The sequence below is a fragment of the Nycticebus coucang genome, chromosome 5 (genome assembly GCF_027406575.1).
Source record: "Nycticebus coucang isolate mNycCou1 chromosome 5, mNycCou1.pri, whole genome shotgun sequence".
NCBI classification, from domain to species: Eukaryota; Metazoa; Chordata; class Mammalia; order Primates; family Lorisidae; genus Nycticebus; species Nycticebus coucang.
In genome coordinates, this window is record NC_069784.1 from 133,363,074 (window position 1) to 133,649,461 (window position 286,388).

Consider the following 286,388-nt stretch of genomic DNA (forward strand, 5'->3'; position numbering starts at 1 on the left):
GCAGAGCAGAGGCACAGACAGCGGGAACTCGCGGAGGTGGGACTGTCTGCACCTGAGTGACTGTTAGGCTCGCTGGGGAGCGGCGACAACTACCCACACTCTATATGGGGACCACAGTCTACCATTTAGGTTCAAGCGTGTAGGTGTAGTTCCTCCAATGCAGGCAAGATCCGTCTTCTATGGAAACCAGTCTCCATTCAGGTGCAAAAACTCCCCAGCATCACCTGGAACAACTGTTTCTCCACTTATCATTGGGAAAGTTCACCAGAGGAGACCACACCACTCTGTGGATAACTAACCCCAGGCAGACGTGTTAATTTGTAAGCAGGCCCTAGTTTCAGCTTTGCAGAGAATGGGAAACTCCTTTGCCCAGACTTTTCTTGAAGGCCGCAGTGCGCGTGAAAAGGGGCACCACACTTGGACACACACTTCTTTTATCGTTAAAAATAGTATCTATTATGGTGTAACCATAATTTAAAATGTTTTTGTATTAGCCCAAGTGGAACCCAAAGACCGAGCAGGCATCGGCGGGAGCTGTCCGCGGTGCTGAACGCGGTAGCCAGTTCAGCCCTTGACCTTCCCAGCAGGGAAGGACTCTCGGTCCCCAGCCGCGTTTTCCTCCCGGCGCGCATCTCCGTTTCTTCTCCTCCCAGGGAGCGCACTAGAGGGGCCGGCGCTTCGTACGTTAGCCCCGGGCGGCAGATGTCCTGCGTTGGACTCCCCCCCTCCTTGACCCTCCGGGGCGGCGGCGGCGGCGGCGGGTGGCCCCTCGTATGTGCTCGCGGCGGCGCCTCCTCCCCTGGCGCGCACCTGCTCCTCCTCCCGGGTCCCGCCCCGCGCGCCGCAGCCCGGATCCGGGCGCTGGGAGGCGAGGGGCGAAGAAACACAAAGGGCGGAGCGGCGGGAGGCGGCGGCGCGGGCATGGACGCCGAGTACCCTGCCCTGGAGCCCCCGCTCTGCGGCGAGCTCAAGCTTCTGTGCAAGCGGCTGCAGGAGGTGTACCGCGAGCTGAGGGAGGACCTCACGCCTTTCAAAGATGACCGCTACTACAGGTAGGCGCGGGCGGCCACGGGCTGGGCGCCAGGCCGGGTGGGCGCCCGGGGATGCGGCGCGGGTCCTGGCAGCGGCGCGGTCGGTCTGAGGTTCAAGGACAGTGCCGGGTAGCCCGGGTGAGGGGCCCGTTTTCCGCTCCCCGGACACCGGAGACGCGATTCCCGCATTCGGAGAAAAGGCCCCGCGGGCTTCGGTCCCGGCTTTGCCCCGCCCTCTCTTCCCCACTCCCCTCCCTCCTCCCCCTCCCTCCTCTCCCCTTCCTCCCTTCCTCCCCTCCCCTCCCTCCCCCCTCCGCTCCCCTCCCCCTCCCTCCCCTCCCTCCCCCCTCCACTCCCCTCGCCCTCCCTCCTCTCCCCTTTCTCCCTCCTCTCCCCTTCCTCCTTTCCTCCCCTCCCCTCCCTCCCCCCTCCGCTCCCCTCCCCCTCCCTCCTCTCCTCTTCCTCCCTCCCTCTCCTCCCCTCCCCCGCCTGCCACCCCCGGCCTTAGCTCCAGCCTGGCTGCGCCAGGACCTGGGGACTCCGTGCGTCCGGGACGCAGGGCCTCAGCCTCAGCTTTGAGGTTCCCAGGCTTCCCGGCTCCGGTGGCATCTCCGAGGCTGGAGCGCAGCGAGGGCTGAGGACAGACGGTCCCAGGGCTGAGCGCCCCGAGGCGGAGATGCCGCTGCGGCAGGCTGTGTGTGGGCGCTCCCCGCCCCACTCCGGCCGAGGGCCTTTAGTTCGGGCCTGTTCGTACTGGTTTCCGCCGCCTCCTCCTGTGCCCAGGCTGAGAACCGTGGGGACCGCACAGCCCCGCACAGGGCACCTGCCCCTCCGCTCCCTGCGATTCTGACGGGTAAGTATCTCATTTGCCGGCGGCGTGGCTGGATCTACCTCAGGGCGCCGTGGTGTAAGGAAAGAACTACCCTGTTTCCCCGAAAATAAAGTGTCTTATTTTAAGGTGTGCTCCCAAAGATGCGCTAGGTATTATTTTCAGGGGACGTCTTATCTTTCCTGTGAGTAGGTCTTATTTTCGGAAGATGTCTTATTTTCGGGGAAACAGGGTATATCAGGAGTCGAAGACACAGAATCTAGAATTGGTTTGTTACTGACTAGCTCTATGACCTGGGAAAGTTACCTAACTCTGTGCCTAAGCAATGATTTATTTACTCTGTGGTTAAAGATGGCAAGAGCCTTGCACAGATGTCTCCAGAGCAGCCTGTTCGTACAATTCACCCTGCACTCACTCATAGTCCTATACACGTGCTCAGAAGACGTCCAGCACCAGATGTTTACAAAAGCCCAAGGGATTCCCAGCGGATAATCAGCAATACATTCATGACCATGGGCAGGATTACCGAGTGAAAAAAAAAATTTTTTTTTAGAAAAATATAAACTGTCATGTGAGGTAGCTTTTGATGAGGCTCACAGTCTAACTAATGTGGCCCCCTGGGAGATTTGCTAAGGGTAAAAGAATTCACAGAGCGTTTCAAATCATCCTTTTGGGATGAGATTATTTACAGTCTCTTTTCCTGTTAATTTCCCCCCACTCTGTGTGTGTATATATATATATTTTTTTCTTTTTTTCTTTTTCTTTTGCTGGGAACATTTCTTTGGCAAAGGAGCTAGTAAATAGTAAAATGGCCTCAAGGCAGAACAAAGTCCCCAGCAGTTAATCTATATTGGAACATTCTTTATTCATTTATTTATTTTTTAGTTTTCTTTTCTTTGAACTTTTTTCTTTTTATTTCCTTGGGTTTTTTTTTTTTTTTCCTATCAGGACAGAGTCCACCTTATGCCCTGAGCAGAATGCAGTGGTGTCACTGTCAGACCGGGGTAGGGCTATGGGCATCCTGCTGCCTCAGCCTCCGGAAGCCACTGGGATTACAGGCACTTGCCACGGCACCCAGCTGAGTTTTTCATTTTTTCAATAAGTCAGGATCTCACTCTTACTCAGATAAGTCTCAAACTCCTGAGCTCAAGCAATTCTGCCGCCTCCACCCCCCACAGTGCTGGGATTACAGGCGTGAGCCACTGGGCCCAGCCATTTACTCATCGATGAGTGCCTTCTACCTTCCTGCTGTTCTAGGTGTTGTGAATACAGCCGTGAGCAAGACAGACAGGGTCCCTGCTGCCACCGGGCTTAGGGATAATAAACAGGTAATTACACACTGTGATGAGTGGTAGGAAGATAATAAAGCAGGTGACATGGTAGAGTGACAGGGTGCTACTTCAGAGGAGTGCTCAGGGAAGACTCTTTGAGATGGTGGCATTTGTCTAGGAACTGAAGAATGAGGCGTTCTCTAGACATTGAGCTGGAGAGAAAAGTTCCAGAAGAGGAAGGGGAAGTGCAGTGTCCCCGAGGCCCTAAAAATGTTGTGTATTCAAGGAACAGACAGAAGTTCAGCGAGTCTGCGGCACTGTGGTCTGGTAGATAGGCAAGGCCCGGCCATGGAGAGCCTTGAAGGCCAGACTAAGGAATATAGATTTCATTAGCATTGCAATGTGAACCCACCAGAGGGGGTGGTGACATGACCAGTCTGATGGCCTGACCTGCAGCAAGCCTTTGAGTCTTTGCTCCGGGGACACCATCCATCCGTAGTTGAGTTAAGTCTTAAAGACAAATGTATTGCGGTTGAAGGGGATTGGTAATGGATCCTGCTCCCGGCCATGAGAACACATTGGCTGCAGAGTGCTTTGTAATATTTTGTGTAGACAGAACAGTTAGGCTGCGTCTCACAGACTGCTTTATAGTGAAAAGATGTTTTTAGATTCCTGAACTATCAACTGCTCCATTGAAGTTTTGTATCAGTGGAATCTACCCTGACAAAATGAGGTGAACGGGGTTTCTAAGCTGGGAAGCTGCTGCTTACAGATCTTGCGTCTGTCTGGCCGGAAAGGGACCTGCTACTCCAGAGTCTGCTCCTCCTCGTCTCCCCAGTTGCGTTTCCATATCAGCCACTTATGACTAAAATTCACCAGCCCGTTTTTCCCCTGGAGGCCCAGGGACTTGCCTCAGGGCAGACAGTTTTCTCATGACAGGGTGAGGCAGGAATGGAGGTGTTAATGCTTCATTTTCAAGAAGTGTGGCCTCTCCGCTAGCAGACCTGGGGTTTGCACATTAGCTCCATAATTTGGCACCACTGAAAGAAAGGCTGCAGCTATGTGGTCATTTCATTTTTTTTTTTTTGGCCGGGGCTGGGTTTGAACCTGCCACCTCCAGTATATGGGGCTGGCGCCACAGGTGCTGCCTGGTCATTTCATTTTGGACTGCTGCCAGGAAAGGAAAGGAAAGATGGAACTGCGGTAGGCAGGGGCCCAAAATCCACCTTAGTCCCAGTTCTACCCTTCGCTAACTCCCCAGCCATGGCAGAATTATCAAATTTCCCTGGACAACCAGTTTCCACATCAGAAAAATGAAACCTGTAACTCTCATCTTGACAAAGATGTTGCGAGACTCCAGATGCTTTCAGATACCCACAACAGAAGAATCAGAGCAAGCCAGTTTAAACAGTGAGGTAGCCGATTGTGTTGTTGATCCAGCAGCTTAATGATGCCAGCAAGCTCTTTCTTTTTAACTTGCTAGCAAATGGCTGCAATTGGCTCCCGAGGACCAGTGGGGCTATCGCTTCTCATGAACATTCATAGGGAGAACCGGCCCTCTGGCTGTGGCTCTCTCTAAAAGGAAAAAAATGACCTGAAATCTATAGCAAAAGTTCTTGAATCTCCTCTACACCCCAATCAAAATTGTAACAATGAAAGGGGCAAACGTGTTGACACGAATGTGAACTTTCATACACTGTGGACAGGAGAGTGAGTTGGTATAATCACTGTAGAAAGCATGTGGCGGTTTCTACCAAAGTTAAACACTCACATTCTCTTTGGTCCAGCACTTTCCCTCTGGTACACAGGTGCATACCCTGCAGAAATGCATACGTATGTCCATCAAAGGACATGGACCAACACGTTCCTAACAGCACAATGTGTAATGCTGCTAAATTGAAACTAGCCAAATACTCATCAACATAGCATGGAAAATACATCCAGTTTATTCCCCAATAGACGTTTATACAGTTACTAAACAACTAACGATTACACACAATAAAGGTGACTCTCACACCCATAATGTCAGTTAAAACAAGCCAGGCACAACGAGTGTGTACCATTAGATTCCATTTCTATAGGGGCGGCGCCTGTGGCTCAGTGAGTAGGGCGCCGGCCCCATATACTGAAGGTGGTGAGTTCAAACCCAGCCCCTGTCAAAAACTGCAAAAAAAAAAAAAAAAAGATTCCATTTCTATAAAAAGGCAAAATGTCTCTATACTGTCAGAAGTCATAATAGCGGTTACTCTTGAGGGGACAGTTACTTGTGTGGGGCAGAAGAGGGTTTTCCCAGTGCTGGTAATATTTTGCTTCTTAATCTGAGCGCTGGTTGTATGGATATGTTCAGCTTGTGAACATTTATCAAGCTGTGTGTGTGATCCATTTATATTCCTGTACGTGTGTAATATTTAAAGAAAACCAACTTCTGTGTCTCATTGGATGAGGACCCAGCCACTTGCCCTTTCTTGAACGCTTTCTGGTGAGAGGATGGAATTAGACCTGAGCACATCAGAGACCCCAGAAGCTGAGGGTACAGCCAGTTTTCTTTAAGGCCTCAGGTCTTAAAGGGAGGAAGGGCCACAGCCAAACCAAACGGGGTTCTGTTAGGAAGAAGATGTGGGCCATGAATGTCACATAGGAAATCACTATGTCTCTGGCCTAAACTGGCAAAGGATTAAAGGAACACAGGGGATAACAGGCATTTGTTTAGAGCTCAGTTCTCAGACGTTTGTGGCTGGCCATTTTGCTGACCTGTTTTTTTTGTAGAGACAGAGTCTCACTTTATGGCCCTCGTTAGAGTGCCGTGGCGTCACACAGCTTACAGCAACCTCCAGCTCCTGGGCTTAAGCAATTCTCCTGCCTCAGCCTCCCGAGTAGCTGGGACTACAGGCGCCCGCCACAACACCCGGCTATTTTTTGGTTGCAATTCAGCCGGGGCCAGGTTTGAACCCGCCACCCTCGGTATATGGGGCCGACGCCTTACCCACTGAGCCCACAGGCCGCCCTCTTGTTATTGTTTTACCTCTGCAAAAATAAAGTTGAGCTTGAGTTTTCTTGGCTCATGAAGTGATGCCCAGGAGTGTCCTCCTGGAAGAGGCTTCCAGAAGCAACATTTCATCACTGAATCGGAGGCCAGGGCTGGTCCTCAGTCTTGCCGGCCATCTTAGCCAGCGCATAGAGAGTAGAAGCTGTTTTAATGGAAGCTTCACATTATCCAAGCTTTGGACTAATATAGCAAATGCCACTTATTTAATTGGGAGACACCATGAGAACCATGAGAAAACAGAGTGAGGGGCCTGGCATCAGAGCCGGGGGAATGGGTTAGATAATGGGTTCTCGGTGCCGGCCACACACTGGAATGATTTGATGGACCTTTTAAAAATACAGATGCCCAGGCCTTACCCTCAAGGATTTCGACTTAGTTGGCTGGGATGGATCTTAGCCAGGATAGAGAACCCATGAGGAGTGAGCAGAATTTTTAAGAGCAGTGGGCTGAGAGGGTCTGGGGCAGCACCATCTCCTCCAGGGGCGGACTCCAGCAGGAGGGGCAGTGTGGAGCCGGAGCTGCCTCTCCCCACTCAAAGAGTTGTTCACCATCTCTTGGCCCAGAGCACTGTTGGGTGACAGTCTGATGTGGGCTTGCCAGCTTTCAGTGGTTCAGTTGCTACTTAAATTTAGGCAGACTTATCTTTGTGTCTCTTTTCCTGGCCTTGGGCTGTTATCCCTATTCCAGGGATAACACGGTGACTTATGCAGGGTCAGAAGAAGGGGTTTTGTAGGGATTTCTTGGTATTAGGGAATGGGATTCCCACTGAGTTATGAATGAGACTAAGCAGGGTGTCTAGAATTTATACAAAAAAAATGAAGATTCCTCTGCTGTGCATTCTTTACACGAGACTACTTTATTTGGGGGGATCATAGGATCTTCAAATCCTCAGTGTTGAAGGACCTTAATGTTTTATTGGTTAACCTCTTTCCTTCTTAGAGCATCCTTGAAAATGGTATTCCCTCTGCCTCTGTCTTCACCATCCCTAATTATGACAGTGTTCCTGTATTAAAACAAACAGTAGCACCCCGCAACTTTTATTTGAAGGCCCTACTAGTCCTTTCAGGACACCCCAGAACCAGCTACGTCTTGTATTACTCAGCAGTTTGTGGGGACATTGCCAGGTAGCTTTGGAGTTTCCTTTGACATCCTCGTCTCTTCTTCTTATTTATAAACATCAAAATTTTGCTACTGTTCTGTAGGGGATGTTTCCCAATGTCTATTCATCTTGGTCATTCTCTGGTCTCTCCTTGTTTAAGATTTAGGTTCTTTCTATAGAAAGTGATAAAATCCCAAATTGTGTTGCCTGCTGTAGAAAGAGAATGTATTGGATCATTTACTGGAAAGCCTGGCGACAGGTCTAGCTGAGGTACAGCTAAATCCAGAACCTCAAAAATGTGATCAAGATTCAACGTTTTCTCTTTTCTCTTAGCTTTGCTATTTCTTGGGCAAATGATTTCTCAGTTAAACTCTTCCCAAGAGATGGCAAAGAGCCATAGTTGCCCCACACTTGCCCCCAGCTGGACACCTTTGGTGGAGAGTGCCCCCCTGCCCCCCACCTCTCTGTGGTTTCTGTAACTGCCTGGGGTTGAGTGTTTTGGCTCAGACTGAGTCAAATGCCTGTAACTGCTCTCATTAGTTTTATGCAGTCAGCCAGGCATGGATCATGGCACCGCCCTGGAATTGGGTGCAGGTGTACCCCAACAAGTGGAAAATCAAGATGACGTGACCGTGAGGTGGAAATGTGGACTAGGAGGGAAAGACACTCTCCTCGTTTGTCATAAGCCCACTTGATGGATGGCATCCTGAACTGATAGCCTGTGTGATGGTCAACCTCCCTTGACCTACCCCTGGCATTTCTAGTCATGTGGCTCCAGAGTGTGTTCACCTTAGTTTTTGACTCCAGCCCTTGGATAGCATTTCCAATCTTGAGTCTGTCATCTCTTATTAGCTGTTCATTTAATCACACGGCCAGAGGTTGGCATATTCTGATATATAGTGTTGGGCCTACGTATGTTTATAGGGAGACTCTGTCTCAAAAAAAGAAAAGAAGAAGAACAAGGTCCAGAAAGATTGAGTTACTGGCCCAAGGTTGCATTGTAGAGCCAGGTACTCAAACACACAAGTCTGTATCTTATGCATTTATCAGATTGCTCCCTGGTGGCTTACCCAAACTTAATTTCTTTTTAGAAAGTTAAGAAAACTCCACTGGCTAGAGTGCAAGTGGTATGATCATAGTTCACTGCAGCTTCAAACTTCTGAGCTCAAGTGATCCTCTCACCTCAGCCTCCCAAGTAGCTAGGACTACAGGTGAATACCACTACACCCAGTTAATTTTTTATTTTTTTATTTTTGGTAGAGATGGGGTCTCACTGTGTTGTCCAGGCTGATCTCAGACTCCTGGCCTCAAGCCTCTCACCTTGGCTTTCCAAAGCATCAGGATTACAGGCATGAGCTATTGCTCCCAGCTATTAGATAGAGCTATTGCCCATACAGCAGAGTTTTGTTTTTTTTTTGTTTTTTTTTTAAGCTGTATCTTGCTCCAAATTGAGAGGAAAAAATAAGTGATACTAATTTCCTGGACAGCAGAGGAAGTATAGCATCCCCATCTGTTCTCCTGGGGCCTGGTCCTGCAGCCATGACTCAGCTCTGGCAGCTGAAAGAGCATCATTTGCCAGAGGACAGCAGACCAGGCAGGGCATCTGAGGCTGACATTGCCTTCGTCCCTGAGACACAGAAGCTACAGCCCTGTTTCAGTCCTCCAGGGCCACTATAACAAATCACCACAAATTTGGTAGCTTAAATAAGAGAAATTTACTGTCTTTTAGTCTTGGAGGTCAGAAGTCCAAAGTCAAGGTCAGCAGGGTTGGTTCCTCAGGTGGTCTGTGTGGGAGAACCAGTTCCACCTCTCTCCTGGCCTAGGGGAACAAGACCTGTGAGGGCCCCAAGAGGGAGGGCCCTGGGAGCTGTGGCCTGAGGGCAGCTTAGTGGCCCACTGCTCTCTGCAGGCCCACTCCCCTGGAGCTGGCTGTGCCAACTTTTGCCACATCCCTCTTCCTTCCACCCAGTATCTACTTGAGTTATGCGGTTTAGGCCACACCTAGGGAATGAGGATAAAGCCCTTTGTTCTGCACGTTCAAAGCCAAAGCAGAGGTTTTCTTTGAGACCCTAGAACCCACAGCTGGACTGACCCGTCATGTGTCTGGACCTAATCTAGCAATTTACAGCAATTTGGGTCTCATTTGAGCCACAGTTGGTTTGTTCCATAGGAAGCTGCGGGGCTGAGGCTGGTCTCCTGCTGCCCAGAGCGGAACTGAAGGTGGGACATCAGCCCCCACCCCTACCCCCACACGGACACAGGGCACAGCACACAGGCAGCCAGGTGTTGTCCTGCCTGCTCTGGCTCCTGGGAAATGAAAGAACCGAATGAGACATAGAAAAATATTGTGGGCGGCGCCTGTGGCTCAAGGAGTAGGGCGCCGGTCCCATATGCCGGAGGTGGCGGGTTCAAACCCAGCCCCGGCCAAAAATCACAAAAAAAAAAAAAAAAAGAAAAATATTGTAAGGAGGCAAAGCTCTATGCTCTTCCTATTATTTTTTAAAAATTTAGGGTTTTTGGTTTTTTGTTTTGAGCCAGCTCAAGTGGAGTGGCATCATCATAGCTCATTGTAGCCTCATATTTCTGGGCTCAAGTGATCCTCCCAGCTCAGCCTCCTACATAGCTGGGACTAGAGGTGCCCGCCACCACGCCCGACGAGGTTGTTCTATTGAGACCTTCACAGGCTTGTCTCCAGCTTCTGGCCTCAAGCGACCCTCACAGCTCAGCCTCCAAGAGTGCTAAAATTAAACAAGAACCGCTCAGTCCGGCCTCCCTTCTTGTCAGTAAACCCCGCTGGCATAGACCAGCTGAGGAACCGACTCATGCCTCCTTACAACATTTTAGCCTTTTTAGCTCCATTTGTTCACAGGGCAGCACATCTCACAAAGTCATGTTGACTTCAAATCTTGTCAGGATTTGAAGATGGGGTTTTGTTTCTCAGTGAAGATAATTACCAGTTTTCCTGGCTTGTCTATCTGACGTGACCGCAGGGGTCTCTGTGTGTAACCCCATGCTCTGGTGGGAATAGAGCCCTCAGTTGAGGATTCTGACCTACAGAGATACCTTCAAAGTCAATCTGGTCAATCTGGAAAGGGGAACCATGCCTTCTGCCTTGGGGTGATGATCTAGGAGCTCCAGAACTTATTCTGAAAAAAAAAAGAAAAAGAAAAAGAAGATCCAGGCTCTCTAGAAGTGGAGGCCAAGCTCAGTGCCTACAAGGTGAGGTGCAAAACAAAACTCTGCTTCCTCAGGCTGCAGTAGAATTGGAACATGCTAGAACTTTGCTGTGGTTCTCAGCATGGGCAGCCATGTCAGAGGCACCTAGAGTCACTGATTGTCACTTTATGAAATGCGGTACAACAGCATTTAATGCTATTGGTTGCAAGTATTAGTTTCAGCCCCAAAGAGGGGATTTATTATAAGGATTCAGGGATAGTTCACAGATCCAAAGGGCAAAAATGTAACTGGACCCCCGGAAGGAGCTGGTGCTGATTCAGTGTAGATTCCCTGGTTCATCTTTTTAATCTCTCTTGCCAAAGCCCTAAACTACTAGCTATCAAATTTGCTGGATTCGGAATTAGAATTCTTTAGGGAGCTTTGAAAATACTGATGCCTAAGCCCTACTTTAGATATGATTTAATTGGTTTGGGTTCAGCCTGAGCACTGGGATTATTTTAAAGCTCTCCACATGATTCTTATTTCAGCGAGTTTTGAGACCCATTGTCCTAAACTAATTTGCTCCTCTGTCTCTGTGTCTCTTCTGCCCAGGAGCCCCCGGTCCTCAGTCCCTACTGCTGCTCCTCCGGTCAGCAGGCGCTAATGCAAGTCCCCATCAGTATGTGTCACCCCTCAGCTGGGGCCTCAACAAAGCCCTGAAGTGCTGCTGAGTTGGCCCAGATGGCTCATTCCCCAGTCTCTACCAACCATTCCAAACCTTCCACCTCTTCCTACTGGATTCGGCTGACAGGCCCCTCCCTTCCCCTTGGCACTGCCCACCTTCACCTCCATGGCTTCTTGCCCTGCTCCTGAGCCATCCTGGGGAAGGTTCCCGGAGCTCCCAGCCTCTGCCCCTTCTGCCTCTATGGACCAAGGAGCCCTGGGTACTGACACACAGGGGCGGCTCATCCACTCCACACTGACTGGACTGGGACCCATGGGTGCTGGCTCCCCAGGACACAGCCAGGAGGTACAGGCCAGACTTTGATCCAAGGGAGACAGGTGACAGGAGAGAGTCAACAGATTGTTTCCAAAGATGCTAGTTTCTGTTGGTCTTTGCGGCGCTACCCTGAAAGATCAGCTGTGTTTGCGTGAACCTCTGGGCAGCTCGCAGCCCCTCGGATCCACTCTCCCTCCTCCCAGCCTCACCGCCTTCTCTTTCCCTCTGTTCCCTGGGATTGTACCACTTTCCATAGAATTAAAATGGAAACTTTTGCCTTAGGTTCTGATTTTGAAGGAAACAAGCTAGGATGCACTTTAAATGTTGAGACAATCTTGCCTAATAACTCAGGGGACCAACTGTTGTGGATTGACTTGCCTAGGACTGAGGGAGTTCTGGGGACATGAGACTTTATTTTTCTTTTCTTTCTTTCTTTCTTTTTTTTTTTTCTTTTTGAGACAGAATCTCACTCTGTCGCCTGGGCTAGAGTGCAATGGCCTCAGCTCACAGCAACCTCAAATTCCTGAGCTCAAGCGATCCTCCTGCCTTAGCCACTGCCACTGCCCCTGCCCCAGTAGCTGGGACTACAGACATGTTCCACCACACCTGACTAGTTTTCTTTTCTTTTCTTTTCTTTTTTTTTTTTTTAGTAGAGACAGTCTTGCTCTTGCTCAGGAAAACAGGCGACACATTGCTGGTCACCCAGCAAATCCAGTTGAGTCGTTTGTTCTGTACGTGTGTGTTGTCTTTCTGGTTTTAGAAAGAAGAGGACATATGATAAAAGCTGGCCCAGTGACATTACAGGGATAACAGTGGAGGGGCACTGTTCAAACCCTGAAAATAAAATAAAATAAAATACATGTTTCAGTCTGATAAATTGGGACTGATACTTAAACATTCCTCAACTAGCAAAGGCCGAGAGGGGAAGGGTGTTGCTGTTCTTGTGACTAATTCCTGGTCAGTGGAAGTCCCGAGAGCTGCGAGGGGCATGGTGCTCCCAAGCTTGCTCATTGTACTGCGCCAGAGCACGTGAGGGGCAGGGACCAGCCTGCTCTGCTCACCAGGCTTTGCTGTCGCAATACCAGAAACCAGCAGGTGCCTGGGGGAACTCAGGGGATTTGTTTAAATGGTTGCAAATGGGGCAAAATGAGATAATATGTATACACTCCTTGGCATAGTGGTAAGTGATTCTGGAAGTTCTATGCGTAATTATCTCACCTTTGAGGATGAAGGGAAGAGAGGAAGAAAACAATTTTGTTTACAGGCTTCAAGACTATGGTAGTGTCACCTAAACAACAAAGCAGAGGAGGGTCTCTAAAAGAAAATGAGGTTTATTCTGGGGTAGAGCATTGCAATGGAAATGCACCTTCCATAGTGCGCTATGTGTGTTTTCAGGGAGGTAAAAGAAGCTGAAGGGTTTTAAAGGAAAAATGAGGCAGATTATAAATTGTTTTGAGGTATCCATGGCTACAGGGATCAATAAGGGTCATGCCAATCTCAGGCTGGACATCCCTTTGCTGGGCAGATGTCCTCACAGGATTATTTGTATGTATTTGTCAGGGTGGGGTTTTTTTGTTTTTGTTTTGTTTTGTCTTGTTTTGTTTTCAAACACAAATGATTCACATACCACTTTTCCATACCCTCTTTTGATCAAGATCTTTCTCTAAAAGTTCAAATGAGCACTCTTTCAGTGGTTCAGTTTTGATGTCCCTTATTACGGTTTTATAACCTTTGTATTAAACCTTAAAACTTCAAAACATCTAGCAGAGACAAATAAAAACTATCCAACCATTAAATCCAGGCAAAAATATATGTTGATGAATTTGAAGACATTTTGATTTCACCAGCAAATTTAAAACCAGTTTTTTTGGTCTTTTTTTTTTTTTTTTGAGACAATGTTTCTCTTTGTTGCCCTTGATAGAGTGCTGTGGCATCATAACTCACTCTTGGGCTCAAGAGATCCTCTTGCCTCAGTTTTTCATTTTTAGTAGAGATGGCCTAAAACCAGTTTTTGTAAAATAAAGATTTATTTAGTTGAGTTATGTGAACTACAAGACATTTGGGTTACTTAGTATAGATAAAAAGTCCTCAATGTCATCGGCAGGGTCTTAGTGACCATTAACTTTAAGTGAAATGAAGTACACACATAATGTCATTTTGTTTCATGTTCTTTTAGTATAAGGTCCATGCAGAAAAAAATTGGTTTCATTCCACTTTGTTTTGCTTAAAGTCACAGTTTCCAAGAACCTATCCACAATGTTAAGTGAGGACTTACTAAAAGCCAATCTGAATACAATTTCTAAAGGGACTATATAGATTTTATCATGTAGACACCACTTACTACATATATTATGTATAAACACAGCTGAATATATATAGACACACACAAATAAATATCTTATAGCTTTTTAGAATTTTAGAGTTTTGGTCATGAGACAGTAAAATATACAACCTTACTAGTTTATAAAAGATGGACACAAATTGTATTTTTGACAAAATTGGGATTTATTCACATGGCTAAACTTTAATTATCCTGATAGGTAATCTAATGATGACTTGTGGACCAAAATCTTGGTAAAGTAGTTTGGTTTTTATAAATTTCTTCTTAAAGAAATTTTGGCGCCTCTGTCTTCAGTGGGTAGGGCACTGGCCCCAGGGTGACGGGTTCAAACCTGACCACAGGCATTGTGGCAGGTGCCTGAAGTCCCAGCTACTCAGGAGGCTGAGGCAAGAGAATCGCCTAAGCCCAGGAGTTGGAGGTTGCTGTGAGCTGTGAGGCCACAGCACTCTACCGAGGGTGATTAAGTGAGACTCTGTCTCTAAAAAAAAAAAAAAAAAAAAAGAACCTATTTTACCTTGCTTTGGAAAAAAGGAAAAAGGTTTTTCCTTTACCCTTTTTCTCTTTTTCTTTTCTTTTATCAGTTTTAAATGAGTTTAGGGTTAAATTTTCAATTTAATTTTAGTTAGAACCAGCTGACTTGTTTGCTTGACTTGTCCATGTGGGCTGGGAATCACTGGACTGGGTTTATCTTTTGGCTTTTTCTTTTTGGCCCCTGTGTGGCAGACAAAGCAATTTTTATGTCACACAGAGATACTTCATATTATTGCTCTGAGCTCAAGATTTTCTCCTGTTTGATGTGAAAGCCTAACTTTTATAAACACTTAATCTAGGTTTTTGTCTTTTATACTGTCAGTCCTTCAGTTAACTTTTCTTTTACCCTAAGGCAGCAGTTGTTAGTCAGGCAAACTTGAATTTACATTAAGTGAGGTATTTCTTAGGTCTAGATTGTTACTTACCAAGGAGCTATTGTTTTTGTTGTCGTTGTTTGTTTTGAGAAAGATTCTCACTTTGCTGCCCTTGGTAGAATGCCATGGCGTCACAGCTCACAGCAACCTCAAACTCTTGGGCTCAAGTGATCCTCTTGCCTTAGCCTCCCGAGTAGCTGGAATTACAGGCACCCTCCACAACAACCTCTGCCCTTCTTCAGGCTGGTCTTGAATTCCTGAGCTCACGTGATCTACCTGCCTTGGCTTCCCAGAGTGCTAGGATTACAGGCAAGAGACATCACGCCTGGCCACCATGGAGCTATGGTAATTTATAAAAAATTTATTTTAAAAAAAAATCTTAGGTGGAATGCCATAAGCCCTGAGTTCTGTCTCAACCCCAGTAGAAAAGTCAGCAGATTTAAAGTAAATCTTTAAACAAACAAACAAAAAAATAGAGATAGAGAACTTAGAAGTCTGTACATGTTAACTCTTTCAGCTGGAGAGTTTTTTGTTGTTGTTCTTTTAGAGAGTTTGGATAATGATCATTTGAACTCTGTATTTTCTTTGATGTAATTTGCCCATTAGTTTAAAAATGTGCATGGGAAAAAGCCATAATACGTTGCCAGCTGGACTCCCAGGAAACTTGGCATGACAGTGTTTGATAATCTCATTCTATTTTCTGTTAATCTCTGGAGAGCAAAGAAAATTCTATGAATTCTGTCAGACAATGTTTGGAGTTTGGATCAGTGTTTTAAAATGTGGTGACCACCCTAGTGGCTTTTAATTAGCCATCCTGTGCCCACTATTTAGAATGTTTATGTACTCTTGGAAGATTTTCCAAAACAAGCAAAGAAAATGAGCCAAATCACTCACAGGTACACGTAACTAAACCAAAATCAGAGTGTTCACAGAAATTTTAACCCAGATGTGCAGATCAAACAAAATAGAAAATTTGGCACACAGAAAGAACCAGAAGTAAATTCACCAGAAAAGACGTGTCTCAGAGACAGAATTTAAGTGCTATAGAAATCACAGTTCTTAAACCAGAAAGTCTTTATAACAAAAAGGACTTTTCAGAAAAGACAAGAAGTCTTTTATCATCCCAGGAGGGATATAAGCTCCTTTCTTAAGATGACCTTATCACCAAAATTCATCTCAAATAGTATAAAGAAGCCTCTACTAAAAGAGAGAGGCTCACAATAGCATAAAAGGTAGAAGCAAAGAGCTCAAAGGGCTCGAGTGATTCACTGGTTCCAAGAATCATCAGTTCCTTCCAACGATGATTCTTTTCCAGATCTCACTTCTAACACCATTTTTTCTTTTTAAATTTTGAAACAGAGTCTATCACCCTGGGTAGAGTGTCGTGGCATCATAGCTCATGGCCACCTCAAACTCTTGGGCTCAAGCACCTCTCTTGTCCCAGCCTCTGTAGTAGCTGGGATTACAGAAATGCACCTCTACACATTGCTAGTTTCCTATTTTTAGTAGAGGTAGGTCTCACTGTGCTCAGGCTGATCTCCAACTCCTGAGCTCAAGCAGTCCACCTGCCTTGGCCTCCCAGAGTGCTGGGATTACAGGTATGAGCCACAGCCCATGGTCCTGACACCATTTAAGTCAACCTAAACAACAAACAGAGAGAGGCTCTCTGAGAGAAATTTACATTTTTTCAGGTACAGAGCACTGCCCTGGGAACATGCTTTCTGGGGTGACCTGTGTGCATATGCAGGGAAGTAACGAAAGACAAAGGTTTTTTTTTTTTTTTTTTTTTAGACAGAGCCTCAAGCTGTTGCCTTGGGTAGAGTGCTGTGGCATCCTAGTTCACAGCAACCTCAAACTCCTGGGCTCAAGCGATTCTCCTGCCTCCACCTCCCAAGTAGCTGGGACTACAGACGCCTGCCACAACACCCAGCTATTTTTTGGTTGCAGCCATCATTGTTGTTTGGCAGCCGGGGCCGGATTCGAACCCACCAGCTCAGGTGTATGTGGCTGGTGCCTTAGCCACTTGAGCCACAGGTGCCGAGCCAAGGTTTGTTTGTTTTTTTGTTTTTTGTTTTTTTTAATAAAATGAGGAGGATTACATTATTCTTTGAGGTAATTATTCTTGGCTACAAGGATAAATAACAAAGTGATGTCAGTCTGATGCTGGACAGGCAGTTGCTGGGCAGATGTCCTCATAGAAGTAAAAAGTTGCAATAGCTTTTGTGCAGGCTGCATTTTTGTAGAGTCTTTTGTGATGGTTTTTGCTATCAGGCATTTGTGCATGAGAACCTTCTCTTCATGTTCTTCTCTGGCTGTATTTGTCAGAGTTTTTTATTTACTTATTTGTTAAGAATCTGTTTTTAGAGATAGTCTTCCTCTATTGCCCAGGCTGGAATGCAGTGGTATAATCTCAGTTCTTGCAGCCTTGAACTCCTGGGCTCAAAGCATCCCTCCTCCCTCAGCCTCCTGAGTAGCTGGGACCACAGGTGTGTGCCACCACACCTAGTTTATTTTTCTATTTTTTGTAGAGATGAGGTCTTGCTATGTTGCCCAGGCTGGTCTTGAATTCCTAGACTTAAGAAATCCTCTCACCTTGGCCTCTAAAGTGCTGGCATTACAGGCACGAGCCACAATGTCTGACCTGTTGGGGTTTCTTTTCTTTTTTTTTTTAAACACAAGTGACTTCATTTTAATTCTGACAGCTTTCATGGTGGGTAATCTACAAAGATGCTACACTTCCCAAGATTCATGCTCTTTTTCCTTCCCTTCCCCTTCCCTTTCCAAGACCCTGAGGTGGTCTTGACTCTTTTTACCCACACATGAATGTCAGAGGTTGGGTCATAAGAAGCCTGTATTTTCTGCCCAGGTATGTTAGAACATTCATTCTAGAAGAAATCAGCCACTACCAGGGAAGTCTGAGTATCTACTATGAGCAAGCCCAAGCTAGCCATTTAGAAAAGCCACACGGGGAGAAACTGCCTGGCCTGCCCCTGGCTTCCCGCCATCCCCACTCAGGCACCGGACGGGCAAGTAAAGGTGCCGTTTTGGATGCGGCTGCCACAGTTTGGATGAGGCTTGTCCTGGCCTTGCCAAAAGTCATACTGAAATTTGATCTTAGTGGGAAATTTGGGCTTAGTGGGAGGTGTTAGGATTATGAGTAGGTCCCTCATGAACTGATAAGCCCCTCAGTGGGGGGTGAGTTCTTGCTCTCTTGAGAATGCATCACCTGCTTCCTGCAATATTGGTGTTTATTTGTTTGTTTGTTTTTTGTTCTTTTCTTTTTTAAGAGCTAGTCTTGCTTTGTCACCCAGGCTGGAGTATAGTGGTGTGAGCATAGCTCACTGTTCACTGAAACTCATGGACATACAAATGATCCTTCCAACTTGGCTTCCCACGTAGCTAGAACTACACCTTCATGCAGCATGCCTGGATCATTAAACAATTGTTTTCTCTTAGGCGGTGCCTGCGGCTCAAAGGGGTAGGGCGCCTGCCCCATATACCAGAGGTAGTGGGGTCAAACCCAGCCCCGGCCAGAAACTGCAATTTTCTCTTTGTAGAGACAGGGTCTCAGTATGTTGCCCAGACTGGTCTTGAACTTCTGGCCTCAAGTGATCCTCCTGCCTTGACTTCCCAAAGTGCTGGGATTACATGATGAGCCACGGAGCATGGCCAAGAGCAGGTTGCTAAGGAGTCTGGCTCCCTCAGTTCCTCACCCTCCATATGATCTCACCCACTCCCTTTCCTTCCTCTTTCCACCACGAGCAGAAGCAGCCTGAAGCTCTCACCGGATGTAGCAGTCTGATCTTGAACCTTCCAGCTGCCAGAATCCTGAGCCCGATAAACATCTTTTCTTTATAAATTATCCAGCCAGCCTCAAGTATTTTGCTATAGCAACACAAAATGGACTAATGCAGCATCAGAGTTGACCCTTGGGATGACGGCAGCCACCAGCATCTGTCTGCATTCTCAAGAGAGACTTCGAGCAAGGACTGCCCATCTGAGCTCAGTCAGCACACAGAACCGTGGGGAAAAATAAAAGTTTTTTCAAGCCATTGTTGCAGGTGACATAAATATGACCAGCATCCCCTTCCCTTCAGGTATTCATGCCTTAGCATTACCTGCTAGGTCTTGACTTGGGATGGACCTTGTGATTTGTTTCTAAAGAACAGAATAAAGCCAAAGTGATGGGTGTCACTTGTGAGATTAGGTTACGAAAGATTGTGACTTTCGTCTTGCTCTCACGCTTGGGTTTTTCTCTCTTGCTAATAATCGCAAAGCTATCATGTTACAGCTGCCCCGTGGCAGAGCATGGCAGAGAATAGAGAGAAGCCATAACAACTGAATCCAGTAACCACCTGGGTGAGTTTGGAGGCGGGTCCTCCCAGTCACGGTCGGAGATGACAGCAGACAGCTGACACCTTGGTTGCATGAGCCAGAGGGCCTGGTTAAGCTGCGTCAGACTCCTCATCTACAGAGATTTAGATAACAAATTTTTTAAGTCACTAAGTTTGGGGTAATTTGTTACGTAGCAAGAGGCAACTAGGAGAGCTACTGCATTTTAGGGTGGTTTGTTATACAGTGATAAATACCGGGAACCTGGACTATGACAAGAAAGCAGAAATACACATAACACCCGTACTTATATTGTCACTAACCACTGAGAAGAATACTAAGCTTGATGAGCAAGATAACGCATTTGAAGTCTCGAGTAAAGAGTGAGACTCTGCCTTCTAGTGATCAGTTCTGAGAAGCAAGCGGGCCAGCCAGGCATAGCCCTTCTTCAGATGAGAGGGGTAGGCAGCATGGGACAGAACTGAGTCACAGAGGAGGCACCTCGGTTCATGCTTTGCTTATTGGAGAGAGGATGAGTCCGCTGAAGATGGGCATCAAGGAGCTATCCGAACCACAGGCCAAGTGCCGTCTCTAACGCCAACCATCATCAATTACAACTGTGCTTCAGGGGAAGGGCAGACTATGAGATTTTCCTGCCTTGGAATGAAGACTAGAAAATTAGAGTTGGTACAGAATTCTTCCACATTCTCTATGCGGAACATGTAGGTCAGTTTTCCCTTTTAGGAAATCTTCCATTTATGGGTGTTATGGCTGTTTGTGCCCCCAGATCCGTATGTTAAAATCCTTACCCTCGCTGTGGCTGCACTTGGAGTAAGGAAGTAGTGAAGATTAAATGAGGCGATGGGAGAAGGGACTTTGATCTGATAGGATTAGTGGCCTTAGAAGAATTCATACCAGAGAGCTCACGTATACACAGTGATAAGGCAGCCTGCTGAATACTAGGAAGAAAGCCATTCCCAGAAACCGAATTGGCCAGAACCTTGATCTTGGACTTTTAGCCTCCAGACCTGTGAGACATAAACTTCTATTGTGTGAGTCACCTGGTCTGTGGCATTTTGTATGGCAGCCCAAGCTGACCAGGACAATGAATTAGGGAGAATTGGAACCCACTGTTTCTGTTTCGTTCCTGTCTAACTCAGTGCATAACTGGAGTGTGAGTACTCCGGGAACAATAGCCTTATTCATTAGCGACATTACTGTGACAGGTGAAGAGAACACAGGAGTGAATCTCCAAAATGCTAGATAAATGTTAGTTGTTGAATTAGGAACTGAGTTGAGTCCCTTTGGAACAAATAATTGATTCCTAGGGTGTAAGGAATATTTGCAAATGAGACTCCTGAGTTATCAACTTTGACAAATAACACCAAGTAGGAGTCTGTGAATTAAGAACTGGTGGATTTGACTTTGGTCGTATTCTAGAATGAAATTATTATTATTATTTTTTTTTTTGGTTTTTGGTTGGGGCTGGATTTGAACCTGCCACCTCCGGCATATGGGACCGGCGCCCTACTCCTTGAGCCACAGGCGCCGCCCTAGAATGAAATTATTTTAAAGGATGGTTTTCTATCCCTCAGAAAATGAAATGAACATTAGGTATGAGTAGGGATTTCTAAGAATAGGAAATAATTTTTAGAACGGAAATGTAATTTCTGATGCCTCATCACTTCTCAGCCTTTTGGTTAAGATCATGTGTAATTTCTGATGCTTTAAATTCATTTTGGAATAAGGTGGCGTTTCAAATACATATATACACATGGATCCAACTTCCCAATTAAATGGCATCACTGGGGAATGCTATGAACATGGTAAATGTGGACTTTAGAAAGGTTGTTTGTTTTTTTTTTGCAGTTTTTGGCTGGGGCCAGGTTTGAACCCGCCACCTCCGGTATATGGGGCCAGCGCCCTACTCCTTTGAGCCACAGGTGCCACCCTTTAGAAAGGTTTTTAAGAACAAAGTTTAAAAGTATGGGCTAAAGAGACCCAGCCCCTTCAGCTCCCCATGTCCCTGCTGCATAGGTCAGCCCACAGGCACTGGCCCTGGAAGAGCATGGGCTTGGGGTCGGTTGTCCTGGGTTTTTGCCAGTTTAGGCTTCAGTTTCCTATCTATCAAATAAGGATAATGACCATTTGTAACTTGGCGAGGCATTAAGAGAATGCATTGGCTCAGGGTCTTAAGCTTTGCAGGTGCTCAGCAAGTGCTGGGGGTTGTTTGTTTTTAGAGACAGAGTCTTACTCTGTCGCCCTTGGTAGAGTGCTGTGGCATCACAGCTCACAGCAACCTCCAGCTCTTGGGCTTAGGAGATTCTCTTGCCTCAGCCTCCCGAGTAGCTGGGACTACAGGCGCCTGCCACAACGGCCAGCTATTTTTTGTTGCAGTTTGGCCGGGGCCAGGTTCGAACCCACCACCCTCGATTTATGGGGCCAGTGCCCTACCCACTGAGCCACAGGCGGCGCCCAATGTTGGTTGTTTTTATGACACAGAGAGTGGAGAGCCAAGGACACATGGTGAGAATGGAACAAGGGGCTGAGTGGGTTTCAGCTGCCAAGACACGAACTCCTTCTCGACTGATGCAGACCTGACCAGAAATGAAGGAGCAAACTTTCCCCGCAGAAGCTCAGAGGAGAGGACTTGGGAGTGAACGTTGAGGAATCTCAAAATATCTCATGAAAGAAATGACTGATAGATCAGACCAGACTTCTTGTAGCCCAGAAGATAATGGGTCCCTCTCCCCTTTTCATGCACATGGTCACAACATCTTGCTTTCCATTTCTGTCACACTTGCAATTAAGTAATTATTTGGGTTATTATTTGTCCTTGATGGGAGAGTAAATCCCAGGAGGACTTTCTCTATCTATGTTGTGTTTCTAGAGCTGAAAGGACTGCCTGTAACACATGGAGTGGTCCATTAATGTTTGAGAAACAAATAAATGAGAAAAGGTGTAATGAAGAAGAGGCAAGGGGGGTTCGGTTGCCATCTCCACGTCTCCAAGGAGGGTCAGGAGAGAGGGCTCAAGCTGACCTGGGTGATGCAGAGGGAGCAGACGGAGGTGGGAGGGAGATATGAAGTGATGGTTTGAATCCGTATCAGAGCAGAGAGGTCTGAGGGCCCCTGGTAGCTAGAGTTCCTTTTCCCCAGAGATGTCTCAGGAAAGACCAGGCAGCTGACAGGGTCCTGAAGCAGGGATTTCTACATCAGATAAAGCTGCTCTGGATTGGAGGGAGGAATTAGTTTCCACTGAGCAAATATGGGCCACAAATGCATTTTGTTTAGTTCTCCCATGGTTTAATTTTTTTTCAAAATCAATTCCAACATTTTAGAATTAGAAATGTCAAAGACAAAATTACAATAACTTAAGTGTAAAGATCTTAATTGGCTTTATTCATGATTCTAGAATCAGGCAGCCCTCAAAACTAGAATGGGTTCAAAGAATTCCAAGACTGCAATGTGGTCAGGCACCATTTATGGACAGAAAGTGGAGGAGACATTCAGAGACAGCTTTACTGGTTAAGGCCCAGTGTTTTGCTTATTTAAATCTGCTTGGCCACCTGGGACTGAGTGGAGTTCAGCCTCTGCAATTGGCTGAGACTCAGCGGCTTGTTACAAAAGTAAACTCCTAAATTAGGTTGTGGGTTCTTTTACGTACTATGCCAGGCTGCAGTTCCTCATGTAAATGCTAACGTATACAGGCATCTTTAGGTCTAAATGTAATTTAACAGAAGGTATCACATGAAAATTCATGTTTTAAGTCAGACTCTTGAGGTGATGGGCTCACACTCCTTCAAGGCACTGAGTGGCAGTCGCCTGTTCAGATGTACTGTCTAGTTTGTAACATCCCCTGACCTGAACCCCTGCCACCTACCTGTCCCTGCAGGCACTGGAGTTTGTGTTCCCCAGTGTTCCTGTTATGAAGAGCCCTTTCCTTCCAAGGAGTGTATGAAAAGAATTTGAAAAATAATCTTTTGTTACTCTTTTAAGAATTGCTGTTTAGGGTTCCGAGTGCTAATGGAATCTGTCATTAATACTTGGTGTCTTGACTCAGGATGTTGCTTTAATTGGTATCTCCCCCTTCCCTTCCAACTTCCTAATTTCCACCTCACCAGCTGGATTCAGCCCAACACCACAAATTCTCTCCCTCCTCCACCTCCCCCGCCCCTGCTAAGTTGGGTGCCCTTTCTCTCTGTACCAATCTGTGCTTGTCACACTTATTTTTGGTAATTGATTTTTCCTGTAAGCTCCTTGAGCGCCCAACCTGTTTCTTATTCAAATTGACACTTTCCTGCCAACAGGAAGCTTGTTGACAGCTTAGTGAATGAATGAGGACACATTTAAAAAGAAGTTTGAGAGTCCTTTATTTTCCTCTTGTCTTTAAACCCACAGCAACGTGGGGACAGGGATATTTTGACTAATGTTCCAAAGAGAATCTCAGAAATATCCAAATCTTGGCTGTCGTCCTTTCTTGATTACAGAAAACTTAGAACTGTGAGCCAAGAGCCTAAATCAAGAAAGTGCTTTTGAAAGTCAGCTGGTCTGGTCACACCCGTGTAGGGGCCTCGGAGACACACTCCTATTGCAGAACCTTAGCAGAACCTGGACTTGCACCAGGAACTACACTTTCAGCTCTGAGTATGCAGGACCCACACGCATCCTTCCTGAGGGCCAGGGCCAGGGCCTGGGATGGCAAACCTGCACACTATGGGTGCCTGTAGTCTAGAAAAGGCTTGGTAGGAGAAGCTACCAGCAAGATCTGGGAAAGCTCTCCTGTCACCACTTAGGGTGGCGAAAGCTCGCCCTGGCTTTTAATCGTTTTACGTCAAAAGCTCCTTTGGGAATATGGAATGTTATAGTTCCTGCCCCGAGAAAAATGCAGACACCCGCAGAAAACTGCCGGGCGTCCAGGCCCAGCCCCGAAGGCAAGAGGGTGAGAGGGTCAGTGTGCTGTCTCCCTCCCTAGGGACTAGGAGTCGGTCAAGTCAGTGGTTCCCGCGGCTGTAAGCCCCAGCTGAGGGCCGGCGCGGCTGCTCCCGCTCGCGGAGCCGGGTCCTCTCGTGGGCCCCGCCCCCCGCGCGCCGGCCGCTTCCGCGCACGTGACCGCGCGGCGTCGCGCTCTGATGAGTTGTCCGCGGCCCGCCGCCCGGGGGCCGCAGTCGCTCCGGCTGCGGCTTCTTCGCGGCGCGGGCCGGGTTCGGGGCGCGGGGGCCGGGGCCCAGGGCCCGGGGCGCGGAGATGGAGCCGTGAGTGCCGGGCGCGGGCGGGCGGGAGAAGTCGGGGATCCTGGGCCCCGGCACCCAGGTGGAGCTGGGAACGGGAAGGGGGCGCTGCGGGGGCTCGGCGGGGACCTGCCCGGCCGGCCCGGGGGCGACCGAGGGAGGCCCCTCCCGCCGCCGCCTCTGGGCTCCCCGCGCTCTGTCGGGACAGAGGGTTCTCTTCCGAGGCGGTCAGGGATGGTGACATGTGGGAGCCGCGCAGCCCTCTTGCATCCCTGGGATGCCGCGTTTTACGAGTTTTACAATCTGCTGCCTTTGGTCCTTAAGAAACTCTTTTGGCCTTAACCTCTGTGAAGTTAGGGGGTTTTAATGAGGAAAAACCTATATAGAGCCCCATGGACGCCACCTCTAAAGCTTGCTTTTGACGCCGCGGAGCAGTTTGCGTGTCTCCCCGGGGGCATTCGGAAAAGGAGACAGTTAAAAAGAGGCTGAGCGCTGAGCAGAGCTGCAGAAAGTGCTGATGAGTGGTGTCCGCAGCCCCTGCGGCGTGGAGCAGCCCGGTCGCCTGTTACGGAAGGTCTGGAGGGCGGGCTCCCGCACTGAAGGCGGCCCCGGCCCGGATTGGGCGCTTTCTGAGCTCGTATGGGGTTTTAGAGGCAGAAAGGTCGCGCATTGCACCTCTGTTGACTTTTCTGACCGTGGACATAGTCAGAACATCCAGGGGTGTTGCCCAAATGCAAGCGCTTGTGACAGAGGGTATTTTTTCCCCTTCTGCTTCCTTGGAAGTTTGACTTTAGTGGGTTACTTTAGCATATCTTGGGAAACCAGATTGGCATAAAATGTCAGATGTGGGTGGATATTTAGAGGTCTTTCTTTTCATTAAAAGGCAGGTGGAGGTGGGTTAACCATACTGCTTCTGCACAACTCCAGGGGGCGGTATATATGTGAATAGCACCACTTGGAATACTGAAGGAAGGGTGCGAAGCTGTGGCTTGTAGCAGAGTGACAGCTGGGTGTTTCAGGAGGTCCTGTCACATACCTTATCTTGGATCTGCTCAGCAGCCTTGGGTGTGCTTAGTGTTGCTAGTTCTTCCAGGAGGAAAGACAGGAGCTAGGAGTGTGAGGTGGTGTGGACTTCAGCCTGGATGGGGCTGTGGGTCTCCTGCTGGAGTCTCTGGCACAGGCTGGGGTGCCAGAGCCGAAGGAAGACCACAGCTTGACTTCAGAGTGTCCCCAGTGTGCAGTAGGAGCTTAGTGCCTCAGGAGCGTTTAGCAAGGGGATAGGGGTGTGTGATATGGCTGTCTGGAGGTGGGCACAGGGTAAGAGAAGGGGTGGCAAGAATGAGAGAGAGAGCGAGCTGCTTGGAAGAGGGGAGGGCGATGGTCCCACTGCGGACCCTGGCCCTTGTCACCTCCCTAGCCTACTCTCCTGAAAAAGGCAAGAGAGGCTGGATGTGGTGGTGGCGCCTGTAGCTGGGACTCAGGAAGCTGAGGCAGGAGGATCACTTGAGCCCATGAGCTTGAGGAGTCCGTTGTGAGCGATGATCCTGCCACTGCACTCCAGCCGAGGCGACAGCGTGTAAAGCCATAACCGATCATAACCAGATAACCAGTTAGAAGAAAGAGTTCTCAGTTCTTAAGTTCCTGCAAACTTCTTTCTTTCTGAGATAATGCCAGGTGATGGGAGAGATGCCAGGAGTTTGAGGATGTGTCTCAAACATTTGTAATGTGACTTCCTGTTCCAGCTACAGGGCCGCACAGAGTTGAGACTTTCTCACGTTCGTTTGTCACTGCTCTCACTGTAGCATTTCTCTGCAAATTTAAATGAAGTTGACTCTAGCTTGGCAAGAGTTTAAAGAGTTTTTAAAGAATATTTTGCATGTCTCTTTCCTCCTAGGGCCATTTAGGTGTAGAAGTGTGTTACTTGGACCCCTCCCCTCCTAGCAGCCAAGCCCGGGGCAGACAAATTAAGCCCTTGGGGAGCCCTGATGTGGTTTCAAGGTCCGAGGGCGGCTTCTCCTACTACTTGAGGGGACACCAGGCTTTGGTCGTTATCCTAATTGTGCAACCAAAGAGTTATTTAGGATTGTGTATCTTAGAATATTTTTTTTCCCTGAAAACCAAAATAATCTCCAGAAATACTGGAAGATAACTGCTTGATTGTTTACGTGTACCAGGTACCGTTGTAAGCACTTTACATATCTCCCTTTATGGAATCCTCACGGCATCCATGAGCAACTTTCTTATTTTACAAATGAGGAAACTGAGGTAGGAAGAAGTCCAGTGCATTTCTCAGGGTCACAGCTAGTAAATCTCAGAACTGAGACTGAAGCCTGGGGGTCTGGTGTGGAGCCCATGCTTCTGACCACTGTCCTCTGCCCTCTGAGCATCAGCTGGCAGTGAGGGGCCTCGGCAAGAGGTTTCCAGTAACAACTTGAGTAATTACTATAGCAGTGCTAGGGAGGGGTTCCTCATGTTCCTGAAGTTTACAGTTTAGGAACTAGAGGTCTTGAGAGGTAGAGTAACTTGTCCTTCATCACCCTGCTGGTTGGTGGAGGAGAGGCCCAGGCAGTCACTCCCCAATAGCCCAAGTCCTTAGCCTCCAGGCTGCACTGCCAGGGCTGGACTGGAGTGCTGCTTCGTGGGCTGGCTCTAACTGCTGACCGGAGTTTGGTCTGCTTCCTTGTTCCTGTGGCCTGGGCAGGGTATTTGATGACCTAACCAGCATGCTCCTGGTTGTGAGTCACTGGGCTTTTAGCCTGGAAAGGATGTGCATGAACTCCCAGCTTCTTGAAGAGTTTAGGACCTTGTTCACTAAATTGTGTTTTGAAAGGGCTGGACCTTGAATATTCACATAGTGAACATTTTGAAGCCTACTTAATTTTTAGTAGCTAAAGAAATTATTTGTAATATATTCAACTTAGCTGATTGAAATTTCAGATTCTGATCTGTCCTTCCCCTCAGAAATTTCCTTTGAAAAAACCATTAAATGGTAGTAGGTTACTTGAAATTTTGGTGCAGGGCCTAGAGTGAGTGTTGAGAGTGTGGTTTTCCCACCCTGACCCCCCTCTCCCCATGTGCTGGGTGTGGGTTTGTGAGTTCACATCCCACTTCTACTTCCTGTTGCCTGGGACCTCAGGGGGTGCATCTCCCCTACCCTGGCCTCTGTTTTCCCATGTATAAATTGGGCTGATAGACCTATCCCACAGGGAAGCTCCCAGCCTGGTAGGTACAGGAAATGCCAGCTCCTGTCTGTCCTCCAGCCAGCAGAAGGCTCTAGGAGAGGAGATGTCACGTCTTCTTAAGATGCTAGAGGGAAGATTGAGATGGGTTTTTTTGAAATTTTTTTAGACAGTCTAACTTTGTTACCCTTGGTAGAGTGCTGTGGCATCATAGCTCACAGCAAACTGAAACTCTTGGGCTTAAGCAATTCTCTTAACTCAACCTCCCAAGTAGCTGGGACTACAGGCACTTGCTACAATGCCTGGCTGTTTTTTGTTTGTTTGTTTGTTTTGGCTATTTTTTTTTTTTTTACTCACTCTTGCTCAGGCTGGTCTCCAACTCCTGAGCATAGGCGATCCACCCACCTCCATCTCCCAGACTGTTAGGATTACAGGCATGAGCCACCACACCTGGCCTTGAGATGGTTTTGAAAATGAAAAGTAGAGAAAGGAGACAAAGAGTAGCTCTTACTTCCGGTGAACAGATGACTGCGTCCTCACTGCGAGGTGACCCTGCTGTTCTAAGCACCTTCCTTTTTCACTTTTGCCTCCTGGCAACCCTGTAAGTCAAGTGCGTCCACATCTTGCCGAGGAAACTGAGGCCCTGGGAAGCTTTGTGGCTTATCCGCAGTCGTATGGTCGGGAAGTAGGGAGTAGGCCAACAGGTTTCAGGAGGAGAAATTATTTTAAAAAGATTTTAAAAATCTTAAATGTGAGAACAGGCTGGGAGATTTAAAGTTCTTTTCTACTGCTCAGATCCTAAGTCTTGGAAAGAAAGCAGGAAGTCTAGGTATTAGTTGCATAAATAGCAAAATCTGTAACACTTAAATACTTTGATGCTTCCCTGCCCCCACTGTCTTAGGGACTTGCTGAAATGAGATAAACTTTGTCTTTCTGACACATGTGGCAGGAAGTTTTCTCCTGCCCTGCTGGGGACACTGGTGTCGCTGGCTTCTATAAAAGGCAGCACACTGTTGGTGCCTGGTTTTTCTTCCTTTATCTGTATTGCTTAAAGACAGTGCCTTGAGGTGTTGGCCCCTGTTCTCTGCTCACCCCACTTCTGTCCATTTTGTGGTCATTCTGCTCATCGGGCCTGCTGAGAGCTGGGCTCCCCACCTGCCCTTCCCAGTGCTCTGGTAGTGACTTTGTAGGAGGCCAGGCTGGGATGAGAAGCAGTTAGTGTGGTCAGAGCAATGCTGGTGGCTGTGGTTCCAAAGCACTCAGCAGGCCTGACTGGGACATGGGCTTCCTGGGTGGCTGAGCAGGTAGAAGGGGGCATGCTGACCTAGCGTGTGCAGCCTCAGGGACCTTGGTCACAGGGAGAAGGCTGCCTGGACAGAGGCTGCTTAGAGCCGCTTTGGCCTGTTTGCAGGGTCACAAACAGCATTGAAAGGCAACACTGGCAGAAAAAAGTTACATTTTGCAATTCAGTGGTCAGTGATTTATCTACCAGGGAAAATAGTACTAGTAGAATGTGAAGGAAAATAGAATAACACCAGGAGGAGTGGAAATGAATCAAGTGTTACTGGGTGCCTGCCATTTCTAGGGCTTAGAGCTGACTGACACAGGGCGACCAGGGCTGAGGGTCTCAGGTTGGGAGGAGCTGTGAATGTGGATGAACCACTGAGTACCCACCATAAAATCCTGAACTGAGTTCACATACCATCTCTCTCTTACCTGTCTCTGGAAGTGGTTGGGGAGAGCCTGAGGCAGGTTGGCTGCCAGGAGCATGGGAGGCAGGGATCGATGGCAGGTGGCTGGTCTCGTATTCTGAAAAGGACAATCCCAGATGCCTTGAGATGGGAGGTTTCCCATGCCTGTGTGACTTTGTATATTTAGTTTCATTTTAAATTTTGTTTTTTTGAGCTTGTGTATCCATGGGAAGCTTCTGGTTTTAGTAGATGAGCTCTTAAAAAGTGGCTTGAGGACAGCACCTGTGGTTCAGTGGGTAGGGCACAGGCCCCGTATAATGAGGGTGGTGGGTTCGAACCCAGCTCCGGCCAAACTGCAACAAAAAAATAGCTGAGCATTCTGGCAGATGCCTGTAGTCCCAGCTACTTGGGAGGCTGAGGCAAAAGAATCGCCTAAACCCAGGAGTTAGAAGTTGTTGTGAGCTGTGACACAGCTGTGACTCAGTCTCTAAAAAAAAACAATAATAATAATAAAAGAAAAATGGCTTGAACAACGGGACTGATCTTGTCTCTCTAGAAGTTGAGGTGGGGCACGGCCAGGGTTAATCTGGCTCTGGGTCCCTGCGACAGAGATGGGGCCCATCTTTCCCCTCTCCATCTGGGCTGTTCACCTGTACAGCAGAAGGCTGATTCGCCATGTCTAGAAGTGGGGCAGGCTGCAGGAAGAGCAGGTCAAGAGGAAGATCGGGGCTTTGGTTTGAGATGTGTCCTGCAAGGTGCCTGTTGGATATCCCAGTGGAGATGCAGCCTGGGCAGTTTGCTGGGGTCTGGACTTGAGGGGCGCGGCTGGGCTGAGATGTAAAGGACTTGTTCTCACTACTTTGTCCCTCAAGCCTGAGTCAGGATGGGATCACCAAGGGAGTGAGAGTGGAGGGAAGGGAGGCAGAGAAGCCCATGGTGGGCCTGAGTATTTGACTGTGGAGAGCCCTGCTGGACAGTTTTTCAACTAGTTTTTTCTTGCGAATTGGATGTCACCACAGACTCCACCTTACTTGGAAACAGTCCCTTGAGAATGGTTATAAATATTCATAAAGATGGGAAGGCAGGACTTACAACAATTTGGATCATGGCTTCAATTTTTGGAGTAGGTGTTCTTATAAAGGCATTTCTATCTAGTTTCTCTAGGAACTATGTCTGAATGTTTGAAAGCACCCACGAAAGTGAAATTAATTTAGAGGGGGCTCAGAGAGTCCAAGGGACTCTCAGGGGACAGTCTGTTTCATTTGAAAGATCTTCCAAGGGCCTGGTGCTTCCAACTAGGCTAGAATTTTCAAGTATGGGCATTAGATGCCTGGTGTGAAAGATGCACGGACCTGGAGAGGAAAACTGACGTATGGTCCCTTCAAGAGAAAGAGAGACACCCTGGAGAGCAGCAGGAGTTTTGTGTCTTCCTGCCCTGGTTAGCTGGGCAGATTTCCTTAGCTGGTGTGCTTGACTTGGCCTGGGTGGGCAGGAAAGGGGCCCCCCGTTCCCCTGCCCTCTAGCATCGTACCACCAACTTGAGGGAACTACATGAACGCTTTGGAAATAGCCAGTGCAAGTTGAGTTCAGCAGATGCTTTTTGAGTGCCTACCACGTGCCAAGCCTGGTGCCCACGTAGACTGCTTGGTGCTTCGCTGTCAGGCACTGCCGTGCCGTGTGGATTCCATCTGTGGTGGTTTAACGCTGTGGGTTCCGTGAGAGAACCGAGAGCACCTTATGGAGAAGGCGGGACACACCGGTGAGCCCTGAACCCTAGGTGGGATTTGGGTCACTTGCAGGGGAGAAGAGAGCATTTCAGATCAGCAGAAGGGGGTATGGGTAGGCTGCCCTGGAGTCTGGCTCGACTGTGTTGGGAAACAGGGTAGAATTGAATTTGTGGGGTCTGCTGCTTGGGTTTGAATGTTGCCCCTTAATGGCTTTGTGGTCCAGGGCAAGTTACCTGACCCTCCTGAGTCCGTGCTTTCTCATCTGTGAATGGGGGTACAATGGCACCTACCCCAGAGGGTATTGTGATGACTGCAGGGCACTTGTAGGGTGTAGAAAGGTTGGATGGGAAGGACCTGAGGTGACCCTGATAGTAGCTGTGGAGAGCCACTGTCAGCTTTCTGGACAAGGGAGGCTGTTGAAAGTGCCGTAATAACCCCAGAGGAAGGTGAGCCTGGAGGTGACGGCAGTGACTCTGGTGAGATTCTCGGGGCCCTGGACAGCAGATGTGGTGTGCTGGGAGTGAAGAGGAGCCGGGTAGCAAGGACTTGCCTTTCCCTGGCTGCAGACTGTGTGGGGTGAACACGAGGCATCCTGGGAGGTGCTGGATTGCACGAAGTGGGGAGTGGAAGCCGGTATTCATTGTATTACTTTGTTCTTCAGTGAGTTCAATTTTAAACCTTTTGACCATGAAGTGCTGTAGGACTTCCTCAGGGTGGGCAGGGCGCTGAGGATGGTTCCTGAAGGCAGGAAGGGCCATGGCAGAAGCAGCAGGAGGCCAGCTAAGTCCACAGACTCAGCTCTGGACCATCCGGAAGCTGGGGCTGGAGGGTGTAGTAAGGACAGGTGGAGGTGAGGGCAGGGCAAGCCTTGGGGTCCCGGGCCTCTCCCTGGGAGACCAAGCATATTCTCACTGTCATGCCTCTGAGCATTTATAGAGATCTCCTCCTTTGATAGGCCTGTCAGAGGGTCAGAGGGCAACGGTGCTCCTGGTAGCTGAGATTTGCCATTGGCTGTCTGGATTGTTAGAGACACAAGAGCCTCTCCGCAGAGGTTGCAGCTGGCGCAGGACAGGAGGTGGCTGGGGCCACACCTGCAGCTGCAGTCTCTTCTCTGTTCTTTCCATGGCTTCCTTGAAGTTTTGTTGTTTCGGCTGTGAGCATCAGTTTAAGATCTATGAATGATTTGAAATACAATGATGTTTCTGAGGCTTCAGAAATCTCTAAATTTTTGGTTCAGAGCTTTAGAATGGAAGCTGAAAGCAGCAAGAGCCCTGGAGGAGAAGGTGCCCTCCAGGAGGAGGTGGTGGGAATGAAGGCCCATCTCTTCAACAAGCCTGGGCCCGAGTGGGCAGTTACGCCCTGGTTACATTTGCTCAAAGCAAAAGCAGAGGGTTCTTTTGCTTTCTCTGTGTCTGTTTTTCATCGAGTTGGGTAACTTGATTGCTAAACCAGGAACATGTCTAGGAAGTTAGACTTACATGGAATGTCTTCAGGAGGGGAAACGATGGGTTTTATTGAGCCTTCTCAGTCCGTGGTTCCCTGTACACATCCAGTCCTGTGCTCTTGTACCCTTTCCTAATGTCTTTCTTCAGCATTCCTTCTCATCTGCTACATAACTGTGCTTGTAGGGGTCAATAATGCGTTTTAAAAATCGAGTTTAAAATACACGCATCCTGTTTGTCTCTCCTCCACACTTTCAGCCTCTGCTGTGGAGCTCTCATGTTGCTCCATCTTGGAGCCCTGCCTCCTCCCAGGGGCTTGAGAATAGTTCAAACAGAAGAGCTCGCAAATAACGTGCAATTTTTAAAAACGATTTTCACTTTAAAGAAGAGGGGCAAAGCAAGCTGGAGAGTTTCTGTGCACTCTTTCCCTGCCTGCTGTGGCGTCTCACGTGTCCCGGTGCTGGTGAAACTGCAACTGAACTGCCGCCCCCCCGACCCCTAGTCCACTCAGCTTGGTGTGGTTTTCTTCACTGTGAAGGTGCCCTGTGTGGCTGCCTAGGAATCTTCTGTCTCGCAGGGTGTTAAAACAAAAGTATATTAAATGTACTATGCTAAGAAGCTAACTGACAGACCTGGTGTCTGGATTCCAGGGAAGGGACAGAGGAGACACTTGTTCCCGCACCAGCTTTGTGATTCCGCAGGGTGGTGGTAGTGGAGGTTGGATCCCAACAGCTCAGTGATGTTGCCTGGAGCCTCCTTCTGGGGAGCACAGATGCCATCAAAGGGCACTTGGCATCTTGGGCATGTCCCTGTCTCCAGACCTCAGTTTCCCCATCTGTAAATCAAAGGAAGGGTTGGGATTTTCCCCTGAGGTCATTTCTAGCTCTAGCATTTTCAGGCTCCCAGGCCTCTCATGGTCCATCCGGCCCCAGATGGGAGTTGGGGTCAGGCCACTTACTCCACTAGCTCTTCCTTCTCAGCCTGGCAGGATGGTTTGTGGTTCAGCATGTGGACCAAGTCCCAAGGGCGCCTTGAGAGCCTCATTCTTTTTTTGAGACAGAGTCTTTTTTTTTTTTGCAGTTTTTGGCCAGGGCTGGGTTTGAACCCGCCACCTCTGGCATATGGGGCCGGCGCCCTACCCTTTGAGCCACAGGTGCCGCCAAGACAGTCTTAAGCTGTCGCCTTGGGTAGAGTGTCATGGCGTCACAGCTCACAGCAACCTCAAACTCTTGGGCTCAAGGGATTCTCTTGCCTCAGCCTCCCAAGTAGCTGGGACTATAGGCACCTGCCACAACACCCGGCTATTTTGTTGTTTATTGTCATTGCTGTTTTAGCTGCCCTGGGGGGTTTGAATCAGCCAGCCTTGGTGTATGTGGCCCACACCTTACTCACTGAGCTATGGGCACCGCCCAAGAGCCTCATTCTTTCTCTCTTCTCTGGTGTTAAGTCCAGGTGGCTTCATGACCCTGCTGGAGAGAGCAGGCTCCATGCCAACAGAGCCACGTCCGAGCAGTGATGACTCACAGGCCTCACCCTTGCCCTGATGCTGTTCTAGCCAAGCTGCTGACTTTCTGCTGGTGACTTAGGTGTATAAAGGAGTGCACGTGTGCTCACACCCGTGTGACCTTTGAACACAAAGTAAATAACCTTTACTCAGGTCCAGGGCAGAGTCTGTTGCCACCTGTCCTGGATATGAGAAATGGTCAGACTCCCTTCTGCCTGTCTCAGCCCCCAAGGATATGTAAGGACTGCAGAGAACATGGAAAGCAAAGCAAAACCCAGAGACATCTTGTCCCTTTGGGTCCGTGGGTCTCCTCTTCTGGGCATAGGGTAAGGGTCAGCCAATTGCCAGGCCAGAGGCTCACCACCTCCCTTGTAAAGATTGGGACACAGCCACCCTCACATACTGCATGACACTTTGCTGCTAAGAAAGGCAGAGCTGTGTCTGGTGACAGACCCTGAACTGCAAAGCCACAAGCATTTATCATCTGGTCCTTTATAGATTCGTATTTGTTTGTGGCCCCTGATACAGGAAGTTCTAAAAGAAATGATTCCTACCCATAGTGGGAGGGGCCTTAATGAGGTTTGGGGAGTTTCCCTGACAGGGTTGGGGCTTTCCATATTGGTGGAAATCACAGAAAACTGTGCATCAGAAGGAGGCTTCCCCTGGGAGGGCTCGAAGTTGTGTGGACGCTTGATGGAAACTGGGCTGTGGGTTAGTGGGGGACCCTGGGGGCACTGTGGGGCTTGGGGTCTCCAGTCTTGGCCTAGTTGTGGAGCTCATGTTAAGCTGGGGCTTGTGTGTGAGGAGCTGGTGGTCCTCAGTGGTCCCACCGAGAGTGGATATGTGTGGAGGGGGCCGGCCATCACCTCTGTGCTGTGGTGAAGCATGGACACAGCCTGCCGAGGGATGGGGGTGGAGGCCTGGGTCCAGCCTGCCTTGCAGACCAGAGTGCTGGGGCCCTATCCGCGGAGCAGCAGGAATGATCTGCTCCCTGAAGTGCTCACTGAGGCCATTAGGGCTCTTTGGTCAGGGCGGTCACCTGATTTCAGAGCTGGTCAACTTCTGAAGTGAAGGGTGGGGTGGGGAGATGGACATTGCTGGCTCTGGGACCCTGGGCCACGGCCCTGCCTCTGCTCACCAGCTGCCTTCTGCCCCAGGCTGGCGCCCATGCGACTCTACACTCTCTCCAAGCGCCACTTCGTCCTCGTGTTTGTCGTCTTCTTCATCTGTTTTGGCCTCACTGTGTTCGTCGGGATCAGAGGTAAGGGCCAGTTTTTTTGGTTTTTTGTTTTTTTGAGACAGCCTCACTCTGTCACCCTTGGTAGAGTGCTGTGGCATCACAACTCACAGCAACCTCTAATTCTTCGGCTTAAGTGATTCTCTTGCCTCAGCCTCCCAAGTAGCTGGGACTGCAGGCACCTGCCACAATGCCTGGCTAGTTTTTCTATTTTTAGTAGAGACAGGGTCTTGCTCTTGAACTCCCAAGCTCAATCGATCCACCCACCTTGGCCTCCCAGAGTGCTGGGATTATAGGTATGAGCCACCACACCTGGCTCTCATTTTGTTTTCCCTGTATTTGTTTTCTATATGCCTCATAGCCTTTTTATACTTTTTCTAACATCCTAAACTTTTAACACTCTAAATGAATTTAAACCAGCTTAATGTCAATAATATTCAGAACTCTGCTCTTTAAATAGCTTCATCTCCCCTCTTTAACTATTAATGTCACAACTGGAACAAAGTTGTATCTTTATATATTAGTCTCTTAAATCACACAGAAAACAAAAAGTGGAGTTACACACCATTAAAATAAGACAAGTGTGGTTTGGTGCCTATCGCTCAGTGGTTAGGGCACTGGCCACATACACCAGGGCTTGTGGGTTCAAACCTGGCCCAGGCCTGCTAAACAACAATGACAACTGTAAGAACAACAACAACAACAAATAGCCAGGCGTTGTGGTGAGCACCTGTAGTCCCAGCTACTTGGGAGGCTGAGGCAAGAGAATCGCTTAAGCCCAAGAGTTTGAGGTTGCTGTGAGCTGTGATGCCACAGCACTCTACCAAGGGTGACATAGTGAGACTCTGTCTCAAAAGAATAAATAAAATAAGACAAGTGTTTATGATTGCCCGTGTACTTAACCTTGACTCATACTGTCTAGTTACTATCTAGTGTCCTCAGGGGGCTGAGGCAAAAAGAGGACTGCTTGAGGTCAGGAGCTTGAGGTTGCTGTGAGCTGTGATGATGCCAGAGCACTCTACTCAGGGGGACAGAGTGAGACTCTGTCTCAAAACCCCCCCAAAAAACAACATGACAGAAGCGCTTCCCAATCAATAATTAACTTTAAATGTAAATAGATTAAACTCTCCAGTTGAAAAACAGACTGGGAGAATAGATTTTTAAAAACGACAACCTATGAGCCGGGCGTTGTGGCGGGCGCCTGTAGTCCCAGCTACTCGGGAGGCTGAGGCAAGAGAATTGCTTAAGCCCAGGAGTTGGAGGTTGCTGTGAGCTGTGTGATGCCATGGCACTCCACCGAGGGCCATAAAGTGAGACTCTGTCTCTACAAAAAAAAAAAAAAACGACAACCTATGATATAACTATATGCTATATGCTGTGTATAAGAGACTCTGAGATCCAGAGACACAGATAGATTGAAGTGAAAGAATGGAAAAGAATATTCCACACACTTAGCACTATAGATTAGCAGTTTCACTGGTTTGTATATCTGTGATTTCAGGAAAAGATGTATGCTTTTATTCTTATATCATCATATATTATGCTTCTTGGTAGACCTACATAATAAATGTTTTGGGAAGACTTGATTAATTGGATGAATAGATGTGTGTCTTAGTTTTTTAGGAGAACTCTTTATATGTTACAAACATATAGACACTGTCTGTGTAGTTGATGCTTCCTTGGGCCACGCCTGTAGAGAGGTCTCACTGAGAGGACAGAGAGGCTTCCCATGGAAATCCTGTAGGTTGTGTGTTTGTCTACGGGTGACCTGCGTTGGGAAGTCACAATGCACAGCAGAGTGGATATTCTGTGTCTCTGTGTCTGCTTTCTTGTTTTATTTTTGTATGTAAAGTCCCTAAAGAAGGACCAGGTAAATAAGACCACCTCCCTGGAATATATGGGTCTTTCTTGGCGTTTGAAAAAAAGATCGACAAATTGTCAATGTAGATATAACCTGTTTTTTTCCTTCTCTTCTCTGTTATACTTTAGGACCCAAAGTGATCCAAACTTCTGCAGCTAATTTTTCACTAAATAACAGCAAAAAGGTAAGACTGGGTCCAGTGGCAGCTGGAGGCATTATGAACTTCCAGGTCACTGAGACATGGGCCTGCTTAGAGGGTCTTTAACATGGACTGCCCTTGCCCTGCAGTGTGCTTCTCAGAGAACGCTCGCTGCTCACTCCCCTGCCAGCTGTGGGCCTCTGACAGTGGCCTCTTGTGCTAAAGTACCTTTTCTGCTTTAGAATGCCTCAGTACTTATTGGGGCAGTGATGGCACCTCTCAGGGGGCACAAGTTCATTTCCAAGTGGTGGTTAACTCATACCAATTCCTTGCATCTTATAAATCCCATTGGATTGTAGCTATTAACAATGATCACTTAGTTATCTAGCTCTTTGTTGATACTATCTATTTGCCCAAGTTAAGACAAGGTTCAGGTTTCTAACAGTAATAGTTTTTCCTAATGGTTATTTGGTATTTCTTGCATGAATTCAGTTTAAATGAAAGATCCTTCTTTTTTTATTTTTTAAATGTGCCTGACTCTTTACTGTGTTTAAAGAAAAACATAGGTCATTTCGATTGGAGAATTTTGGTTTTCTTGGATAAATACTAACTTGTACAAGCTCAAACAACTAAACTGTTTTATCTTTCTGTGTCTGACACATGACATCTTTATAAGCTGAACAGGGTTGTCCAGTATCCTCGTGGCACCAGAGTGTGTGTCGTTTTTTGGCCAGGGCTGGGTTTGAACCCGCCACCTCCGGCATATGGGGCCGACGCCTACTCCTTTGAGCCACAGGCACCTCCAAGTGTGTGTCGTTTACATCTGATTCTGTGACCCCCAAAGTCTTCCTCCTCCCTCTTCTCTCACTTCCCTTACAGTTTTTCAAAAAGGCAAAAGAAAAATATCCTAAAACTTACGCAAATCTTTTAACTCTTCTTTGGTTTGGAAGGGCCCTCTATTTAGCCTGTGTTCACATTTTCTTTACATTCCTTTATTTTTTATAACTCTTAGGCCAATGGTCTGATTTGAAGAAGTGCCATCAATGGGGTTGGTCTTTTAAAATTTCTGTCTCTCAGGGTGTGAGACTCTTTTTAATACTGAAAATAACAGCCTTGCTTCCAAGAGACTATTCTCACTTCAGAAAGACAATAAATTATCATTTGATGGATTTTATTACATCGATGGCTTTTAGGCCAATCTTTGCTCTTAGTTTCCCTGAGACCCTGTTAGAAGTATCCCCTCACACCTGTAATTCTAACACATTGGGAGGCTGAGGTGAGAGTTTTGCTTGAAGCTGGGAATTTGAGGTCAGCCTGGGCAACATCGTGAAACCCTGTCTCTACAGGAAAATTTAAAAATTAGCTGGGTGTGGTAGCACGAACCTGGACTCTAGCTGCTTGGGAGGCTGAGCCAGGAGGATCACTTGAGCCCAGGAATTTGATTTTACAGAGAGCTATGATCATGCCACTGCACAGCAGACTGGTTGCAGATCCAACCCTCATCTTTTAAAAAAGAATAAACCGTACATATAACACATTCATGTGCAAGGATGATGCATTCGAATATTGTCTTTGGAACTGTGATGGACTCCTTAAACACCTCTCCCTGTACCCTACAGCTATTACACTCCAGTGTCATCAGATAGCAACAGGTCTGGCACACGGATACTAAGCAGTCATCGAGACACATTGTCTTATAAATATGAAAGTCTCTCTTTGGTGCCCTTATTATCTCTGTATGTGTCTCATCTCTGCGCTCTCCTTATTGTTTCTTCAAGTGGCTTTTCCTTGGTATTTGAGTGAGTATAGTGCCCCAACCTTGTTTTGCTAAATGTAAATGTTGTATGTTAAGATGAAGTATTTGGTAGATTCACTTAAAAGGTCACCTGGATTACTGAACTTCTTTTTTTCCTTCAGCTAAAGCCAATTCAAATACTTTCAAATCCGCTGTCTACGTATAATCAGCAACTATGGCTGACATGTGTGGTCGAGTTGGATCATCAGTCGAAAGGTATGGAGCTTGACATTTTGGGATGATTTTTCTTTGAACAAAATACCATGATTTAGAGGTTGAAAGGACTTTAAAATATTTGGACAAGTGGTCACAGATAGATATATAAGGACATGCATTATTATTTGTAATAGCAACAAATTGGATGCCCCTTAAATGTCTTCCAGTGGGAGGGAAAGGTTTTGGTACAGCCTCTGTAGTGTCAGCTTAGCCTTGGGGCTGTACAGTGTGGGTGCTGTAGCTTCCAGCCTGTGCAGTGGGGTGGTGGTGGCGGTGGTAGTAGTAGCAGCAGCAGTGACAATTTTGTGGAAACTGAGGAGAGAGTGCTACTAGCATCTAATGGGTAGAGGCCAGGGATGCAGCTCCACATCCTGCGCTGCACAGGACAGACCCACAGCCAGGAATTACCTGACCCCACCGGAGAAACCTGCCCTAGGGCACCTGTCATTTATAATGAATTAGCTTCTGTTCATCTCAAGTGGCATAAATTTATGCCATCTGGGGGAGAATTGAGATGGTCACCCTCGTTAGTTTGTTCTGTGCTTCAGATGAGGTATTCTGGTTGTGAAAGAATTTGAAAAGATAACCTCATGACCACCATAAATGAAGTGAAAAACAATGCATAGTACAAAAAACTCAGCCCCTTTTGATTATGTTTTCAAAAGCAAAAATAAATTTTGTATCACTATATATTCGGTTTGTCTAGAAAATGATCTGCAGAAGGCACAGAAATGTGAATTATAGTTATCTGTAGGTGGTGAGACTTAAAAGTATTTCATTCCATCTTTATATTTTTAAATTCAGGTTTTTTAAATAACGAGAATCTAATTGGAAAAATAAATTACTTTGGACAGTGCCTGTGGCTCAAAGGAGTAGAGTGCAGGCACCATATACCAGAGGTAGCAGGTTCAAACCCGGCCCCAGCCCAAAAAAAAACTGCAAAAATAAATAAATAAATAAAAATAAGTAAATCCATTGTCAGAAAAATGAAGAACCTATTTCTAATTTGAGATAAAGTTAAATTAACTATTTACATGGGAAATTAAAATATAGTTTCAGTTCCCATGAACAATTTACCCTTTGGTGGATTGAAACCGATGGGTCTGAAATGTGGTCTTTGACGTAGGCCCCTGAGTCCCAGGTTGAAGCAGAAGCTAAGGGGAAAGCTTCACTTCGCTGGGCAAATGTGAGATTTCCAAATATGCTGAGGCCGATGCGGCCTGAGAATCTCGTGGCCATGGCAGAGCCAGGCAGGCGCCTTTGTAGCTGTGAAGTGCCTGGCGTGGTCTCTGACGCTGAGGTTTTTCTTTTGTAGAAACTTCTATTCAGACAAGCTTTCCCATGACCGTTAAAGTCGATGGTGTAGCTCAAGATGGGACCACAAAGTACATTCACAACAAAGTTCACAACCGGACACGGACCCTCACATGTGCAGGGGTGGTAAGTGTGTTTGCTCCGCGATCAGTCACCAGGCTGCACACAGTCTTACAGACCTGCTTTTCCAAGGTAGAAGGTATAGCATAGTAAGAAGCTTTGAAAAATTGCTCTTAAGTAGAAAGATGGAGTCATACCAAAGATGGTGTGAAAACTTAATTTTATACAGATACTCCCATAAAAATTCTCGTAAACTTACACACACTTACACACATATGTACACATATACACGTGCACACAGATGGCCCCACATGCCCTGAGCATCTTTGACACCTTCTTTTACTGTTTGTGTAACTTACTGCCTGGGCTGCCCACGGATGAATGCGTATGGGCTGCCCAGCTCTTGCGAAGGTCGGCCACTGTTCCGTGGTCATTCTTGGTCACTGGGTCTTGGGCAGTTCCTGGCTGTGTGAGGAATACCCCGACATGTCTGTTGGGGGCAGAGACCCACTCACAGAGGCCTCTTGGGGTCAGTGGCCTACTTTTCTGAGCATTTCTTTCGGGGTGTGGTGTGTGCGCGAATGAGTTCTCCGTCTGGATTTCACTGGCACCGTACTCTGTTCAAACAGAATATAAAGAACCAGAACCAGGTTCCTCCTCTAGCAAGGAGTCTGCCTGAGCACTGAGCAGGCTGTAGCAGCACTGAGAGCGTGGTGAACATCAGGAAAAGGGCAGTGCCTTTGGTTGTAGTTTAGAGACGTAATTTAAATGCCAGCTAGCAAGTGATGTCTCTGCTAAGCAAGTGCCGAGTACGCCCCTTATGTTGTCTCATTAAATCCTCCCGCAGGCCCACGAAGGAGAAACCAGTACTAGAGCCCCATTTTATGCAAGAAGAAACTGAGGCTTAGAGGGTCAAAATCATTGCCCAGAGTAACACAGAAAGTAAGTGGGGGGGCCAGGACTAAAGTCCATGAATTGCCCAGTTACCAGCAGCACAAATACGAGCCTCATTTATCCTGAAAGAAAGGACTCAGGTTGGCCCCTGTGCTGTGGCCGCTTTCTGTGGTCCCTGCCTGTTGAGGTCTAAAGGAAGAGGTCTCCAGAAGCCCGGCTGGAGGGCCAGCGTTGTTGGGACCATGTGCAGAGTCCTCCCGGTGCCTGCTGCCCCTTCCTCAGCAGCCTTGCCCACTGTGCCTGTTCTGGGTGAAGTGGGGTCTAGGAAGGCACCAGGCGCGACTGGCCTCTTATCCTGCCTGCCGCCTCTCACCTGGGAGAGCAGGGTTAGGCTGGTTTCTGAAGTGTGTCTCCAGGTTTTGTCATCTGTAGGGTGGGGAACGGGCCTTCCCTTCCCATCTTAGCAGTGTGACAAGTTTCGAGGTGACCAGTGTGTGTGAGGGTGTATGGTGTGGTCCAGCACGAGGTGCCCACACATTCCCCACTGTGCCTGTGGCAGGAGCGGCTCCATCAGCTCTGTTGAACAAAGCTGAACAAACCATCCAGCTGGGTGGATGACAGGTGTGAGAATCAGGAGGGACCATCATCTTAGCAGCCGCTGTCCTCGTGTGTCCGGAGGGACCAGCTCCCATCTCCAGCCAGCGGCCTTGCTGCTCTTCACACTGAGGCCTGGGGCCTGCTGGTCTGTGCCTGCTGCTCCAGAAGCTGGTGGACTCGTCCTAGTTGGCTCGCACTGAGATGCTTCCCAGCACGCTGGATGTTCAGTTTTAAAACTGGGACGAGCCGCTCACACTGCCTGACGCCATGGTTGCTTCACCAAGGGCCAGGCTGCTGAGCGGCTGCTCGTCTGCACTCCTGCTTCTTGGCCGGGCTGGACAGCAGTCCATTACTGTGTCTCCGTGCTCTCCTCACTCTCCCTCTGGAGTCCTTACCTCCTTGGGAACGTCTCACTTCTGATCTCTGTCCTCTCAGATCTCCCCCTAAGTCTGCAAGGAGCATTGCCCTGGCTTAAAGAAACACAGAGCTTCTATATCACAGATATTTACCACCCTCTGACATTGCTGCTTTTTTCTGATGTAAAGAAAAAACAGTGCCTGCCTTTGGTTGCAGTCATGTACACCTTGCAGGTGAGAAGCCTGTGGCGCCGTCAGGAGGTGGTTTTCAGAGTTGCATCTTAATCAGCAGCAGAGGTGTGGCTTGATCTTGGGACTCTCAGGCCTCAGGTGCTTTCACTGTAGTATTTTTTTTTTTTATTTTTTTTGTAGAGACAGAGTCTCACTTTACTGCCTTCAGTAGAGTGCCATGATGTCACAGGACTCACAGCAACCTCTAGCTCTTGGGGTTCCACGATTCTCCTGCCTCAGCCTCCCGAGCAGCTGGGACTACAGGCGCCTGCCACAACGCCCGGCTATTTTTTGGTTGCAGTTCAGCGGGGGCTGGGTTTGAACCTGCCACCCTCGGTATATGGGGCCGGCGCCCTACTCACTGAACCACAGGCGCCACCCTCACTATAGTATTTTTAAACATACCAGTATATGCTACTTGAGATGCAACTCTTTTGTTAATTAAAATATCCTATGAAAGTTGGGCGGCGCCTGTGGCTCAGTCGGTAAGGCGCCAGCCCCATATACTGAGGGTGGCGAGTTCAAACCTGGCCCCGGCTAAACTGCAACCAAAAAATAGCCGGGCGTTGTGGCGGGCACCTGTAGTCCCAGCTACTTGGGAGGCTGAGGTAGGAGAATCGCTTAAACCCAGGAGTTGGAGGTTGCTGTGAGCTGTGTGAGGCCACGGCACTCTACCGAGGGCCATAAAGTGAGACTCTGTCTCTACAAAAAAAAAAATGTATATATCCTATGAAAGTTAAGATAAATTCTTGCAAGAAGTGTTTCTCTATCCAACAAAAATGTATTAACTAATGTTAAGCCGTCCATTCCTGATTGCACACGTTCTTAGCCACCCCTGTGTCTGAAGAGGAAAGGTGAGGTTAGTTTCACTGAGAAGGCAGCCGGAGGGCAGGTGGGGAGTGCAGGTGTGGGAAGCTGATCAGGTGGAAAGGAAGCCACAGGTCTGGGGATGAGAGATGGCAATGACCTGCCTGTGCTTCCACGGGAGAGTGGAGGTGGGGTGAAGGGCTAGGGACTGACCCTCCTGGCTGAGCACTGTGGGCTCTGGCACAAGTCCTGGCTGCCAGCTGGCTGGGGTCTTGGAGATTTGAGGCGGTGACCGCTGTGCCACCTCAGCCCACTGTACACGCCTCCTCTCTGCTTCCTCCCCCATGTTACCTGGCCTGTTTCCCACCAGTTGCCCTCTTGTATTTTTAAGGCTTCTTCTGTAAAACCCAGGTGTTTCCTTCCCCTGACCTCAGACACATGCAGCTTGGGGAGCCTCTGGCCAACCACTGGACGAAGCCCTGTTCAGACCTGTGGTGACCATCGTGTCAGAGAAGCCAGAGAACTTCCCGTGTGCTGTGGGCAGTGGCTGTACTGTCATAGAGCGCAGGGAAAGCATGTCCACTCTGAAGGTGGAGTGACATCCCCAACCGCACGTGGGTGGCCCTGTAGCTCTGTGTGGGGCCCTGATAGAGCTTCCTCACATGAAGCTCCTCCCTCTCCAGGGTGCTAAACCAAGCAGAAGAGACCTGGCACTTAATTCCAAAGGACAAAAGACAGCAGAGCACACCCCCCACAAGATCACACTCGCTGCTGTCCACATAGCCTTTGCTGGGAAGGGAGAAGGAAAGTATGTAATCCACCCTGGGTGTCGTTATGATGGCTGCAGATGTGGGCCAAGGATGACGCGCTAGGCAGAGGTGTCTGCGGTGATGTTTCTTAGCTTATGTCCCCCCCCACCCCCCCTACACACCAGATATTTATGGAAATGTGAGGCTTGTGTTACACTGCTAAGTTCTTTATGCAGGTGACATGTTATTTTTAATCATTCCAAATAAAAATATTCTAATTGCTGTAAATCATGTACTGTGTTTCCAAAGACACCCATTTGGTTCTTTCTTTCCAGGAGCTGTTTTTGGCTGGCATCTGACTTTTTCTGGGCTTTTGGCTTGTTCCCTGGAGATGATGAGTCCTGCTCATCTGTTGTTGAAATGTGTCACTTCATGGGTCAGTTGGTGGGAGAATGAGTCCTGCTGCTTTAAAGATACAAATCTGCCTGTGTATTTGCAGAAATGTGCAGAAATTATTGTGGCTCACCTTGGCTACTTGAATTACACTCGGTACACAGTGACTGTGGGATTTGAACACCTGGAGCATTCCATCAAGGAAATGAACTTCACAGTAAGTATATCAGCTGACTGCAGATGTCTCCAGGGCTCATTTCTTAGTTCTTGTTCTTTTGTAGAGTGATAGGAATACATCCCAGTGTCTAAATGTTCTTTCATGTTCTCTGAGTTCTGAGAACTCCTTTGGTGTTCTGAGATTGAGAGGAGCAGCGTATAGTATGTTTCCGTTGGAGGCAGTGGAGGGCCGTCAGCACATGCTCCCCTGAAGACGGACTTCCTCCCGCAGCCCTCAGGAGTGGCCTCAGACCCTCAGAGCCTCCTGGGAGGGGCCCCTGCTGTAATTCTTAGTCCTTTTTGTGTCCAACTGAACTCTACCTCCTGTCCCCTTCACTCCTTCAGAGTCAGTATAACTTGGGGTGAGGGTTTTAGATTAGATGGATGAGCTGGCTTGGAATCCTGGCTCCATCATGTACTAGTTTGCCTTTGTTGAACCTCAGTTTCTTATCTACAAAATAGCTACCTCATGGAGTTGTGAATATTTAATGAAGATACTAATGTTACAAAGAAAGCAGCTCTCACATCTGTATAAATCTGTGGATGTACGCTTTCATTTCTCAAGGGTCAGTGTTAGAAGTGGAATGGCTGGGTCACGTGGTTCAGACGCTGACAGACCATTTTTCCAAGTGGCCGTGTTCCTTTGAATTACCGCTGGCAGGGTGTGGGGTCTCCGTCGCTGACGTCCTGGTCAGAGCTTGGTGTGCTCAGTCTTTAACTCCTACTTTTCTAGTAGGCGTGCGTCAGGACGGCATTGTGCTTTGGAGATGCTGGTGACTGTCGTCTGGCTTGCCTTCTGACGGGACATCTCTCCTGTCCCCATCTTTGTCTTCTATCATAACAGCCCTCCTCTCCCCCACCCCATTTCCTTTTTTGCTTATTTAAGCAATTTGCCTATGGTATTCCTTGGTGCTTTTTGTGCTTGGGGTCCATTGAGCTTCTTGGATTTGTGAACTTACAGTCTTCATCAGATTTGGAAAAGTTTTGGCCATTATTTCTTCAAACACTTTTTCTGTCTTCCTGCCCCCACCCCCCAACCAAACTTCAGGGACTCCAAATATGTGTCTGTAGGGCCACTTGTCCCACAGCTCACTGAGGCTCTGTGTGTTTTGGACAGTTTTGTAACCGCATCTTCGCAGTTACCTTTCTCTGCCACATCCCGTCTTCTGCTCGCCTTCCAGGTCTCTGTTGAACGCACAAGTCTGTCTTTTTTTTTTTTTTTCGAGACAGAATCTCACTATGTCACCCTTGCTAGAGGGCTGTGGCGTCACGCTCACAGCAACCTCAAACTCTTGGGCTTAAGCAATTCTCTTGCCCCAGCCTCCCGAGTAGCTGGGCCTACAGGTGCCCACCACAATGCCCGGCTATTTTTTGGTTGCAGTTATCATTGTTTAGCAGGCCCGGGCCAGATTCGACCCTGCCGCCTTTTTTGTATGTGGCCAGCGCCCGACTCACTGAGCTACAGGTGCCAAGCCAGCATCCAGGTCTTTCTCTGTTCTCAGTGTCCTTGTCTGCTAATTCTGTCCTCTTTCATTTGGGGCCAGTTTTGATTGTATAGCTTTTCCTCATTACATTTTTCTTTTCTTCGTATTTGTTACTTTTGGTTCAATGCCAGATGTTACTGACTGCTGGCGTTGTATTCTTGTGAATATTCTTGCCCTCTCTGTCTGAGATGTGGTGAAGTGACTCAGACATGGTTTGTGGGCTCCAGGCCTTGCTTTCCGATGCTGCTGGGTGGGACAAAGCTGCCTGGCATCCAAGGCTGATTTTTCCCACCCGAGGCAGGAACGTTTGGTGCTACCTGCTGCATTTGATTGTGAGGTTTTTTTTCCTCTTGTGGAAATAGACACCGTTCCTGGCCCTGTGGGTGACGGGCACAGGCCATGGGTATTTAGTCCCACCTATGTGCTGGGTGGTGTCCAGTGGGGATGTGAGGTGGCTGCCCTGGTGGGTGGCAGGGCTCTCTCTGCACAGCTCAGTCTTGCACATGGCTCAAGGCCTCCTGCGTCTCCCTGGATGCTCAGCTGTGTTCACAGCTCTGGAGACCACCCGGCTCTGCTCGGCGTCCATCATGGATTATTATTGCTCGGTTGCCCCTCAAGGCCAGTGTCTCAGACACTCATGCGTGTCTATCTACATGTGTATTTTCTGATGTTTTGGGTGAATCTAGTGTCTGTCCTGAAGTGGATTTCAAAAATTGCTCAGATGATTTTTAATACAATGCATGGAAATGCTGGAACTCTTTGGCCTAGTGTAGGGCAGGGCTCTGGGGCTCCAGGTATGAGTCTAGCTTGAGACCAGTGTTGATGGGCAGCCTGCCATCTGCCCTGCTGTTGGCATGGTACCTGCGTCTTCAGCTCCATTAGGAGCACACGTGTCACACCTGGAACTGCTCAGGCCTCATGAGAACTGCGCACTTGACTTGGAATTTACTTTCCTGGTCTCAAATTCATGTTCATATGTTTTACTTAAACTTTTTTAGAATATACTACTCAACATTTTTGCATCTTTTAAAATTGTTTATTTTAATGGAAAGTGTAGCTTTTTCTAATAAAGAGATTGACAAGGTTGATTATTGATATGAGATTTATCTAATTTTGATTATAGAATAATTTATCTGTCAGATTCATATTAGTATAACACCATATAAAACTTTTTAGTTCTTGATAGTTAATATTTTTTAATATCTGTGTTCTTTAACATAAAAGCAAACTGTTAATAGCAAAGTGTTAAAATTTTGGAACATATAGGAAAGTGTAAGCAAAAGAACGTTTAAAATACTTAGAGTATAACATCTAGAGATAACTATTATCAATAATCTGGCATACTTCCTCTTAGATGCATATGCATTTTTCAAATCATTTTCCCTGCTTCCTATTTTAGTGGAAGACTTATGACCCTGCATTTTCCCGGCTGGAAATTTGGTTCCGATTTGTCTTTGTAGTGCTGACCTTCATTGTCACCGTGAGTACGATTCACCTGTCAGCCTGGCACAGCCACGGCTAGGACGAAGCTAATTTGCACAGTTACAGTCCTCAGAGTGGGGCTACACGGAAATTTCCCCAAATTCAGAGATGCTGCATCTGATAGCATTATATACTCCGTGGGTTAGCTGAGATGCCTTAGGACTGCTGGGCAGTGTCATGGTCATTACCAGTCACCGACTGGATTCAGTTTTCACTGGTGTACAGTGGAAAACGCCATCTCCAGGGAGGAATTCTGACTTATCTGAATGACCTTGTGGTGCAAAGGCACACCTTAAGGTTTTCTATCTGGAGAATTGTACTGAACCTTTTAGTCTTCGTGCCAGAGAGAAGTGGTTTTGGAAATGCTTTGGCTGGTGTGGGAGCTGAGGTTTATGTCCACAGGCACTCAGTAACTATGTGGGGCAACGCTCCCCTTAGAAGTGTGAGGAAGTCCACGGGAGTCCATGAGAACTGATGAACTGGACAAACAGGAAGTGTGTATCATTTAGCGACTTTTTGCCCATCTGAAGTGTGGTGTTCTATACCCATTTGCTCCTTGCCCAGTGCTAACCGGGAGAATATGACATTGAGATGTGTCTGCTCTTTGCCATGGTGGCCAGTCCAATTCCACCTAAGAAACCCTTTGCCATAGTGGCCACTCCAGTTCCATCTAAGAAACACTTAGAAGGACACAGGTGGGTGCTGGAGGCAGGAGGTGTCTGGGCTGAGCCCAGGGTCTTAGGAACCCAGGGCACTGCCTGGGGGAGCTGGCATGCCTGTCTTTGGCAGTTAGAAATTCTTGCTGCTTTTCAGAGGCTCTCTGGTACCTGGGAGTCTGTTGTGACCCTTGGGCAGAGAGCTGGTATTCAGTGCCTAAGTATGATTTTAAAAAAGAGAAACTGGCCTGACCCTTGCCATATTAACTGGGTTGGGGAGAATGGTCCACAGGCCAGGAGATAGAAGAAAATTATTTCTAGATGCCCAGAAAATGATTGGCTTATGTTAGATTATAGAAAAACAAGTAAAATGACAAAAATGAAACCTTAAAATCATTAGGTTATATATATATACTGTTTTAAAGCAGCTTAAAGAATCTTCTCCCTTGAGCCCAACATACCTTCTTCAGGGAAGTGTGTATAAATACCTCCTCTGACCGTGGTTATAAACCACGTTACCTTGGCTTATCATTGGGGAGCCCTGGCACCCCCTTAGAAGCTGGTGCCATCTGTGACCAATTGCCCCGTGCATGACCACTCACAGCATCCACAGATAGGGGCCCCTTCCCTGACTGAGTCCTGGGTAACTGGCTGTCTGGGGCAGCCCTGGAAAGCAGCCTGCTTGTGGGGGATGGAGAGGCACTCTCCTGTGTGGCTGTTGGTTTCCCCTTCTCTTCTCCTCCTGTGAGAGCAGCGTGGGTCCCCTCTTACCTGTGGCCCCTCTGCAGCAAGTGACCATCTTAACGTCAGTTGTCACTGCTAGCTTGTGGGGTTCATTCAGCAGATCTTAGCTGGCGTCTTGGTGTCTGGGGTGGGAAGAGCCCCCCTGCTGCGGAAGCAAGGTGTGAGCAGAGGCAGTAACGGCCCCTTTGGTTTGCAGTGCCTGTTCGCACATTCCCTCCGCAAGTTCTCCATGAGGGACTGGGGGATCGAGCAGAAGTGGATGTCTATTCTTTTGCCTCTGCTGCTGCTGTACAATGGTAGGTCCCCTGTTTAAGTTGAAATCATTTTCTTTTACAATGTAAAGCTGGAAGACATCCTGGAGGTGGCCTGGGGCCCTGGGAGGAGTGTGTAGCAGTGCGCTCTCTGGGAGCCGTGTTCCCCAAGCTGGGGCAGATGTCTGCCTCGTTCACAAACAGGCGGTTGTTGGGTAGTTCAGACTTGGACGCGCTACAGACACAGCAGTCCTGGGTCTTGGCGGAGCTGGCCAGGCACGGCTGGCTGTTGTCTCTCCCTGCTCCGGAAAGCACTTGCCACCCGAGCTCCCAGGCCTCCGGGAGGAGCTGCTGGCAGCACAGACGGCAGATCCGCGCAGCAATCTGTTCCCTGGCTTTTAGGTGTTTTGAAAAACAAAGTAGCCTTTGGTTTGCTGCCTTCCCTTTGGCACTGACTTGGGAGAAACCCATACTGAGTCTGAGCTCACAGAGAGACGCGGTGCTCTCTGCGGGTGCCCGTTTCCCTCACACACCTCTGCCTTGTGCCTTCCAGACCCCTTCTTCCCCCTGTCCTTTCTGGTGAACAGCTGGCTCCCAGGCATGCTGGATGACCTCTTCCAGTCTGTGTTCCTGTGCGCCTTGCTGCTCTTCTGGCTGTGCGTGTACCATGGGATACGTGTTCAGGTGAGCTGCAGCCGCGGCACCACCAGGAGGCTAAAGGCTCAGCCTTTGCTTCCAGACTCTGCTGATGAAAACCTGTCTCAGACTCCTACTCAGTGGAAGAATGGAAATGTAGCAATAATTTGGGCATCTATGATCTTGATAGAATTAGGTTTTCTTTATTTCTTACTTTTTTTTCTTTTTTAGGGAGAAAGAAAGTGTTTAACTTTCTATTTGCCTAAATTCTTCATTGTTGGACTGCTGTGGCTGGCTTCTGTTACTCTAGGGATATGGCAAACGTGAGTAGTCTCTCGTGTTGAAACTTCAGTCAGGAAAACCCTTGACAAAGGTGAAAGACCCAGGGCCTAACTGTGAATTCATCCAGAAAGGAATCGTCTCTCAGTGTTTCAATCTTAGTTGTCCAGTGCCTGCCCCGCCTTATACTTGGGGGATATATTCCAAGACCCCCAGAGGATACCTGAAACCTTGGATAATAGCAAGGGGTATGTTTCCTGACTGTTTTTCCTGTACACACATACTTGTGATAAAGATCATTGTACACATGAGGCACAGTAAGAGATCAACAATAATAATTAATGATGAAATAGAACAACTATAACAGTATACTGTAATAAAAGTTACATGATGGGGCCCCTCTCAAAATATCTCATTGTACTATACTCAGAATTTTATAAAGATGTGAGATGACAAAATGAGATGAAGTGAGAGGAATGACATAGGTATTGTGACAAGCCATTGGGCTATGACTGGGCTTCTGATGACACATTGGGAAGGATGACTTGCTTTGGGTGACCCCAGGTTATCCAGCCAGGATGATGGGCGGGTGGAGACACTGAACGGGGGGATTCACATCCCAGGATAGTGACAGTGCAGGATGCCGTTGGGCTACTCAGAATGGTGTGAGTTTTAATGCAACTTAAAACTTATGAAATGTTCCTTCTGGAATTTTCCATATAATGGTGTCCGATGGTGGGTAACTGACACTGCAGAAAGCGGGACTGTAGCCACGGCGCGCTGCTGTGTGACTGAGCTGAGCAGTTTGTTTCTGCTTGAGTGGTACGTAGAGAATCCGCAGTTCCCCACTGTAAGCCGGCTGGTGGAGACCGGGCGGTCAGATTTCTCCTTGAGACAGACGAAGATCTCCCTGCGGCAATCTGCTCAGGTCGACCTGTGGCTCTCCACTGTCCACCAGATGTCTTAGTTTCTCCTTTTGCTACTTCTGCAGACTTCCAAATCCTTGCTGGCTCCCAAAGTTGATCTTTGTTAGTATTTTTTTGTCTTGTAAAATGGCACCACAGCAGAAGCCTAGTGTGGCAACTACCTAATTCACTGATAGGGTAGTCCCATTTCTGGAGTGTGATTTGGAGCCCATCGTACCTGATTTCTGGCCACAGTGCCCCATGTGGCGACAGACTTCTCTTCCATCTGCTCCTGTTCCCAGCCCTGGTTCCCTATTATCTCAGTGACATAGTTTCATTGGCAAATGAATCTCATGGAAATTTGCATTTACTTTTATTACTTCCCACGTCCACTCATTTATTTCATAGTGCCCATATGTGCCATTGAAAAGGTACCTGGAAAATCATCTCTTAAAACCACGAGAGAAATGTGTAGTGTAGGGATCTGTGTGTTGAAATATGCGAGTTTGCAGCGCTAAAGCTGGGGACGGTCATAGGGTTGTGTGCTTTTCCAATGTGAAAAAATGCAGCAGGATTTCCCCTGAATTTAGTAGAGATGTTTCACTGTTGGTAGCAAATAGTTTATATTAATAGAAAAACCACAAAGTCAAATGAGAAAAAATGTAAAATAAAAATTCATGATAGTTACTAACCTATAATTTTTTTATAATGTCAATTTTTAGAGTTAATGAATTACATGATCCCATGTACCAGTACCGAGTTGACACTGGAAATTTTCAGGTAAGGATTATTCAGCAAGGTAAGGACTTTTTGTTTTAATGCTGTTTTGTAAAATTACTGAATTTTGTAACTTTAATCATGCTATTGACACAAGTTTACTAACCACCTACATGGAAAGGACCATAGAAAGGTTGAGAGTGGAAAGTTTAGGAAACACTAGGAAAAATAAAGTCTTTAAGATGATGTTTCTACTTCTAGTCCTTGGTTTGTGGTTATTGGGGTGGCGGTGGTGGTGGATGAGGCCACAGCCCTGTCACTGTGGCTCTCACTGGTGGTCTTTCCCACTCAGGCAGCTGAGGAGCAAACATGGTGGCCTGCGCCTGTCACCAGGGGGACACCAGCACAGAGACATCTTGGGGGCTGAGGCAGCCAGTCTAGTCCAATCCCCTTGTTTTACAGATGAGAAAATGAGTCCCAGAGTCACATGGGCTCTTTCAAGGCAGAAACAGAACCCTAGGTCCTGGTTTTCAGTCCTGGGGTGTGCCTCGACCTAAGAGGGGATTTCTGGTGCTGTGAGGACACTGAAGGGTGGAGGAGGGGAAGGGGCAGAGGCCACCCAGAGGGGAGCCTTGGAGCCCCATTGGGGGTGCTGGAGGGAGGGATGTTGTACAGCCCTGGGCTTGTCTTTGCCCCACTGGAACCTGCCACACCTTACCCACCACAGCTTCAGAAGAGTGTTTTGTTTTCCGGTAACAAGGTCACAGAATTGTGTGCTTAGACCTAAGGTCTTCTAGAACATCTAATTCAAAGATAAGAAAATCAAGATAAGATTTCACAGATAAGAAAACCAAGTTCCCAAAAGTTGGGACTCTCCCAAGGGTTCCCACAGTGCAGCCCTGGGCCCTTTCTTAGATGTCACCCTCCCATAAGCAGGGCGGGCAGCCAGGACACCATCCCAGGGAGAGGGACGGCAGCAGCCACCACGGCTTGTTGGCGCTGCCGTGTTCCAGGCCCTGTGCTGGGAGCGTTCAGTGGTGGAGGGAGTTTGGGCTCTTGCTCACCTGATTTGCAAGGGGTTGGGGGTGTCGTCTTGGGGGTGACCTTCCCTTTCTCATTCTATGCCAGGGTCCGAAGTGCCCCATCCAAATGGTCACACTTTTGCCTGTGGCGGTTTGGGAGGAGAAGGGCACGCATGCCCTCCCACTCAGGTGCCGCCTTGGTTCTTTCTAGGGGATGAAGATCTTCTTCATGGTGGTGGCAGCTGTGTATATTTTATACCTTTTGTTCTTGATAGTGCGGGCATGTTCTGAGCTACGTCACATGCCTTATGTGGGTAAGTGCCCCTTTCAGAATCACCCAGTGCAGGGTGGCTGGGCAGTGACTTCAAAGGGGGAGGAGGGCAGTGGCTGGAGTCTCCCAAGCCTGGGGCTCTTTGGTCCCTGGGAGCCACAGCAGGCCTAAGTGGGTAATTCTGGCCTTTGGGATGGAAGCCTGCAGGCCCCTGGGTGCCAGTGGGGCTGTCACAGCATCCTGGGTCCTGCAGGGACTGCACCTTGCAGAGGGCTGGCCAGCTGTGCTCTCATTTCTGAGTTGGGATCAGTCACCCTGACCTCATGGATCATTTCCCTGATCCTCACTGGACACCCTGGGCCCCAGGGAGGGGCCGGTAGTCCTGGGCTGCAGGCAAAGCAGCAGTTCACAGTCCAGAGGGAAGAGGGATTGGTTTGGCAGAGATCTGCTTCATTTTTGCTTTTAAGATCTCTGAGACTGGCGGGCGCAGTGGCTGTAATCCCAGCTCTGGGAGGCTGAGGTGGGTGGATAGCTTAAGTTTATGGGTTCAAGACCAGCCTGAACAAAAAGCGAGACCCGGACTCTACTATGCTAAAAAAAAAAAAAAAAAAAAATAGAAAAACTGAGGCAAGAGGATTGCTTGAGCCCAAGTTGGAGGTTGCTGTGAGCTATGATGCCACTGCACTCTACCCAAGGCAACAGCTTGAGACTGTCTCAAAAAAAAAAAAAAGAAAAAGGATCTCTGAGATGAGAGTGGAATTTACTTCCAAGATTTTTAACAAGAATGTTTCTTTCTTTTTCAGATCTCAGGTTAAAATTTTTAACTGCATTGACTTTTGTGGTGCTTGTCATTAGGTAAGAAGGCTTTATTTCTTGAAAGCAGCAAAACTGAATTTTTATTTCAATTTCATTGTCATTTCCTCCTTCTATGGAGAGAATTCCAGGAGCTTCTAGCATTAGGTCAGGGGCCTGTTACCATGGGTGGGCACTAAGAGTGCACACGGGCCCAGGAGCACACGTTTCTGCTGCCTGCGTCCACTAGAGACTACATCAGGGGAGTCCCTGCTTGCACTGCACCCGTCAGAGAGTTAGAAGCCCGGGACCTGGAGATGGAGGGAAGGGGCACTGGAACCTTGGGATGCTTTTGGTGCTCTGAGCATGAGTTAGGGCAAGTCTCACTGAACAGCACACACGTGGGGCAGTGAGGGGCTGGGGCACAACTGAAGGCCTCACTGTGGCAGGCCAGTGCCCAGCTGAGAGGGCTCCAGGCCTCTCTGGAGACTGTTGGCAGTGGACCTGGATAGGCCTAGGAAATAGTTTCTTTGAATAAATTCCAGATAATCGGTTGTTTATGGTTTATCTTTTTCTCTTAAAATCAAAATCCTGAGGGGGGAAAGTCTATTAATAGTTTTCTAGATTTGCTTTTTGGTTGTTTGGCTAGCGTATAAGTGGGTATCAGCCCTTTTCCTGGATGGGAGCCACGTGGGGTTTCCGCAGCTCTGGGCCCCCCTCCCCCGTGTGGAGGGAGGACGTCTGTAAGCGTCCAGGTCCATTCACCACCCACGTGTGTGGATTCAGCTCCGACGTCTGGACTTTCATTGAGCATCTAAATCCATTGAGAGTAATAGCGCATGAATGTTTTAAGTAGTATTCTCTCTCTGCTCAGTGCTTGGTGCGTATGAGGTCGGACAGTTAAGTTTGTAAACTCATCCTAGCAAAAGTTCTCCATGCCTGATTGCTGGCCGCCTGCAAGGCGCTCTCCTGGGGAAGCCGTGCACCAATGCCAGCGTCTTCTCCTCCTTTCAGAGAGCCTTTTTTAGGATGAGTTTAAGAACTTAATTGTCAGACCTTTCGTGTTGTATCTATACCTTGTACTTGTGCAAGGTACACACATATGAAGTGTACCCTCCCGCATACCCTCCTACACACACGCTCAGTTATACACACCACACACACCCTCACCCTGGAGCTTCCCAGCCCACAGGTGGGGAGCTGCCATCTGCTCATAGTGACTTCTATACAGTCTGTCCTGGCAGTTGTGATTCCATCATCTTTCCTTGTAGGGTCTCAAGGGAGTTCATTTATTCATCCTACAAATGCTTAGCGAGCACCTGTAGCAGCCCCAGGCTCCTCCCTGGCTTGGTAGTTATGTTCCAGCAGAGGAGACACGTGATATGTAAACAAATAGGCTAAATGCCTTAAAAGAAAAGGGGAGATGTGACAGTGGCAGAGGAAGTGGTCGCTTTCCGTGGGTTGGTGGGGAGCTGTCTCTGGGGGGGGTGGTGTTTGGCTGGGGACCTGCAAAGCTGTGGGGTGGCCATTCCAGGCCACAGCACTGCAGGGACAGCAACCTGGGGTAGGAGTGGGCCCAATGAGTCAGAGGAACAGCAGCATCCGGGAGGGCCTGGCCACAGGCATGGGCAGGCAGGTGTGAGAGGTCAGAGTGGGTGCTACAGGCCACAAGAGGAGTCTGGGTTTTGTCCTCAGTGATGGGAGACCTCTGTGAGGTGTTCAGCTGGGAGGTGAAGGATCTGGTTTACATTTTTATTAAATAAGAAGGGTTTTTATTAAAGCCAGAAGGGGGGGTGGCGCCTGTGGCTCAGTGAGTAGGGCGCCGGCCCCATATACCGAGGGTGGCGGGTTCAAACCCAGCCCTGGCTATACTGCAACCAAAAAATAGCCGGGCGTTGTGGTGGGCGCCTGTAGTCCCAGCTGCTCGGGAGGCTGAGGCAGGAGAATCACAGAAGCCCAAGAGCTAGAGGTTGCTGTGAGTCCTGTGACGTCATGGCACTCTACCGAAGGCGGTAAAGTGAGACTCTGTCTCTACAAAAAACAAAAAAAAAAGCCAGAAGGGGTCTGGCTATGTGTGGGGGCAGACCACGGAGGAAGGTGGAAGGGGGTGCAGGTGGGAGGCTGTAGAATTATAGGCAGAGCTGGTTGTGGCTGCACAGGCCAGTGTTGTCAGAGCCCTCCACCGCAGCGGGCCGGAGTCTGAGCCTCAGGTGTCAGGGGCTGTGCCTGGTGAGGGGCGTATGAAGGAGGTGCAGGCTTCCCTGGGGAATGTGCTGCTTTGTTGTAGTAGGAGACAGTCTTGAAAACATGAATGACAGGAGTGCGGGAAGGAAGGAGAACCCTGAGCAGGTGCTGCAGGGCCCAGGAGGGAGGGTGGTTAGGGGCCCATCCCTGTACCTGGCTGGGGGTCTGTCCTTCTTAGGCCTGAGGCCAGAAATCCAGACGTGGAGGTTCTGTGTGCGTGCAGTGCGTGTGCGCGCATGTAGAAGTTTCCATGGTGAAATAATAATGAATATGCTGCATTCGGGAGGTGAATAAAACAGATCACATAAACTCCGAGTCTTTTCTTTGCATATTTTTCCATGTCGTCTTCTGCCTTTCTTTTTCCAGCATCATCATCCTTTATTTAAGATTCGGAGCACAAGTGTTGCAAGACAATTTCGTTGCAGAACTGTCAGCACACTACCAGAATTATATCCTTTGACTTGGAAGCGCCCAGGCTGTAGGAGTGTCTGCAGTCTGCCCAGGTCTGAGACTGAGAGGTGACTGGCCAGCGGCTCGTGCCTTACTCTGGAGGCCTGCCTCTGCTGAGAGGTGCCTCCTGCTCTCCCCTTGGGCAGGGGCAGGTCTGCCACCACTCCTCTGTGGGCAAGAAGCTCGGGTGCAGCTGGGCTAGTTCCAGGTCCTCAAGATCCGTTACCAGGTGGCAGAGGCTGACCCAGAGTTTGGGTCAGCCTCTGGAGCCATTCTCCACAGCATGCTGCTCCCCACCCACACTGCTCTGTGCAGACAGATGACGTGCTGTCTTACGGTACCTGCGCCTCCCAGGGCACCCTGTCCTCTTGGATGTATGGCAGGGGATGTATATATGTGTCCCCTTGATTGTGGGCATACTTAGGGCATTAATCCTTTACGTTGGGGGTTCTCACCTTGGGACCTCTTATGTCCTTAATGCATGATTCTTCAATTTTTTGTGGCTAAATTTCACACTAAACTTTCATCGGATTCTCAAAGGGGTCTATAATCCAAAAGAAGATCCAGTTGATCAGAACAAGCAGAGCTTGTTTCTGATGCTTTATTTTGTTTGCTTAGGCAGCTTAGTTCTCCGCACGCTGGTGGCCTTCCTGCCCTGCACATGTGACTTGATCCTGTCTGGCCCTGCCCCGAGGTCTCAGTGGATCAGGTTCTCCCTGATATTTGAGGCCACAGTTCACATGTTACTTACTGTGATCTTGAAGGCTTATTGTGACCTCTGCCGTGGGCTTTGGATGCCTGGCATCTGGGTTATGGACCCCTGGGAACTAGTTGGTGGTTACCAGTAGAAAGGGCCACTGATGGTTGGGAGGAGCAGTCAGGCTGGGGGCAGCGAAGCCATCTGCTTTGCCCAGACATGGTGTTCTTTCCCTTGACTGGCAGCACCAGCTGAGTTCTTATCTTTTTATGGCCTGTTGAACTTTTATCTCTACACCTTGGCCTTTGTATATTCCCCATCGAAGAATGCTCTCTATGGTAAGCCACCCTGGAGACTGGGTTGCTGGCCAGGAGGCTGACACAAGGTTTCCCCTTAATGTGGGCACCACAATTCCCAGAGCAATTCTGTCCCTTGAGCAGGGAGAGACAAGGAATGTTTAAATGGTGTGTTCTATGTTTAGACAGAGCACAGCATACATTGAACCTGTTTGTGTCAAACACATGATAAGCATTAATATGTTAGTGTGTCCTAGCACAAGCAATGTGTCCATCACCTGTATGCTGAATATATATAGTCCCAACTTACAATGTGGCATAGTAGTTTTGATTTACAGTGGTGCAAAAGTAATATGCATTCAGTAGAAAACACTGAGTACTCACACAGCCCTCCTGTTTTTCACTTTCAGTACAGTATTCAATAAATGATGTGAGATATTCTGTGCTTTCATAAAGGAACTCTGTGTTGGGTGGTTTTGCCCAACTGTAAGCTAATGTAAGTGTTCTGAGCACATTAGCTATGATGTTTGGTAGGTTGGATGTATTAAATGCAGTTTCAACTTACAATGTTTTTGACTTAAGATGGGTTTATTAGGATGTAGCCCCATCATATACAGAAGCATCTGTACTATTGTTGTGGCCCTTCAAAAGATAACCAGAACATACCAGACAACCCCAAAAGCAAAACAAAAAACGCCCTCAAATCCCCAGACAACCCTCTTGCACAGGGAGTGGAGAGGATGGGGACCCCAGAGCATAGGCAGTCCTATGAAAGTGGAGCTTTCAACCCTCATGAACTGGGTTGCATCCAGGCTTCACATCAACTGTGATTAAGGTGTCGTTACTCCCATTGTACAGAAGAAGGAACTTAGAAGCAGCTGCAGGTCGAAGGACTGGGCATGAGTAGGCAGGGCGAATCTGCGCTTCCCAGGGACTGTTTTCTGTCCCCTGCTCCCTGTGTGGACAGGAGGCAGGCGCGAGCATGCACCGGCTCTCTGCCTGCTCTTGCTGCAAGCTGCCTTGCTCCTTCTTCACTGTGTCCCTGCCCAGCAGCCCCTGTAGGCTGTGGATCAGAAAGTGAACTCCTAAGCTGCTTTGTTCAAGTTCACACACTGAGTGGTAGAATCTGGGGTTTGAATCCAGCCCTTTCTGGCTCTGGTCCTCTCCAGGCTAATAACGTAGTAATCGCTTTTGTTGGTTTCAGAGTCGCAGCTGAAAGACAATCCTGCATTTTCCATGTTAAACGACTCCGATGATGATGTGATTTATGGGTGAGTTGCCGTCCCACCCTGGGCGCTCTGGTCTGGCCTTGCGTGTTTATGTTTACCGAACAAGTTATGTGTCTAAAATGATTTTCAAGACATAACACTTGCCTGGGAGTGTCACGTGATTTGTTGTTTTCTGTGTTCGCATTACACGGGCTTAGATATAGTGATATCCTCTTTGCTAAATACCCGCAGTGTGTGGTGAGTGCAAGAAGGACAGCTCTTTCTGTACTGGGGGGCCCTGGTGATTGAGGGCGGGGGAGCAGGGATGGGCAGGACCGCTTGGCAGTAAGAGATTGAGAGAGTGAAGCTAGGAAGCGAGTTGCTGCAGTGGTGTCTCAGTGTGACGAGATAGAATAGCTGAAGATCTGTCAAAAGTCAAATGGCTCTCAAAGTTCTCTTTTATGACAGGAGTGACTATGAAGAAATGCCCCTGCAGAATGGCCAGGCCATTCGGGCCAAGTACAAGGAGGAGTCAGACAGTGACTGAGCTCAGCGCCTGGATCTTCCCCTTGGGTGCCCACTCCTGCTGTCCATCTGTGTACCTGTCCGTCTGTGTCCATCCAGGCCTCCTCGTGAGCAAAGATCTCCTGATCCTTATTTGTTTACATGTTCTTAAAAGGAAAACCAAAACTGAGGGCAAATTTAAATGTTGGGCCAAATTTATTGTCAGAGTGGCTACATTTATTTGGGAAGAAAGGCGTGGATAAAAAGTTTAAACAGCCCAATGCTTTTTAGAAGATTTCAGATAAGAGCGAGTTTTCAGTGGTGGGGAGGAAATTGCCTTGTGCCTTGTTCAGTGAGTGAATTAGGTACTTTTCTCTTTTTTTCTTTTGTTTTAGTCATTCACTAATTCCAAATTCGTTGGCATCCCTTGCTTTTCCTTTCTTGCCTTCCCCTTGGTATCCTTTTTTTTTGTGACTGTTTAACCTCCAAAGGAAGCCTGTTTCTGTGGCTTCCGCAGGGGTGCAGGCCTTCCTCGGAGAGTGGCATCTGAATGGGTTGGTAATTTGGAATCACTGTGGATTTGTGAAGCATGGAAAGTGTGATTTTTACCTGGGGAATGGTGGGTGGTCAGGTTCTAGTCCTTCACTGTCGCCAAAGCAGAAGTAATAGCATGGAGCTCTGAGGAGGATTTGATAAGTTGAATACTCCCGTGAGGAAGGTTTTGTTGCTCTGGTGTTTTGCAGGGGCCTGTGTGTTCTTACACATATGACCATGAATGGGTTTTCCTGTGGTTGAGCTGGGCAGGAGGGGAGCTGTTACCATGCCAGTAAATAGCAGTTTCTGCAACTTTTGAATAAGAAACCCCATAGAGATTTATTTTTTTAATAAGAATTAAAGGAATGATTTATAAAATATTATAGGTTCTTAATTGCCAAAAAGTTTTTTAACTTCACTTTTGGAAATAAGATGAAAAGTAAGCAAAACATCTTAAAATGGCTTATGGAGAAACATCATAGAGTAGAAGCTAACTTTTTTGGAAATCATTCCCTGCCCTTCCTGAACCACACATGAGTGAGGTAAGCACAGGAATTGCCCTCTGGAAAAGTCTCTGACACTGCATAATCATAGAAGGCCCTGGAGCACTGGTTCTCAACCTTCCCAATGCTGCGACCCTTTAATACAGTTCCTCATGTTGTGGTGACCCCCAACCATCAAATTAGTTTCATTGCTACTTCATAACTGTAATTTTGCTACTGTTATGAATCATAACGTAAATATCTGATAGGCAGGATGGTTGTAGGCAACCCCTGTGAGAGGGTCGTTCGACCCCCAAAGGTATTGTGGCCCACGGGTTGTGAACCGCTGTCCTAGAGAGTCCCGGTTCCTTTTACTCAGGGACTCATTAGAGGTGGGGTAGAGATGTCTCCTTTGCTTTTCCCTTGACATGCGTAGTAACATCTGTGACTATTAATATACAATTGTAGCCAACCTGACTGATGCCATCTGGGCCAAAAGAGGCGGGTTGCGCTCTCCAGGCCGAACCTCCACCCTCATCTATGCATTGGCTATCAGATGACTGTTCCGAGCCACAAGTTACTGTCCTGAGGTAGTGCTGGGACCTTCGAGTTGTTCATGGGAGACTATTCATTATGACTTCACATCTTTCTTTTTAATTTAAACTTCAATAATGTACCTTTAATGTGGATTTTATTCACATTTGTTTTTAAAAAACCTTGTAAATAGGAATGTTTGGATTAAAACAGCTATTACTGCGATGATAATTCAAGGTTTACATGATTTCTACATTTGTAATGAATGATGTAATGACATTTTTGATTCTGTGTACTTAGAGGTATTGAAAATTTTTTCTGTTACCAAATTTTACAACTTCTACTACTCTATAATTTTTTGTAAACTGATGAAGATTTGTGCCGATTAACATATTCTAGTATGTGATATAGTTTATAAGTTTTAATCATTATAGTGTTCATTATTTGGAATGCTGTTATTTATCAGTAAATGTAAAATAGTTGAGGCATTTAGCCATACACACAATAGAACTTTTTAGAACTTGTCTTTGTCCTATAATGTAATTATAAACTGACAGCTAGTATCTTCATGCATTAATTCTTCATGGCACCATGAAATGAAAAATACGGGATTATTTACTTTTTGTAACTAAGTTGTAAACAAAAAAAATTATAACAAAAGTACTAAAGGGAAAATGGTTCCTCGTATATCATAAATACTAACATATTCTATACACCATGTAAGAGTTTGCTTAAAGTATATAGCATTTAGCATGTTAGGTTAAAACACTAAAGTCTGCCAGAAACTTTTGACAGTAGCAAGAAAATTGTTTTTAAGGGTATTAAAGTTTCACAAACTTAAATTATGAATTCCAAGGGCTGACTTTAGTTCTTTCATGGTAATGGTTTGAAACCTCATCTTTGGGATATTTTTTATACTGGTCCAGTCTAGGGCAACCTGGAAGATGACCAGAGTGTTTCACTTTCCCTCGAGAGAGAGCTTCATTAGCCATGTACATAATAACAAGTCCACCTGATTTACTATTGAATCATTGTAACAGAGCAGTGGTGCCTTCTCTCTCAAGCCCCAGGGGAAAGTGAGAGGAGATACATAAAAATACATTCAAAGTTGTAAGGATATTAGGGCACATAATTACAGATTGCAACAAAAGTTTAGATACATTATGTAAACCCAATCCACTAACTGGGCAGGTTACAAAGACAAATGTCACCAGCTTCAAGTATTTTTTAACTTTACTGAAGGGGCAAGTATGTTATATGTGGTAACTTAGTTCCCGAATCCTTTTCAGAGAAAATACACAGATGCTCATAAAAGGGATAATTAAAAGAGAAGTCTCTAAATATTTATAGTAAAGACTAGATTTAAAACACAAGTAAAAAAAATAAACAAATAAAATAAATAAAACACAAGTAAATTTATATTCTGAGGGTTTTAGAAACCAGTTGCCTTAGTGGTTATACTTTGAAAAAAAGATACACATCTTTTTCCCAGGTCAAAGGGAGTTACTGTTGTCTGTGGCATCTTGTTACGCTGTTTATTTTGGTTTGATTTTTTTTTTTTTGAGTGAGTTTCATTTGTTGCTCTCGGTAGAGTGCCGTAGTGTCATAGCTCACAGCAACCTCAAACTCTTGGGCTCAAGTGATTCTCTTGCCTCAGCCTCCTGAGTAGCTGGGACTACAGGCACCCACCACAACACCTGGCTTTTTTTTTCTTTAGAGGCGAGGCCTCGCTCTTGCTCAGGCTGGCCTCTAACCCGAGCTCAGGCAATACACCCACCTCGGCTTCCAGAGTGCTGGGATTACAGGTGTGAGCCACTGCGCCTGACCTGGTTTGATATTTTAGCTATACTGGTAAGTGTAATACCACGCTAGGAAACAACAGGATTTTCTGCTATGGAAAACTGCCTTTTTAACAAGACTAGATAGTCGTAAAATAAAACACTGAACTTTAAGGTTAAAAGGGAAGGTAGAGCTATGTATTCAACTGTAGGACTGTGTCATAGAGTACAGGGCTGGGCATAGATGGTCACTGTAATTAGGCAAAGTGAATGAATATTTATGGGAAACTCATGTTTTGGGAATGGCTTCTTTTTAACACTACTTTCTGATGCCAATAAATTTTTAATATTCAGTTCTTACATGTATCTTGATTTGTTTACTGTTTGCATGTGCAGTTAATTTGGCCTATCAGACATGAGTGCTTTAATAAAAGGTCTTTAAGAGACAAGAGCAGGGCTTTCTTTCATCTCAGCAAGTAGACACAGAGATGTCTTTATTATCATGTCTGTATGGCCTGGGGAAGAGTGCTTAAAGACCAGACCCCAGTTTGGGCCCAGCTCCCTACTTACTGGATGTGTGACTTCAAACCCATCTGATACCTCCAAACACATTTTTCTGATTTTAAATAACTGTGTAATTTTTGTGGACACAAAATGAATTATTGTGAAACCTTTGTAAGCCATAAAGCACCAAAACTATATGGCTTGCAAATCAAAACTAGTAGTTTATTGATTGACACTGAAAAATAGAAGGGGATTAAAAGTTGTGATGCTACAGCTTTGGGCCAAGAGTGTGTGCATTAGAGCTCTCTGGCTAAAGGAACAGAGATTGGCTTGCCCACCCTCTCCCACCACACCTTCACCCCTAGAAGAGGGGGGCTAAGAATGAGGAGTGTGATGCCCAGGGGTAGGAACCTGGACCCCAGCAGAGCTGTCAGGATCCCGGTCCAGCCGGTGAAATGAGTACATGATCATGCTGGAAAGGACCAAAGCAGACTTGCCTTAGTTTTATAGATGCTGAAGTCACTAACGAAATGTGAAAAATTCATTTGTGATACTATGTAAATCATGAAGAACACAACAGACCTTAAATTTGAATAATTTATTCTAACAAAAGTATAAAGTATGGAAAATCAGTGTGTTTGAATCAGTTCAGGGAGTAAAGCAAGTTTCACATTAGCAGATTGTAATTTTTAGCACCTTTGAAAAGAAATATTCAGAGTTAAGACAAGTGGCCACACAGGCTTCAGACTACCTACAGCAAACTTTGTATGACTATGGTGTACAGTTACACAACAGTGCAGCAATTTGGTTTCTTTTCTCTACATTTTGAGAGTGCCACAAAACACGCTTTTGGTTGGTGGTTAGAAGATGGATACAAGTGTTGAGACAAAGGAGAAAGGTCACAGGCTGGACAAGAAGGTCAGATGGAAAGTCCAAAGGTGCTGACGATGCAGTACATGGTCTTGTTCTCCCATCGCACGGTGCAGCTCCCTGGGGATGACAGAGCAGCATGTAAGTGAGGAAAACTGGGACATACCCTTCCAATTTCTCACACTAAGGCTAACACTCAAGTACCAACCTCTTCGAGGTACATGAAGAAGGGTAGCCAAGTCTCTAGTATAAAAGTTGTTTTAAAATGTTACCATTAAACATACATTCAAAGACATGAACCCCCAAGCACATATTTCATAAAACACCTCCTTTAAATAATACATATCATAGCATGGTTCCAGAAGGTACTTGAAAACATTCAGAGAAGACACACATGACTAAACTTGACCACAAGATGTTCTGAAAGCATACCGTCAGTAGAGCTGTCCCAGAAGCAGGAGCTTGCTGTGTGAAGTCCGGCCCCATTCTTCTGCATAATTACACAGGTCACTTAAATTAAAACAAACTTATTATAGAAATCTACTTGACAGCATGGATGTCATTTTGCCCACTTTTAGCATGTATGTATGTATGGGGCACAGAGTTGATTTTTATGATAAAAATTATAGTAGATTGCCTTTACCCACCACAGTGACAAATTGCAGATGCTCCTTGACTTGCAATGGGGTTATAGCCCAATAAACCCACTGTAAATCAAAATGTAAGTTGAAAATGCAATTAACACCCCGATAAACCCAGTGTTAAGTAAAAACTTTGGTGGTTTTGTTTTTGTTTTGAGACAGTGTCTCTGTTGCCCTGGGTAGCGTAGCGTGCTATGGTGTCATCACAGTTCATAGCAACCTCAAACTCTTAGGTTCAAGTGATCCTCTTGCATCAGCCTCCTGAGTAGCTGGGACTACAAGTGTGCACCAGCACACCCAGCTATTTTTTCTATTTTTAGTAAAGACGAGGTCTTGCTCTTGCTCAGGCTAGTCTCAAATCCTGAGCTCAGGCAATTCACCCATCTTGGCCTCCCAGAGTGCTGGCATTACAGGCATGAACCACCACATCTGGCTGTAAAGTGAAAAATTTATAAGTCAAACCACCATAAGTTGGGGACCATTCCCTTCCTTTACCACTTAACTTGTTCTAAAAGCATCTAATTGGAAGTCTTGTAAAATACTGTTTGGTAGATGCCCTGCGATTGTACCAATAGCCAAACAGGCCAAGCATATGCTAGGTAACCTGCTCCTACCAGGGACTTTCTTTGAAGTGAGGAACAAACTGCCACGTCAGCCATCTTTTCTGACAATGGACACACCTCTGGTCAGTATTTAAAAACCATCTACCAAAATATATGAGAAACAAGAACTCATTACCAATGTATTTGAATGGTTTCCCCAGCTTGGTGAGTTGGCTTAAGGTTTGTTCTACTACATTTGTGGTCCACTGATTGACCTTGCTGTGCTGGTATGCGTTACCCCCGATCGCACTTTCTATAGCCTGAAAACAAAGCACAAAGCGGGGCACAGTGAACAGAAGACACCCAGACAGCTCCCAGTAAGTAACCGGCATTTATCACCCACGGAGACTGATGAAGTCTATGCGAAATGCACATTTAAACTTTTAGTCATGAGAACTCTTTTGCAAATATAACATGTTAATAGTGTTATATTTCATTTAAATGAGTTTTTGTTTTTCAAAGTCCATATTTGTATGGTCTGTCAAATTATTTAAACATTTTGACCTAATAACTGGGCTTACTTTCCACTGCTGTTAGTAATACTTATGACAATACATTTTTCTCCCCGAAGCTAGATAATATTTTACTTTGTTTATTCCTTTCTTTAAAAAAATTAGATGCTTTTATCTAATACCATCTAATAAATATATTAATACTATAAGATGAAGTTTTATTGGTTATTTAGACAACTGACAATGTATAAACCTATCCAAATAATTATATAGTCAAAAATTAATTTAATTAAAAAAAAAAAAAACTTCCTTTATGCAGCGTTTTCTGGGAATATGTTACCACATAAGCCTTTTCCAAAACGTATTTTAAGTTTAAGTTGTGATGATTTTTTCTCCCTGTTCTAAATTTCCTCGTTTTGCTCTTCTAGAGTAAGGTGGGGACATGCCCGGCCCTCTGTGGCTGCTCCGGCTAAGCATGTGGTTAGGAGACTCCCACCATAAGTTTCCTCGGGCTCGCTCACTGTCAGCTCCCTGTGGGCCCTGCTGCCAGGGTGCTTGCATCTAGCAGCTTTCTTCTCTGCCCCTAACTTGCTATGCTGGAAACCAGGAAACTGAGTTTTAATTACAGATATAACCTAAAATACAAACATCCAGTGAGGGCCAACTTCTGCACTCAGGCAGGCAGGGAAAACCAGCAATCCAGGTTCTGGGCTATACATGGTGGAGACAGACCAGGGTTTGCTGCCTGGGGCTGAGGCCCAGCAGCCAAAGCTACCCGACTCACACCCTGATTTCTAATTACCTATCTTCCCATCTCTCCTGGGACTCAGCATAGTCCCTTGAGACACAGGTCCTGCTTCCTTCTGGCCTCATGTGCTTCCCTCCCAGCTCAGAGGCTATGGAGTGGGGGTGGAGGACACTAGTCCCAGGTTAAGGCGAAAGCAATTATCTAGACCTAGGTATTGCCAAGGAAAGGGGCCTTGCTCAAGCAAACCCCTAACTGGCAGTTCTCCACGCATGCTTGGAAAGTGACTGTTTCAGGGAGGAATGAAAACCCTCCATTAACTTTGGACCTGCCTGGCCTTAGTGCTGCCCAATCCTGAAGACAGCTTGATAATTAACCTGTTGCTGGGGCAAAGCAGCTGTCGAATCCGGTGGTGCAAGGTTAAAAGTAGCACAACAGTGTCACCTCATGTCTCCAGTAGGGTGGAACTGCTGCTCGGTAACCAAGTCAAAGACAATGCAGGAAATAACTGAGGTGAACCAGACTTCCCAACAAACCAACTCCACTTTCCGTAATTCTGCAGTCATTCACCCACCTTCCAGCTCCCTACTGTGTTCCACAGGAAACACTATTTAGAAAAGCAAGGGAAAGCAATCAGGAAATCATGCCTGATGCTGAATAATCAAAAAAATCATTTTGCTTTTGGATACTGTTCACAAAAATAGGTTGTGGTTCTTCACTATGGCATTAGCCAATGATCTGCGTTACAGCTGATTCTAAATTACATGGGGAACTCCAGATCATGCGATGACTTTCTTTTAGCTGATGGCCTCAATGTATGTGCTCAGTGTTACCCAGGAAGGCAGGGAAACTGACTGTGTAAACATGCCCGGCTTCATTCCTGCCGCAGACTCCCCCACGGCCCAGGCCACTGCAGGTACACCTGCTCGCTTTACTTCCGACGCCTGCTCATTCTTCAGACTGCAGCTGTGAATGTCCCTGGACTCACGCAGCAGGTCAAATTTCCCTTTATTTATTTTCTTTTTGAGACACAGTCTTACTTTATCGCCCTCAGTAAAGTGCTGTTGTGTCACAGCTCACAGCAACCTCCAGCTCTTGGGCATAGGCAATTCTCTTGCCTCAGTGTCCCGAGTAGCTGGGACTACAGGCGCCCGCCACAATGTCCAGCTATTTTGTTGCAGTTTGGCCAGGGCCAGGTTTGAACCTGCCACCCTGGGTATATAGGGCCAGTGCCCTACTCACTGAGCCACAGGTGCTGCCCTCAAATTGCCCTTTAAATGCTCTCTCAGGAGAGAACCACATTTTGTGGCATTTACCACACAGTAAATATAAGCTGATAAGTGCTCCTCCCACCCCACACAGCAAGAGGGTAAGGACCAGGGCTTTTTTGCTCACCAGTCCTCTGCATGCTCCTCCTCATCTATGGGATGTACTGTGATTAATAACAATGTAAGTGTGTTGAGGAATGTAAGAAAAATAACTGAATAGGCCCCAAACTGAATCAACAGGTCCCAAATAACTGGAAGTTGATTATTCAGTTTTCTTATACTCACTGTTCATTAAACACTAGAAACATTTATTTGTATGTTACATGTCTTTTATGTCTAAAGGTTACAGAATCAAGCCTTGGTAACATTCGGTAGTGATGCTACGTATAAAAAATTCTGTGTATTATTTAAAATCTATAATTTACATAATATGAGAATAATTCTTATCTAGATATCCACAGAAATAAAACCTGTTCTTGAAAATGCCAAAACACACAGGATCAGTTGAAATAAATCCAAGATAGTATTTAAAACAAATTCTTTTCTCTCATGTAAGCCATTAATCAAACAAAAAGCAAGCATTTCTCCTCTTACCTCTTTCACAATGTTGCTCACTTCATCAACAACAAAAGCAGTCTGTAAAGAAGAGCATGCAGTTAAGTTTGATTTATTTAAAAGATTTGCTTTCACTGCACTAATACATGAAAATTTAGGTAATGAACCTAATTTAGAAATGAAGACCTTAGAAATAATTTAACTAGACTGTTTACTTTACTGAGGAAGGCATTACAAGTCCTCAGAAACCAGGGGACTACATGGACCTAACTTAAAGGGTTTTTGTTTTAATCACAACCACAATCCAAGACTTCATTTTAAACCAGAATTTAGTCTCCTCTTCCATTTCAAGTGGCTGCTAGGATCATTCACCAATAGATAATGAGTCAACTGACTTATATAAATTAATTGAAGCTGCTTAAGTAATCCATTTTAAAGATGTAATTCTCTCTTTCCTGATTTAAACTGATTCGAAAACTTGAGGGTTCTGGAGGTTTTTATTTCTTACCATTAGTCGCAAAATTACAATGATTATACTATTTCCAGGTACCTATTTTTTCTTTCCCAGTGTTGTCCTCTCTCAGGACTAAACAGCAGCTGCTAGCACCTCAGTTCTCTGCCAGTGTCAGACCACTTGGGAGTGGGCTCCTAAACCCTGTCCTCTAATCATGACTCACTTGGTTGTGGCAGCTTTAGTTTTCCAGGAGTACAGTTTTCCTTCTTTTCCTTTCTACATACAGTAGATCTGAATGGCTACAAGGACATCCTGAAAATAGCATCAGTCAGGCCCTTGCCTACCAATGTGCTCTTTATATGGGAACAAGTGTTTAAAGTTACTGCTGAGTCCCAGCAAAGGTATTTCGCTCTGGCTATGTGCACTCTGCTGGAGGAAAGGCAGAGTCATGCTTTGGCAGGGAGTTTTCTGCACCTCCTGCAGGGCTGCTGACCATTGCAGGCCCTGCCCTGTCTGAGCAGTACTCCCTTCTTTTCAGGAGGATCAAGAGCTGTCTGCCTGAAGCCACCTCACTTGCTGTGCTCACAAGTCATACTTGGAAACAAAACCAACTCACCAAGTTAATGAAAATTTGCAGTTATAATTTCTGGAAGTTTAAAGATCCTTCCAAGTAACTACAGTGAATTTTATTTATTTTTTATTACTAAATCATAGCTGTGTACATTAATGCGATCATGGTGCACCATACACTGGTTTTACAGACCGTTTGACACATTTTCATCACTTTGGTTAACATAGCCTTCCTGGCATTTTCTTAGTTATTGTGTTAAGACATTTACATTCTACATTTACTAAGTTTCACATGTACCCTGGTAAGATGCACTGCAGGTGTAATCCCACCAATCACCCTCCCTCCGCCCCCTCCCCCCTCCCTACAGTGAATTTTAAATCACAAAAGAAAGTCCCTGTTTAACTTTCCAGGCAGTTAAAGTATGGAAAAAGCTTGAAGGACATTTTACATAACTTTTACTGGAAAGTAGAGCAGCTGTGTTGAATCCAGTGGGCAGTTTCAAATCAACTTCTATAATAATTACGAATAATGACTTGAGAGTTTCAAAGCCTCAGGAATCCATATGAAGTTAGAGGACATGCAGAAAAGACTTAGTTGAGAAGATGGCAGGAGGACCTGAATAGGCAATCTCATAGTAAATACCTAAGGCAGCCTGTGGGTCCCTCCCAAGGTTTCCATCTAGTGTAAAAAAATACAGATCACTCATTTCATTTTATTGAAATCTATAATAATAAAATTGCTTAGGCACCTCATTTGTGAGAGCCAGAATCAGAATGTTGTATTAAGGGCTTTCTCTTTAAAAAAATTTTACTTGATGGTACTATAATACAAACCATTTTCAATACTATATTAGTTAGCAGTTTATGGGGAAAAGCCTTTCCTTTGCTAGCTGCTCCTAAACCCTGTCCTCTCATCATGACTCACTTGGTTGCTATCAGCATTCAAGCACTGATTATGACACTGTCATGGAAAGCTTGCACTGATCAGGAAATCAGACCTAGACTGAAACTTTACGGAATCAATCCTTCAGCCTTAGTTTTATTTTCCCTCAAATCATTCCTGCTGAAACTAAATTTCAAAAATAGTAAAATAGCAAACTTAACCGAATTTATCTATGGTTTGACAGGCTGCATACTACACAGGGTTCTATTTGAATTTCAACAAGGATAAAGTATTCTCTAACTGCAGAGCCCGTCAGTCCTACGCCCCGAATGCCCGTTAGCTTGGAGGCAGGCCATTCCAACAGCACAAACACCCTTCTCCGATGGGTGCCTTCTGCTTGCGAAATGATTGGGCGCTTTACCTTACTTCACTGAGGGAATACGAGACTATTTTTCCTCACAAGAATGAGCTACCTTACTGACATCTCACACAAACGAAATGTAATACTCATTGGCCGCGGCCACCGTGCGGGGCGAGCGCAGCGCAGGAGAACCAGCTGCGGGACGGAGACAAAGGGGGCTCTCCTGCCGCGCCCTCCTGTACCGGCAGACCGCCTGGACATCCCACCGCTACGGCAGGGCCTGGGGCGGCGCTCGTGTCACTCTGCACTCCCGCGACAAGTGTCCAGGCGTCAGTCTCCCCCACCCCGAAGTGGGGCACCTACATTGGAAGGGGCTGGTGGTCTGCAGCTCCGAGCAGGGCAGGCGTGATGTCATCCTCCCGGCGTCCTCCCCGGCAGGCCGCGGGGGAGGAGGCCGACCCCGGCCTTGAGGGAAGACCGCCGGGCTTGCGAGTTCAGGCGCTCACGCTGAGTAACGCCGGGGGGCGCCCCGCGCGGAAGGGAGTCGAGCTCCCCTTCCCGCCTGCCGCGCCCCTCCCCGTGCCGGCAACGGTGGCGATGCCTGGGCAGGGCGCCAGCGCTCCCGAAGGTCTACCCGAGGGAGAAAGCAGCCAGGGCTTCCTGGGAAGAACCGGGTGTCCACCTGCGCCCAGAACTCTCGGTTTCCACCCTTCCCGTCGCCGAACCGGCTGTTACCTCCTCCGAAGCTTGGTAGTCTTCCATCTTTCCCCCTGCGCGTCGCTGCCAACCCGAGTAGAGTGGACTGCGCAGGCGCACTCAGGCCACGCCCTCCACGGCCACGCCCTCCAAGGCCCCACCCTCTTACGCTCGCCTGTCCAGGCGCAGCTCTGGGGTTCCGCCCCGCGCCCGCCCCAGCCCTGCGCCGGGCGCGGAGCCCCAGCAGCCCAGGCGGGGCCGGACCGGGGCTCCTCAGGCCCTCCGGCGAGGTGGTGGTTTCCTTGGGAACCCGTGAGGGTGGCTAGGCCGCTCTGTACACCTCAGCAACTAAAAACAAATGCACAAAAGCCATTTCTGGCCCCTCCCTGCCGCTCGTACCACGTGTATTAATTTGAACTTTCAAAGGGGGCTGGGGCGCCTAGTAACAGAGTGTAAAGTAACTTCTGAAGGTTATGCGCGATGTGATTACAGTCCCTCTAAGGATCTAGGATTAGGATACTTTCGCTTTCTGAGCGAAAGTTTCCTTTGGAGAGTTTTCCCTTTAAATGAGATTTTTTCTTTTCAGCCTCACTTAAAAAAAAAAATTGGGGTGGAATTTTTTTTTTTTACTGTTAAATCATAGTTGTGTACATTAGTGCAATCAAGGGGTACAATGTGCTGGTTTCATATACAATCTGAAATATTCTCATCAAACTGTTCAACGTAGCCTTTATGGCATTTTCTTAGTTATTGTATGTAGACATTTGTATTCTGCCTTTAGTAAGTTTCGCCTGTACCCATTCTAAGATGCACCGTAGATGTGGCCCCACCCATTACCCCCCTCCACCCTAACTTCTCCCCTCCCTTCCCCTTCCTTGGCCCTTTCCTCATAGTCTTGTGCTATAGTTGGGTTATAGCCTTCATGTGAAAGCTATAATTTAGCTTCATAGTAGGGCTGAGTACATTGGATACTTTTTCTTCCATTCCTGAGATACTTTGCTAAGAAGAATATGTTCCAGTTCCATCCAGGTAAACATGAAAGAGGTAAAGTCTCCATCTTTCTTTAAGGCTGCATAATATTCCATGGTACACATGTACCACAATTTGCTAGTCCATTCCTGGGTCGATGGACACTTGGGCTTCTTCTATGACTTAGCAATTATGAATTGGGCTGCAATAAACATTCTGGTATAGATGTCTTTGTTTTTTTTTTATTTTTGTAGAGACAGAGTCTCACTGTACCGCCCTCGGGTAGAGTGCTGTGGTGTCACAGCTCACAGCAACCTCTAACTCTTGGGCTTACACGATTCTCTTCCCTCAGCATCCCAAGCAGCTGGGACTACAGGCACCCGCCACAACACCTGGCTATTTTTTTGTTGCAGTTTGGCTGGGGCTGGGTTTGAACCCGCCACCCTTGGCATATGGGGCCCGCGCCCTAGTCACTGAGCCACAGGCGCCACCCGATGTCTTTGTTTTATTGTGATTTTTGGTCTTCTGGGTATAAACCTAGTAAAGGAATTATAGGAACGAATGGCAAGACTATTTTTAGGTCTCTAAGTATTCTCCAAACATCCTTCCAGAAGAAACGTATTAGTGTACATTTCCACCAGCAGTGTAGAAGTGTACCCTTTCCTCCACATCCATGCCAACATCTCTGGTTTTGGGATTTTGTTATGTGGGCTACTCTTACTGGGGTTAGGTGATATCTCAAAGTAGTTTTGATTTGCATTTCTATGATTAAGGATGATGAGCTTTTTTTCATGTGTTTGTAGATCCTGCGTCTGTCTTCTTTAGAGAAGTTTCTCTTCAAGTCCCTTGCCCACCCTGAGATGGGATCACATGTTCTTTTCTTGCTAATATGTATGAGTTCTCTGTGGATTCTGGTTATTAGACCTTTATCGGAGGTATAACCTACAAATATTTTCTCCCATTCTGAGGGCTGTCTGCTTGCTTTACTTACTATGTTCTTGGCTGTGCAGAAGCTTTTTAGTTTGTTCAGGTCCCAGTAGTGTATTTTTGATACTGCTCAAATTGCCTGGGGAGTCCTCCTCATAAAATATTCACCCAGGCCGATTCCTTCAAGAGTTTTCCCTGCACTTTCTTCAATTATTTTTATCGTTTCATGTCTTAAGTTTAAATCTTTTATCCAGTGAGAGTCTATCTTAGTTAATGGTGAAAGGTGTGGGTCCACTTTCGATCTTCTACAGGTTGCCAGCCAGTTCACCCAGCACCATTTGTTAAATAGGGAATCTTTTCCCCACTGAATGTTTTTAATTGGCTTGTCAAAGATCAAATAACGGTAAGTAGATGGATTCATCTATTGGTTCTGTATTCTGTTCCAGACATCTACTTCTCTGTTTTTGTGCCAATACCATGCTGTATTGATCACTATCGATTTATAGTACAGTCTCAGGTCTGGTAGCGTGATTCCTCCTGCTGTGTTTTTATTGCTGAGTAATGTTTTGGCTATTCGAGGTTTTTTCTGATTCCATATAAAACAAAGTATTATTTTTTCAAGATCTTTAAAATATGACAATGGAGCTTTAATAGGAATTGTGTTAAAATTATATATTGCTTTGGGTAGTATAGACATTTTAACAATGTTGATTCTTCCCAGCCATGAGCATGATATGTTTTTCCATTTGTTAACATCTTCAGCTATTTCTTTTCTTAAAGTTTCATAGTTCTCTTTGTAGAGATCTTTCACATCCTTTGTTAGGTATACTCCCAAATATTTCATCTTCTTTGGCTCTACTGTGAAAGAAATAGAGTCCTTGACTGTTTGTTCGGCTTGGTTGTTGTTGGTATATATAAAAGCTACAGATTTATGGGTGTTGATTTTGTAGCCTGAGACATTGCTGTATTCTTTGATCACTTCTAAAAGTTTTGTAGTAGAATCCCTAGTGTTTTGCAGATATAAGATCATATCATCTGCGAAGAGTGAAAGTTTGATCTCTTCTGACCCTATGTGGATACCCTTGATCACCTTTTCTTCCCTAATTGCAATGGCTAAAACTTCCATTACAATGTTAAAGAGCAATGCAGACAATGGGCAACCTTGCCTGGTTCCTGATCTAAGTGGAAATGATTTCAATTTAACTCCATTCAATACGATATTGGCTGTGGGTTTGCTGTAGATGGCCTGTATTAGTTTAAGAAATGTCCCTTCTATACCAATTTTCTTAAGTATTCTGATCATGAAGGGATGCTGGATATTATCAAAAGCTTTTTCTGCATCAATTGAAAGAATCATATGGTCCTTATTTTTTAGTTTGTTTATGTGCTGAATTACATTTATAGATTTACATATATTGAACCAGGCTTGAGACCCTGGGATAAATCCCAGTTGGTCATGGTGTATATTTTTTTTGATGTGTTGTTGGATTCTGTTTGTTAGGATCTTATTGAGTATTTTAACATCAATATTCATTAGTGATATTGGTCTATAATTTTCTTTTCTTGTTGGGTCTTTTCCTGGTTTGGGGATCAAGGTGACGTTTGCTTCATAGAATGTGTTGGGTAATAGTCCTTCTTTTTCCATATTTTGGAAGAGGTTTAGTAATATAGGTACTAGTTCTTCTTTAAAGGTTTGGTAGAATTCTGACGTAAAGCCATCTGGTCCTGGGCTTTTCTTTTTAGGGAGATTTTGTATAGTTAATGCTATTTCAGAACTTGATATAGGCCTGTTCAACATTTCCACTTCATTCTGGCTAAGTCTTGGTAGGTGGTGTACTTCCAGGTATTGGTCGATTTCTTTCAGATTTTCATATTTCTGACAGTAGAGTTTCTTGTAGTATTCATTAAGGATTTTTTGAATTTCTGAGGGGTCTATTGTTATTTCATCGTTACCATTTCTGATTGATGAAATTAGAGATTTTACTCTTTTTTTCCTGGTTAGGTTGGCCAAAGGTTTATCTATTTTATTGATCTTTTCAAAAACCAACTTTTGGATTTATTGATCTGTTGTATAATTCTTTTGTTTTCAATTTCATTTAATTCTGGTCTAATTTGGTTATTTCTTTTCTTCTGCTGGGTTTGGGGTTGGAGTGTTCTTCCTTCTCCAGTTGCTTGAGATGTCCCATTAAGTTATTAATTTCCTCTCTTTCCGTTTTCTTGAGGAAGGCTTGCAGTGCTATAAATTTCCCTCTTAGGACTGCCTTTGCAGTATCCCAGAGGGTCTGGTAATTCATGTCTTGGTTGTTGTTTTGTTTCAAAACTTTGGTGATTTCCTTCTTAATCTCATCTATAACCCATCTATCCCTCAGCATAAGGTTGTTTACCTTCCATGTTTTTGAATGGGTATGCAGGTTCCTAGTGTTATTGAGTTCAACTTTTATTCCATGATGGTCTGAGAAGGTTCAAGGAATAATTTCTATTTTTTTTCATTTGCTGAGGTTAGATTTGTGGCCTAGGATGTGGTCGATTTTGGAGTATGTTCCGTGGACTGATGAGAAGAATGTGTATTCAGTTTTGTTGGGATGAAATGTTCTGTAGATGTCTGTTAAGTCCAGATGTTGAATGGTTAAGTTTAAATCCAAAATTTATTTGCTTAGCTTCTTTTTGGAGGATCTATCCAGCACTGCTAAAAGGGTGTTACAATCTCCAACTACTATGGAACTGGAGGAAATCAAGTTGCTCATGTCTGTTAAAGTTTCTCTTATAAATTGAGGTGCGTTCTGGTTGGGTGCATAAATATTAATAATTAAAATCTCATCATATTGAGTATTACCTTTAACAAATATGAAGTGTCCATCCTTATCCTTCCTTATTTCGGTTCGTTTAAAGCCTAATGCGTCTGCAAATAGGATTGCAATGCCTGCTTTTTTCTGCTTTCCATTTGCCTGGAGTATAGATGACCATCCATTCACCTTGAGTCTATATTTGTCTTTTAATGTAAGATGTGATTCTTGTATGCCGCAGATATCTGGCTGGAGTTTTTGTATCCAGTCAGCCAACCTGTGCCTCTTTAGAGGACAATTTAAACCATTCATATTAATTGAGAATATCGATAAGCCTTTTGAGAGTCCGGTGGACATTTTTAATCCTTTTGTGACTGTGGAAGTTGGAATTTGATCAAAATTTTCTGGGTGGGTTTACTTTTGTGTTGGAGGATTACACTGGTCTTTATGGAGGATAGGTCTGAAAATATCCTGGAGCTGGTTTAGTTATGGCAAATTTCTTCAACATGTGAATGTCACTGAAGTATTTAGTTTCTCCGTCATAAATGAAACTCAGTTTAGCTGGGTACAGGATCCTGGGTTGAAAGTTACTTTGTTTTAGGAGATTAAAAGTCGATGACCATCCTCTTCTAGCTTGAAAGGTTTCAGCAGAGAGATCTGCAGTTATTCTAATATTCTTCCCCTTGTAGGTCATGGTTTTCTTTCATCTGGCATCTTTCAGAATTTTCTCCTTCATATTAACTTTAGTGAAATTGATTATGATGTGTCTGGGGGGTGTTTTATTTGGGTTGTGTCATGCTGGAGTTCTGAAACTGTCTGCTATCTAAATTTCAGAATCTCTTGGCATGTCTGGAAAGTTCTCCTTCATAATCTCATGGAGAAGAGACTCTGTGCCTTCTGAAGCCACTTCGTCGCTTTCGGGGATCCCTATAAGACGAATATTGGTTTTCTTCAAATTATCCCAGAGCTCTCAGAGAGAGTGATCTGTTTTTGCCCTCTATTTCTCTTCCTCTTTGAGAGTTTGGGAGCGTTCAAAAGCTTTGTCTTCAGTGTCAGAAATCCTTTCTTCTGCTTGCTCCATTCTGTTACTGAGGGATTCTACTGTGTTTCTCAGATCTTTGAGGGCTGCAACTTCTTATCTCAATGTGTCAAAATCTTTGGTCATTTGGTCTTTGAATTTGTTGAATTCTTGAGATATCTCTTGGGTTACTGCTTGGAATTCTAGTTTGATCTTATTTGCTATCCAGATTCTGAATTCAATTTCTGACATCTCAGCTATTTGTTTGTGCATGGGATCTTGTGCTGTGTCTGCCCCATTGATCCTTGGGTGAGTTGATCTACTCTGATTATTCATATTCCCAGAGTTTTTCTGTTGATTTCACCTTATGATTCTTTTTCACCGTTGCCTCTGGCTGTCCTCACAGTTGGGGAGGTGTCCCTCCAAGAGTAGACCCCAGCAGGATCACTCTATTGATGCTGGATCTTTGTAGGGAGTGACCCTGTGTAGTTCCTCTGGGGCTGCCCCAGCCAGGGAGTTCTGGTTGTGGAAGCAGCTCCGGAGTGTGACACACCCGTATTCAGCAACAGGGCAGGAGGTGGTGCGCACGGTTCTGGGAGTGCCTGGTGTCCAGTGACTTTGGCACAGAGAGCCCAAGGTTCCAGCAGTCTCTGGCCAGGAGAAGGGCTCTTTGCAGAGGCAGGGAGGGCTCCAGAGGGCACACGGCTACCAGAGTCCCAGGCCAGATGAGCAGGCCGGTGTGGAGGCAGGGAGGGTAAAGGAGGGAGGATGCAGGGTTGCATGGCTCCCACAGTTCCTGGTCAGGGCATGCTAAGGCCCAGTGGGCGGGGTTGCGGGTTGGGGGTCACAGTGTAGCTCTTATGGAGGTCCGGGTGGCACCAAGCCCAGGAGTTTGAGGTTGCTATGAACTGTGATGCCACGGTACTCTACCCAGAGCAAAAATCCAAGGCTCCAGTGTGCCAAAACCAGTCTCACTCTGCCCCTGAGTGTTAAGGCTGTAAGGCAGTTCAGTCCTCGCCTTTAGGCTGCTCAGTCATTAGCTTACTAGCTCCCACCCAATCCTTGCTCTGCGACCCTGAGGGCAGAGCTTGCCGGGGCAGTTCTCTCACAATGAGTCCCTGCATCCCACAGCCGAACACTATTAGCTCCATCCGGCTCAGTGGCTCAGTCTGGAGCCCTGGACAATGCCCAAAGTTCTCCGCACTCCTGCTCAAGCTCTCCCCAAGGCAGTTCAACCGAGTACCAAGTCCAAAAACACCAAAACAGTTCACAGGTAAGGCCTTTCTGGTTTGCAGTCTCACTGCTGCTTGTACTTACGGCTGCCTGCGGGATTAGGTCGATCGAACACCCGCACCCACTTGCCAGTTTTCCACTGTTTTTGTCCTCCTCTGGGGGTCCCAAAGTCCCTTGCTGGCTCCCTATATCCTCAAAGGGATGATTATAGGCAGATCCCACCAGCCAGAGATGCCTGGAGTCTTACCTCCCCAGACTCACTGTGCCCAGTTGCAGGGAAGCTGTTACTCGGTGCCATCTTGCTCCACTCTCCAGAAATTTTTTTAAAATTCAGCACACTTCCTGGCTGCCTTGAGTGAACTAGACACAGCCTTGATTTGTACTCAGGGGTATTTATGTAAATGGGTGATTGCTCTCGGCTCTGGTAGACTGCTCTCTGTGAGGGGCCGGGGGTGCATGCACCTGTCTGCAGGTACTTACAGGCTCAGAGCTTTGACTTTGGTGGTTGCTTTTTCTGGTTTTACCAGGCACTTGAAGCCAGGCCATCGTTTCTTACCTCTCCCAAACTCAGGGACAAAAGTCCCAGGGAGACTTAGTAGAATCCCACATTCAGTCCGTTAGCAACTCTTGTTTGTACCTTATATGCTCCTGACTCCAGCTCAAGGTGCTTTCCCCGTATTACAGCCAACACACCTAACCTGGGAGCCCTTCAGAGGAATCTAACCAGAAGATGCTTCCCTCTTCCCTCCCATTCTGCCTTGCCATGGGTCAGTAATCCCAGTATTGTCAGATTTACAAACTTACTCCTAGTGGTCTTCGATGATGGAAATTTGAACATGTCTTAGCTCAAAATCTCCATTACAGAGCGGAGACCCTCTGACCTCATTACTCACCACCCCTGCATTCATTCCTAGTGCTTCTGTCCATTTGGGTGGCTTGTCTGTGGTGTCTTTCCATCCAGAATCTAAGTTCTGTGCAGACAGAATCCATTTTATTCACTCGTGTAGCCCATTCCTGTGACATTGTGCCCACTGCGAGGTTGGTGTGCGGTTAAAAACATTCGAAGAATGATTTTCCCATTAGTTCTAACTCAGATCCAAACGAAGAGAATCAGGGCGTGGAAGGTGCAGTTACCTGCCTCCTTGTGGGAAACAGCTTCCAGGAGATGCCAGAAGATCTCTTCTCTGGCACTTGGCCTGAGCAAGGAGACCATGGGCGGCCTGGTTGCCTTCTCACACCTGGTCTCCCTCCTGGGCTTCTGAACTTCATCTGTTGAGTTCCCTTATTATCTGGCTTCAACTCAATAAATGGAGGAGTTTATCTGTTTATCTTCAGAACTATTTGTTCACTCATTCAACACCCATACATATTTTTCATCCTGTTACCATGTATGTGAGTCACTATAAAACTTTTGAGACAAGCTGTATAATGGTCCATTGTTTCATTTCCAAGAAACATACTCCACAGTATCTTTTTTGATTCAGCTGTGCAAGTTTCAACTTGCTAGGCTTATTGGTGATGCTGGGAGAGCTTCATTTGAAGTTTCAGAACTTTGATAATGATGTATATAAACTTTTAAATCATAACAAAATAATATTATCTAGTAATTATTGATACAGACAGATGTAGTGAAAACATGGAATCACTGTAGTGTAGTGGAATGCAATAGCAAACGGGTATATAATGGATTTCACCCTTCTGGAGAGATGTATTTCTTAAAAAAAATTCAAAAGTATGGCAAGATGTTTAGAAAATTAAACAGGGATGCTTGGATATTATTAATATAAGGTGTTACTTTCCTGTAAGGTTGTAATAGTTCATTTAAAAAGGAAATGGAACAAGAACAAAGTCTTACCAGCTACAATGAGTTCTTTTTTAAAGTTTGAAAATTTTTGTGTGCCACATTTCCTTCTAACCAGATTATTTTTCACTAGGATAAAATTTTTATTATTTACTTTAAAAAAATTTTTTTTTACTTTTTTATTTCAAAATATTAAGGGGGTGCAAATGTTTTTGGTTACATGTGTCACTTTTTAAAATTTTCTCTATACATGTACATGTGTTTATTTGGTTTCCACTTTTGCCTTCACAAAATTAAAGAGGCTTAAAATTTAATAACAATGTTTAAGATAAGATACAAGGTTTAGAAACAAAAACCTCATAAAAAACGAATGAAGATAAATACGTTTGGAAAAAAAATCAGATGATTGCCGCATCAAAATACTGAGCAATAATAATAATAATGCAAAAAAAGTAACATTCACATTGTCAGATAAAAGTATGTCTATCATAGAATGCTTTGACTCTGAAGTTCAGTATGGAGTCATCAGTTAACTTTTTCCCCCCAAATCTCAAAAAATAGAGAATATTTATTTTTATAAATAAAAATAGAAGATAATTTCAAGAAACAGATCATGCCAAATCTTATAGACAATAGAAAAAGGTGAAATACTTCAAAATCATTCTACTTCATCTGGATATACCTGTTACTAAAATTGAAAAAAAATGATTATAAAAGGAAATTACAAACATATTTCACTTATAAATGAGGATGCAATATCCTAAACAACATATTAACAAGTTGAATTAAAAATTATTGTTCAAATAACGTACTTTGGTCAAAGTTAAATCCAATTTATGTGAGAATTAGTCACTTTTTCTTTTTTTTTTTTGGCATTTTTTGGCTGGGGCAGGGTTTGAATCCACCACCTCTGGTATGAGGCCAGTGCCCTACTCCTTGAGCCACAGGCACCGCCCAGAATTAGTCACTATTTTCTACCCCCCGCCCCCCGTTTCTCTCACCCCCTCCCTCCTTCTCTCTCTGTCTGCTCTCCCCTTCCCCCAGCCCCCACCATGTCATTAATTGTCATTAATTGTCCTCATATCAAAGTTGAATACATAGGATTCATGCTTCTCCATTCCTGTGATGCTTCGCTAAGAATAATGTGTTCTACCTCCATCTAGGTTAATACAAATGCTGCAAAATCATATTTTGAATCAGACAAAAGCTTGATAACTAGGATCTATAGTGAACTCAAATTAATCCACATGAAAAAAGCCAACAATCCCTTATATCAATGGGCAAGAGACATGAATAGAACCTTCTCCAAAGAAGACAGACAAATGGCTAACAAACATATGAAAAAATATATTAGAGAAATGCAAATCAAAACCACCCTGAGATACCATTTAACCCCAGTGAGAATGGCCCACATCTCAAAATCTCAAAACTGCAGATGCTGGCGTGGATGTGGAGAGAAGGGAACACTTTTACACTGCTGGTGGGACTGCAAACTAGTACAACCTTTCTGAAAGGAAGTATGGAGAAACCTCAAAGCACTCAAGCTAGACCTCCCATTTGATCCTGCAATCCCATTACTGGGCATCTACCCGGAAGGAAAGAAATCCTTTTATCATAAAGACTCTTGTACTAGACTGTTTATTGCAGCTCAATTTACAATCGCCAAAATGTGGAAACAGCTTAAATGCCCACCAACCCAGGAATGGATTAACAAGCTGTGGTGTATGTACACCATGGAATACTATTCAGCCATTAAAAAAAATGGAGACTTTACATCCTTTGTATTAACCTGGATGGAAGTGGAAGACATTATTCTTAGTAAAGCTTCACAAGAATGGAGAAGCATGAATCCTATGTACTCAATTTTGATATGAGGACAATTAATGACAATTAAGGTCATGGGGGGGGAAGGAAAATCAGAGAGAGGGAAGGAGGGAGGGGGTGGGGCCTTGGTGTGTGTCACACCTTCTGGGGGCAAGACATGATTGCAAGAGGGACTTTATCTAACAAATGCAATCAGTGTAACCTGGCTTATTGTACCTTCAATGAATCCCCAACAATAAAAAAAAAATGCTGCAAAATCTTCATTATTTTTAATGGCTGAATAGTATTCCATGGTATACATATGTCATAGCTTGCCAATCCATTCCTGGGTTGAGCAGCATTTAGGCTATTTCCACATTTTAGCGATTGTACATTGAGCTGCAATAAACAGTCTAATACAAGTGTCTTTATAATAAAAGTTTGTTTTTTTCCTTCTGGATAGATGCCCAGTAATGGGATTGGAGGATCAAATGGGAGGGCTAGCTTGAGTGCTTTGAGGTTTCTCCATTCCTTCCAGAAAGGTTGTACTAGTTTGCAGTCCCACCAGCAGTGTAAAAGTGTTCCTTTCTCTCCACATCCGCGCCAGCATCTGCAGTTTTGAGATTCTGAGATACAGGCCATTCTCACTGGGGTTAGATGATACCTCAGGTGGTTTTAATTTGCATTTCTCTAATAATTAGGGATGATGAGCATTTTTTTTTTTTGTGTGGAGACAGAGTTTCACTTTATTGCCTTCAGTAGAATGCCGTGGCATCACACAGCTCACAGCAACCTCCAACTCCTGGGCTTAGGCGATTCTCCTGCCTCAGCCTCCCAAGTAGCTGGGACTACAGGCACCCACCACAAGGCCTGGCTATTTTTTTTGTTGCAGTTTGGCCGGGGCTGGGTTTGAACCCGCCACCCTTGGCATATGGGGCCGGCGCCCTGCTCACTGAGCCACAGGCGCCGCCCAGATGAGCATTTTTTTATATGTTTGCTAGCCATTTGTCTGTCTTCTTTAGAGAAGGTTCTGTTCATCTGTCTTCCTCATTGATGTATGGGATTGTTGGCTTTTTTATGTGGATTAATTTAAGTTCTATATAGATCCTAGTTATTAAGCTTTTGTCTGATTCAAAATATGCAAATATCCTTTCCCATTGGGTATGTTGTCTATTTGCTTTGGTTGTTGTCTCCTTAGCTGTACAGAAGCTTTTCAGTTTAATTAAATCCCATTTGTTTATTTTAGTTGTTGCAATTGCCATGGCAGTCTTCTTCATAAAGTCTTTCCCCAGGTCGATATCTTCCAGTGTTTTTCCTATGCTTTCTTTGAGGATTTTTATCATTTCATGACTCAAATTTAAGTCCTGTATCCATCTTGAATCAATGTTTGTGAGTGAAGAAAGGTGTTGGTCCAGTTTCAGTCTTTTACATGTGGATATCCAGTTCTCCCAGCACCATATGTATTGAATAGGGAGTCTTTTTTTTTTTTGGCAGGGGCCGGGTTTGAACCCGCCACCTCCGGCATATGGGGCCAGCGCCCTACTCCTTGAGCCATAGGGTGCTGCCCAGTGTACGTTCTTGTTTGGCTTATGGAAGATTAGGTGGCTGTAAGATGTTAGTTTCATTTCCTGGTATTCTATTTGATTCCAAATGTCTATGTCTCTATTTTTGTGCCAGTACCATTCTGTCTTGACCATTATGACCTTGTAGTATAGCCTAAAATCTGGTATTGCTGATGCCCCCAGCTTTTATTACTAAGAACTGCCTTAGCTATACGGGTTTTTTTCTGGTTCCATACAAAACACAGAATCATTTTTTTCTAAGTCTTGAAAATAGGATGTTGGTATTTTAATAGGGATGGTGTTGAATTGGTAGATTGCTCTGGGAAGTATAGACATTTTAACAATGTTGAGTATTCCCAGCCATGAGCATGGTATGTTATTCCATTTGTTAATATCCTCTGCTGTTTCCTTTCTTAGGGTTTCATAGTTTTCTTTATAGAGGTCCTTCACCTGTTTTGTTAGGTATATTCCTAGGTATTTCATTTTCTTTGGGGCTATGGTGGAAGGAGTTGTGTCCTTAATTCATCTCTCATCTTGGCTGTTATTGGCATATACAAAGGCAACTGACTTGTGGACACTGATTTTATATCCTGAGACATTACTGTATTTTTTTGATGACTTCCAAGAGTCTTGTGGTTGAGTCTTGGGGGTTCTCTAAGTATAAGATTATATTGTCAGCAAAGAGGGAAAGTTTGATCTCCTCTGCTCCCATTTGGATGCCCTTTATTTCCTTCTTTTGCCTGATTATATTGGCTAGAACTTCCAGCTCTATGTTGAATAGTAGTGGTGACAGAGGACAACCTTGTCTGGTTCCAGTTCTAAGTGGATGCTCCCAGATTCTTGAAACGGACCTGGCTTAGTCTGAGCAATACAATATTCTATAACACCATGATAACAGTGGACTTTAACACCCCTGTCTCAGAGCTGGACAGATCCTGTAAGCAGAAATTTAACAAAGTCACAAGAGATTTAAATGAGATCCTAGAACAACTGTGCTTGGTAGACGTATATAGAACACTCCATCCCGAAGATAAAGAATATACATTCTTCTCATCATCCCCTGGAACATTCTCCAAAAATTGATCATATGTTAGGACACAAAACAAACCTCAATAGAATCAAAAGAATTGAAATTTTACCTTGCATCTTCACAGAACACAAGGCACTAAAAGTGGAACTCAACTCCAACAAAAATGTTCAGCCTCAACAACGGTATGGAAGTTAAACAACCTTATGCTGAATGACAGTTGGGTGCAGAAAGAAATAAAAAAGGAAATCATTAACTTCCTTGAGTATAACAACAATGAAGACACAAGCTACCAAAACCTATGGGATATAGCAAAAGTAGTCCTGAGAGAAAAATTTATCACTTTAGTAGCCTACATTCAAAAAACAGAAAGAGAGCACATCAACAAATTCACAAGCCATCTTATGGAACTGGAAAAAGAAGAACAATCTAAGTCTAAACCCAACAGAAGAAAAGAAATATCCAAAATCAAATCAGAGATCAATGAAACTGAAAACAAAAGAATCATTCAGCAAATTAATAAAAGGAGGAGTTGGTTTTTTGAAAAAATAAATAAAATAGATAAACCTTTGGCCAGATTAACTAGAAATAAAAAAGTAAAATCTCTAACAACGTTAATCAGAAATGATAAAAGGGAAATAACAACTGATGCCACAGAGATACAAGAAATCATCTCTGAATAATACCAGAAACTCTATGCCCACAAATTTGACAATGTGAAGGAAATGGATCAATATTTGAAATCACGCCCTCTCCCTAGACTTAGCCCAGATGAAATAGATCTTCTGAACAGACCAATTTCAAGCACTGAGATCAAAGAAATAACAAAAAATCTCCCAACAAAAAACTGCCCTGGTCTGGATGGCTTCACACCAGAATTCTATCGAACCTTCAAAAAAGAGCTTATTCCCATACTGCAGAAATTATTCCAAAAAATTGAGGAGGAAGGAATCTTCCCCAACATTTTCTATGAAGCAAACATCACCCTGATACCAAAACCAGGAAAAGATCCAACTAAAAGGGAGAACTTTACACCAATTTCACTAATGAATATAGATGCAAAAATTCTCAACAAAATCCTAGCCAATAGATTACAGCTTATCATCAAAAAAGTCATACATCATGATCAAGTAGGTTTCATCACAGGGATGCAAGGCTGGTTTAACATACGCAAGTCTATAAACATTATCCACCATATTAACAGAGGCAAAAATAAAGACCACATGATCCTCTCAATAGATGCAGAAAAAGCATTTGATAAAATCCAGCATCCTTTTCTAATTAGAACACTGGAGAGTATAGGCATAGGCAGCACATTTCTAAAACTGATTGAAGCTATCTATGACAAACCCACAGCCAATATTTTACTGAATGGAGTTAAACATGTGTCACTTTTGTAATGCTTGCGTCATGACTGTAAGTGTGCCAGTCACCCGAATGGTGTTCATTGTACCTGTTAGGTGGAATCAGTTTTTTAAATGAGAGGCCACAAATGTTGGAATTGGAGAATTTGTATTCTCCCCGAGAGATAAAACCCTAGACACCTCTGAGACTGGTCCAGGCATTTGAGAGTGAGCATCTGTTTTTTCTCATTCCTAGGAGCTGTAACATCATTTTTCCCCCATCTATAGTATTTTGTTTTAATTTTTTCCTACTTATTTTTTATTTGTATGCATTCATGGGGTACAAGTGCAGTTTTGCAAGTGGTATATTGCATCGCGGTGAAGTCGGGACCTTCAGCAACGTGCGTTCCTTCATACATCCCTGAAGCAACACACACTGCACCCACCAAACAGCCTTCCGTCATCCACTCCCTCTCCTCCGCACCCCTCGAGTCTCCACTGTCCACCCCACACTCTGCTTCCATGTGCGTACATGTCATTTAGCTCCCATTCGTAAGTGGGAAAATGTAACTTTCTTTTCTTTGCTTTTTTTAGAGGCAGAGGAACACTTTATCACCCTTGGTAGAGTGCCATAAAGCTCACAGCAACCCCCAACTCCTGGGCTTAGGTGATTCTCTTGCCTCAGCCTCCTGAGTAGCTGGGACTATGAGCGCCCACCACAACGCCCAGCTATTTTTTTGTTGCAGTTTGGCCGGAGCTAGGTTTGAACCCACCACCCTTGGTATGTGGAGCCAGGGCCTTACCCACTGAGCCACAGGCACCGCCCAGAAAATGCAACTTTCTGTGTCTGAGTTGTTTCACTTAAGATAATGATCTCCAGTTCCACTCCCTGTTGTTGCAAAAAATGGGATTTAATTCTTATTTTTATGGCTGAACAGTATTCCCATTGTGTATATTCACCACATTTTCTTCATCTGTTCTTCCATTGCTGAGCACTTAGGTTGATCACATATCTTTGCTACTGTTAATAGTGCTGTGACAAACACACCTGTGCCGGTGTCTTTCTTATACTTTGATTTTTTTCCTTTGGGTGGATGCCCAGCAGCAGGATTGCTGGAGCTTTTGGTTGTTCTATTTTTAGTTCTTTGAGAAATCTCCGTACTGTTTTCCCTAAAGTTGCACTGATTTACATTCTCTTTCTCTTCTGTTTGTTGTTTTAATAATAGCCATTCTTCTTGGTGTAAAATGATATCTTGCTGTGGTTTTAATTTTCATTTCTCTGATGATTAGAGTTGTTGAATATATTTTCATGTGCTTCTTGGCCATTCGTCCTCTTTTGAAAGATATCTATTTGTTCTTAGCCCCCACCTTCTTTTTTCTGAGACAGAGTCTCACTCTGTTCCCCAGGCTGGAATGTAGTGGCATCATCATAGCTCACGGTAACCTCAAAATCCTGGGTTCAAGCAATCCTCCTGCCTTAGCCTCCAGAGTAGCTGGGACTATATATATTTAGCCCATTTTTTTTTTCTTTCATGTTTTTATTTTGACAGATTTAGGGTCACTATGTTTTTGGGTTCTGGGGGTTTTTTTGTTTTGTTTTTTGAGACAGAGTCTATCTATGTCACCCTCGGTAGAGTGCTGTGGTGTCCCAGCTCACAGCAACTTCCAAATGTTGGGCTTAAGTGATTCTCTTGCCTCAGCCTCCCAAGTAGCTGGGACTACAGGTGCCCGCCACAATGCCTGGCTATTTTTTGGTTGCAGTTGTCATTGTTGTTTAGTAGACCCGGGCCGGGCTCGAACCCACCAGCTTTGGTGTATGTGGCTGGCGCCTTACTCACTGAGCTAGAGGCGCCAAGCCTAGGGTCACTACTTTTTAATGAGGTTATTTGGAATTTTTTGGTTGAGTTGTTTGAGTTCCTTGTAAATTCTGGATATCAGTCCCGTATCTGATGGGTAGTTTGCAAATGTTTTCTCTCATTCTGCACATTGTCTGGTTACTCTGTTGGTGGTTTCTTTGGCTGTACGCCAGCATACATATATTTGTACCAGGTTTGAGCTGGGGGTGGCACTATAAAGTTAGCTAAGACATAGTTTTTACAGAATATTTAAAAAATATTTTAAAAATTGATTTCTGTAAATAGGAGGGCTTGAATTTTTTAGTCTTGTGTAATGCTGTAGTGGTTTGGAAAATGTAGTGATGTAGTATCATATTCTGCCCAGCTGAACTATAGGAAGGACTGTAGGACTAAGGAATTTAAATTTGGTACGACACTTGGCGGTTCACTAGCTTCCATTTCTAGCACCTCCCACCTGTCACAAATGGACGTCCATCAGAAGCACTGGAGCCTAAACTCACCGACTCATAACTTCTCATAAATCCCTGGTATTCAGCTATATTTTACAATAATGTTTAGTTTCTATGCAGTAAGTCAGTGGAGGGAATCTTGGGTTTATTTTACAGCATGTGGGTTAGTCATAGATCAGGCCCGTGTTTCATGCAACCATTTTTCTTCCTTCAAGTCAAATCTCTTAAATGTAAACTTTGTAAAAATAGGGACTTAATTTGCCCTCAAAAGGGACTGTGGTTGCCACTGCCTTAACTTAGCAGGTGTGGACTTAATTATCATAGTGATCAACAAAATTGGTACATCAGCAAATAATATCAATAGTGTCTTGCAGTGTTGTTCTGCTATGATCTGCAGCCCTTCACAGTCCAAACCCAATCTTGCGGATATTCAATTTTTCCTTCCTTCCCCTGTGCCTAGGAGTGTGTTACTGGTATACACCAGGGAACCATGCTAAGTCCCTAATGATATTAGAAGACGACAACAACGATGATGATGATGATGGCAATTCAAAATACTGAAGGCTGAGGGATTCAGTGTTGTAATGGAAAAGAAACTCTGGCTGACGTGGATCTAAAGTGCGAGTCCTGTGCTGAGAAAATACATGCTTTAGAGACTAGCTAAGAAATGCCTCTATTTAGATCTGCTGGTCAGCTGGGAAGCGTGGGCACAGTTGTGCTGAAATACCTCTGTGCCAACTGGAAATGGCTATTGCTCTGGCCTCCTGGGTCCCTCTTCCTCCCAATCCTGCTGACTGCAGCCCTTTTTCTGGGACTCCATCACCAAGACGCAACAACTAAAGAATAACTCTTTTTTTTTTTTTTTTTTTGTAGAGACAGAGTCTCACTTTATGGCCCTCGGTAGAGTGCCGTGGCCTCACACAGCTCACAGCAACCTCCAACTCCTGGGCTTAAGTGATTCTCTTGCCTCAGCCTCCCGAGTAGCTGGGACTACAGGCGCCCGCCACAACACCCGGCTATTTTTTGGTTGCAGTTTGGCCGGGGCCAGGTTTGAACCCGCCACCCTCGGTATATGGGGCTGGCGCCTTACCGACTGAGCCACAGGTGCCGCCCAAGAATAACTCTTGAATAGCCAGGCTGGCGTATTATCCCAACTGGTTGATACTCATGATATTGTAGTTCTTAAACAGAACTGTTCTGTGTATATGAAGAAAATGCACCCTACGTCAGTCAGAATGGGCAGGGTTAGCTATAAAGACAAATGAGGGTCTGCTGCACACTGGGACCAGACAGGGAAGAGGGAGGGGATGGCGGCCCAGACACTGGCTAGGGTGGTGCTGCTCCTAGGTGGCACATGCCACCCTTGCGCATATTTCATCGTCCAAACTCCAGCTATGCTGCTTTTATAGGGCAGGATCATGGTGAGGAGCAGTACCCTCTAGTACAAATGCACCGTCGGGATGTTTCCCTCTTTCATTCTGATGGTCATCCTTCTTGGCCTGGCTCTCTCTTTTTCACTGCTGATCCAGCCTTTGGATTTGAGCTCATTTATGTCTGCTCAACTTCAATGCCCAGTTTCATCCTATCTTCGCCAGCTCCTCAGCCTGCTGTCCACTTCAGCTGAGACTTTACATCACTAGCTTTACATCTAGCTTTACTTTACATCTCCAGACTTCTTCAGCAACACCCCTCTACTCTAGCAGGAGCAATTTTTTGAACACATCAAAAGCATACTAAATGATATCATCCAAAATGAATCCAATTTTCAAACATTAATAAAATTTAGGTTTTAGCTTTTAAAAAAAACAAATATGTTGGAAGTCACATACTGTACTTGGATGTCAAAAAATACAAACAGAAGTTCTAATATTTTCTTAGTGTCTCCTCCTTTTATGGGCTGAACTGTGTCTCCCCTAGCCCCCAATTTGTACATTCACATCTCAGGATGCGACTGTATTAAAGACAGGGCCTCTAAAGGGGTAACTAAAGTCAAATGAAGTCCTAAGAATGGGCCCTAAATCAATGTGATTTGTATCCTTATAAGAAGAGGTGATTAGGACACAGATGGACGCAGAGAGACCACAATATGAAGACTTGGCAAGAAGATACCCATGTGTAAGTCAAGGAGGGAGACCTCCAGGAGAAATCAACCCAGCCAACGTCTTGATCTTGGGTTTCCAGCCTTAAGGATTGTGAAAAAAACAAATTTCTGTTGTTTAGACCACTCATTCTATATTATCTGCTACAGTGATACAAACAAACTGATATATCTACTTTGGAAATAATGATTCTGGGTTACTGTCATTCCCCAAAGCACTTTTGTTGAAATATTATGAGTCTACACAGGCTCAGACAGGCTGAGTGGTTTGCTTAAAGTCGCTCAGATCAGTCTTACACCAAAGCTCACACTGTAAGCTCACTCTTGCTGCAGCAGCCCACCTCCATCTCTGACCAACCTCTGTTCCTCACCTGATGGAATTGACCATCTCAGGTCATCATCTTACAGAATGAGATTTCAGAATTGAAAGACTTCACAGAGCAGCACCCAACACACCGATTTGGCAAATGTCACATTTTCTTAATTAGAGTTCACACTATTTACCCTCAGGAGTAAACCTGAGACCCTCGAAAGGGCCCATGAAGGGCATGAAATAAAAGCCCATAGAATGGGAGGAGCTATCTGTAATTTATCCAACGAAGGACTCATATCCTGAGTATATAAAGAACTTCTATAATTCAACAAGAGGAAGGCAGATAACCCAATAGAAAAACATGCAAAAGACATAACAGCCCTACATAAAAGGTAGATATCCAAATGACTAGTGATCATATAAAATGATGCTGAAATCACCCAGCTAACCATCAGAGAAATGTACATTAAAACCATAAAATGGGCAGTGCCCATAGCTCAGGGGTGTCGGCCACATACACCGAGGCTGGCAGGTTCTAGCCCAGGCCAGCTAAAACAACAACAACAAAAATAGCCTGGCATTGTGGCAGGCGCCTGAAGTCCCAGCTACTTGGGAGGCTGAGGCAAGAGAATCGCTTAAGCCCTACAGTTTGAGATTGCTGTGAGCTGTGATGCCTTGGCACTCTACTGAGGGTAACATATGAGACTCTGTCCAAAAAAAAAAAAAAAACAACAACGTAACATGATACCACTACACACCCACCTGGATCGGTAAAGTTAGAAAGGCAGTTAATATCAAGTGTTGGTGAGGATATAGAACTACGGAAACTTGTTACTGGTGGAAGTGTAGTCAATTACTACGGTTGCTTTGGAAAACCGGCAGCATCTGCTAAAGTTGAACATATTCCTAATTCATGGCCCAGAAATTCCACTCCTATACACATACTCAGTGGAAACATGTACGAATGTTTACCCAAGAGACTACGAGAATGCTTTTAGCAACACTGTTCATAATGGCTTCCAGTGATCCTCAATTAGACTCCAGCTAAAATTACGTTTTTTATTTTAAAATTGTATTTATGTTCCACTTCTAGAGATTATGGGTGATCAGAATAATGAAATTGATTCAGACAGAGCAAACAAGCAATAAACTGTATATATAAGAATTTTATAAACCAGCTGGGCACAGTGGCTCATGTCTGTAATCCTAGCACTCTGGGAGGCTGAGGCAAGTGGATCACTTGAGCTTAGGAGTTTGAGACCAGCCTGAGCAAGACAGTATTTAAGACAAATAAGACAAATGCCCCCCCAATGACACAGTAGACAAATAACTTGGTATATTCATGTAATGACGTACAGCACCGAGAATGCACACACGGGTACCACATACCATCGTGCGGTGAGTCCAGAAAACGTAATGCTAAACAAAACGAGCCAGACGTAAGAGTGAAAAATCATGTGATTCTGTTTACACAAAGTGAAAAAACAGAAAAGCCCATCGATGGCGTTTGAGGTCACAATACTAGTCACCCCAGGAGCCAGGTGCAGTGGCTCATGCCTGTAATCCCAGCTACTTCAGGAGGTGGAGGTAGGAGGATCACTTCAAGCCACGAGTTCACCAGCCTGGGCTACCTAGTGAGACCCCCTCTACCAAAATAACAATAAATAGGGAGGAAGATAGTAACTGGAAATAGTGGAGGGGGAAGAGGTAGCTGGGATACTGCTCATTTCTGTGTGTCTGTAGGGATATGTTCACTCTGGGAATTTATTGAGCAATTTATAATTTGTATCATCTGTATGTATGCTATACTTCAAAGAAATTTACCCCCCAAATGTCCATGCCAGTCTTGTCATAAATTGATTCTTGAGTTAGCAGGTGTTTTTTGAGATGTAGTCAGAAACTTACGCTTGACGTCAACATGAAACCCTTCACAAATGTGGTTCACTTGAATATTTTAGGCCTTTAGTCTATCTGGGGGGTTTCCTTGGGAGAAGTGCAACATTTCACCAGCATCAGCTCTGTCTTTCCTTCAGCCCAAAAGAGCTCCTGGGTGTGGTTTCGGCTGGCTTTGCTCCCTGGGTTCCTAGTGATGTAGCCACAGAAGCACGTGGGGTTGACCACGTAGGGTGTGCTGCCTCAGCCTGCGCCCCACAGGAAGGAAAGAGAAACACGTCAGTTGTTCTCACAAAAAGACCGACTTCCTTATCACCAGAGCAGGCTCCCATGGTCTCTTCTTTTGGAGCAGATGCAAAGATAGGGTGAGTATCCCGGGCCAGCTTGTTCTGAGGATAGAGGGGATAAAGGTGATAGTTATTGTAATTTTTCTTACATTGATGAATTTTAAAAGGTGGGAAACAAAACCAGTAACAATAAAGGATGACTTCCAATTTTTTGAATAGCATACAATGTGAGGTAATAATGATTTAATGGTGTGGTAGAAGTAATTTCAGAGTTAGTTAAAAAATAAAACAGAAAAACATTATCCAAAAACTCATGGTGTGATTTTTTTTTAATGTAGTAGAGTATTATTAGATTTCTTCTTTGGTTTGTAAATTCCTTTTTCTTAAACTATTATTTTATTTTTAAGACAGAATCTCACTCTGTTGCCCCAGGCTAGAATGCCATGGCATCAGCCTAGCTTACAGCAACCTTTAACTCCTGGGCTTAAGCAATCCTCCTGCCGCAGCCTCCTGAGCAGTTGAGACTACAGGTCCCCGCCACAACACCCAGCTAATTTTTCTATTTTTAGTAGAGACGGGGCCTCATCTTGCTCAGGCTGGTCTCAAACTCCTAAGCTCAAGTGATCCACCTGCCTCAGCTTCCCAGAGTGCTAGGATTACAGACATGAGCCACTGTGCCCAGTTGGTTTATAAATTCTTATACATACAGTTTATTGCTCTTTTGCTCTGTCTGAATCAATTTCATTATTCTGATCACCCATAATCTCTAGAAGTGGAACAAAAAATACAATTTTAGAATAAAAAACTTAATTTTAGCTGGGGTCTAATTTGAATTTCTTTCAATTAAGTTTCCTAACCTCCAAACAAATTTCTTGCTGAGAGAGACTATGGGAGGGAAATGTACATTAGACATTAAGGATCTATTAAGACTCTAGAATTTGGGGCCAGGCACAGTGGCTCATGTCTGTAATCCTATCATTCTACAAGGCCAAGGCAGGTGGATTACCTGAGCTCAGGAGTTCGAGATCAGCCTGAGCAAGAGCAAGACCCCATCTCTAAAAATAGCCGGGTGTTGTGGCAGGTACTTGTAGTCCCAGCTACTCAGGAGGCTGAGGCAAGAGAACCACTTGAGCCCAAGAGTTTGAGGTTGCTGTGCGCTATGAAGCCACAGCATTCTACCAAGGGTGACAAAGTGAGATTCTGTCAAAAGAAAGAGAGAAAGAGAGAGAGAGAGAGACAGAAAGAAAGAAAGAAAGAAAGAAAGAAAGAAAGAAAGAAAGAAAGAAAGAAAGAAAGAAAGAAAGAAGAAAGAAAGAAAGAACAGACATTAGAATTGGTGTAGAAAAAAATTTTCAGCCAAGATAGTGTGACTTTAGGTGCATTGCTTATTCACTCCAAGGCTCCCTGCTCATGCTCATCTGTAGAATGGGTTCACTTCATAATGCTGCAATGAGGATTAACTGAGACGATGTACATAAAGTACCTGGTAAACCGTCTTTCTCAGAGTAAGCGCTAAGTAAACAGCAGCTGTTCATACAACTGAAAGTATGACACCTACAAATGGAGAACTTACCCTGAAACAATAGCATTAATTCGAATCTTTGCCCTTCCACAAGGTCAGGTTTTAAACCCATGAGAGTTATGGATTTCTGTGTCAGTGTTTTACTCTGATGCTAAAATAGCATTGTGGGGATGTTTGGTGGTAAAATCTACCAGCGTGAGAAAGAATGCAGAGACCCGGCCCTGAATTGCAGTATCTTTCAGATGAAAGAGGCTGTTGGCCTCTGTGTGATCTCAGACAGGCTTCACGTTGTATAGATTTAAGTCCACACCCACGTCTTCAAATGTTAAGGGAGCTGAGCTTATTGTACTTGTGGGGACTTCAGGAAAATGAATGTGAGCCAGGCCTGGGGCCTTGGGCTGGTCAGCTGCGAGGGACCCTGACGCCTGGCTCCAGGAGCTTCTGGGACACCCCCTCTGCTTCAGCACCAAGAGAGACGGAGTTAGAAACACACCTCTCCATCTCTGACTTTCTGGTGGAAACGCATTCATGTTGCCTCGTTTTTGCAGAAATGCATCTTCCAAGCTGATGAATCTGTGCTCAGTGTGGGTTGGAACTACAGACAGGGCTGTTCTTTAGTGGGCACCTGCCTTGGGTGGGCAGCCATTCTTCATGGCTGTCATGAGCTGCCAGGGAGGGAGGAAGGGAGGGAGAAAGGAAGGAAGATGATGACATTTTCAGGTAAAATTTCAAGGTCAGTTCAGTCACCCAGCTTTACCCCTGTGTACGAGGCAGAGAGCACGGTGGCTGCAGACCGAAACTGTGACGCTTCTCAAGGAAATAGCTGTGGTGAAACAGCTCAGGTGGGCGGTGCCGCCCCCCCTGAAATGACCTTCGAGACTGTGGCTGACAGGCTTTGAGAACGCTCTGCAGTTTCCCTTGAAAGTCTGGGCGGTGGCGGGGACAGTCATGTTCACACGCACACTTGCTGCAGCAGCTTGCTACATTTCCACTCTGCTGTCACATTATCTCTCCATCCCAGTGAGGAGGTGACAATCTAGTTCCTTTGATCTGATGACCAGAGATAACAGGATGATCGGAGGACAGAACGGGAGCCACTGCCTGCAGATAAAGTGTCCGCCTCTCTCGTCCTTCTCTCCTCTGTTCTACATTTTTTGTTCTTGCCCTCCTTGCCAGATCTAAAAGCCCAAGCCCAGGTCTGCTGCCAGGCTGAGGCGCACAGGCAGGCGTTGTTTCAAACTGCCAGCGCATGGCAGGACTGTCCCCGGGCTTCTGCCCTGGGAATCCTCCCCCCCGTCTCGCCAGCCCTTTCTGCTCTCTCCCTGTAGAGCACCCAACCTTTTTGGCACCAGGAACTGGTTTCATGGAAGACAATTTTTCCACAGCCCTGGGTGGGGTGGGAGTGGAATGGTTTTGATATGAGTCTAAAGTAATTGATTGATTATGGTCTCTGCACAGTCAGACCTCTCTGCTGATGATAATCGGTATTTGCAGCTGCTCCCCAGCACTAGCGTCACCATTTCAGCTCCACCTCAGACCATCAGGCATGAGATTCTCATGAGCAGCACACAGCCTAGATCCCTCACGCGCACAGTTTACAGCAGGGTTCACACTCCTCGGAGAATCGAATGCCACTGCTGATCTGACAGGAGGTGGAACTCAGGCAGGGATGCGAGCAATGGGGAGCAGCCGTAAAGGCAGACGAAGCTTTGCTGGCTGACTTGCCCACCATGGACCCCTTCTTCCCGGGCCATGGACTAGTACATGGAAGGTTGGGGACCACAGCTGTGCAGGGAACCACACCTCCCTCTGAGCATTCTCCTTCTCTGCAGATCTCCTAGTGTGTCATCATTTATTGTCTACATGTCCATTTCTGGCTGTCTGTGCAGCTCTTGAACGCAGGGATCCCCAGTGCTAGCATCAGATGTGCTAATGCCTAGAGTGTGCTTGGCACACACATGGCCAATGAAGTCGGTGCTGTGGAACTGGTGCTCCAAAGACCACAGCGAACTGCACGTGTCTGGATGCGAGTCCCACGGGGCTGCAGCACCGGTGGATAAAGACAAAGGGGTGGCACCTGCCTCGAGGTGATCTCCACTGCTGCCTCCCTGCTCCTGATCCCAGAGAAGGGGCTTGGTTTCCACTCTCAGGCCTTCCTGAAGTAGGAACAGAATGAGTCCCACTTGCATTGTTCCGGCTGTTGCTCCAGGCTGTGTGTATCTGGGGGATTCATTTCGTTTCCAAAACAGGCTTATGAAGCAGGGAGGAAGAGGGGGAGTCTTACAGAGATGAAGCAACTGGCCTGAGAGCAAAATTGGGGTTTGATCCCAGATCGGCTGTCTCCAAAGCAGGGCTGAGGTGCGATGGTTTGGTGTGGCGCTTCTCCAAGGAGCTATAAGATTTTTCTGTCAAGTCGATGCTGCAGTGGAGGTTTGATTTATTTCTCAATTGCTAAATAAAATTAGAGTGATAGGTAGAGTGCCATATGACAAAGGTGGCTTCCCTTACGTAAATGCCATAGACAAAGGAGTCAGGAGACTGGACTCTGAGCTGCTGGTGGGTGAGGCTGCAGCCTCGCTCATTGCCTGAAAAACAGTAAATGAAATTTAAGATGATGTTGAACGAGTGAGAAGGTGGCTGTGTAAATATTACAGAAAAATGGGTCTGGGAGATGTCACTATTCAAGCTAGAAGATTGTGAATTTCTGTGAGTGCATTAAAATCATTTCTACTATTCTTTTCAAATTTGAAAGTGACTCAGATTTTCCTGCACTTTTGAGATTTCTGGAGACTGAAAATTTCAAAGGTGAGTACTTACTAGTTCCTCTGGCTATCCTGACCTTTTTGCTCTGCTTCCTGCTCTAGATGAATAAATCTACACATCGCAACATTCACGAGGTCACTTGCAAGGCACGTCCTTGCTGCCTGACAGGGAAATCACCGAGACCCAGTGTTGCCACTGGAAGGGACCCACTCACTCAAATACAAGACAGAATGACAGCAGGGTCACTAGAGAGAAACACACAAAGTAGAAGGGCTTAAAAATGAAGGCGCAATTAATTTTCATTGTAAATGTTCCTGAACGAGGTGGCAATGCATCTGGTGCTTGAAGGATTAACAGTGATAACTATTCACTCTTACCACTGCCCTGACTGTCAGCCAGAGTTCACTGGGCGCCTAGTGTGTGCTTGGCGCTGCGCTCTAAGCCCTGTATGTGGATGGACAGGCATAGTTATCACAACTCTGCAAAGCAGGTCTGTACTTCTGTCTCCTTGTTTTTTGTTGTTTTTTTTTTTGAGACAGGGTCTTTCTTTGTTGCACCATGTAGAGTGTAGTGGCATCGTTGTAGCTCACAACAACCTCAAACTCCTGAGTTCAGTGATCCTCCTGCTTTAGCTTCCCAGATAGCTGGGATTACAGGTGCCCAAGCACGCTCTGCTGATTTCTTCTTTTTTTAGTAGAGACGGGGTCCCACGGTTACTCAGGCTGGTCTTGAACTCCTGAATTCAAGCCTCCCAAAGTGCTAGGATTACAGACATGAACCACCTCGCCTAGCCAAAGGCAGGCTCGGCTTCGTATAAAGGGAAAGGCAGTCCTAGACGGCTTAGGTAATGTGTCCAGAGTGGAGGTGGAGCTCTCCCCACACCCTGGTTCTGGCTGTCCTCCCATTTGCCTCGGGGGAAATGGGACGAAGTGGGCAGAAGGCAGATTGGGAGCAATGTACAGAAATGATGAGCAGAGGGTGTATGCCAGGCTCAATCTCGGAGGAGTTCAGTATCAGAGCATTTTGTGGAATTGAAGCTAGAGAGCAGAAAAGCCTGGATCAGCAAGGCAGGAGGGCTCTGCCAAGCTTTAGGGTTTGTCCACCGGGAGGGAGAAGCTGCGGAGTGACACATCTCTGCCTCAGTGTTGTTAGCAGCCTGCCCCCAGCACAGAGAAGCCTTCCCCTCCCTTCTGGTCCTCCCAGGCCCAGCGCAGCCATCTTGGCCACGCAGATCTCTGCTGCTCTGCTGTCACTGTTCTGTCTGCCTCTCGCTCATTGTTTGCTCAGCGACATCACTCCTCCCGTTGGTTGCACGTGCCTGTTCACCTGCATGTTCAAGGGTGCAGTCAGTTGTGGACCCCTGTCAATTGTTCATGGTGCCACTTTGTGAGTGTTGAGATGTCGTTGTACCTCACTCCCTCTTCTTAGAAGGGAGTGAAGCACAAAACTGTGGCGCTGCAGGGACCAGTGACAGGAACATGCAAACTGCTTGTCATGGGTTTCATGGGACTCCTTTACCATTTCCACTGTGGCCCAGCACGATGCCCAGCTGATTTTTCCATTTTTAGTAGAGCCGGGGTCTTGCTCTTGCTTCGGCTGGTCTCAAATTCTTGAGCTCAAGTGATCCAGCTGCCTCAGCCTCCCAAAGTGCTGGGATTACAGGCATGAACCACCATGCTCGGCCTCAGAAGTAATTTTAAAATATGTAAATTGTCATGTAGGGCCACTTTGTCTGGAATAGACTGAGCTAAGAATAGTTTCAGTGAATTGCTTCTGAGTGACTTGGATGATGATATGTAAGTATTAATAGAATCTCCAAGTTGGCAGTTGACATTTAATAGCCAACCCAACAGAGACAGAGGGCAGAGTTTCTTCAAGAGGATTGAAAAGCTGTAGTTGAAGTGGTTTAAATAATTCCTAGTGAAAGAGGAGTTCAGAACTCCCGGTTAAAACCTGGAAATTAGCCTGGCATTTGCTTCATAAGCCAACGAACTCACAGTCAATCCAAAGTCCTGAAACCAAAAATGGCACAATTTAAAACAACAACCAACCAAACAATTCTCTATTTTCCTCCGTCTGATTCTCCTTAAAAACCCAATAACATAATATGTTGAAAAATGAACACTAGAATTATAGAGTTTAACTCATAAGTGACCTTACAGGTTATTGGATCCTCCATCTGGGTGATTCTTAGACCCAGGAAACCCATTCCTCACTCTTTATAGGAAATGTTTGTACCTTTTAAGATCCTGAAATAAAATTCATTTATAGTATAATAAGTGACCATACATATAATATAATAATTAAAATAATAACAGTGCAGTGTCATTACTGTGATAAAAGGAGAAATAAAGAGATAGTGCATTATTATGTAATAATACCTTATGTAAACTACGTTAGAAGACATGGTGAAGCCGTCAGGTGTTTGCACAGGTAGAATCATGTTGAACATGACATCTACAAAGGCAGACTGTCACTGGTGTAGGACATTAGTGATTTAAATACTAGAAATGATTTGCCCTCCATCACGTCCTTCTGAAACAATAAACAATTCCTGTTAAAGTTCTGAATGAAACAAAGTACAGTCTCTCTTCCATTTACACAATAGTTGCACTCCTAGAAAATGTGGAGTATGTTAAAACTCTGCAAAATATACTTTGTGTTTACATGAATTAAATTTTATTATCAGATAATTTTTTTTTTACCTAAATGAATCATCTAGTAAGATAGTCAATTTTTATATGGCAACACAAGTTCATTCTTTGTCACTGTGACTACCAAAAATACCCTGCACATTTCTAAAGATGAAGTGTGGTACTGCCCCACTGAAAACCCTGAGTGCGGCCAAATGACATGAAGGAGCTCTAGGTCAAACGTGTTAAATGAGATATCCGAAGCCACCAACCCAGTGAGGACACTAGGAGGACCCTGAAAACCAAGGGGAAGACGTCTTCCTAGACTTCTTTAAATCTCAATACAAATGACTGTGGGATAACGCTCTATGCTGTACTGATTGCAATCTCAGAAGGTCCACACCTTTTATAGTGTGGTCCACCTTTTATAGTGTGGACCTTCTGAGGTTAAAATAAAAAAGAGTACATTTCAACCGAACAATATGAGGCTTTACTTATAGCAGATGTTAACCGGTGCTTAAGCTACTGAAGGTTTATGGAACCCAGAAGCAAAATCTCCAGTTTGGCTGCGTGTTTGGATAAACCATTGTGGACATCTCTAAAAGTAAAGACCAACAGTGTGGCATGGATATGGGGTTTCTACATCTCTAGTTGTCTAAACTTTGTCCCACATCAACTTAGAATACCAGCAAGCACCCTGTTGGGTCTATATTTGAAATACTTTCTGTGAGCTACAATTTAATGCTCTGTCCTTGGCTTAAAATTTGAGATCAATATAGTAATGATCTACAAAGCACAGGTTTGGATCTCCTGCCAAACTGATGTAGGGAAGTAACTCCCAATGCTGGGAACCAATTGACATCAAGTGGGTCCTTGGCTTCCTGCAAGAAAATATTCAGGAGCCAGCAACAGAGTAAAGTGTAAGTAAGATTTATTCAGAAACGATACACAGTTAGGTCTACTCCAGGGACAGCAGAGGGACGTTCTCCCTGCAGAAGAGAACAAGGCCCTTGGTTCCTGTTGCCTTTTTATGTAAGCATCAGGCTAAATGAGGGGAGGAATGTTCACAGCAGGGGTGGTGATCTTCCAAGTCTTGGTTCTAACCAGTTAGAACTTGCCCTGCTTGTTTTAATCAAGTCAATTAGAAACTTTATTTGAAGGCTTCCTGACTCAGCAAGGCAATGCCCCCCACACTACCTGCCGGGTCCCTGCCTCAAAACCACTGTGCAATCAATTGTCTTCTTAGTCCTTTGCACCTTGAGCATGTCCTTCTGTATTTCTTTCCGTTTATCAGAACCATATACACCATCTTGATGTTTTGTTTCGTTTTGGTTTGCCTTGGCTGCTGGGACGGTCAGAAATACATTTAAGGCTTCAGGGCAGTGACTGCTAGAATTATCTGTTCCTTTTCACTCGAGCTGCTGTCTCTGACTTTAATTGTCCTCCATTTGCTTTATCGTAGGCCTTATCATTTCTCTGTTACAAGTAGGATAGTGTATCAATGACCCTAAGCTCCGAGAACAGCGCCTGGGTGCTCAGTAAATATTTTTTGGCGACTGAGTGGGTCGGGAGTTTTCCGAACGTAGGAGCGAGCGGCCACCAGGGGGCGCGCGACTCCCACTCGGCGGGCTGGGAAGGCGCTTCCCGCGCGCGGACAGCGGGTGGCAGGTTCGCGTGGCGTTTTGTCCTGTTGGAGGAGTCCCCTGTCTGTGAAGTTACACGCCTGGCCGCCTGAGCGAGTGAGCAGACGAGCGTTCCCGGATCCGCCACCGCATCCCGGGCCGCGCCTGCACCGCGGAGCGGGAAGCGCAGGTGCCGTGAGCTGAGCCGGGTGCAAAAATCTTCATTTCAGATTCTAGAGTCGACAAACCAGCTAGCTCTTGACCCAGAAGACGGTTAGTAGAGTAGAAATAAGAAGACAGCAAGAACCGAGGGGCCAGCCGAGAAGGATGGGCATGGGACGGATTCGTGCCTTGGCGCCTGGAACTCGGTCACTCGCTGGGTTTCAATCGCTTTCCTCTTTTCCAGAGACTCAGCCTCGCAGAGCTAAGGTCGCTCATTCCATCGCTTCATCTGCAAACTGGAAATCAAGGCGGGATGAGACTTCGCCGCTTGTGGCACTGTGAGGTACCAGCCTGACTGGGTAAGAGCTTTCCTACCCCCCAGATAGGAAGCCTTTGGGGGGCAGATTCTTGTGGGTACTTAGCCGGAGACTAGGAGCCAAGAGCATCCTTTTTCAGAGCTCCAAGGTTTTCTACTCCTCAGTAACTCTACAATTGGGATGAACAATAGATTTCAATGTTGTCTTATAGTAGAGAAGCTGACAAATATTGGCTGGGGTGGGGGCCTCAGGCCTGTCATCCCAGCACTCTGGGAGGCTGAGGTGGGAGGATCACTTGAGCTCAGGAGTTTGAGACCAGCTGGAGACCAGTTGTCTTCACCAACAGTGGAAGAATTATCTGGTTGTAATGTTGTGTAGCTGCAGTCACAGCTCCGCAGGAAGCCCAGGAGTTTGAGGTTGCAGTGAGCTTTGAGGAGGCCACAGCAGTCTAGCCTGGGTGACAAAGCCAAACCCTGCTTAAAAAACAAAAACAAAAGAAACTAACAAATAGAGACTTTCTTAAGCCAGAAGTTCTTAACCTGTAGGCATATGAACTTGGATAGGGAACAAAATTCCATTTTTATTTTCATTCAACTTTAGAACTTAGCATTTTCTTAAATTATGAATATAGGCAAGAAACCACAGTAGATCAGCAGGACTTGTGACCTGTCATCAATGGAAATCACAGATATTTTATGCCACATTATCTATTTTAGATATCTCAGAATATTACTTGTACTCATCATGACTTTGAAATTATGGCAGTCCTTAGATTGCTGCTAGATCTTATTATTTCATGCATCAATGAACACTTATGTTATTATATCACATTTTAAAATATTTCAGTATAATCAATATCTTGTGTTACCCAATGTATTTTATAAGATGTATTTTATGCACTTAAATACATAGGCTTCACCAGACTACCAAAGAGTAAGAAAAAAGGTTAAGAACCTTTGTTTAATGTATTTTATGCACTTAAATACATAGGCTTCACCAGACTGCCAAAGAGTAAGAAAAAAGGTTAAGAACCTTTGTTTAAAAAGAATGTTACCTTGGGCAGCACCTGTGGCTCAGTGGGTAGGGTGCCAGCCCCATATACCGAGGGTGGTGGGTTCAAACCCAGCCCTGGCCAAACTGCAATAAAAAATAGCCAGGCGTTGTGGCAGGTGCCTGTAGTCCCAGCTACTCGGGAGGCTGAGGCAAGAGAATCGCCTAAGCCCAGGAATAGGAGGTTACTGTGAGCTATGACACCACGGCACACTCTACTGAGGGTGACAAAGTGAGACTCTGTCTCTAAAAAAAAAAAAGAATGTTACTTTAGAACTCTATTAACCTGTCATTCACCAAATTTGCTATAAATCATAAGTTAATATAGTGTAGACCTCTTTTGAAGCCCAGCAAAGGGAGTTTAGCTCCTAAAGCATTAAAAAGATGGTTTATTACTAAGGGATTCATGTAGATTTAATAACAAAAGATGGCATTATAGACAGTATATTGATTCAACCTACATTTTCTGGATAAAATGATATGTGTAGAACTTTGCAACTATCATTAGAACAGAAACAAGACTTGAGGCGTAAGGCAGCTGTTGAAAACAATAACAATAAATGGTGGGCTGAGGTGTGGCAATCCCACTTCGTATCTCCCGAGATCAGTGGTTCTCAACCTTCCTAATTTCCACGTTGTTACAAATGGAAAAAAGGGGTCGTGACCCACAGGTTGAGAACCGCTGCCCTAGATGATTAAAATGTTTGTGAGTTCTGGAGTTAACTTTAAAAGTATATAGCTAACAAGGCCAGCCACAGTGGCTCATGCCTATAATCCTACTACTTTGGGAGGCCAAGGCCAAGTGGATTGCTTGAGCAAAAAAGCGAGACCCCCATCTCTATTAAAGATAGAAAAACTAGCCAGATGTGGTGGTGGTTTTCTGTGGTCTCAGCTATTTAGAAGACTGAGGCAAGAGGATCGATCACTTGAGCCCAGGAGTTTGAGCTATGGTGATGCCACAGCACTCTAGCCTGGGGCAGCAGAGTAAAAAAAAAAAGTAATAGCAAACAATTGAGAATGTCATTTTTCTAACGTCTTGTCAATTAGGGTAATGGACATTAAACACAGAGACCTTTTTGCTCTCTGGCTACTGAAGGTACAGAATTCATATTAAGAAAATTCAAATTTGCAAGTTTGAGGCTTTTAGACATATGAGAAGACTTTTTAATAAAGTTGAAAATCTTACATCATCACCACAGCAGAAAATGCAAAAGTGTGTCCATGTAGGATATTTTCTTTTTTGAAGTAACGCTTCAGAAATATTCAAGCTAGGAAAGATGCTGACATTTCCTGTTGCCTTTTCTACAGGGATTGAAGAGGCTGGGGTTTTGGGGATCAGTCCTTCTGACCCGGAAACATTTTAAGTGGAAAGTTAGCTTCCCTAAGCCATCGACACTGTGATTGCTACTTGTAAGTTTCTTCAGTTTGGGGATTACTTCTGCTTTGCAGAAATTATCTGTGTGGACATGCATAATTTATAACAATCTCTGGTGAAACCTCAGAAAAGAAGATACGTGTGTGTTGCAGATGGATGTCTGAGGCTGCGTCAGAACCCAGTGGAAACGCTCCCTGGGTGGCACGAGCCTGTGTGAGCCGCAACTCAGAGGGACAGCCTTTTGGGGCTTCCTTCTCCAGAAGAGTGGGACACGGTTAAAAAGGAAAAAGGAGACGTGAGCAGCACAGAGTTGCCAAAGAAATAGGAGAGGGAGATCTTCTGAGAACGCAGGGCCTGGCCGGGCTCCATGCTCTCGTCCACAGGAGGAGATGGCCCAAGAAGTGAACCTGGATTCTCTGAAGGAGCTGGAACGCGAGGCCATTCTGCAGGTCCTGTACCGAGACCAGGCCGTCCAAAGCCTAGAGGAGGAGAGGATACGGTAGGCTGCCCTGCAAAGGCCTGTGATTCTGGGGTTTTAACCTTTTCTGCCTGGAGTCTGCTCGCCTTAGTGCATTGCCACTTGCTTTCGAATTCCTGCTGGGCTTCTTGCCCAGATGGAGGGGAGAGTTGTGGAAGGGGGTCCCTTTGCTATCTCACTCCATTAGAAGAAAATGAGGAGGGAGGAAGGCTGCCCTTGTTCATTTAAAGTGGGACCTTTTTGCTATAAGTTCACTGTCTGCTGTCTACTTATCTACCACTTGCTTTGAGGAAATAATTTAAGGGACGCTTACAGGCTCCCAGTGCACCCTTTTCTTTGGGGAAAGACCCGAGGCTAAGGATTTTCCTACCTCGTTTTTGGTGGAAGCCAAAGCCACAGAGAAAAGCAAAGAAAGCAGCACATCTGATAGAACCCCATCCTGTCTTTTTTCCTTTGCTGGCTTTTGTTTCCCCAGTTGGCTTTGAGGAAAGGGGGAGCATGAAGTACGGACCTGTTCGACCTGTTCCCCAGCTCATTTGCCCATAGAGAGCGGCTTTCTTGGTCTGTCTCTAAGCTGCACGAGCTGTTTGATGAATTAACATTTAATAAAACAATGCTAGACTGTATCACAATGGGTGCACCTGCCGAGACCCACCTTTAAATCCATGGTGCTTGTTTATCAATGTTTATAGAGGACGTGAGGGTGGAAAACAAGCATGTGGAATAGGTTTCTTGGTTTCGTTTTGTTTCCCGTGGCAGAACTCTTTTGGAGTCTGCCAAGAAAAATACATCTACAGAATAAAGGTTTGGACAAACAAGGGAAATGTTGTGGTTAGCTGGAAAGTACAAATACTGTTCTTCATCCTCCTTGTTCTCTCAAAGCTCTCTAAGTGTACTTGTAACTGTCTTCCGTTAAAAACCATAATACACTTCGAAAAAATGGAATTTTCTTTTATGATTAAAGATCTCTCAGTGATTTAGAGACAACGTTTTGAATATCAATAAAGTAAGGTGGACCCTGTGATAAAGAAGTTTCAGTCCAAAGGGTAGTAATTTGGGGGAAAATCCTGAAAACTGAATTTTGAAGTACATTTCTGATGTAATCTCTTGCTTTTGGGATTGGCTCATTTTGGTGGGTTTTTAATGGTTTTTTGTTTGTTTGTTCTGAGACAGAGTCTCTCTCTGTTGCTGTGGGTAGAGTGCCCTGGTGTCAACCTAGGTCACAGCACTTCAAACTCCCAGGCTCAAGAGATCCTCCTGCCTCAGCCTCCCAAGTAGCTGGGACTATAGGCATGCACCCCCTCACCCGGCTAGTTTTTCTACACTTAGTAGAAATGGGGTCTCACTCTTGCTCAGGTTTCAAACTCCTGAGCCCAAGCAATCCACCCACCTCACCCTCCCAGAGTGCTAGGATTACAGGCGTGAGCCATGGCACCTGGCCTGGCTCATCTTTCCTGAAAGTAGGTAAGAGACAGCTGGGTGCCTGTTGCTCAGTGGTTAGAGCGTCGGCTCTGTGCACCAGGGGCAGCAGGCTCAACCCCGGGTCTGCTTAACAACAATAACAACAACAACAAAAAGTAGGTAAGAGACATTTGATGAAAGAATGTTCTGGTTAATGACATCTTTGGGGGGTCTAATACAACGCCCCTTCGCACTATGGCTATTGCCTGGGGGACTGAGGGACAGGAAGTGGAATGACCACCCATCAAAAAGCCAGCAGCAATATCAAAGCACCAGCTGAGGATGGTATCGGGGACTTCTGCTAATCGGGGCGCATGTGCTGCGTATTTATAGATCTCTCCAGGCCTCACCTGTGTGGCTGCTGCCCTTGTCTGGGTCTTTTCCTTTTCTCTCCGCATTATTACAAGGCCATTCTAATAGTAAGCATGGAAGGGAGAGCCTGGGAGCTCACTCTTCCACACCAGGCTTACACTTTGCAGTTTATCCCACAGCAGCCCTGGGACGGAAGGTTTCAACGTCTCTGCCTCACAGCTGAGAACACCTCTGAGCCCAGCTCACATAGCCACGTGGGAACCCAGGCGCCTTCCCAGCCACCGCCATTCTGCTCAGCTTTTACCCCGTGTCCCAGCACTGCTGTTCATTTCTATCGTGTCTTATTTAACTCTGGGCCACAGGAAACTGCAAACGCAGCTGCAGCATCTGCGGTGGAAGGGGGCGAAGAGCATCAGCCAGGAGTGCACAGAGAAGTCCTGCGCCCGCTGCCAGAGGCTGCTGGGGCTTCTGCTGCACCGGGGCGCCGTGTGCCAGGGCTGCAGCCACCGCGTGTGCTCCGAGTGCCGCGTGTTCCTGAGGGGGACGCACGTCTGGAAGTGCACTGTGTGCTACGAGGACAGGTGAGCAGAGTCAATCAGGGAGCGTTTACAGACACCCAGTATGCTGCTCTTGAGAGGTGATTTCCATTCAAAAGTAAATGTCAGTATATTCGTTTTCTTAGAACTTAATTTGTCTCCTTCAGTAAAAGTGAAGTAAATGGTTAACAGGGAATATTAGAGTTATCCTTTTATTATTTATTTATTTATTTTTTGAGACAGAGTCTCACTCTGTTGCCCCAGACGAGAGTGCATCGTAGCTCACAGCAACCTCAAATCCACAGGAACTTCAAACTCTTGGGCTCTGTCTCAGCCTCCCTAGTAGCTGGGACTACAGGCACCCACCACAATGCCCAGCTTATTTTTCTACTTTTAGTAGAGACAGGGTCTCACTCTTGGTCCGTCTGGTCTCGAACTCCTGAGCTGATGTGATCCACCCTCCTCAGCCTCCCAGAGTGCTGGGATTACAGGCATGAACCAGCAGGCCTAGCCCTAGAATGATCCTTTCAAATAAGTTTAAGGAGGTAAGCTGATCTATATCGGATAGAGATGCTTAATCTTTTGGTAATGTGAGGTTTTCAAAAAAATTCCACAAGGCATTGATATTTTTGAACTTCCCATTTGGAAATGATAAAGAATGTATTTGGCTTGGACTCCCATTATTCTTAGCAAAAACGAATTGCTCAAAAACACAGGAATGTCTGTATGTGGGGTGGCGGGACGGACAGGACACCGCAGAACTTATGAGAAGGGGTGAACGTTAGGCTTACGTGAATTCTAGAAGAGTAACCAGAATCTGAGATTTGAAAACAGCTTCTAGAAACCACTGTGATGGGTGAGCGTCCAGGGACAAAGGTTGAGAGAGGCGCCTGTACAGGGCGGGTGTGGCCTGTGGGTGTTCTCCCCCGACCTCCGGAGGGCTGTCTTTGGTGCATCCTCTGACACTGATCTGCTCAGATGTCCTGGCCCTGTGGAAGGCTTGGTGTGTTTCAGGCATTCAGCCACAGGGAGGTGAAGTGGTTCAACCTGATTTCCTTGCTCTTGAAGGCATCCCTTCCATTCCTAGCAGCGTCATGCCAAGTCACACTGACTCAGTCCCTCACTGACCCTCCTCATCTCACATTTCTTTGGCTTGCTGAGGCCAATGTCCTTTAGACTTTTGCTCACTTAAGAACAAAAAAGAAGGGCGGCGCCTGTGGCTCAGTCGGTAAGGCGCCGGCCCCATATACCGAGGGTGGTGGGTTCAAACCCGGCCCCGGCCAAACTGCAACCAAAAAATAGCCGGGCGTTGTGGCAGGTGCCTGTAGTCCCAGCTACTCGGGAGGCTGAGGCAAGAGAATCGCTTAAGCCCAGGAGCTGGAGGTTGCTGTGAGCTGTGTGATGCCACAGCACTCTACCGAGGGCCATAAAGTGAGACTCTGTCTCTACAAAAAAAAAAAAAAGAAAAAAAAGAACAAAAAAGAATTACCACGAGCTGCCCTGGCCACGCTTGTGTTTATGTGGCCTGGGCTCTGGCGAGAGTAAACAACGATCCCAAATCATCTCTAGAAAGGTCCCCGATCTTCTTCCCGGGTAAGGGGTTAAATTCCTTAGCACTGTTTCTTCTTCTAAGAGTTAAGTATAAACTGACAATCAAAATAGGAGGACAGGAGCTGAGGCAGTCTCCGAGGAGGCTGCCAGTGTCAGAATCTCTGCCCTCATGGGCCTTGTGGCCCTGGCATTGTGACTTTACCCTCTAAGTATAGCAAGTGTGATTTCTAAAACCCCAGCTTCCTTATTTTGAAATAAAGATGTTTTTCAAAATACCTAGGGTAATTATGTAGCTGTGAATGAGTCAACACGGGAAGCCATGTGGGCAGGGGTTAGTCCGTGGTGACGTGGGCTCTCTCCCTGTCCTCACAGCCCTCTGCCCTGGGCCAGCTGCGTCCACTCTGCAATGCCTTCTGGGTTCAGGATCAAATCCAAGATGAGGCATGGTGAAACTTCAGACCCTAGGGGGCAGTGCCTGTGGCTCAGTGAGTAGGGCGCCGGCCCCAAATACTGAGGGTGGCGGGTTCAAACCCGGCCCCAGCCAAACTGCAACAACAAAAACAATAGCCGAGTGTTGTGGTGGGCACCTATAGTCCCAGCTACTTGGGAGGCTGAGGCAACAGAATCACCTAAGCCCAAGAGCTGGGGGTTGCTGTGAGCTGTGATGCCACAGCACTCTACCCAGGGCCATAAAGTGAGACTCTGTCTCTAAAGGAAAAAAAAAAAAGAAACTTCAGAGCCTTTGATGTTCATATCTTCTTCACGTACCGGGACCTGGGAGAGGTTTTTGACTCTGACCTTCTCCCCATTCTGCTTCTCCCTTGGCCGAGTGTCTTTCCTCAAGCAGTGGCTCAGCTGTGGGAACAGGAGGAAAATAGATTTTTACAATCTAGAAAGGGGAAGGTCCAGGGTAACAAAGAAAAACCCCAAACAAACCAACTTCCAGACTGCTGCGGAGAGAGAGGCTGTCAGGTGGCCGGCCCCGCTGGTGTTCAGGTCCCAGGAGACATTTAAGATAGAGCTTTATGACTTCAAGGCCTACCGAGTGTGGAGCAGCTAAGGCCCCGGGAGCTCAGGGCAGGGAGGGACGAGGGATGCTGAGCCGCTCGGGATCTTCTAGAGCAGGCGTCCTCAAACTGCGGCCCGCGGGCCACATGAAGCGGTGTGAATTGTATTTGTTCCCATTTTGTTTTTTACTTCAAAATAAGATATGTGCAGTGTGCATAGGAATTTGTTCATAGTTTTGTTTTCAAACTACAGTCCGGCCCTCCAGCGGTCTGAGGGACAGTGAATTGGCCCCCTGTTTAAAAAGTTTGAGGACACCTGCTCTAGAGCATCCGTGTTTGGAATATTCCTCTAATGTTGTATTTAAAGCTTAAAACAATTATATGGGGTGGCTACTACTCTGGTCCTCATTTAGCAATGAGAAATTGGAGGCTTAGAGACCTGAGATGGTTTACCCAAGGCCACATCAGTCAGAGTGAGGACTGCACCCCAGGCCTCCCTCTGTCTTGCCCTGGGAGGGCAGAATCTGAACAGCCACTCCAAAGAGTTTGCATCCAAGGCAGCAGGAATTGGCGTGTTTGCACGTGCTCTTTGCCAGAAGAAAACCATGCCCAGAATCCACCCTGGCTGTGCAGGCCAGCTCAGGGGGGCGGCAAATGAGGGTGAAGGGGCAGCAGGGAGTGAGACCTGAAGGGCAGAGCTGGTCGTGCTAGTAACAGAGAACAGGAGACAGCTGAAAAGGGATAAAGCCAGGGAAGAGGCAAAGAGGATTCTGAGGGCTTGGCGCTTGTGGCTCAAGAGGCTAAGGCGCCAGCCACATACACCTGAGCTGGCGGGTTCAAGTCTAGCCCGGGCCTGCCAAACAACAATAATGGCTGCAACAAAAAATAGCCAGGCATTGTGGCGGGCACCTGTAGTCCCAGCTACTTGGGAAGCGGGGGCACGAGACTCGCTTGAGCCCAGGAGTTGGAGGTAGCTGTGATGCCACAGCACTCTACCCAGGGCAACAGCTTGAGGCTCTGTCTCAAAAAAAAAAAAAAAAAAAAAAAGGATTCTGAGCCTGCTAGGTGAGTAGCTTTGCATGCTGAACTGGACCCTAGCATATCAGAAAACCAGAAGAGAAGCAATGCAAAGAACTCAGCAAACAAAGGTTAAGTCGGGAAGGACTTAGAAAAACCAGGTCTGTTGAAAGTTGCTTTCAGCAGCAAGGAGCCGGCCAGGAGAGGGTCTCTTGGGAGGAGAAAGAGAAGAACGTGAGAAGTACCAGCGTATCCTTGTTTCTGGTTGATATTTCTCCTGTTAGAATTTATTGACAATTTCTTTGGTGAAATGGCAGATGGTACCAACTATGCTGAGATATTAAGGATACAGTTTCCTGTAGAAAAAAAGATTGAACTTAGGCTTGAATTGATTTTTCCCTTAAAAATAATATACCATACAGGAGCATCAAATTCCACATATCTAATAGAAATCTGTTCATGTCTCTGAAGTAGATTACTGAAGAATCACTCTTGCTCAAGACTTTTCACCCTTTGAATTGTGATCTTCCTTCTCTTACTGTGTAATTGGCTACGACCGTAACAAATCATTGATTCCGCAGCTTCAGATGATCATGGGTACAACACCTGTGTTCCATCAGGAAACTTTTGCTGGCAGGGAAGTGCTTTAGATAAGTTCAAAACCCTTTGTAGAGAGGAGTCTATCAGTTTTCAAATATTTTAAAAATGACTAAAGCAGCAGAGCTTTTAAACAATAATTAGAACAGAGGTTCTTGACGGAAGGTTTTCAGCAGGTGGTACTGTTGATTCCAGGCACTTTCTTGGATTGGTCAAATGTTCTCATGCACTGTACCTGATGGCAATAAGCAGCAGCTCAAGTGGACTCAGTTGAAAGTTGATCTAGTCTAGACCTTGGAATTTCCAAAATCAGGTACACCGTTCTCAGGTCAAGTCTTGAATTATTGCTGCATTATTTCGTAATGGCTAAATGAGATTTTGGAATTTATTAAAGGGAGGTGGGCTGGGCAGTATGCTGCGGACCTGTAGTCCCAGCTACTCGAGAAATGGGAGGATTGCTTGAGCCCAGGAGTTTGAGGCCACCTTGGGCAACATAGTGAAATCCTGTCTCTAAAAATGAACAGGGAAGGTTTTTGGTTCAAATATATTTCAAATTAGGGTTTAGATGTAAGTAAGATACGGTTACAGGATGATGCATTATATTTTCCGAATTGTGTGAAATAATTTTTTTTTTGGGAGAGAGAGTCTCAGTATGTCGCCATGGGTAGAGTGCCATAGCATCACAGCTCACAGCAACCTCAAACTCTTGGGCTTAAGCGATTCTTTGCCTTAGTCTCCCAAGTAGCTGGGACTACAGGCACCTACCACAAAGCCTGGCTATTTTTTTTTTTTTTTGGTTGCAGTCGTCATTGTTGTTTAGCAGGCCTAGGCTGGGCTCGAACCCACCAGCTTCTGTGTATGTGGCCAGCACCCTACTCACTGAGCTACGGGTGTCGAGCCTGTGTGAAATAATTTTTATTGAAAATCAAGTGGACATGTAAAGAAGTTCTGTAATATATGCCTCCTGCTTAAAGCAAAACTTTCCAGAGTTCAGAAAATATAATCTTTCATATTTCAGATCAGCCCTGCTAGTAAGTTTGTAATCCCGCATTTTGATAAAATACCAAATCACCATTTTTATATTAGCAAAGGCAAATAGCTAATGTATGAGAATGAAAGAAGATTTAAAAAACTGAACGCCAGGTGTGGTAAAGGAGAGTTGGCAAGGTAAGATTTTAGCCTGGTGCCAAGATGAAAATGACATTTGTCTAAAGCCTGTCTTCTGTTTCAAAACTTGATTTTTCTTCTAAGCATGACTTGTTGACATTGCTGATAGAAATCACGTTCATGTGTTTCCTATGAAAAAGTAGATGCAGACAAGTTAAAATACGCTGAGTCAAATATTTCACATTAGTTGTGCATTTACAATTTTGTTTTAGCAGTTAGCCGCTAAAACTAATTTCCCATGGGAAAAGCCTTTTGTTTTTTGATCTATAGTATTTTCTTCTCTGTTCTGAATTAGCAATGGCATGTTTTGGTTTTCAAAACATAGCTTGGCTGTTTCACATAGTATATGGGCTCTGTTTTCTGTGGGAAGGGGGTAGATGAAAATTATGTATATTATGGAATCATAATATCCTTTTTATTCATGTGCCAAATGAGAGTAATGAGTATTAATATTCTTTGAAGCCTTGTAAATGTAGTAAAAATGTAGTAAAAAAAGTGGAGATTTATGAAATAGTTTTTGAAAAAGAAGTTTGTTTTGTGCCTGCTAAAGGGAATACTTCATAACAGTGCATCATTCTTCTTGGTAAAATTTAAATTTATTCTGCCATGGCAAGAGCTGCCTTTAAAATCTTTCGAGACTGGATAAGTTTTCTGTTTTGTTAAAGGCTCTTGTTGACACTCTCACGTTGTCACCTCACTCAGTTCAGCTGAAACGACGGCCCTCTAGGGAAGGTCGCCTCAGGAACAGTTTACCTGGGCTGGCAGTGGCATGGTGACCATGTGCTGGCCATGGTCAGCACTCTGGGCCATAATGTAGGCTGCAGGCAAGGTTACAGGCAGAGGGAGAGATGCCAGACAGGGTTGCCATTCCTCAAGAACATTAACAAGCCATGTTTTCATAGGATTTTCCACAACATTGCCCCCATGTCCATAGGTCAGACCAAAGCGTGTGCCAATGCCAGGTAGAAATCGTGTGATTTATGGATTTAGATGACTCCAATCGTGTACTATTTTATTAATGAAGGTATGTAAGAATCAACAGTAATACGCCTTTCTTTTTGTTGAAAGAAGCCTCTGGGTTTGTGCCCAACATTAAAGCGTAGCTTGGTCCGTTACTCTCCTCTGAAATCCCTTGTAGCTCTTTTTGGTGGAGATGGAATTAGATTTGGAGGGTATCTTTCTCAGGTTCAAATTACTTACTGGCTTTTAGAAATTAACAAAAATGCTCCTTTAAAAACAAAAGTATCAAGTCTGGCTGACCCTGCTGTGCACTCCACTACCCCTATGAACAGTGATTTTGTAACTGTGATAGTGAAGTCAGCTAATGAGAAACCCACTATTCCTTCTCCCTTTTAAAATTATATTGGTGTGTGTCACACTTTATGGGGGCAAGACATGATTGCAAGAGGGACTTTACCTAACAATTGCAATCAGTGTAACCTGGCTTATTGTACCCTCAATGAATCCCCAAAAATAAAAAAATAAAAAAGAATGTGAAAGGATAATTACAAACTGTTAAAAAACAGAAAAAAAAAATTATATTAAAGTGTTAACAAGGGAATGAAACGTTACCCTGAACAGAATTCCCCAAAGCCTGTCTAGTTTTTGCCCTGTCTGCAATGATTACTTTGTGTTCCATTTCAAAGGTGTTCTCAGACTCCCCAATCTAGGGGTGGTAAGTTTATGTTATGTTCCAGGTAACAGAATGCACAGGACATGCTGTGTAACATAACATCTTACCCGGTAAAGGCATCTGAGTTAATTGTACATCCTCCTGTCTAGCAACCAAGAACTTGACTCTTAGAAATGCTGACAGATACTAAGAGCTAGTATTTTGCAAACCTTCAGCATCCTATATTATCATAACAAAAACATTAATGTCATTTTTAACAACAGCAAAACTCAAACTAGACGTCAGGTATTTAAACAATATACCACTGCTCATAGCACAATAGGCAAAAGGTGGAAACAAGCCGATGTCCACCAACAGAAGACTGTAGAAACAAAATGATGGCCTGTACATGCAATAGAATGTTGTTCAGACATAAAAAAGAATGAAATTCTGCCACCTGCTACCACGTGGAGGAACCTTGAAGACATTATGCTAATGGAAATAAATCAGTCACAGGAAGACAAATATTGTATGATCCCATTCATCTGAGGCAACTAGAATAGGCAAATTAAAAAAAAACAAAACAGAAAATAGATTGGTATTGACCGGCGATAAGGGGAGGCAGAAATGGGCAGTTATGTTTAATGGGTATGAAGTTTCAATTTGGGAAAAAGTTCTGAAGACAGATGGTGGTGAGGCTTGCATTATAATGCGAATGTACCTAAGGCCACTGAAATGTACATTTAAAAATGGTTAATGTGGTAAATTTTGTTCCATATGTTTTACCACAATAAAAATTCCTGAAAAACGTTCAGACAAAGCCGTAAGTTCCTGTTCATCTTCCTTTTTAGCAAGGTTAGCTTTTGCTTCTCTCATGAGATTTTGTTCCTCTACGTTAATTAATAAAACATAAAGGATTGAAACTGGAACTATCACGTACCCTGAAACCAGCCTCTTGAGGCTGTACTCGTCTGTAATTTATTTCAGTTAATACAAGAACTGGGGATTAAGTTGTAAGTAATGTGCAAAACTGCTTCTGTATATTTGGTAACTTTATGATGTAAGTAAATTGGCTTATTCTCATATCACTGATCCTATTAATCATGCAGATGCAATTAAAAATCACCCAGAATTTCCCTTTAGAATGAGATTTGAAGAACTCATCTCTTTATGAGATGTGGTACACCTGTGAGACAGAGGGCTTATTTTTTGTTTTGTTAAAATATATGCTTGCTAATAAGGTTTTGGGAAGTATGCTGCTAGAGTCTTTTAAAATATATAATAAAGTCCATGATTTTCATACAGTCAAAATAAGATTTCTGAGATTTTTAGGTTCAAGAGACTGGGATGTGGTTCTGGGAAGAAAATAAATTCTAGACAATGAGGATTGGTCTTATGAAGTTTGCAGTGACTGTTGGACAATGGGGTTCATTTCCAGTGATTCTGGGAATAGCAGGAGATACTGGTGGTGTAGGGAGGTAAGAGACAGGCTTAAGATCAGACGTGGAACGTTCTTGGTCAAAGCCACAGGAGTATGTGGGCTGCAAGAGGCGGCGATTCTATTCAGAGAAAGATGGTCTCTGGCATGTGTGGAGCTAGGCCAGGGCAGAGGGCGAGTTCGGCAAAGGAAGTCAGAGATTAAGGAGCTTTCATTCTGTAACTCCTCGAATTGTAGAGTCCCTGAGTGATGACAGTCATCACGTTGCCTAGTGAATTAATAGAGAAAAGCAGTTGGGTTCAGCAGGAAGATGCTTGGAAACTTTTCAAAAGAGTGTGGAAGAGAATAGAAAAGTAATCTATGGGGGCGGCGCCTGTGGCTCAGCGGGTAGGGTGCTGGTCCCATATACTGAGGGTGGCGGGTTCAAACTCGACTCCAGCCAAAGTGCAACAAAAAAATAGCTGGATGTTGTGGCGGGCGCCGGTAGTCCCAGCTACTCGGGAGGCTGAGGCAAGGGAATTGTCTAAGCCCGGGAGTTGGAGGTTGCTGTGAGCTGTGATGCCACCGCACTCTACCGAGGGTGATAAAATGAGACTCTTATCTCTAAAAAAAATTTTTTTTTTGAAAAGAAAAGTAATCTATGGATGTATCATGGTTTGACAGAGAAAGGAAGGGCAGGCCTTTGGTGGCACGGGTGTTTGTACAATAAGATAGAGCTTGTCATTTTTGAAGAAAAGAAAGCTCTCAGCTCTGCTGAGAGCTATAGACATGCATTGGCTGCAGAAAACCTGTCACTAGCGTGTGGTTCTGGAGATCACAATCAAACTCGAGCAGTGCCTGTGACCCTTCAAGACAGTTTAACATCTGGTATAATTCTTGGTTTGATCCCAGTGTTTGCACCAAAAAGGTTTTAGAAATAATTTATTCATTTAGCTAATCATTTAGAAACCTCCATATTCTCATAATTGTTATTTTGTGCTATATAAAGTATCGCCTTTCATAATTATTTTTGTTACCTGCATTGTTTCCATAATTTTATCTATAACATTTATTAAAGCAACTCTCTTCATCATAACTGATTTGAGTACTCGTTGCCAATCTTTTGGGACCATCATTTCCCAATTTGCAAGTTCTTTTTTTTTTTAATTTGAGACAAAATCTTATTTGCACCCTTGGTAGAGTGCTGTGGTATCACATCTCATAGCAACCTCAGACTCTTGGGCTTAAGCTATTCTCTTGCCTCTGCCTCCCAAGTAGCTGGGACTACCGGGGCCCACCACAATGCCCAGCTATTTTTTTTTTTTTTTGTAGAGACAGAGTCTCACTTTATGGCCCTTGGTAGAGTGCCGTGGCCTCACACAGCTCACAGCAACCTCCAACTCCTGGGTTTAGGCGATTCTCTTGCCTCAGCCTCCCGAGCAGCTGGGACGACAGGCGCCCGCCACAACGCCCGGCTATTTTTTGATTGCAGTTTGGCCAGGACGGGGTTTGAACCCGCCACCCTCGGTATATGGGGCCGGCGCCTTACTGACAGCCACAGGCGCCGCCCAGCCCAGCTATTTTTTTAAGAGATGAGGTCTCAGGCTGGCTCAGGCTGGTCTCCAAATCATGAGCTCAGGCAATCCACCTGCCTCCTCCCAGAGTGCTAGGATTACAGGCATGAGCCAGCCGGCTGGGCCCCAGTTTGCAAGTTCTTTATTTTTATTCATGTTTTCAATTAACTGAAGTGCCTCCTTAGGAAATTTCTTCCCCAGAAGAGTGTGCAGGTGGTGTATTTTCCAAGCCATTGCATATTTGAGAGTGCTTTTCAGTGAGTTCCCTTTGCAAGTAATGACTTCATTAGGTTTTTAAATCCTGGTTTGTAACCTGTTAATCAATAAATTCAGGGGCAAAGTATGGTGGCCCATGTCTGTAATCCTAGCACTTTGTGGAGCTGAATCCTAGCACTTTGTGCTTGAGAGGAGAAGTTTGAGACCAGCCTGAGCAAGAGTGAGACCCTGTCTCCAAAACAGAAAAACTAGCCAGGCCTTGTGGTGGGTGTCTATAGTCCTAGCTGCTCAGAAGGCTGAGGCAGGAGAATCACTTGAGCCCAGGAGTTTGAGCTACAATGATGTCATTGCACTTAACCCAGCACAATAGAGCAAGACCCTATTTAAAAACAATTTTTTTTCAGGGGTGGCTCCTGTGGCTCAAAGGAGTAGGGCGCTGGCCCCATGTGCTAGAGGTGGTGGGTTCAAACCCAGCCCTGGCCAAAAACTGAAAAAAAAAAATTTTTTTTTTTTTTTTCAGAAATACAACCATCTTGCCTTTTGTAATTTAATATTACAGAGACATATGAGGCTTGTTTTATTTTTATTTTATGTGTCATCTGGTTTCTATATACTAGAATGCATTGTTTTTTCCTGCATCCTTATAATTAAAAGAATTTCTAATATGAGTCTGAGAATGAGTGTCCCCACATTGATTTTTATGGAACAAAGAACGTTCTTTTGATCTGCTTATTCTTGGTTTTGCTTGTTTTCTGTGTGTGGGTTTTTTTTTTTTTTTAACTCAGTAGTGTTTTCTTCTTTCAGGTAGGATTGTTCTGATTAATTTTTATGCCACTTGCCCTGGCTTCTTTGGGGATAACTTTTTTTTTATTAATTTTTTTATTAAATCATAGCTGTGTACATTGATATGATCATGGGGCATCATTCACTAGCTTCACAGACCGTTTGACACACTTTCATCACACTGGTTAACATAGCCTTCCTGGCATTCTCTCAGTTACTGTGCCAAGACACTTACATTCCACATTTACCAAGTTTCACATATACCCCTGTAAGATGCACCGCTGGTGTAATCCCACCAATCCCCTTCCCTCTACCCACCTCCCCCCGGGGATAACTTGTAATGTGCAGGTCGGCCTCATTTTCCATTTGTACGATCTTCTCCCTTAATATTAATGCTTTTTCTTTCACTTTAATGTACTGGGAAGAGTCTCTACTCAGTCTGCCTCAATGAGTCAACTTTCCAAACTCTCCAACTCTGCTTTTTACTGGCAGTGAAACAAAGTCCATTCTGCCCTGGCATTGCCAGTTTCCCGAACCTTCCTTTGTCCTAATCCCACCGTCTCTTCACGTCAGTCTGGTTTTTCCTTCTATCTTGCTGGGTTTTTTTAAGGAGGGGGGTGTTAGATGTTTTTGAAGACCACCCTCTTCCTGAAAGTCCCTCTGTTCCTGCAGCAATGCCCGTCTGTTACCCTCGCGCCCAGGCTCTGTGGACCCTGCAGTGGCATTTTGTCAGGAGGGCTTTGTGGTCTCCTAAGACAGCAGGGGCCACCTGGCTTTGCCCTCCTCAGGTCTGGAGGTCGGGGAGGCCAGGTCAGTGACAGCATCCGACCCAGCTTTTATTGTCGGGGCCTTAAACAAGGACAGCTCTGCCAGGCTGCAGTAGAATTTTCTCTTCCTTTCTCTAGAAGGAGAACTTTCTCTTTCTCTGTTGACTACTTATCTGATGTAACAAACCAAGAGTCACAAACCTGAGCCCAACAGACTGCAGACAGCCCCTGGGCCCTGTGTTTTGGCCCGCACAGTGTTTAACATTTTCGCCTTCAAATGGGGCCTGTGCTCGCTCAATCAGCACAGTGCCCCCATCTCCCTGACGTCTCCCACCCAGGCCTCTTCTCTCATTTAGCTTCTGCTTGCTCCCCAGGTTTGTGACCCCAGCCTGGCTTGGTTAGAGGACTTGGTGCACAGTCAACGTCTGTGCACACTACCCCAGGGCTGTACTGTTAATTCTCGGGGTGGCCCTGCGGGGGTGGGAATACGCATTCCTCCACCACACACATGTGTTCACCTGGGGGCTGCTGTGCTCACTGAATGTGACAGAGAGGTGCCTGCCTACCCCCAAGGTCAAGCCAAGGACAGTAATTCATGTTTTGCAAGAAGCATTGGTGGCAGCCTGATAAGATTGCTTTCTTATCTTCATCTTGACTCTGACTCTTCTTATAGTTACCTAGGATTTAATCACAACAATCAGTCTATTTTTCCTCCAAGAATGTTGAAATTAGATCAACTGAACTGATGGAAAAAACTATTTTGCTTTGTAATTAAAAACCATTTTAGATGCAAGACTAATTAAAGTTAAAAAAATTGAACGGTATGCATGCACAGTACAATATTAGCTGGGAGTTGCTAAGCAGTTGGACAAGCTGCCACAAAGAAATTAGGTGGATTTCAGTTTTGCAAAATTTCAGTTTAGCAGAATTCTGCTGTCTCGGGCTTCCTGCAGCTTGTGTGTCTGATGGGCTGTCTTGAGGCTTCGCGCTGTCAGTGTTCTGGCAGGAGAGCAGATCGGCACAGGAAAGTGCTTCTTTAGGCATTTGAGAAATCCTGGCTGTGTAGACCAATTTTCCTCCTCTTGTCAGTTGAATCGTGAAAATACATGAAGCAACTTGAGGCAACTTTTCCTGGTGCATGAAACATAGATGGAATAGCTTAACCACCTGCAGATGCACGTAATTGGTATATAAGATGCATTCCAACATGCCCGTCCGGCTCACGGCTTGGTGATAGTAATAAAATCATAATATCTTCTGTCAGGGTCCTCTATTCATCTTATTATTGGACTTTTCTGTGCTAGAATTTGCAAAGAGATTTTCAACTGTTATTTCTCTTTTGCTAATGATATGACAATGTGAGCAGAGTTCAGGGCATAAAAATGGATGTGGAAAGCCCCAGAAGTTTATTAAGAGCTGTTTATGTACCAGGTTCCTGGTGGCTGTAAACCCGGTGATCCCCATGTGGGGTGTTGTCAAAACCACAAGGGGGTTTCAGTCTAAACCCCAGGGGGTTTTAGGTACAGTTGCTCACTGTGCAAAGACCCAATTATTGAGACAGTGAGGATTGCCAAGGAAGAAAGGAAATTTTAATGTGTTGGAAGAATGGGAGGAGCTGCCTCAAATCTATTTCTCCAACTAATAGAGACCAGGGGCTTTTAAAGGAAGGGCCAGGTGCCTTGGGGAAGGTTGCAGTGCAACTGACAAGTTACGCTGCTGTGGGATGGTGACTCTGGGCGTCAGGACCTCAGCATCTCAGCGCCTTTGTCTTGCAGAAAATCCACCATCTAGGGGAAACAACTCAAAAGGTCAAGTAGTTAGTTAAGGGAGAGTATGATACAGGGGTCATTGAAATTTGTTCAGTGGAGGACTGGTTATAATCCCCCCTTTGTTTTAGTTAATTCCTCAATCTTGTGGAATCAGGACGTCAATATATCTGCCTGCTTCCTGTTGAAATGGGACATAGTTTGGCGTACAAGGAAGAATGACTATGTTGGGCTTGTAGCTGAAACTTTTCAATACTTGGTGCTGAGTTGCCAGCCTCTCCTCCCAAAGGTAGTAAAGTATATAAGAAGAAGTACCCATCCCGCTCTGGTCCCTGCCAGGAAATATTGGCCCAGCATTCTTCAGATAGAATCTCCATCCTAACATCCCCCTTATCATTTATGAAAACAGTTTTAAGTAGCTGATCCAGCATTATGATAGGTTACCTAAAGAGGCAATAGACTGAGAGAGCTTAACCAAAGAGTTGTCTTGCCAGGCAAAAGAAAAGCCCCAACAGACAAGCTAGGCATATAGGGTACATACGTGTTTTTAGATGTCCCCAGGAGTAGAGCTTGTGTCTCAGCTACTTCTCAGCAATAGCCACAGCCTATCCAGCTTTGCAATGTCTCTGCTTCCCAACACTGCTTCTATCCCGAAAGAGCTCCCCATCTGAACTGACAGGGGCTGATCAGTCAAATCCTGCAGACTAGTATATACTTGGTTTGAAAATCAGAATATAATTCCAGAACGAGGGACAGAGTCTGTAGGCAGCAAGGTGGCTGGACTTACGGTGGACGGCAGCTTCAGGGTCACATTAGGATCATCTAACAAAATAGCCAGGTATTTATTCATCGGGCCACTTACTGGTAGCCAAAGCCTCCCTTTTGCTGCAGGAGGGTTGATACATATGTATGAAGTGAACAGTCATGAGTTACCCAAGGGGGAAATTTTCATTTCCTGTAAAATATCATAAGTAGCCACCTCTACTCGCAGACAAGCGGGCCATCCTTTTGTTACCATATCCAGTTGTTCAGAAGACAAGGTATGGGTTGCTTATGATCCCCCAAAGTTTGCATCAATAGCTTGAGTCTAATTTTTGCCTTTATTGAATGAACAAATCCAAAGGCTTATTTACGTAAGTCCAGAGGCTCCAATGTGGGGGCAGTCATCAATTTTTTTTTTTTTTTTTTGAGATAGAGTCTCACTATGTCACCCTTGGTAGAGTGCTGTGGCATCACAGCTCACAGCAACCTCAAACTCTTGGGCTTAAAAGATTCTCTTGCCTTAGCCTCCCAAGTAGCTGGGATTACAGGTGCCCACCACAATGCCCGGCTATTTTTAAAAAAATTTTTTTTAATTATTAAATCATAGCTGTGTACATTAGTGCAATCCTGGGGCACCATACACTGGTTTTATATACCATTTGACATATTTTCATCACACTGGTTAACACAGCCTTCCTGGCATTTTCTTAGTTATTGTGTTAAGACATTTATATTCTACATTTAGTTTCACATGTACCCTTGTAACATGCACCGTAAGTGTAATCCCACCAATACCCCTCTCTCCACCCATACTCCCCCCTCCCCTCCCCTATTCTCAGGTTATAACTGGGTTATAGCTTTCATATGAAAGCCAGCTTATTTATTTATTTTTTATTGTAGTTGTCATTGTTGCCTAGCTGGCCCGGGCTAGGCTCAAACCCGCCAGCCCCAGTGTATGCGGCTGGCACCATAACCACTATGCTACAGGCGCCAAGCCCAGGCATCATTTTTAATAGTTAAGAAAGCCATGTGCATTACCTGGTCCAAGTAAATAGTTCTTTGTCTTCCTCTTTTAAGGCTTTGTAGAGGGGTTTTACTATTAGGCTGAAATTAGAAATCTAAATACAGCAAAACCCAGCCATATCCAAACATCCTTGTGAAGGTGCGTGGATGGTATGGACTGCTATTCAATTTCCGCCCTCTCGTCAATCTGGAAGGAGGTTCTGTATTTCAAGAGACAGTTCAAACCCCAAGTATTTGATAGAGAGAAATGAGAACTGAGCTTGTTTGAGAAGCTTTCAGTCCTTTGTTAGCCAGTACATTTAATACAGTTGTTTAATCCATGTTGCCTTGATCCAGCTTCAGTCTCACTGGCTCCCAGGTTCTCGTCTACATTCTGTAACATCACTCCCTCACCTAAAACTATTACTCTCAAAATTCTAGCCGGAATTTTTCCAAAGATTGGTAAGGGGTTTCCTTCCTTCCTTCCTTCCTCCCTCCCTCCCTCCCTCTTTCTCTCTTTTTTTCTTTCCCTGATGGACAGTCCAGCAGTACAGGCGTTTGGCTTTAGACTTAAGTCATCCATTCAGAAGCAAATGGAGCTTGGGATTCCTGGGCAAGAGGAATGCAAGAGAAAGCATCTTGTATTACTCAAAATCAGGTACGTTTTCAGATGAAGTGGCAAGGGGGCTACAAGGATTAGGTACCAGAGGAAGAACATCCTCCACCCTTTGGTTTATTGCCCTTAGATCTTGAACAAATGGATATTCCTGAGTTCTAGGTTTTTCTTTTTGACTGACAAAATGGGAGCATAAAGAGGTATGCCCAGCCTCTCTTCTCTCAACCCAGAAACTTGTTTTAAGGGTTGTTTTTTTTTGCTTGGGATTCCCTTGGCCAAGAGGGAGTCCATTCAGTCAGCAGGGGAGGTACCTAGGATTTTATTTTAGTTTATATTTCCCCCCCTTTGACCTGGATTTGTCAGAGGCAGAATCAATGGCCAAACTTTTATTTTGTCCCATTCTTGCCTGGGTGGTGCGGCTACTTGCCTGGTTCTATCCTGTCCCTCCATGGGACTCTGTGGCCAAGGGACGTAAAGTCAAAAGACTTAAAGTCAATGAAATGTTCTAGGCCAGATGGGAATGGAGGTGGACAGCCATTTATCAAACTTTAAAATCTTTTAAGCAACATAAGAGGGAAAAAAAATACCAAAAGCAAGCTTATAAAATTAACTTATCTATAAGCATCAGGCTATTGTTAAACTCTTAGGAATTCACCGTACAAAATATAAACATCTGTTAAAACCATTTGAGCTGGGCGGCGCCTGTGGCTCAGTGAGTAGGGCGCCGGCCCCATATGCCGAGGGTGGCGGGTTCAAACCCAGCCCCGGCCAAACTGCAACAAAAAAATAGCCGGGCGTTGTGGCGGGCGCCTGTAGTCCCAGCTGCTCGGGAGGCTGAGGCAAGAGAATCACGTAAGCCCAAGAGTTAGAGGTTGCTGTGAGCCGTGTGACGCCACGGCACTCTACCTGAGGGCTGTACAGTGAGACTCTGTCTCTACAAAAAAAAAAAAAAAAAAAACCATTTGAGCTAAGAGTTTAGAGAATCTTGTACCAGAACAAATGAACAAGCAGCATTCTAAAGCAAAAGGTCGTGAATCCTGCTTAGATCTGAAGATGACAGGAAAACGGAAGCTTGAGGTCGCTAAACATCCAAATTATCTAGGTTTTGTGGCTATTTGTTAAAGGGGTTAAAAGGCACAGAACACTTTGTCAAAATAGAATCACAAGTTATTGTAAAATAATAGCAATTTACTTAAGCAAGAGTGATAGGGGAGTTTAAAGGCAATATAGAAAAAGACCTTAACTTTTTGAAGTTCAGTTTTCCCAAGTCGTTAAAATCCTAATAAGAACAGCCTAGAAATTATTTTGATAAAATATAAAATCTTTGTTTCTTAGGTCAGTTACCAAAAGTAAAGAAAAACCTTCTTTGGTGCAATTGTTTTTCTTACGGGAAACCCATTTAAACTTAGAAATCAAACTTCATGAACAGAGTTCTGGAATTTATCAATCTTGAGAAGACTGTGTCCAGGGTCACAAGAGAATGTTCTGTTATAAAGGAAACAAGAAATTAGAAAACTAACACCTTGAGAAGGGAAATACACAAGTCTCAGTAACCTCAGGCGGGTTTTGGACCATGTTGAATAATTCAGACATACCAAGTAGTGAAGAGCAAACATTGTTTTTCAGACCTTTAAGGTAAACATTTCAGCATCAGACATTAAGAGCAGATTCAGAACTAGAAAGGGAAAAGCGTAGGAGCTGATGAAAATGCTGAAGGAGGGTTTATCATCTCGGGTCCTCTCCAGGGGAGGAAAAGCTGAAAACAGCAAGACACAGGAAAAGCTCAACTTCTGAGATACAGATCTGAGAAGTTTAAAAAGAATCAGATTATTGGCCAGGTGCAGTGACTCATGCCTTGAATGAACAGAATCTAGCACTCTGGGAGGTAGGGGCAGGTGGATTGCTTGAGCTCAGGAGTTTGAGACCAGCCTGAGCAAAAATTGAGACCTCTGGCTCAGCGCTCATAGCACAGTGAGTAGGACACTGGCCACATGCTCTGAGGCTGAGGCTGGCGGGTTCGAGCCAGGCCCGGGCCTGCTAAACAACAGTGACAACTGCAACCAAAAAATAGCTGGGTGTTGTGGCGGGTGCCTATAGTCCCAGCTACTTGGGAGGCTGAGGCAAGAGAATTGCCCAAGAGTTTGAGGTTGCTGTGAGCTGTGATGCCACAGCACTCTACTGAGGGTGACATAGTGATACTCTGTCTAAAAAAAAACAAACAGGGAGACCTTGTCTCTACTAAAAATAGGAAAAAACAATTACCTGGCCATTGTGGTAGGTGCCTGTAGTCCCAGCTACTTGGGAAGTTGAGCAGGACGATTGCTTGACCCCAAGAGGGCTCAAGCCCAAGGTTGCTGTGAGCTATGATGATGCCACAGCACTCAACCCCGGGGCCACAGAGTTAGACTCTATCTAAAAAAAAAAAAAAGCAAATTATAGAAAACCTTGCAATTTCATTACATTTATCTCATTTACATTTACCTAAATTATTTTAGCAATCAACCATTTTGATAGTCTGTGATTATTAGATATACAACTAGAGTAATTGTGCCCTCAACAAAGTTGCTTAATGTCTAAACAAATTTAATATCTAAACATATTTTCATAAACAAAATTGGGAGAAATAAAAGGAAAAGAATTTTAAAGTACAGACCAAGAAACAATCACAAAGTATAGTTTTAACTATTACTTTTAAACTTTAAAATCCTTCCAAAATAACAAATGTAATTATTCTAGTAAGACTTGCTATTCTAAACAATATGACATCTTTAAATTCAATAAATAACAGCAGAAGTTTTAGAATACATCCTGCTTAAAGATGTTAACTGATTAGATCCTACTAAAATATAAATATCTCCAGATAAAATTTATCAACATGGCTTGGCGCCCATAGCACAGTGATTATGGCGCCAGCCACATACACTGAGGCTGGTGGGTTCAAACCTGGCCCCAGCCAGTTAAATAACAATGATGACAACCTCAACAAAAATAGCCAAGCATTGTGGCGGACACTTGTAGTCCCAGCTACTTGAGAGGCTGAGGCAAGAGAATCGCTTAAGCCCAAGAGTTTCAGGTTGCTGTGAGCTGTGACACCATAGCACTCCACCAAGGGTGACAAAATGAGACTCTGTCTCAAAAAAAAAAAAAATTATCAACATGACATCACCTGATTGTAGACCGAATAAACTTCTAACATCAATCCTTAGCATCTCAAATAATGGCCTAAAGTTATTACATTTGTTTTTTTAACATAGGGATCAAGATCAGGCTATTTCAAAAACAATCTAACTAGTCTCAAAACATTTTTCTACTTAAGTGCAAATTCAATTACATGTAATACTTCCAAAGAATAAGATTGTTTTGAGACTCTCTTTGGATTCTAAGAATAACCATTTCATTCATTTTGAAATAAATTAGTATTCAGAAATTAACAGCTCAAGGATTCTTTTAAAAAGTTTTCTAGGCAAAGGCCTCTGCTATGGCAATGCCGCGCACATCCCAGGCTAACTGGTAACTAGTACTCAGAGTTGAGAGAGAAATACGTTCTGTGTGCACCTTTCCACAGACAGGAAAGTCAGGAAAGAAACTCCCTCTACACCTCGGATTACAAGGCCACAATATCTTTACCAAGCTTTGACCATATGTTTTTGGAGTTTTGGTGTCATTGACTGAGAGCTTTATTGATTCAAATTTACTGACACTTATTTTTGTTGCGGCCTATCTACATTTTTACCTAAGAACCTTAGACACGTGGATTTTTGCCAAGGACTCAGGAGATTTAGCTGGTTTTAGTAAACCAACAATGTTAAATTAGTGTTATTCAAAATTGCACAAACACAGATTTTGTTTTTTTGGCTGGGTTTTCAGTTTTATAATCTTTGTGTCAAACTTGGGCACCTACAAATATGAAAACGACCAGTCGGCTGGACAAGGTGGCTCATGCCTGTAATCCCAGCACTCTGCGAGGCCAAGGCAGGTGGATCTCCTGAGCTCACAGGTTCAAGACCAGCCTGAGTCTGAGTGAGACCTTATCTCTAAAAATAGCTAGGCCTTGTGGTGGGCGCCTGTAGTCCCAGCTACTTGAGAGGCTGAGGCAAGAGGATCTCTTGTGCCTGAAAGTTTGAGGTTGCTGTGAGCTGTGACGCCACAGCACTCTACCAGAGGCAACAAGGTGAGACACTGTCTCAAAAATAAGAAAAAAAGAAAAAGAAAAGAAAAGAAAATGACCAGTAAACCAAGTGAAAATGTATACTAAAAATTCTGAAGACATTTTTGTTGATATTTTATCAAAATAAAAAAACAACAACCCAGCTTGTTTGCCAAAGATTACTAAATTCATATGAACTTGAAAAACATTTGGGCTTATTTAATTTATGAGAGCTCCTTTTAGTACAAGCCAATTTTGGTACCGTGTAGTTATAGGTACACACACAAAATACACCTAAACACATACACAAAAGTTTCAATAGCGTTTATCTGAGGACTCTCACCATGAGACCCTCCCAAGTTTCACCTAAGTCTGTAAACATTATGTTCCCATTCCTCTTTCCCCGTCCAACAGCAAGTGTCCCTGCAGCTTGGCCAGGACGCCTCCGTGGATGGAGATGTCTTTCCGTCTCCTAGACCTCAGGACAGCGGGGTCTTTTTACCTTTTAGACCTTAGAACCTGCCTCATGAGAAACTACCATCAGAGGTGCCTTCCAATCCCCTGACCTTAGGCTGCACATATAATACCATTCACAGCAAATTTAAAGTCGGCAAAAAGAAAATAGAGATGCTCGGCACCTGTGGCTCAAGCAGCTAAGGCACCAGCCACATACACCTGAGCTGGCGGGTTCGAGTCCAGCCCAGGCCCACCAAACAACAATGACGGCTGCAACCAAAAAATAGCCAGGTGTTGTGGCGGGCGCCTGTGGTCCCAGCTACTTGGGAGGCTGAGGCAGGAGACTTGCTTGAGCCCAGGAGTTGGAGGTTGCTGTAAGCTGTGACACCATGGCACTCTACCAAGGATGACAGCTTGAGACTCTGTCTCAAAAAAAAAAAAAAAAGAAAAAAGAAAAGAAAAAGAAAATAGAGACAAAGAGCTCAACAGACCACACATCAGTATGATAAACAGTCAGTATAAAGAGAAATTTAGGAAGTTTCAAGCAAACAAACTGCAGTTTCACCTAAAAAGCCTTGTGTGTGCCAAATCAAAAAAGGTTAGTCCCCACTCTCACAAATAGTTGGGGTTTATCAAACCCAAAACAAATGAGGATTCCCTCCGAATTCCTCAAATTAAAAAGGGCATCCTCAACTGTGTGGTATTTTTAAATAGCACTCACCCACCTGTACATGAATTTCAAAATCCAGAAATCCTTTCTTTCAAGGCAGTCAGCAGCGTGACGGAGGCTGGTAAGAGCAGAACTGGCAAACACAGCCTGGCAGCTGCTTAGGCTTTTGGTCTCTTCTTGCTCTGCAGCTGCTGAGGCATGAGCAACACTGTCCCGGATGAGCCCCCATAATTGCTATTGAAACCACAAGGTGATTTCAACCTAGATCCAGTTGCCTGTCACACAGAGATCCAATTACTGAGTCAGCGATGATTGCCAAGGAGGAAAGGGATTTTTTCATACATCTCGTTGGGAGAACCTGCCTCAGGTCCACCTCCCAGACCAATGGCGATCATGGGGTTTTAAAGGCAGGCCACATGCCTTGGGGCAGGTCCTGGTGTATCAGGAAGGGCTAGTATTGGGGCAGGTTGTGGGGATGGCACATCTGGGCATCAGGACTTCTGCCCAGGGACCTTCGGAATCCTAGCTCCTTTGCCTTGCAGAAAATCCACCACTTCTGAGAAACCACTCAAAGGGTCAGGTAGTAAGAGAGAGGATTATATGGGTCACTGAAATGTGTTCAATGGGGCACTGGTCACAAGGGCACTGCATAGATCATGGAAAGGGCAGGTGCAGGTCAGGTCTCCTGACTGTATCTGCAGCTTGATTCACCAACCTAGGCTTTCACCGTTCCAGATGCATTTATGGGTTGATTGAAAGAGATTCAAAAAAGCAGGTCATGACTCCATCTGAGAAATTTAAAAGCACGGAACGATAGTTGAGTCGTAAAATGTTCTGAGAAGTTTTCATAACCTCATTCTGATTTAATCTGGGAAGAAATGTTAAATGCTATCTTTGGTTGCTCTGAATTACACTGCTCAGGGTTGACCCTAACAAGGACAGAGTGCAGGTCTGCTCATTTCTGTCACTGGTGATCTCCTTCTAAAACTCAGACAGGGAGTCCTTATGGAAGGTATCAAGGAATAATGGCTTATGAAGCAGCTGATTCTGCAGAAGGGGTGATGGAGAGCCAGCTCAGACCTAAATTCAAATACAACATCCTCAAAGGCAACACACACTGGTGGTTTAGGCCCACGGTATTTTTATCCTCCCATCCTATAATCACAGAGAAGCCGTAGGGACCCTCAAGTGTGTGCCCACTTCTCTATGTGCCAAATGAGTTCTGCTTAACCCTCATGAGTAATCAGTTGGCATTCAATGAGGTGATTAGATGATTATATTAGATGATTAGCACTGGCTGCTTGGAGTAATTTGTCTGCTTCTCACATAGGTTCTGAACAGGTTAGAAGAGAGTCCTTTGAATGCCTTAGTGCTGTCAGCTGCCTCTCGTCCCTCTCCTGAACTGTTTTGCCTTTTCCACAACGGTGTATGTCTTTACTTATCAATGATCGCCTTTGTCAGCTGAGCTCAGTTGACTATAGAAAGGTCACAGATGTGGATCCATATCCACAGGATAATGGGCTGGCAGGCATGAGAGAGCAGATCAGCTGAAATGTGTCACCACCAGAAAAAAATAATAATTCGGGAAGTAAAGTACACTTATAAGACAGAGGCCGTCTTAGGTATCTCCTCTGGATTTGCTTTCCTGCTCGCCCCATCTAGTGGTCAGACATTGTTCTATTTATGAGGCCTGGAGCTCCTGGCAGGTGCGTTATTCAGCTTGACTTTCAGCCTGACTTTGCCACTGCACACAGCACTCTAAACCTGGCCCTTTTATTGACGCTTTGCTGGCCTTCAAGTGCTAGGGGAGAAAACTCTGAGAGGCTAAGATTGCCTTTAGGAGTTTTGTGTTCATTTTAGCAGATGAGATATTTGAGTTTCTGATTTGAGGGAAGCAAACTTTTTTCTTTCTAGAGACATATTGTATAGTTTTGGCTCTGAATGGTAGTGACTGATGACCAAATTCTGTTATGAAATTCTGTGTGTATTTCCCTTGTCCTAGTCACTAAGCTTTGGTGATGTGACGTCATTGACATACTAATTGGGAAATGATAGTTTCCAACCAGATGAAGGGGAGAAAATTGGTGGATGTCTTCTGGTGATTACTAGCACTCCATAGAGAAAGAGAGGATATTGAAAAAAACATATAGATTGGCATATATTTGTGGCTTTAACACATACGCAAGCATTAACTTTAAAGTCCACTGGAGGCTGGGTGTGGTGGTTCATGGCTAATCCTAACACTTTGGGCAGCTGAGGTGGGTGGATTGCCTGAGCTCAGGACTTGGAGACCAGCCTGAGCAAAGCAAGATCCCACCTCTACAAAATAAAAAAACTAGCTGGGTGTTGTGGTGGGCGTCTGTAGTCCCAGGTACTCAGAAGTCTGAGATAAGAGGATTGTTTGAGCCCAAGAGTTTGAGGTGGCTGTGAGCTGTGATGCTGCGGCACTCTAACCATGGTGACTGAGTTAGATAATAAATAGATAGATAGATAGATAGATAGATAAAGCCCACTTGAGTTTATATGTAGCTTCTATGAGGTTGAGTGCGGTTTCTCCAGAAAACCAAGATTAAAACACATTTTTTGATTTTCCCTTGAGGCCATCAGAGTATTACACGCACTTCATACCACATGCATGCAATGACGATGACAGGAGATCTAGTCCTGCCCAAGGGACGAGTGTCAGACCAGCTGGCCGAGAAGAGGTCCTTTCCCCAGTTTTGCAAATGATCCACTCGGATTTCGGTCCCCAAATCTCTAGCGAAGCCCATGTTGTGCCCAGATCCTGAAATCCCCCAGAAAGACCACCAGGGAGCCGAGTCCGATGCAAAAGCAAAAAGCCGTTTTATTGCAAGTTCGAACTTGGACTCTTGGGGTCTCCGCTACAACGGATCGGTGCCAGGAGCCCTGGGCTCTGGAGCAGGGGGTTTTATGGTCCTGCGCAGCAGGTGGGCGTGCACAGCTTGAAACAAAGGGGGCGCTTCTGGGTTGGTTAGGTGGGGGAGGAAGCAGGTTGCCTATCACCTTTGGTAGCAGCTGTAAATTGAAGGCTGTGAGGCAAAGTGGGGTCAGTGAAGGCTTTGAGACAAAATGGAGTTAGTTTTAACAAAATGAAGTTAGCTTGGTCCTTTCACCCACTGACCCCATATCCCAGACGTCAGGCCCTCCGAGAACTTCTCAGGGCCGTCTGCTCTGTCAGCTGCGGGCGAGCGTGGTGAGCACACATGAGCCTTGACTTTTCCAAAAACACACAGTGTGTGGTTTTCTGCCGGTTGTCACTTCCACCACTAACATGATAAATGGGTCATTGTGATGGCAATTCTGCTTCTCTGAGTACTTGGGACGTTCTGGCACAAGCGCATGTTAACACGTCTACGGGGCATGTGCCCGTGACGTGTGGGCTACAACATGCTTCAGAGGGAAGTGCTTTGAATCACTTAACCTCCATGGGGGAGCTGGAAGGTTAGGGGTTTGAGGCAGAAAATTGCACTCTGAGCGCCACTGCAAGACTGATATTTTGTGACATTACCTACCTATCTCCTGAGAGCTAAATATAGTGCTCTTTATAGCTACTCTCTCTGAAGCTGCCTTTCTGCTTGTTTTTCAGAAATGTGAAAATAAAAACTGGACAGTGGTTCTTTGAGGAGCGAGCCAAGAAATTTCCAACTGAAGGTAAAGTAAAATTCCTAGTTTTAAAATATTTGATGTTCAGGTTTTTGAACATAAAAACTTTATGGAGGTGGGGCACAGTGGCTCAGGCCTGCAATCCTAGCACTCTGGGAGGCCGAGAGGTGGATTGCTTGAGCCCAGGTGTTGACCCAAACAAGAACAAGACTCTGTCTCTATGAAAAATAGAAAAGTTAGCCAGGTGTTGTGGAGGGCACCTGTAGTCCTAGCTACTTGGTTGGCTGAGGCAGGAGGATCACTTGACCCCAGGCGTTTGAAGTTGCGGGGAGCTAGGGTGAGTCCATGGTACTCTAGCCAGGGTAGAGTACCTCAGAAAACAAAGGCCGGACTCAGGGGCTCACGCCTGTAATCTTAGCCCTCTGGGAGGCTGAGGTGGGTGGGTTATCTGAGCTCATGGGTTTGAGACCAGCCTGAGCAAGAGTGAGACCCTGTCTCTAAAAAACAGCTGGGCATTGTGGTGGGCACCTGTAGTTCCAGCTACTTGGGAGGCTGAGGCAAAAGAATCGCTTGAGCACAAGAGTTTTGAGGTTGCTGTGAGCTGTGACACCACAGCACTCTACCAAGGGCAACAAAGTGACACTCTGCCTCAAAAAACAAAAACAAAAAAACAGTAACCATACAGTCTTAGTCTTTAGGCCCCTCTGGCTGGCTGGGTGTAGCCTGTAGGCCCCTCTGGCTTTCTCGTCCACTTGGGAGGCTTCCCTGCACCTGCGTCTTAGCTCATGCTTTTCCTTACCTCTGCCTGCAGCTCTTCTCTCTCCTCTTCATTTCTGCCTGTTCCTTAATACTATGGTCCCCAAACCCTGGGCCATGGACCAGTTCCAGTCTGCAGCCTGTCAGGAACTGGGCTGCCCAGTGGGAGGTGGGCTGCAGAGCCCGCCAAGCTTCATCTGTATTTATAGCTGCTCCCTGTTACTCACATCACCACCCAAGCTCCACCTCCTGCCAGAAGGGGGGAATGTGAGATTCTCAGAGGAGTGTGAACCCTGCTATAAACTGAGTACGTGAGGGATCTAGGCTGTGTGCTGCTCATGAGAATCTCAGGCCTGATGGTCTGAGGCGGAGCTGAGGTGGTGACGCTAGAGCTGGGGAGCAGCTGCAAACACCGATTATCATCAGCAGAGAGGTCTGACTGTGCAGAGACCACAATACATCAATTACTTGTAGATATCAAAACCATCCCCGACTCCCCCTGGTCTGTGGAAAGATTGTTTTCCATGAAACTGGTCCCTGGTGCCAAAAAGGTTGGAGACCACTGCTCTGAGGTGCATGCTCCATGAAGTTGCCCTCCCTCCTGCTCCTGGGCCTGAGGTCTCCCTCCCTCCCTCCTCCGAAACTGGTTGTGCCCCTCTTCCACAGCTGCCGCAGCATCTTATACTGTAGAATCATTCGTGCACTTCTCTTTCTCTCCACAAGCAGCAACTGTGCTTTTCAATTCTTGTTTGCCCTTATAGCATCAAGCTCAGTATCTTGTTCATAACACTTGATCAAAATAACTGAATAACTGGGCTGGGTGCAGTGGCTTGCACCTGTACTGCCAGCACTTGGGAAGGCCCAGGCAGGAGGATCACCAGGAATTAGCAACACAGGGAGACCCCATCTGTACTCAAATTTAAAAGTTAGCCAAGCATGGTGGCACATGCCTATAGTCTCAGCTACTTGGGAGGATGAAATGAGAAGATTGCTGGAGTCCAGAAGGTCAAGGGTGCAGGGAACTATGATCACACCACTGTGTTCCAGCCTGGGTGACAGAGTGAAACCCCCATCTCTTAAAATAAAAATGAAGTACAGAAGCCCACAGGAAGTGCATAGCCTTGGACCTGAGCAGGTGATAATCACGGAGTGAGCGCGTGTGATCATGAAGGGACAGGTGCATTTGTTCTGTATACCATGAACGTCTCATAATGATATGTCTGCCTAGAGAAAGGAACTGAGGCAAAATCAGTACAGGCAGTCCCCGAGTTAGGAACATCTGACGGGTGTGCAACACACACAAGTGGAGGTTATTACAGGTAAGTGTACCCATTCCAACTTATATACAATTCAATTTAAGAATAAACAGAGCCCAAGACTGCCTGGATAGATGGAGAGTTTGGGTCAAGCCTGAGGACTACAGCCCAGGAAACACCTCTAAGTTATTTGGGAAAGAACAAAAAAAGAGACTCAAGTATTTAAAGACAAAAAGATGAATCAGGAGCGTGGGGATTACAAAAGTTGTTTTTCAGGAATCTTCACCATTTATGGAAATGACATTGACTACTGATTGGCTATGCGGTGTTGACTATGGGGTGTGGGTAACGGAGTCCTGGGTCTGGTGTTGTTAGGTTAATCTATAGCTGTTGGTGACTACAGGTGGCTTCGAAGTGACTACTTAGTTCAGGGGGCCAGGACTGCTCTCATTTCCATGCCTCTCTGGGCCTGATAGTTTAAAGGAGACTTGCCCTCCTCAATAAAACATTTCATTTCTTTCCCCAAAGTATTTGCAAAGTAGGATGTGGCAGTGTGATCACTAGCAGGGACCTGAACTGTGGAGAGAACCAACTGTGCTGTGGCCACAGGAGTGCAGCTGGGTGGGGGCGCCATCTGCACATCACAGTCGCGCAGAGGCAGGTGCAGTGGGAGCCACGCCAACTGCTGTGGTCACCGTCACCCCTCCTCTGTGACGGTGAGGACCTAGACTGACTTTAGAGTGTGGGCCACGGCTCAAAACATGTTGTCTTTTTCTAGAAAGTGGTAGTTTGAGGTGGACAAATAAGCCATTTAACCTCACTCCAAAATTTTTTGGCAGTGAAGGAAGCTGGTGGGTGAGTGCTGGTGCTCAGGGCCACGGGAGGACTGTTAGGAAGGCACAGGAGTTACCGTCAGTATTACCGTCCCCCCCATGCTCCAGAGAGAAGGGATGCTTCTGCTGAGTTTATTAGTGGAGGAATAATTATTATTTATTATTATTATGGAGGAAGATGGAACACCGAAGTGGGCGCTTACGGGACAGGCGAAGCGCATTGGCCTGGTCTTCCACGAGCCTCTTCACTCCCCCACTCCGCCACTTCAAGGAGCCACGTAGGGCACTTTTTCTTAATTGCTGCTGTAACATTCTGATATCCCAGATACTGACCATCTGTTTATGGAGTAGCTAAGGTTTTTTTTTATTGTTGGGGATTCATTGAAGGTACAATCGACCAGGTTACACTGATTGCATTTGGTAGGTAAAGTCCCTCTTGCAATCATGTCTTGCCCCCAGAAGGTGTGGCACGGCACCAAGGCCCTGAGTAGCTAAGGTTTGTTGCAGATTTTTGCCCCTGGGGGTGCTGTCCTGCCATGTGGAAGGCATGGTCTAGGCAACCCCTCAGCAGTATGAGGGCTCTACTTTTATTGTTTTGTTTTGTTTCTTTGAAAAAAATTTTGTTTTAATTTATGGGGTACAAGCGTAGTTTTGCCACCTGGATATACCGTGTAGTGGTGAGGACAGGGATTTCTGGGCGTCCATCCCTGGAATAGCAGACAGCACACCCGAGAAGGGACTTCTCACCACATACGCCCCCCTTTGAGTCCCCATTTCCCTCTTCCACGCTCTGCTTCCACGTGAGTACATTGTTTAGCTCCCAGCTATGATGCATATTCATTCCCGGGTATATGGGAAATACAGAACAGTGTGCAGAAGGCAATAAATATAACACCAGTGTCACACACCGCTGTTAATGACACAGACACTCCCTGTCCAGTCTCCTTTCCAGGCGACCCCGCTTGTATGCACAGATAGACTTATCAGGTTCTAAACCTATTTGTGATTAGATGAATATAGTTTTATCTTGCTTTTAAAATTCAATTTATCATAAACATTTTCCTGTATTATTAAGACTTCTTCCCAAATGTACCGACGATTCCATAAAATACATCCAATGATGCAGCATAGTTTCCTAACCTGCCCCCTGTTGTCAGTGAGTGCACCGTTGTACGCGGTTTTTCATATCATGTTTAACTCAGGGATAAACATCTTGGACTGGAATCTTGGCATCTCTGTTTGTTTCCTTTGGACCGATGCTCAGGGAATACCTCCTCAAATGTTTGACTGCTTGAAAGGCTTTTGCTGTTTTGCCTAATTACCCCCATCAGCTTGTGTCCCTGACACTGTCCAGGGCAGGTCTAGAAGCACCTTCTCCCCACACTGTGACCCCCATTTCATCCTAACCTGTGGAATACGATTTCACATTACGTTTTTTTTTCTTTTTTGAGACAGAGCCTCAAGCTGCCGCCCTGGGTAGAGTGCGGTGGCATCATAGCTCATAGCAACCTCCAACTCCTGGGCTCAGGCGAGTCTCCTGCCTCTGCCTCCCAAGCAGCTGGGACTACAGGCGCCCGCCACAGTGCCCGGCTATTTTTTGGTTGCAGCTATCATTGTTGTTTGGTGGGCCCGGGTTGGATTTGAACCTGCCAGCTCAGGTGTCTGTGGCTGGTGCCTTAGCTGCTTGCTTGAGCCACAGGCGCTGAGGCTCACATAACATTTTTGATTTTGTTTTGAATGTTCATTTTAAAAATTGGAAAATAGAGAAAACCATAAAGAACAGTGTTAAAAATGCCGTGACTTTACCCGGAAAACAATTGCTAACATGTTGGTATATTTCATTTCTGTTCTGTTGTGAATGTGTGTGTCTGTTGGGGGGGTGTATGTGTGTACACATGAATGTGTGTGTACACACATAACTATACACACATTTAAAAAGGATTTCAGTTGAACGACAAGCAGTTGATGCTTTTAGGTAAAGTATTATTGATGAGAGGCAATTTCCTGTGAGTCAAACTAAAGTTTATGTCATCGGGATCAAATTGTATGTAGTTTTATCCTGATGTTTCCTCACCTAATAATTTATAAACACATTTTCTCTATCTGTATATACCATTGACTACGTGATTTCTGATGACTAAATCTCATTCCATCACTTGAGCATGTCATCGTATGTTTAACCAAATCAGAAACATTGGATAATTAGGGAATTTCCAATTTTGTATTCCTGGAAATTTTGGGACGTTTGTAATATTACTAAAATAGAAACAGTGCGATGAACATCCTTCTGTATAACTCTTTGGCACGTCTCTGAGTATTTCTAGAAACAGAATGACAAGATGAAGGTTAGGAATGTAGCCTCCGGAAAGGGTGGGCTCTTACCACTAGTAGACTTTTTTCCTTAAAAACAAACCAACAAACAACTTTGTCAATTTGGTAAAACCACATTGGTAGTCTAAAATGTTTTCTCATTGTTTTCATTTTAATTCAGCTAATCACTAATGAGATTGAATATTTTCTACTTTTCAGCCTCAGGGAGGTGTTCTTTGTATGTTAAGGCTGTCAGGCCCTGCCCCTCATGTCAGTTACGGATATATCTTCCTAATTTGAAGTCTGTTTGATAATTTTATGTCTTCGTCATACACAAGTTTTTCTATTTGATTTTAGTCAAATCTGCCTTTTGCTGAGAGACTTCTTTCTTATCCTGCTACTGCTAAATATCCACATTTCTTTTCTTTTAATTTTTATTTAACTCTTCGCCTTTCATTAGGAGGCCTGATCTAATTTTGTGTGTTCCTCTCACGCCTCAGTTTCCTTGGTCCTGCTACATAAGCCCCCCGTTTCCATGGCTTTGTGACTCAGGGCCATTGATCTGTGCAGTTGGGGGACCATGCCCCTCTGCCCACAGAACACCACATCATGCTGCCCCCTGGCCTGCTACTCTTGCGGGTTCTGCCCTAATATAATTTTGAACTTTTTTTTTTTTTGAGACAGTCTTACTCTGTTGCCCTGGGTAGAGTACTGTGGTGTTATCATAGCTCACAGCAACCTCAAACTCTTGGGCTCGAGAGATCCTCAGGCCTCAGTTTCCTAAGTAACTGGGACTACAGGTGCTTGCTACCACACTCAGCTAGTTTTTCTATTTTTAGCAGAGATGGCATCTCACTCTTGCTTAGGCTGGTATTGAACTCCTGAGCTCAGGCAATCCACCTTCCTTAGCCTCCCAGAGTGCTAGAATTACAGGTGTGAACCACTGCGCTTGACCTGATTTTGAATTCTTTGAGGGTAGGAGCTATCATTAAATGAATGAGTAAATAAATAAATTGAGCAAGGATAGTGTTACTTGGCTATAAAAAGTGATGTAAGGAATAGCAGTGATTAGCAGGGTTGGCACCTAAAAAATATAAAGTTAGAGTTCATTTCCTTTTTGACATCCAGAGACTTAAAGCTAAATTTAATGTTGAACAGAAGTAATTCCAGGGATCATTATACCCTCCATCGCTCTGTTGCCCAATTTCCTTACTTATTTCTGTTTTAATAGTCTTTTTGGGTATGTGCCATTTAGGATAAAATGCCCTCCCAAATTTCCTTGACAATAGACAAGGTACAGATAGTAATTCAATAAGGAATAATAGCAGTTAATTTTGGCAACATTAATTATGCTAATTTTCCAATCATTCAAAACATTTAAAAATAAAAAAAATGAGCCCCAATTCTTCATTTTTGCCGGGAGATAGTACAAAATATTTTAAATATCTTGATTTACTTAGATTGTTTTCTAATTGTAAACTGCCGTTCTTTTCCTCTACGATTTTATAACTCAGTATTTAGTTTTGTGCTTTTAAAACAATTTCTTGAATATCACTATTGTGGTTTGTTTGTGGTGCGTGAGAATTATCAAAACAGACAGACCTACGCAGGGTCTCGAGTCTTCCTTGGCCAGCTTGGCATTTCACCTCCTGCCCCTCCATCCACAGGCTTCTGACAATCTGTGCAGAGGGACCTTGCAGTGGCCTCTGGGACTTGTGCTTGCACGATCAGTTGCAAACTTTCAAACCCAAAGTCTCTGGCCTTGCACCCAGAGGTTCTGATTCAGAGGGTCTGGGTGGAGTCCAAGAGTGTATATTTAGCTAGTGCCCAAGTAATTCTTCTTATACACTTCAGGTAGGTCAGGAAATAAAGTTTATAAACAATGATGGAAATTTTCTAGATCACTGGTAAGTAGGAAACAAACTTTGGCATCTGGTAAGCATGTAAAGATGCTGCCCTCTTCTGGCTCTTCTCTGTAAATGCATATATTTTACCTTTTTTTTGGACACCATTTAACATTTTATTGCTTGTCATTCAAGCATAAAAGTAGAAAGATGACATTATTAATACTTTTAACACAAATGCTTCTTCAAATTTAAAAATAGTTAAATGTGGCTCTGCGCCTGTGGCTCAAGCGGCTAAGGCGCCAGCCACATACACCTGAGCTGGTGGGTTCAAATCCAGCCCAGGCCCGCCAAACAACAATGATGGCTGCAACCAAAAAAAAATAGCCGGGCATTGTGGCGGGCACCTGTAGTCCAAGCTACTTGGGAGGTGGAGGCAGGAGAATCACCTGAGCCCAGGAGTTGGAGGTTACTGTGAGCTGTGATTCCACGGCACTCTACCCAGGGCGACAGCTTGAGGCTCTGTCTCAAAAAAAAAAAAAAAATAGTTAAATGCAATATGTAAGTGATATACTCATTTGAATCTATTAGCAATTCACTCTACTGTTAATAATTGGGGAAATAAAATAATTTAGGAAGGCTGATCTTTAATATTATCTCTGATAATTCTCTCAATGATTCAGCACATAACTGACTAACCAGTTATGTTATAAGACTGTTGTCTTATAATTATGAAGGAAAATAATTTTCATTCTCTCCCACCACCCACTATAACAGATATGATTCAGTTTTGAAGCTTCAAGGGACTTTTCAGAGTTTCAGAGCTAAAGTTCCATCGTCTGATCACAGGATCATGAGGGCAGCATGAGATTGGCTATGTGGGCTGAAAACACCCAGACTCGTGAGTTGAAAGAAGTAGGCACCTGTCAACACGTAGGTGACGCTATCACAGTGCCCTCCCTTTATTGTTCATTCAGTAAAAAACCCTCACGCCTGCAGTTTACCAGGTGGATTCTACAAGGATGCCTCGGGGAAGCCTTCTACAAGTTACAAAGAGACTCCCTAGTTTGTGTGTGTTTTCTCTAAGAGGATGTCTTTATGAAGTCATGTTTACTTCCCAGATATAAAACTTTGTGTATATTTTTCTTACCTTAAAGAAAAAGTAGCCCCAACTCTTGAATCATTTCTTACTCCTTTCTTAAGAGAAAAGACACACACACCCCCCACCACAATAGGGAACATGCGCTCCAGACGTGACTTTCCCAGAGGACTGGATTGCTTGTCCCGTCCCTAAGAGGGTTTCAGACTGACCCATTTCAACTGAGTAGAACAGAGACTTTAAAGTCAGATTTTAGGATTAATGTAGTAAGACCTTGACCTTCAAACTTTTTGCTTTCATCCAGTGATTCTAGGTAATGGAGAGTTACTGCCCAGTAAACCTGTGAGGACAGGTTTGTGCTTTTGTTGATTTTTTATTTCATGATGGGTTTGGCTTTGCACCAGGACATAGTAGCAACTCAAAAATTGAATTGATGAGATGGTCCAAGTCATGTTTTGCTTCTCAAGTATCTAACTAGGAGACTGGAGTTTCCTTGATGCCTCTGAGCCCCGTGTCCCTACTAGTACTGTTTGTTTCTCTCCTGCCGTCCTTTGTGCCCTGTCCCTCGTTGAGGATGAGGTTGCCTGAGGCAACTACACCTTGGTCTTGAACTGTCATGACTACCTTACTGCCCATTTGCTTCCACTGTTTTCTGAATGGAGGGGGAATTTTGGTTGCTAGTTATGAGCCTAGTCAATGAAGGGTGGATTACATGCTGGCACCAATCCAAAGCTTTCCCAGGGGAGTACTTTGGAGGTGACAATAGTAACATTCAGCAATGAGGTAGGCAGCATTTTTTCCAGGATGAGTTTGCAAACTTGTCTGACGTTATATATAAAAATGAATTCAAAATGCACTGAAGACCTGGCTAGGCACCCGTAGCTCAGTGAGTAAGGCGCCGGCCACATACACCGAGGCTGGCAGGTATGTGGGCCTACTAAACAACAATGACAACTGCAACCAAAAAATAGCCGGGCATTGTGGTGGGCGCCTGTCGTCCCAGCTACTCGGGAGGCTGAGCCCAAGAACTGGAGGTTGCTCTGAGCTGTGACACCACGGCACTCTACCAAGGGCAACAATAGTGAGACTCTGTCTCAAAAAAAAAAAAAAAAAAATGCATTAAAGACCTAAACTTAAGAGCTCTCTTTTCTTACAGGAAACAAACTGGATATTATCAAAATGAAAATTTTTTGTAGATATTTTGAGCTGCCTGTTTTCTTCCTTTGCTGGCAAAGTAATAAATTTCCTTTGCCTTCTTCTCAAAAACAAACAAAAAAGAAAACAAAAAGCTTTCACACATCAAAAGATGCTATCAGATACTATCAACAAAATAAAAAGGTAACCCATAGAGTGGGAGAATATATTTTCAAATCACGCATCTGATAAGGGATTTGTATCTAGAATATACAGAGAACTCCTAAAGCCCACCTTCACTTTTTGGAGAAAAACCAAAGGATGCTGAAAACCAGTTGATTGTTCCAGGTACTCAATAAACCTGGACCAGTTTCCATCAACCTCAAGTACATCTTAGTAGGAGAGTTACTGCCCAGCCCTTGGACATTATTATTAACATGGAAGCCAGCCAGATCTTCCGCTTGATAGAATATAGGTAGCTTCATTAAAGGGGAAAAGGGTTTTCTCTCCTGCAGCTAAGCAGAGGAGTAATGTCTGGTGGCAGAAGGACATTGGATGAGAGATACTTCATGCCCACAGGACATCCCCTGTTATTAACTTTTGCTGCCCTGTAGGTACCAGGTTCTGATTCATAGCCCTGTACTTTATCTTCTTTTGTCTTGGGACAGTGGTTTGGCTCCAGTGCTTTCTTAGTTCAGAATTTTTCTAAGGACTAAAACACACTTAAAATTGGCTCCAAACTCTAGCTCCAAAACTATTTGTGACAGGATATCGCAATTCTTTATATACTCAGGGATTTTTAGGTCAATTTTTTGGAGAGATTTTTCATTTTTAATATGTGAGGCAATGATTGGTTTAAAATCTTATTAGTCTATGGACCTTTTCCTCCCTATTAAAAAAAAAATGTTCTAAAATACACTATAAATGTCCAACAGTTGGTTTTGTTCAGGTTTTTTTTTTTCTAGTATGTAGAGAATACTCAAGCTCCCCTGTTGGCGACCCTCGGGACTGTTGCATACAGTTGTGCAGGCTGGGTACTGCACAAAATTTTATGGCAGATGCAGCAGAGTATGTTGTTCCAACAAAATCCATATATTGTGACCGACTTCCTAGGGGTGGACATAAACTATCTTGAGGAAGGGGCACATGTGCCCAGTTCCCATGGAGGCTCTGTGTAGGTAGCTCTGCCTGTGTTTTGCTTTGGGTCACACTTGGAACTCCAGGGTATGATTTCTTACATAGGACACTGTTCCTGCTCCACAGGCAGAAAGGTGGACCTGGGGCAAGCCACCCTTCCAATCAGCTCCCCTGTTAGCTCCACAGCGTGACTCCATGGGTGTGCACGACCTTCCTCAGCACAGGGCTGGCGTAGGGCTCCAGTAGTCATGTCTGAAGGAGGACTAAGCCAGGCTGACTTTGTAGTCGGGACATGAACTCCCTGAGCCGTCTGCAAGCTGCACGGCTTGGCTGGCTGTTGGACTTCCACTCTGCTGTTCCAGGGATTCTGCCCTGTGGTCTTCTTTCCCTGCGAATTAAGTCACCCCAGAGAGAAGAGCTGGAGCAACCGGGCCTGACATACGCCGCAGGAACTGTTGTGGGGCGTGAGTGTGGCTGGGAGTCCGTGTGGCTCGGTAGCGTCACTGTGTCCAGCGGGAGATGATCACCTATTTGAAGGGATTTTTAAGAGTATCTGAAATAAGCTGCTTTGTCCTGATTTTTTCCTAGATTGAGAAATGGATGCAGAGGCGTACAATCACTTGTCCCAGACGCGTTAACTCTGGGCAGGGCTGGTCTGGAGTACACCTCACCTTTGACCCCCGGCCTTGCTCGCTCACATCATAAGCCCTGCTGTGGGTAGATGCCGAGTCTCACTTGCTCTCGTCTCTGTCACAGTGGCTGTGTGCATGGCTTACTGAATGCAGATGACTCAGGGAGGTTACACGTGAGCTGAATTGTGGAGAAAGCACCTCGTGTTAATACATAGTTGTACTGCTCAGATGAGGTGATGCTTATTGTTGTTCAAATAGCGTTAGTTACTACTGATGTACTTATAACGCTGCTTCCTGCATGTACTTCTCCTGGGTTCTGAGGCCACCGAGACGTGTGGGACGAGGACATGTCCTCGGAGAGTTCATCGTCTCATGGGGGAGACAGACATACATTGATTAGGGCACAGCTGGAGGAATTTAGTGCAAGCGTGCGAGGTAACCACTGCAAGACTAGCCTGGTGAAGACAGGCCAACAAACCCTCAGACCAATGACTTTCAACCTGTGCGTCCGGGCACACTGGTGTCCCAGGAGAGGATCTTAGGTGCGCCATGAAAAAATTTTAAAGATCAGTCATTCAATTATTTTCAAAAGAAGTTCAAAGCACAGTCAGTACATTCTTTTTTTTTTATTATTCTTTATTTTTACTCTTTTTTTTCCCAACATAATTCAAGTGTGCTGCAGAAATTTAACTATAGATTCAAGTGTGCCCTGAGATGAAAAAGTTGAAAGACGTTGCCTAAGAGGGTCTTGAAGGAGTGTGAGGAGTGTGGACAAGTCCCCTCCAGGTTGAGACAAGGGAAGGAGGCCTGAGGTATGGGGCAGGCGCAGGGTGGCCAAAAAGCTCAGCTCCACCAGGGCTCCTGCAGGGGACGGGGGCAGCAGAAGGTGCCCCTGGAGAGGTAGGTGGATACCAAGTCACAGAGGACCCTGGATTAGCCTCAGTAACAGGTACCACAACCTGCACAGCTTCAAACAGCAGAAACGAACTGTCCTGTAGTTCTGGAAGCTGGAAGTCAGAAATCAAGGTTTCAGTGGTACTGGGTTCCCTCTGCCGCTCTGAGCGGGGACCCTTCCTTTCCTCTGCCAGCCTCTATGGCTCTCAGCAGTCCTCGGTGTTCCTCGGGGTGTATGTGTGTCACTCTGGTCTCTGTCCCCATGGTCACAAGCCATCTTGCATCCTTCTCCCTCTGTGTCTCCTGATGGTTCCGGTTTTATAAGGACATTTGTATTGGATTCGAACATTTAGGACTTAGCCTAATGCCCTCAACTTAACTTGATCTACAAGGCTCTATCTCTAAATCTGGTCACATTCACAGGTGCCAGGGATGAGGACTTCAACTTATCTTTTTGGGGGACACAATTTGGCCCATTAACAGCCTTGAATATCAGTTGAGGATGGTTCAGCTACACCCACAGAGGCAGCATGTTCCTGGCAGAGCAGAAGCAGGACCGCATGTGTCTCTAGAGGTGGACAGGTGGGGGCCGGAGGAGGGAAGGGACCAGAGTGTGCCCCCCGGGCGGGGTGTGCAGGGAGCTGCTGCTGTCTGGCTGCTCCCCCCTCACCTCCCCCAGCTGTCCCCCGGCGTCCTCACACCCAGGGCTAGGCTCCTCAACACACAGGCCTTACTTCTTGAAGATTTAAGCAGAGTAAAATACATGAAGTACAAATATGAAAACATTTATAAAATTAAGGACTCTGAGTTTTCGAGAACTCGGTGGTTGCTTCCCCTGTGGTTGTTCTACCCGTAACTTTGTGTCAGGAGAATGTTCCAACCTGAGCGGAGGGAACGGAGACGCCCACACGCAGGCCCCGGCTGGTCTTGTCCTAACTCTGATTCCCACACTTCCTGCTGTGGGTGCTGTGTGGGCAAGTTGTGGCACAAAAGCCAGCTTAGGAGAGAAAGTAAAATGACAGCTAACAGTGAGTTGGACAAAAGCCACGTGGGCCCGCGCTTCTCCAACTTGTCCGGGCGCTGGCACCGCACCCCGGCCCCCAGGGGCTCATCCAAGGCTTATCCACGTCCCGCCTGGCAAGGCCAAACGGGCCCTCGCCTGTCCCCGAGTGTCTCCTGAGCTAAGACCAGCTCTGACATGTTTTTAATGGTTAGAAAAATCAAAAGGATCATCTTTGTGACACATAAAAGTCGAATGACATGCAGACTTCGGTGTGCGCGGAGTTTCCGGGTCACATGGTCACTCGGGCTGCTGTCCCCGCCGCGCTCGGCCGCCCAGCCTGGAGCCGGTGACTATCCCGAGAGCGGGGGCAGCGCGTCCAGCAGGGGGCAGCAGAGAGCCGGGCGGGCCGGCGCGCCCCCTCGCAGGCTGCGGTTGTGGGGGCGCCCAGGGCGGCCACGCCCGGGAACTGCCCGGCCGGGTCGGCAGGGCTGGAAGCCGCACGTCGTCAGTGCCGCTGGAGTGGAAAGGGCAGGGCATGAGGGCCGGCGGGTGGCCCGGCAGGTGGGGACGCCCCGGGGGACGCCACGTGGGACCTGGACACCTGGGCGCCCCTGAAGGGCTTCAGGCGGCCGAGAGATAACATCGGTTGGGAAGAGGGAGTGGCTTTGGCGGCTGTGCCTCCGAACGCGGTTGCGACAACCCAGGGCCAGATGATGGCTGAGCGGCTGACCCTCTGGCGAGGAGGCTGTGAAACACCGCGCCTCCCCCCAGAGTGCTCGGAAGGCCCTGTCCGCCCCCGGAAAGCCGGCTAGCGGGTGCTGCTGTCTTTCTTTATCTTTGCTGTTTTTTTCTAGCCTTCATGACATTGATGATGCTTTTCTCCCTTTTTGGTTCCCACCTGGCTCCAAGCAGCTGTCAGCTTTCATCCATCCCGAGCTGGTTCTAACTAGTTGAGCGTTCCGCCTTGGGCAAGGCCTACCTGTCCTTTTGTTTTGCCCTAGAGAAGCATTTCTTAAAGGGGGTCAGGGGCTCAGTGAACACAGCATGAACCCAGAAAATGCACAACAGGCAGACAGGTTCTGAATTTTCCATGAGATCTCAGAGGTTCCTACACTCCCTAGGGGCAGCCAGACTTAGGACCCCTGACCCTGGAGCTGCCTTCTTGGTTTAAGGGTTGGGACTTGTTATAAGGGCTTAACATCAGATGCCATTTGCCCTCCCTAAGACCTCCCTGGCCATCTGATTTTCTTACTATCCTTGTGACTTACTGACATGCTAACATGTAAATCTTTCTTTGGAATGGATAAAATCTTCCAAACATTTAAGACAGGAGCTAGCCTGGCCTCCGGGGGCGGGGGGGATGGGGTGAGTTGGGGTGGGGGGGGCGGGGGGCAGGTGTGGTGGTCTGGGCCATGTGTTGGTTCTGAGAACCTCCCTGAGCAAGAGAAAGAGCTTCCAGGGCTGAGCCAGGTTTGAGTTGACCCCTTCCTATGCATTTGTCCAGGAAACATTGTGTTCACAAAACTGTGAACTTGCAAAGTTTTCTTTTAGGAGTCTTAATGCATCATTAAAACCACTTTCTTGAAACAAAAAGAGTACTATGTCAGACGCCGTCTTATTTAGGAAATTATTAGCCTCTATAACTAGAACTAAGTAGATTATAGTTTTTAAAAGATTAATTTAATCTTTATCACAAGGCAACTTTGGAGAAATACATTCATTCAATTACGAAAGGTTTCCAAAGGACAAATTGAAGCTTGGGAGCTTAAACTATTTTTCAAATTATGCAGATTTAGAAAGTCTAATTCAATATCAACTTTTAATAAAAGGAGTCATTCCTACCAATTATAGTCTTTTATTGTATGTGTTTGTGTGTTAACCACAGTTTTCATGGGGTATAAAATCTGTAACATAAAACTCAACTTATTTAAGTGTACAAATAAATGGTTTTTAATAGATTTAAAAAGTTGTACAATTATCACCACAATCTAATTTTAAAGCATTTCTATCCCCTGAAATGATCTCTTACTTTTTAACCACGAGAAGTGATATTAGAAAAATAAATGTATTCCTTTCTGTATTTGTGTCATTTCAGTTATATTCTTATTAATAAATGACCTCTATTGCTATCTCTTCCAGGCAAACACGAGACAGTGGGAGCAAAGCTCTTGCAATCTTATCAGAAGCTGAGGTGAGTGTTACAAAGGACAGACCGTACTGGGCCCTGGGGGTGGGAGCACGGACAACACTCTAAAAGAACTTATAGATCTCTTGACTTTCAGATGTCACTGCTTTGGAATGTAACTCTTTAAAAAAAAAAAAATGATAAAGTTCTTGGAAAAGATTCAAACTGAGATGTTTCCAGATTCTTATGAAAAGCCTTCTAGCTAGCATAGTATTTTTTCACTAAACATTCTGTTTTGTTTCTTGAACTCTCCTGAAATGTCATAAGGAAACTAAATATTATCTTTAATTGAACATTCAATGAAATTCTAAAGCAAGCATTTGCTTTACTTTAATCATTCCTATCTCTAACACCTTACCCAGTGCCTGGTACTTTAGAGATATTTGTGAAAGAAACACAGTGGAATTGAATAATGAATGATGTGAGAGATGTTAACCTCTTTGCACAAAATTCTACAAACCTATTAGTCTTGAAGCTGGCCATAATTCACACACCTGATTACACTGAATTTATTAAAGTATTACTGGAAGCTTCCCACCACTTGTATATTGTTTCTGGCCCGTGACGAGATTTTTCAGTCTCAGAACTTTTTCATTTTTCCCTCCTCTATTTCTTCTCCCTTCTTGTAGCACAGACTAACTTCAGTTCCTCTCCTGGTTGATTTTTACCTCCATAACATTTTTGGCACTTCGGCTGCTTTGCCCTGAGAGGACACAGGTGTCCAGATGGAAGCACACACACAGGGCCCGGGGTTCCCAGCAGCCAGGTGGCAAAGCAGGGCCCCCAACACCCTGCTGTGTCAGAGCGCAGTGATGGAGTGGGGAGCCCGGACTCCACACAGTATGACCCTCACTTCCCACGTTTAGTACCAGGAAATAATGCCTCTTGCAGAGTGCAGGTCCAAGTAGGGCTGCTAGATCTTTTTCTAAAAAATAAGGCAGTTAAAAAAAAAAAAAAGCTGAGAACTCGAATTATAGAATAATGACACGTCTTGTTTATGTTGTAAAGCCAGTAACTTGCACAGTTCGTAACCTGTTTCTTATTCTTGTATTTTCCTTGGCAGCAAAATTTCTGTGGTTCCTCCTACGCCACCTCCCCTCAGCGAGAGCCAGTGTGGCAGCAGCCCTGGCAGGGTAATGTGTCTGTTCTGGGGGCTTCCCTGACGGGGAGGGAACTAAGAACCTTGAAGCAAAGAGATTTGACTTTGGAGCAAGTCACAGAGCCAGGCAGAGAACGAGGCCAGATGCGAGGTTGGGCAGGGCTCCTGTGTGAGTTCAGTGGGACCATCTGGCTTGCCCTTGCCTGCCCCCAAGGCCTCATCATTCCTCTAGGCTTATCTTCGGCACAGCACCTGTGAGTGTGGAGAGGGTCTCTGGGGGTCCCAAGGGAAATAGGTAGGTTTGTGGGTGTGTGAGAGCCGGAGTGCCCGTGAAGTGAGTGTGCGTCTCAAGGCTCTAATGTAAAATGGACCAAAGAAATTAGCTGTGGGGAGTTATCTGGTCTTCCCTGCTAAGAGGGGGAAATAATTACGCAGATGCTCCTCAACTTATGATGGGGTTATGTCCCAATAATAACCCCATCATAAGCTGAAAATGTCCTAAATTTAAAATGCATTTAACGCACCCAACTTGCCAAACATCCCAGCTCACTCTCGCCTATCTTAAACAAGCTCAGAATTCTTATATTAGCCTAGAGGTAGGCAAAATCATCTAACACAAAGTAATGTTATTATTTTATAATAATACAAATTAAAATAGTCAAAATAAAAGATCAAAATTCAAAATTCGAAGTACAATTTCTACTGAGTGTGTGTTATGTTCACACCATCGTAAAGCCAAGAAACTCTAGGTCCAGAACTATCCATATCCTTCTGGCTTGCCTCCAAGGGCTGTAAGAGATTTAACAAAATAATAACGTCTATAAAATGCCGTAGAAAGGTCTTGATTCTCTCATTGTTACTCTGTAAATTAAAGGAGCAATTATATCTGTATATGGGAGGATATGGGACCTAATCATAACCCCCAAAGACACAATTCCGAATGCCATGATTCCTGACTGTTGAAATCCGGCAAGATTAAAATCCTCAAAATATAATTCTGGAAAAAACAATAAAAAATTGTTTATAAGATAATTTATTTACATTTTGGAAAGGGCAATTATTTGAGAAACGGACCAACCAGACAGAACATTTCATGGGCCACTTCATACAATACAATAGGCCAGTCCCGGGGCCTGTAGCTCAAGTGGCTAGCACGCCAGCCACATACACCGGAACTGGCGGGTTCAAATCCAGCCGGGGCCTGCCAAACAACAATGACAACTACAACTAAAGAAAAAAAAATAGCCGGGTGTTGTGACGGGCACCTGTAGTCCCAGCTACTTGGGAGGCTGAGGCAAGAGAATTGCTTAAGCCCAAGAGTTTGAGGTTGCTGTGAACTGTGACGCTGTGGCACTCTACCCAGAGCAACATAGTGAGACTCTGTCTCAAAAATAAATAAATAAATAAATAAAATAGGCAAGAATAGGCTCGGCGCCTGTGGCTCAAGCGGCTAAGGCACCAGCCACATACACCTGAGCTGGTGGGTTCAAATCTAGCCTAGGGCCGCCAAACAACAATGATGGCTGCAACCAAAAACCGCCTGGTGATGTGGTGGGCACCTGTAGTCCCAGCTACTTGGGAGGCCGAGGCAGGAGAATCATTTGAGCCCAGAGTTGGAGGTTGCTGTGAGCTGTGATGCCACAGCACTCTACTCACTCTACTTGCTTGAGGCTCTGTCTCAAAAAAAAAAAAATAGGCAAGAATAACATATTTTTGCAAGCATAAACACTCAGGTATGCTAATGACGGTTGCATGGGTATCACAGTTATGAGCAGATGAAACATATTCATAAAGAAATAGATCAGAAAGGGACATGTATAAATGCATATCACCATGGTTGATAATCTGGAATACTGTGATGAACAACTTAAGTCTTTGTACAAGAGCGATCAAAAACCAGCGTGGGTCATCACCGCACGTGCAGTTGCCAAAGAGCTGAGATCTCCAGAAATTGCGTCTTTCACAAATGCAGAGGTACAAAAAGGAGATCTCTTCATTTACTGAGAAAGTTTTAACAGTTTCTCTCCATATACACACCACGCTTACACACAAAGTCAATGTCGTGATAATACACTTTGGTGGAGTCATCTTTGCAAAAAAAAAAAAATGTGTAGAATGAATTAGAACTCTCTGAAAGTCTCTACATGGTTTATGCCTTCACTATGGAGATGATGCAAAGATGAAATACACAGCCATACACATGTAGGTAAGCTGTAGTTTATTTCCAAATAAAGGCAGAGCGTAAGAGTTCCTCCTGACAGAGACAGCCATCCTGTGACTGGGATTTTAGGGATTTTAGACTTTAGGAATTTAGAGTTTAGAGATTTTGATCTTTAAGGATTTCAGCATTTGGGATTATGGCTTTCAAGATTCTGTCTTTGGGATTATGGTCCAAACCCGAAACTATACACTGTCTGATGGTAAGAGAGAGAAAATACATTTAATCCCTTTCAATTTCAAACTGAGACTCCTGGGTGACTTTCACAATCTTGCTTTGCTTTTTCCTTAAGACTTTAAATTCTCCAAAGTTGTTTTAGGACCTATGCGCAAAGATGTTGATTGGATGGATGGTTGGTGGACAAGTGGGTGGGGGCAGATAAACGAGATTTGGAGAGGGAAGTGATCTTTCTGTTGCTTTCTCTCCCGTTTTCTTCTCTCTTCTGCTTTGAGAGGCAGAACTCTGTGGCTCCAGACTGGTCACCTTGTGCCTTGTACCCCCCTTGACCCTGTATCATGTGCATTCTGCCCATGTTGGCAACCCTTCTGCAGGGAGAAGGGTGGGGCCGCAAGAGGAAGGTGATTAAACAAGCAGTAATTTGCTCCAGTACGATCTTTGAGCCAATGAAATGCCCGTCATTGTTTCTAGGAGATAGCTGTCATCTTGTCAACAACACTGATAATGCTCCTTCCTTTAAAATAAATGTCAGAATATGGGGGAGGAGGGATGTTGAATGAAGAGGCACTTGGGAGGACGGTGCTCTCTGCACCTCCAGACACGCATGCACACACCCGTGCCCGCCCACACCCACGCACACCTGCTGGTGTATTGGGGTTGCCGCCTGGAGACTGCTCGGGCTAACACAGCTCCTCTGGCCTAACTCTCACCCTCTCTCCTCTGTCTCTGTTTTAGTTACAGGAACTTGGTCAGTTTAAAGGATTTAATAAGTCCGTGGAAAATTTGTTTCTATCTGTTGCCACCCACATAAAAAGTAAGTGGATGCCTCACAATATATTCTTCCCACTACCCTGCAGTCCAGCTGAGCCCACTGGCCAGGGCCTGGCTGGTAACCTCAGCCAGGATTGTCCCCAAGCTGCAGGGTAAGCCACAGCCCCATCTCCCCCACCTCCCCCCACCCTGCTGAGCAGGCCTCCAGTGCCTTGTGGGGGTGAGGGGTCGGCCATGTCAGTCCACAGGCTGGCTCTGTCCTCCTACTTTGGCCAAAACATGCCTAGCTCAGCACTATGGTCAGAGGAGTCGACATGCTGTAGACCCTCCAGGGGACAATAAGATTCCAGTGAGTATAAGACCAGAGCCTTTTGAGCGGGTGGGACCCAACATCTGTCGTTCCCCGGTGACTTGTCCGTTCTCCTTCCTTCCTTGGTAAGGCTATTTTATTCACCTAGCAGTAATCCTGCGGTTTGCGGGTGCAAGTACCACAGACCACCGCTGCTGAGAATCTGGTCTTTTTCAGGGTTCTTTCTGCTCAGGTATTCTTGTCCCTAATTATTTTAAAAAGCAAGTCCAGGATGGCGCCTGTGGCTCAAAGGAGTAGGGCGCCGGCCCCATATGCCAGAGGTGGCGGGTTCAAACCCAGCTCTGGCCAAAAATTGCAAAAAAAAAAAAAAGCCAGTCCAGAGAACAGACCCCGTCTCATGTCCTCCGGGGGCTGAGGGGTCTTTAGCATCTGTTTCTCTTTCCCTGTGTTTCTGTTCAGTGTCTGCTCTACATCACCCTTCCTGTAGTTGCACCTATGGCCTCGTTTTTGCACCTTGGCTCTGAGACAGTCTTGTTATTCAATTTTAATTAGTCATCTGTATTCTACACCAGCACCATGTAAGCTGTCTCATGGCCACAATCTGCCAGAGCACAGCTCCTCACAAGAGCAGAAACAGCGACTCCCTCATACACTGGCCTGTCTCCTCTAGGAGGGAGGAAGCAGCTGGATTTCCTGCGCCTGTTTGCCAGTGGCGCTTGGAGGCTTAAGAACCAGCCGCCAGGCTCAGACAGTCCCGGCTCTGTGCCCATGGCCTGGGACGGATCTGGTGGTGGCTCCCTTCCCACCCTTCTCAGCATCTCTTTCTAGACATACAGACTCTCCCCAAAGCCATGTGGCTTCTGCAAATTCCTTCCCACCACTGCCGGTGTGGAAATTGGGCCTCGGAGTTAGCCCAACCCTGTCGTCCCTCAGCCATGACGTCCAAAGGGGCATCACGTGCATGGAGCCCAGCCCTGCACAGTGTGCTGCAGCGGGGGATGGCCACCTGCAGCCTCCCTGTGCATCTCCTCCACGGCCGAGAGTCACAGGTTTTATACCGAGGTGGACAACTAGAGCTGGCCCCTAGGTGGGGGGTGTCTTTGCCCACACCCTGCAAATTATGTCCCCTCACCCTTCCTCAGCCCTGAGGTGGAAGTAGCAGTCACCCACTTTCTGGCTCCTGAGGACAATACCAGGCCTCACACCCTGCTCAAGACCCTCCTGCTGGTTCTGTTGGGTGGGACATGTGGCTGCCCAAGCCCCCTCACCCTGCCTCTGCCACAGGACGTGTGGCGCCTTGTTGGTGCTGATCCTTCTGCTGTAGGTTTTGAGCTGTCCCTCATGTGTCCATCTTAACCTTTTTTGTTTCCTGTTTTTGCACAGAAGCCATATGGAGGGGAGCCCCGATCTGAAGTCAGACTGGCCCCAGGGGCCAGTGAAGGGCCTGGACTCTTGGGTGGTCTATGGCCCAGAGCACTTCAGGTGGTTGTGCCCTTGTGGGGTCGGGCTGCTGACCCAGAATTATAGCCTCTGGCCACCGTGTTGCCCAGTGACGTTAGACCAGCTGACCTCGCTGTCAGTACATTTCTAGGAGCTGTCCATCTCGCGGTCCCCTTAGAGTGAGGAGGGTCTGAAAAAGGTTGATTCTCCTTCAGAAGCGACCTTTCCTTCTGTCCCTCTTCCTCTGCCCCCAGTAGTGCCAAAACCTGCACAGCCTGGGGGGCCTTCCTGCCCAGTAGTCTGTGAACTTTATTTTATTTATTTACTCTTGAGACAGAGCCTCAAGCTGTCGCCCTGGATAGAGTGCTGTGGCATCACAGCTCACAGCAACCTCCAACTCCTGGGCTCAAGCGATTCTCCTGCCTCAGCCTCTCAAGTAGCTGGGACTACAGGCGCCTGCCACAAAGCCCAGCTGTTTTTTGGTTGCAGCCATCATTGTTGTTTGGCAGGCCCGGGCTGGATTTGAACCCGCCAGCTCAGGTATATGTGGCTGGCGCCTTAGCCGCTTGAGCCATAGGCGCCGAGCCTAGTCTGTGAACTTTAAATGGACTAAGTAGACATCAGCTTTAGGGGGGCCTTGATCAGTAGAGTGGGGAGGGGGACCTGCACCTCCTGAGGCTGAGGAACAAGCCCGTCCCACCAGCACACCTGAGTAGGACATTTACTTTGCCTGCCTTGAGGACCTGGCACATGCTGCTGGGTGTGGAGAGATGCCCAGGGCCCCCAGGTGGCAGCCATGAACATGGCACTGCTGTGAGAGGAGAGGCTCGCAGGCACCCCAGCTGAAACCGTGGACACCAGGGGCTTGGGGGAGCAGGTGTGGGCGCTCTCCCCTCTAAGAGGAGAGAGATGCTTCGAGATGCACCACTGGGCAGTGCAGACAGATGGTGAGGGGACAGGGAGACACACAGTAACATCCCGATGAGGGGCAGGAGACAGACGGGGCTCTGGAGCCCCTGAGGTACGGCTGCAAGATGTGCCGCTAGGCTAAAAGGCATGCTGGTGTCAAACACCAGTGAAATGTTTCCTGAGTGATTTTAATATTGATTACATGTTTTAACAATATTTTGGGTGTATTCTGTTAAATACAGAATTAATTTTACCTGTGTCTTTTTACTTCTTTTTTTGTACAGACAGAGTCTCACTTTATTGCCCTCAGTAGAGTGCCGTGGCCTCACACAGCTCACAGCAACCTCCAACTCCTGGGCTTAAGCGATTCTCTTGCCTCAGCCTCCCGAGTAGCTGGGAGTCTTTTTACTTCTTTAATTGGCTGCTACAAAATTGGCAGTTACACACACGCTTATGTCTGTGGCTACCAGGCAGCCCTGCTCGAGGGGTAATTTTAAGGTTCACACTGGAGAGAAATGAGGCTCCCAAGGGAAAAGGAAGTGTGTTTGGAGGAAGAGCCGTCTTTAAGGTGCTTCTCTCCCTTCTGTGCGTGGTCTTCTTCCTGCCTACTTTATTCATCTTTATTCTATTCAAGTGCTGACCCTATATCCCAGGCCAGCTTTTATTTATTTATTTATTTTTTTTTTTTTTTTTTGGTTCTTGGCCAGAGCTGGGTTTGAACCCGCCACCTCTGGCATATGGGACCGGCACCCTACTCCTTGAGCCACAGGCATGGCCACCCCTTCATCTTTATTCTAGACACATATTGGACTGCGGGAAAGTTTTTTAAAGTAATCTTTCTAGGGTTTGCTTACTAAAACAGGCATGGGAACACCCCAGATCTTATTTTTACCTTGTTTCAAAAAGTCACAGGAAATAGCATTTAGTTATAAAATCTTTGTAAGGAACCCCTAAAACGCTGGCTGGTTTGGCGGGCTCCCGTCGTCCCGTGTGGATGAATGAGCACGGGCAAACTGTGGCCCGGAGTGCAGAGGAGCTTGGCTAAAAGGTTTCCTTTTAACTCTCACCCCAATAGTGGCTCTGCCCACCAAGGCATGCGGCCAGTGTGACCACAGGGAGCTCCATGAAGGAATCCAGTCCCCTCCTACCCTGTGCCTAGTATAGTGTCTGGTCATCCTCCTGGTCCCTGTGTGCTCGGGGACCTGCTGCCTGCGCCCCTCCATGCACTTTGCCCTCCTGGGACCCTGGGCTCACTATCTGTGGGCTGCAGGGAATCCCGGAGGAGGCTCCCACAAGTCTCTGCAGAGCTGTGTGTTCCCACCTGTCACCCTTTGTATTTGTTTTTTTAGAGCTTTCCAAGTCCCAGAATGACATGACTTCTGAGAAGCATCTCCTGGCCACAGGCCCCAGGCAGCGTGCAGTCAGGACAGAGAGACGGAGCCAGTCTGACACTGCTGTCAACGTCACCACCAGGGTACCCAAGGCCCTCCTGGCCTCTGCATCGATCACCTTCACATGTCTTTTTAGAGCTTTCCAGCCCATTTTCTCTGTAGATTTACTTTTCTTTTTGTTTTATAGCAGAACATGAAGCAATCAGAAAAACATAATGACAAGCTCCTCTATTTGGGCAAGTTCGTTAAAGGAAAGTCAGAATTTAAGGTCATTCAGATCAAGGAAAGGCTTTGACCCCATCCAGCCCCAGAGGCTCCCTGCTGGCTTCAGGGCCACACACCAAAGGCAGAGGGCTCCCTGCAGGGCTTATACTTGCCCAGTTATTCCTAGGGTCTGTGAAACCCTCCCCCCCCAAAAGGATTAACAGGCCTTTCTGCTTCCTTTCAAGGTCAGTGATCTTTGGTTAAAATGGACCCAGGTCTCTGATCAAAACTATTGAAAATACAAATGCTGCCCAATAGTGCTCAAGTGTGAGGAGACTCTTTCCCAGGTGTCTAAACCACAAGACAGAGCTCGCCTAGTGAAGGCTCTCAGGGAAATAATTACTCCGCTTTCCACCTGGTAAGCTAAGCCTTAAGCAAATGCACCAGGCATGAGCCAACTGTAGAATCAGAAACCCTGAGGGGCCCTATTATTTGCAGGGTTGACATGACTGCCCTGGTCTGCTGGACAGGACACGTGCCCTGTCTCTTTGGCTGTGAGCTCCACTCAAGATGTCCCCAGGCTGTCTTCTTTGGGGTGTGAGGTCAGCCTCAGTCTCCAGCTGAACTTGCACACGCTTCTTGAGATTTCACTTTCTGCCACCTGAGCCCATGTGCCTCTGTGTAAAATGAAGATGATAATAACACCTGTTCTGCCCACAGCATAGTTTTTATAAACATCCAGTGAGATAGTATAGTATCTAATTTGCCATCTAAATATATTTTCTAAATCACTAGCATTTATCATTATGAACTGGATTCTAAAATCGTTATCTGGGCCATCTCATTTTATTCCTCTAACTGCTCTATAAGGTAGGTATTGCATGTAGTCCCATTTCCCATTTAGGGAAACGGAAACTTGGAGAGATCTGATCACATGCCCAAGGTTATGTAGCCAGAGAGAGGTGGGCTGGGGTTTTTTAACCCACCCAGTCTGGGTTTGGAGGCTAAACTCTGAAGGCACCTCTCGACTTCCGTGTGTAGGGTGTGTGAGAGTCACTTGGTCGCTGGTTAAAACACACATTGAGAATCAGTAGGTCCAGGCTGGGTGTGAGATGCAGCACCTCAGACGCAAGTTTTCAGCAGCCCCTGGGTGACCAGGGGAAGGTGATGCTTCTGGCCCTCAGATCACATTTTAGGAGCAAAGTGTCTGGAGGAGCAAAAACACGTTTGGCGGGTCTTTGGAATTTTAAACCACAAATGAACAGTGAGCTCGCGCTGTCTCCGTGGGGTCCATCTAGGCACGTCCTAACTGCTGCTCTGGAATCGACTCCTTGTCCTTCCTTAAGTTGATCAGGGAGAGAGCCAGCACTCATCTGAGAAGCACTCTGTGCTGGGCATGAGGGCAGCATTTTTTACATACTTCGTCTATCACATCTAATTCCTACAGAAATACCAAGAAAGATGTTGTTACTCCCGTGGTAAATATCAAGAACCTGAGTTTTAGTGGGAGGTTAATCAACCTGTCTAACATGACCTAAAGAATGAAACACAGAGCCAGGAGCTGAACTCAGGTGTGTACGATTCCAAATTCTAAATGCAGAAGAGGGACACCTGACGACCACCGGGAAAAAGTGCTCAGGAAGGGGCTTCGGAAGTGTGAGTGATTCTCTTGCTCTCCTGGGTCAGAAGAGAACACTCAGACACCAGCATTCCTAGGAGTTACCCACAGACCTGGCACTGTTCAGGGGGTAAAGTCCTCATAGGTATTTAACCTTTTTAAACCTTTAAAACAACCCTGTGACTGGGCGGTACCTGTGACTCAGTGGGTAGGGCACCGGCCCCATATACCAAGAGTGGCAAGTTCGAACCCAGCCCCGGCCAGCTAGAACAGCAATGACAACTGTAACAACAACAATAAAAAAAAGCCAGGCATTGTGGCAGGCCCCTGTAGTCCCAGCTACTCGGGAGGCTGAGGCAAGAGAATCACGTAAGCCCAAGTGTTGGAGGTTACTGTGAGCTGTGATGCCACAGCACTCTACTGAGGGTGACGAAGAGAGACTCTGTCTCAAAAACAAAAACAAAACACTGTGACATTTGTACTATTACTTTCCCCATTAAAGATTAAGACACTGGGGCAAAGAGATGACCAAGGGCTGGGCAGAGCAGTACCAGAGACCACCAGTGAGCCCCCTGCTGTGGGACATGTGACAAGCATCCCATTTGTGCTGTGCTGTGCCAAGGGTCCCCCCCCAAGTACCAACAGGCTCTGCTTGTCATCTAAATGAGGCAGCCTCAGCACACCCCCTCCTCACTACATCTGCACAGAGCTTGCCACCCACGAAGGCCCTGTTCCACGTGTGGCCACCTCCCCTGCCATGTTCTTGGCAGGACATACTTATAACTCTTTACAGGCCCTCTCTCTCCCCACCCTCATTCAGGATATGCTGTTTTAAGGAGCAGTTTAGCCAAATTTTTATAAAGTACTTAGCAATCACAGCATGATCTATAAATGCTAAATAATTGTTGGGTTGAAATACCTGTATAAGGAGAATGTCTTACCTAGGACTTTTGTCAGACTGCGATTACATGTACCTCAGCTGGTGAGCTCACAAAAGTCACCCTTGTTCTCATCAGAACACTTTGGGGCAACTCACCAGCATTAATTAGACAAGGCGGTACCCCTTGGAAGCACAGGTTGTCAGTACCCACCTTGCAGGTGGCTACGCTGAGCCAGTGGATTATGAGATGACTTCTTTAAACCACAAGGTCACCAGGGATGTTAACTGGGGAAACAGCTCAGGATCCCTTACACGTCACTTCTCTGACTGTAAGTTTCAACCACCTGTATTGAAAAATGCTCCTGTGAAGATGCTCACATAAGCCTCCAGGCCAGGATTCTTCAGGAAGTGAATTCTCCTTACCTCTCCTCCCGTGTGCATTCCAGCGGGACTTTACCATACGTCTCACGAGTGTGCATTTGGTTTCCATTGGCCGTCAAAACGTGCACCTGTCAAGTAGGAAGGTGTGTAAATGCCATCAGGAGGGGCCCTCCTCCCTGGGGACGGGATCAAGGGTAGAGGGGGAGGAAAGGCCTCACTTCAGCGTATTCTCCTTTGTGTTATATTAAGCTCTCTCTCCCCATGGGTACTGAAATCTAAAGAAGCCCACCCAGCCCTTGGTCTTCCCTTTTCCCTGCCTGCTGGCTACACCCCAAAGGCTGAGCAGGGAGAGGAAAGGCTGTGAGATGGGCAGCAGCCCTGTTCCCCACTGTTTAACCCTCTGTCCTCAGATCTGAGGATCCAGGAGAGGGGGGCTCCTTGCAGCTGGGGTTTGCCCTGCTCAGAGCTTGTCTTACAGCCAAGTCGGGATCTGAGTCAGAATTTACATTGAAAGGTGACCCTGAGACGAATCTCAGAGGTGGGACAGTTGTTCTTCCTTCTATTATTTTCTTATATTTTTATCTGAGATCAGCAAAAATCCCAAACACATATATTGCTTGGTTCCCGAGAGTGGAATTTGATCAAATGAAACCTAACATCTCTTGAACCTCCCCATTTAAGGTTAAACTTAACAATTCTTTGCAGAGTAGACCTTAGTCAAAGCAAATATTTTTCTCTGTAATCTGGCTCAAAGTAGTCATTGAAGTACATTGAAAGTCACAAGGGAAACAAATGCCTGTCTCAGTGACATCGATGAGCAGCTATTTGGATCTCAATGCCCTTGAGTAGGGTACCAACTTCCAAGTCATCCAAGCCCTTGGAATTTACTGGGGAAGAGTTGACACACAGACTTTCAAGTTAGATTCCTTAGTCAATCAACGTAGACATGTCCTTCAGAATAGTATTGACTTTTGTAATAATTTTTAAATATTTGTATTTCCATTTAAGCTCCATTAAAGGTTTCCCAGAGTCCCGACCTCCTTAGAAGCTTAGTCTTACCCGGCCACAAATTGATGTGCCATGTTATCACTATCATAAAGATAGTTTTCTTTGTTCCTTTTTGGAATTTTCTGTCATCTATTTTGTTGTGATTCAAAAATATAATTAAATGAATAAGAAGTGAATTCTTCTTACCCCTCCTCTCATATGTTAGTCATCTCTGGGTGGCTTAAGCAACTGACGTTTATTGTATCACAGTTCCAAAGTCTGAGGTCAGGGGGCCAGAAAGTTCAGGGTCTCATGAGTTCTCTCCTCCTGACCTGCAGACCACTGGCTTTTTGCTATGTCCACAGGGCATGGGTTAGGGAGGGAGCTTCGTGATGTCACTGCTTACAAAGGGCACTAATCCTCTTAGTCCTGTTGTGCGGGCACCACCCTCAGGGCCTCTAACCCTAATTACCTTCCCAGAGGCCTTCCTCCATGTATCACCACAAGGGGTGAGGACTTCAACATAGGAACTTAGAGAACAAAATTCAGTCCCTGTTAAACATTTCTGAGGTGCAAGGCTTTATGTTAATGTTTCACTCCATTTTATCCTTTCTTTCTCTGTCTGACTGCCTGTCAGTTTCCTTGCATGCTACCCCAAATCTTCCTCATTCCCCAAGTCCCCTCAGAGGAGGGCAGCCTTGCTGTGGGAGCATCCTGGCTCCTCCCTCCTGCCTGGACACTGCCCTCTATCCTCTCCTCTTCCAAGTAGCTAGGGCTACAGGTGCCCACCATGATGCCAGGCTATTTTTTCTCACACTTGGTCAGGATGATCTTGAATTCCTGAGCTCAGGCAATCTACCAGCTTCGGCCTCCCATAGTGCTAGGATTATAGGCGTGAGTGACTGTGCCGGCTTTCTCCTCCTCCATTCAGAGTGGTGGACTCAATTTGTTGCTTAATAAATGTCTGTTGGAACTGAGGCGGTGATCTGGCAATTGAGAGCCTAAGTAATATTTCAGAGGTAATCATTCTTCTCTCGTGCTCTCTGAACTAATGTTATAAAGTACACAGCTGTGCTTTGCAATACAGTAGTCACTAACATATAACCATACACGTTATGGAAGGGTCAACTACTAGCAGAGTATTTTTATAAAATGTAGAGAAATATTTTGATTTTTCTTTTTTTATGAGCATATTAGAACTAAAACTTCACTTATCCGGCTGGTACTCTATTTCACTTGATTAAATGTTAAAACCTAGACTTCCTTAAGACTTTTACTGAGTAACCCACCCATCACTGATTGTGACAAAACTGGTGGTGTCTGCCTCTGGACCCCCGCAGTGGTGCGCGTGCACTTACCCAACCCAAGGTGTGTCCTCCTCTGCGACCACAGTGTGCATGTGAGCAAGATCAAGTCGTGGATTCAGGACCACATGGGAACAGAAGCACACTGGGGTGTAGACTCTAATAGTAATTTTGTTTTTCCTTCTCCAAAAGGTCCCCACACTAGATGTTCTGAAGTCTCTCAATCCAGAGGACTCCAAAAGTGCTACTCTCCCTGTTTTGAAGCAAGGAAATCTCTCAACCAGTCTGACGCCCCACAGGTCTTTCTCTGGAGGTTCAAGACACGTGAGTCTCATCCCAGCGCCCTCAACTTGTGGTAGGGTGGGCGGGATGTAGGTAGACAAAGGCGGGATGAGCTGTGGTCTTGGGATAACTGCAGTGGGGCAGTCGGGCTTGGAAGTGACACTGAACGTGGAGAGCCGAGGAAGACCTTGCTATGCTTTCAGGGTGGTTTTGCTTTTTTACATCTTGTTATGAATGTTTTCATACATACAGAGAGTAATTTATAGTAAATTAATGGTGTCTTATGATGTTTTTAATTTTGATAAAGTCTAATTTAAACCTATTTTCTTTCATGGTTACTTCTGTGTCTTATCTACCTGTAAGTTGTGGAGATGTTCTCCTATGTTTTCATCTAGAAGCTTTTACAAATTTAGCTTTTATGTTTAGTTCTGTACTGTATATTATTATTATTATTATTATCAGTGAAGGGAGTAAGGTAGTGATTGAGGCTCATTTTTTCTTTTCTATATGGGTATTTAGTTAATCCAGTAGCATTTGTTTACAAAAGGCTATCGTTTCTCCTAGAGATTTTGGTGCCTTTGTTGAAATTCAAATGGCCATATAAGGATGTAAACATGGGTCTTTTTCTGGGCTCTCTGTTCTGTCCCATCCGTCTCTTTATCCTTATCCCAAGACCATGCTATCTTGAGTACTGTAGCTTTGTAGTAAGTCTTGAAGTTGGATAGTGTCAGTCTTCTGACTTGATTCTTCTTTTTCAAGATTGTTTTGTGATGTTTTAAATGTATTCTCTCTATATATAGGCAGGTGTTGTTGTTCATTGATTTATTTTTTAAAAACCTTTATTGAACACTTACTTTATGCCTAGAATTCTTATACCTAGTATAGTAGATGGAGCCTTGGAAGAAGGGTCTTGAGGCCTCAATTAACAGTTTTCTTATCCATTTGTGCTGCTATAACTGAAAGCCAATTTATAAACCATAGAATCTATTCTCACGGTTCTGGAAACTATGAAGTCCAAGATTGGTGTCTGGTAAAGACCTGTTCCTCTGAGATGGCCACATCCTAGGGTCCTCATGTGGCGGGAGGGACAGAAGGGCAGGAGGGCAGGAGGGCCAGATGCTGTGCCAAGCCTTCTTCCTAAAGGCCTTAATTCCACTCACCAGGGCTTTATTCTCATGGCTTAATCAGCTCCTAAAGGCCCCACGTTGGTGATATGTTTCAACACATGAATTTGGGAGGGGATGTAAGTGTTCAAGCCATAGCAACAGTCATGGTTCTTTTTTTTTTTTTTTTTTTTGAGACTGAGTCTTATTGTGTTGCCCTCGGTAGAGTGCTGTGGCATCATAGCTCACAGCAACCTCAAACTTTTGGGCTTATGCATTCTCTTGCTTCAGCCCCCTGAGTAATTGGGATACAGTCACCTGCCACCATGCCTGGCTATATTTTTGGTTGCAATTGTCATTGTTTAGCAGGCCTGGGCCAGGCTCGAACCCACTAGCCTCAGTGTATGTGGTTGGCACCCTACTCACCGAGCTAAGGGCACCGAGCCGTGGTTCTTTGATTTACTATAAAATTTTTAGACAATTGCAAGAACTCTAGACTTCAGAGCCCTCATCAGGGAAACGGGCATCAAAGTTTTTATTTTACTGCATGACTTGAGAATTCAGTGAATGCACGAATTCCGTGGTATAATACAGTGCTAAGAACTCAGTCCGCTGGGTACAGTGCACACAGTGTGAGTGATGGGTGCACTGAAAGCCCAGAATTCACCAGTACACAATATACCCATGTAACATAACTGCATTTGTGCCCCCTAAATCTATTAAGAATAAAAAGAAAAGAACCCCGTCTCTAGAAGCTGACTCTCTGGTTCATATTCCGGCTCCTTTGGTGGTTAAGAGTGTGACCCAGAGCGAGTGCCTTCCCCGGTCTGTGCCTCCTCGGGCTGTTTGTGTTTTTATGTAAAACGGCGTCTGCCTCAGATGGCTGTGCACCTCTCTGTGCGTGTGGACATCTGTGGAACATGCACGGGCTGTGGCAGAAGGGGACACGCCATGCACCGAAGGGCAGCTGGCGCCCATGACTCAGCCCGCTAAAGCCCAACCTGCCCCTTCACTGGCTCCCGTGGGTGGCCCTGTACCCTCGGACTGTGGGGCTCAGTAGCACTGATGTCACTGGGGAGTCTGTCAGGGACAGTGAGTGTCAGGTCTGTCTCAGACCTACTGAGTGGAGTGGGCACCTGAACAAAAGGCCCAGGGACTTTGTGTGCATGGCAAGTTTGAGAAAGTTTGAGTAGTTGGGCCCTAGCAGTTTCAAGCCTTGAGTAAAGTATGTAACTTGTTCTGGATCTTTAGTCGTTTAGGGCCATGCTGCCCAGTGTAGCAGCCGCTGGTCTCATGTGGCTTCTGAGCCCCCGAAATATAGCTAATTGAGATATTCTGTGAGTATAAAATACACACTGGGGTCTCTCTCCCCTTTTCTCCTTCATGAGAGGGACTCGCTTCCAACTCTTTTTGGAAGTGCTCTAAACTTTCTCTTTGTTCTTACTAAATAAAATTTCTCTTTGTTACCCTGAAAAAATAAAATAAAATATACACTGTGTTTTGAAGGCTTTAGTATGGAAGGTGAAATATCTCATTAATAGTTTTTATTTTGATATATACTGACATGATAGTATTTGGGATATGTTGAATTATTAAAATACAGTAGAAGATCTGCAGGTTGACCACCCAAGGGCCTCTGGTCAACACACAGAGTGGTCAACGTAAGGAATTAGGCCTCCTGTCCTGATAGGTACATGTGGTGCATGTCTGTCTAAGAGAATTAGGTCAATTAAGGAGGTGGTCAGTGTAGGGAGGTGGTCAGCTACGGAGGTTCTACTACCTACTGTTAAATTAAGTTCACTTATTCCTCTTTTTTAAATGTGGTCACTAGAGAATGTAAACTCACGTATTTGGCTGACCTTGCATTCCACGGACATCGCTGGTCCGGACACTCTTACTGGGCATTCAGTGGCGCCTGGAGCAGGGGTTCTTCTCCTGGGTCCCTGGGCAGCATCCGAGATGCTCTGTGCATTTGTGTCTGTGCAATTCCCTGGGGAGAAGTTTCACGATTTCATTCAGTTCTCACATGGCGCTCAGACACAGATACCATTCACACAGGTCCTCTCCCTGCCAAATACGGCCACCTGCCCTCGGTCACACAGCTGGGTCACACAGGATCCAAATTCCTGACTGCTAAGACCTAGCTTACTCCATCTGGGTTACTAGGGGGCTTATAAACCACAGAAATTTGTTTTTTCAGTTCTGGAGGCTCAAGTCCAAGATTAAGGTGCTCAGGGAATTGGTGCCTGATGAGGGCCCGTTTCCTCGTTCATAGATGATGCCTTTTCTCTGTGTCCTCACAGGTAGAGGGACAAGGACATTCCCTTGGCCCTCTTTTAAGAGGGTACAAATCACCTTCACGAAGGCTCCACCCTCATGATCTAACCGAGGCCTCACCTCCGGAGATCACTGCCTTGGAGGTGAGGGCTTCCCCACACGAGTTTGGGGGCACACACTTTCAGACCCAAGCAAGCCCTCTGCTTCCTGGATGCTCTTCTCATTTGAGAAACCGAGGTTGTGAGCTTCGATGTCTGCAGCGGCCCTGCCAGGACGTCCTAGAGAGCTTGCGCTTGAGCATGGCTCGGCGCCTTCCCTGATGATGAGTGGAGCATATATGTGAGAATAGCTCAGAGGGACGCCTGGCCTGAGCTGGCACTAACGCAAGGGACAGGTGGGCACAGGAGACTCCGGAACCTTCTCTCCCAGGGTTGAACCCTGACCAGGGTAGACAGTGAGTGCAAAAAGAGGCTTTCTTAAGACTTGCCTGAAGGTCTGCCCCTACCCTGGGGGTGGGGGTGGGGTATGCCAAGGAACTCAGCTAATTTAGCCAGTATTGGGGTCACTTGAGGCAGACTGGGGTGTGAGGCTTCCCCTTCCTAGAAAGCCGATGGGGCACTGCCCAGAGTCCCCCTAGACTGGATTCCAAGCTATTTCAAGGGGTCAGAATCATATCTTTGTGGTTTTAGAACCTGACACATAGCCAAGTACATGGGCTAGGATCTGCCCTTGAGGGTCTGGGCGTCCTGTGGGACCTGCCTGTCCCACTCTACCCAACCACACGCAGCTCTGGTCCTCCAACCCCAGGCACATCCTGCCCCTGGGTGTCTCTGCCTTGGTCCCTCTCTGGACATCACCAACTCACATTCCGTCCCATCAAGTCTTTGCTCCAAGCTGCCCTCTTGTCCCATCCTGGTCTCCCTTCCCTGCTCTGCGTGTCCCTGGTCTCCACCTTCCTAATGCCTGAAGTTGGCCTATCTGTCAGGTCCCATTTATTGTCCCATTTCCCTGCTAGGCTGTAATTCCCCAGTGCTTTGAATGGTCTGACACTGAAATGGCCTCAATAAATATTTGCTGCATGATGGATTAGTGCTGGTTGGAACCATGGTTCACTGAATACCTGTGGTTCACTTCACGTCTCGGTCACTGTCACCTTGATATTCTATGGAAGATGCTATTACCCCATCTCACAGATGAGGACTGAGCTTAAGTGACTTGCCAAGGTCCCAGAGACTCCATTTCAATCCAGGGGCCCTGGGAGCCAATTCCCAGGTTTTCTGTGCTATCCCTCAGGGTTGGTCGAATTCTTAAACTGAGAGGTTTTCCTGCCCCACAGCACCTGGTCCATTGGGCAATCACTTGGGGCTGAGGCACACCTAGTGACCTTTGAAGACTTGGGGGCCAGGAGGAGTTAGGAAGAGATGGGGGGAGTAAGTCTGTCTTAGTTTCTTTGCTTCTCAGGATGGTTCCTCTAAATCAGTGGTTCTCAATGTTCTCAATGCCGTGGCCATTTAATACAGTTCCTGTGGGTCGAGACCCACCGGTTGAGAACCGCTTCTCTAAATCACAGTGGAAATGCCGTAGGGCTCTCTGTTCTCCATTGTGCTATCAAAGTTTTCTCTGATTTGTGTCCTTAAAATCTGTAATCATGACATTGGATTGTCATTCATTTAATTGTAACCTGTTCCCTTTAGACCAAAGCAGTGTTTGTTTAAGGAAATTAAACTCCCATGAAGCAAATAGCTGATTATTGTTTCTCTCCTGAAGATGCTGCTTACCCTTCTGAGAGATATTTATGTTCTCTGAGGAATGAGGAATTGATGCTTGAAAAGGCTTATTAATTTTTCACTTATTACAAAAGTTCAAATGCAAACAGACAGTAAGTAGGGAGATTTGTTCAACCTCCCAAGTAGACATATCAGTGCAAAATTAAGTCAAGCTGCTATTTTGGGACCACTTTAATAAATTAAAAAAGTAATGCAGCCCCGTGTTAGCAGGGATTTGGAGCAGCAGGCTCACTCAAACCGCAGAGTGAGCAGAAATTATTGAGCAGAAATTATTTGACTTTTTCAGAGGGCAGTTAGGAATATATGTCAAAAATCTTTGTAAAATATATGTTCTCTCTAATCCAACAATTTCACTTGCAGAAAATATTTCTTTAAAACTATCATGACTATTGTCCAAAGTGAGCACATATTGATGTCCAGGGCCACATTATTTATAATTGTTTTAATTTTTAAAAATTGGTACCAATCACAATATCAAGAGAAAATAAGTTGCAAAGTTGCAGAGAATGGGCCCATGGTGTGATTCTAATCACATAAAATCCCAAATCAGGCAAAACTAACCAGTACATTGTTTGGGGGATATATGCATACATAGTAAGACTGTGCTGGGGCTCCCGCCTGTGATCCTAGTGCTTTGGGAGGCTGAGGCTAGAGGATCACTTGAGCCTAGGAGTTGGAGGTTACAGTGAGCCATATTTGCACCACTGCACTCCAGCCTGGGCGACAGAGTGAGACCTCCATCTCCAAAATATAATAACAAGCCAGGCACGGTGGTTTTTGCCTGTAATCCCAGCCCTTGGAAGGCTGGGGCAGGTGGCTTACCTGAGCTCACAAGTTCAAGACCAGGCTGAGCAAGAGGGAGACCGCATCTCTAAAAAATAGCCGGGCACTGTGGTGGGCACCTGTAGTCCCAGCTACTTGGGAGTCTGAGGCAAAAGAATTGCTTAAGCCCAAGAGTTTGGGGTTGCTGTGACACCACGGCACTCTATGAAGGGTGACGAAGTGAGACTGTCTTAAAAAAAAGAACCCTAAAACCAAAAAAACAAAATATAATAACAGTAACAATAATAATCATAATTCCATCAAGAGAAGCAAGGATAATTAGCAAACAATTTCAAAACAGTATTTACTCGGGACAGGAATGAGTGGTATTATTTTCTTACACTGAGGGGTGGCCACCTGAATATCAATTTTGTAATTATTTTTTATACCTACACATTATGTGTACTCTGTACTCTTTTATATATTATACATTTCCTAGCAAAAGGGGACAAAAAGAAAGAAGGGAAAAACAAAGGAAAGGATTTGCATGGCTTAGAAAGGGCAGCCACATTTTGTGGCATTTTCAAAAGGGTAAGAAACACAATGCTTACCACGCCTAGGCGCGGGTCTAAGTCTTTTTATGTGCATGAGCTAACTGAGACTCATCAAGACTCTACAAAATAGATCCCCACTTGACAGATAAGGAAACTGAGGCTACAGAAGGTAAGAAGCTTGCTGAAGACCACACAGCAGCTAAGTGTGAGGGCTGGGGGCTGCGAGCTGCCTGGCTCCCCACCACCAGCCTTAGCCACTCTGCAGTCAGGTGTCATTATGCTCCTGGTGATCAGCATTTATTGTTCTTTAAAATAGCTGTGGTTTCAGTTGACTCCTAGTTTTTCATCTTTGTACAATAAAAGGGCGTGGGGCTGTGCTTGCAGTGGCAGTAGATAAATCTGTGACCTTCAGAGAAAGTCACTGGCAAGGATGTACCTTGCCTACCTTGGGTGGTTCTCCTTTGCTTCCAGCCAGATTGACTTTTCTTTCAAAGCCAAACGGGCCAAAGGCTGTAATAAACCACGAGCTGAGTTCCTAGTTGCTCTTCCGGGCCAGAACCTTTGGGTTGGCTTAGTTTGTACCTGCTCAAAGGCTCAGTTCCGGCTCGAGGGCAAGCGGAAGCAGGAGCCCTGTCAGGGCAATGGGGGGAGCATGAGTCATCTCAGAGGGTTCCCTGAGAGCGTGCTTTCCACTCCTTTAGTCACCTCAGGGTGGACCCTGCCCACTCCTTGCTAAGCAGACACAGCAGTTACTACCATGAGTTATGGCCCAGTGAATTAGGAGCCCAGGTCCACTCCCAGCTCTACTTCTGATTTGCAGTGCAATTTGGGGTGTGTCTCAACCTACCTTGACCTCTGCTTATTTACTTATAAAATGAATTATACTGCTTCCTGGGTGCTTTATAATTCCGGGCGCCAACCTGGATGAGCCCAGTTCTGCACCTTCTTCATACCTGCATCTGAACAGCTGTGTACACACATCAGGAGCAGCCTGACCTCACGCACTCACACTTACATCCTAGGGATTAGGTCTGCCCTGCTGTCTCACCAACAAGTGCACCCGGCCCTGTCCAGCGGTCTGGACGAGCTCATCTGGTTAAGTCAGTTTTGCTTGTCCACACGACCATTTCACACCACCTCTGTTCTTCTCAAACCCATTCTTTCTCCTCACTCTCAACAAAGCAGTCTCCCCTCCTGCTGTACCTACTAAGATAGAAAAGAAGAGGAAAGAAAAGAACCAAAGTGGGATTTTCTAATCCTCCTGATGCCAAAAATAACTGACCTGCCCGTTGCACCCAACTGATGCTTCTTTCTCTACCCGCAGAAGATGCTGATTCCCCAGCGGCACTCTGGGTGTCCGTTCCCTGCCATCTCTGCACCCTGTCCTATTACCTGTTCCTCCTCCTCTCCTACTCGGCCTCTGTCCACCTGGATCCTTCCCACTGGCCCTAAACACATTTAAATCTCTTTTAATAAAACAAAACAAATTGAAACGAAACACCCTCATTCAACTTTCCAACCCCCTCCCGCCTACTGTTGTCTCTTCTCCCAGCTAACCTTTTCCGAGTTGTGTGCACTTGGCATTTCCGTGTTTTCGGCTCCTACTCACCTGTTAACCCCCCCAGTCTGGCTTTTCACCCCTTCGTCCTCCAAAGACGTGTTCCTCCACTTGCCGCCTTTCTGTACATACATATTCTAGCTGGGTCTTATCTGAATAGCAGTAAATTCAGTCATAATGTGTCGTGTGTTCCGTGGTAGTTACTGATGTATTTTGGTTTAATTCTGTCTTATCTCCTTGGTTTCTATTTTCTCTGTTACCTGTTTGTGGTCTGTTTTTTCCTCCTGCTCTGTTACTCTCTCCACCCCGTTCTTTTCACAGCTCTTTTTGGATTTATCAAGTCCTCTGGCTTCTGTCATTTCTGTTGGGCAGTAAGCTGATTAAATCTTATTGTTTCCTTGATCAAAAGTAATAAATCCTTTTTTACTCTGCCTTTAAGAAGCTGTCTAATTTTTTAAGTAACTTTATTGTGATGTGCCTATGTGTAGTTTTATATTTTTTTCTTCTTTAATCTATTGTTTATTGTCTTTTTTTAGCCTTGAAAAATTCTTAGCTGTTACCTCTTCTGCCCCACTTTTTCTCTAGGTGAGACTCCAAACTTACCTTATAATTTTTTATTATATCCTGTATGTCTCTTACACGCTTTATTTTCTATCCATCTTTTTCCCTGTGCTCCACTTGAGATGTTTTCAGTTGATTCATTTTCCAGTTTATCAATCCTCCCTTCAGCTATGTCTCATTTTATGATAAGGTTTTTTTTTTTTTTTTTTTGAGACAGAGTCTCACTATGTCACCCTGGGTAGAGTGCTGTGGCATCACAGCTCACAGCAACCTCAAACTCTTGGGCTCAAGCGATTCTCTTACCTCAGCCTCCCAAGTAACTGGGACTATAGGCATCCACCACAATGCCCAGCTATTTTGGGGCGGGGAGGGGTTTGTAGTTGTCATTGTTTGGAGGCCCAGGCTGGATTTGAACCCGCCGGCTCCAGTGTATGTGGCTGGCACCCTAGCCTCTGAACTATAGGCGCTGAGCCAATGATAAATTATTTTGTAGAATTCTTAATTTTACTTGCCTTACTTTTTAGTCCTTAGTTTCTGTTTGATTCTTTACCATAGATTCTAGTTCTCTGGAGAAATTCTTCAGCTTGTCCTCTATTTTCTTGATCATATTAATCATAGATTTCTTAAAGTTCATGTAATGCCATTACCTGAATCATTTGTGGGTCTGCTTGTATTGTGTTTTTTTTCCCCCTCTGTTTTTGGTCACTTATTCCCAGATCCTAGACTTAGGATGACCAACCTTCCTGGTTCACCTAGGACTCCCCTGGTTTTAGTATTTCAAGTTTTGCATCCAAGGAAATTCCTTAGTCCTGAGAAATCCAGGACCTTTTAGTCCCGATATGCATAGCAATTTTTTATTGAATGCTGGACATTATATATGAAAAACTCGAGACTCAAAAAGATATGATCTTCCTTCTTAGAGAAATCACTTTTGCTATTAGCAGGCAGCTAGCAAAGAGTTGAGCTAATTGAATGCTGGGTTTTGATTTTCGAGAACTGGTACATTTCCAGTTGACCCTTCCTCCTAATAAGAAAGCCTTTGAGGGATCCCAACTGAAAGTCTAGATATTTACCAATCCCCTTCTCTATGGTATTCATGAGCTCCAATTTTTTTTTCTCTCTAGCATGTTGAAACTTCTAAAAGCATTCCTAAGCTCCCTGGCCTCTCAGCCACAGATTCCAATTCCGTAGACACCTTGAAGGCAAAGCAATGCCTCACGTCCCTCTCACTTCTGCGTATTTCTTTTTCCTCTGGGAATTTAGCTCAAGTTCTGGATGCTTCTTAGTCTTGAAGACTAATTTTTGTCTCCCAAGCCTATTAGACGGTTAAACAATCTTCTCAGCTGATGCATTATTGACTTCTCGGGCTCCGGGCCCTGCGTTGCTTCCCTATGGACAGATGTCTCAAGAGGAAAAGCATCTCAGAACGCTGGACTTCATTCAATGTGCTTCTCTTCACTTTAACTTCTTGGACCCTCCTATCCTAGATGTCTTGGTAGCTGAACAATGTCTTGACACAATTTATTTGGTTACTTAATTCAACTTTCTATCATAATTCTAATAATTACTCTAGCAGTGAAGTTGTTTAATCTGACTAGCCTGAAGCAAAGTCCCACAATGAATGTCATTTCAGTTATCAGCATTTTCTAGCACCTCCATTATCCACCTGGTTCTTCTGAGCAGCTCACCCCTCTTGCCAAGGTCCCTGCCCATTCTGACCTATCTTCAATTTTTACTCTTTACTCATTTGTACCATCTCACCATTCTGTGCCTCTTCGTGTGTGTAAAAATTTTAAGTTGTTTTACATTTTACCAGTTGAGTGGTGTTGGCAGACAACATTCTTCAGAGCCAGTGACTGGCCATGGTATCCTCTTGGCGTTAGTTAACTCAGGTTTCAATCCCTCTGATGAGCTGTAGATATAGTTTTAAGTCTCTCTCTCTCTAAGGCTTCTGGCTTTCTGCCCTCAGGTTTTCTTAGCTTCTTTTCAGGATATTTTATAGTGTGGAGGAGCTAGTTGGAAATCAGAAGCAGCAATCGGTCTGTTTCTCTATTCCTATAAAGTCGGCACTGAGGCTGTTCACACACAAATGGTGGTAAATGGGCACATTTTTTAGTGGGAAGGGGATTTATCCTACCTTTTAGGCACAGGCATTCTGTGCTGCTTATCAGCATGTTATAAGCTTGGAGCACCCTCATTTGTGATGTTCATTTTGTTTTTTTATTTTAGGTACCCAGAAGAATTGAACATGGTGTATCATTAGCTTTGCACACTTTACATACCTCGCTCCATTTATTCCTTGCCCTGACCCTATGGGATCAGTATTATACTTTCTTCCAGTTAGACTTTGACACAGTTAGCAGACATTTGAATCCAGGTTTATCTGATTCCCAACCACAGATACTTAGCTCATACCACGCTGTCATCCACATGGCTGCCCTGCCATGGACATTATCTGTCCTCTTGAGAGTTATCCTGCAGACTTGGTTAGGAAATAGGTCATTTCACCGCAAGCAATTCGTGTTAAAGAATGAGATGTATAATCTTTCTTGCCAGGCAGAGACCATATCTGGTCAAGAGAGGGTCTTCTGAGGATTCCTCATCTTAGGACAGGGCATGTGGCAACTTAATTTTGACAAAGTACAAGCAGCTGTGTCATTAACTTAGTGTGAGTCAGAATGCATACTCTGTGAACTGTGATTTATTTGATATCTTGAAACCGGAACTGCAAAAAAACAAACAAAAAAAGAATTAACTTTGAAGTAATTTATTGTGTCTTTTGTTCTTGATTTTAGGGAAGTTTAATTAGCATTAACAGCACTTGTACAGAGATGGGCAATTTTGACAATGCTAATGTCACCGGAGAAATAGAATTTGCCATTGGTTATTGCTTCAAAACCCATTCTTTAGAAATATGCATCAAGGCCTGTAAGAACCTTGCCTATGGAGAAGAAAAGAAGAAAAAGTGCAATCCGTAAGTTTTGCTTTTTTTTTTAAAGTTTGACATATTCTGAAATTTATATGACAAAGCAAAAGTCTAAGAATAAACAAGACAGTTGTAAAAAAGAAAAAGGCTGGGCGAGGTGGTTCATGCCTGTGATCCTAGCCCTCTGAGAGGCCAAGAAACTCTGGGAACTCCCTTGTGTTCAGAAGTTCAAGAGCTGCCTAAGCCAGAGCAAAACCCCATCTCTAAAAATAGCCGGGCGTTGTGGTGGGTGCCCATAGTCCCAGCTACTAAGAAGGCTGAGGCAAGAGAATCACTTGAGCCCAAGAGTTTGAGATTGCTGTGAACTGTGACATGGCACTCTACCCAGGACGACAGAGTGAGACTCTCTCTCAGAAAAAAAAAAAAACAGGAAAAGAATTCAAGAATTATTACAAAGCTGTGGTAATTCAACAATGTGTTATTGATGCAAAGATCAAGTAGGTCAACAGAGCAGAATTAAAGTCCAGTAACAGATTTTATCATATATGAAAACTTGTTTGATCAAGGAATGTCTTTGTTTGGGCTGCTGTAAGAGAATAGCAGAAACTGGGTAGTTTATAAATAACAGACATTTATATCTCACAGTTCCAGAGGCTGAGAAGTCTAAGATCAAGGGGCAGATGTGGTGTCTGCTGAGGGCTTGCTTTCTGGTTCATAGATGTCTGTCTTTTGGGGTCCTCACATGGTGGAAGGGACAAGGTAGCTCTGTAGACCTCCTATATGAGGGCACTAATCTGTTCCTGTGGGCTCCACGCTTATACCTAATCACCTCTCCTAATATTATCACATTGTGGGTTAGGTATCAACATATGAATTGGAGGGGATAAACATTCAGTTCTATTACAAATCATTGGGGGAAAGATGGGCTTCAATAAATGGTGCTGAAAAGTTGACTTTTCATACAAGAAAAACAAAAATTAAAATCTTGTCCCACATGAACCATAGACAGATTAAAGGTTTTTTTCCCCAGTAGATGTGAAACGGTGGGTCTCCATTATTTTAACATGTATTTCCCTGATTACTGACAAAGATGAACAACTTTTCTATCTGCATTAGCCACTTGTTTTCCTTCTGTGAACTTTCTGTTCATGTCTTTTGTGCATTTTTCTATTGTATTGTTCCCATTTTATTATTTATTCATAAGAGTTTTTATTTTTATTTATTTTAAATTGTTTTTTAGAGACAGGGTCTCTCTCGGTTGCCCAGGCTGGAGTGCGGTGCTGTGAGCATAGCTCACTGTAGCCTCAAACACACGGGCTCACTCGATCCTCTCTTCCTCAGCCTCCCAAAGAGCTGGAATTATGGGCGTGAGCCACCACGCCCAGCCAAGAGGTTTTTTTTGTAAGACCTATTTTAAATAAGCTTGAAAAAAATCTTGATTGGTTATACATATTGTACATGTCTTCTCCCAGCTGTTACTTGTCTTCTAACTTGTTTATGATGACTTTTCTTATAAGAATTGACTGTCAGATTTATCAGGCTTTTCCTTTAAAATTTCTGCTTTTTGTCTGTAGAGGAATCCCTGTGACACCCAAAGGTTATAAATATATTCTTCTTTGTTTTCCTCTAGTAGTCTTTTTTCACATTTGGATCCTTTTCTATTAGAACTAGAATTGATTTTCTGCATGTATGGCTTAAGGCAGGGACCTCATTTTTGCCTCCTTTTCTCCTACATGGAAAACTTTGATCATACTGTTTTAATTATGTGTGTGACCATGGGAAAAGAAATGCATTGCTGATCTACTCAAACTCTGTTCTTCTCTCAACCTGTAGTCGCTCCTCCGTACCAGTCAACCTAAGTACAAAGCCCTGCAGCACTTACTGTGTTGCTCCTGTCTTTCCTGATTTAACTTCTTTGTTCCTCTTCATGTACCACGTGCCCTGGGAAAACTGAACAGTCTGACTTTTACATTTCATAATTTGAGGGCAACACTTGAGGAAGTGCTCATATTTTATAAGAAGAAACAATTAAAACGAGTTATTTTAAACCTCCACCTTAAAATGTTAGAAAAAGAAGAACAGATTAGTCCTGAAGGATGGAATAGTAAAGCTAAGAAAAATCAACAAAATAGGAAAAATAAAAAAATTAATCCTTTCTTTGAAAGGATTTCTTTTTTTTTTTTTTTTTTGTAGAGACAGAGTTTCACCTTATGGCCCTTGGTAGAGTGCCATGGCATCACACAGCTCACAGCAACCTCCAACTCCTGGGTTCAAGCGATTCTCTTGCCTCAGCCTCCCGAGCAGCTGGGACTACAGGCGCCCGCCACAACACCCGGCTATTTTTTGGTTGCAGTTCAGCCGGGGCCGGGTTTGAACCCGCCACCCTCGGTATATGGGGCCGGCGCCTTACCGACTGAGCCACAGGCGCCGCCCACTTTGAAAGGATTTCTAAAACCAGTAACTCCTTAGCTAAATTTATCCAGTTTTTTTTAAAAAGAGAATATGCAAATACTAAGAAAAGACAGCATGGTAGAACTTATAGACATTAAGGAATAATAAGAGGATATTATGTAAAACTTTATGCCAATGAATGTAACAATTTAGATGCAATGGACACATTTCTTAAAAGACACACAAATTACCCAAGCTGACATGAGATGAAATAGGAAACCTGAATGGCCCTATATCCATTAAAGAGATCGAATTACCAACTTGGCATTTTGTAGTGAAGTTGAAAATACACATCCCCTATCATTCCTGGTTATGTGCCTAGAGAAACTCCTGTACATGTGCACCATGAACGTAGAAAAATACTAGGACATCAGACACGTGCTCTTCAAGAGGATAAATGAATTGTGGCGTATTCACACAATGGGATAAATAATATGGAGGATTAGAAACGAATGAGTTGTAGCAACACACAACAACATAGATGAGTTTCAAATGTTATATTCAGTGAAGAAAAGCAAGTTACAGAAGAATGTACATGGAATGATCCCATTAATATAAAAGGTCAAAAATAGGACAAGCTAAGTAGTATACTGTTTGAGGAGACACAGCAAAGTGGTGAAACTATAAAGAAAACCAAGGGAGGGCAGTGCCTGTGGCTCAAAGGAGTGGGGCGCTGGTCCCCTGTGCCGGAGGTGGCAGGTTCAAACCCAGCCCCAGCCAAAAAAATAAAAAGAAAGAAAGAAAGAAAACCAAGGGATAATACAAAATTCAGTAGGGTGACTGCCTGGTTAAGGGCAGGATTATGAGAGGGAAATAATGTATTATGTTCTGTTTCCTAAACTAGTGGGCAGGTACATGGGTGTGTATTTTATTAGGATTCTATAAGGCCCATAGATATATTTTAGTTTATGTGTATGAGATTCTATAATGATCAACAATTTAAGAGTAAGTGAACAGTAAGGAATTGGAGATGGAAAGTTTTGAGTATTTTTTTCAAGAAGCTTAACTGAGAGGGAGGAAGGGGCTGCAGGAGGGACACAGAGAGAGAGAGAGAGAGAGGACCATTGTTAATTTTTGCTTGGGAAAGTCGAGCCTGTTTCTAGCCTATAGAGCAAGGGCTGGGCTAATGGTGGTGGTAGGGTCATGGCCATCAGATAGACTGCCAGGGTAGCCATGAAGGGCAGTCTGTGGCCATTACTGATAATAGTATTTGCATATTCTCTTTTAAAAAAAAAAACTGGATAAATTTAGCTAAGGAGTTACTGGCTTTAGAAATCCTTTCAAAGAACCAACATGGGGGTTAATTTTTTTATTTTTCCTATTTCGTTGATTTTTCTTAGCTTTACTATTCTATCCTTCAGAACTAATCTGTTCTTTTTCTAACATTTTAAGGTGGAGGTTTAAAATAACTTGTTTTAATTGTTTCTTCTTACAAAATATAAGCACTTCCTCAAGTCAGCCTAGAACAGGACAGAATAGGACATGTCTTCCTCTAAGCTAAGATTTCAGATTTCTGGGCAAGTGCAGACGGCCATCTGCCCCTCTGTCATGCTGTGTTGGCTGCCAGACTCAGCAGGGAGGCCCGAGAAGGCCCCTTCTCAGCAGTTGGGAGCATGGTCTCTGAGGCCCCCATAAGGACAAAGCAAAGTGTACATGCTTTTCCTTTCCACGTTTTTTAAATTATTTTTATTTTTTTGTTTTGAGACTATAAGTGCCTGCCACAATGCCTGGTTAATTTTTCTATTTTTAGTAGACAGGGTTTTACTCTTGCTCAAGCTGGTCTTAAACTCCTGAGCTCAAACAATCCACCCACCTCAGCCTCCCCCAGTGCTAGGTTACATGTTTGAACCACCAAGCCCGGCCACATTTTGTCTTTTCTTGCAGACCAGGAGGAAGTTGGCTCACCAGCCTTGACATCCAGGTAGACTAGAGAATCTGGTCTTCACTGAATGGCAGATGACCAGGACAAATAGATTGTAGGAGTGGGACATGAGGGTGGCAGGACGAGCGTCACACCCCTAGGAATATTCCAAGGATTATGTAGCCAACATGTGGCCAAAGACTGTGTGGGCTAGGAGCTTGTCCACACCAGCTCTGATGCTGCTACTTCTGGGCATGGTCCCCAGAGCCTTGCTATCGACTCCCCATCCAGAGGGAAGCAGGGACGTGTGGGGTCCACTCCCCTCAACTCCTCATGTGGCCCCCATGCTCCTGCTGTGCGTTCACTCTGTCCTGTCTGTGTTTGGCCACTAGGTACGTAAAGACCTACCTGCTTCCTGACAGGTCTTCCCAGGGAAAACGCAAGACTGGAGTCCAAAGGAACACGGTGGACCCGCACTTTCAGGAGACCTTGAAGGTACTTGCTGGACAAATATGCATGTGCTGAGTCTTCCCCGTCCCAGTCTGCACACGGGTCAGGGTCCAGTGGATGGTTCTTCCAAGCTCTTGAGTCAGTTAAATGGAAGTGCAGACACCAACACACTGGAAACGTGTCTGGAAACGTGGAAACGACTCTGGCAATCAGTGGCAAGCTGGTAGAAAATAAATTTCAGCCCTTTGTGCAGGAAAAGTGCAGAGTCTGCTGGACTTGAGAATGGCTTTTGATTAATGATTTCTGAGAAAATGGGGAAGAGACCTGGGCTGCACTTTGTCTCAGGCTAACAAAAGGGCACGAAGTAATTTAAAAAAATTGGTTTGTCTCGTTGAAGTTTTATGACTATCAGAGAGGCATTCTTAAGCAGAGTAGCCTGAAAATTAATCTACTGAGTTACTATCTTCGTAAAGATGTTCCTTTGTTATAATGTCTGACCAGGCTGCTGCTTATTTTATATATAAAAAACAGCATAAAGGAATTATCTAGGTTTTCACTATCCTTGATGCTAAGAGATATGGTTTATGGTTGAGGTCGGAGACGGGGCCTTGTGCTCTGATTTGGGGCTGGCAGTGGCAGGCCCCCAAGCTGGGAGGGCTGCCTGATCCTGTGGAGACAACCCAGTCAAGGCTGGGCAGCCGGAGACCCCAGGCTCTCACGCCTGGGACAGGAGAGGGCTTTGTTTGCCTTCCTTGGCAAGTAGGGACATTTGCAAACTGCCAGCCAGGGGCCATCTGGGCAGCTGGCACAGAGCCCTGAGTTCATTAAATAATAATGGCCATTGTTTCCAGTGCCCTTGCTGTGGCTAACTGCTTTATATAAAGCCCGAGGGAGGTATTAGAATCCTGACTACCCACAGGGACTGAAAGCAGAGAGTACTTAGAAGTACAGCTCCTTCCCAGAGTGTGTGTGTGAGTGTGTGTGTACAGCAGTGCCCTGGGATTCTTTTTTTAAAATGCAGGTCCTGATTCAGCAGGTGTAGGCTGGGCCTCTCCACAAGCTCCAGGGCTGTGGCACTGCCAGGTCTGTGTGGTGGGAAAGTGTCACTTCACAAAGTTCTGCTACCTGCCTTCAAGGATTTTGAAAAACTATGTATCCCCTCACACATTTTCACTGATAATCTGAAGTGAGTCATCAGAAATCTAAGATATTTTGTGCTAAGCAGAGATTTATAAAATGAGATAAACATGAGGATTGTCTATAGTTTGGACTTTAAGTTATCTAGTCTGATCTTAAAATTTTTACCTACCTTATTTAAAATGCATATAGACTCTGAAAGAAATTGCTTACAATTTTTATCCACGGGTTTCCCAGTATATTGTGAATATTTTGTAATGCTGGAAACTTGCCAGATACATCTAAAACTATCGACGTCTCTGATCTATTCTAAATTCAGAAGATCCCAGCTCAGCTGGCCTTGTCCTCTATAGGAGCAAGTGTGAGACAGAAAGGCAGAAGATGGGGAAGCCGACCGGCAATCATAAAAGCCTCACAGAAACCAGTATTTCAAATCCCCCATGCTCGGTGTGCAGGTGTTTGCCTCCGGCATGTGCTGTGGAGCGACTCTGGCAGGGGTGGGGGCCCGAGGACACCTCTAGCTGGTGTTGGGAGAGGTTTGTGTGAAAGGTAAAGGCTAAGAGCAGAGTGTTTCTTGGGAGGCTTATTTGGACTCCAGGGAGACTTGTACCCCATTAGAGACCACTGTCACAGGGGCCTGGGGGACATGAAATGAGACGCCAGATCTGAGTGACACTGGTTATTGCCTGTCCCTGTTCTCAAGTGTCCCTTACACTTTGTACTCAGTAGAGCCTGGAGCAAGCCTTGGGGATACACAGGGCAGTGCAGAGCAGGGCTGGTTTCGGGCAGTGGACTCGGTCCACTGCAGGGCTCAGTCCTGCTCCTCAGAAAGGGGCGAGCAGTGGGCGTGGACCCCAGGGAGAGGGACCAACACAGGGCTTCCTGAGCAGCTGGAGTGGACTTGGGGTGGCCCTGCTCTACCCTCACTGCTCTGAAGGAGCAGACTTCCCTGATAGGCAGAGCCAGAAAGTGGGAATCGGCAGGTCAAGTCGGAGTTTACAGACCAAGGGAGGGAAACGTGGACCATGGTGGGAGGCAGACCACAAACTTGAGGGAAAACAGACTTAAATTTAGTCAGAGGCAGTAGAAGAGGGGATGTGGCCCAAGAAATTTTGACGTTAGTGGCCACAAGTCATCTCAGCAGGGAAGAAAAGACAGGACACCAATGAGGATGCCAGCCCAGGGCAGCAGAAACGTAGACAGAGTCTGGGAGGCTGAGTCCCTCAGTTAGAAAGATGGCCAAAGGTGGGTACACAGAGCTGACACCCAGGCAAGCAACTGCGCATCTGTTACAAGTGGGTGTGCACATCCATCCTCACAGCACGGCAGCCGGGGTCACGGCTGGGCATGGGGTCTGATCCTGGCCTGTGATGACAGCTGCCCACAAGGAAGGGCCACTGGATTCCTGAGCTTCTGTTTTGGTGACTCTGACCTCTTGATATGCTTGAAAAAGATAAAGATCACTATATCTAAAAAGCCTGTACAAAGTAAGGGCTGTTGTTATCAAGAGACCTAATAGGCTTTAAAGGAGGCCCTGGGAGGCCCAGGTGGGGTCAGTGGCTCTGCAGGGCCACCACCACCCCCCAGGGAGTGTGAGAAGTTCTTGAGGAGAGAGAGGCCTCCGCTCTGATTCCATGCACTCCAAGCCACCCACTACACTGGGACCCTGGCCACTGCCGAGCTCTGTGCTCAGCCTGCGGAGGGAGGCCGGGTGGCCACCAGAGCTGCTGACTGTCCCTGCTCTGTCCCCACAGTATCAGGTGGACCCTGCCCAGCTGGTGACCCGGCGGCTGCAGGTCTCTGTGTGGCACCTGGGCACGCTCACCCGGAGAGTGTTTCTTGGAGAAGTGATAATTCCTCTGGCTGCATGGGACTTTGAAGACAGTGCAACACGGTCTTTCCACTGGTATCTGCTCAAGGCCAAGGTGATGTCTGCTTTGGGACTGAGTGCCCCTCACCCCTACTGTGAGAATTAACTCGCTTTGCAGAGAGTCTCAGGAAAGAAAACCTACCTAGCAAGGCTTGGACCTATAGTGTATGTCACCTGGCCTGTGGGCTGGGACTTTGTAGGATCAGATAGGAACTTTGTAGGCAAGGAGAGGCTCAGTATGACACTCTTCTTGGAGGGGCTAGGCTGAGCATCTTCTCTGACCTGCCCAGGTTCAGGCACCTGTGTAGCTCCGCCCCCCGCCCCCCCCCCCCACACACATACAGACCGGCCTGGCAGGTGGGGGCGCTTTGCACAGGAGGCTAACAAAGTCCCCCTCTTCTCTCAGCCCCCACTGTCTACTGAGGACTCTGAGCCCCAGAACTCCCAAAACAGTAATAGGTGATAAATGGCTGGACCAAACGCCCCCAGGAAGGCAGAGCCCATCCCTGACTAGGACGTGGGGTTCCACATTCCTGCTCTGGACTTGAACTGCAAGAGATAGCTGCTGTATTTGATGTAGTCAGGGTCAGTGTGTCCTGGCCAGTGCAGGACAGAGGGGCCCCAGAGAACGGCACCAAGATCCACGACTGGGAGGGAGGGCGTCCCTGAGAGACCAGGAGGGAGCAGAGGACAGCAGGATGCACCATGGCCCCCGCCCAGGGCCCCACTGCGCCCAGGCTTCTGCTGCAGCCTGAACTCAGGGTGCCTCCTTTTCTGTCTGAAGCATGGCTGGGATGCATGATGTCTCTCCTGGGACACTTTTCTGGTTTCCTGCCACCAATGGAGTGAAGCCTAGGGCCCCTTCTTGGGAGCTTTTGTCCCACCTCCTGCCTCTCAGGGCTGTGTCTGCACCCATCATGGCCTGTGTGAGCTCTTCCCAGGCCTGACCCCTGCTCAGACCTCCCGTTGCCAGTGTCCCCCAAGATGCAACCTAAGCCCCTTCTCTTCCAGGAAGCCTCTCCTTATGAGCCTTCCAGAGGTGGTCTTTCTTCTAGGATCCAGCACTGGGGGGCCCTGTCTCCCCCACTTAGGACCAGCCCTGGGGGGGTCCTGTCTTCCCCACCTTAGGACCAGTCCTGGGGGCCCTGTCTCCCTCCCTTAGGACCAGCACTGGGGGGTCCTGTCTACCCCACTTAGGACCAGCACTGGGGGGCCCTGTCTACCCCTCTTAGGACCAGTTCTGGGGGGCCCTGTCTCCCCACTCTGAGGACCAGTTCTGGGGGGCCCTGTCTCCCCACTCTGAGGACCAGTTCTGGGGGGTCCTGTCTTCCCTGCCTTAGGACCAGCACTGGGGGGTCCTGTCTCCCCCCCTTAGGACCAGCACTGGGGGCCCTGTCTCCCCCCCTTAGGACCAGCACTGGGGGGTCCTGTCTCCCCCCCTAAGGACCAGCACTGGGGGCCCTGTCTCCCCCCCTTAGGACCAGCACTGGGGGGTCCTGTCTCCCCCCCTAAGGACCAGCACTGGGGGCCCTGTCTCCCCCCCTAAGGACCAGCACTGGGGGGTCCTTTCTCCCCCCCTAAGGACCAGCACTGGGGGGTCCTGTCTCCCCCCCTAAGGACCAGCATTGGGGGCCCTCCATGTTTGTGCCTTCTCTTCAGCCTCAGCGTCTCTGCACGGCCACAGGTCTGGCTCCTGCACCTTAGTCACTCTGCTCCTGTCCTCTGGGGAGCACAGCCCCTCTAGGGCACCCTCCCCGCTTCCCCACCTGGATGCTGTCCCTCAGGGGACACATCTTCACTCTGCCTGCCTCACTCCTGTGGTATCAGCTTGAAGACAAGGCCTGGGACTTCTCTGTTGCCTGCACCTAGCACAGGGCCTGCGTGAGATAGGCCACCAATGCTTGTCACACTAAGCCTGCTTTGGCAAGGGGGAGCAATTTTCCCCAGGCCAGCCCTAGGGGTTGTGGGGCTGGGCCCTCCATTTCCAGTGCTGAGTTTGGGGCGGCCTTAACACATTTGGCACCCAAGGGCCCAGAGAGCTGCTTCCCACAGGCAGGGCCTGGGCTAAGCCCTGCAGGACTAACTGTGGGGGCCGCAGTGTAACAACTGTACCCAGACCCTGCCCAGGACATTCTTCCCACCTCACTTGGTGGAAGACTGGGTTTTAGGGTAGTCTCCTCTCTGGGCCCTTCCTTCACTTGCGGGCAAAATCACTCATGACCAGAGAAGCCATCTCAGTAGGCAGGGAGGTGACCTTGGTGGGTAAGGACAAAGGAGGGGCAGACTCGCCACCCCTTGTGGTTTGGGCACAGACTGCCACCCCTTGTGCCTCTAGTGCCTGTGGCAGTCCTTGGCATGGAAGGGTCGATTGAGTCTTTACTGACGAGAACAAATCAATAATAGACATGGAGGAGCACTTAAGTTTATTTGCCTTTTGCAAACTCAGGCTGCATGCATGCAGCCCCCTTTGAGCCCCTCCCTGCCTCTACAGGCCCATCTGCCCCTGGCATGCTGGGGCCGCAGGACCGTCCCTCCCCACAGTCAGGGTGGAGCGTGTGGGACATGCTGAGAGGATTTGCGGGAGTCCAGGGACAGGCAACAGGAGCCCAGAAGGTTCTGGGGGCCTGGGAAATCCTGCCTCTGAGCCTGCCTCTGGACCCTAGGCCGAGAAACATGAAGATGGCATTCCTGAGAATAATGGCGAACTCACAGTCCGGGCTAAGTTGGTCCTCCCTGCTGGGCCCAGAAACTTGCAGCAGGCTCAAGAAGGTAGGTGGTCTCTAGCCTCCTAAACATTTGTCACTGGCCCAAAAGCCTGGAGAAGCAGGTGGGCTGAGAGGTGGGCAGAGTGAGTTCTAGCATCACTGCCCTGACCCTGAGCTCCCATAGCTCTTAAGGAGAGTTATGGGGTCAGCTTGAGAAGGGTTTTCTGGAATCCACAGGCAAGGCCTCTTCAAGCAGAGCCTTGGTTGCACCAGAGACCGTCCAACCTGCTCCTTTTGGGAGGCAGCTGTCCCCTCCACAGTGTCCTAGGGACAGCTGCATCCCAAGAGGAGCAGGTTGGACGGTCTCTGGTGCAACCAAGGCCCTCTTGAAGAGGGGATGCTCTATGACGATGTCATGGGTGGGAAGTTTGGCTCTTTGGAGACCAAGAGCACATCCCAAGGCCCTGGTACCTACCAGGTTCGGTGGATAAACCCTTGGTCCCTAGTCACAAGAGCATTTGCTGCCTAGCAAGAGAAGCAGATCAAGGACAGACCCTAGGGACTGGATGGAGATTCTGCTCCCTTAGACATCATGGGGCATACAGAAAATGGAGAGAAGGGAGAAGGGAGATGGGGAGGACATACGTTTCCACTGCACGTTTCAATGACTTCCTATTTGGCTAGAACTATTTCCCAAGCTCCCACGCCCAGCAGACTAGGAGCACACACCTGTGGCTGTCACAACCCCTGCAGCATCTTGGGGCTCCCACTTTCCCCAAAACCACTGCCTACAACCAGGCTAAAGCTCACTCATCTTTCCTCCCTGCTAGGACTTTGGCAATCCCTCCTCACGTCATTGGGCTGCTCATGTGGTGGGATAGCAGGGCCTTCTCAGGGTGCTATGCACCCCTCCCCCTCTGTTGTCTAGGGCTGGCTGGTACCTGTGGTCTCTCCCCGAGCTGTCACTTTGGGGGTGGCACTGAGTGGGCACCCCTCCCCCACTGTTGTCTGGGGCTGACTGGTACCTGCGGTCTCTCCCTGAGCTGTCAGTTTGCGGGAGGCACTGCCTACTAATGCATTGGGAGTAGGGGTGCTGACACTGAATACCGGCTTTCCTTCCAGGGACAGATCAGCCACCACTTAATGGTCAACTCTGTTTGGTAGTGCTGGGAGCCAAGAATTTACCTGTGCGGTCGGATGGTACCTTAAATTCATTTGTGAAGGGGTAGGTGGATATAACCAAATGCTGTTACTGATGATGTATTATATATACAGTGTGGTACAGAACCTGTAGGGGACACCAAAAGATGTTCCCTAAAGTACCAGTTCGACTTGTCTTACTTCAGCTGTCCGATGAAAAACTAACAGAACACATACTGAAGACCCTGATTTCCAAGAATTCATGGGAGGTGGATGTGCTGGGGCTAATTTGAAATGCTCAGTTCTTGTTAATTGAGTCAGTTTTGAACCTGAGCATGACAAAGTGGTGTGTTCCTGAGCTCAGCACATTCTCTTGGATCAGCATTAGAAGGGGTGACTGCACACTCCTTTCTTACTACTGGGGTGTCGGTACCTCTAAAAGTGAAGCAAGCACCATATGGTTAATTATTATACGGAATCGCTGAATCTCCAGGGACAAGGGAAGGCCTGAGTCAAGATCCAAAGGCTTTGTTTTCTAATCCTGGGCTGGTTTATTTCCCTGAGAAGTCACAGCAGTGGCACCCTCAGGAGAGTGTAAGGTGCAGGCCAGATGGGCTCAGAATCTCGACTTACCCTTTATATTCAGCTCCAGTAGAAATTTGGGGTGCCCTGGAAGGTCTTGTAGTAGTCGTGGGAGCCCCCATCTAGGTCTCTGGTATAGGGTGTTGATTTTGTGGCAGATTTTAGCACTTAGGTCTTCTGGTCCACACAGATGTACAAGCCTCACTAGGGCAAGGAGGCTGTGCAGGGGCAGTAACCCGGGGGTCTTGTGTTTCCTGCCAGCTGTCTCACTCTGCCAGACCAACAAAGACTGAGACTGAAGTCCCCAGTCCTCAAGAAGCAGGCTTGTCCCCAGTGGAAACACTCCTTTGTCTTCAGTGGTGTGACGGCGTCGCAGCTGAGGCAGGCGAGCCTGGAGTTAAGTGTCTGGGACCAGGCTGTCTTTGGGGTGAACGACCGCCTGCTGGGGGCAGCCAGACTCGGGCCAAGTAAGTGTAAGACGTCTACTGGGCCCAAACAACACTGCTTGTCCTAAGTGACTGTCTCATATGGAGACTACATGGGAGAAATACTTCCACAAGGGCTTTGAAATTGCCCAACCCACCATAAATGGAAATTCCCAAGACTAGTTTTTACTCTATAACTGACCGATAATATGGGAAGGTATTTTGACAATTTAAATCAGATTTAGATCTGCCAAAGAAAAATTACAGGCCTTAAAATGGGCTAGGTGTGGTATTTGCTTTTGTTTCTGCCATCAATCATAACAGGATTATTTTCTTGAAGGAATTTATCTTCTTAACTCAAACAAAAAACAATTCAGAAAGAACTTCATTAAGAGGCATAAAAAGAGCAGTGCTGTCCAGAGTTGCGCAACAGGGGTGCCACTGGCTCTCTGAGCAGATAGGCCCTTTGATGGTGGGGGCGTCTGTGTCCCGACCACTCCCTGTTGATTGCCAGTAGTGCCTCCCCAACCAGAAACACCTGCACACACCTTCAAGCACATCTGAGAACCACTGAAGATAAGTAAGATTAAGTCATAATTTTTCAAAGGGCTGTTGTCCAAAGCATAGCTTCTTCCTCTGAGGAACAAACCCTGTCCTGAGGTGGTTCCCACCCAGCCATCACCTGGCCAGTGTATTAAGACCGCCCCCTGCCCTGGTGGAGAAGTCAGCCCAGCAAGCTTTAGTCTCATCCTCACTTTTCAAGGATCGAAAAGGAAGCTGCTCCGGGAACGAGGGGCCTCCCAGTACCCGGGCAGTGTCTGAGCCCACCCTGTTCTCTGTACCGGGCTAGCGGCTGGCATTTTAATGTGGTCTCGAGTTGAGGTGTCAAACTTTGCTTGCTGCTTCTCAATGTTACAAAGCTGAGAGAAGAGACGGGGAAGTGGTGTCCCCACCCTGGTTACTGTGTCCCACTCTCATTGCAGAGGGAGATGCACTTGGTGGTGCAGACTCATGTGCACAATCGAAGCTTCACTGGCAGAAAGTTCTTTCCAGCCCCAATTTGTGGACTGACATGACACTCGTCCTGCACTGAGGTGAAGGCTCCACAGCTCCGGGCTAAACAGGTGTGAAGAGAGGGGCTAAGAACTGGGTGTGGGGCCGCAGCTGGGAAAGACTCCCGGATGCAGTCTCCACCTACGGTCCTGCTGGGTGGCTAAGACACCTATTGTTAACTCTGTATTTAAATTAAACAGCCATGTTACATAAACCAGTTGTGTGTTCTCTGGGAAATGACCAGATTTCAATAAACGTTCCGATCACTGTGTTGAGTGGTGACAAATATAGCTTTGTCATATGCACTGACAAGGAAGAGCCTGGTGAGAATGATCCCTCCTCTCCTGGGGGCAGTTGTTTCCAGAGCTGGCTGGCTGGCCTGTGGGGTGATTGGGGACCAGGCATGGCCCAAGGACTCAGGCCATGCCTGCTCCCCCAGCACAGAGCTCGGGCCCCACCCCATCCACAGATGCACAGAGCTCCCATTTTGATGCCTGCGGTGGGGAATTCTCCTGCTCATGACAATGAAAAGGTGAGCGCGTGTGGAAAGGACCTGAGTAGAACCAACGGTGTGTGGAAGCCAGCATCCTCCTGGCTCTACAGCTGTGGGAGACAGAGCAGGGTTTTCTGCAGAAATGCAGAGGGTTAAGGACAGTCCCTTCACGGCTTGAGTCTAAATGGCCATAATAGTGTTGTGTTTTTCAAACAAGTCAATTACATGCACAAATACTAAAAAAAATCATTTAAAAAAATCGTTTTTACAGATATGAATATAGCAGTTAATCAGCTTATCACTGCCCTCACATCAATCAAGTGCTGTGGTTGCATGGTTTGTAATATGTAATTCCTTTATTATTCTGTAAAAGGTAACAAAATATACAGAACAAAACTTTCCCTTTTTAAAACTAATGTTACAAACCCATATTGTCACTTATAAATACTACACTCTACAGCTGATCATTAATTAGGCATGTAAGTCCAACAATGTGTCCTTCTAACTGATAAGCAGAAAACCAAAAAGGAAAAAAAAACTTAAAAAGTTGATCCAAGCGTGCCCTCCCTCGGCCCATGCTGAGCGAGCCACGGCTCTGCCACCAGCTGCACGCACTGACAGGAGGGAAGAAATAATCGTACACGTGCGAGTGCTTCAGCCGCAATCTTAATTTTCAACCCTCAAAACATGGAATATACAAAGATGGATCCTTCACAGAAATGAAAAAACAGGTTGATTGGAGCTCATTTCAAATACAGAAAAAGTATGGCACAGATTTAAGCCACGATGTGGTTTCTTTAATGGTACCAAATCTCATGTCACACATGCCAGTGTGGAGCTTGCTGCTCACACTTACAGGTGGCCTGCCTTAATTCACTCAGTCCTACGCCAAGCACAACATGGGAGGTGATTCAACAGTAATCATAAAAATCAGGCCTGGTTGGCACTATAGTACAATTGGAAAAAATAGACCAGAGAGGATTCCACTGGTTCCCAGCCCAGAATATCTCCGCCAGGATAAACACTCTCTTTGTAAAGGGACCAGGGTGCGAAAGGGGGTGCCTAGATTTGGAGTGCTAAAGATACAGGCGCGACAAGGCTGGCAGGGCCTTCCAGTGCCCCTCTGCCCAGTCCCGGCCATTACATGGCCTCGAACTCATCGATCCGCTGCTTGGTGTTGCCCTGCCGGATCTGCCTCAGCGTCTTGTACTTGTCCCGGCCCTGCCTCATGTTCTCGTTGTGGATAATGTCGTTGTGGGTCCTCTTGTTCTCATCTCTGGCCTGGGACAGCTCGTTGCTCAGCGTCTGCAACATAAAGCAGCATGGTCAGCAACCCTCAGAAAGGGGCGGGAGTGCAGGGTGTCAGGGAGCGGCCAGCCCTTCAGACAGAGAGCAGACGGGGGACACAGGCCCTGCCCTCACCAGCAGCTGCCGCTGCACACGCTCATTCTTTTCGGCCTCGGTGATGCGCTTCTCCTCGTTACGGTCGTCCAGGATGCCCTCGCTGGACAGCTCCCCACTGTAGCCCATGGGCTCTGCGCCCTCCTCCTGCAGGCCCTCGGGCATGTGGTAGGTGACCGGCTCGTACAGGAGGGGTGGTGGGGGTGGGGGCGCCGTCATGGCCAGGTGCAGCTCCTCCTTGGTCTTCACCAGGTCCTCCTGGGCTTCTTTGGCCTTTGGAAAGCATATTGACAGACAAGTGAGAACTTTGCACCTACCACCTCTGTCCGTGGAACAACCTCCTTTAGAAGAAGGCCCCCATCCACTCCCTGGCAGGAGAGGGACTCTGCACCACCCCCTTGCTGGCAGACTGCACAGCACAGAACCCCACTGGGCCATTGTTTATCCCAAGGCCCCTGGGGCCGGGTCTGTGGCCCTGTTATCCATCATATCCACAGCAAGACACCAGAGCCCGGGGACTTTTTAAGTAGCATTTCTTTCTTCTGTCTTTAATCCTAATGCAGTAGAACCTCTGTAAGCTGACCCCTCAAAGAACTGTAACAAACTGGTCAACGTAAGAAACTAGGCCTACTGTACTGACACGTACGTGTGGTGCATGTCCAGTCTGTGAAATGAGGTTAACTTAAGAGGTGGCCGAGGTGCCACTGTATGTGTTCATTGTACACACTTTAGAAAGGAATTTATTAGAGAAACAAACAGATTCTTCAGCTACCACAGAGCCACCAGTAAGGTGCTGGTGTGCACTGAGGCTTGGGGCTGCTGTGTATTAAGCACTCTCCTTGGGGCTGCTGTGTATTAAGCCCTTTCCCGCCCAGCACTGCTGGTCCCTCCCACCTGTCCACACAGCACAGACTCATCCCAGGCCCCTGGAGACCAGCTCAGTTTGTATCTGCTTTGGAACAAGCTTTTCTCACTAATTCTTTATAATACAAGGTTTCTCCAAAAACCTAAGCTGAAGTCTTCTGTTTGCAACTTGGCTTGGGGAGTGGGCATGGAGGATGAAGAGAAGCAAGAGGGAGGTACCAGGCCAGGGCAGCAAAGACAGAGGGGAGATATGCCCCCGGAAGGGGACCACCACAGGGGGAAAGGACAGGCGCCTTCCAAGACTCGGTGTTAAGTCTACAACGCGCATCACCCCTACCTTCCGAGCGAGGTATCACCCCCATTCTGCCAGAAGGAAACAGGCTCAGACGAGGTGAGGCTACTTGACCTGATCACACAGTGCAGTGGCAGAGCCTGGGCTGGCCTCTTGGTCTGTAGACCTTCCCGCTGGCCCCGCCATGTACACTAGCTGTCAGGAGGCCTTGTTTCTGGCAATGTAGCCTCAAGGCACGGGGCATCCGGTGTAATCAGATTTAAAACCAGTTCCTCACTGGGGGATGTCTGATCATGGCTGAACAGTTCAGGGTGGTCGGGGCACAGTGGGTAGAAGTGAATAAACAGTTCTTTGTTTCTCTCCTAATCTAACAGCAGTGCTCACTGGTGTACAAGGTCAAGCCCATTCCTGTGGGGATTTCTGTTTCACCAGCACAGCTGGCCTTGGCAGAGGACTATGAAGTGTCCCAGAAGCTTCCAATGGGACCTGCCCACTGAGCCGGCACCGCCCCCCACAGTGGGCAATGTGCCGAGTGGCCAGGTGGGATTTGGCACTCACCCTGTGCTGCCACTCTTCCACCTCATCCTCCTTGCGCCGCCTGGCCTCCTCCAGGAGGGCAATCTTGGCAGTGTACTCTGCAAGCTCCGCAGCCTGGGAAGGGAATGCAGAGCTATGGTGAGCTCTGGAACACTCTCAACAGGGTCCATTTGTGAGTGAACATTCACACATGCGGTGCACAGCCCCTCTTCCCCATGGCCGACAGGATCCATCAGTGCCACCCCCAGGTTTCTCCCTGCATGCCTACGTCTGTTGGGCAACTCAAGACAATGGCACGGCCCTCTCCCACCAGCTGCTTCACCCTCCAGCAGATCACCTTACGGCTTTCAGTAACAAAAATCATTACAAGGCAGGTGTTGCCTTTTCTATCCCCAGAAGCAGCCTCTCTATAATTCAGCACCTTGAAACTCAGAGATTCCTACCAGCTGCTCCTGGCTCTTTATCTGATCCACTGCCTGTTTCTCCAGCTCCTCCTTGGCCCGCAGTGCGGCCATGCGGTCAGCCTCCAGGCGCTCGGCCTCCTCCTGCGCCCGCTTCCTCTCTTCCTCCAGCTGCAAGGCTCTCTGAATCTGCTCAGAGAGTTCTGAAGAGAAGACCCACAGTCAGCCACTCAGGCTGGGGCCCCAGGTGTCCAGCCTCCCATTCCAGCCCAGAGTGCAGACCAAGATACAGGTCTATGGAACTTCTTCCAGGATACGGGAAAGAAGTGCTTCATGGATCCTCAAGATGGCTGCTCTAAGCTGGCCAGACACGCCTCTCCCAGCAGGGTCTAACGCTTGTGCCCTTCTGGCACCACACTCCTCAGGCCGGCCCTGCTATGAGGTCACCACCCCCACATCACCTCCTACTCTACTTGGAACACAGCAATGCCCTTTCTACGTGTTTTAAAGGCAGCCAGAGAGGGCAGCTGTCTCCTCACAAGATTCAAGTCCCCTGAGGGCCGAACAAACTGCTGGCCTGCTGAGGGTAACCTGGGAGGTCTGGGAGCCTGACCCTGGGTTTTAGCCTAGAAGCAGGAGGGGCGTCGTGGCCTGGCTCTGCCACTGGCTGGATGGATGCCTGTGGGCAAATCACCTCTCTAGATCTCAGCATCCCCATTGGGAAAACAGCATTTACCTTACAGTACACGTGCATAAAATAATTAGCACAGAAGTTAATAAAGTAAAGAAATATTTTCTAAACTGAATGATCATTTGATCTTTTCTCTGTTACAAGACTGTGCTTTGAAGTATTGTGTTGTTCCTGGGAGGTTTTCCTTCTCAGCTGCCGTGTGCCCAGCCTGCCTCGCTGTGGAAACAAGTGACCAGATGTGCAACAAGCCACCCCGACCCGTGCCTGTCCCACGGCAGACCCCAACCTCTCTCCGCCTTTCTGGTTTTCTCCTCGTAGTCCTGCAGCCTGAGCATGAGCTCCTCCTTCTCACGCATCATCTGTTCTTTCTCTCTCTCGACAGTTTCTCTCCTTTTCTTCTCAGTTTCCAACTGTTGCCTGGTATGGGGAAAAGGACGAGGCACAGGCTGATTCAGACTCTGGTGGACAAGAGAGAGGCCAGCCGTCTCCCGGCCCCGGCCCCGGCCCCAGCCCCGCAGAGGTGGCAGCTTGGGCCCTGCAGCCGCTCACCGCTCCAGCTGCTTCTGGTGCTTCTCCTCGCGGGCCTGGGCCTTCATCTGCTGCACCTCGATGGTGTCGGGCTTCCGCCGGCGCATGTAGAGCTCGTGGTTTCCCATGCATAGCTGCAGGATGCGCTTGTTGATCCTCAGGCGCGGGGCATAGAAAACAAAGTCCTGCAAGGCACAACGGGGGCTTGGCTCAAAGCCGTTCCCTTTGGCTTTGTTCTTCCAAATCGTAGTTCAGAAAGCTCTAGAACCTCTTCTAAAAACACAAATGTAACAGAATAGGGACTGCAGACTCTTGAGTCCAGGGGATGCGCCCTCTCTGAGACAGGCAGAGGGAGTGTGTGGCGCATGTGCGCACGGGTGTGGTCTGTGTGGATGAGCACAGGCATGCCTGTAGTCTGGGGCGGAGCTGTGTGTGGACCCGTGGGTGCATGTGCAGTACGCTGAGATCCTGGTAAAATGGCAAGCTTTCTCCAGGCAAGGACCCTGGGTCCTCTCAGCCCTGCCAGGCCCAACACCAGTGAGTCTCTGCACCGCTGCCCCTCCTTACCTCCCTTACCCCGCCCGTGGTCCCTCCGCTGCCCCTCCTTACTCCTCCTTACCTCCCTTACCCCGCCTGTGGTCCCTCCGCTCCTCCTACTGGAGCCTCTTGCACCCCGAGCTGCCACCAGCACATTGAGCAGGCCCCCACCCTGTCACAGCTAGCCCAAGTGCCCTGGCACACACCAAGGCCCTTCAAACTCTGGCCTGGGCTCCCTTGTGTTCACCTAGCTATGTTCTCAGGTGCCTGTGAGTCTGCGCACTGTCCAATGCCACCATCTGCACGTGACCCCAGCCTGGCTCCAGTGCCCCGCCATCCCATGGAGATATGTGCTACGGTGTCACCAGCCCTTCTCTCCACTGACTCGGGCTGGCGTCTCACACTCCCACCAGGCCATCACTTCCCAAGAGCAGGCCATGTTCTGTTAGCTCTGTCTTCTCAGGACCAAACCAACACTCAGTTATCTGAAGGGCTCAGCTAACATCCATTGGTGGCTACCAGCTTAGGCAGCACAGCCATGTGGGGGTCTCGACAGCCTTAAGCAAATAAGTCATTTCCTCCCTCAGCCTCAGCACCTTTAGCCATAAAGAGGGGACACAGTATTTCACAGAGGTGTTGTGAGGATTAAATCAGATAATGCTTATAAGGTATTTGGAACAGCACCTGCATAATGGAAGCCGCTGACACACAAAGTGGCCACTTGCAAATTGCTAGCTGCCTTGTAAAACTCAGAGAAGCTTTCATGAAAAGGAGAAAAAAGCCCTAGGGCTCAGGAATTTGAAGACCAGTGACTGTAAATATTTAGGGCAGGGCTGACAACCTTGGTTCCCTACTCTTGGCTACTATTATGATTACCTTATGGGACAGAGAGGGAATGTGGTTTAAAAATTCTCATGGAAACTCGTTTTAAAATGCCTCTGTTTCCTCTTAACCTTGGGGCCCCTGGTCTCCAGATTCTGACATTTGGATAAGGAAAGGGTGGCGGAAACCAAGAAGCAGCGTGGCATGATCCATGGTTTCTGAGCCCTGAAGGAAGGCGCTAAGCAGGCTAACCAACATGTCCAAGGGCCTATGCTCAGTCTTTCTGTCTGTCCCAGAAATCTTGCGCTGAGAAGTGATGCCAAACCCTGGGAGCCCATGAACTTCCTGGGTGGGGCTCTCCTTGGGGTTTCACTCACTTGTTATTAAGTCATTGGGTTTCCCAGGGAGGAGTCTGCAGCCCTGGGAGAAACTAGAATTTTTACAACCCACCTGTCTCTCATTACACAAGAGGAAACAATCTTGCCTTCTGGTTTCAGAGGCATATTACCCAAATAGGTCCTGACTGGGACTCAGAAGAACCACTGATTGGCACCAACTCCCCTTTAGAAAAAAAAAAAAAAAACCCATTCAAGAAATTCACTGGATAGTCGCTGCAGGTCAACCTAAGGATCTGCCCCTGCCCCTGTGGAGATAGGTCCTGTAAACCCTTGGACAACAATCTGAGAATTCAGCTGGTCTGCTGCTTAGTGGGGTGAAGAGAGGGAAGGCAGGTGGGAGGAAACTTCTCCCACTGCCTTAGAAGGAAGCCAGTTTCTGACTTGAAGTTAAAAACAAAAACTCATATTTAAAGATTTCCAAACCCAAGTCCTTGGTCTATGCCTACAACTAATGCAAAACCATGACATGATGAGACTGGGGCAAGTCTTCTCAACTGGCAAAGAACTAGTGTCCTAAAAATGAAAACCTGGCTAAGTTCAAGGAAAGCAGATCCAAGATCCCACAGACACAGAGGGGAGGGGTGACAGAAGTGCCTCCAAGGCCCCAGAGGCGCCAGGACCTTCCAGGAAACTGGCCCTCACTGAGGTCAACCTGAGGCTTGGCTAGCCCCAGGGGGCACCGCAGAGGGGCTCCCCAGAGCATCACTGTACTAGTGAATGTTGCCTATTTTTTCGACATTTCGAAAGCTGTTAAAAAGTTGCTACACAGGCTCGGCACCTGTAGCTCAGTGAGTAGGGCGCTGGCCACATACACCAAAGTTGGTGGGTTTGAGCCCGGCCCAGGCCTGCTAAATAACAATGACAACTGCAACCAAAAAATAGCCAGGCGTTGTGGTGGGCACCTGTAGTCCCAGCTACTTGGGGGGCTGAGGCAAGAGAATCACTCTTAAGCCCAAGAGTTTGAGGTTGTTGTGAGCTGTGACATCACAGCACTCTACCAAGGGTGATAGTGAGACTCTGTCTCAAAAAAAAAAAAAAAAAAAAAGAACAACAAAAAAGTTGCTACATAGCCGTCTGCCTTTTCCTTCCATGGGGCCACAGGAACAAAAGGCCCTTTTCTGAAAGGAAAATGAGGCTGTCTCGCCTCTCATGGGCAGGCTGGGTACCGAAGGCCCCACCTAGAGTCAAAATGTGGTCCCAACTGCTGCATGCAACTTGGCAGGAGAGAACTGGCTTTTTAAAAGGAGATGCACCATCAGCTAGACAGCAGGGCAGGGCTGGACAAAGGCACAGTGAGCTCCCTACAGACACTGCCCAGGATGGGGCGTCTCACACCATCTCCGACTTTAGGGTTCCTCTTCTACCTTATAAAAAGGTTAAACTTGGAAACTTCACTTTCTCTGCCCCAAGTACCACGACTGAAGTGGGGCAGTGTGTGGGCAGCCCCGGGGGGTGCCAGGGCATCGGGAATCCCACCTCCTCCAGCTGGCAAGCCCCTCCCAGGCAGGCGCTGCCTCCTTGTAAGGCCCTGCCCCATGGAACTGGTCACACTCTTGTCCGTCCCTGATCCTGCTGTTTTTTAGTCATACCAGGAAGCATGGTATGTATCACTACCAGGAAGCATGTCATTTGACTTATTTTAATCCTTTCTTCCACCTGAATGTAGGCTTCATGCAGGCAGGGATTCCGTCCTAGTCACGTGACCCCAGAAGACTTGGACACATGGTATACGTGAGCAGCAATTGCTTCTTCCTCTTCTTTTTACTAAGCAATGGTTTCCTATAAAGCTACTCCCCAGTACAAAGATACATGTGCTGACTTAACCAGACACAAAGTGGCCTCTGCTTGGGATTTACTACGAAATATTCGTCATTAGCTTTTTAAATGGTAAACTTTCATCAAATCAAACATACTCACAAGCTAATCCTATTTATTTTTTTTAGGTAGAGTCTTATTTTGTCACTCTCAATAGGGTGCCGTAGTATTATAGCTCACAGCAACCTCAAACTCTTGGGCTCAAGTTATTTTCTTGCCTTGGCCTCCCAAGTAGCTGGGATTACAGGCATCTGCCCCAACACCCGGCTAGTTTTAGAGATGGGGTCTTGTTCTTGCTCAGGCTGGTCTAGTACTCCTGAACTCAGGCAATCCACCCACCTTGGCCACCCAGACTGCTAGGATTACAAGTGTGAGGCACTGTACCTGGCCCATAACCTAATTCTTAAATAGCCTAGTCCAGTTTCTGCTCTGTCAGTTGAATTTAAAAAAAAAAGAAATCTGAAAAACTAGTAGCATCATATTGAATAGATAGTAGCCTACCGATGAGAGATGTGGCAATGTTCTGCTCTTCTAACTGTGCCAATCCCACTGCCCAAATAGCGTGAGTACACTAGGACCCTTGGTTCCTGGTGTTAGATGTTAATGTGAATTGTCACCATGATCTTGAGACTTTGCATTAAATAGGGCTTTAATTTAAAGTAACTATGCAATTTTACCCACAGAATAGCAGTCAAGAGTTTACCAACAGCAGGAAACATTTTTAATAAAGAAGAAAATACTCTCACAATATGAAGACCTGCTGATTGTTAATTATGCTGGACTAACCCATAGGTGGGGAAAGCAATTGGACACCACCACCCCACAGTTTGTTTTAAGCGGGTCTCCCAGTGCTGTGTGGTATCCAATCCCCACAGGGTTAAGGACAACCATGGCATGGAGCACAGCCCATGTTTGCCGCTCCAAGCTAAACGCTGTCACTAAGGAACAGAGATTACATGAGGACATGGAGTCCTCTCTAATCTATAATTTTAGTAAAATTCAAAACAGGCTCTAAGGAGGCTAACAACATTTCTTCAAGGGGCAATTTTCTAAAAGCCAGATTTCTCATTAGACAACAAAATCCTTACCCATTCCAAAATGCTACGGTTATGGATGTATGCCTTAAATGTTCTGAGCAAACAGCAGTTAAGAGTTTAAATGTCAGCAGAATAAATAAAACCAAAACAAATTTCCATAATGCACTGGTCTTTGCAGCTATTTTCAGATTCTAGGTCTTGAAGCATGCCCCGGCTCCAGCCACATTCCGCTGCCAACCCCCACTGCATGAGAGGTAGCCCCCGGAGGGGTGTCAGGCAGGGCCGGAAAAAGCAGAGGCGCAAGACACAGGCGGAGCTTCCGGGCAGCAGTGGCTGGGGCCTCACCTAACTTAGCTGAGTTCCAGGACTGCTCTGAAAGTCAGATTCTGGTCCTTCAGACTAGCAGGTCTCATCTGCCCTCCAGCTGGAGGCCAGGAAGATGCTGACCTGCACCCCATTTCTCCACATGAGCATGGACGTTGCACAAGCCTGGGCATGTCACACCAGAAACCCCACGTTTTGGGAAATGCTTATTACCTGGCAAAGATCAATGGCTCAGAACTACCCTCAGGTGGTTCAGAATCAGATAGATCTTGACAAAATGCCTGGTCTCCACCACAATCTTCCATGCAATGATCACTCGCGTGGCCAAAGGATCCCTGATCTTCAACATAACCTACCAGCAATTCCTTTCCCCAGTATCACTTCACATAGAGAAATCTGAGCATTATCCTGAAAGCTCAGCTTTAAGAATGAAAATTAGTAAATCCCATGTGGAATCCATGTGAACTTACAGGTGCCTTTTTGTCGATGGGTTTAATGACAAACTTTTTGTCATTGAAAGAGATGTTCCTGATTTCACTCCAAGGGAAGCCAATCTTTGGGGTCAACCTAAGGTTTGGGAGTGAAAAAAAGGGAAGATGGTTAAAGATATACGTGTGTAGGTATTTGAATTGGCTAAGAGGTTTGCAAATCTATTCTTATTAGTTCAATTAAAAAATATGAAGGTAGCCCAGGAAGCATTATGTGATATATACTAGGTTAAGTAAGTGATTGTCTATAAGGTATAATCTTAGTATGGTCTTACTTTCATTTTTCTCCATTTTGGGAATCTAAGATTACCCAGGCTGGCCGTCTTGATGCCAGCCACGACTTTAGCTGGGTGCATCCCTCCACCTCTCCCCTCAGGCACCGTGCTTCTGCCATTCATTCCCACATCACCACCCTCTCCCAACTCTCACCCTGCCAGAGCCCCACTTCCCATCTGCCTGTCTGCTTAATTTCTCCGTCAGCCAATCCATTCCCCTCTTCAAATGTCAGCACTGTTCTGTCCTCAGCACAGGGGAGCCTTCGAGTCCAGCCCCAAACTCTCTTGGGTTCAAGCCTACCTTTTAATAAAAGGTCCCCCAGGGCCACCTCCCTGCCCAGGGCCCTCTCCTGAGGCCTCTCCCCTCCACGCAGTCTCTTGTGCTGCACCAACTGTTCTCTTGGTATCACTTAAGTCATTGCCTTATTATTTAGTTTTTTGAAAACCAGCTGGGCCAAGACCCCACCTTTCTAGACCTGCCAGACTCAGGATGGGACAGGGCTTCCTATGGATTCTGCTCCCCTGGTTCTCTTCCCGGCTAGTCAGGCACCTTCTGTGTAACCCTCCAACTTCCAGGGGGGGCCCTCATACTGAAGTCCCCTAAACAAAAGGCCCATGTGATTCCTTTATCGATGCTAAGACATAACTGGCCCAGACTGGCTTTTAATTAGCATTCCAGGAAAGTCTACCATGTGATTTCAAGACACATTGCTCTGCTCTCTTCACACTTCCTACCCCATTCTTGTAGGGATAATACTGTTCTAGAAGCAGCGTTCATTGTCACCAAAGACACTGCAATCAACACCAGTCCTTTCCAACATCCTGTAAAAACTTCCCTTTGAGAAACAGCAAGGGTGGTGCCCTGTGGTGTCCAATAAGCTTAAATAAAAACTAATGGGCAATGTAGGTCTTGCTATGACAACATAAGCCAGGTCAAGGCAGTGGGGTGGGCTCTGGGTGCTGAGAGAGCTCCCAAGCCTGACAGAGGGCTCTTCTGGGGCACAGCAGTCACAGTGCACCTGAGGGTGTGACAGCAGGACACTGGCTTTGGCTCTTGGTGTCAAAGCTTTTGTTAACTTCCTTCTTCACAGCTCTGTGCTACGAGCACCACCCATCTCTCCAAAAACACCCCTGGCTAACAGGCTTCATAGTACTCCAAACAGACAAGAAGCCTGTTGTGTTATTTTATCTTCATTTATGGGATACAGAAGTTTTAGGAATGTGACTTTGTTGACAGGTCTCAGAGCACTGAGGGAACTCAGGGCATCACTGAGTCATGCCACTGGTTTCCGTGGTTACGTCCTCCTTACTCTGAAAGGCTTAAAGCTGTGGGGGATAAGTGCCTTTAAAGGACTAAAGAATTTGGGGGCAGGATCAGACTCCTTTAGGTTTTGTTTTTTATTTTTGGTCTGACAGTACTCGGCAGAATTATGACCTGGCTAAGCTGGACTTGAGCTGTTCATAAGCTTGGAATGGCCATGAGGAAGCTGCTTGCTGCTTCCTCTCTACACTCCTTCCTCTTCTGAGTCAGGGATGAAGGAAATAAAGGATGATGAGAAATGCTTTCAGTCCTGCACACTCCCCCGATGGCTGCGTGCACAATGAAAAGAGGACCCCGAGAGACATTTCCCAGTCAGAGCATAATACCAAAGAGGGTGTTTTAATAAAATAGAGATGGATTTATTTATTTGCAGAGTGCACTAAGTCTCTTAGAGCTCCGCTCATATACTTAACATATCAGATTTCTCATTTGAACACTGTATCAAGAATATCTAATTCTCCACTCTTAGTTCTACTACGAATGCTAATGATTCAACTAAAGAGTTCTCAGAGCAGTTTTTAGACTTCAGTAATGAACAATTCCTACTCACGCTGCTAACCAAATTGTCAATATTCATCGGAAGGAGAACAACCCGGGCCTATTAACTGAATGGCCCACCTAGCACCTGTTGGGGAGAGTGGGCAGGGGGGGGGGGAACTGCCCACTTTAGATAAGGGCTAAATGGGGCACATAGCTCAAATCTTTACTTGGAAAATTAAGTATTTATGTGGGTTGGGGCAGTTACGAGCTGACAGCAGTTACTACCTATGGCTATTTCTTGCAGCTTGAAAAACCTGTTTGGATAGCCCTGGCCATGGCTGTTACAAAACCTTCTCACTCAAGGGAGTTCAAAGGCATAGGCAGTTTCCCACACATGTTCCCACGGGGACACTGGGCCCTGGTCCCTGGCAGGGTTAACAGCCACTGGCCTCAGCTTGGGCTTCCCGGGAGGGTCACGGACTGGTCCCGAGTCTCCTTACTGACCCAGGCTGGACTTGTTTCTTTGCCAATATTGCATCTGGCACACTTGAGCAGGAGTAAACCCAGAGTCCAAGAGTTGGCAATAACTCACTTCTCAGAGTGCTCCTGTGACTGTAAAACCTGTCGCATCATGTCACCCAACTGGCATCAGCACCTTCCTGTCAGTGGGCATGCCTGCCTCCCTTCCTGTACCCCGTGTCACCAGCAGGTGCTGGAGGTGAGATGGGGGTCGGCAGGCCCAGGTCCCTGCTCTGCCCACATGAACTACACCTGTGCTCTGAATTCTGGCAAGAATCCAGGTGGGTGGGGTCAGAAATGGATTTTTTTCATGTGACATCATTTGTCAAAAACAGTGCCACACCCCTCGGGAACCCCAGAGAGGGTTTTTGGAGAATGTGAGAACAGAAACACCTGAGAGTAAGTGAGATGGGCAAGCCACAAGTGGGAAATGCAGGAGCTGTCCCTTAAAGGAACAGACAAGGCTGGCAGAGGGACCAGGTACGTCCCTGAGCCCCAGGCCACTCTGGTTCTCATATATGAAGCAGGAACACAGGCCAAACAAAGGGCAGGGCTCGGCATGCGGACCCCAGGAGCGTTCCTGCCCGAGTACCTTCTCAGCCAGAATTGCTGCTCTCTGCCAGCCCCCTGAACCTGATGGCCATCACAGGGTTGAAGGATGCACTAGTGCCGTAAGGCCGACACGGGCCACTCAGAGCAGGGACAGCAAGGAACCTGTCCTCCTCCCAAAGAGATGGTTGCTTCTTGCTGCCTACTGAAGGTGAGGAAGGGGTCAGGGACAGTTTGTTTCCATATGCTCCTGACCTCCCCCCATTGGTTTTCAACTGTTAAATTCAGGGAGCTTCTGATCAGAAGGATCTGGAATCTGGGCTCATGCTCTGAGCTCAGGGAACCACCTCAGAAACTCTACCCTGGCTGAACTAGAGTGATGTTTTCCCCGCGTTATCTAACGCCCCAGCAGGAAGCAGGCGGGTACATCGTATCTATAACCATGAGCCCCTGCAGCCAGTGAGAGGTCTGGCTCCTGGACACGTGGCTTCTGTATGTTCAGGCCTTGCTCAACTAACAAGGAGATACCTTCCTCAGGTTCGGAAGTTTAGCTGAGCTGTACACACAGGCTGCTACTTACAACTCTCCAAGTCTCTGAGCTAATTAAAATACTCTTGGTTGGAATAGCACAAACCTCAAGCCCAGGAGACAGCTACGGATGCCCTGGCACCTGCAGGTGGCCAGACAGGGGGCTGAGTCGGGACCGGGAGGAGATGCCTTCCTGCAGATGCCTCCTCACCCTGGGCTTCAGGGTGGCATGGACCCTGCCACTACACCACCAGTCCTGTTATGTAGACCTTGGTGACAGGAGGAGATAATGCTTCTAGACCACCCTCTGAGATGGCCACGGCACAGCCCAACGCCTTTCAAGAGTCACACTGTGGGCCAGTAAGTTGCCAACTAGTACTTCAAAAATAAGCCCTAAGGTTGCCATTTTTACCACTGTCTCCAGGCCCACCACCCCTTTAAGCAAAGGTAATTGTAAACTTCAACTCACTTATCATCCTTCTCGTAAATGTTTAGTCCAAGGGCATCAACTCCAAGCCAGAGGTCTGTTCCTTTCTTATTTTTGATCTCGAAATAGTTGATACCATACATTTCCAGGTCCTGAGCAATCTTGAGATACTCCAACATAGCACTGTCTCTATGGGGAGGAATGCAGGCCAATCGTCAGCAGCACGCTATGTCCAAAACAGCAAGAGCCCCCAACGTTTACAATTTTGCCTTGTAAAATTAAGGCAAGTCACAGAGGATGGGCTGACAACCATGAGCTCTTGAGTCCCTGTCCCTCAGCTGGCTGCCCACAGCTGTGCCACATGGAGGCAGGAGGGGCCCCAGCAGCCAGAAGTCAGCAACGTGCCCAGAAGGGTCTCTGTGCAGTCCTGGACCCCAACACCGAGGTGCCTCACATGTTCTGGAAGGACTGGCTCCTATTAGCTTCTCTGGAGACAAAGTTTTCTTCTAAACTTTACTGCTAGGCACAGTCCTCCTTCTCCTGCCGACATGGGCTTTTGGGACACCCAATGCGCCCTCACTAGCAGCCACTGGTGTAAGCTTTCACCTGTTTCCCCTCCACAAAGGATTTTTGTGCCTGACAGGAAACTTTGAAGCACAAACTCTGAGGCCCAAGATGCAAACAAATTTCAGAACTGCAGTGAAGGTCTGAGGCGAGGCCTCCAGGACGGGGACACCACCAGCCGGAGTCAGCCGCCTCTCACACCCAGTCACCATCTTAGCAGCCATGTCCCATCTCGTCCCTCCTCATGGCTTCTCTGACATCAGCACTTCTCACGTGGGATCCATTTTCATTCATTTATATGTATACTTTTCAAGGCAAGCCCCCCTTACATCTATGAACAAACTTAGCACCTCTTTGACAGAAGAAAAATAATGCTCCCTCTGACTAAAATGAAGTGTTTCAGACACAACACTTCTACTCTAAAGGAGGGAGAAACCATTTAGGGCCTGAAGGTGTAAATTAAGCTGCTTTCCTCAGGCAAGAACCTTGGCTTTGTTTAAACTGCTCCCCAAAGGCCTGGTTCCTTTGGATACCTCAGTAGGTGCCAGGGCTGGAGCTCAGGCCTGAAGCTAGGCGTCCCGCGAGCACACACCTGTAGCCAGGTGGGAAGAACCCCCCCCCCACACACACACTGGCCAAGGTCGCACTCTGGCCTGGGCCACAGATTCCAGCGGAAGGCCTGTACTCACTTGAGCATCCCACGGTGCTCTGCGTGCCACACCTGGATCCGGTCCTCCCACTGGTCCCTGGTAAGTTTGTGCTGGTCCATAACTCTGCAGAGCAAAAGGACACAGTGCTATCACCCCCAGCGCTGTGAGAGGCAAGTGATTCCCACCTGCATTCAAACCCTTGCTTTCTTTTCAAATAAATCAGTCACAAAGAGCTTCTGTTTCTACCTCCTGATGTACCTGCAAGAGTTAGCATTTTGAACCAGACTCAGTCCTCCTGGAAAAATTTTAAGTGACCTTTTCTTCAGAAGGGGGTAACTTTTCATGATCATTAGTGAACAGAAACAGATTTAACAGAGGCCAGATTATCGAATGCAAGAAATAGGTTAAACAGTCAGTTCTGAAAAGTTCAGTTATGTTAAGGCATTCCCACATAACACCGGCCTCGCCACGAGGAATGGCAGTCCCTTCCCTGGCTGGGTTTCCCTCATCGGTGCCTTACTAAAAAGCCATGCTGGGTCAGCACATTCTAAAGTTCAACACAAGCGACTGAGAAGCCCAGGCCAGAGGAGCGCTCGCTGCTGACAAAGACCTTGTGCTTTCCAACTGTGGGGGTGACACCAATGCTCTTGCTCAGACAAGTGCACCTGGGGCTCACCTTTGAGGGATCAGCCGCTCGGAGTTGAGGTACCCGGCTTTGTGCACCTCTTTGTTATAATCCCCAAATTTGGCCTGCACGGCGTAGGACCCCAGAAGCACTGCGGTCTCAGGGGGGCAGTAAATCTCGTCACTGAGGATTCCCTCCTTCACTTGGAGGAAGAAGAGTTTCTGGGTGATGTCCTGGATGAGCTCCTCAGCCACGTCTTCAGGGTAAAACTTGGCCCGAAACTTGAACTGGAGGGGATTCTCCTTCCTGAGCTCCTGGGCAGACACCTGGGAAGGGAAGCCAAGCTCCCGTTACAATGGGAAAGGCAAGACCTACTTTCCCAAAGTCCCCGATTTCTAATTACTACTCAAAGGGGACCTCCGGGCAGGTTTTCCGAAGAGATGTATTTGTTGGATTAACACTGAAGGCAAACAAGGTCAGTGGACAGCACTGCCCCACATAGCCGACATCTGGGCCCTCCCCCAAGCCTCACTGGAGGAGACTATCTGCCCCACAGAGTTCAAATCTGGTAACCACCTCCTCCCCCAGTGATGTGCACGCCGGGGATCTGCCCACTTGCCACAGACCTAACACTCAAGAACTGCCCAACCCCACCCTTCCCAAATCCAACCACTCTTCTGACTTATCTTGGTGACATAAGTGGAAATTTGGAAAAAAAGAATAGTTTTCGAAGAGTTTGAAGAAAAAATGTTTAGCTTATTTCCTTTCTTTTTAATTGTTAATGGAATTATCTAGACTTTAGAACTGGAGATAATCATAGGTTAAAAGAAAGCAGTAACAGGTTCTTACAAAATAATGGGTGATTCATGGTTTATAAGATTAACTATCTCATTGGAAAAAAACTAAGGTCAACTAAAACTAAGCAATTAACCGTCCTAGACTCCAGTGAGTGAGCAGGAGAAATGCCAGGATCTGATTTCCAACCAATATCCCCAGTTACTGGAAACTCGCAGCCTTTTTGCCTGTAAAAACTTAACACAAATAAAAAGGAACAAAAAAACAAAGACAGGGTAAGGTGCCCAAGTTCAAGGTCACCGGAGAAGACCAACACCCGATTAACAGCCTGTAAATAGTTAACACTGACTTACCTTCTTATCGAGTTTCAGCCATGTAGGAAATCCTTTATTATCCACATACTGGAGGCCAAAGTACCACACTTCCCGGAGGCCGATAGTCTTAACTACCTGGGTGAGAGAGACAGAGGGGCCCGACTGGTCATGAGAAACCCCTCAGACAGGCAGCAGCTACTGGCAGTCATCCATGAGGGTGCCCAGTAGAACAGGACATCTGGCTGCCCAGGTGAGCCCACTGGGCAGTGCCTCACGGGACTCAGAGGTCATTACACCGAAGCCAAGGATAACTGTTTTCTTCTTTTTTTGGAGACAGCGTCTCACTCTGTTGCTTGCCAGGCTAGAGTGCTGTCCTGTCATAGCTCACAGCGACCTCAAACTCCTGGGCTCAAGCAATCCTCTTGCCTCAACCTCCCAAGTAACTGGGACTACAGGTGCTACCCATGATGCCCCACTAGTTTTTCTACTTTTAGTGAGACAGGGTCTTACTCTTTCTTGTTCAGGCTGTTCTCAAATTCCTGAGCTCAAGCAATCCACCTACCTCGGCCTCCCAGAGTGCTAGGATTACAGGCGTGAGCCATTGTGCCTGGCCAAGAATGACTTGTTTTTGATATAAATAAGCAGATTCAGGGTTATCTTTAAATCTTACAAAATCTCACTTCTCTTCCTTTGTACTTCAGGTGTTTTCCTGAGCGAATACATCCCTCCCCCAGATAGGTTAGTGGCCAGCACACAGGGAGGTATAGCCACCCATGGCCCACCAAGGACAGTGTATATTACACCGTTTCATTGGCCATCGGGTGTGTCTGTGTGCAAAGTGATTCAAAGTAACCAGTGAACACTTGAGCCTCCCCTGGCCCCCTGCCTCCACCTTCCAGCCAGCTGACCCAAGAGTCTGACCTACTAGGAACAGGGAAGAAGTCCTAGGAAGGCCAGAAGCAGTGGGTGGCAGGTTTCCTGGGTGTTAAGGGTGGCAGTGGTACAGGAAGCCCTCAGCTCTACATGTGCCAAGAGGTGCCTAGCCTAGTGTTCTTTAAGACTCTAGAAATGTGAAATTCTGATACAGCTAAAGTAGAATCCCAATGCTAGGTTGTTACGGACTTCACATTTAAACCCCCCACCCCCCACAGTAGGAGGTCCTGTCTCTTGAAGTGCATTACAGGGAGGGTCCTGAGCTGGGTAATTTCATGGGTGTCTTGGGAAGAGAAAAAAAAAGTCATAGTTGAGCTTGCTGCAGACACGCATTGAAGAACATCAAAGCCAAGTCCCGGGGCTTTAACTTATGGTCTTAAACTTCATGATATATAATGTTAAACCTTAAAAAAAAATGCTACCAGTCTTCACATATATGGCTTCTCTCATATTTAAGAGGATAGAAGACTGAAGAACACACTAGAAATGAAAACTCAGGTAACAGAGCACTTGCTTCAAGTAAAACCTGAAATTCCAAATGAACTCCCAATGGGGCCTGTTTCCACATTGCTGGGGGCCAGATGCTTCCCAAAGCGCCAGGAGTCTGTTAAATGCCAAGACCTGACCTGTTCATCCTCCTTCCGCTCACCCAAGATTCTTCATCCCAGGGGGAGATAAAGAAACAGACTTTGTACACAGCACTTTGCCCCCCGGCCTTTTGTTCTCACGGTAGCTAAGTGTAGAGAAAGCTGAATTCAAAGGCCAGGTTTCTATGTCCAGCCCTATTAATTTCTTGCTCCCTGCAAACTTTCATCTTGTCATCTGACGTTAAACCTGCCTTGTCTTTTCTCTCTGGGTCATTCCAAAGTTGCACGGAAACAGCCCACACACCCAGGTGCCTTCTCCATTTCCAGTCCACTCTTCCTACTTCATCCACCCAAGTGCAGCCTCAGCCTGGATCTGCATCAAATGGTAATAATCTCCTGTCCACTTGACCTTCCTCCTCCACAGCTGTCAGAATCTCAGGGCCAACACTCAGAATCCTTTGTGGCATCTGCTATGATGTGGCCAACTGTCCTCAGCAGGGCAAGTCACCAACCCTGTAAATGCACCATACATCCTCCCAGCAAGAGCTGCTTTCTGCCCTTGTCTGCCACAGACCTTTACTGTTCAAATCTCTGACCTACCTCCAGCACATCTGTGTGTGGTCTGTTTCAGAACCCTACTTCTATCCCTATGGCTTCCCCAAAATGATATGTTATAATCACTCCCTTTCTTTAATATATTCTAAAAAAAAAAAAAAACATGGCTCGGCACCTGTGTGGCTCAAGCGGCTAAGGCGCCAGCCACATACATCTGAGCTGGCGGGTTCGAATCCAGCCCAGGCCACCAAACAACAATGATGGCTGCAACCAAAAAACAGCTGGGCATTGTGGCAGGCACCTGTAGTCCCAGCTACGTGGGAGGCAGGAGAATCACCTGAGCCCGGGAGTTGGAGGTTGCTGTGAGCTGTGATGCCATAGCACTCTACCCAGGACGACAGCTTGAAGCTGTCTCAAAAAAAAAAAAAACTTATGGTCCTTGCTCTGAGAAAAAATCAGCATTCCCAGAAAACTGTCATTCACCATTCCTTTCAATGTCCTTAATCTTAACCTAATTAGCTTAACCTAATGCTGACACACCATGGCAGGAAGGTCTCTCCCTTTATCTCTGCTTCAGTGGCAGGTTTTCAGAAAGGAAAAGGCAGGGATATGTCTACTTAACTCAATCTCATGCAAAGCTGGAAAATCCTTCTAGTTGATGGCAGTGAGCAGCTCAGGGCACCTCCCTCTCCCACTGCAGGAGCTTCTGGCACGAAGAGCCCTGTCAGACTGTCCGGGTGCCTGTGAAGCTGCCAGGCCCCATGATGCTCTCCATCAAACCAAAGCCCCCACCCTAGGATCCAGTCACAGATGGAGCAAGAGCAGCCCAGGTTCCAGGCTGGGTGGGGATGGGGGGTGGGGAAATGCTGCAGAAAAATCTAACAGATGGACGGTGGGAGAAGAGGGGACGAGCTCACACCTGACACCTCTGTCACTCGCGGATGGTGGGAGAAGAGGGGACGAGCTCACACCTGACACCTCTGTCACTCGCGGACGGTGGGAGAAGAGGGGACAGGCTCACACCTGACACCTCTGTCACTCCGTTCAAGACCTTATTTCAGCGATGGGACAACTAAAGGCTCACTCAGCCATCACTGAGATGAGTTTTACTCTGGGGCAGAGGAAATGGTTGAAGGTAGGAAGGTGTGAGACACACAGGCCTGCAGCCCTTTAAACTGAGCACAGGAACTTACTTTCCTTCGCCCTTTGCTTCTACACTAACACGACTACCTCTTCCAGCTTTTACATACCCACCAGAATGACAGAAATGTCTATTGTTGAGTTGCTGTCACAGAATAGTTTAGTGCTTTTTTACCTTTTCAAAGATCCTTCTCATCCATTACCTCAAGTGTGCAAACCAAGACAATTTGGGGTGGGGTGGGGGGGTTAATTCTCTCTCAAGTTCAGAGACTAACCTGATCAAAAAGTTGTTTTCCAGTTGTATTTGGCTGGATTGCAAACTCCAGCTCTGCATCCATGGTGGTAACCCGGACATTGATCTGAAAAACAGCAAAACAAATGACACTTAGCTGAGTGTGCTTTTCTTTTGATGATTTCCTGTGCCTCCCACAGAAATGCAAAGCCACTCAGTGTGGCAACAGTATGCTCCTCCTCGACACCCATCCTTACGCTAGTCACGGAGAGCACACGGACACCACACCCCTGGCTGTGGACAGCTGATGGATGTCTCAAAGGCATGGCCTCTCTGCTCCAGTAAAGCACACCTACACTTAGCTGTTGGCAGTTTTTCTACAAAAATACTTTGATAATCATTAACATACCTTCTAGCACCATCTCATTCAACCTTGACCCCATAGCCCAAGGAGGCAGATAGGGCCCTTCAGGAGAGGGAAAAGGGGCTCTGTGCTAAGGCTACAGCAACATTAGAAACCTACAGTGAAGAGAAATAGTTCATTGACCAAAGATAAAGACAAAGCTATGCAGGAGTGTAAAAACAGACAGCACAAAGATAGCAGACACTGAAAAAACTGCTTCTACAGGCTCAGCGCCCATAGCACAGTGGTTACGGCACAAGCCACATACACCGAACGTGGTGGGTTCAAACCCGGCCTGGGCCAGCTAAAACAACAGCAAAACAACTGCAACAAAAAAATTGCTGGACGTTATTGTGGGTGCCTGTAGTCCCAGCTACTTGGGAGGCTGAGGCAAGAGAATCGCTTAAGCCCAAGAGTTTGAGGTTGCTGTGAGCTGTGACACAACAGCACTCTACCGAAGGTGACAGCTTCAGACTGTCTCAAAAAAAAAAAAAGAAAGAAAGAAAAAAGAAAAAAAGATTGCTACTACAATTAAAAATATGACAAGAGACCAGGTATGGTGGCTCATGCTTGTAATCCCAGCACTCTGGAAGGCCAAAGCAGGTGGATTGCTTGAGCTCAGAAGTTGGAGACCAGCCTGAGTAAGAGCGAGATCCTGTCTCTACTAAAAATAGAAAGACTAGCTGGTTGTCATGGCAGGCGCCTGTAGTCCCAGCTACTCAGGAGGCTGAGGCAAGAGGATCACTTGATCACTTGAGCCCAGGAGTTTGAGGTTGCTGTGACCTTTGACAGCACAGTAACCTGGGTAACAGGTTGAGACTAGCCTGGGTAACAGGGTGAGACTGCCCACCCCCCACCAAAAAAAAAAAAAAAAAAAGTGAAGGGGAAGAGTGGAGAGTGAGTGGTAGAAATTTACCTATCAGGTACAAGGAACACTGTTTTGGTGAGGGGCACCCTAATAGCCCTCACGTAAGCAATTATACAAGGTATCCATGTAACAAAAATTATATCCCCTAATTTAAAACTTAAAAAAAAGCTTACTAGGAACAAGAAAAACAAACTACCCCATCGATGCCAACACATGAGATCTATCCAGACAAGAGATAAATGTAAAATGCAAAACTGAAAGTGTTAAAGAGCACAGGGAATTGAGGCCAGAGGCAGGAGGGCCTTACAATGTTTTTTAATGTCGTGTGTGTGTGTTTTTTTTAAAAAAGACATATTTAAGGTTGTAACTTTATCACTTGACATATCAGATTTACGAAGCATATGAAAAACACTCTAATCTGACGATTCTGTCACCATACCAAAGGAAAATACCAGAGCCACAGAGCGACTATAATGCCTAAAATTAAGAAACGCTGGCTTTGGGCAGTGCCTATGGCTCAAAGAGTAAGGCGCCAGCCCCATATACCAGAGGTGGCAGGTTCAAACCCAGCCCCCGCCAAAAAAAAAAAAAAAAGAAAAAGAAACGCTGGCTTCTCACTATTCTTCAAGTGACATATATGGAATCTGGAGAGATGGTTCTTCCCAGCACAGGCATTAACTGTGCCTGTGTCCACCTGACAGAGCATCCAGCCAACACACTCACATATTAGGCACTTACCAAACCTCTCTTCCCTGTTCAGCAACAGAATTAGTCTTTATGAAACATTTTTTACCGTTACATTCAAGCCTGTGAGAACTGAGAGAACCTCTGAAATATATCCAGAATGCCTTCATGGATCTGACTGATATTACTAACGTGGAAAAGTAAGAAATCATTTTCCGGGTTTATTTTATTTTGAGACAGAGTCTCTGTCACTAGGGCTAGAGCGCCATGGCATGAGCCTAGCTCACAGCAACCTGAAACTTGTAGATTCAAGTGATCCTCCTGCCTCAGCCTCCTGCGTAACTGAGACTGTAGGTGCCACCGCAATGCCTGGCTACTGTTTTCAGTAGAGATAAAGTCTCACACTTACTCTTGCTCAGGCTGGTCTCGAACTCCTGAGCTCAAGGGTCCTCCTGCCTAGGCCTCCCAGAGTTCTGGGATCACAGGCATGAACCACTGCGCTGGCCCATTACCTGCATTTTTTTAAAAAAGTTTTTTTCCCCAATCTCAAGTCTATAAGTTAAAGAACTGAAGTTTACTGGGAAGTAAGAATAGACATGTTTAAAGTCTCTAATCATAGGAAGATACAAAAACCTAAGTTTCTTTTTTTTCTTTAAAAACAAAAAAAATCATAAAAGGCTGGCATGAAGCATAAATTAAGCATCTTTCTCAATTATGGCTGCGGACACATATCAGCGATGGGAAAACCAGCCCCAAGGTTAGATATTCCAATAAACTCAGCTCCAAATCACATACACAGAAGTTATCAAAGACACGGCACATTCAAAATTAAGGTGTGGGGAGGGGGACAAACGCAGCACTGGGGTGCTTTTCTTTCTGTCGATTCAGAAACTGAACCAAGTTAAGAAATGGGAAGGCCATTACCTGGTTAAGACACACACACACACAGCAGAATATATGCAAAGGAGATTTCAAACTCCAAATTCTAAATCTTGATCACTTATAAATTTGAGGGCAGTGAGAAAATGTCATCTCCTCCAAGCTAATAGTTAACATTTAGAAGTTGGTATTAACTACTTTGCAAACTAATTAATAGAATTTAGACTAAACTATATGAAGGTTCTGAATCAGGTTCATATTTCATTCGAAGTTCATACAACTCTTTGAAAAAGTAACTAACTAGTAAAATGAATACTGTTACTGAGTTTGGCTATAACAACCCAGGAGTGTGCAGAAAGTGGGCTTAAAAATTGAGAAGGTCTAAATCCATGCTTCCCATCAAAAGAACTTAATCTTAGCACCCACATTCTAACACAAACCATTTTGCCAAGTTTTAGCCAGCCTGATGTTTCTATAAAATTCTTTACCTATGTTCCAATAGCTACGAGAAGAAGCCATGATTATGGAGAACTTCAAAGATGGCAAGCCTGAAGATGAGGTGGTTGCTCTGGCAGTGAAATAATAAATAAAACTGGGATAAGCAGTAGGAATCCACTGGCCTCAGCAAAAGGAAGAATTCCCAATTCTGATTTGGGAACACCAGCATCTTTCTTTAAGAAAGCATGTGGTGGGGCATAGTACTCACACCTGTAATTCCAGCACTTTGGGGAAGCTGAGGCAGGATAACCCTGTGCACTGGGAGTCAAGACCGGCCTGAGCAAGACCGGCAGGTGGGCATTGTGGCAGGTGCCTGTAGTCTCAGCTACTCAGGAGGCTGAGGCAGGAGGACAGCTTGAATCCAGGAGTTTGAGGTTGCTGTGAGCTAGGCCAAGGCCACAGAGCTCTAGCCTAGGCAAGACAACAAGACTGTGTCTCAACAAAAGAAAAAAGAGAAGAGGGGAGGGAAGAAAAGCCTCCTAAAAATTGCAAAATCGAGTTAATTTTAATATATGCATATACTCATTCACATATAGTGCATGCTCTATAATCTTTATACAGAGGTGGAACTAGGAATACTCATGATACTTAAATTTAACAGTTAAACATTACGCTAATGATGAACGCCCAAGCTGCTTTAAGTTAATGAGTGTGTTACTGCCCTATTTCCTACTCAGGGTGCTGCTAGCATTCTGGATAGCGCAAGTATTCATTCTGGAAAACCAACCACTGGGGAATGTTTAGCATCCCTGATCCCATCACTGAACATAGGTGTCTCCCAGTCATTGGAATGCCAGAAAGAGAACACCCCTCCCCACCAGATACACACTTCCAAATGCTTTACAGGGAAATAGGGTGGGTTCCTCTTGGGATTAGCGATCGAGGACTACACCTGAATGGCACTGCTAATCTATTGCATGTTTATTTATATTTATTTATTTATTTTTGCAGTTTTTGGCGGGGGCTGGGCTTGAACCCGCCACCTATGGTATATGGCGGCTGTGCCCCACTCCTTTGAGCCACAGGCGCCGCCCTATTATGTTTTGTGTTTAGAAAAGACTATGAAGGGCGGTGCCTGTGGCTCAGTGAGTAGGGCGCCGGCCCCATATGCCGAGGGTGGCGGGTTCAAACCCAGCCCCGGCCAAACTGCAACAAAAAAAAAATAGCCGGGTGCTGTGGCGGGCACCTGTAGTCCCAGCTACTCGGGAGGCTGAGGCAAGAGAATCGCTTAAGCCTAGGAGCTGGAGGTTGCTGTGAGCTGTGTGAGGCCATGGCACTCTACCAAGGGCCATAAAGTGAGACTCTGTCTCTACAAGAAAAAAAAAAAAAAAAGACTATGAAGATTATTTTCAATTTTATACATATAAATTTTATTCTTAGAAGGCAGGGCGATTTTTATACCTATTTTGGTCTATTTATCCACAGGCTTGAAAGAAATCAGGCTTTAGCAACTGAGGAAACAAATTTGAATCTCAACTTTTCATTACTGTAGTGTTAGGTTTCCATGGTGAGAGGTGGTTTTAGTGAACTCTACCACTTGGATGCCAGCTGACTCTTGTATTTGCAATACTGCCACAGGAATAAAGCAGAAGTCTGTGGGTCTGGTGTACATGGAGGGTAGCCCCACAAAAAACTGTGTGGCGGTAGTTTTAAGTCCATGGGCTTAAACAACCAACACACAAATCTAAACTATGTGCAAACACTGGAGAAAGAGTGCATAGTTCGCAATTTTTATTGTCTTGAAAATCCCTCCGAGTTCACGCACTATTATCAAAGGCTATTCCCAGAAGGCAGAACAACCATGCGTGTGGTATACGTAAGGGTATACAGTATGTAGCTACTTAAAAACTTTAATGCTCTGCTTTGTTTGGGAGGGGGTGGTGATTAAAGTTTAATTTTGATCATGTATCCCCCATATCCACACACAGAACCACGTGATTGTGTGGGTAATTTAATCACTCACATCTTCCCTCCAAATGCTCCATTTGAAGCTAAGTCACGAAGACATATTTAGAATTCTAAAATGCTAAAACATTAAAAGAACATACACTACTATTTATCATGGACATTTATAAATTTAGACATGGAGATTAAGTGGCATGCTATAGATTAAGTAATTAATATACAATCTTCCTAGCCGGGCATTGTGACGGGCGCCTATAGTCCCAGCTACTTGGGAGTAGGTAGGTTGTGTTTTAATTTCAACAGTACAGGCAAGCTTCTGATGTGTTACTAAAGTATCAATATATGCTACTAAGTCTATGAAATGAGAAATGCCTTGAAGACAAAAATAGAGTGAACTTAATTTTACTTCTAAAAGAAGAACCAAACTGGCCAGCAAAACTTACATTAAACAAAATTGACTAGAGTATTTGCAACAGGCTACTTGAATTTACAATGCAGGTATTAATATCAGGATTTAACACATAAACCAACTTTGCTTTACTTAATGAAAACCTAATTGTAACACTGTCTTGCTCTATCCTCCTTTTGCTTGATAGTCTACTATTGTTAAAAATTCTATTTGCTGGGCAGCCCCTGTGGCTCAGTGAGCAGGGCGCCAGCCCCATATACCGAGGGTGGCGGGTTCAAACCCAGCCCTGGCCAAACTGCAACCAAAAAATAGCCGGGCGTTGTGGCGGGCGCCTGTAGTTCCAGCTACTCGGGAGGCTGAGGCAGGAGAATTGCCTAAGCCCAGGAGCTGGAGGTTGCTGTGAGCTCTGTGACGCCACGGCACTCTACCGAGGGTGATAAAGTGAAACTCCGTCTCTACAAAAAAAAAAATTCTATTTGCTATTCCTACTATGGGATAGTGTAGCTCCAACTCAAAATACAACATGGTCATGAATTGTACGGCCAGACAAGCCCACACCCTGCTAGTGGGCACCCAACACACCCTCGGGCTCCCTTTTCAATCCGCAACACCAATTAAACACGGGCCACAGTGGGTGCTGTCAGCACAGAGGGGTTGGCCCTCTCCTGCTTTTGAGTGGCTTACAAATTAACGTGGAGATATCTCAAGTGGCTATCACATGCTACAGTGGTTCCCAAGTCTGACTCATCCGCAGAATCCCCAGAGCTTTTCAAACACCAGGAATCTGTACTTTTTAAAGTTACTCAAGTGATTCTGAGGGCAGGCCAAATGTAAGGATCGCTGGAGTGCAAGAGCAGGGAGCTGCAAGGCCTGGGCTTGAGAACTAGTTCTGCACTCAACTGAGGAACCCCAAGCAGATGACTCCCTGCCACAGGGCCTCAGTCAGAGTGTGGACTGGGTGGCCTGAGGCCCTTTCCCACCCTGCAATGCTCAGTGTTACAAGTCGCCACGTCACAGGTCAGGTGTGTGGCAGGACATGCTGCCAAAGAGTGGAGCTCAGAGACTCTGGTGTGAAGGAGAACCTCTACCTAGGGTGTAATGGAAACTGACAGAGCAGGTGGCCAATCAACACCGCCCGACCACCAGGAGATCAGCAGTGCACTGGAATGCTAGTGGAAGCCGCCAGAAGGCTGTTTGCCCTGAGAGAAGATGACACACCTGAGCTGCTTTTCCAGCGTACCTCTCCAGGCACAGGTGTTATCACTCCAATGCACCTGCCCTTAAAGGTGTCAACCCCCAATCACCCTTTGAAACAAAATAAACCCAATGTCCTCTTTGCTCTTTCCCTTGAGCAACTGAGGGGTCATGACCACAGACCTGGCAGCAGGGCGGTGACCCCAGCTCAGGCCACCCCTGCTCCTCTCACACCTCCCCTCCTTGGTGACATGAAGTGGCTGGAAACCATTTTATCCGTGAGGGATCTTCTAACTCTAATGTTCTAGAACTTAAAACTATCTTCTGTGCCTTCTGACACCACCCCAAGCCAGTGGCTGTGAAGGTCTCTGAGAAATTATTTGACCTTGAAAGTAAAAGGAACAGAAGGAGGATGAAGTGAGGGCAACGTTTAAGGTCGCGTACGTCCGGAGGGGTTCAGTTGGAGCTGTTTCCTTTTTCTTCATTTAGCTGAGAAACCTGAGTGCTGACTTTCCTATGTGAATGCAAACTGTGAGCTCCCGGGAGGGTGGTGCTGTCCAGGCTGCTCAAATCATTCTGCCCTTGGAAGGTTTTTCCCATGAAGCATCCCAAAGAATGAGTATTTTTTCAGAACACACTTTGGAAAACATGATTGAGTTTTCTCATTTCAATGTTTATTGAGAGGCCCAGTCACAGTGCAGTGGCACCACCAAAGCCCACAGCAGCCTCCAACTCTTGGGCTCAATGGATCCTCCTGCCTCAGCCTCCTGGGTAGGTGGGACTGCAGGTGTGAACCAGCACTTACGGTCTGTGTTGCTCAGACTGGTCTTGAACTCCCGGTCTCAAGTGATCTCCCACCTCGACCTCCCAAGTGCTGGGATTAGGAGTGTGAGCCACTGTACCTGGCCTTTCCCAGTCAAGACACTGAGTTGACAGCCGACTACTGTATTTGACTTCTAATCCATGAGTAACTGCCGCATTTCCTCACTTTGGTAAATAAATCTACTTAGGCAAATTTTCCTTTGGGAAGCATCCATTCCTCTTGAAATGCCTGAAACCAGGTTTACGATTTCCTCACATTTTTTACAGAATAAATTCAAACTGTATTAAAAACCTGAGACAGGAAGGAAAAGTCCAAGTTCATTTCCTCCACAAACATTCCAAGCAAGCAACCATTTGAGTTTTAGACCAAAAGTTTAATTTTAGTAGCCAGTACACTACAGGAAACAAGTTTACAGGGATTTTTTTTTTTTAATGTACTCAAGAACCAGGAAAAGAAAAAATAAAAAAGGAGATTCAAATAGGAGTATTTGAATGTTTGAATTTCTGGCAGTGGGTTCAGTGATAACAGACTAATCCCTGTGTTATCACACCAGCATTTACTCAAAAATTCATCTGCACAGAGCTATCAAACCACCGCCACAATTACAGCGAGGGCGTAACCTTCTCTATTGTTAAAACGTCAACGCTGTTTCCCAACATTCCAGCCTTCTTATGACGGTGCCACTTCAGCAACTTCTAGCAGCTTTTAAATATTTGGATAAGACCTTTCAAACACTTAGAAATGTTCTTATAGGAAGCAGATACTGTAAACTTTCTCCCACAAAAGGGAGTATGACAGGAAAAAAAATTCTCACAACTGATGATAAATGAATTACAAAAGCTTTTATGATGCTATTTTGGTTCACTTAATTGAAATTAAAGACAATATTGTATTTTGATTTCCACGTGGAGTCATATACTCTTGTGTAACAGCTTTGATGAAATATAATTTACATAAAATTCACCCATTTAAAATGTACAATTCAGGGATTTTTGGCATATTCACAGTTATGCAACCAGCACCGCCATCTAGGTTTAGAACATTTCGTCACTCCTAAAGACATGGCATGCCTGCCAGCATTCACCCTCATTACTCCTGAGCCCCAGCCTTGGCCACCACCCTACTTTCTATCTCGGTGGCTTTGCCTACTCTGGACTTTCATATAAACAGAACCTTATAATGTCTGGTCTTTTGTGCCTGGCTTCTGTCACATGGCATGTTTTCAAGGTTCATCCATGTTTAGCGTATATATTTCAGCACTTCCTTCCTTTTTACCATCCAATAAAATTCCACTATGTAGATACATCATTTTTGTCCATTTAGAATACAGGACATTTGTTGTTTTTTTTTTTTTAATGTTGGGGGAATCAATGAGGGTACAAAGAACCAGGTCACACTACTTGCATTTGTTTGTAAAGTCTCTCTTATAATTGTGTCCCGCCCTCAAAAGGTGTGTCACACACTGTGGACCCCCCCACCCCCCTTCCCTGTCTCTGCTCCATTCCCCACTCCCCACCATGTACCAGCCATCAGTTGTCCTCATATCAGAACTGACTACATGGGATTCTTGCTTCTCCATTCTTTTTTTTTTTTTTTGTAGAGACAGAGTCTCACTTTATGGCCCTCGGCAGAGTGCCGTGGCCTCACACAGCTCACAGCAACCTCCAACTCCTGGGCTTAAGCGATTCTCTTGCCTCAGCCTCCCGAGTAGCTGGGACTACAGGCGCCCGCCACAACGCCCAGCTATTTTTTGGTTTGCAGTTCAGCCGGGGCTGGGTTTGAACCCGCCACCCTCGGTATATGGGGCCGGCGCCTTACCGACTGAGCCACAGGTACCGCCCTGCTTCTCCATTCTTATGATGCTTTACTAAGAAGAATGTGTTCCACCTCCATCCAGGTTAATACAAAAGATGTAAAGTCTCCATCTTTCTTAGTGGCTAAATAGTATTCCACGGTATACATATACCACAGCTTGTTAATCCATTCCTGGGTTGGTGGGCATTTAGGCTGTTTCCACAATTTGGCGATTGTAAATTGAGCTGCAATAAACAGTCTAGTACAAATGTCCTTATGATAAAAGGATTTTTTTTCTTTTGGGTAGATGCACAGTAATGGGACTGCAGGATCAAATGGGAGGTCCAGTTTGAGTTCTTTGAGGATTCTCCATACTTCCTTCAAAAAAGGTATTAGTTTGTAGTCCCATGAGCAGTGCACGTGTCCCCTTCTGGGCAGCGCTGTAGCTCAGTGAGTAGGGTATTGACCATATACACGGAGGCTGGTGGGTTCCAACCCAGCCCAGGCCAGCTAAACAATAATGACAACTACAACAACAACAACAAAACCCAGCTTCGCGTTGTGATGGGTGCTTGTAATCCCAGCTGTTTGGGAGGCTGAAGCAAGAGAATCGCTTAAGCCCAAGAGTTGGAGGTTGCTATGAGCTGTGACACCACAGCACCCAACCCAGGGCAACAGCTTGAAACTGTCTCCAAAAAAAAAAAAAAAGTGTTCCCTTCTCTCCATATCTCTGACAGCATCTGCAGCTTTGAGACTTCTCACTGGGGTTAGGTGATATCTGAGGATGGTTTTGATTTGCATTTCTCTGATAATTAGTGACAATCAACATTTTTTTCATATATTTGTTAGCCATCTGTCTGTAGAAGACAGGACATTTGGGCTGAGTACTTATTAACTGGCTCCCTGCTGCTTTAGTGACTGCAAATAGGAACTGATGAGGAAACGGTAGGAAATAATGTCACAGAACTAGATTACAGTCAATTCAGTAAGAATAAACAATCTGCAGGGTGAAACGAAGATGAAAGAAAAATAAACTTAATTAAAGAAATCTAAACTTTTAAATTTACTGTTTCTATTTAAGAAGGTACCAGCTGGCAAACAAACAAACGCAGCCGCAGCCGCAGCGTGTCTGCCCCCTCCCTCCCGGGCGGCCCCTTTGGAGCTCTCCCTATTACATCTCGCTCTTTCAAGATTTTAAGCAGGTGATTTAGATTTCTATTCCAAATGGTTAAAATTAAAAGTTTGGGGCTTAAAGAAGAAAAAAAAAATTTTAAGCAGGGACTTAGTACCCTGATTCACATTTAAGTCCAAAATGCACACAAAAGTTAGCACCCAATTTAACTGCCAAAATAATTTTTTTTTTCCTGGATTAACATAAGGGCACATACAATTAGGCTACATAGTTTATGTTTGTAAGGTGAAGTCAAAGTCTGAACTGAAGTTGAGTCCTTCACCCAGGAGGGGTGCCATATACACCTATGCAGTACCCAGTAAGTAGGAGTTTACTGAGCCCTCTTTTCCCCTCCCCCCTTCTTCAATTTAATTCTGATTTTCTCTAGAATGGGTCTGCAGCTGTTTATCTACTAGCACTCAATCCCATGTATTGAGTACATGGGATGCTGGTTTTTCCATTCTTTTTTTTTCTTTCCCCCAGTCAGAATCTCACTTTGTCACCCTCAGTAGAGTGCTATTATGTCATAGCTCATAGCAATGTCAAACTCTTGGGCTCAAGCGTCTTGCCTCAGCCTCCTGAGTAGCTGGGAGTAGGTGGGACTACAGGCACTGGCCACAACACCTGGCTATTTTTAGAGACAGGGCCTCACACTTGCTCAGGCGGTCCGCCCACCTTGGCCTCCTGGAGTGTGGGGATTACAGGTGTGAGCCACCACGCAGCGCTTGCTTTTCCATTCTTGAGTGACTTTCCTAAAGAGAATGTTCTTCAACTCCATCCAGGTACATACAAAAGATGTAAAGTCTCCATCTTTTTGTATGGAGGTATACTCATACACCACAGTTAATTCATCCATGGGTTGACAGACACTAAACAAATTTCTTTAACTGAACACTTTTTTAAATATTTTCTTGGATCAACATACCCCTCTCCCCACCAGCCCTGTTCCTTGCTGCTCAAGAAAACATGACAACAGCAGACTTGTTCCATCTAGTCTCCTGTTACTGCTCACAGACCCTCAGGTTCCCTTAAGCCTGTGGGGCTCAAATTTGAACATGTAAATGAATCACTGGGAGAGCTTGTCAGAACAGATTCCTGGGCTCCAGAGATTCTGACTCAGCAGGTTGGGATGGGCCCTTAAATTAACTTGAGCGGCCTGGCCAAAGCCACACTGTGACCACCAGTGCTTAAGGGAAAGGGCCTCTTGTGACAAAAATGCAACAAGCCACAACCTTGGCCAAGATTAATGTATTTTCTTCTACTGAATTATTATGACCCATCGTGTAAAAATATCTTTACTAAGACTCCATTCACTCGTCCTAGAGGATGACTTTTCTTTAATGAATCCTAGGATCACAATAGATAGACCCACATTTTTGCACTCTCTGGGTCCTGATCCCCCTTATTGCCTCCATGAACAATACGTCAACTGAATACATCACAGCACTAGCTATTGACACGTTATTTTTCACAAGTGCTGGCTAACAAATAACTAACCGCTATAAAACATTACCATTAACTTAGCGAACTTCAACCAGCTCAGTGCAGAAACGCAGATGCCCAAATCCAGCTGGACCAGGCAAAGCTTTGAGAGCCCTCAGAGGGAAAAGCATTGTGTGGTTTTTTGTTTTTGCTTTTCTTACTCCAAATCAATCCTTTTTAGGGTGTCAGAGTGCAATAACTATGTTTCCATATCTGTAACATAAAATGACTGTTTCTTTTCTACACATGCAATGCTGTTCCAGTAACTTTTATATAAGAAAAACAAAATTATGTAACATAGTTGCAACTGAAAATCCAAACACATGTTAGATTGCTAAGGTTTTCACCAAGTGTATAGTTAAAAGTGTCCAACTTTACTGCAGGCAGGCAGTCCGAAAACCACTCTTTTCTGTACCATTCTTTCAAGGACAGAAAGAGCTAAAGAACTACTATGTGGCTGAACGTATTTGTCAACATATTCAAAACATTACCACCCAGAAAGAATACCAGTAAAATAGAAATGTGGGTCTTTGGAGCATGATTTTTTTCATTAAATCAAGTCCACATATATACAGGATATAGTTATCACTTATGGTATTAAGCTGATACTTAGCAAAAGCATCAACACTGCTTGTCAATTAAGTTGACAAGCATGGGACTCTTCTCTAAACCTTCCCACCAAGAGCAGGAGGCGCAGGAGCCACATGTTACGAAGTGCTCAGGGAGGTCTGGGCTAGAAGAAATTCCAGGGACATACTCTTTTTGAGACAAAGTCTCACTGGGTTGCCTTGGGGTAGTGCCCTGGCATCATAGCTCACAGCAACCTCAAACTCTTGGGCTTCAGAGATCCTCCTGTCTCAGCCATATGAGTAGCTGGGACTACAAGCACGCGCCATAACACCCAGCTAATTTTTTCTGTATAGATGGGGTCTCACTCTTACTCAGGCTGGTTACAAATGCCTGAGCTCAAGGGATCTACCTGCCTCGGCTTCCCAGAACGCTAGGATCACAGGCATGAGCCATCGCATACCAGGGACACACATTTAAGCTCTAGCTTTTACCCCTAGCCTTAAGTGTCCCTGTTCATCTTTAGAGAAGGCGTAAATAAGAGTACAAATTCATCCTCCTGATAAAATAACAGAGACAACCTGCAATCCAGTGGACGAAGATGGTAAAACCGCTATTCCTTTCCATAAGGCTCTCCATATCTGAAGTTACACCTGTCATCTTATGCTACCTTCCCTTTTAAGGCTAGAGAAGAACGTGAGAGTAACGGCAAAAACATCAGCCTGATTACTGGGCTGAGGAAAATTTGCAGATGCCAAGGAAAGGTTAGCATCTAGGTCCACAAGTCTTGTAAAAAAGTACACAGAATCACAACAAAAATTATCAGGCAAGCCAATAACACTGCTATGTCTATTCTGTCTATAGCACAATAAACCCACAAAGACACATGGGTTGGACACAAACTTGTACTTGGACAAAGGTTTTCACATAATTATACAATATGGGGCTATGTACAAACTAGCCTTCTATTGCCTAAGTAACAGGAACCCTAAAGTCATCAAATCTTAGAGCTCGTAAGAATGTGCTCGACACAACACTGACAACCAGGAGGCAGCCTCCCATCCCACACAGGTCAAAGTGCCAGCTGAGCGCTCAGTTACTCTGCTACCCTCCCTGGGAATCAGCATGGGCAATCACGCCATACCCAGGAAGGGGAGTACTGGAAATCACTAAGGGACAGGTTGGGTGGGGGGGGTCCTGACCACACGCTGGCATCAGCTGCTTCTCTCACCTACTGGTGCCTGTCATGGAGTTGCAGACACTCAATCCTGGGTGACAGTGGTTACATACAGATTAACACTGACAGTTAACAGACTAAATTCCCTACAGACAGTACCTACCAGGAAGCTAAATCAATTCATCACAACGCAGATCCTTCCAGATAAAAACAATCCTGCTTCCCACGTTTCTCCAGGGAGGTACAAAAAAGCATTCACTGATTGGTCAGTACCTGCCCAGGTGCTAACTCCTAATGAAAAGCAAGGCCACAACTATAGAGTCCAATGTCTAAAGTGTAAACTTAACTCCATGAAAACCACAAACCTGTTAACTAGTGATTCTCAGTCCAGATTAAGAACAGTCCTTATTTAATATTAGGAACTATGAGTAGAAATTTTAACTTGAGTAAGAAAAAAAGACAACTTTCACTGTTTCAAATTTTTCTTTTTTTCTCTTTTTTTTTTTTTTTTTTCGAGACAGAGCCTCAAGTTGTTGCCTTGGGTAGAATGCTGTGGCATCATACCACACAGCGACCTCCAACTCCTGGGCTCAAGAGAGTCTCCTGCCTCAGCCTCCCAAGTAGCCGGGATTAGAGGCGCCTGCCACAACGCCTGGCTATTTTTTGGTTGCAGCTGTCATTGTTGTTTGGCAGGCCCGGGCTATTGTTGTTTGGCAGGCCTGGGCTATATTCGAACCCGCCAGCTCAGGTGTATGTGGGTGCTTAGCCACTTGAGTTACATGCACTGAGCCTGCTGTTTCAAATTTTAATTGCCAAGTCTAGCAGAAAGAGAGGTTAATCAAATCCTGTAAGTTTTTGTCATGGTTTTTTTTTTTTAGACAGAGTTTCACTATGTTGCCTGGGTAGAGTGCCGTGGTGTGGTGTCAGAGCTCACAGCAACCTCCAACTCTTGGGCTTAAGTGATTCTCTTGTCTCAGCCTCCCAAGCAGTTGGGACTACAGGTGCCCACCACAATGCCCAGCTATTTTTTGGTTGTAGTTGTCATTGTTGTTTGGCAGGCCTGGGCTGGGTTTGAACCTGACAGCTCTGGTATACCTATGTGGCTGGCGCCCTGGCTGCTGAGCTATAGGCTCCAAGCCTGTTATGAATGTCATTTATGAAGCATTCTGTTCATATTCTTATTTAATATTTATAAATGCCTTAAAATAATTTAGTTCTTCTGGAATAGTTGTCTACTTCATACTTGATTATGATGAGTTAGGTTTCTGATTGTTTAAAGTACAAAAAACTATACTTGATATACCCCTGTGCACGGGGCAATCTAGTCCCCAAGGGGCAGGATGGAGGCAGGCATGCCAGGCTCTGCTTGGGCCACATCCCTTACCCTGTGATCCTCCAGACACAAGTAGGCACCAACCTCATATCACAGAGAAGCCATGACCACTTACATGAAGGAACTTTTGGGCAAAGTTTAAATGATGAAAAATAACCTTACATAACTCTCATCTCCTCTTCCAAACTTCTCCTTACTCCTTTTCTCCACCACTACCATTAGGCTAAGCTTAAAAGGTAAACTCTTATTATCCAGTAGACAAAAATAGGGCTTGGAATTTTCTTTTTTTGGGGGGGGGGGGTGGAGTGGGGTGGAGGCGAACAGAGTCTTATTCTATTGCCCTGGGTTGAGTACTGTGGTGTCTGTCATAGCTCATAGCAACCTCAAACTCTTGGGTTCAAGCTGTCCTCTTGCCTCAGCCTCCTGAGTAGCTGGGACTACAGGTGCCAGCCACAAATCCTGGCTAGTTTTCCTTTTCCTTCTTTTTTGAGGCAGAGTCTCACTTTGTCACCTTGGTAGAATGCCATGGCATCCTAGCTCACAGCAACCTCAAACTCTTGGGCTCAAGTGATCCTCTTGCCTCAGTTTTTCATTTTTAGTAAAGATGGCATCTCACTCTTCTCAGGCTGGTCTCCAACTCCTGAGCTCAAGCAATCCACCAGCTCCAGCCTCCCGGAGTGCTAGGATTACAGTCATGAGCCACCTCACCCTGCCCCCTAGTTTTTCTATTTTTGTCCTATTTTTAGTAGAGATGGAGTCTCAGTCTTGCTCAGGCTGCTCTCAAGCTCCTGAGCTCAAGCAATCCACCTGCTTTGGCCTCCCAGAGTGGTAGGAGAACAGGTGTGAGCTACCAAGTTTGACTTGGGATTTGCTAGTAACTTCTGTTTCAGGTACCTAAAAGGCCATTATAGGCTGGCAAGGTAGCTCATGCCTATAATCCCAGCACTTGGGAGGCTGAGGCGGGTGGATTGGTCTGAGCTCACTGGTTCGAGACCAGCCTGAGCAACAGCAAGACTCTGTCTCCAAAAAACCACCCGGGTATTATGGCAGGTGCCTATAGTCCCAGCTACTCAGGAGGCTGAGGCAAGAGGATCACTTAAGCCCAAGAGTTTGAGGTTGCTGTGAGCTATGATGCTATGGCACTCTACTGAGGGCAACAAAATGAGACTTTGTCTCAAAAATAGATAAATAAATAAGGCTTGAAACCCGTACTCAGTGGTTAGGGCATTGACCACATATACCGGGGCTGGCAGTTTCAAACTTGGCGTGGGCCTGCTAAACAACAATGACAACTGCAAAAACAAAAAAAAATAAAATTAAAGTAGATTTAAAAATAAAAATGACATTTTTGTTATATAAATGTGTATGTTTAAAGTAGGACAATTAAAACAGTGACAAAGTGTAACTATTTATAGAGACTCTAAATGAGTATTGCTTGGCAAAAAGTATAAGGTTATCCTAATCTTTTTTTTGTTGTTTTTTAATGGTTGAGAAAACTGAGAACCAGAAAACTTTTTTTTTTTTTTTTTGTGGTTTTTAGCCGGGACTGGGTTTGAACCCATCACCTCCGGCATATGGGACTGGCGCCCTACTCCTTGAGCCACAGGCACCGCCCAGAACCAGAAAACTTTAAGCAACGTCATCAAGTCCTAGTTGAGCTACCGAAATTATTTATATTATTTGTATAGTTCTTTAATGTTATTCCTAAAGATGTATCTTTACATTTAAGTCAATGGCTTTAAGTTTCTGAATCGAAAGTTTGTATTTCCAAATTCTGAAGAGAAAATTACATACAATTTCATATACATATAAGGCGTCTAGATCAACTAACAGGCACCCCCCATAATTTCAAGAACATATACTCGAATCTCAAATCTTTCCTTACAGGTTCCGTTTGCCTTTCAGAGTAAGCCACTTCCTGCCCCCAGACCCACTTCCTGTCAGACCAAGGCTGCTTAACACACACAAAAAGCAGACAAACCAGTCCTGTTTACACTCATTATAACCAGAGAAAATCATGACCTCAGAATTAGAAGGGAACTTTCTGATCATTCACACTAAAGAGAGGGTCACTTCAGAACCAGGCTGGGAACAGTCTGTGCTGAGGCCTCCCTACTGTTCATGGGCTAAGGCACTGCTTCTGGAAGGCAGACCCCCCGCCCCCGCCCCGGTCTGACTAATGAAACAATGGCGGGCCTCCCCAATTCCAGGGCTGTGCTGCATAGTAACACTGCTGGGCGTTTTCTGACCTGATGGCATGTGGAAATAATGCTCCTAATGCCTGTTACAAATTTTTAAGACACTTTCCTTGTGAGTATAAACTAGGAACCAACTTCTTCAGTACTGGGAAAGGCAGGATATTTGTAAATCTACTGTAGGAACTAACCTAGAAGTCTTAGCAAAGGAGAAATAAAGGATTCTGCAAAAGGAACTATTCTTTCCAGAAACACAAATAATCTACATCCTTCTCATCTCCTCACCCCAAGGCAGGAAAACAAATTCTTGTTCAAGGATCACTTCTCCTGATCTAATGAAGGTTGGATTCTTGATCCTGTAAGTCAGGATCTCAGCTGTACCAGGTGTGTCACACACACTTCAGTACCCGTCTAGTTCACGGAGATGTGAAAACTTAGGGTTCTGTAGAAGACAAAAACAAGGGCCAAGGCCAACATGACTATTACATGTTACATGGTTTTAAATTCTAGGCTCACAAAATATAGGAAACTAAAGGCATATAGACGGAAAAATACCCACCTAGAATGCACTGTTTTCTTTGTAAATTTAGAAGTCTGTAAAGAGTTTTTCCTTACCAATCTGGGGGAGTCCAGGAAACAATCAAAGTGTCAAAACAACAAAATTCCTTTGCTAACCTGTTGTTTTATTTACATAACACATAAAATAAACCGTACTTAAATCTTATACTATTTCTGAGATAGATCTTTGCCCCTAGTGAGGACCACTTGAGCAGTAATAGTTTACAGTTTCTGCTATAAAGAGCAGATTTATTTGAAGTTGCCAAAGTAGTTGACTTTGCCATCTATCAAAAATAGAGACCAAGACCTCAATAACTTTATTTTTGTAATTCCAACTAAATTAGTAAACTTACAAAATCTACTTGAATAAGCAAACCCCACCAAAACTTCTTATACTTTTCAACAACCCTGTTTCTCAAATTATACTAAAACAAAACAAAACTCTACCATTTATACTTTGTCATAATCAAATATGCTACATCCCGAATGGGATTATAATCTATAGATAATTACTTGACTGGGAAGAGGACCACATGGTGCAAACCCTGCACTCACCCCAACCCTGGCTCCTGCTCCGCTATATTTCTTCCTCCCCCAGCCCACCTACAGCCCCAGTAGATAGAATACACACTGATCCCTTAAAATGGCTACATAAAAATCCCACCCAGTAGATGACTCATTTTATCAAATTCATTTCCAATTTGGGGATGATGTCTCACTCTGTTGTCTCTGCTAAAGTGCAGTGGCACCATGACAGCTTCCTGCAAAGTCAAACTCCTGGGCTCAAGAGATCCTCCTGCCTCAGCCTCCTGAGTAGCCATGACTACAAGCTCGGTCCATCACACCTGGTTTATTTTCAGTAGTTCAAGACCTGCTTGAGCCAAGAAGGACCCCGGCTCTAAAAATAGTGGAGCGTTGTGGTAGGTGCCTGTAGTCCCAGCTACTCAGGAAGCTGAGACAAGAGAATCGTTTGAGCCCAAGAGTTTGAGGTTGCTGTGAGCTATGACGCATGACGCCATGGCACTCTACCCAGGGCAACAAAGACTGTCAAAAAAAAAAAAAAAAAAAAAAAAGGCAAATTTTTTATCAGCAAAATTTTGAAACATTCACAAAAGCAGAGAATGAACAGCATGAAGAGCCTCCTTGTTCTCTCCAGCCTCCACGCCAGTTTCCAGCTTTCTTGTTTCACCTATCTACTCTTTCTAGAGTAGAAAAAAAATTCCCTTTCCTTAAAAAAAAAAAAAAAAAAAAGGTTTACTGGCAGATTTTAAGGCCATCATACATCATTTCAAAATCATCCAGGTTCACTGATTTAGTTGGAATTAAAAAAATAAAACCTTTGGTCTGCACTTTTTTTTTTTTTTGTAGAGACAGAGTCTCACTTTATGGCCCTCGGTAAAGCACCGTGGCCTCACACAGCTCACAGCAACCTCCAACTCTTGGGCTTAAGTGATTCTCTTGCCTCAGCCTCCCCAGTAGCTGGGACTACAGGTGCCCACCACAATGCCCGGCTATTTTTTTGGCTGCAGTTTGGCCGGGGCCGGGTTTGAACCCGCCACCCTCGGTATATGGGGCCGGCACCCTACCGGCTGAGCCACAGGCGCCGCCCCTGGTCTGCACTTTTAAGGGACTTTAAAAAACATACATAACCACAGTACTATCATCATATTCAAAATGATTAAAAACAATTCTATAATATTTAATGTTCAATATTCAGTTTTATTCTACTGCTTTGAAAGTATCTTCTAAACAGTTAATTTGTTCAAACTATATGACGCATTCTGCTGCCTTGTTATCACACTGCTTTGTCCAGCCAGGCTCTTAATAAAACATCCAGTTTTCTGCACCCTATCTCCCCATCTAAATCCACTGAGCAGTCTCACCCAAACAGCAATGTATTATGTAAGGAAATACTTCAAAATCCCAGAAGCAACACCCTTAATTATTTAATTGAGGCAATGAAACACACCTTAATGAAAATACTATACTAATATACAGTAATATGTGTTTCATAAATAGTGACTCTAATCTCATATTTAAGCTCTATGCTTTCTTTAACCAAGTGACCTTTAAAAACAATCTCCCCTTAAAAATCATAAGGAACAAGGTTGGGATCTCCTAAAAACTTACAAGTAATCAATAAATGCCAACGATGGTGCAAAAGGCAAAATATTATCAAAACAATCTCCCTGAACACAGTATCTGGAAGAATCTCAGTATGCATGGCAAATAATGACGGGCTTAGCACCGAATCTACGCAAAACAAGTACCTGAACAAAAATCATCCAGGTTCACTGTCCAATGCAAGAGTGATTTAGAAAAAGACCAAAGACACAAACAATCTCACGGTGCCCATCTGTAAGTCACTCTGCCCAATTCTTCACCAAAGAGTTAGTACACAGATAAAAGTATGCCTGCCTCTTCGCAAAGCCTGGGTGAGAATTTCCAGCAACATTCTACCACCACCTGGTAATATACATTAGCCTGTCCTTCCCACCATACTATAAGCTTCTTGGAAGCAGAGAGGGGCTGAAGAAAACACAGCTGCCTTCACAACTCCACACAGAAAGGCTGTTTTATTTAATCAGACCTGCTACCTACTTTCCCAAGGCATTTGGCCACTAGGAGAGGGTGGGGCAGTGTACATTTTAAGACTGAAATGCACATTAGCTGGAAATTGGCTCCACCACTCATTTGATATGACCTTAAAACAGACAAAAAGGCCCCTTTGTTCAGTGTATCCCCAGTACCTAAAACCTTGGCACACAGAAGGTACTCCACTTGTTGAATAAGTGAATTTTATGGAGGGCTGTGAGTACTATTTGCTGTTGTAGCAAAATGAGAAAGGTAAAATCTGCTTTTTGAATTATTTTATTAGGCTGTTTAAGGCAGAGAAAAAGAATGACCATCATGAGATAGTAAAGCTTTTAATCAGATTAGAATTTAGTAGTTGCAAGGAGACCCACACAGCCCTTTCTGACCACAGCCAGGCAGCGGGCCACGTGCTTCCTGTGTCATCTCAGTAGGCAGACACGCAGGATCTTGTTTACAGATGAAGAGGCAGACGGAGGTGAACAAACCTGCCCACAGTCACCCACTCAGACGCAGGTATGTTTACCCACCCAGTCATCCTCTATTTATCTGCCAGTAAAGCAAGAATTTAAAGTGTGCCCCAGAAACAGATAATGAAGCTTTTTATTTTAATGTATTTTTAAATTAGAGACAAGGGCCGGCTCTGTTGCCCCGGCTGGAGTGCAGTAGAACAATCATAGCTCCTCAAACTCCTGGGCTCAAGAGCTCCTCCTGCCTCAGCCTCCTGTGTAGCTGGGGCTTCAGGCATGCACCACGACACCTGGCTACCTTTTTATTTTTTTTTAGTCATGGGGTCTCAAGGTATTGCCCACGCTGGTCTCAAACCACCTTGCCTCTCACTTTGCAGCTAAAAAGAAAGTGCAAGTAAGCAAGCACCTAGCACAATTCCAGATGGAGATGAGTTCTGCGGGAGGCAAGCTAGAGAGGGGCACAGGGTGGGCAATGACGGGGCTCTGTTTAGACAGGGTGGGCCACATTAGGGATTCGATCACACAACATCTATAGCTGCACATTCAGACGGACTACAGTAGTTTAAAAGTTAATTTCAAATTATCAATAAATAAGCAATTCATTTATATACCATTCTCTTTTCAACACAAATATCAGGTACAAATTGGTTCCTTTTAGCATATGCCAGAAAGCCGTCATCATCCAATGGCTTAGCAAGTATGACATAAGATACTACCACTTTCGCTACAGAAACAATCTCCAGGAAAACCGGCTTTGTTTAAGATACTGCCTCAGCACCAACCATGCCCACCCCTTGGTGACAGTTCTCACAATAGGCATCCATGCTTGAAGCTGATGGGGCGGTTAACACTGGCTAACGAAAATGCTCTTTGTCCTCTGAGAACAATTTTTTTAAAAATTGGAACCAGCGGCTCCTGTGGCTCAAAGGAGTAAGGCAACGGCCCCATACGCCAGAGGTGATGGGTTCAAACCCATCCCCCGCCCCCCCCCCAAATTGGAACCAACCAATTTGGATGTGCTTCCAAATTTACAAGTCAAGCTGTGAAATATGCACAAGCAATAATTACTTATAACCTAGAAGTTGACAGATGTTTTCTATAAAGTGCCAGATAGTATTAATAAATATTTTAGGCTTTGAGGGCCTTATTTGGTGTCTGCTGCATGTTGTTGTTTTTAAAACCCTGCAAAAAGTTAAGAAAAAAAAAAGAAAACCTGCAAAAAGTAAAAAAACATCCTTAGCTGGTAGACCACACAAAAACAGGCCACAGCCATATTTGGCCTGTACATGCCAACCTGCCTATCCCATCCTAACACAAAGAGAACTATTTACAATATGATATACCATTGGCTGTTGATACAGGCCACTTTAACTTGACCTTCTCTCAGGCAAAAAAGGAAAAACGAAATGACATTGTGGAAACTGAACAAAAAGATAAACAGTACCTGATATTACTGACTAGTTTGATTCTCTGTTCCTCTCTCCTACTTTTATCAGTAAAACTAGGGTCAAGGTCACAAATTTTTTGTTTTGCTCTTAAGGTTTGTTTTCTTAAATAGATTAAAAGGATAATTCCTGGGCAGCGCCTATGGCTCAGTGGGTAGGGCACCAGCTCCATAGAGGGTGGCAGGTTCGAACCAGGCCCCAGCCAAAGTGCAACAACAACAAAAAATACCCGGGCATTGTGGCAAGCACCAGCAGTCCTAGCTACTGGGGAGGCTGAGGCAAGAGAATCACCTAAGCCCAGGAGTTGGAGGTTACTGTGAGCTGTGACACCACAGCACTCTACCAAGGGCGAGAAAGTGAGACTCTGTCTCAAAAAAAAAAAAAAGGATAATTCCTGTGTTAATGAAATTAACATTTCCTTTGAAATAGTACCATTTATCCACATGTCATAAACAGGGCTTAATGAATAAAGGAAAGCAGAACTGACCAATGCTGCCTGAAGGGCCCTCTGCCCTCGTGCACCAGGGAGCTGGGACCTCCCCACATCCAGAGGGTCCCAGGGCATACTTTGCCTTCTTCTGTAAGGACCTCTGTTAGCACACGATGCTGCTTTGCAAGTCTTTACACATCTGTCTCTCCTATGAGACAGAGCATTCCTTAAAGGCAAAAAATTTTATTTTTACAGTTCTAGCAGGGAGCATATACTAGGGCTTCAGTTCCTGAGGAAGGAACCCATGTGACCAGTAAGGGAGCTCAAACAGCTAGAACATCCAGAGGACAGAAAGATTACAGGGCTTCCTTTAACTAAATAACCCAAACACTTCATATTGCTGCTTCCCAGAGAAAACTTATGGACAAACTTTATCTGATTTATAGCATGTAAAGTTTTAGTTAACAGGTTACACTCCAAAGTTTATAAAACATATCCAGGGGAAGAAACACAAAAGAAATACAAAGATTATAGCACTTGACGATAAAGTTTGGATTTCACAGATACAAGCTTTTTCTCAGTTTATTATTTTACGTAACATTCTTTTCACTTAAAAACTTTATTTTTATTTTATTTTATTTTTTTTTTTGAGACAGAGCCTCAAGCTGTTGCCCTGGGTAGAGCGCTGTGGCATCACAGCTCATAGCAACCTCCAACCCCTGGGCTCAAGCAATTCTTCTGCCTCCGCCTCCCAAGTAGCTGGGACTACAGGCGGCTGCCACAACACCCAGCTATTTTTTTGGTTGCAGCCATCATTGTTGTTTGGTGGGCCCAGGCTGGATTCGAATCTGCCAGCTCAGTTATAAGTGGCTGGCGCCTTAGCTGCTTGAGCCACAGGCGCCGAGCCCACTTAAAAACTTTTTACTTCCTGGGCGGCGCCTGTGGCTCAGTGAGCAGGGCGCTGGCCCCATATGCCGAGGGTGGCGGGTTCAAACCCGGCCCCGGCCCAACTGCAACAAAAAAATAGCCGGGCGTTGTGGCGGGCGCCTGTAGTCCCAGCTACTCAGGAGGCTGAGGCAAGAGAATCGCTTAAGCCCAGGAGTTGGAGGTTGCTGTGAGCTGTGTGATGCCACGGCACTCTACTGAGGGCCATAAAGTGAGACTCTGTCTCTACAAAAAAAAAAAAATAAGATAAAATACAAGGGAAAACTCAAATGCCTTCGCTGAAAGAAGACCAACTTTATTGGTTCAGATTGCAGAGTTCCAATGTCTAAATACTGTAAGAAAGTAGGTACACTGACTGAACCATCCTGAGAATCTCCAAACAGCCAAACATCATAAAACTGTACATCTAAGTAAAAATAATTAAGAATTACAATTTACTCAGGATACTTTTCCTTTCCCAAACAGTAAGTATTAATAAAATTATTCAGTATTTTGTTAGAAATCACAGCACTATTATTTAAGGCAGTAACTAACAAAAGAGGTCAGTATGGAAGGAAAAAAAGAAGAATGAAAAAAGGAACAAGGAATAGAATATCTTGCTTCCCTATCATCTAGTAGGGAATGTATAGGCTCTTTTTGGTCTTTATAAACAAAGAACCAAAATTTGAGAGACTACTGGTCACTGCCAAATTTATCTCTGCACTGGACTCTCTGCAGAGAGAAGTTCAAATCGGGAGACACTGCCTTGGATCTTGGCTGGCCCTGTCTACACTCCTAGGCTTAGGTGATCCTCCTGCCTCAGCCTACCAAATAGCTGGGACTATAGGCCCACACCACCATGCCCAGCTAATTTTTTCTATTTTTAGTAGGCACGGGGTCTCACTCTCGCTCAGGCTAGTCTCGAACTCCTGGGTTTAAGCGATCCTTCCACCTCGGCCTCTCACAGTGCTAGATTACAGGTATGAGCCACCTAACCTGGCCTCACTTCACTTCTTCACTAAGAAGAAAAAAGGAATATATAAAAATTGCCATTTTCCTACTAAATCAGTAGTTCTCAAATTTTGGTGTGCATGAGAACCATCTGGGGAGCTTATTTAAAGTACAGGTACCCAAGGGCACCCCTCACCCTAGAGAGGGAGAGTCATTAGTGCTTTGAGGGACCCAGGAATTAAGTCTCCAGATAATTACTACACCTAAATTTGACAACACTGCACTAAATTAACACTTCTTTTTAGGTGTAGGTAGGTATAGTGTATACATACACTTAAGAGAAACATAGAAGCTACTAAATTATTTTAATTTATTTGGATTTTAAAATACTATAATTCAAGGAGTCTGGTGCTTTTATATTTGAGGGGAGGGAGCAGTTATAATAATGAAAGCAAGGGCTCGGGGCCTATAGCTCAAGCGGCTAAGGCGCCAGCCACATACACTGGAGCTGGCGGGTTCGAATCCAGCCCGGGGCCCAACAATGACAACTATAACCAAAAAATAACTGGGCGTTGTGGCAGGCACCTGTAGTCCCAGCTACTTAGGAGGTTGAGGCAAGAGGATCGTTTAAGCACAAGAATTTGAGGTTGCTGTGAGCAGTGATGTCACGGCACTCTACCCAGGGCAACAGCTTGAGACTGTCTCAAAATAATAATAATAATAAATAATAATAAATGAAAGCAAGGACTTCTTTCAATCATAGTCACAAATTTAATAACATGTACCATTCTAGACTCTCAACCTTCTACCACCCATCGCTTATGCAAGGCAGAAACCAGAAATCGGCCTGACACTGCCCTTGTCCCTGCACATCCAATCCATCCTCAAGTCCTGTCGATTTCTCCTCCCAAGGAGCTCGGAAGGCATCCACGTTTGCAGCCTGAGCCAGTTCCCGTCTCCAAGGGTCGCAGCATCGGCTGGCTCTCATTTTCTCCTTCTACTGATGCTGTATCACAGATTGCCACGACTTTTTAAAAGCAAATCTGACCATGTCACCTCCTCCTACTCAAAATCATCAGTTAAGCTTGAAAACGCTTGAGAGAGCCCTGCAAGGCATGGCCCGACTTGCTGTCCTCGCTAGCCATACTGGTCTTCGCATGGAACCCTAACCTTGGCTGCCCCCACCACGGTGCTTTTGCACAGGATACTCCCTCTGCCTGCAGAATGCGTGGTCTCGGGGATGCCTTCCTGACCCCCTCGACACCCACGCGTGGCATGTCCACCAGGCCTCCCAGGCCCCTCCTCGGGATGCAGCTGTTGTTCCATACTTCCTCTGTGGGACTGTTTCCATGTCTGTAATTCAGTAGCCTCAAAATCACACATAGCGGGCGGCACCTGTGGCTCAGTCAGTAAGGCGCCGGCCCCAGCTGAACTGCAACCAAAAAACAGCTGGGCGTTGTGGCGGGTGCCTGTAATCCCAGCTACTCGGGAGGCTGAGGCAAGAGAATCGCTTAAGCCCAGGAGTTGGAGGTTGCTGTGAGCTGTGTGAGGCCACGGCACTCTACCGAGGGCCATAAAGTAAGACTCTGTCTCTACAAAAAAAAAAAAAAAAAAAAAAATCGCACATAGCAACTCAGGAAGAACTAATGGACCAACGGACACAGTCACCGTGCCTCACAGTGATTAGGTCAAACCACTAATCCTAGTCAGCATTCCTCACTGCCATGTGCAAAATCTTAGCTACCTAATAAAGCACCATCTGCCCATCATGATGGAGGAGGGGTGGAAATATATCCCAGGTGTCCAGACTGTGGTGGGGAGGAGTAAAATGCCAGTATATTCAATAAATTCTGCCCGTTAAAATATTTAGTGGAAGCGGCTATGTATTCCCGGAGAGGCCAGGTAATCTCAGAAATTATCTTAAAATTTTGGCACAGGTAGAACTTTGAACAGAGTTTTCCTAATGAGAAGTGAAACTTTTGTCAAATTAGAAAATCTTGTAACAGCACTTTAGAAACAGAGAGGGCATTCAAAGGCAGTTAGTCTAAGATACTTTCTCATAACACCTTTAAGAGATCTCGGCCTCCAACACAGCACCTTTTCCTCCCTAAGCTCGACTGCAATGGTTTTTCTTTCCCATTCCCCATGCCTCCTTTCTATAGTATCTTGATTTATAGAAATCAAGTGTGGGAGAGAAGAAAAAGGGGCTCTAGTCACCCTAACATCAAAGGGCACAGGGGCTGCTTCCGGAACCAGTAACCTGAGCACCATCCCCTACGCCTCTGCCCAGAGCAGGGGACCCACAGACCAAACAGCACAAGGCAAGGTACCCACTGGAACCCCCAATCATCCTTCTTGGAAGTCTGCCAGTCACACACAACAGAGCCCCAAAGCAGCGGTGGGAAAAGCAAAACCAGATAACACACCACAGCTGCTCCTCTCCGGGGGCTGACCAGATCCTCCCCGCAGCCCTGGAGCAAGATTCCACTAAAATGTCACTTCAGTAGTCTGCCCATCCTCTTTCAGAGGTTTTCCTCTTAACTGTGTCAAACATTACCAAGGCTCTTCTCTCTGAAGACACTCTTCCTGAGTTTTCTACCTCCTGTTTCAGCACTGCCTGTGTCTTCACTCAGATATAGACACTAACCTCCCAGAGGGCAGACAAGCTGTCTCACCCCCCCCGCCCCCCCCAAGCAGGTCACCCTCTTGAGGAATGAATAAACACTCAATCTTTTTAATTAAGTGATGCTTTGTTTGAGAAAACACAGTGAATGTTTATTTCACTTTTACTGTTTTCTGAATAAGGTCATCAACTGACTCAAGCCTGCCGAATTCAAGGGTGACCAGTCGCAATGGATCAGGTGGAAAGCTGAAATATTGCAATGTGTCCACTCTTTTAGTGTGTTTGCTCCTTAATCCTGTGGTTAAATATTAAATCTCAGGGAAGCCACCTAACATTCTTAGCTAACAGAACATTCTCAGCTTAGGTTGGAATAATTACAATCACTAACCCTTTGTTTAAAGGACACATCCATAGAACTGTTGGTGGGTGCTCCGTTTTAACATTTACTGAGACAGCAAAGAAAAAAAAAAAAGACAGTTTTAACAAAACTGGATTCTCTATAAAGGATTAGAAGTACCATATCCAAATACATGCAAGTTCTAAACTCTTCTCAGTGACCAGTGGAATCGCCCTAACAGATCCACATCAAGAAAGGATGAGTATCTTTATTTTATTTCTAAGACCCTCCTTCCCCCAAAAGGGGGCAGACAGGTATGGCTCTCCTAAAAGGAAAATTGAAAACCAGATAATATGTAAGACTTAGTCTTTTGAAAAGTTACTCTAGCTCTACTATACAGGTGATATCTGGTGCTCCTTAGCAGCTGAACAGCTACCTTCACTTTGCCAAATGTCAGAAGTATTTTTTAAGTTTGATTCATCATAAAAGACCTTTAAAGCAAAAGGAAATTAAAATATACCTGCTGTAAGAAATAAAAGATAACCTTAAAAAGGACATCTGACACATACAACATGGATAAACCCCCAAAACAATGTGGAATGGGAAATGAGACTGTCAAACAAATGACAAATATTGTTATAATTCCACCTCTACCAGGTACCTACAGCAGTCAATGTCATAGACCCAGAAAAAGCAGAAGGTGACAGCTAAGGGCTGGGGGGAGGGGCAAGTGGGGAGTTGGAGTTTCCTGGTTACAGAGTTTCAGTTTGGGGTGATGAAGTTCTGGAAACAATGTTGTGATAGTTGCACAACCATGTGAATGTACTTCATGCCAATGAACTGTACACCTAAAAATGGTTATGATCAATTGTATATTATGTATACTTCACCACAATAAAAAAGAAAAAGAATAAAAGAGATTACTTTATTATGAGAAATGAGAAAGAAAAGTAGTAACCGGCTCACTGACCTTTTTACTGAGTGCTATCTTAACAGCTGAGTTTTTTCTTTTAGTGAAATAAAGAAAGCCACGCCAGACCTTGACCAATCCTCTGCATACCACTCACTCAGCCCAGAGTAAGGCTCTCTATTTAGGTCAGTTTCACACCACAGGTACTGAGAAGCCTGGATGTCAAGTGTCACTTTTAAGTTTGAAATTTAAAGAATTTGTGTAGTTAAAAAAAAAACTACATCATGATGAAATAATATAACTTAGGCAAAAACTGTATTAGCTTCTGAACCAATTACCATATTAATTTCTTCAGCTTAACAGTGAAATAAAACTAATAAAGAATTTCTTTTAGAGAACAAAGAATTTAATAGTAGAAAAAGCACATATGCATTCATTACAGAGCCAACTTATTTTGAAAAACCAGAAATAAATTCCCTATGTATCTTTAATAGCAATTTTAACGAATACTGATCTTTTGTCCATTGTGATTCAAAACTCAATTAAAGAATGTTACTGTTAATCCCTCTCCCAGGTGTCTGGATACCAGTTCACCAATGTTAAAGAAGGTAGACTATACAGCATTTTCTAAGAAGTGCCAGTCACGAAGAACCTGCCTCGTTCTCACAACTCCCCAGGCCTGGCCAGCAATTAACAGTCAGATTCCAGGGGACAGGGGTGCGGGCACATTTGCCAGCTGACCCCAGCGCAGCCGCGAGGGAGCCAGCTCAAGGTGCCTCCCTATCAGGGTCCTCCGCCTGCCTCCATGTGCAATTCAAGTCCATAAGTAACTCTCAGAGACAGAAATCCTACTACAACCAGCACATTTACTGGTTAACAGGGCATGGCTTCACCGGCCGGTGGGAAATGGCTGTTAACGAAGCTGAAAGGCAGCTTCCGAAGGACAGGGCCTCCTCTTTCGAAAGCCCTTTAAGTCGCCCCAGGGCGTGTAGGTCGCATCTGGTTTCGACATTGAAGGAACCCTGAGAGCAGGCGTACGTGTGCGAAGCCACCCGAGTGTCCCTGCGATCTGGACTTTTAAAGAAACTTCCGAGTTGGCATCAGCACACGCTTTTAAAATGTAATTGTAAAGGGGGCCTCTAGTTTTTAGAAAAGACCATAAATACTGGAGAGGGAGCTCACAAAGACGACTGCGGAGAGAAAGGCATCAAAATCTTGTTTTCTTAGCGTTCCACAAAAGGGTGAACAAGTAACAAAGAGGGGTGACGACACCCGATTCCAGTGCTCATAGAGGTTTAAAAAGAACCCTGCCCCAGACAGCAGTGCCCCGCGCCTGGTGCAGGTACCTCCCTCGGAGACCAAGCCGGACGCGCGCTACTCGGCCCCGAAACGCGGCAACTTACTGGTTTCGGCATCTTCGGTTCCTGATGGGTTCCTCAGTCCCCCGGAAACACGACTCTCCAGCAGCAGTCTCGGTTGTCCCCACCTGCAGGCCGAGCAGAGCCCTCAGAGCGCTCCAGAGCCCTCGCGCCCGCCCTTCGCACAGTCGGCGCGCGCCCGGCGCACCCGCTTAAGAACCGGCCCGCCGGGGTTGAGTCACCGCCCCGCCCACCACCGCGGCCCGAGGGAAGGGGGCACGGGAAGGGGGCGCGGGGCGGGGCCGGGTGGGGCCCCGGAGGAGGGGGCGTGGGGCGGGCGGGGCCCCGGAGAAGGGGGCTCGGGGCTGGAGAGGAGCAGCGGGGCGCGAGCCGCCACGGGACTTCTCAGGGCTGCCCGGAAGCCCGCGCGGGACAGAGCACACAGCAAGTTTCACTTTGTGTAACAACCGTTGCTCCAGGGTTAAAACCGCAACCGTCGAACCTTTGAGAAACACTTTTAAAAAATTGTAACCGCCCGAGCGGCCGAGGGGCGGCGCGGGACGGAGCGCGTCCACGCACCTGGGCTCAGCTTTTATTTTGAGAGGGGACGGTCGCGCGGCCGGTGCACGGGCAGGTTCAACTCCACCTGCCCGCGGCGGCCGGGCGGGGACCCCCAGATCCCGGCACCCCCCAACAAGCCGCCCGCCGGGGCTCGCGCGCGGCTGCTCCTCCGCCGGGCCGGCCCGGCCGCAGCAGTGGTCGCGTCTGGCCTCTGACCGCCACCGAGCGCGCGGCGCGAACTCGCCCGGTCCCTCCGCCCGCCAGCCCCGCCGCGCCCAGCTCACCCGCCGCGCCTGCAGTGCCGGGTGCGCTCCCCGCCGTCTGAGCTTCCGCCCGGCGCGCTGCGGCCCGCGCTCCCGAGAGCCCCTAGGGGGCGGGGTCCCCGGGCCTCGCCCCGCCCCCCGCCCTGCGAGGTGCGCCGGGGGCAAGATGGCAGCATCCCGCCGGATTCGCTCCGTTTTAAAGACTTTCCCTTCCCGCTGCTGTCCCCTTTCCCGTGGAGAACTGCGATCCGGTTCTCCTCCTGAGCGGGGTGTAACGTGCAAGTCTGTTCGTTCCATATTGGACGGACGGAAATAAAGAAAATGGAAATAAACCTAAAGGGGAGGGCGGCCTCGGGGGAATCGCCTCGGGTGCCGTTGACAGCCCCACCCCAGGCGGGTTCTGAGAACGCGGCCCTGCGGCGGCGGCGGCGGCGGCACTTGGCTGCCCAGCCCCGACGCACGTGGCCGGCCTGGCATCCGCCTTCTAATTCCTGCGAGAAGGACGCGCCATTGCCCCTTTGCTGTGTACTCCGGCTAAGGGACGACTTTGTGTCCTCGTTTGAGTTGACTAGTAAAAAGCTTCACAGGAATTCTCTGAAATTTTAGGATGTTTATTTTATTTTTTGCTAATGGTTCTTAGGAGTAATGTTTAAAACACGCAAAACATATATATTTTGGTACTGAGTTAGACTTTTCTTGCTCCGTGATGATTGAGAGAGCTCGCCCTAGAGCAGTGGCTCTCCGAGTCCCAGATGAGCCACATCAGCATTAGCTGGGACGTTGCACAAGTGGAAAGTGAAGTGCTGCTCCAGCCAAGGGATTCAGACGCTCCAGCGCTGGTCGGTGCATCAACAGGCCCTCCAGGTGATTGAGATGTTGGCTAAGGGTTGAGACCACACCGTCTCCTGAATCTCTTTTTTTTTATTTTTTATTTTTTTGAGACACAGTCTCACTTTGTCGTCCTTGGTAGAGTGCTGTGGCGTCATAGCCCACAGCAACCCCAAACTCTTAGTGATTCTCTTGCCTCACCCTCCCAAGTAGCTGGGACTACAGGGCTCGCCCCAACGCCCCGCTATTGTTAGAGATGAGACCTGGCTCTGGCTCAGGCTGGTCTCTAACCTGTGAGCTCAGGTAATCCCCTGCCTCGGCCTCCCAGAGTGCTGGGATTACAGACATGAGCCACTGTGCCCAGCTCTTCTGAATTTCTTTACCACTAACTACCCGTCGGCTCTAGACAAGTTATTTAATTACTTTGCATTTTACTTTTCTCAGCTATAAAACGGTGTAATTAGGGCACCTATTTCAGAGGGCTGTGATGAGGATTAGATGAGTTAATACATACAAGATGCCTACAGCAGTATTTGGTCCGCAGTAAGCACTGGAATCTATCTTGGGAGAAAGACTAAACTAGTGACTTTGGACAAGGTTCCAAACTCTAAGGTTCAGTTTTCCAAATTGTAGAATGAACATGCTAGTTAGCATCTCCTACATAAACTTACAAAGATTAAATGAGGTGGAAAGTGCTTTATTAGCACAGTGCTGGGCTCATAGTAATGCCTACCTGTCCTAGGACTGGACTGCTGCTTGGGCAACCCTCTCCATGGTACAGATCAGGGCATTTCCAGAGGTCAGAGAGAGGAGGGAAACCTTTTGTGAGATTTTGACCTCTATTCAGCTAAATGTGTTCCCACTGAAAGACTGAATTTCTTTTGTATTAAAATGAAGGTATAATGTTAACTTCAGTAGAAAGGAAACTATGAAAGATATTTAAGTAATCTACAGTGATAAGGATTCAGATTGAACACAGTAATTCCTTAACATACGCTACCTCCACTGTCTTATCACTGCCTAGAACCTTGTTAACTGGTTTTGGTTCCTGACTCTGATGATAGGATACACCTGTAATCTAACTTTTATCTTGCTCACTTCAAAGTATATTGTCATCCAAACTGGATGTTTGAAATAGCAAAGGCCCAAGATCTTCTAGAGAGCATTTCTGAACTTTCCCCTTCAGGGGAGTGGTGCAAAATAAAATGGCATTTCACGTGGGGGGTTGTGGTAACAATGAAAAGATGACAGATTCTAGAAGCAAATAGAGCTAAGTCTGAAATCTGGTTGCTGCACTTCCAACCTGGTAACCTATGGCATATCTCTCAAGCTAACTGAGCTTTCATCTCTTCTGTAAAATGAACAGGACAGTATGTATTTCATGGTACTCCTGTGTCATGAATCATGTAATGTGAGCACTTTAATTTACTGGATTTATATGTAAAATTAAGTGCAGAATCTGCAGCCTCCTGTAGCTGCAGATTCTGCATCTGAGGATTCACCCAACCATGGATCAAAAATATTTGGAAAAAAAAACCCAAAACAATATGACAATAAGAAATACAAATAAAAAGCCAATGCAGAATATAATATAACAACGTTTTACATAGTATTTAGTATCTGGAGATGATTTAAAGTATATGGAAAGATTGCATATAACTACACACTTTTTGTATCAGGGAATTAAGCATCTTGAGGATTTTGGTATCTGAGTGGGTCCAAAATCCAGTTCCCAGAGAGGACACCAAGGGACAACCATGTCAGTCCTTTCATAAGTTAATATGTCATATTTTGCATATGTATTTCTTATTTGTAAAAAGCATCACACATTTCATTTCACATATGTTACTGTGGTGTGCAGGGTTCCCTCCTTCCCACCTCCCCCCAAATTCATACTCTATCTTATGACTGTTTTTTGAAACTGGGTCTCACTTTGTTGTCCTCAGTAGAGTGCTATGACATCATAGCTCACAGCAACCTCAAACTCTTGGGCTCAAGCAATTCTCTTGTCTCAGCCTTCTGAGTAGCTGGGACTACAGGTGCCCACCACAATGCCTAGCTATTTTTAGAGGTGAGATCTTGCTCTTACTTAGGCTGGTCTCAAACCTGTGAGCTCAGGCAATCCACTCGCTTTTGGCCTCCCAGAGTGCTAGGATTACTGGCATGAGGCACCTCACCTGGCCCCTTATGAGTGTTTTTTTTTTTTTTTTTTAATTTGGCCGGGGCTGGATTTGAACCCACCACCTCCGGCATATGGGACCGGCGCCCTACCCGCTGAGCCACAGGCGCCGCCCCCCTTATGAGTGTTTTAAGGAGAATTTTTCAAGGGTAATTTATTTTTGTCAGCCTTTAGAACCTGAGCCACTCCCCTAACACACAGAAAACAGAACTCCAGCTGTATTTGTTTTGAAGCTGAAGTATGCTTCTCTAGGAATTATGGCTCAGTCAGTCTCAAGTGACAATCCATGTCTTTAAAGTCCCCCAGGTAGTTCTAATGTATACCAAAATTTGAGAACCACTGACTTAGGATGTGACAGGACCTTAACAGGCATTATTTACCTTGCCTCTGTCTTCACCTGTCTTTTCCCTGTATTTGAAAGTCATGATTTTGTTAATACATGATAATCAATGCCTTGGAAGGAAGTGAGGAAAGACTGGAGCCAGGAGTCTTGGATACTATTCTCTGCCCTCTGTTCGTTTAGCCATTGACCTTGAATGACTCCTCATTGCAGAATTTCAATTTCTCAGGTAGAGGAAGGTAATCCTATGTCTACTTCCTGAGCCTGGTAAAAAGCTATTGGTAACTTGCTTGGAGTTGTTCAGGCAATGTTAAACTAAGGTGAGCGAGGGCAGCCATCCCAGCGCCATTAGAAACAATGCAAGGGCTGGAACCTCTGCACACAGAACAGTCACATCCCCTGATACACAGGCTTCCTATCAGATCACCTTGGCGCCTATCTCCATGCTGGTGCCAGGTCAATCTCAACCAATACAAAAAAAAGTTCACAAATAGTATGACAATCTCCAAAAGAACAGTCAACAGGCAATAGGGAAACACATAAAGAATAGTCTTGGCAAAACAAGAATTTGGGTTATTTTTCAGTACTTAATAACCTTGGGTGAAATTTAAGACAGTGGAGAACAGATGCAATCAGGGAAGGCCCCCTGCATTGGAAACACTTTACTCAGGTGTGTGGTGGTCCACAGGTGTCCCTCACGGCCTCCTGTTACCTCTTTGTAGGTCTGAAATATTTATTTTAAACATAACATTAGGATAAGCTTTTCATTGGCTGAGAGGATAGCTACAGAGAAATAAACATTTCATGGAATCTTATAAAGTTCTATGAACTTCATGTACAAATTCCTGATATTCTTTGATATTCCTTTTTGACCTCTGGAAGGGTCTTTTCAGGGAGGATGAGAGAGCACAGGAAGAACTAGAGACTCAGACCTGACAGGTGGCTACTCAGCTATGTACAAATATGCATAGTGTGCAGAAATCATTTTTAAGGATAACAGGCTAGGAAGAGTCTCCTGGTACTATGTTGATGGTGCAACTTACATAATTTGGATCTGCTATGAAGAATTTTGGCCACACTAGCTGTTCTATTTTAATTGTTCTCTTGGCTTATTGAATAATTTTCATAAATATCCTTAATAATTTTTATGTAAAAAAGGACTAATGACCACACAACTTGTTTGACTAATAAATTCCCAAACAGCATAGCTTTTTTTTTTTTTTCATTTTTTTTTTTTTGTAGAGACAGAGTCTCACTTTATGGCCCTCGGTAGAGTGCCGTGGCCTCACACAGCTCACAGCAACCTCCAACTCCTGGGCTTCAGCGATTCTCCTGCCTCAGCCTCCCTAGTAGCTGGGACTACAGGCGCCCGCCACAACGCCCGGCTATTTTTTGGTTGCAGTTCAGCCGGGGGCCGGGTTTGAACCCGCCACCCTCGGTATATGGGGCCAGCGCCTTACTGACTGAGCCACAGGCGCTGCCCAGCATAGCTTTTTTTATTATATTTTTTTTAGCCCTGATCATTTCTTCCAAAATAATTTTTTTTGCTTTAAAAGCATGTGATATTAACTCAGCATCTATGGCTCAAGCGGCTAAGGCGCCAGCCACATACACCTGAGCTGGCAGGTTTGAATCCAGCCCAGGCCCGCCAAACAACAATGACAGTTGCAACCAAAAAATAGCCAAGTGTGGTGGCAGGCACTTGCAGTCCCAGCTACTTGGGAGGCAGAGGCAGAATCGCCTTAAGCCCAAGAGTTGGAGGTTGCTGTGATCTGTGATGCCACAGCACTGTACCCAGGACGACAGCTTGAAGCTCTGTCTCAAAAAATAAAATAAAAGCATGTGGTATGATGAGGTAATAGGAGGGATCTTAAAGCCCCTCTATTTGGACACCCTCATTTCACAGAGGAAGCAGGCCGAGTGAGATTAATCATCCTCACTCCCGCATTCAGACTTCTCTTGTCAAGATCAATATCTTGCTGAATCCAGGGGCCAAACTTCTCGGTCTCATCTGACCCTTCTCCTAAGCAGCCTTTGACCTTCCCCCTGGGGCACATTCTGTTCTTAGGGTTTTTGTGTTTTCTCCTCCTCCAGGGTCCTTCCTAGCACTTATCTCTATAAGTGCCCTTCCTAGGTCATATTTCTCCTTTTCCAAGGCTTTAGTCACATCTGCAGCCCTGACCTCTCCCACAGCAGCAGCAATGGTGTCCTTGGTATTTCCAAGGTTCTTGACTCTTCCAGAACTGCCCCCTCTCAGCTTTGCCTTTCTCAGCAAAGAACACCACCATACACCATGCTAGAAGTCAGCTGTATTCTTCTCTTTTCCTCCATTCCATTTCTTTCTTACTCTGTTGCCCTGGGTAGAGTACCAAGGCATCATAGTTCACAGCAACCTTAAACTCTTGGGCTCAAGCGATCCTCTTGCCTCAGCCTCCCAAATAGCAGAGACTAAATAGCTGAGACTACAGGCACCCACCGTGATGTCTAGCTAGTTTTTTTTTCAAGACTGAGTCTCACTTTCTCACCCTTGGTAGAGTACCATGGCATCATAGCTCATAGCAATTTCAAACTCTTGGGCTCAAGTGACCCTCTTGCCTCAGCCTCCCTAGTAGCTGAGATTATAGGTGCCCACCACAATGCCTACCTATTTTTAAAGATAGGGTCTCACTCTTGCACAGGCTGGTCTCAAACTCCTGAGCTCAGGCAATCCACCTGCCTCAGCCTCTCAGCGTGCTAGGAGGCCTGAGTCACCACGCCTGCTCCCCCTCTTTATTTTAGGAAGGGGGGGTATCTTGCTCTTGTTCAAGCTGATCTCCAACTCCTGAGAGCAATCCACCCACCTCAGCCTCCTGGAGTGCTGGGATTACAGGCATGAGCCACTGCACCCAGCTCCTCCACCTCCTTTCATACAACTCTCCCTAGTATCTGGCAGACCTGCCAGCCCCAAGTCCAGAGGATGCCTGTGTGCATCTGCGGCCCCAGACCCTCATCTGTCACTCTGTCTGAGCTTGAGCTCCTTCTCTGAATACATTAGCCCCATTCCTGCCTCAGGGTCTCACTCTTGCTGTCTCTGCCAGCCTGGCCTGTCCTCTTCCTCCAGATCTTTGCCAAAATCCCAGCTCCACCTCGAGCACTTCCCATCCACCTCCAGAGCACCCAGCCCTCTGCAGTGGTCTTGTTTGATGTTTGCTTCTTTATTTGCTATCTTCCTCATAAGAATTGAAGCCCTGTCTGTCTTGTTCATTGCTTGGCCCTAAGAGAGTGCCTGGTGCATAGTAGATGTTCAATAAATATTTGTTGAATAAACAAATGGACAAAGACTGCTAGTTAGTCCCAAACCCAGGGTTCTCAGGTTAGTGTTCCTTCCTGGGTACCATGGAGCTGTCTTCTGGCTTGCTAATCATGAAGACTTTACTTTCCCAGAAGTCTTTTATTTGGTAACATCAGCTGTCCAAAAACCCCATAGAAAACCAGATGTAAAAAAAAGGAAAAAGAATCCATGAACTTGGAATCTTTCTAGCTTTCCCTTGAAGTTTATTAATTCCAATTTTCGTGGAGGTTTGAACAAATTTGATTAGTTGCTTTCCCAGGGCACAGCAGATGGAGAGAGGGTACAGGATGCAGACACCCTGGCAGTGGTAGGAAAGGATGCTTGACAGTGAAGAGCCTGAAGTGGTACAGAGAAGACAACTGAGAAGGGCAGCCCCTGGGGCCAAGTGTGCAGGACGGTCCGGAGGCCTGAGGACACAGAGTACGGCCCGGGGCATGACTGATAGTTCATAGTGGTATTTTCTCAGGGAAGGGATTTATGTCTACTCTCCGCTATCAGAAAACATCTTATTTTGCAATAGTTTTAAATTATAAAATGTTTTAAATCTTCAGGAGATAATTCAATGGACAACTATGTACTTATTATCTGGATTTAACAAATGGTACTCTTTTATCCTATTGTCTCATTACTTGAAACACTCAGGGTCTGAGTGTTTCTCCCAGGCTAGCATATAGTGGCATGACCCTAGTTCACTGCAACCTCAAACTCCTAGGCACAAGCCATCCTCCTGCCTCAGCCTCCCAAGTAGCTGAGACTACAGGTAGGTGTCTGCTACCACACCCAGCTGGTATTTCTATTTTTTGGTAGAGACAGGATGTCACTCTTGCTCAGGTGGGTCTCAAACTCCTGAGCTAAGGTGATCTTCCTGACTCCGCCTCCCAGAGTGCCAGGATTACAGATAAGAGCCATCCTGTTCAGGCCTTCTTTTAATAACAAATCCTACCAAAATAAAGCAGCAATGTGTTGAAAGGCACAGCATGACACAGATGGCTTTAGCATTCATTGGATTGCTGTCTGTTCAGACTGTAACCTCAAAGGTAAGGTCGAGTCTCCTGGCTTTGCTATCCCAAGTACCTAGATTAGAGCCTTGCACATAATTGGTGCTCAGTAAATATTTATCCAACTAAATTGAACCCAAAGCACCATGTGCTTTCTGTTGTAAAGAAAGGTCTCATTGAGCATTTAGATACGTGGATTCTAGAGATTTGACACATAAACTGGAGAATTAGTACTTTAAAACAAAACCTTTTTTTAAATCAAAAATATTTAAATATAGCTTTGTGATAAACAGGACAAACAGGTTTGAGTAGCAGGTAATGAAGTTACCTGACCTGAATGGAATGGATTTTACTGAATATCAACAGGACCCACTCCAGAATGAATTCGTCTCTATAATGTCTTGAGCAATGCTTTACCCTGGGCTGAAAACACAGACCATATCCTTTATTCGACAAATATTTGTTGAGCTGCTCTCCCTGTCAGGCAGTGAGCTACAAGGAAAAGGAGACAGATGAAGCCCCTAAGGTTTACACTTAATCAAAATTTGGCCTTTGGCTGTTTGGGGTTTACCAGAGTTCCCATAAATTTCCATGAAATCAGCTTTGTCCCTTGGCCAATCTGCAACTCCAAGCCACTTCCTCAGATTGGGTCCTACAGTAACGCCAAGAAAGTGCTTCAGGAATGCATGGACAACCAGATGGTAGAGTCCCAAGGGCAACTGTAAGGTCTGGGTCTGGTTCCAGCCCCGCCATTGATTGTGAGTGTTGGTGTACAGGCTGGGAGCTGTGCTTCCTGGAGGGCAGGCTGCCCCTCCTTGGCTTCTGCCAGTGGCAATGACCATGCTGTCCTGCTACCCACTTAATTTTTAAGAAAAGCCTGAAATCCTGGGTGGCGCCTGTGGCTCAAAGGAGTAGGGTGCCAGCCCCATATACCAGAGGTGGCAGGTTCAAACCCAGCCCTGGCCAAAAACTGCAAAAAAAAAAAAAAAAAGAAAAGAAAAGCCTGAAATCCTGACAAAATATGGATGTGAAATTTCCCAATTTTTAAAAGTTGGTAAATGAGCTACAATTTTTTTTCAAGCCTTCTTCAACCCAGACAAAATATATCTGCAGGCCGAATGTGTGTACATCCTCTGCTTCCTGCTCTTGTTTTAGAATCTGCCCTAGACCTGGGTTCAACCAGGCAATTCTCCATGTCACCCTAAGCTCTAAAGTGCTGTCACTCCAGCCATGCTTGACTCTGCCAGGTGGCCCTGCGGGTTAAGGTGTGGTAGACAACAGGCCCATCTGCGCAGCCTCTCTACTCTGTGCCTGCACTAAGGCAGTTCTTCTGATCTTATTTCCAATTTTGGGAATTGTCACTGTTAATAACTCGAGGCCTTAGGCTTGGAAGGAGTGACCCCTCATTTAAGGTGGACACAACACCTGAATGGTTGGCCCCCGCTCCTCCTCCCTGGCAGGCCTCACCTGTGCTGACTGCCCTGGTGGGGTCCTGAGCAGTACACCCCAACCCCTTTCTCTGTCAGGTTTCCCTCCCTCAATAATAAAGAATGGTTTCCAGCTTTCTGTACATTCCTTTTGCCAGGGCACTCTAGCCCAGGGGACAGAATGAGACTCTCAAGGAAAAAAAAAGAAAAAGTCTTCAAGGAAGCTTTTTGTGTGTGTGTGTGTAGACAGCCTCACAATGTCATCCAGGCTAAAGTGTAGTGGTGTCAGCCTAGCTCACAGCAACCTCAAACTCCTGGGCTCAAGTGATTCTCCTGCCTTAGCCTCCCAGAGTACTAGGATCACAGGCATGAGCCACCACACCGGGCCTAGGAAGGCTTCTTATCTAAATGTTTTTAATACCTATAACATGTGACAGGATCTAGTCTCCTCTCTCCAAACATGCCTCTTACTGGTCTTCATTCCCAGCTCTCCTGCGGCCCCTCGAAGCATCTCTGTTCCTTCGTTCCCCCGGCTTCTCTCATTTCGTTCAATCAGGAATAATCCAGCTTCAGCAGCTTCCTTCCCCCTCCTACCACATTGCTCAGCAGTCACACTTCCCCCGAGTAATGCGCTGGGCCCCGTTCCCTGTCAGTACCGAGCCTACTTGCGGGACATTGGAGGCTAGATCCTAGCCTTGGTCCCCATGTTTAGGGTTAGTTACATCAAAGAGACTCGGTGGGAACTTGGTGATGGCTCCTTCTAGACCAGGCGTCCTCAAACTTTTTAAGCAGGGGGCCAATTCACTGTTCCTCAGACCGTTGGGGGGCTGGACTATAGTTTAAAAAAAAAAATGAACAAATTCCTATGCACACTGCACATATCTTATTTTGATGTAAAAAACAAAACGGGAACAAATACAATTCACACCGCTTCATGTGGCCCATGGGCCGCAGTTTGAGGACGCCTGTTCTAGATATTTGTCTTTATTCCCTGGTATCTACCTCGGTGTCTGACACAGTGCAGGGCTCCATGGACATTTTTATCACACCAGTGTGGTTGGGCAAACCAGGATTGTTTCCTTTGCAGCTTCCCGTGACACTGAACACTCTTGGCAGACAGTAGCAACCTAGAGGCAGCACTGGCTGATCAACTGCATGTTCATCCCCAGAGGATTTTGATAGAAGATTCTACCTATTCAAATTGAACCCAGCTCTTTTTGTCGTAATTACTCCTTTTTATTCTCATCTTCCTTTTCCCATGATCCTAAGGCGTTTAGTATGTATCTTTTAGTTTATACGTACTTTTTGTAATATATTGTTTAGTGTACACTGATTTTCAATATATACACTTGCTCTAAGGTCATGTATCTCCTTTGATTTTTCTCCCCACTCAGTGCTGTTTTATTTATCCAGCCATGTTGCCATAGGTTCACCAAATCCATTGGTTCTCACACTCCAATGATCCTTCACCTGTGCATTCCACCTGTCCTCCTGCCCTGGGTGGATGTTCAAGTTATCTCCAACTCCCACCACCACCATTGCCAAGATCGTCTGCCCACATGTCTCTCTGGACCTGAGAATTGCGCTGGGATGTAGAATCACAAGTGAAACCGTTGGGCCGTAGCAAGGTGGCCATCCAAAAAGGGCAATTCAGAGAGGCACCAAACAAGATTGTCCCAGGCCAAAAGCTATGAGGACATAGAAATTGACCAAAAGCCTACCAGACTGCCTTCCAGAATGGCTCCTGTGCCCACCCCCACTAGCAGGGCAGGGGCTCCCACATCTCCACCTCCTGCTGCACTTCCCATTGCCCATTGTGCTCACTTTGCACCATGACCATAAACGTGAGCTAGCTCTTTGTTGTTTTAATCTGCATTCCTCTGGTTACCAATATGTTTGTGCGTGTCTCCTATGCCTGTCGGCCTTTGGATTTCCTCATTTGGAGATGGTTTGATTCCTTTGCCTCTCTTTCTGTTGGAGTTTTCTCTGTGATTTGTAAGAGTTTCATATTTTCTAGCTATTAATCCCTTGTCAGTTTTAGATATTGCAAATATTTTCTCCATCAACTGTATTAATTTTGTCAGTGAAGTTCTTTGTCATCAAATTCAATTTTTTTTTTTGCCTTATAGTTTTGTGTTTTTTAACATTCATTTATAGAAGGATTTTCTCTCCCTCATTTCAGAAAGAGATTCTCTTTTATTTTCTTCTTTTTAGTTTTGCTTTGACTTAATCTCCCTGGAAATGGAGTCCCCTGTTAGGTGGAATTAAGCGGGGACTCATCTTGTTTTTCTTCATGCAGAGAGCCAGTTTTCCCAGCTGCATTTACTTCGCAGTCCATCTTTCCCGGCTGACTGGTGGGGTCACCTGTAGGCAGATTAAGTTTCCGTGTGTCCATGGGCCTGCCTGCCAGTCCCCTGCTCTGCCCCAGAGGAGTATGTGTTCCTGCATCTTGTCATCTATGGCTTTGTAGTGGGTGGGTCTTAACGCCCCAGGAGGCACTTTCCTTCTTAATGGTCCTCTTTTCTCTCTATGGGTCTCTGTGGCTACACTTCCGGAATAGGCTGGGCCGCTCCATGGGTTATTTTCTTTTTTCTCTTCATACCGTCCTTACTGTCTGGTCATTAAATGTGAAACATTCTTTTAAACATAGAAGGAAGTTTTGTTATAGAATTCAGACTGGCATTTCATTTCTACTCAGGTATAAATCGTGGTGACCATTTTTAGCATAAACCTCTGAAAAAAATGAATGCAGCCTGCCATGTCATCTGAGAAGAGCCGGTTTGCTGCTGAGGGACCTGGGCACACAGCCAGGACCCAGCACAGCCCAGCCTTCTCCACGCCCCTGTCGCTCAGGGAGTCCTACAGGAATCCTTGTTTCCACTCCAAGGCCTTTGCCAGGCAGGCCATAGGCTCAGATCACTCCTGAAAGCAGGCAAGTGCCTACGTGGCACTTGTTCTAGTGACAAACTTCTACACTTCTGAAGTCCTTTTCTGTCTTTCTCAGCCACACCCCCTGGTCCAATCCTGACAATTCCGCTCTCATGTCCATCACCTCTTTCCCATCTCTATTTAGTCCTTAGTGACTCTGTGCCAGCCCCGAGGGCTGACCTGGACCCTCCGTTGGGCCTTAGCACCAGGGTGCTGGCGCCTGGGCACACTGGGCTTTGTGCCGCCACTGCTGGTTCTCAAGTTGCTCCCAGCACTGGCCAGTCGTGTAATTAACCTTTGTTTTCTCGGCATGTATTATTCGTTCTTACTTATTAAGTGCTGGTGCTACTGGAGGCACTGGATGGTCCTGATTATTGGAGTTTATTTTCTTTTCCTCTGCCGGGTGCCTGCTAGGTAACTCCCTTCCCCAGATGACCTGGATCCTTGAGAACCTGGTGATCTTGCTGTTTTGATTCCTTTTCCCAGGAATTATAAGTAGAATCTGGGGCCTACCACCTGTTGCCCCACCTCCTGGATGCAGAGCCGAAAACTTTAAAAATCATCTGTTCTTTCAAGACCAGCCTGAGCAAGAGGGAGACCCTGTCTCTAAAAAAACCAGCCAGGCATTGTGATGGGCACCTGTAGTCCTAGCTACTCAGGAGGCTGAGGCAAGAGGATCACTTGAGCCCAAGAGTTCGAGGTTGCTGTGAGCTATGGCATTGTACCCCAGGGCAACTGAATGAGACTTTGTCTCCAAAAATTAAAAAAAAAAAAAAAAAAAATCACCCATTCCACATGTATTTGCCCCATTGCTTGAAAGGTGGACTCAGAGGTATCTGAGTGTATCTCTGTGTCTCAGAGGTGAGTAACTCATCCCAGGCCATGGCCTCCCCTATCCTCCTGTCTGGATCTGACATGGGATAAGGCTGTGTTGAGAAGCTCAGTTGCTCTGCCTTGGACAATTAAAATAGTCTCCACATGTTGCCCTGTTATCCATTCATTTAACCAACAGGTATTCAGTGAGCACCTGCCTTGTGCCAGGCATGGCTTCCACACCAGTTATACTTCACTTTGGTATTGACTGAGCAGCCAGAGCTCTGGTGTGGATGGCGGGGTGCTCCTGCTTCCAGGCTTTCGGTGAATAGCTCTGGACAGAGCCTGCTGGGTGGCCGGGAATGCCCATCCCAGCGGACAGAGAGACCAGGGCCCACAGGGCCATAGGCGCCCCACAGAAGGCAAACTGGGAATGCTAAGCCCAGTGTTCAGATAGTCCCGGGGAGTGGGAGGGCGTGGGATGGGGCAGGAGTGCTGACTGGGCTCAGGGAAAGTCCAAGGGGGGACGGGGACAGACTCCGGTCCCTGTGACAGGCCAGGCAAAATGAGAGGAGGGTCCTCCCCAGAGGCCCAGGTTGTTAAACCAATCAACCACAGAAACTGGAGCCAGGTGGCACCTTATGAAAACTGAGGCAGAAAAATCGTCAGTGGTGACTAACTTGGCATCAAATCCAGGAAAAGGATGACGCTTCAGGAAAGCTGGGTCCTGAGCCCAGAGAGGACAACCCGGGTCACAGTGGGTGTGACTCAGAGAGGACAGGTGCCGGCCATGCTGGGAGCAGGCAGAGGCCAGGGCACATGGCTGCCTGCCAGATCCCAGCCAGAGTTCCCTATGGTCCGACCCCAGCCTACAGAGGGCCCCCACTCTCTCCTGTGTGCCACCTGCCTCCCCTCCTCAGGCAAACACTCTGGCTGCATGCCCCCAGCCCCCGGGTGTGCTCTTCAGCCTCTGGGTCTGCCCCCCTTCACCTCCTGAATCCCACTTGCCCTTGAAGAGGCGATGCAAAGACCACAAACTGTCCTTTTCCTGGCAGGGCGCTAGTGCACACCTATAGTCCAGCTCTCTAGGAGGTCAAGGCGGTGGATTGCTTAAGCACAGGAGTTTGAGACCAACCTGAGCAAGATTGAGACCGTGTCTACTAAAAATAGAAAAATTAGCCAGGGTCCATGGTGGGAGCCTATAGTCCCATCTACTCAGGAAGCTCAGGCAAGAGGATTGCTTGACCTCATGAGTTTGAGGTTGCTGTGAGCTATGACTCCACGGCACTATACCCAGGACAACAGAGTGAGACTCTGTCTCAAAAAACAAAACAAAACAAAACAAAAAAACCCCAAACCTTCCTTTTCCTTTTCCAGATCTTCCCAGGCTGTTTTAGCCAGGCCCTACTCCCAATTCCCGTGACACCACTCTATTAACACACGTTTGCCTGCTCCGTCAGTGCCCCTGGGCTGCTGTAAACAAGTGCCACAAACTTGGTGGCTTAAAACAACAGAAACGTATTGCCTGAAAGTTCTGGAGGCTGGATGTCTGAAATTAAGGTGTCTGTGGGCCACATGCCCCTGGAACCTGTAAGGAAGGATCCTTCCTCGCCTCTTCCAGCTTCAGGTAGCCCCAGGCATTCCTTGGCTGGTGCGATGTGTCCCTCCTGTCATATCGCCATCATCCTCTTCCTTTGGGTCTGCTCTTCTAAGGACCCCAGTCATCACGGGTTAAGGGCCCACCCACTTCAGTGTGACCTCAAACTAATTACATTTGCAACAACTCTCTTTCCAAATAAAGTCATCTTCTGAGGCAGGGGGGCTAGGACTTCAGCCTATCTTTTGGAGGGACGCAACCTCACCCATAATACCTGGCATTAGAATGAGCTGTGCACAGCTCAAGATCCTTCACTGACACACCAGTTCCTTGCCTCCAGCTCTCTGGTTTGGGAATGAGTTAGACCTGGGTTTGCTACCTACCCCACGTATAAAACATGAGCAAGATTCCAGAGCGATGTGTCTTTTCTCACTTGTAAAAATAACTATGATAGCTAGAGTTACTATGATATTCAAGAGTCAACTCGTGCATATGGGGAGTGTCCAAGAAATTGGAATTATTACTATTAACATTGTGTGAGAAACATAATAGGTACTCAGCGAATATTAGTCACCGCTTCCTCTAATAGATATTTAATAAATCAACAGGCCAGTAGAACATGGAGATTTTGCAGAGGGAGAGAAAAGCAGTGGCCAATAAGTCTGGAGACTTCATCTGTACCCCGCATAATGGGAATTGCTGAGGTGACTCTGTTCATCCCTGCCTGGATGGCGGTGGGTGTTCCTCATTCACACTCCCGCAGCACAACGGATTCCTGACAGGGATGCCACGCTGGTCTTTGTTCTCAAAGGCTGTGTGTGTGTGTGTGTGTGTGTGTAGGGGGATGAGGGAGGGCTGGGAGATGGAGGCCAGAGGACCAAGCATCTTCCTGAAACTGAGCATCTCAGCTTGAGTGAAAGCCAGCAGCCAGGGCATGGCCTCTGGCTCTGCAGAGCTCCGTGGTTTCTCTGGAGAACCAGATTCCCCACAGAAAGAGGGTGGTGGTGGGTGCAGCCAAGCACTTGGAATCAGAGACCTGGGTCTGAAACAGAACTCTGCCTTAAGTGGCTGGGTGACCATGGTTTTCTATCAGGTGGGGCTGATAAAATCTGCCCTATCAAAGGGGAACATGAAACAAATGCCGGCTGTTAATATTTATGTCCTGGGTTGCCAACCCGTGAAGATACCTTTCCACAGCACGTCAAAGTTCACAGAGCACTGTTACAGCTTTGCTTTATTTTGATTTTCTTTTATATAAGAAGTGGAAAAAAGCTATTAATTACTATCAGAAGTAACACAACATGTCTAAGTTTTAATGTTCATCCACTGTAAGATCAAACTTGACATCTCTACATTGCTCTACAATATTTCATTTCTGCGCAGAATCGTATGCTTCTGTTTCTAGGGATTTCCTTTTTTTAAAAGCAAACTCTGACCTGGCATATACTTTCATTAGACTTTTTCTTTCTTTCTTTTTTTTTTCTTTAGAGTCTCACATTGTCACCCGGGGTAGAGTGCCACAGCATCATCATAGCTCACAGAAAGCTCTAACTTTTGGGCTCAAGTAATTCTCCTGCCTCAGCCTCCTGAGTAGCTGGGACTACAGGCGCCCACCACAAAGCCCAAGTAGTTTTTCTATTTTTAGTAGAGACAGGGTCTTGCTCTTGCTCAGGCCTTGTCTTGAACTCCTGAGCCCAAGCAATTCACCCGCCTCAGCCTCCCAGGCTGTTAGGATGACAGGTGTGAGCCACTGCGCCTAGCCTACTTTCATTAGACTTTAAACAAGGTAAATTTTTCCATGATAGGAACTCATCATCAACTCCTTAAAGTTTATAGGGAAACTGTTTTAAGGAGACAGACCAACGTGGGAAGCAGACTTTTAGGAAAGAAGATAAGGATGGAATTTTACCCAGAAATCACATATCAAAGAGACAGATGTCATTGTAGCTGACAAACACTGAGAGGCACTGTAAAACATGAGTAGTTTTTTTTTTTTTTTTTTTTTTTTGTAGAGACAGAGTCTCACTTTATGGCCCTCGGTAGAGTGCCGTGGCCTCACACAGCTCACAGAAACCTCCAACTCCTGGGCTTAAGCGATTCTCTTGCCTCAGCCTCCCGAGTAGCTGGGACTATAGGCGCCCGCCACAACGCCCGGCTATTTTTTGGTTTTGCAGTTTGGCCGGGGCCGGGTTTGAACCCGCCACCCTAGGTATATGGGGCCGGCGCCCTACCCCGACTGAGCCACAGGCGCCGCCCAAAACATGAGTAGTTTTATTATTAAAATTAAATCTTCCAACTTAGCTAGTGAGGGCTAAGGATGAGATATACACATAGATAACCAGAGAGAAGGGTGGTGCCTGTGGCTCAGTGAGTAGGGCGCCAGCCCCATATACCGAGGGTGGCGGGTTCAAACCCAGCCCCGGCTGAACTGCAACCAAAAAATAGCCGGGCGTTGTGGCGGGCGCCTGTAATCCCAGCTGCTTGGGAGGCTGAGGCAGGAGAATCGCGGAAGCCCAAGAGCTAGAGGTTGCTGTGAGTCCTGTGTACACCATGGCACTCTACTGAAGGCGGTAAGGTGAGACTCTGTCTCTACAAAAAAAAAAAAAAAATTAAAAAAAAAAAAAAAAGATAACCAGAGAGAAATACAAAGTGTGATGAGGTCAAAGACTAAAGAGTGCTTATCCTTCCAGGTGAATAAGGAAAGCACCTGGAATCTCCTTTCTGATGTGGGAGTGATCAGGGAGCAAACTAGAGTGAGCAGGTGATCTGAGGGCAGACAAGCAAGCTCCAATTAGTATGGCCTGGATCCCAACTCCTATTTCAATTGCTGCATATAATTCCCATTCTAGTTCCATATTTATTTATTGCATTCACATTCACTCAGGGAAGGCAGCTCTGCAATGCAGGTTATGCAATTATCCTGTCTAGTACTATACGGTGGTAACAGAATGTTGTAAAAATGCTGAGTTCTAAGTTCAGAAGCCTAGATAATTATTAGCAAAAGCTGCCTTATAATTTCACCAATACATCAGATAACAAAAGCAGAAGCTATAGAGAGCATTTAACACGCAAGAAATAGTCCCTAAAACTTCATCTGTGGCTTGAACGGCAGCCAGAGAAAGGACACTACTCTTGGCAGGCCCCACTCCTCGCTCCTGTAACATTCATACCATAGTGATAGTTTGAATATGGCAACTCCTTTTAGGAAACCATTTCAGGGGCCTGGTGTAGTGATTCACACCTGTAATCATAGCCCTCTGGGAAGCTAAAGTGGATGGATTGCTTGAGCTCAGGAGTTCAAGACCAGCCTGAACAAGAATGAGACCTCAGTCTCTAATAAAAATAGAAAAATTAGCCAGGTTTTGTGGCAGGTGCCTGTAGTCCCAGCTATTTGAGAGACTGAGGCAGGAGGATTGCTTGAGCCCAAGAGTTTGGGTTTGCTGTGAGTTATGATGATGCCACAGCACTCTAGCCTGGGCCACAGAGTGAGTCTGTTTCAAAAATAAAAAATAAAAAAGGCCAGGTGTGGTGGCTCATGCCTTGTAATCCCAGAACTTGGGAGGCTGAGGCAGGTGGATAGCCTGAGCTCACAGGTTCGAGACCAGTCTGAGCCAGACCTTGTCTGTAAAAATAGCCAGCTATTGTGGCAAGTGCCTGTAGTCCCAGTTACTTGGGAGGCTGAGGCAAGAGAATCGCTTAAGCCTAGGAGTTTGAGGTTGCTGAGAGCTATGATGCCATGACACTCTACCGTGGGTGACAAAGTGAGACTCTATCTCAAAGAAAAAAAAAAAGGAAAACCATTTCAACATATTTTCAGCATTGAGTCTTTATGTTTTTTATTTATAACTTTGTGGCATGAAATAAAGTTAAGATAACTCATACTATTTCAATCCCTCATTGTCTGAATAATAATGTAAGTGCTTTAGCTTTGAGAAAGTTGAGTTTCCCACTTGAGTTCCATGTGCATTAAATGAGGGACTGTTCCATCTGGGATTTCTTTAGGAAGTAATGCCATGTGGCTTCTCCACAGAAAACCTCTGTGGTTCTAGCACCTCTACTTCCTGAAATAGGGCATGCTGCTGCAGAGGACTGCGCTCAGCAGCCAAGTGCTCACTGTTAAGAGATCTTGGAAGATGTTCATTCAACCAGGTTCTAGGGCACACAAAGAGAATCAGGGGCTGAGGAGAAAACTTACTTGAGACCCTTAGCTATTAGATATTTTTAAGATGTGAAAGTTTAGATTTGTCTTTGTTAAGTTCAGAGACTAGGTTTGACTAACCTAAGGTTCTGAGGGAAAAACCCAGCAAGAGATTTAAAGCACTTTAAAAATGATTCAGATTGGTGAAAAAGATCTTAAATATTGAAAACAACAACAACAACAGCAATAACAAAAATCCTGAGGTTACTGAAGCACTAAAACTTTGAGTACTGCCAAATTGAACAAAAAAATACACACACTTCTCTCTTAAAATAAATAACTTATACAGTAACATGAAAGCAGGTGAAAATATAAAGCTTTCTGGTTATGGTAAATATATAGCCAAATACAGAATCCTATGGGACTGAAACAGTGGTGTGTAAATCACTTTTTAATTCTGGTATAGAAGTTAAAAGCTGAAAGCATGAAAAAATACCTATAATTATAAAGCTAGGTAAATGGATAAAAGTATAAAAATATGTAATTTGTGACACAGATAATAAACTGGGGAAGGGGAAATATAAAGGAGTCGAGTTTTTGTATGTGAGTGAAGTTATCAGTTTAAAAATAGATCGTTATAAGACGTTTTATGTAATCCCCATGGTAACCACAAAAATACCTATAGATGCACAAAAGACATTGAGAAAAGAATCAGAGCATGTCACTACAAAAATATTCAACAAAACACAAAGGAAGGCAGCAAGAGAGGAAAAGTGGGACAAAATAACTACAATACATAGAGAAAACAACAAAATGGCAATAGTCCTTCCCTATCAGCAATTACTTTACATGTAAATGGATTAAAATTGCTAATCAAAAGACTACAGAGTGGCCGAATGAATTAAAAAGCAACAAGATGGGCCAGGCATGGTAGCTTACACCTGTAATCTGGCATTCTGGGAGGCCAAGGCAGGAAGATAGTTTGAACTCAGGAGTTCTATCTCAAATAAAGAGAAAAATATTAGTACTTTATATATCCAGAATATGTAAAGAACTGCAAAACTCAACAAAAAAAAAAAAAAAAAAAAAAACTGGTTGGAAAATGAACAATGGACTTGAATAAATATTTTTTTAAAGAAGATGTAAAAATAATCAACAGACATATAAAAAGATGCTCAACACCACTAATCATCAGAGAAATGCAAATCATAATCACAATGAATTGTCACATCATACCTGTTAGAATGACTACTATCAAAAATATAGATAACAGGGGTGGCGCCTGTGGCTTAAGGAGTAGGGCGCCTGTCCCATATGCCAGAGGTGGTGGGTTCAAACCCAGCCCCGGCCAAAAAGTCACACACACAAAAATATATATATATAGATAACAGGCCAGGCGCCGTGGCTCGGGCCTGTAATCCTAGCACTCTGGGAGGCTGAGAAGGTTGATTACCTGAGCTCAAGAGTTCGAGACCAGTCTGAGCAAGAATGAGACCCTGTCTCTCAAAATAGCTGGGCATTGTGGTGGGTGCCTCTAGTCCCAGCTACTCAGGAGGCTGAGGCAAGAGAATTGCTTGAGCCCAAGAATTTGAGGTTGCTGTGAGCTAACACGCCATAGCACTCTAATGAGGGTGACCAGGTAAGAGTTGTCTCAAAAAAAAAAAAAAAGTATATATATACACATACATATATATAGATAACAAGTGTTAATGAGGATGTTGAGAAATCAAAACCCTTGCACACTGTTAGTGGGAATGTAAATTGTAAAGCCACTATAGAGAACAGAATGGAGGTTCCTCATAAAATTAAAAACAGAATTACTGGCTCAGCTCCTGTAGCTCAAGTGGCTAAGACTCCAGCCACATACACTGGAGTTGGTGGGTTCGAATCCAGCCCAGGCCCGCCAAACAACAATGACAACTATAACCAAAAAACAGCCAGGTGTTGTGACAGGTGCCTGTAGTCCCAGCTACTTGGGAGGCTGGCAAGAGGATGGCTTAAGCCCAAGAGTTGGAGGTTGCTGTAAGCAGTGGCGTCACGGCACTCTACCTAGGGCAACAGCTTGAGACTCTGTCTAAAAAAAAAGTAAAATTACCAAATGATCCAATAATCTCACTTCTGGGTATACAGTCAAAAGAATGGAAACAAGATATGCAAGAGATACTTGCACACCCATGATCGCTGCAGCACTGTTCTCAATAGCCAAGAAGTGGAGGGTCTATCAATGCATGAATGGATAAAGAAATTGTATTAATATTAAACAATGATATATTATCCATCCTTAAAAGGGAAAGAAATCCTTTCATATGCTACAATACAGATGTACTTTGAGGACATTATGCTAAGTAAAATCACTGCGTGATTCCACTTATGTGAGATATCAATAGTAGTCAAAATCTTATAAAAAGTTGATACTATTGTATTGTATACTTGAAGATGGCTAAGATGGTAGATTTTATGTTGTGTGGGGTTTTTAATGGTTGCATTTCTTGTCCTTGTCTATTTTCTGTCTCTAAATGCCAATATAGGTGTATTTAATTTTTCTTGTTTTCTTGAGACAGGATTTCCCTGTCACCCTTGTTGGAGTGCAGTGGAGTTATCATAGCAGTGATAGCCTTGAACAGTGTAGCCTTGAACTCCTGGGCTCAAGTGATCTGGAACTACAGGGCATGCATCACCATCCCTGGATACTTTTTTAAATTTTGTGTAGAGATAGGGTCTTGCTACGCTGCCTAGGCTGGCTTTGAACTCCTGGCCTTAATCCTCCTGCCTTCGCTCCCAAAGTGCTGGGATTATAGGCATGAGCAAGCGCCTGTGGTCCCAGCTACTTGGGAGGCTGAGGCAAGAGAATCGGTTCAGTCCAGGAGTTGGAGGTTGCTGTGAGCTGTGATGCCATAGCACTCTAGCCAGGGCGACAGTTTGAGGCTCTGTCTCAAAAAAATAATAAAATAAAGTACAATTGGGCTCTTTTTTTTTTTTTTTCTGCACAGAGTGTTTTGCTCTGTTCTCCTGGCTAGAGTGCAGTGGTATCAGCCTAGCTCATAGCAACCTCAAACTCCTGGGATCAAGTGATACTTCCACTCAGTCTCCAGAGTAGCTGGGACTACAGGCATGTGACAAAATGCCCAGCTAATTTTTCTTTTTCTTTTTTTTTGTAGAGATGGGGGGTCTCACTGTTGCTCAGGCCGGTCTTGAACTCCTGGCTTCAAGTGACCCTCCCGCCTTGGCCCCCTCAAAGTCTAGATGTGAGCCACCTCACCCAGCCTGTGCTCAGATTTAAATGTTTGAATTCTCTGGGCTCTGACTGAATGCTAGGAGAAATTTTGTTTTAAACAGTGAAAATTATTACTTGCTGATTATATGAATTAGAATCTTCAAGAATTTTTTTCTACAATACAATCTAGAATTTTCCCAAAGTGTTATCCTAGCATTTACAGTAAGTCTTCCACCTCACACACTTGTGAGGAGTGTCTTTAGTCTTAACTTTTGCATTCATGGGAAAGTGTGCAAAGGTCACAGTAACAAGAGTGCCATGAGCACCCTCAAATATACACTCACTTCTATGATACATGCATTGTATTAATCTACGAGCTCCACTTACACACCTGAAAAGGAAGGAGGGGACTGGCCCTGAATCACTGTCGTTTGCAGATGGTAAAGCTGAAGTCTGAATGGCCAAGTCAGAGGTGTTGTCAGGCCCCAGGTCCTCTGGCTCTCATCACAAATGACTATTCCTCAGATCTCATGGACATGAAAGAATAAGAACCAGATTCTTTCAACAGCTCTTTGCTTTCTGGGGAAGTGCGGTACCAGAGCTCGGATTCAGGCCCTAAGTTTTTTCAGTAGCTCCTCTTACACATTCTATTAACAACTAAGTTGCAAGCTGGAAGGAAACACCCCCTTGTAATAAGGTAGCAGTTAGCAGCTCCCTTGGCCGAGGGCAGTAGAACACCTGGAGAACTGGCTTAGCAGAGTCAGGGCTTCCTTTACTTTGTTTTCTATGCACAGGGAGAAGTTGGGAATTGTCTGCAGGTGAGCTGTGGTTGACACTTCTCAGAGGGCCTTCAGGCTGCTTCCAGCTTTCTATTGAGCAATGCTTTGCATGTGACTTCTGTCCCCATACTTGTCACCAGGTAGTTGTAAGATAAATGCTCTGGCTCTCGCATCTGTGTCTGGGACAAGAAGAGGGAGAAGGGCAAAGGGCACAAGGCAGGTGCCAAGTGAAGCTGTCTCTCTTTGAGAAGTTTTCCACCCAGCAAATTCTGTTCCCTCTCTTTGGCCTGAAGGCGTCTGAGTCCCCTGCCCTCCTCCACACATACATACCAGCTGCTGGAAGGTACGAAACAGTGGGAAATAAATATTTCAATCTTTCCAGATTAACAAATCCATATACTAAGCTCTCATAACGGTAATGAATCATTGAGCAACTCCAAAGTTAAGAGATGGTTAATCACCTTTAACACGAACTTAAAATACATTGCTCCTACTCACTGTAGTTCAGTGGGTGGGGCGCCGGCCCCATATACTGAGGGTGGTGGGTTCAAACTGGCCCCGGCCAAACTGCAACAACAAAAATAGCCGGGCGTTGTGGTGGGCGCCTGCAGACCCAGCTACTTGGGAGGCTGAGGCAAGAGAATCGCCTAAGCCCAAGAGCTGGAAGTTGCTGTGAGTTGTGATGCCACAGCACTCTACCCGGGGTGACAAAGTGAGACTCTGTCTCTAAAAAAACAAAACAAAACAAAAAAAACATTGCTCCTTATTTGATTAAAATAGGAAAGAAAAACTTTCTAGACATTGGATCTTGGATATGTCCCTGTCTTAGTGCCTTGGCATCTGCTCTTCCTCCTGCTTGGGACACTCTTCCCTGAAATATTTAATGGCGCTCTCTCTCTTGCTTCAGCGTTAAATGCCAGTTCTGCAGATAGTGTTCTTTCCTCACCCTGTCTGAAACAGTACTCTCATCAACTCCATTCCCTTCCTCTGCTTCAATGTCCTCCTAACATCACTGAACATTAATGTATATAGTTAGTTATTCATATGTGCATGGTCGGTTTGCTTGCTAGAATGTACACTTTGGTGAAGTGAAGGTACTTTGCCTGCTGTGTTCTCTGCTGTTTCTCCAGGGCCTAGGATAATGCGTGGCACACAAAAGGTGCTCAATAAATATAAGATGAATAAGTGAATGAGTGAATGAATGAACTAACATTTGCTTGTATCATATAACTCTACATATGACTGGCTAAAGCCCATTGCAAAGGCCTAGTAGAGGAAGAAGCACCTGCAGAGCTTTTATTAAAGATTATGAATGCAGATACTTTTTAGTAGCTTACCTTGCTAATATGTTCAGAACCCAGCTGGGCCTGCCGTATTAAAAAATATATTAGCTAAAGATAATTAACAACCTCCAGATGGTCAAGCATTCAAACGGCTTATTTCCCCAGAATCTTGTTTTGTGGTTTTGTTTTTGATTACTTAGCATAAGAATAACTTTAGTGAAGTTGTTATCAGTTAAACTGGTTAAACCTTAGCCCATAAGGATAGTTTTAGATAATGTTAGTAAAATGGTTATCAGTCAATCTGGTTTATCCCTAAATACCAGGCAGTAAGAGGCCTGGGGCCAAGGTTTAAGTCTTGTGTTCATTGATTAAGTTTTGTGCCTATATAAGCTTTGGTGGAAGAAATAAAGATCACCACACACCAAAAAAAAAAAATATATATATATCTATATATATTAGCAAAAAACATTTGGACACAGTAGAACAATTTTACTCAGTAGGTCCAGAAGAGAAGCAATTAATAATAAATTATGCTTACAGCTCAAAGAGCATTTGCACTGAATAGATGAATATTCTCATACATTGTTTAAATGGCTTCATTATATATATATCCTAAACCTACATGAAAAGTTGAACCTATATTTTAGGATTCTAACTTTTCTTGCCCACTCCAAACTTTGCCCACTCCAAACTTTTAAGTTGGTTATTTTGTATTTTTAAGAAACACAAAAATCAAGAAGGATTCACTCGGGGGCGGCACCTGTGGCTCAGTGAGTAGGGCGCCGGCCCCATATGCCGAGGGTGGCGGGTTCAAACCCAGCCCAGGCCAAACTGCAACAAAAAAAATAGCCGGGCGTTGTGGTGGGCGCCTGTAGTCCCAGCTGCTTGGGAGGCTGAGGCAAGAAAATCGCGGAAGCCCAAGAGTTAGAGGTTGCTGTGAGCCATGTGATGCCACGGCACTCTACCCGAGGGTGGTACAATGAGACTCTGTCTCTACAAAAAAAAAAAAAAAAGAAGGATTCACTCAAAAGCCAGGTGATTTCAGGTGATTTAGGGAGTATTAGTGAGTCTCCCTGAGGGAACTCATTAGCAAAAGACCAACTATAAAATGAAAAACTAATTATACACTGGGGGAGGCAGTGGTGGGCAGAAGACAGGGACAAGTTCAAAGTTACAACAAAAAGAAAAGGATTTTCTCACTAACGCTGACAACATAAGAACACACGTTAGTTCATTTTTTTCTAAAAGGCAAGGAAAGATGAATATCAAATTAATTGCTGTGTTAGCGGACAGTCAGAGCAATTAAATCTTACTATATCTGGTATGTTTTCTTTTCCAATCATAATACTTATGGCAATGTGGAGAGTTAGTGTTATTGTGTAAGTCTTAAATTTTCCACAGGCTGTGCAAAGTTGACAGCCTTTTGCACATTCCTCTGGTATCACTTATCTTGCTGCCCAGGAACATTTGTTTACATTTGTATGCACCAAGGTAGATTACCAGCTACTTCAGGGGTGGGCCTCTGGACGCCTAATCCTCTTTACACCAGTGCGACCCATTGAACATTTGGTAACTCAATTACAGAGCAGATGCACCTTTGCCCTATGTTTCCTTCAAACTCATTCATTATTCAATTCATTGAATCTTGAAAAGAATGAATCTTATTTTCTAGAAGATCTAGAAAATCATTAGTCCAGCAATGAAATCTGGTAGCTTGTCACTGGTTAACAGGTGTCCTGTTATTTAAAAAAAAAAAAAAGGCTCAGCACCTGTGGCTCAAGCAGCTAAGGCGCCAGCCACATACACCTGAGCTGGCGGGTTCGAATCCAGCCTGGGCCCGCCAAACAACAATGACAGCTGGGTGTTGTGGTAGGTGCCTGTAGTCCCAGCTACTTGGGAGGCGGAGGCAGGAGAACAATGTTCCTAGGCTTGAGCCCAGGAGTTGGAGGTTGCTGTGAGCTGTGATGATATGGCACTCTACCCTGGGTGATAGCTTGAGGCTCTGTCTCAAAAAAAAAAAAAAAGGCTGGGCGCAGTGGCACATAGCTGTAATCCTAGCACTCTGGGAGGCCAAGGTGGGAGGATCGCTTGAGTTCAGGAGTTTGAGACCAGCCTAAGCAAGAGTGAGACCCAGGCTCTACAAAAAAATAGAAAACAAAAAAATGAGTGGGGCATTGTGGCAGGTGCCTGTAGTCCTAGCTACCTGGGAAGCTGAGGCATGAGGGTTGCTTGAGCCCAAGTGTTTGAGGTTACTGTGAGCTGTGATGATGCCAGAGCACTCTACCCAGGGGGACAGAGTGAGACTCTGTCTCAAATATAAATAAATAAATACATAAATAGAATTTAAAAAGGTACTTTATTAATAGTTTCTTAAAAATTCTCTAAAAGTGTAGTAAGACATTTTGTAGTGAACAGAATATTAAGTGAATATTCAGGAACTATATATAAAGTATGATAGGAAGAATTTAATTTTCACAAAGAAAATTCTTTTTTCTTTTTTTTTTTTTGGCCGGGGCTGGGTTTGAACCCACCACCTCCAGCATATGGGACTGGCGCCCTACTCCTTGAGCCACAGGTGCCACCCCACAAAGAAACTTCTTAATGATAAACAACTTTGCAAAAAAATGGTTTCCACAATAACATTCAAACATGCATTGACTTGTCATGGTTTTCAAACATTATAACTGCTTCCCAAATTGGAAATTCTAGGGGTTGGTATTGACCACTTCTTTATTCATTGGTTCATTCAACCAATATTTGCTGAGGTCCTGCGGTGTGCTCAGGCCCTGGGGATATTACAGTGAATGAGTATCAGACAACTGCACAAGAGAGTGGAGGAAGCTGAGCTGGGTACTCAAGCTTTCCTGACAGAAATGATAATAAACCGAGACGTAGAGGGTGGGAGATTAACCAGGTTGAGAGAGGAAGGTGGAGGGATTCAGGCAGAGGGGACGCCGAAATTCCTGTGGTGGGAGGCAGAGCCAGTGGGGCCACGCCTGGAGCCCATGCCAGGGGATGTGGCATTTAAAGAGTTTGATTCGTCCTTGAAGAATGGAAAGTCACAGAAAAGGTTCTAGTCAGAGAGGAGTCTGGGGTGGATCAAGCTGCGGCAGGATCCGATTTGCCTTCCCCAAGGACTCTCTGATTTTGCTTGGGGAAAGTTTGGGGGAGATTTGGACACCGACAGGTACAGAGGGAAGACCATGTGAAGACAGGGAGAACATGGCCATTTCCGAGCCAAGGAGAGAGATCTCAAAAGAAGCCAATTTCACAAACACCTTGATCTCAGACGTCTTTTTACAAAATGGTGAGAAAACAGATTTCTGTTGTTTCAGCCAAAGTCTGTGGAATTTTCTTTACCTTTTTTTTTGAGACAGAGTCTTATTTTGTTCCCCTTGGTAGAGTGCTGTGGTGTCACAGCTCACAGCAACCTCAAACTCTTGGCCTCAAGTGATCCTCTTGCCTCAGCCTCCCGAGCAGCTGGGGCTACAGAGGCCCACCACAATGACCAGCTATTTTTAGAGATGGGTCTTGCTCTTGCTCAGGCTCATCTCGAACTCCTGACCTCCAAGCGATTTTCTGCTTCAGTCTCCCAGAGTGCTAGGATTACAGGCATGAGCTACCATGCCCAGCCTTGTGGAATTTTCTTAGGGCAACCTGACCAAATTAATAGACTGGCCAACACTCGGATCCTGAAAGCCCAGGTTCACTGGACAATCCCGTACCATGGTTCAGTTCTTATTAATAACAATTATTGGGGCGGCACCTGTAAGGCGCTGGCCCCATATACCGAGGGTGGCGGGTTCAAACCCGGCCCCGGCCAAACAGCAACCAAAAAATAGCCGGGCGTTGCAGCGGGCGCCTGTAGTCCCAGCTACTCGGGAGGCTGAGGCAAGAGAATAGCTTAAGCCCAGGAGTTGGAGGTTGCTGTGAACTGTGTGAGGCCACGGCACTCTACTGAGGGCCATAAAGTGAGACTCTGTCTCTACAAAAAAAAAAAAATAAATAAATAACAATTATTGTTTCTTGAGCATGTGTCAGGCACTGTACTAAGAGCATTATCAGTATTATCTTATTTAATCTGTACAAATAGAAATAGGGACTGTTACGATCTTAATTTTTTTTTTTTGAGACAGAGCCTCAAGCTGTAGCCCTGGGTAGAGCGCCGTAGCGTCATAGCTCACAGCAACCTCCATCTCCTGGCTCAAGTGATTCTCCTGCCTCTGCCTCCCAAGTAGCTGGGACTACAAGCACCTGTCACAACGCCCGGCTATTTTTTGGTTGCAGCCGTCATTGTTGTTTGGCGGCCTGGGCTGGATTCGAACCTGCCAGCTCAGGTGTATGTGGCTGGCACCTTAGCCGCTTGAGCCACAGGCTCCGAGCCACGATCTTAATTTTTATAGAAAATAAACCTAAGAGTAAGAGATGTAAAGGAACTTGCCTGAGGTCACCCTGTGGGAGGGATAAAGAAGGGCTCCTCCAAGCAGTGCCCTGAGACTCTGAGCCTGGCCTGAGGACATGTGGGGTCTAGATGATGAAGACATGAACTTCCCCTTATAACTACTTTTCAGGTCTCTCGGGTCAGCTTGTGTCTAGAATCTTCTTAATCAGCCCTCTGTTAGCAGTAATGAGAGTACACCAACATTTCAGAGCCCAGATAAATATTTTTGCCTTTGCTATTAGCATAATCATTGGACTTTGATTAAAACTGAACTTAAGCAGAAGAAAAGATTGAAAGAAAATGATGAATCATCAATTAACAAAGGAATTGGGGGCTGGTGCCTGTAGCTCAAGCGGCTAAGGCGCCAGCCACATACACCTGAGCTGGCGGGTTCCAATCCAGCCCAGCCCGCCAAACAATGACAGCTGCAACCAAAAAATAGCCGGGCATTGTGGCAGGCACCTGTAGTCCCAGATACTTGGGAAGCAGAGGCAGGAGAATTGCTTGAGCCCAGGAGTTGGAGGTTGCTGTGAGCTGTGATGCCACAGCACTCTACTCAGGGTGACAGCTTGAGGCTCTGTCTCAAAAAAAAAAAGCAAAGGAATTGAGGGAGATGTGCCCTAGACTGCAGGCTGAGTGTATTCATACTGATGTCACAGTGAGGGCCCTGTTTACCAACATTCAGGTGGACCAGACAGAGTGAAGTATACAGACCTGGCCCTCCCATTCAGACCTTCAACTAGCATTAGGGACATAAGACCTTGGAATGCTGACAAGAAAAACACACTTTGAATGTCTATTTCACGCTGGGCAAGGTGGTTCATGGCTGTAATCCTCGCACTCTGGGCGGCTGAGGCGGGTGGATCACTTGAACTCAGGAGTTCAAGACCAGCTTGAGCTAGAATGAGACCCTAAAAATAGAAAAACTAGCTGGATGTTGTGGCAGGCATCTGTAGTCCTAGCTACTCAGGAGGCTGAGGCAGAAGGACAGCTTGAGACCAAGAGTTTGAGGTTGCTGTGAGCTATGACATTGTGGCACTCTACCCATGGTGACAGAATGAGACTGTCTCAAAAATAAATAAAAATATAACCAGCTAAATAAATGTCTGTTTCAAAAAAGGTAATAAATAGGATGGGATGACATATTTAATCTCATGGAATATTGAACTCTTCTTGAATGTAAAACTGCGTATATCTCTAGACATGAAAGAATTATTCTTGTTTTTATGTCTAATAGCTAAACTGCAGAGCTCTGGATTTCCCCATAATCACTGCCCCTGGTGACAGCTGAAACACAGTATTAAGGAACAACTCCTTATCCTGTGAGATGAGGTAGCCCCCACCTGCCACCTGGTTTCCCCAGCCAGCAGTTTCTGCCTCCTACAGAGACCCCAGCCACCACTCAGAAATATCTAAAACATTGTAAGAAAAAGGTGAGTGATGACTGGGTGCAGTGGCTCACACCTGTAATCCCAGAACTCTGGGAAGCCAAGGCAGCAGGATTGCTTGAGCTCAGGAATTTGAGATGAGCTGAGCAAGAGCAAGACCCCATCTCTACTAAAAAAAACAATAAATAAAAAAAAAGAAAGAAACAGTGAGTGGAATTTCTCCACACCTGGAAGGGTTAAGCATTGACTCAACCTACAGCAAAGGGCACACCCAGTCTGAGGTCCAGGAGAGTGAAGTAATTTATCTGTGAGTCACATCACTGAATACACTCTGTTCTATAGAATGTTGGTTAGCAACTCACTTCCAAACATCGTGTCCAATGGTTCTGTTACACATAACACAAAAGTGAGAGGAGGTGCTCATTTTGACTTAGCATTAGGCAATGAAATGAATCTGGCATTGAAAGAGACTTGGGTTTTTACCAACGGGTTTAGACTCTGAAAAGAATTGCTGTATTGCCTGATTTCATTTTTACACTAAGCATGAAAGTCAGAGAAGAAGGACTGCCTGGGTGTCCCTGGCTGAGGGGCAAGAAAAGTGACACTGCCCAAGAGATTTTCAGCATGGGAAAAAGAAGAGAAAAGGGAATCCAGCCCATGGCCTCTCGTTTTATTATTCACGGCTGTTTCAGAGGCTCTGACCATGTGATTAAATGGTTAGCAGTTGGCAGGACTTCATATTGATCAGCGTTTTAAACTTGAAACTTAAAATTCAGTTATTCCAACCACAGATCCTATTAAAAGAACCCTGTGTTTGTAAGGCAAGGGGAATGAGCAAGCCAGAGGGGGAGGCCCTGTGTATGCCTGGAAGAAAGGTGTGATGGGCCGTCGCTGTTTTGTTGCTAGGCAACAGGCTTTATGTGACAACAATTCCTTTCCTCTGAAAAACTGGAGTGCTCTTTTTGTTTAATGAAATCTGTGCGTTTTCTTGGTACAAGAAGTACACAGGAAGTTTACACTAATCTGTGATACTATAGTAAACAGTGCTTAGGAAAAGGAATGCTGTTCTATTTTTGAGTTCTTTTGTTTGTTTTACAACACAACCTTTAGAAATGCTTTGCCGGGGAGAAGCAGTTTTTCTTTTGCCTTCCGGAATGATTGCTGTTGTTTGGCTTTGTGGCCATGCTTGCTGTTCTCTAAATTACCCCAGTTGAGTTGTGAACGTGCTTCTGAGCTTCTCATCAGAAGCGCGCATTTGGAAATGTCGTGAGATTTGATTTTATAATTACAAACTGCTTAACAAATCCTGATGTAAATATGATCTTGGTGCTTACTTTGGCATTGGAATGATACAGAGATTATCACAGCTCCTGCACAAGGATGACATGCAAATTTGTGAAGTGTTCTATATTAAAAAAAAAAAAAAAGAAGAAGAAATTAAAAAAATACCATCCTGAGCAAGAGCGAGACCTCATCTTTAAAAAAATAGCCGGATGTTGTGGCAGGTGCCTATAGTCCCAGCTACTGGGAGGCTGAGGCAAGAGAATTACTTGAGCCCAAGAGGCTGAGGTTGCTGTGAGCTATGACGCCATAGCACTTAACCCCAGGACGACTGAGAGTCTGTCTCAAGAAAAAAAAAGAAAAATACACACATACACACTTATGCTATGGTACCTCCTACATTTCTTCTTTTTCTTCTTTTACTGATTCCATCATAATGTAACACTGTGTACAGTTACAGTCTTTTTGAAATGGGGCTGTTTACCCCGGGCATCCTTACAGCTTTAATATCATCTGAACTGAAACTTGACATATAGTTGACATGTAAATAAGTTCATGCTGAATAAATGAATCATGCACAAATGATTAATATAGTGTTGCATTTTTTCAATTACATGGATTTTTATTTTTATTTTTGCAGTTTTTGGCCCGGACTGGGTTTGAACCCTCCACCTCTGGCATATGGGGCCAGCGCCCTACCCCTTTGAGCCACAGACGCTGCCCCCAATTACATGGATTTTAAATAGACCTAAGGCAGTCTCTGAAAATAGGGAAGTGGTGAATGGTACTACTGGTGTTACAAAAAAAGGCAAGTGTAAATGTTCTTAATTTGGAGTCTTGCCCTTCCTCCATAAAACCATACGTTTTACATAAAAACATCAATTGAAAATTCTCAGTAGATGAAGAATGCCGATATTCTTTTAGTTCTAGGGGACCAGGGAGTTCATTCTCCTAAAGCTGAGTTAGGGCTTTGCCACCCTGCTATACCATCGGAAAATGTTATTCCCCGAGGGCAGGAAGTGAGAAGGGCCTTGGTCTTTCTCTTCTTTTTTTTTTTTTTTTTGTAGAGACAGAGTCTCACTTTATGGCCCTCGGTAGAGTGCCGTGGCATCACACAGCTCACAGCAACCTCCAGCTCCTGGGCTTAAGCGATTCTCTTGCCTCAGCCTCCCGAGTAGCTGGGACTACAGGCGCCTGCCACAACACCCGGCTATTTCTCTCCTTTTTGATAGTGCTGAGAAATCTTTGGATGAATTTTCTCCTGAGTTTTGGAGGATTGAGTGCCTCCCCTACCCCATCCTGGCCATATTGGGGACATTGATTTGTGTCTCCCCAAAATAATGGTCAATAGTCATTGAGTGCTTTCCATATGCTGGCTAATGTTGCAAATTTTTTATGTGAACGAATCTCTTTAGTCCTCACAACACTATGAGATGGATGCTACTATTGTCCATTTTATTTATTTTTTTGAGACAGAGCCTCAAGCTGTCACCCTGGGTAGAGCGCCTTGGCATCACAGCTCACAGCAACCTCCAACTCCTGGGCTCAAGCAATTCTCTTGCCTCTGCCTCCCAAGTAGCTGGGACTACAGGTGCCCGCCACAACACCCGGCTATTTTTTGGTTGCAGCCGTCATTGTTGGCAGGCTCGGGCTGGATTTGAACCCGCCAGCTCAGGTATGTGGCTGGTGCCTTAGCCACTTGAGCCACAGGCACCGAGCCCTATTGTCCGTTTTAAAGAGGAAGAAATCGAGGCACAAAGAGGTTAACTTGCCTAACAACTATTTATCTATTGTGGAGCAGAACCGAGTCTGGAACCAGAAGGCCAGCTCCAGAGTTCATACCCCTGACCCTGCTTCTAGGACACCACTGTCAAGGAGAGAAGCCTCCACATTCACACTCCCCTTGAGCTTGTTCCAGGCTGGTCGGGGCTGGGCTTGGCGGTTTGCATGGATGAAGGCTTAAAGGCCTTGCACGATGTGAGTGCAGCTGCCTGGCTCAGCATAGGACAGGCTTGTCCTTGAGCTGGGGCTGTGCTGAGGCTGAGCCCGGTCTTGACTGAGGCCACCCTCCAGATCCATAACCCAAGGCCTGGGACTGGCCCCCGTGAGGGGTCCAGCAAGACACTTTGAGGCCAACTGTATGCACCAAGGGGAGGCATATTCCCTGCAAGAGCAAGCCTGGGGCCCCACCCAAGGATACCAGCTGACACTCATACAGAGAGAACTTTCTGGTGCTCTGGCCTTGCCATAGGCTGCCAGGGCCCAAACAGGCTTCCCCCAAGGGGGTGAAGGAGAGCAAGTACCCTACCCCCCCCAAAACACACAGACATACCATACACAGGCACACACAGAGAGATGTATCACACACACATACACACCACACACAGAGACATATTACACACACCACACACACCTCCCACCCCTCCCACGCCACACACACTCCCCAACGCCTGCTCTCCAGCCAACCAGCCTGCCCACAACTCTTTCTCAGCGAGCTCTGCCCGAGGAAGGGTCCTGACCCCCACAGTGACTCACAGAAACTGCCTCCAAGCCTTGGCAGCCCCACCCTTCCCACAGGAAGTGAGAAAGCGTCAACATAAGGTTTTTCTCTGAGGGCTGGTCATGTTAGATGGGTGATTTTTAAAAAGAGAGTTGTTTAAGAGGTAGCAACAGCTCCGGAGAAGCACAATGCCTGTGACGTGGCAGTGGCCTGGCAGAGACCGCAGGATTGATTCCTCTAAGTCTTATAGGAACAGGGCTCTGGAGTTCCACAGCCCACAGGAGGTGGCAGTAAGAATGCACTGGGGACACCTGAGCTGCAGGGTCACAGAGGCCACCCCAGGGGAGAATTCCAGAGCTGGGGCTGGGTTCTTTAGATATGGAAAAAAAAAAAAATCATAGCGTCACTTCTTCAATAAACCTCATTGAAGGGCCTGAAAGCTCCTCCTTAAACAAGTGCTTCTTTTTGGACTCAAAAGAAGGCCCTGGGAAGGAGGAGGCTGCAATTCCAATGCCACAGGTCTGTGTGACAGTTCAACGAGATGGTGGATAAAATACCAGGCGCCTGTAGTCCCAGCTACTTGGGAGGCTGAGGCAAGAGAATCACTTAAGCCCAAGAATTTGAGGTTGCTGTGAGCTGTGACTCTAGGGCACTCTACCAAGGATGACAAAGTGAGACTCTGTCTCAAAAAAAAAATAAATAAATAAAAAATGCTTAGTATAGGGCTTGACGTGGCATGAGCAGTAAGGACACGGGATATTTGTTGATATTATTATTATTATTAGCCGAAGCAAAGGAGTGGTGTGTCTCTTGTTTACTTGTGATGGCTGGGCCCACATACTCCAGGACAGTGAGGCTGCAGCTCCCTTCTCCCTGGCCTTGGGGGCAGAGCAGCCTGTGACCGCTGGGTTGGACAGGAGAATTGGGTGATACAGACCAGAGGACAGAAGAGTCTCATTCTCTGGGTCCTGCTCCTGGGCACAACCAGGGCAAAGTATTCAAGATGAATTTATTGGGTGGAAAAAGTTATTTTAAAATATTCCAAATAAGCCCTCACTGAAATGTTGCCACATGGCAGGCTCTTCATATTTTAGCCAAAGTACATGAAGATGCATGCTGACCCAAGGTACAACCAGACTCAGGATGGGGACTTCCTAGGGTTAAGTGTGCTAATGCCCTGTGGCCTGCCCCGGCCGTCGCTGACAGCCAAGAGTTGTGCTGAACAGAGTCACCGGGGTGCTTGCAGAGGGTGTAGACTTCATTTTTTCCAAATATTCTCTTTGCAAGATAAACCAACATGAACGTATCAGGCTACGCCAAGCACCAGCTGGGCAAGACCTCTGGAAGTTCTGCCGGAATGCTGATGACATGGCAAGAATCTAAACGGCAAAGATTTATTTTCCAAAGTTGCTGGCACTTTTTAATCCCTATTTTTTCCCCTCCTTCTTCTCTTTAACAGGGCAGAGCAAACAACCTTCAGGCCAACTGGCAATGCTTTATGTTTTCTTCACAGCGATTTGTTCATGAAACCACGATATTTTTTACACGTCCGTTATTAGCGATCAGACGCTGCTTTCGGTCTTTATCTGCTGTTCTTGGCACTCAGCCGGCAGGCAGAGATGTTGTTCCTCAGGGAAGGGGTAGAGAAACAAGGCCACCTTCCTCACTTTGCCATGGCATTGGCTGCAGAGCCCCATTCCTGGCGACCTACACTCTTTGGTCCTGTACCCCACTCTCCTGGGAGCCCGACCTTACGGAGAACTCCCAACAGGCGCCTGCAGTGGCCCCGGGCTGGCCAGTTTACTGTAGCTGGGAGCTTCCTCCCCAGACTTCCTCATCCCAGGTCTTAGCCCCTCTAAGGCCAGATGAGGGCCACCCAGGATGACAAGTCATCTTGCTGTCATTTACAGGAGGAAGGAGGCTTCCACAGGCCCTGCCCCTGTTCTTGGGTCATGTCTGCACTTGAACCGTTGCGTTCACTGATGTATTTAGCAAATTACTCAGCAGAGGATAAGCAGGCAGTAAATGGAATCATTGTTGACAGTATTATTATCTGGAGGGAACTGAAACAATTACATGTCAGTCGTAAGCCAAGCACAGTGCTAGGTCTGGATCCAAAGATGAATAACATATGTCCCTGCCTCTGGCTGGCTCCTGGCCACTGGCGATGATGGACAGTAGCTCACATAGGTTATGACAGTCAAAGCAAGAATATGTGCTTCGTGCCCCAGGAGCACAGGTGGAGGATGGGCAACTCTCCCTCCCAGAGCGGGGGCGAGGCCTCATCATGGAGGCAACATTTAAACTGCATCTTCGGGGTGGAGTAGAAGCTAGTCAGAGAGAGAAGAGGGGAAAGGACCCGGCAAGTAGAGGTGGGTGTGAGAGAACCTGGCCTCTTTTCAGGGTGGAACAGTCTGGCTTGGCTGGAGTGGAGGGAATAGGAGGAGAGTGGGAGGTGAGTCTGCAAAGGTACAATGGCTTGTGAAGGGCCCTATGTGCCAACCAAGCAGTCAGAACCTTATCCTGTGAGCAGCAGGAACTAATGGGAAAGGGACCTTTTGTGTACCGTGGTGGCTCTAATGGGGGGCACTTGAGACATGATCTGGAAGGGGGTGTTGTCACAGAAGATCAGGTGCAGGGGCAAGTCTGCAGGACCTAGTGTAGGGCTGAGAGCTCATGTAGTGAGAATAAGATGGAGCCAGTCAGGCTAAGGTTGACATCACCCAGCTGGGCTGATTGGTTTAGGTCCTGTCTTCCATTCTTATTGGTTTTTTTTTGAGATAGAGTCTCACTTTGTTGCCCTCACATGGCATCATAGCTAACAGCCACCTCAAACTCCTGGGCTCAAGCGATTCTCTTGTCTCGGCCTCCTGAGTAGCTGGGACTACAGGTGCCTGCCACAATGCCTGGCTACTTTTTTAGAGATGGGGTCTTGCTCAGCCTGGTCTCAAACTCCTGAGCTCAAGCAATCCACCTGCCTCTGCCTCCCAGAGTGCTAGGATTACTGGCATGAGCCACCTCTCCCAGCCCTCCATTCGTATTGTTTTGTAAATTTAGCTCCCACTCTAAAGATTCTCATCTTCAATAGTTCAGGAAGATTGATTCAGGAAATTGACTTTTGAATCGGAAATGTGATAACAAGTCACTGAATTATGCAGATTATTATTTAAAATAAGGGTTAATATGGTCTTTGCTTTACTAGGGTTGATTTAGGAAACTAATTTTTGCATTAATTGGAAATGTTATAAAGATTGTCGCTGAGTCATGATGATTGTTATTTAAAATAAGAGTTAATGTGGTCTTTGCTTTAAACCTTTATGTATAAAACTATGATTTTGGAAATGGAAGAACAGCCTTGGAGAGGCTACTCTCACTTTTCTTCAGAATCACTAGCCTTCTGAAGAAATAAAAGTTTGGTGGACCTATCCCTGTCTTTGCATTTTTTCTGATAGTGACAGGCCGCCAGACCCTCATTGTCCCCAGAGCCATCACAGATGTGTTCCTCCCCTCTGTGGTACAGGTGAAGAAAACATTACAGTAAGTGGTTACAATCTCCTCACACTCTCCAGAGTGATTACATAGTTGCGGCTGGAAATCCACTATTACAGAAGCCCTGTGTGTGAAGTGTGACCCGGAAGCACATGAGTTTGACTTGGCTAACTAACCCATTACAATCTGCCGCTCTGCTGACCACATTCCTTTCTAAAGTGGAGTCAATTATCCTTTGCAGGACAATAGGGTGCCTAAAGGGCCCAAAACACGGGCTTAGGTTTGTCTTGAGAGAGAAATCCTAGAAGAATCTTGATTCACATAGATTAAAAGACAGCACCACCGAGGAAGTCTTTGGATGTCTCTCTCAAGATAAAGCAGATTTGTCTGATTTGGGTGCACTCAGATGAGGAGTTGCCATGAAGCAAATGAACTTCAGGGTCCTTCGCTCACATGGATCCCCTTCCAAGGTCCTCTAACATTTTTAAAAAATTCAAGGGTGGCATCTGTGGCTCAGCGACTAGGGCGCCGGCCTGATATACCTAGGGTGGCGGGTTTAAACCTGGCCCTGGCCAAACTGCAACAATGACGAAAAAAATAGCTGGGCATTGTGGTGGGTGCCTGTAGTCCCAGCTACTTGGGAGGCTGAGACAACAATCACCTAAGCCCAAGAGCTGGAGGTTGCTGTGAGCTGTGACACTACGGCACTCAACTGAGGGCAACAAAGTGAGACTCTGTCTCTAAAGAAAAAAAAATTCATAATTTTCCTTTATTTTTCTTAAATGGGGTGGGGCGTAAAACCTGGATCTGTCCCATTGGACCAGATCTATCCCTGGATATATTTCCAATCTGAAGATGATGATCTTGAGCAGTGAGAAATTAGGCCCTTGGCAATATTTAAGCATTTTACGATTCAACATGTCTCCTTCTTGTGAGAAAATGTCAATGTTAAGAATGAGTGATTTGTATTTACTGTGCTATAGACGCTGAGTTCAACAGATATTAGAGCTCAGAAAGCAAATTTGTGGGCTCGGTGCTGACCACATACACTGAAGCTAGCAGGTTTGAACCCAGCCTGGGCCAGCTAAACAACAGTGACAACTGCAACCAAAAAATAGCTGGATGTTGTGGCAGGTGCCTGTAGTCCCAGCTATTTGGGAGGCTGAGGCAAGAGAATTGCTTAAGCCCAAGAGTTTGAGGTTGCTGTGAGCTGTGACACCAGAGCACTCTACACATGGCGGCAGCTTGAGACTTGGTCTCCAAAAAAAAAAAAAGAAAGTAAATTTGTATCATATCATCACGCCCAATTCTTTACCCCTTTTTTTTTCAGTGGGGGTGGGGATTGGCTCAGGAAGGTGACTGGCACATTCACGTGCCTACCACATGGTTAGTGAAAGTGTAGCAGCAATTCTAGCAAAAACATGCTAGTCTTCGTGTGCACAAAGTCCTTGGATGTTTTTTTTTAATTTCAAAAATACAGAAAAATTACTAAAGTAATTTTAAAAACCTTTTAGTACTTTATTTATTTATTTATTTATTTATTTTGAGACAGAGTCTCAGTCTGTCCCCCTGGGTAGAGTGCTATGGGGTCTTAGCTCACAGCAATCTCAAACTCTTGGGCTCAATAGATCCTCTTGCCTCAGCTTCCCAAGTAGCTGGGAATACAGGCACCTGCCATGACATTCACCTATTTTTTTTCTATTTTTAGTAGAGACTGGGTCTTGCTCTTGCTCAGGCTGGTCTCGAACTCCTGAGCTCAATCCACCCGCCTTGGCCTGCCAGAGTGCTAGGATTACAGGCATGAGCCACCAAGAAACTAAATTATTATTATTATTATTATTATTATTTTGAGATAGTCTCACTGTGTCACCCTCGGTAGAGCGCTGTGGCGTTATAGCTCACAGCAACCTCTTAAGCGATTCTCTTGCCTCAGCCTCCCAAGCAGCTGGGACCACAGGCGCCCACCACAATGCCTGGCTATTTTTTTGTTACAGTTGTTTAGATGGCCGGAGCTGGGTTCAAAACTGCCACCTTAGGTGTATGTGGCTGGCACCATAACCACTGTGCTATGGGCTCTGAGCCAAAACTAAATTATTAGTTGTTGAATAATTTGAGGGTAAGTTGCAGGTATGGTTTCTTATCCCTTTAAACTTGAGTATATGTGGCCTACCAGCAAAGACACTCTTCCTGATACCCACAGTACAACCACCAGCCCTGGGACATTATAACTAGCACCAATTTCAGTCAGTGTTCACTGATTGTCTGAATGATGTTCTTTGTCTCCAAATGACCCTGTCCAGGATCAGATACTTCATTTCACTGTCACATTTTTAGTCTCTTTCAGCCTGGGCTGGTTCTTCAATCTTTCCTTGGCTTTCAAAACACTGACATTTTTGAGATTATAGGTCACTTATTTTGTAGAATGTTCTCCAGTGTGAGTTTGTGGGATGTTTTCTCCTAGATTCAAGTTAGGTATTTTGGAGGAATTTCACAGAAGTGATTCACACCCTTACTGTATCCTACCCAGTGGCACGTGGCTCTCTTCGTCTCATTATCAATGGTGGTAACTTCTTTGTTTTTTTGGCTGCTCCTGCCTCAGGTTTATTCATACAAATACGCAGAAGGATACCAGCTCCATGCAGACAGCAGACTAGGCAGACATCAATCCTTCTGTCCTCACACGGACGGGTGGAGGTGTCTGCTCTGGAGCCTTCATGGGGTACAGGAACCTTCAGGAGCCTGAGCTGGAGGTGGAACCGGACCTGGAGTCTGGATCGTGGTCTTTGGCAGGCAGAGCCTGAGACACCATGATGTGGGCACTCTTAACAACGTGGGCACCAGGCCCTCTCCTGAGCCTGGTGGGTTGAAACCTTTTTCAGGGACGTGACTTCCTTGGGATTTAGAAAGGCCCCCACAGCCATGGCCTGTGCACTCATGGCTGTGGCATGGTTGGCCTGTATCTTCTTCGTGCCCACTGTGCTTCCTGGCAAACCACATGTTTTTTGGGAACAGCTTGATGGTTTCTTGATGCCATTTTCAGAACTGGTTGTGTGTGATGTGGTTCGTGGATTTGGCTGTGTTTTCACTGCAGCTGGCCAATGACATTAACTTTGATCACTTCTTCAGGAGGTATCTGTCATATTTTTCCATTATTAATGTACTTATTTTCTCTTTGTTTCTAATAAGGATGGAGTTACTTGAGACTATGTAAATATTTCATTCCTCGTCAAACTTTCAGTCACTAGTTTTAGCATCCATTGAATTTGCTTAAGTTATTACTCTGATGATTACCAAAAGGTGATTTTGTAATTTTCTCTCTTTTTTAAAATCTAGAGCAGGGGTCTTGCTCTGTCACACTGGCTAGAGTGCAGTGATACCATCATAGCTCACGGTAGCTTCAAACTCCTAGTTTCAAGTGATTCTCCTACCTTACTTTCTTAAGTGATTTTCTAATTCTATTATTCCATCTGTACTTATTGGTTGGCATGCTACTACAAGACTGAACTTTCCTATCTATCTACAATCTCAGTATAAACTCATGAACTGCCATTTTATTCGATAAGTTTATAATCTTTTAACATACGCCTTGATGCTTAAATTGTCCCAGACTTGGCCAGGAGCACATTCAAGTTGGCTTCTGTGTCCACTGAGTTATCGTCATACTTTAAGTGCTTTCTGACATTGTATCCCAACAAGATTTTCTAGGCCCATCTTGTTCTTTCCATGACTCAGCCCTGGACAGGAAGTCCTGGTTCCTTTTAATAGAGAATAATTTTTAGGAGCCAAGGTTTTAGAAACCAAGGTGTGGTCACTGCTATGTAGAGTTCACTGCTCTAGTCTCTCTCAAATAGTCAGTACTAAAAAAAATACATGTTTACATGCACACACAGAGAGATATTGATACCTCCAATTCCAAGGCAGTGTATGGTTCATTCTGGCTTCTCCCCTTGCCATATTTGTATCTCCCATTTTCAATGGTGGGAAATCTGCCTCCCATTATTCTCAAAATATTTACTATTTGCTCAATCTCTCTGTATGAAACCAATCCCCCGACTCTGCCAGGCCACTGCCCTGCTTAGTGTACCTTCTTTTGTGATCCACTGATCTCGAGGGCTTCAGAACGGAATTATTATGGAAGGAAGGAAAGCCTTGGTTTGTTTATAGAATGGGAATGTCATAGGTTGAAGACCTGATACAGAAAGTTGACCACCCAAGGGACTATAACAAACTGGTCAACATACAGAGGAAGTCAACTTAAGGAACTAGGCCTACTATACTGATTTGTACATAGTACATGTGGCACATGTCCAGTCTATGAAAATTAGGTCAACTTAAGGAGGTGGTCAATGTAGGAAGGTGGTCAACTATGGAGGTTCTATGGAATTTGTGGATAAGAAACACCAGTAACATGGATCAGCTTAAGAAGGTGATGTCAGTGCTCACTTCGGCAGCACGTATACTAAAATCAGAATGATACGGAGAAGATTAACATGGCCCTCTACAAGGATGACACAAAAATTTTTAGTCAAGGTCTCTCTTTTGGTCCTTTACAAAGGCAAAAATGGAATGACCAAGATGATAAATTTTGGTATGAAGACACAGTAGAAATAAGTTTCCATGTGCCAAACAAAACAAAAGAAACAAAGGTGACTTCAGAAATTCTGATTTTTCACTACAACATTCGAGACAAACTTTATGGATAGGGATGTTGTAGTTTCTGAAATTTCTAAGTTTCTATGTTACTAAGACTGAGGTCTTGCTAATTTAGATGTGCATTTAAAGCGAAGTTTGCTGTACTTTCCATAGCATTTTTAGGTGTTGTGTTGTGAATGTGTTTTCAAATTACATTGTATACTTTATTTCCAGAAATTTTAATCCTGAATGTCTAACCTGAAGACCTTAGTTGAGCCTCCTTTGGAAGGTGTGTTGGCTTCTCCTGGCAAGTCAGCTGCTTTGTGTCCCCGTCTAGAATGAAGCCCACTGGCTCCCCACGGGACACTCCAGGGCAGAGAATGCCTGGGGAAGCTCTGGACAAATAGTTAGACATCAGCGCTTTTCTAGATCTGCCCACCTTGACACCTAGGCCTGGTGGTGTGAACCAGCTCTTTCCTCAGAGGCTTTTCAGGCACCTGTGTGAAGCTGCTCACTCTGGAGTCCCACCTCAGCCAGAGAGAAGAGGTTATCTCGCAGTCCACACAGCTTTAGGACTCCTGCTCTGAAGGGTTACTGTGTTGAGCCATCCTGCCCAGATCCACCTGACGTGGCACAATTCTTTTGTTTTACTGACAAAGGATTCTTTAAGATTTCCCAAGTCAAGGTACAGTGAATGGCCGTGAGCATTTCTGAGTTTCATTCTGAGGGCTGCTGAGTCACATATTCTTTGGAAATGGCCATTCCTGTACAATCAGTTTCTGGCACCTTTCCAGGCTCAGGTGTACGTCTGAGCTGCTCTTCGTTGTTCATTCCATGATATGCATTTCTCCTGCTCTGTTTTTTTTTGTGCGTGTGTGTTTGTTTTGAATCAGTCTCTCACTCAGTCGCCCTTGGTAAAGTGCTGTGGTATTATAGCTCACAGCAACCCCAGACTCTTGGGCTCAAGCAATCCTCTTGCCTCAGCCTCCCTAGTAGCTGGGACTATAGCCAGAATGCCTGACTATTTTTAGAGATGAGGGTCTTGCTTTTGCTCAGGCTGGTCTCAAACTCCTGAGCTCAAGCGATCCACCCACCTCAGCCTCCCAGAGTGCTGGGATTACAGGTGCAAGTCACCGCTCTCAGCCACTCTCATGCGCTACTGATGTCTTTGGTAGGACCATCACCCTCCTATCATCTGTGTTTATGTTAGAATATGACCTTCAAGTTGGATGTGGTGGCTTGTACCTGTAGTCCCAGCTACCCAAGAGGCTGAGGACTGCTTGACTAGGAGTTTCCAGTCTGGGCAATGTAAAAAGATGTCATATCTAAAAAAAGAAAAGAAAAAAGAAAGAAAAACCACTTGCCTTTGGGTGAGTGTGGCAATCTGTAATGTAGATTATCTAAAGGCTCAAGCCTTTAACCAGCCATTATAAGCCCCCAAGCAGGTACTAGCAAAAAGGCTTGTCAAGTGTTTTACAGCAAAGAAATGAGCAATATCAGTAAATCCTCAGATTTGCAGTTTTTAGACAGAAGGCCAAGTCCATATGTATTAAAGCACTGTGTGTATTAAATGCAATAATTATTCTCCAGGCTGCTGGAACCATTTGTTTACTACCAGAGAACAATGATGAGGGTGTCTGGCAAAATGTGAAAGCACACCAATCCTCCTGCCCTTCTCCCCCCACCACCAATATTTGCTTCTTCATCTCTCACCCACTAGACTGTAAGCCCTTTGGAGCAGCAACCATGACCTGTTCATATTTATTTGTATATACTTAGGAAATAGAAAGAGAGCAAGAATTATTTCATGAATGAATGGATTGATGGAAGAAGGAATGATTGCTTCAGAGTGGCCAACTGAAATACAGGTTCTCATTGGCTCAGGTTCCAGGGTGGAGGCTGTGTTCACTGGGCAATAGTTGGGAGCACTTTCACTACCTGCTCTGTTTGGGTCCTCTGTTTTGTCAACAGAAGATGTTGCACTGGGATGAGAGCAGATTTAAGGAACAGGCAGGTTTTCAACAGCCGCAAAAAAGAACCTGAGCCAACCACACCTTAAATCACTGTTGCTGGCAAGGACATGAATTAATAGGAGAACCAAAACCACTGTATTGAGCCACACACGCGTCTGGTATCTATTACGTTGCATGCTCAGTTTATGTTACTATTTTTGTAACTAGTAACTTACCAATTATTTGCAATAACTGATCTTGTACATTATATATGTTAATTTCTCATATTATACATCATTGCATGTTAATTTATCTTCACTAAGATACAGATTGTATGAAAGATGGCTAAAGGTATAGTTTAATGTGCTCTAAAAATATGATTTTGTCTAATTTTTTCTATTTAATTGGCTACTCATTTGGCTGAATCAAATAATCCAAACAGGTATTTGGGTGTCAAGTATATGTTGCCTAAGACACATGCTTTTGATGTAGGAAAAAACAGTTTCATTTAAATTCAAAATATTTCATTAATACTTTGCAAACTTCTGGAAATCAGTTCATTTAAAACATATTTGGATGTATAATGGTCGGCAAATTTTGCATTTTAGTAGTAATAGCCACCATTACCCTGATGTGACACATACTCTTAAAAGTCTCCTTTAGGCTGGGTGTGTCCTCTCAGTGGTTAGGGCGGTGGCCACATGCTCTAGGGCTGGTGGGTTCGAACCTGGCTTTGGCCAGCTAAACACAAAATAGCCAGGCGTTGTGGTGTGTGCCTGTAGCCCCAGCTACTAGGAAGGCCGAGGCAAGAGAATAGCTTGAGCCCAAGAGTTTGAGGTTGCTGTGAGCTAAGATAACATGGCACTTTACTAAGGATGACAAAGTGAGACTCAGGTCTCAACAACAAAAAGTCTCCTTTCGACTGATAACCAGCATTGAAAATGATGTTATATCGACTATGCAAAATTAATTGACAAAAAACTTGACTGGCTTTCAAAAGGAAAAAAATCCTCTGAATTATATTTCAATAAGAACACCTTTAATTTCTGTTAAAGTATGGATTCTGTTCTTTTCTTTTTTTTATTTTTAATTTCAGCTTGTTTGTTCATTCTTCTTCATTTGAAGTACTCTTTTTTTTTTTGTTCATTTTCTTCTTCCTCTGGTGATGCTCTTTCCCATTGCCTCCCCAGTAGCTGGGATTACAGACGCCCACCACAACGTCCGGCTGCTTTTTTTTTTTTTTTGACGTTAGTAGAGACGGGGTCTTACTCTGGCTCACTGCTGCGCATACTGGTCTTGAACCTCTGAGCTCAGACAATCCACCTGCCTCTGCTTCCCACAGCGCTGGGACTACAGGCGTGAGCCACCACGCCCAGCCTTTAATTTCTGTTAAAGTATGGATTCTGTTCCTAGTTTTTTGCATTTTGCTCTTCAAGAAAGCTTTGTTTTACTTTTTATTTACTCAGTCTTGCCAGACCAAATCATTTTCATTATGAGTTATGGTCAGAGTTAAGAGTTTGGGAGCAGTTAAGAATGAACAGATTATTAACATAAGAGTACCATCTATTTCCCTAATGTCTGTTTGCCAACCAGGCAATTTTGCTGAAATGTTTTCAGAAAGTTCTATTAAAAAATAACCAGCATCCTACACCTAATAGATTTTCAGCAACTATTTGTTAAATGAATGACAGACATAATTCAAACTAAAGCTGATATTTGGAAATGATGTTGTTGAAGTTTCAATAAGGACTTGTAAAGTTATGGATGGTAATTAAGTCTTACTGTAAATTACTACTTGTAAACTCCATACAGTCACTGTAACTCTGTAAAAAGAACAATAAAGATATGATTGTCACGACTAGGTGCTTTTCTTCTTATTCATTCAGGGGAAGGAGCAAGAAAGAGAACTAACATTTTTGAATACCTACTCACGCCACTCACTAGTCCAGGAACTTCATATATCTCAATCCTTTCAGCAAGTAGATTACAAATAAGAAATCCGGGGTCCATAAACATTTGGAAGTTCACAAAGAAGAGAGGAGATGAGGGAACTGAGGATTAAACCCCGTCCTCCTGGCTAACAGGCAGTTTCCACTGCAGTGTCTGTTGTGTTTGAACTGTTGCATCTGGAACTTCCAAATACAACAGAAAAGCGCAGAACAAAGTTTTAGTCTTTCTTATGATCCATTTGCTTCCTGCTTCCTAACCAAGCAAGTGGGTCTAAGTGAGGCCACCTTGTAAGCAGTTCTGTATCCAAATTGTTGAACACAGCAGAATCCAAGATATTTTCAAAAACATCCTATTGCAGGATTAATAGTCTGTTGCTCAGGGGAGATGGAGATTCTTGAGGCCTGATATCCTTACCCTCCCTTTCTCATAGCAATCCTTTCCTCAGGCCAGCAGCAGGACAAATATAACACTTGGTGACTGGTCTCAACTCCTTTTGTGCCCGCGTGAGTCTTCAGTCAGATAAGACAAGGAATGCAGAAACGGAACTACTTGGCAGTTAAGGTCACACATAGAATCAGGCAAACCTGGGTATGAACCCTGACACTGCCATAGTACTAATGTCAAGACTTCAGTCATATTATGTAAGTTTTCTGGACTTTAGTTTCCCTTTCTATAAAATGGGCATGATAGTAGTATTTAAATCATGGGGATTTTGTAAGGATTAAATGAAATGCCTGTTAAGCATTTGCGATGTCTTGTACGTTGAAGTACTTAATGATAATTCATACTGATGTTGTTCACATCCAATAGTTACTACCTTATGCTTTTTCTGCATCCTACAGCTAATATAGAAGACAGGAAATCTCAGAGGCCTTTATGGGCTTTGCAACCAGAGGCGGTATTTGTGATTCTAAGTAGGAAACAGAACGCCTTTCAGACTAAGTTATCATCCAATATGGAATGGTGGCTTCTAATGGTTCTTTTTGCTTGTTGTTTTAAGTGTAAGAATTTTTGGTAAATCACATTTGGTAATTAATTGGTAATTTTCACCAAATAAGTCCCAAACCAGTCTGTTACCCGAAGAAATTCAAGAACCTTGAGACTCGGAGAAGTAATGCTCCTTGATTGGTGGACAGCCAGAATCCAGGGGCGGCCGGATGTAGCTCTTCTTTTCACACCGGCAAGCGGCGGAAATGAGATTCTTTTGAGAGGTCTACGGAGTGTTCTGGATTCAGAGAAGAGGAGATGACAGAATGAAGGGAAGACAGGAGGGAAGGCCCAGAAGTTGTCTGACTTGAGGAACAGAGAAAATCTCAGAAGGCACACAGGCTCTTTAATTAAACTGTATCCTCACTGACATTACGGAAAAGGACAGAGGCCCCGGAACACCCCGACAAACCGCAGCGATCCGGCTCCGCCACCCTGCGCGGCCGCCGGAAGCTGCCCGCCCCCGGATCTCCACACCTCCCCCAGCGCGCGAGCGTGTCGTCACCCTAGCTCGACCAATCAGGACGCACGACCAAAATAGCGCCGTATAAATACCGACGGCCCGCGCGGCCAGCACCGAGCCGTGAGTTGGGGCGCGGTTGCGCGCGCAGGTGAGGGGGCGGTGCCGGCACCACCTGCAGCCCCGCCCGGCCCCGCCCTCTGCGCACCTGCTTCTGCCTGACGCGACTCCTGCGGTAGTTACCGCTCGTCCAAATACTCGCGTAACATTGAGTTTCTAAGCGAGTAAGTCGGTTAAACATAACTCATCGATACCCAGCTTTCAACTGGAAAAGAAGCACCGTCGGCAGTCAGCGGGCTTGCGTAATCCAGGGGCAAACCCAAGAGCAGTTTCCAGTGGTGGACTCCTCGCCCGCAGGAAGAAATATTGATTTAGCCGGTGCTAAGCTCTTGAGGAAGTCTAAAAATGAATGAACGGTCTCTACCTTCCGAGAGCAGGCTCACAGCAGGGTAGGGTGCAGAAGGGCCCATGCCTAAGGCTGACGGTGATAAAACACACATCCTTCCCCGGAAGAGAGAAATCAATACAAGGTGGGAGGTAGTTTCAGGAGTTGCATTTCTAGAAGGAAGTGGAAGAATAAATGCTTTGGCGTCCTACGCACCTGGGTTTTAGCCTCAACTGAGGCCACTCACCCAATCTGTGACGCTGAACAGGACAGCAGACATCATGCTTTGCCATCTTTAAGTACAGGCCCAGTGGAGTATTTTTGAGGAGCCCTTGTCTCCACCCTGTGCTCATTTTCATTTCTCCCACACTTCCTTCTGTCCTTCCTCTGTTCTCAGTTCTCTCCTTCGTTCCTTAATTTTTTTGTATTTTTTTCTTCTGAGAAATAATTTACACACAACTGAACAGATCTGAGAAAGACAGCTGGGTGGAACTTTCAAGTATGTATATACAGATATCATCGGTCCCCAGGTCAAGATGTAGAACATTTCCATCGCCAATATTTAACACTCCAGAGGTAACCACTATTCATTTGGACTCTCATTACTAAGTATTAGTTGTGCCTTAAACTGTGTGATTGCAATCAAGCGGGACACTTTATTCTCCCTGAATTCTTTCTTTCTTTTTTTTTGCAGTTCCTTTTTTGGCCGGGGCTGGGTGTGAACCCGCCATCTCCGGTATATGGGGCCAGCGCCCTACTCCTTGAGCCACAGGTGCCACCCCTCCCTGAATTCTTTCACCCAATAAAATCTGTCAGATTCATCTGTGTTATTGCATTTATCAGTAGTTTGTTGTTTGCTTTTTGCTAAGTAGTACCGTATGAATATATGCCAATTAATTTATTCATACTACCATTGATGGACGTTTGTGTTGTTTTTGTTTATTATGAATAAAGCTACTTTGACTATTCATGTAGTGTTTTGCTGAATTAATGCCCTGAATTTTGTTGGGTATATACCTAAGAGAGGAATTTTTGTGTTACAGAATAGATGCATGTTTAGTTTTAATAGACACTGACGGTAGTTTCCCCAAAGAGATGGGGTCGATTTATGGAAGTTATAGTTATTTCATATCTTTGGTGAAAAGATATGAAAGATATGGTGTTATGATATGAAAGATTGGTGTTAAGAATTTTTTTATTTTTATTTTTTTAGTGTTAACAATCTTTTACATTTTTGATAGGCACATAGCAGTATTTCCTTTGGGTT

The 286,388-nt window shown here is 45.8% G+C and overlaps 4 protein-coding genes, 1 long non-coding RNA gene, 1 other non-coding gene and 1 pseudogene across 19 annotated transcripts; 4 read left to right on the forward strand and 3 right to left on the reverse strand.

The window, feature by feature from the left end:
* Positions 1–304: 304 nt before the first annotated feature.
* TMEM181 (transmembrane protein 181) lies at positions 305–62,967 on the forward strand. Of its 4 annotated transcripts, none has more exons than XM_053591213.1 (17): positions 820–1,052; positions 34,941–35,044; positions 37,010–37,065; positions 38,938–39,031; positions 40,347–40,471; positions 44,539–44,649; positions 47,532–47,612; positions 49,211–49,310; positions 49,819–49,949; positions 50,133–50,224; positions 51,808–51,865; positions 53,036–53,138; positions 53,899–53,950; positions 56,498–56,580; positions 57,527–57,616; positions 58,779–58,845; positions 59,251–62,967. In XM_053591213.1, exons 1-17 carry the CDS (start codon positions 922–924, stop codon positions 59,327–59,329), a joined length of 1,557 nt encoding a protein of 518 aa, XP_053447188.1. In that variant the 5' UTR covers positions 820–921; the 3' UTR covers positions 59,330–62,967. The 4 variants fall into 4 exon arrangements, 3 of the variants coding, with proteins under 3 accessions (XP_053447188.1, XP_053447190.1, XP_053447189.1); XM_053591215.1 differs by lacking the exon at positions 820–1,052 and adding an exon at positions 1,593–1,884; XM_053591214.1 differs by lacking the exon at positions 820–1,052 and adding an exon at positions 24,155–24,264.
* Positions 62,968–63,705: 738 nt separating this feature from the next.
* Positions 63,706–71,321, reverse strand: DYNLT1 (dynein light chain Tctex-type 1). Of its 2 annotated transcripts, none has more exons than XM_053591217.1 (5): positions 71,255–71,321; positions 68,291–68,332; positions 65,368–65,491; positions 64,421–64,478; positions 63,706–64,108 (listed from the first exon to the last, which is right to left on the reverse strand). In XM_053591217.1, the coding sequence occupies exons 1-4, from the start codon at positions 71,279–71,281 to the stop codon at positions 64,423–64,425; spliced, it is 249 nt and encodes an 82-aa protein (XP_053447192.1). In that variant the 5' UTR covers positions 71,282–71,321; the 3' UTR covers positions 63,706–64,108; positions 64,421–64,422. The 2 variants fall into 2 exon arrangements, with proteins under 2 accessions (XP_053447192.1, XP_053447191.1); XM_053591216.1 differs by having other exon boundaries at positions 64,421–64,498.
* Positions 71,322–92,586: 21,265 nt separating this feature from the next.
* On the forward strand, positions 92,587–186,926 carry SYTL3 (synaptotagmin like 3). Of its 8 annotated transcripts, none has more exons than XM_053590416.1 (18): positions 92,587–92,655; positions 96,852–96,904; positions 101,524–101,638; positions 103,955–104,520; positions 106,635–106,853; positions 131,543–131,607; positions 146,597–146,648; positions 147,706–147,775; positions 150,872–150,950; positions 154,916–155,040; positions 160,524–160,655; positions 172,011–172,189; positions 176,846–176,948; positions 179,795–179,965; positions 182,574–182,679; positions 183,738–183,840; positions 184,599–184,804; positions 185,746–186,926. In XM_053590416.1, the coding sequence occupies exons 4-18, from the start codon at positions 104,411–104,413 to the stop codon at positions 185,853–185,855; spliced, it is 1,830 nt and encodes a 609-aa protein (XP_053446391.1). In that variant the 5' UTR covers positions 92,587–92,655; positions 96,852–96,904; positions 101,524–101,638; positions 103,955–104,410; the 3' UTR covers positions 185,856–186,926. The 8 variants fall into 8 exon arrangements, with proteins under 8 accessions (XP_053446391.1, XP_053446394.1, XP_053446390.1 ...); XM_053590419.1 differs by lacking the exon at positions 92,587–92,655 and having other exon boundaries at positions 95,780–96,904; positions 103,955–104,056; positions 104,174–104,520; XM_053590415.1 differs by lacking the exon at positions 92,587–92,655 and having other exon boundaries at positions 95,780–96,904; positions 103,955–104,056; positions 104,405–104,520.
* Positions 157,871–168,287, reverse strand: LOC128585384 (uncharacterized). 2 transcript variants are annotated; one of them, XR_008380037.1, is made up of 4 exons: positions 168,112–168,287; positions 163,576–163,706; positions 158,083–158,168; positions 157,871–158,003 (listed from the first exon to the last, which is right to left on the reverse strand). It is a non-coding gene; the product is annotated as an uncharacterized LOC128585384 (long non-coding RNA). The 2 variants fall into 2 exon arrangements; XR_008380036.1 differs by having other exon boundaries at positions 157,871–158,168.
* A 153-nt stretch (positions 186,927–187,079) lies between the features above and the next one.
* Positions 187,080–237,851, reverse strand: EZR (ezrin). Of its 2 annotated transcripts, XM_053590424.1 has the most exons (14): positions 237,763–237,851; positions 236,963–237,045; positions 206,981–207,064; positions 203,530–203,625; positions 202,433–202,707; positions 201,796–201,879; positions 200,585–200,731; positions 196,426–196,522; positions 191,044–191,207; positions 190,781–190,911; positions 189,846–190,006; positions 189,424–189,516; positions 187,731–187,982; positions 187,080–187,613 (listed from the first exon to the last, which is right to left on the reverse strand). In XM_053590424.1, exons 2-14 carry the CDS (start codon positions 236,972–236,974, stop codon positions 187,449–187,451), a joined length of 1,761 nt encoding a protein of 586 aa, XP_053446399.1. In that variant the 5' UTR covers positions 236,975–237,045; positions 237,763–237,851; the 3' UTR covers positions 187,080–187,448. The 2 variants fall into 2 exon arrangements, with proteins under 2 accessions (XP_053446399.1, XP_053446400.1); XM_053590425.1 differs by lacking the exons at positions 202,433–202,707; positions 203,530–203,625; positions 236,963–237,045; positions 237,763–237,851 and having other exon boundaries at positions 206,981–207,039.
* Positions 237,852–268,743: 30,892 nt separating this feature from the next.
* On the forward strand, positions 268,744–268,840 carry LOC128586985 (uncharacterized; annotated as a pseudogene).
* Positions 268,841–279,130: 10,290 nt separating this feature from the next.
* Positions 279,131–279,237, forward strand: LOC128586969 (U6 spliceosomal RNA). The gene has a single exon (XR_008380420.1). It is a non-coding gene; the product is annotated as a U6 spliceosomal RNA (small nuclear RNA).
* The last annotated feature ends 7,151 nt before the right edge of the window (positions 279,238–286,388 follow it).

Coding starts and splice junctions, on each gene's coding strand:
- DYNLT1 (XM_053591216.1), bottom strand. CDS start 71,281: ATGGAAGACTACCAAGCTTCGGAGGAG. Junction 68,333..71,254: donor ACTACCAAGCTTCGGAGGAG/GTAACAGCCGGT, acceptor TCTTCTTTACAG/ACTGCTTTTGTTGTTGATGA. Junction 64,499..65,367: donor GAAACCATTCAAATACATTG/GTAATGAGTTCT, acceptor TTTTAATTTAAG/TGACCTGTGTAATTATGCAG.
- SYTL3 (XM_053590416.1), top strand. CDS start 104,411: ATGGCCCAAGAAGTGAACCTGGATTCTCTGAAGGAGCTGGAACGCGAG. Junction 147,776..150,871: donor GTGGCAGCAGCCCTGGCAGG/GTAATGTGTCTG, acceptor TCTCTGTTTTAG/TTACAGGAACTTGGTCAGTT. Junction 179,966..182,573: donor GGTATCTGCTCAAGGCCAAG/GTGATGTCTGCT, acceptor TCTGGACCCTAG/GCCGAGAAACATGAAGATGG.
- EZR (XM_053590424.1), bottom strand. Junction 203,626..206,980: donor GAAAACAACTTTTTGATCAG/GTTAGTCTCTGA, acceptor TCTCTCACCCAG/GTAGTTAAGACTATCGGCCT. Junction 190,912..191,043: donor CACCAGAAGCAGCTGGAGCG/GTGAGCGGCTGC, acceptor TCCCCATACCAG/GCAACAGTTGGAAACTGAGA.
- TMEM181 (XM_053591213.1), top strand. CDS start 922: ATGGACGCCGAGTACCCTGCCCTGGAGCCCCCGCTCTGCGGCGAGCTC. Junction 49,950..50,132: donor ACCATGGGATACGTGTTCAG/GTGAGCTGCAGC, acceptor TTTCTTTTTTAG/GGAGAAAGAAAGTGTTTAAC. Junction 58,846..59,250: donor GATGATGATGTGATTTATGG/GTGAGTTGCCGT, acceptor CTTTTATGACAG/GAGTGACTATGAAGAAATGC.